This window comes from Muntiacus reevesi, chromosome 1 (assembly GCF_963930625.1).
Source record: "Muntiacus reevesi chromosome 1, mMunRee1.1, whole genome shotgun sequence".
Taxonomy (NCBI): domain Eukaryota; kingdom Metazoa; phylum Chordata; class Mammalia; order Artiodactyla; family Cervidae; genus Muntiacus; species Muntiacus reevesi.
Window position 1 is genome coordinate 116,952,479 of NC_089249.1, and position 288,358 is coordinate 117,240,836.

At 38.1% G+C, this 288,358-nt stretch overlaps 1 long non-coding RNA gene across 3 annotated transcripts; it reads left to right on the forward strand.

The window, feature by feature from the left end:
- Nucleotides 1–73,814: 73,814 nt before the first annotated feature.
- Nucleotides 73,815–207,401, forward strand: LOC136163536 (uncharacterized). Of its 3 annotated transcripts, none has more exons than XR_010662255.1 (3): nucleotides 73,815–74,130; nucleotides 155,352–155,432; nucleotides 207,330–207,401. It is a non-coding gene; the product is annotated as an uncharacterized lncRNA (long non-coding RNA). The 3 variants fall into 3 exon arrangements; XR_010662256.1 differs by lacking the exon at nucleotides 207,330–207,401 and adding an exon at nucleotides 192,456–192,536; XR_010662257.1 differs by lacking the exon at nucleotides 207,330–207,401 and adding an exon at nucleotides 159,738–160,449.
- The last annotated feature ends 80,957 nt before the right edge of the window (nucleotides 207,402–288,358 follow it).

The following is a 288,358-nucleotide window of genomic DNA, read 5'->3' on the forward strand; positions in this document are numbered from 1 at the left end:
TAAATTCTCTCATTCCCATTTAAAAGAAGAGAAAGAGGTCCAGTTAAGGTAAACTTGCAGAACTAGTTAGATAGGGAACCTAGGCTTGAGCACAGGTATGACTCCAAGACACGGGCTCTTGCTATAATAATGAGCTCATTTTTGAGGCAGGCCTGGGTGTTCACTGGAAGGACTGATGTTGAAGCTGAAACTCCAATACTTTGGCCACCTGATGCGAAGAGCTGACTCATTTGAAAAGACCCTGATGCTGGGAAAGATTGAGGGCAGGAGGAGAAGGGTTAGGATGATCTCATAGGATGAGATGGTTGGATGGCATCACTGACTCAATGGACATGGGTTTGGGTGGACTCCGGGAGTTGGTGATGGACAGGGAGGCCTGGCGTGCTACGGTTCATAGGGTCGCAAAGAGTCGGACACAACTGAGCGATTGAACTGAACTGAACTACCTTTAGGAGTTCCTAACTTTCTAAGTCATGAAAATATTAGTTGTCGTATAGAAGAGATAGGTAGAATTTGTTTCTGGCTCTCCTTTCACTCATTTTCTTATCATCATCCTTTCCAATCATTCACTCTCATGTTCCTTTTTTCTCATTTTGTTGTAAACTTAACAAATCAAATTCATTTGAAACTTAATTGCCTAAGTCTCAGTTATCAAGGCTATGTTTGGAAATTAGAGCTAATTAAGTAGACCAGTTTATACTGAATCTATGCAGTTTCCCTTGCAGAGCTGCGTTTCTGGCCCTTCTACCCAGCCTACTCCACTGCTTCCAAACACCATCAGGACACTTTAAGATGGAGCATGCCAGTGTGAATTGAAACTGACATGAAGCAGAAACAGAAAGTAGCTCTGACGTATTTTCCCACAAACAATTTCCACAATAGGCAGTACGGAACTATTTCCTCTTCATTCTTCCTGCGCCAATGACAAGTTCTTATTTGAAACTTTTTGAGGCTGAAGATTGATAACTTCCATGTTCTGTTCACATTGAGCACTTTTCCCCTCCTCTGTTTCCCCTCTTAACTGTGCTATTTGTGCATATACCTCAATCCTAGTAGATAATGGATACATTTGCCTACCTAGGGTTTGGTGATTTTATTAACCTGTGAGTTCTCTTCTCCAGCATTAGTGCCTTGTATGAGTTGCAGTGAAGCAGAAGTTAGAGTCAAGTTAGGGGCATTTCAAGTTCAAATTCTTGCTCTGAGCTCAGATTCTTACTCTGTTAGTCATTAACACAGCGATAATGGGCAGATTATTAAGCGTTACTGAGTCTCAATTTACTCGTGTAAAAGGTAAAGAATTATAGAACCTAGTTCATGGAGTTGTGGATTCAACAAGACAATTCATATAAAATATTGCATATGTTATGTCAGTTATATCTCGATAAAACTAGGGAAGAAAATGCTTCATGTAAGATCTGACACATAATAATGTATCGGTGTTATATCTGGCAAAACTTTTTAAACTGTGAAAGCCAGCATCAGCAGGCCTGTAGTGTTGTGATTTGCAAAGACTGAAGTGGAACACTGAAAATCACAGGAAATGTATATGGTGAAACTAACCACTCGCTCTAGCTTGTTCCCTTTGTGATCTGGATTTGTGCCTTATAAGAAATATAAAAATATTGTGGATTCTGGATCCAAGATCATTAGTTATTTTTATTTAGTTATACTCTTAAATAACTATTGAATGTTTATTATTTACTAAGGCTAGTTATCAGAGAACTAGTTATCTGAGAACAAGCTGGGTTTATAAAAGGCAGAGGAACCAGAGATCAAATTACCAACATTCCCTGGATCATATAGAAAGAAAAGGAATTCCAGAAAAACATCTAATTCTGCTTCATTGAGTATGCTAAATATTTTGACTCTGTGTATCACAACAAACTGTGGAAAACACTCAAAGAGATAGGAATAAAAGCCCACCTTACTTGTCTCCTGAGAAACTTATATGCACGTCAAGAAGCAAGAGTTAGAATTGGACATGAAACAACAGATTGGTTCCAAATTGGGAAAGGAGTTCGTCAATGCTGTATAATGTCACTTTGTTTATTTAACGGATATGCAGAGTACATCATGTGAAATCCCAGGCTGGACGAAGCATAAGCTGGAATCAAGATTGCTAGGGGAAATATCAACAACCTCAGATATGCAGATGATACCACTCTAAAGATAGAAAGTGAAGAGAAACTAAAGAACTTTTGAAGAGAGTGAAAGAAGAGAGTGAAAAAGCTGGCTTAAAATTCAACATTCATAAAACTAAGATCATGGCACCTGGTCCCATTATTTCATGGCAAAAGAAGGGGGAAAAGTGGAAGCAGTGACAGATTTCATTTTCTTGGGCTCCAAAATCAATGAGGACTGTGACTGCAGTCATGAAATTAAACGACGTTTGCTCCTTGGAAGGAAAGCTATGACAAACCTAGATAGCATATTAAAAAACACAGACATCACTTTGACGACAAAGGTCCATATAGTCAAAGCTGTGTTTTTTCCTGTCATGTATGGATGTGAGAGTTGAACTGTAAAGAATTGAGCACCAAAAAATTGATTCTTTTAATTGTGGTTGCTGGAGAAGACTCTTGAGAGTCCCTTGGACTGCAAGGAGATCAAACCAGTCAGTCCTAAAGGAAGTAAAACCTGAATATTTATTGGAAGAACTAATGTTGAAGTTGAAGCTCCAATACTTTGGCCACCTGACTTCAGTCCACAGGGTTGCAAAGAATCGGAAACAACTGAAACAACTTAGCACACACAAGTACCTGATTCAAAGAGTGTACTCACTGGGAAAGACCCTGATGCTGGGAAAGACTGAAGGCAAAAGCAGAAGAGGGGGGCAGAGGATTAGATGGTTAGATAGTATCACTAACTCAATGGACACAAATTTGAGCGAACTCTGGAAAATAGTGACATAGAGGGAAGCCTGTCGTGCTGCAGTCCACTGGGTCACAAACAGTTGAACATGACTTAGCAATTGAACAACAATAAAAAAAAAAAAGTTGTCAGAGCAAATATACTCAAAAGGTAGAGGTTAGTAAACATTATCCCAAAAAAGGTATTTAAAGATAATGTGCTTCATTTTATATAAATCTGTCTTTTATTAAAAGAAATTTGATGCCATATAAAATGCATTCAGTAATATGACCTTTTCTTGATCTGATTACAAGATATGAGTTTTCTTGCTTGAAGGCAGAGTTAATTTTCAGTCTACAGTCAGCTTGGTGACTCTAAAATGATTTTTACTATTTGGGACAATTTTTTTTTTGCATCAGTGTGGTATAAACTATCATATATTGTTATATAAATTATAATATATGATAACAACCATTGTAGCTTACAATATGTATTGCAAGAACTGAAATATTTTTTGTATAGTCTGTTCACTCCTGAATGCTCAGCACCTAGAACAGTTCCTGATACATATTGCTAATGATAAGTTTTGCTATTATAGACTAGATTTTTGTGCTATAGTCTATCAACATTGATAAGAAATGGCTCCTCCTAAAAAGATACTCGCCATAAGCTAAGTGAGAATATAAGTAAATCCATTAAAATAATTAAAAGATATATACTTGGGTAAAATAATGGCCATTTTGCCTGCTGAATATAGAGATGGAGAATTTAGGTTTTCAAATGAGTAGTTTTCCAGATGAACATAAATAGAAGTTGGAAGACATTTAAGCCTAAAATGATGGATCTATGGAAAACCATGTTACCTTCAATATTTTCAAGTAGTTTGGAATGACAAGATCTCATAGAGTGAAAGAAGGTTGTCAAGGAATAAGGCAGGAAAAGAGGGCAGCTCCCAGGTCTTAGAAAGTCTTTGTGCCCTTGAGAAGCAAACTCTCGTATCTTGTGGGAAAAGGGGAACCATTCACGTAGAGTTATGAAAGTGGAGACATGTAATTTTTCCTCTGATGAAGATCAATTTTTATATGGTAATAAGACTGAAGGAAATCAGCAGGCAACTTGCTATCATTTCAGAAGAAATAACAAAAGTATTAAATAAGACAAAGTCAGAGTGGCAAATTGAGGAGATGTTAAGAGGTGGAATAAAAGGAATGAATGAGGCAAGCAAAGTGGTCATGAATAAGGCAAGCAGAGGAAAGGCTAACCTTTCTTGCTTGGGTAGAAAGTGGATGGTAGAACCATTAATCAGAAAGGTAAATTGAATTTTGGAAATGTAGGATTTTCATGTGGAGATACCCAATAGGTAATTATTACATACTAGGTTTGTAGCACAGAAGTAAAGTTCAGGTTGGTGGTATATCTGGCATTTTCAGTGTTTATAAAATCATTCAGAAAGATTATTAAAAATTAAAAGAGAAGCAGTATACCTTTAAAGAGAGTTCTCTGAGCAATTGTCATAAAGCAGAGGTCTCCAATGGACAAGTCACATCTGAATACGCAAGGCTCTCCAGACAGCTTTCTGTATTACACCCTCATCCTAAAAAGATGAATGGAAATCTTAACATTAATATCACCAATAATAAAAATAATAATAACCCATTGTATAAGATGATCCATTGAGATACAGAAAGAAAATACTGCAGCTTTTAAGTATGTTTATTGTATATATTACGAAAAACAATGCAGTTAACTTATAAGAAAAATCTAGTAACAAATTAAAATAACTCTCACTCAGTCCATGTTTCAAGGTCCTTCAGTTCAGTTGCTCAGTTGTGTCCAACTCTTTATGATCCCATGGACTGCAGCACACCAGGCTTCCCTGTCCATCACCAACTCCCAGAGCTTGCTCAAACTCATGTCCATCTAGTCGGTGATGGCATCCAAACATCTCATTCTCTTTTGTCCCCTTCTCCTCCTCCCTTCAATCTTTCCCAGCATCAGGGTCTTTTCTAAAGAGTCAGTTCCTTGCATCAGGTGGCCAAAGTATCGGAGCTTCAGCTTCAGCATCAGTCCTTTCAATGAATATTCAGGACTTATTTTCTTTAGGAATGACTGGTTTGACCTCCTTGTAGTTCAAGGGACTCTCAAGAGTCCTTTGAAGAGGATAATAATTCTATAAGGCAAAATACTTAACAGAGTCCTCTTCAACTCATTTATTTTACCTGCATTGTAGTATTTTCTAGCTGGTGTAAGGCCAGCTAGAGAATGATGAGATGAGAATTCATGAGAATTCTCATGAGATGAGAATTCACAGATTATGTTATCAGATTTCAACTAAACTAACTCTTCTAAGGGCTTCCCAATTTGCACTAGTGGTAAAGAACCCGCCTGCCAATGCCGGAGATATAAGAGACACAGGTTCGATCCCTGGGTCAGGAAGATCCTCTGGAGGAGGGCATGGCAACCCACTTGAGTATTCTTGCCTGGAGAATCTGATGGACAGAGAAGCCTGGCAGGCTACAGTCCAAGGGTCTCAAAGAGTCAGACATGACTGAAGCAACTCAGCTGCCCAATACTTCTAAATTAGCAAGCAGTTCACAAAATTTCCAGTAAGGAAGCAATGTCAACTAAAGATAAAACCAGTAAAGCAAGCACAGATGATACAGGAAACATATACAGCTGACATATCCACTCACAGAATAAACTCAGGAACTAAAAACAATGAAAATTTATTTGGATATTCCAATATTCTTTCAAAATGAGTTTAAAAAAATCAAGAAAAGATACTTGAAATACAGATTATCATCCACTATCATGACAATGAGCTTCAAATAGAAAGTATGAATTTAGATATTAGCTAATGACCTTTAAAATAATCTTCATTCCATTATTGTAAACTTATATTTTGTGCATATATTTTAAGGTATTCAGAGACTATCACATAATGTAATTAACAAATAAGGTACATATATAGAAGACTGGTTTCTGGTGCTTGGATACTTTAGGTGTAGAAATGAACAATCCACAAGATTTGGAAAGCAGTGAATGAAGGAGTCAATATGATCTTCAAGTAGTATTCCCTGTTAGTTCAATGGTAAAGAATCTGCCTGCAATGCAGGAGACTCAACGGATGAGGGTTTGATCCTTGGGCTGGGAAGATTCCCTGGAGGAGGAAATGGCAACCCATTCCAGTATTCTTGCCTGGGAAATCCCATGGACAGAAGAGTCTGGTGAGCTATAGTTCATAAGGTCACAAAGAGTCAGACACAAATAAGCATCTAAACGCACACACACAAGGATTGGCCAGAAGGATTGTGACTGCTTATACCAGTCACATAAGTCACTGCTTATACCCTTCATCATAGCAGCTGAGAAAGGAGTTCATTTTATTTCTCTGTGTAATGCATACCTGAAAAGAAAGCCACAATCTTCTCATCACACTATTGATCTCATTACTGAAATTAAATCTCTGAGCTGTAACAGGGCACAGAGGCAAGAGAAGAAATTTTAGCAATGTGATGATTTTATTAAATGTTTGAAGGTCTTAGTGCCAGAAATTACAAGTGCAATCATTGGTCCTACTTTCACAGTCCATTAAGCAAACAAGCTGTTTCTGTTTGGACTATTTTATTTGATTCAGGTAACATAAAAGTCTTTCATAACAAGAAATCCATGAAGAAAAGTTGACTTATCAATATGTTTCCATTTAATCATGTAAACTTTCATATAAACAATATAGCTACATATTCAAGCTGTGGCATACTGGCTATCGTTAAGATTCATGAATCTTCCCATAACCCTCAGTTGGTTCTGGCTGATCAGAGAGTGCAATCTTCACTAGAAATCTTAGTTAAAGGTTTATAGGGGTAAGTCCAAAATAGAAACTGCAGTGAGAACTCCATTTACCTTCAAGGCTTGAATTGCTTCAGTAATGTGTGTTTCCAGAATGTAAAAGGCTGTAGGAAAATAGTAGCAGTACATTCAGTAAAACCGAAGAGTAGACTTGCAGTGGCAGCTACTTATGCACACATGTTAATGTCTAGGAATTAGATAACTATCGATAAATAAAATAACTATAAAATTTAAAGAGAAAAATGGAGACTATAGTAAATTTGTTTTTTTAAAGGAAGTACATATTCTTAATAACTTATGGGGGAAATGAATAAAATCTACAGAGCTGGAGATAAAAATAAATAACACCTGGTTTGTAGGTGGCATATTATAAGAATTTGTATTTGGCATTTAAGATTTTTAGTGGATGAGCAAAGGACAGGTAGAACTCAATGTGGAGAAGAATGTGGCAGTGATGGGGCTTGTTTGTTGTGGTAGGAGAGGTCTAGAAGCTGGATAATATTTATAAAAAGTATAGCTGTAAGAATGTTGAGAAGCTACTTTCTTTGACCCACTCTAATCATCTACCATCAGGGACACAGGCAAGCAGTTATGGGGAAAATGTTATAATCATCACAAGGATTCAGAATTTTACCTAACCATAGTATTTCATAACTTGCTTCCAAGTTGGCTCAAGAAATAGAGATAAACAATTTCTCTAAGTTCTCAAGTATTCTGAGAGGGCTCACCAGTGAGTAATGAGGATAAGGAAAATGATCATTCAAGAATAAATTTAACCATTGGATCAAATATGGGATCTACCATGATAAGGCCTTACTATTAACAAAATGAAAAAATATGGTTTGCTGGATTAAAACATTTTTATGAAACAAATGAGGTGATATGGGAGCAAAAAATCAAGAGTGAAAAACCCATGACCTTTTAATTAGGGGAGGGCTTGGGAAGTAAGAGAGCTAGGTCGCTTAAGTCTTATCCAGAGACTTAGAGAGGGAAGCCATCTTTGGCCACTTGAGTTTATCTAAGTAGAAACTCGTGTGCATCTTTGAGCAGTTTTGTGAGTCTACTGAAAATTTCGCATTATGTACAAATCAATTGTCATCAAATAGTGATCAATTTTATCTTTAATCTATTTTGAACAATTTCATGGTGATAATTGACCGAGATTTTCTTTGACTTTAAAAATGGACTGTTTTCCTCTTTTTCTCTGTTACTGTTTCCTACTCCAGCCAACAGAGCCTACTCTGAATGAAATATATTAAAAACAAAGCCCCTTGCAGCCAGTCTTCTTTACTTCATGCTGAGTCACTGATGAGTTCTCCTTTTGCCAGCTTTTGATCCCAGATGTAACCCCAGTTTTGGTTGTTCTTCTCTTAAAACTAAACTTTTCATTTTCTTGACATTTATGCCTCTTTTTGTTTGTTTGTTTGTTTCTTCTTCTGTCTACTGTGACCACCAGCATGGCAGATCTCTTGGAAGGTTTTTCATTTTCTTGGATTTTCTTCCTCTAGTACTTCTCTTGATTGTGCAGCTGATATTTCCATGTCCTGGGCCCATTTCACTTGGTCTCTCTTTTACACAATATAGTTCTAGTTGGAGAGGTCTTCTTACACTAAGATTTCATGAGCCAATTCTTCTTATATCTCAAATACTAATATCAAACTTTCCTCTAAGACATCACTGGAGCTTCATCTCTGAGCATGCTCCAGAATTTATGTCTAAATACTTGTAGGGATTGGCAGACACTTCTTTTAATTATATACAAGAATCTACCTCTAGTTTGCTGAAAATGGAACATCTCATGCAAGCAGTATTTATGGATACAGTAGTAGAGAACTCAATATCAGGAAGCAGATGGATATGGGAAGGGGAAAAGGGGTATGAAATGTTTGTCTTGCATAAATGACCAAGAAAAAAAAAAAGAAAACAAAAAAGGACTGCTACCATTCTGACAGTCATTGTACAAAAGTACAAAAATAACCAATTGGGATAAATCCCTTTCAAGCTCCTCCTAACTCTGGATATTTTGTTTCTAAAGTTGCCACCTCTGTTTGTCATCTTGAAATGGTTGCTAACCTTTGCCAAGTCTAGTAGTCTTACCTCCTCACAGAAAGCAGCTGACATATAATTTCTAGATATCAACAGTGATAAGAGGGGGAAAAAGGCAGCAACAGAAGTTTTAGTATAGAATAACAGTAACAGCTAAATAACAATAGGAGGCAGAGAGATTCTTCTCTTGACTGTTGAAGGACTGCTCCTGATGATATGTAGAGCAGTTCCTGGACTTGGTGGTAGTGAATACACATCTCTGGGAATCAAAGAAGAATCTAATTATGAATGAAGCCCAGTAGAATTCCCCCTCATCACCTGGTACTCTTACTGTTGTCAATGAATGCCTCTCACTATCTATTAGGACTTTGGGGAATCGGCTGCATAACACGGGTTTTTGTGAGCTCCAAAAATCATAAGATATTTAGCATCTCTGCACTTACGTCTTCCTGTAACAATATGTTTTATCATTTGGAGAAAGAAGGAGTAAATCTACTTGAAGCAAAAGCGGTGAAAGCTTTTAGTAATGTTTATGGTTGTATGTAAATACACATTTGGCAGACTCCACTGCTGAAAGATTTGTGTGTGTGTGTGTGTGGTGGTAAAGGTTTTCCCCGTTTCTCCTTCTGATGCCTACTTTTCTCCTCTTGCTCCTGTTGGCAATGCCCCTCCCTTTCCAACCACTTTACTTCCTCCCTCTGAAGAGCAGAAGATAAACTGAGGTTGACCACTCTGATCCCTGGGAGAAGAAGCTTCTCTTCAGATAGAGGTACAGATACAGATTAAAGAACAAAATGACCTGCTCCCCACTCCTTTTCCATGATCTCTGTGTATCAATGGCTGTGTTTCAAAAGTGATCTTGTAAGAAGCCCAAGAGAGGCAAGTTACCAGTGTGAAGCAACTAATACCAAACCTGGCCAACCTCAAAAGGATTTCAATTTAGACTATAGAGAAGACATCAAAACTGAGGTTTCTACTTATCCTCAGCCTTTCACTGCCTGTAGTCAGGGTGAGGTAGTCCACACAATAAAAATCCAGGGCAGCAAGGTTGTTGAACCAAAGCTTCAAGTCCAAGTATGTGCTCTGGAATCAAATGAGAACACCTGATGCTTAGAGCCTGCTGAAGTGCCTGGTCATAATAGGTTTAAATGAATAAGTTATTAACCTGTGAGTTTTCTGATGTTGTGGGTTGAAAGGCAGGTCGTTGGTGCTGTAATTCTAATAGCAGTGGTGATGATGGTGGAGGTGTTTCCTCTGTGTGTGTGTGTGTGTGTGTGGTGTGTGAATATTTATTGCAAACTTATTCTTCACTCAGGAAGTTCTTGGCAGGAATTTAAAATGCAAGGGTTATAAACTAACACATGTGCTTTGAACAGCGCTAGGTTTACAGTCAAGAGAGGGCAGTACATGGCACTATTAAGGATAACAAGAAGAAGAATTCTCTGATGGGAACTCTAATAAATGTAGTAGCATGCTGTAATAAAGAGCACTGGAAAATGGATGAGGTATAACAAAATTATTCATAAAGAGAAATGGAAAAGGATGTCATGCTGAGTGGATACATGCAGTTATATAGACACTAACAAGGTTATCACGAGAAGCTGAGTGCTAGGACGTTCACATATGTTTTCTAACTAGCTCAAAGAGAGACTGTTTTTATCTTGAAGAACAGGAGAGCCTGGAGTTAGAGGTGTGCTAAATCTTGCTACTGATTTTTAATAATTCAGAGCCAAATAGCAATAATGGTTCATGTAGGTCAGTTTAATGAACAAAGCAACCTCACTTCAGGTTGTTTGATGGAAGGTTCTCTGCCGAGTTGCTAACTGGTATACTTTAAAGCTATCTCCAGGGTTCTTTTTGATATGATATTATCCTCCTCACATACTGTGCTTTCTATACACCAAAATATAATGTGATGCCATGAGCTAGAATGAAAACACTAAAAGAATTTTCAAATGAGCCCATGAGCTCTTGCTCTGAAGGGGCAGTAATACTAGAAAAACAGAGGCAGTTCCCTGCTCACACACCGTTCAATAAAGTTTTCTAGGAATTGCAGTAATTCAGAGTTGGCTAGGAAGTCTTCCCTGGGGAAGGAAATGGCAACCCATTCCAGTATTCTTGCCTAGAGAATCCCATGCACAGAGGAGCCTGGTGGGCTACAATCCATGGGGTCGCAAAGAGTCAGACACGACTGAGGGACTAAAACACACACACACACACACACACACACACACACACATGCACACACACAAGAAGTTTTCTGTCAGTCCTTGGAACTAAGGAGAGCTTATTCACAATATGTTTATTATCTGAGGCTAATCAGCATAACATTACAACAGATCTGACTGGTGTTAAATGGACTGATTGAAACCGATTCATCTAATATATTGATAAGGAATCATTTTATTGGCATGCAGGATATGCAGGATCCTCTATTTCTGTGAATTTCCTTTAATCATAAATTAAATATTGCAATTACATGTATGTCTTAAGTTTAACCCATGAAAAGAAGATTAATTATAGATTTGAGGCACTCAAGACTTTTTCTATAACAAAATTATATCTAGACATGGCTAGGAGTATTGGTGGCTTGAAAGCCAATAAAAATAATTGAAAGTATTTTCCTACTGAAATGGGCCCTTGTGGATGTGGATTCCATATGAGAGGAGACCAGAAAGTCCATTAATGTTGAGATGCCTTGCAGAATTTGGCAGTTTTGGCCATACAACTTTCTTGACTAACCTGAGCCTTATAGAAAGGAGACTTGCTTCAGTTCCTTTTCATTTTAGAGGCCTCTCATGATATTTGGTTTTCTATTTAGCAGCACATGTGTTTTTCAGTGTATTCACTTTTGGAATATTTCTTCTACTGCTTTCTCTGTTCTCCTCTGGCACTTCAAAATGCACACTTACACATTTTGGAAACACTTAGGAAGCAAAGGCTCAGGCATGATGAGTGGATCCCCTCTGACCCCCGTCCTTGAGGATTTTGTACCGAGAGGGCTCCTTTGACAACCAGCTTCACCTAGGTGTCACACCTCGCCACACAATATTCAGTTACAGTCAACCTCTCTTGCCAGAGGTTCCTAGTGTCTTTGAGGTATGTTCCATCCCTCTCAAGTGCCACTTGCCCTGGATTTATCTAGTGGGGCTATAGGCCTGGAACAGAGGCTGGGTTCTTACTCCCAGCTTATAAATACTATCATTGTGCATGCACTGGTTCTCTAAGGTAAGTCACCTGTCCAAAGAGGTTGGGTTTCTCAGAGTTTTCACACTGAAGGTTTGCTGGAGCTAAAGTATTTATGAATCAAAAGTTTGAGGGCCGGGGGCTGGGTGTGGGGTTCAAATTGGAAACTGACTACCTGTTTCTTAACTCAGAAAAACACACCATACTCTGCTCTCCAGGAAAAGCCCTGCACACTGGGTGGAGCAGGGGGTCAACCTTTGTGCTAAAAGTAAAAATGGGTTATATTTCTTCCCCAGTCACATGAATTAAAACAATATTGTACTGTTGTTAAACTTATAGTTGGCAAGGAAAGTCACCTACTTCACCTAATTTGAGCCTCTGAAGGCTATGTATTGTCAATTCCACTTTATAGGTGAGAAAAGCAAGTCTTATAAACAATCAGTTTGCCACCCAAATGCTAAGTGGAAGAACTGGTATGGGAATTAAGACCTTCTCTTTCTAAGTCCACTGATCTTTTTTCACCTCCAAAAACATCTATAGGTGCTTTGTCAGATATTAGCAACTTTACTTAATTCTTTTTATAGCTGCTGTGCAAAACAAGAAGCAGAGATCTCAGGTAGGAATACACAGGCAGATGACCTTAGAGGAAGTTGTGTAGATTTGGCCTGTGACATCATGTCTGGGTCAATTTTCAGGCCCAGAGAAGCCAGTGCACCAGGGACTGGGGAAGAAGCAGATAGTGGATGTTCCTAATAGAGGAGAGAAAGAGAGCTTGGATAAACTCTCAAGACCAACTTCTTCTCAAGTTTGCCTTAGGGAGCAATACAATCAGAGCCGATTAACATAGGCCTTAATGCTTTGTAGCAAAAGTGAATAACACTTATTGAGGGGAGACTAATGCAAGCTGAACTTTCATTTCCAAGGATAAATTAAAATTCTGCTTAAGTTTTCTAATTCCCTAGCTCCCTGGGTCATACAGGTCAATAGTTAGTATGGTAGAATCCCTGGAACAAGTTCTCCTGAAGAGACTGTGTTAAAGAAATGAGCGATACAGAAAAAAGAAAAAATGATAAACACCAGAAAATGCTTCAGAGACACTGTATCATTGTTACTGGGAGGAAGTGTCACACGTAACTTCAGACTAACTGTTTATATGGTGGAAAATCAATTTTGAAAAATGTAAGCAGTGGCCGCTGTGGGGCCCTAGCTAGGGTTTGAAATAAAACTCCTTTAAGTAGGACATAATTATTTTCTTTGGTTTCTAAAATATTGGCTATCATAAGCCATAAAAAATATTTATTTAACACAACTGGCCCTAACCTATTTATCAAATGTAACCATAGCCCCAGGCACAAAATCCCAGCACTGGCTCATAGGCACGTGGGCGATGCTGCTACAGATGGCGGGCACGTCTTGCTGACACACTCTGGAGAGGGGGTCACAGTGAGAGGCATGCAGAAGGTATGTACCATCTTACTCTCCATGCTGAACCCCCACCAACCTTACCAGCTACATTTTATTTACGAAACAGATTTATGGTTCTAAAAAGCAGAACAAGCTCATCAAATGAATTTATTTTAAATACTGAAGCCAAATTAGCAGTTTTCTTTGCATCTGTGACTTTTTACAATGAATCTGTATATGGTTTTGTTCCCACTTTCAGTCTGGAAAAAGACCAATCTTACAAAGTATTTGGTCTACCCACCTTCCTCTGTGAATCACCCTCACTCAAGTGGGTTTCTCCAAAATCTACAGCTCAGGAGGTATTTTCACGGCCTGAGAAGTGAGGTTGCTAAGTCTGCTGTTCTTTATACCCCTGACCTGTGAGAAAGTGTCACATTTTAAAGAATTGTATGCTCTTTGAACTTACTTTCATATAGTGAGAGATAAACAGAGTCGGTGCTCAATAAAGCTTTAGGTTGTAAATGACTAACTAGATTTTGCTACCTAGATTGTTGTTCAGTCACTCAGTCATGGCTGATTCTTTGTGACCCCATTAACTGCAGCACACCAGGCTTCCCTGTCCTTCACTATCTCCTGAAGTTTGCTCAAACTCATGTCCATTGAGTCAGTGATGCCATCCAATCATCTCATCCTCTCTCATCCCCTTCTCCTCTTCTCTCAATCTTTCCCAGCATCAAGGAGTTGGCTCTTTGCATCAGGTGGCCAAAGTTTTGGAGCTTCAGCTTCATCATCAATCCTTCCAGTGAATATTCAGGATTGATTTCTTTTAGGATTGAATGGTTTGATTTCCTTGCTGTCCAAGAACTAGTTGGTATAGCTAACAAATAAGTAATTGAATGTGACTTGAAGCTTAAAAGAAGCCTAGAGTTTGTTGCCTTCTTTATTATGAAATACAAGGCATACACAAAATCCTCACAAATCAAAAATGTGCAGTTCAATGATTTCTCATAAGGCAACACCTCTGTGACTACCACCTAAGCCTAAAAATGTAAAGCCTGTTGAAGTGTTTCTTATAACATTCATGAATTAATTTAGAAATTTTTCATGTCCCTACTATGCCCAGCACTATCTTAGGAATGCTTAGAGTCAGTGGGAAAGATGAACCATATGCAAATAAATATATAACATGTTAGGCAGATAAATGATAGGCAGAGAAATAAAGGGGTTTAGGGAGACACCAGTGAAGGTGCAGAGGTTATTTTACATGTAGAATTACAAGGAGAGCCTTTGAAGGACAGGGATCAAGTTTCGTTCTAGTCTGTGTTTGGGCGTGACTCACCCATAGTATTAATTAATAAATGTCTATCAAGTAAACTGGATAATGATGGGATCAAGTATTCATGAGAGGACAAAGCAATCACAAAAACAAACAGAAGACAGAAAAAATAAAAAATTTAAAAAAAGACCAATTGCAAACTAGTTTACTATGGAACAAGTCTAGGCAAATGGCATTTTGTTTGGAGCAGAAGAAAAAAAATGGTTCAGACAATGTGTAGCATTAGGACAGGAAATCTGATTCATTCTCAGGCACTTCCTTTCAAACTATTACACTAAGCTAAGATTTTACAAGTTTAATAGAGCTCCAAATGCAGACATGCTCAGTTGTGTCTTTGCAATCCCATGGACTGTGTGTAGCCTGCCAGGCTCCTCTGTCCATGGAATTCTCCAGGCAAGAATACTGGATTGGGTTGCCATTCCCTTCTTCAGGGGATCTTCCTAACCCAGAGACTGACCCCGGGGTCTCCTGCATTGCCGTCAGATTCTTTACCATCTGAGCCACAAGGGAGCCTAAATACAAACACCAGGCTATAAAATTTGGGCCAGTGTCCACCTATCTGTGGCTGGGCTTCACTTTCCTAAATGTTTCCAAAAATCAGTGATTGTATATCTTAAAATGCTAGTGGAAGATAAAGAAAGCAGTAGGCACAAAGTATTACAAAAAATAAAAATCTCAAGTAGTTAGATAAATACTCTTCAATTTTAATATTGACATTGCTAAACAGCCCACCAAAGATCACTTTAGACCTCTGAAGATAAGAGGAACTAACTAGAGAGGGAGAAAGAGAGAGAGAGAGAGACTCTTCCTTTAATATTGAGACCCGGGTCAATCAAGAATGTTATTTGGTCAACGCTGCAAAATCTAGACATATAATTGGCTCAGAGTTTTAAATAAAATGGAATCTAAATGGAAAATTCCAAGGGCCAATTTTAATAGAAAAAGAAATCTTTGCAGGGTTTTTTTTTTTTTTTTTTTTTTTTGCTTAGACTATTTAAGGATGTAGCCTGTAAGAGCACTGTAAAGGAAAGAGAAAGAGAGAGAGAGAAACTTTTTGGGGGGGAGAGAGGGTAAAGCAAGCAGAGGAGAAGAGGAGAAGACAGGAAAGAAGGAAGGGGAGGAAAGAAGGAGGGGCCCTTGATATCAACAATTCAAGGAAAGTTAGAAATTTGCAAAACAGAATTGAAATGTTTGAGGAATTTTCTTCATGTTAAGCTGCCTCTGTATTTTGCTTCCTTTACATGCCCATTGCAAATTGATACAGTAGTCCAAGCAGTGTGCTCTCCATGTAGTAGTCCTTCAATAAATGCAAATGATGACATTGATTTTACTAAATCTATTTCCCACTTCCTTTTTAATGACTCCTAATAATCTTCATAATTAAGTTAAATCAATAGTAGCACAACTAGAGAACAGGGCATTAAAAAAAATTATGTAATCAAGCATTCCATCAACCAATAAATATTAATTGTACTTCAGGCAGTGTACTGGGGCTTTAACTATAAACAAGGTATATATGGTCCGTGATCTAAGGATTACAAAAACTAGCCAGAGTGATATTTGACAGCAATCTATCTTTATTATTGCCTTGGTCATCGTCTTTGTCTTCATTATCTTTATTGCTAACACATTCTGAGAATTTCTTCAGTTCCAGGTAGCCTTTTAGCGTTTACATATATTACCTCATTTGGGCTTCCCTGATAGCTCAGTTGGTAAAGAATATGCGTGCAATGCATGAGACCCTGGTTCAATTCCTGGGTCAGGAAGATCTCCCAGAGAAGGTATAGGCCCACTCGAGTATTCTTTGGCTTCTCTTGTGGCTCAGCTGGTAAAGAATACGCCTGCAATGCGGGAGACCTGGGTTCGATCCCTGGGTTGGGAAAATACCCTGGAGAAGGGAAAGGCTACCCACTCCAGTATTCTGGGCTGGAGAATTCCATGGAACATATAGTCCATGGGGTCACAAAGAATCGGACATGACAGAGTGACTTTCACTTTCACTTTTCACCTCATTTAATCTTCACAGCGACATTTTGAGTAGACGATATTAGTCTCATTTTTCTAATGAAGAAACTAAAGCTCTAAAAAATTAGGAATTATAGAGTGAATTTCAATACACTGCTAAAGTTGTTATGAACCATAATGTGATGGTTTAAATAAATGGTGACTAAAAGCAGCTATCAAAATTCAGAAAGAGAATCAAGATCCTCTTCCTCCCTATACCCTCCCTCTGCTTAAAGAAAAATGTATCTGAAAGTCTTCAAGTAGCTTTATTTTAAAGGTTATCTTTCACTTTCTTAGCTTTTCAAAGAGGGAATCACTGGTGATAATGGTTACAGTGTTTTATATACTTGATGCTTTGGAAGTTGTTAAGATAGGGAAAGTAATACAGATGATGTGATGTGATCCAGAGCCTTCTAAAATGAGGGGAAAGGGCACACCGATTGAGATGTAAGCCAAGGCACTCTCCTTGGGAATTTAGAGCCCTGTGTTTCATTTTCTGACCTCACTACAGAGACTTCCACATCATCCAGACCTGCCATTGGATAATAACTGTGTCCAGCAACCCCTGGGACCCAACCAATTTATCATCTACTCTGCTAGAGAGATTTTTGGTTCCTTGCATCCCGTCTTGTGCTGTGGGGTCTAGCGAAGCCAAAGGGTTGCTAATTGCCATGTTAAATTCTCCTGGCCTCAGCTATTCTCTCCCTGGTGTCTCTCAATCTCCCGGTCCAATTGGGGACATTCATAGGAATTTATCTGCACTCCAGGAGTTCAAAAAGCATTTACTGCTAGTTTGTCTGTATCAGCAAAGGAGAATGGTAGTTTTAGTCAGGGTGACTGTGCTCTGCATTTTATGATGCTATTTCATAATAGGAGGTTGCAATCTTCTGCCTACTATAAGATAAAAGGGAAAAGAATTCACAACAAGTTGTGTTTGGGGAAACATTTTCTTGAATTTAAGGTTATCTATCAAGATAACAGTTATTACTAATGTCCTTATCTGATGTTGTCTAAATAAAGTTCATTAACTGACTTTACATTCCCAGGTCCAGTTGCAATAACTTTATTATAGCTGTCAATACCCTGTTGAAAATAATAATTCCAGCATTGATTTCTACTTCGTTTTTGCTTAAAGACCCTTTGGCATCTCCACCAAATTTCTGGATTTAAAAAACCTGTGGCATTGGGTAAAGGATTTTAAAAGTTATTGTGTGAACAAGAGTCCCTAGGTGATCCTTCTTATGCAATATTTTAGACAATTTAATTCTGTTCCACAAAATATAGAATCTGTGACTCAGGGTGATTTTTTTTTTTCTCCTTCCACTTTCAAGTTTAAAAATATTTTAGGCAGCATGAAATGCATTTGCATCATTTTCACACGCATCATAATAAACAAGGGCATGCCTACTGCAAAATAGTTACCATACCACCATCCCTGATCAGACCTACACATTTTTAGGCTGACCTAAGAACACAGAAAAAATCTTCCTGCAGCTGACTCAATGTGAAGGATTATCATTTCTTTTAGTGAGGATATGTTTGATATATATTTGATGGGAAATGGGCTTTTTTTTTCCAGAAATTGGAAAGAACAGTGTTAAGTGCATCACCAACCAAACACAAATGAACAAAATGAACTTCCACCTCCCTATGCAACAGTGGCAGAGGTGGTTTGCGGGTGTCAGGTATATTTGAATATGTTACTGACTTACATAGCACACGATGTGATTGATGCAGGTACCACATTACAAATCACAGTGGTCTGTTCCATTGGAACATGAATTTGAAAGACTGTTGTTGTTCTTGGTGAGACCTTTTTGACTCCTTTCTGCTTGTACACTTCTTTTTCTTTCCAAAGCAGATGATGGGGACTAACGTCGTCGCAGCCCCTGAACAAAAGGATTGAAAAATTTGGACTTTATTCCTGGCCCAGTCATGCAATGTTCTCCTCCCTAGACCATGTTGATTTTTGTCTGTTCATTTGTTTGTTTTTCTCTTTCAGGTAAGACTTAAGCCCATGGCCTTTTTAGAGGTCACTTAATGCGGTAAAAAGAACACCAGCTTTGGAGTCAGCAAAACCTGAGTGGTGGTCCTGATTCTGCCATGAATAAGGTGTGAGACTTTAGGCAAATTATTTATTCTTCTGGAGATTCAGAGTCTTATCTGAAAAATGGAAATCAGATCGCCCCACCTTGCAGAACTGTTTGTGAGAATTTAATTAAACTTCATAAATATAGTGACCAGCACAGTATAAGTTACATTGTAGGGACCCAATTATAATAATAATGGAACATAAACAGATAAGTGAAAACATAGGGTATTGTGATCTGGTATCTTTGTTTTTCTTTCTTTCTTTTTTTTTCAATGGATGCAGTGTCACTTCTGGAGAAATATTAGTTGTCTAGTGAAAGAGGAATTTGTTTTTAGACACTTTCTCCCTTTAGTAAATGACAATGAAGTTTGTATTATTTCTCTGCTTCTTTGATGCAAACATTGAGTGGAATAGTGAGGAAATTAAATTGTTAGGTGCGTCTAGTTGGAAAGCCTAAAAACTAATTGCTTTATAGCCTGTTTAGGAAATGTAGTGATCTGATTTTAATTGTCTTATTTAAAGGATATTCTGAACACCCATCCACTGTTTGAGCTGTTTCTTTGCATTTTCAGCTTCTGTATGTCCCTGAAGGTATTTTTCTGTGATGCACATATGAGGGGATATGAACCTGAGTTCTCTGAATTCAAGAAGGGACCCTTCTTTCCATATGACTAAGTCATTTCTGGTTTGCATCAATCACCCATGATGTGGAGGCTCACATATGCTGACCTAGTCAGCCTCCGAGATGAGGGCAACTTTCAATTTACCTCCAAAGAATTTGTTTTGAGGATTGATATGACATTGGCCTTGAATCCTAACTTTTCTGTTTAAAAAGTTATAATATCATTTTACAAGTTAACAACCAGTGTTTGATATTAAAACAGATGGCAGCATGATGAGCTGAATTTACTCAGAAATTTTAGTCTTAGATTTTTTTTTTAAAACTGGCTGTGACTTCCCCCAGTGTCTTAACTTCTCTATTCTCTGATCTTTCATCTATAAAAGGTTTTTCAAGTAGGAGATGCCAGATTTTTCTTCACTAGTAAGTTATAATAGTAAGCATAAAAAGGGAAAAAGAGCAACTCCCAAGATTAATAAATTTTACAGTCATTGGTGAGACCCTGAAGTTTGCCTGAATTCAAAGAACTAGTTATGTGACCTTGAGAACTTTAATTTCCTCACCTGTGAAATGGGAACACAAGTAACATGAACTTCAGAGGGTAGTTGTGAAGGTTAACTGAATAATACATGTAAGATGTTTGCCACAGCTTAACCATAAATGTCAGCCACTTGTAGCAGTGACGATAGCAGTGGGAACCAGGAACTAGCTCTTTAAGTCAATTCTCACAGCCTGAAACTTTATAAGTATTAATATCCATATTTTATAGACGTAACTGAAGTTCAGAAAGGTTAAGCAATTTTTAAAATGTCACGTGGTTAGGAAGTGACAGTCAGATTTTGAAACTAGGTCTGTTTAATTTTAACCAGTAGGAAGGATATTTTCTAGCTCTATGATTCTGTGAAAATTCTATTTTGATTAGAATTACAAAATGGTACTTATAAGTTAGTTGTTCTGTATTTTTGCTCCCAAAGCACTTTATACATACATACATACATATATATATATATATATACACACACACACACAAAACTAGCAATGCATTCATCATTTCTTGTAATTTTTTTTTTTTAACTTGTCTGACCAACAAGAGACAGTAAGATTTGAGGACAACAATCTTGGTTTATGAGGCCAAGAGACGGATCTTGGCACACAGTAGGCATATAAGAATTGTCTTTTGAACGAAATATATTTTAAGAAAATGTAGCATCTAGGGTGAAGCAAAGCAGAACAAAACAATTTCATTGGGTTAATTTGGCTTCAGGGAAAAAACAGAAAAATAGAGACTACAGAAATAGGATTTCATCAGGGCAGAAGGGTAACAGACATTTAAGGTCAGATACTACTTAGCCTTGAGGCAGGGAATGGGATTCATTTCAGGAACTTCCTCCTAAAACAATTGCTCTGAACTAAGATTTGACTGGTTCCTGCAATGAACATAATTAAAGTTAATCACATTTTTTTATATCCAGAGTAGTTTTAAACTTAGAGACCTGATTATTAAATTTGGACCAAACAGAGGCAGTTCACTTTCAAAGACATTCTAGGAGAAATTCACTACGGTTGATGTTTTATATTAAAATTTATATCATCCATCATCCTAATAGATTATACATATGATTTGGCCATCACATTATAAGAAAAAAATGCTATCTTGTCTCCTTGATACAGTGTCTTAAAGGAAAAAAAAAAAGAAAGAAACACCACACTGTTCCTTTTCTGTTTTTTTTTTTCTTTGAAGTTGTTCATAGCACACAAGGTCTGGCATCGGGAGTAATTAGAGTAAACCATGCAGAAATCCCAAAGGAAGCAGGCAGGTAGGGTAATGTTCGCTGCATTAAAAACTTAAAAAGAAAGCTTGGTGTTTTAGAGGACAAGAGGGTGAACAAACCCTTCCGAGGACGATTAAATGAGTGAATCTGTCTTACCTGTCTAAATGAGACTCCCTGGCCATACTCTGAGATGTAATGATAATTATGGGAAAAGCTTAAGAGGAAATTTTTAATAATTAACAATGCTACCTTATACAATAGGTGGACAAATGTTTTCGAAGATTATGACCAACAGTAACTGTGCCCTAGGATCACCTAAGATGCCGGTCGCCACCCCAGGTCTAAGAAAGCTGAATCTACTATCCTTACGATGCACTCAGTCCTCGCCCCCGACAGGTCCCTCGGGAGACTGTAGAGTTCTGTTGACAGGAGAAGACCTCTGACAGATAGGGCCCTTACAGAGGGAGACTTCTTTTTCCTCAGTGTCTTAATTTTTTTCAGTTAATTTGGTTTGTGTCAAATATATCCCATGCGTATTGCCTTCATATCTCCTTTCCTTATGAAGGCAGAAGGAAGCAAAGTATTTAAAAGCAAAAATAGTGTGAAAATAGGGTTTCTGGATTTAGCTAGTAAAAAAATACCCCACATGTTACATGAAACATACTTATACTAAACAATTATTCATTATTTACCTCCAATTCCAGTGTAAATGAATGTCCTATATTTTATCTGTCTACTCTATGCAAAAAGGCATATGTCACAGCCTGGAGGCAGCCAGCACACTATTTGCAAATGACCTTGCCTGTGAACTGATGCAGAGAAAATTGCATTTGTCACCTAAAATAATTAATCTAAATCTTAAAATGTTTCCTTTATTTAGGAAACAAGAGTTCAAAAGTACTTTTCATAATGTAACAGCCTCTGTTATGGACTTTGATTTTACTGTGTTCCTGAATTCAACCTAATTCAATGCTTTATGGTTGTGGTGGTGGTTTTTTAAAGAACTTGGTTTTTAGTCAGTGAAAATAATCTGAAAGAAATGTATCTGTCCTCCAAACTCAAAGTCTGACTTGATTTTTCACCTAGACAAGTGAAGAGGCTCTTTAAATAATTACCAACACTAAAATGGACCTAGCTACCAAGAGCTTCAGGAAATCTACATAAAGTAGGTGATGATAAGCATCTCTCATACACTGAGGTCTGTCTTAGCGTCCTGAACAGGGCAACAGGTGTGGCCACAATGTGAACAGATGCTTCCACATGTGGGAGTTGGGGTTTGAGTCCGCCCCTGCCTTTTCCTTTGTGTCACTCACTGTGGTGATGTGTGTTTCAAGCTGTTGAACTCCTTTGACTCACTTTATGCCTCTATTTGGTAGAGCTGTGGGCTGTGGTGTGCTATTTCTTTCTTGCATATTTTTATAGGATTGTTAAGAACTTTTTTCTTTTTTTTAATTTTAGTCTTGCTGTTTTGAGACTTCTGAATCAGACTTTCTGGTCACTGGTTTAGGGTATGATTTTATAGCAGAGGGAGAGAAAAAGAGAGAAAACAGTAGAGGCATTATTCTTAAGGGGGGAAAAAAGCCCCAGCCAAAGGCAGATGACCTTGCCCTTGTTCTGCCTTGACACGGGAAGTTGAACTGCCCCAGGAAGTCATTAACAGACTAGTAGTGACTGTTTTGTCAGGTCTTATTGTTTAATTAGATCACAACTTGGTCCCAATTCTAAAATCCTTTTGGCACATGCCATAATTCTCAGTACTTAGTATCAAATACTTCCAAGCAACTGCCTATATAAGGCAAAAAGCAAGTAAATTTAGCATTTGAACTAATTTAATTAAAAACATAACAGACTCTTAGAGTAAGAAGTTTCTAGTGGTCAGTCACTCAAACTTTTGTGGAAGTGATTGCTCCCTGTGGCTGCAAAATGCTCAGTTTGACTACAGGCTTCCTTTGAATCACATTAAGTGTTTTGCACCATGTCTGGAGAATAAGTTTTCATTTCAACAGCATATCCTAGTTTGAAGATGCTTCCTCTGTGTTCATGGACTGTGATGTAAATACCTTTAGACACAAAGCTGAATCAAAGTTCTAAACCTGGAGAATGAGAGTTGTTGCAGACTTTACATATTTGGCTCTGAGATTCTGAGCCATCGGAGCTGAGCTTTCTGGGGGTGCATCATCACAATTAATGCCATGCAAAAATTAAAAAGAGGAAAGATCTTCAAAGATCTGAGAAATCTCAGTTTAAAATAAAAAATTTCCTGATCACTCAGTTTAACGTTCAAGGGCTAGATATTTTCAGTAAAAAATGCCTAAATGCTGGGAGTTATCAACCTTTCCAAGGAGAAGATGCCAGAGAACAATGAATTTGATTCTTGAGATATTTCCCCTAGAGGATCAGCCTACAGTTCATTTTGATTATTTTCATTCTTCTGCCTCTGGTGATATTTCTATAGACATCTTCCCTTTTCTTCTTTTTTTAAAAAAATGTGTCAAAGTCCATCAATTATTTCTGTTGTTTATATCTTCCTCCATTATCTCCATTTAACCAAGCTCATCCTGTTGGGTTGTGTTAATATTTCCCTTTACACATCTCTCCATTTCCTGTATCTGTAGAGTTATGATTTTGTTTTCCCAAATTTTGTTTTCAATGTTTTTCCAAAATGTACTAAGTATTAAACAAATTGCATTAAGAAGATGGTATAGAAAAACTTAGGAGACATGCTAACTCAGATTGCTGAGGTTGAACAATCTTGGCAGAGAAGGCACCTTATGTGTGAAACTCAAGAAGAGTATGAAAAGGGAGAATAACTAATGAAACTGCAAGTGTGATTTCAGTGTGAAAAGAAAATAAATTGTGAAGGTTGAACAATAGATGATATGGCTAAAAAGAAAAGCAAGAATAGAATTGTAAAAAACATTGCACATCCCAAAAGGGCTTGATTTTCATCCTGGTGGGAAAAGGGCATAGTAAAGGATCTTAAAGAGAATAATTTCTGCTTTTGAAAGATCACTCTGGAAAAATGTGGAGAATGCATATGAGTAAGGAAAAATATGAAGTAAAAGAGTGGTAGAGGCTCTTTTGGTAAATTAAGCAAGAAACAGAATCAGAAACTCAGATAGTAATCATGGAAAAAGCTAGGTAGAAAGAATCCACCATGAACAGTTAAATGATGAAAGTGAATGAGTGGCAAGACAGTGAAAGGTGACTGTTTCCAGTCTTGGTAAAAAGAGGAATTGTGGAGATGATTCATTCATTTATTGAGAAAGCAAAAACAAAGATGAAAGCTCCAGTCTGGACAGGGATCAAATTCATTTTGGACATGTTGAGCTTACAGTATCTATTGTACACATAAGTGCAGATATTGAGTTAGCTGAGAGTCATAAATAGGAGATCCATTGGTTCGGTCTGTATGTAGAGTGCTGTGGAATCTCGAGAATAAATGAGATCACCAAAAGAGCACTCTAGACTCTAGAGTAGAGTCTAGGACAAAAGGTAGGAATAAATTAAAGAGGACTTTATGTAACCAAAATGAGGAAGAAAGAATTTCATGTAAAGATGGGCAAAATAAAGGACAGAAATGGTATGGACCTAACAGAAGTAGAAGATATTAAAAAGAAGTGACAAGAATACACAGAACTACACAAAAAAGATCTTCATGACCCAGAAAACCATGATGGTGTGATCACATCTAGAGTCAGACATCCTGGAGTGCAAAGTCAAGTGGGCCTTAAGAAGCATCACTACGAACAAAGTTAGTGGAAGTGATGGAACTCCAGCTGAGCTATTTCAAATTCTAAAAGATGATGCTGTGAAAGTGCTGCACTCAGTATGCCAGCAATATGCAGGCTACACTTAATATGTCAGAAAACTCAGCAGTGGCCACAGAACTGGAAAAGGTCAGTTTTCATTCCAATCCTAAAGAAAGGCAACACCAAAGAACGTTCAAACTACAACGCAATTACACTTATCTCACATGCTAGCAAAGTAGGCTCAAAATTATCCAAACTAGGCTTCAACACTATGTGAACTGAGAACTTATAGATATTTAAGTTGGATTTAGAAAAGGCAGAGGAACCAGAGATCAAATTGCCAACAACTGTTGGATCATAGAAAAAGCAAGAGTTCCAGAAAAACACCTACTTCTGCTTTATTGACTATGCCAAAGCATTTGATTATGTGGATCACAACAAAGTGTGGAAAATTTGAGATGGGAATGCCAGACCACCTGACCTGCCTCCTGAGAAATCTGTATGCGGGTCGAGCAACAACAGTTAGAACCTGACATGGAACAACAGACTGGTTCCAAATTGGGAAAGAAGTCAATGCTGTATATTGTCACCCTGCTCATTTAATTTATATGCAGAGAATATCATGTGAAATGCTGAGCTGGATGAAACACAAGCTGGAAGCAAGATTGCCAGGAGAAATAACAATAACCTCAGATATGCAGATGACACCACCCTTATGGCAGAAAGCAAAGAGGAACTTAAAAGCCTCTTGATGAAAGTGAAAGAGGCGAGTGAAAAAGGGGGCTTAAAACTCAACATTCAGAAAACTAAAATCATAGCGTCTGGTCCCATCACTTCATAGCAAATAGATGGGGAAATAATGGAAACAGTGAGATACTTTATTTTGGGGGCTCCAAAGTCACTGCAGATGGTGACTGCAGCCATGAAATTAAAAGACTCTTGCTCCATGGCAGAAAAGCTATGACCAACCTAGACAGATGATTAAAAAGCAGAGATGTTACTTTGCCAACAAAGGTCCATCTAGACAAAGCTATGGTTTTTCCAGTAGTCATGTATGGATGTGAGAGTTGAACCATAAAGAAAGCTAAGTGCTGAAGAACTGATGCTTTTGAACTGTGGTGTTGGAGAAGACTTTTGTGAGTCCCTTGGACTGCAAGGAGATTAAACCAGTCAGTCCTAAAGTTAATCCGTCCTGAATATTCATTGGAAGGACTGATGCTGAAACTGAAGTTCCAATACTTTGGCCACCTGATGCAAAGATCTGACTCACTGGAAAAGACCCTGATGCTGGGAAAGATTGAAGACAGAAGGAGAAGGTTGAGATAGTTGTTTGGCCTCACCAACTTGATGGACATGAGTTTGAGCAAGCTCTGGGAGTTGGTGATGAACAGGGAAGCCTGGTGTGCTGCAGTCCATGGGGTCACAAAGAGTCAGACAAGACTGAGTGACTGAACTGAACTGCTCAATACTATCAGTTAGAGAAGTGGGCCCTGAAAAGTTCTTTGCATTCAGTAGATGGGCACTCACTGGTGACTTTATCAGAGATGGTTTCATAGACATAATATTGTAGATCTAATTGCAATGAGATTTGTTGAGTTAGTTTTAATAATTTGTGTCTTTCAAAAATTTGAAATTTGAAATTTCTCCATTTTTTAAATTTGTCCATTTAATTTAAGTTGTCATATTTATTGGTACAAAATATTTCATAATATTATGTAATTATGATTTAATCTCTATAGAAGTCATAATGATATCTTCTCTTTCTGGATGTGGGTAGTTTATCTTCTCTCTCTTTATCTTGATTTGTCTAGCTGGAAGTTCATATATTTTTTTTGTTGTTCAAATAAACAATATATGGTGTCGTTGTTTCACTATATTATTTTTCTATTTCATTAATTTCTCCTCTTTATTATTTCCATTCTTATGCATATTATTCCTCTTGTTTTTCTAGTTTTTAAGTTGGGAACTTGGATCATTAAATTTTGAAATTTATCTTTTCCAATAGAAGCAATTAACACTATAAAATTTGCTCCAATTTTTAGCTACACTCATGATTTTGATGTGCAATATTTAAAGTTTCACTCCAAACATTTTATAATTTTTCTCATGTTCTTTCCATGAGTTATTTAGAAGCATGTTGTTTTATTTTCAAATATTTGAGGATTTCCCAGATAACTTTCTGTTATTAGTTTCTTTTATGTCTAGATAACATATACTATGCAATTTCAATTTCATTTTTTAAATTGCTGCAATCTGTTTGATGATTTAAATGAACATTTGCAAACCTTAAGATATGTATTCCAAGGACTTTGGGGCATTCTGTATATGCTAACTATAGCATATACTTGTTGCTTAGCATAGTTCAACTCTTATATTTTTACTGACTTTCTGTCAATTTGCTCCATCAATATTTGTCCTTTTGGTTTATTCAGATTTTGCTTTGTGCATTTTGAAGCCCTATTAATAATTACATAGATATTTAAAATTGCTTTGTTTCCTTGATGGACTGACCCCTTTAACATCATGAAATTTCAGGTAATACGCCTTGTTTTATAGTTTATCTAATATTATTTATAGCCACTCCATTTGCTTTATGCTAAGAGTTTGCGTAATATGACTTTACTTTCCTTTTTGTTTTTAACCTAGCTATGCTATTATATTAAAGTGAGTTTCTTGTTAACAGCATAGAATTTGGACTTTACAGTTTGATAATTTCTTTTAATTAGAAGTTCAGATCATTTGTATTTAATATGACTATTTATATGCTAAGGTTTGTTATGCGAGTGTATGCTCCTCGATTGTGTCTCCGCACAACAAAGATTTGGAGTGATGGACATTAAAGCCCTCGGCAAGTCGCAGCTTTCAGGTCTTGGATAGACCATGTTACAGCTCTCAGGTGTCTAACAGACCGTGTTATAGCTCTTAGACAAATGAGTGTTACAGCTCCGTGTTACAGCTCTATTTTATTTAGAAAATAGCAGGAGAATCCATCCTTGAGGCATGAGGGCATACTGACCCAAAGATGCGAAGAGAAGAGAGTTGGGGAGCTTGCCAGGGCATGGGAGAGAGAGCCTTTTGGCGTCTCTTTTTTTTTTTTTTTTTTTTTTGGTGCCTCTTTTTATGTTTTTCTTTTTTTTCCTCCCCATGGGCCTGCCCTTGTAAACTGGGCTAGCCAGGAGTGCTGTTTGTTCTACCTGAGGTCCTCACTCCGGTCCTCAGACCTTCCTCTGACCTTCCTTTGTTCTGTTTTCGCTGGCTCTTCCCTTCCTTGTCTTTTAGCCACCGTCATTTTGGACTCCTGTTTCCTATTCTAACTACCTAACAGGTTTAAATTATCATTTTGCTATTTTTTCTATTTGTGACATCTATTTTTTATTCCTTTTTTAGTCTTTTCATGCCTTCTTATGGATTGAATATTTTTAATATTTTATTTTACTTTTGCATATTGGCTTATTATCAATATTTTTTTGGTTATTTTTTACTGATTGCCTTGGAGATAACAAAATGCATTTTACTATCATAATTGCTTTTCCATTTTGGATGACTAACCATAGCAGTGTGCTAAGTCTTAGGGATTCCCAGTTTGAAATTTTCATACTAAAATCAGGAAAGTCTCAGGCATACAAGAATGAAATGGATCGCTACTTTTCTCATATAATATAAAAACATTAAAACATCACATTATAAACCCCAAAATGCACTACTATTTTGCTTGTTTTAATTAGTTGTATTTATAGTTTTTTTTTAAATAGGAAATTTTACCATGTTTATCCACATATTTATGTTTCTCACACTTTTTATTCCTTTGTGAGATCCAAATTTCCATTTGGCATCTTTTTTGGGGGGGAGGGGTAAGCTTTTGTTATTGATTTCATTTAGCATTATTTATAATTTATATTTGCCAGTAACAAATGCAAATTTTTTTAATTTAAATTTTATTAAGATTTTATTTTTTAGAGTAGTTTAAGGTAGCTACCTAGAACAAGTCTTGTAAGAAATTTACATTTTATTTCAAGTGCAAAGAAGTCAAGAAGGGTTTTAGTAGGGGAAGGATGAAAGGTCTTATTTGCATTTGAAAGGAAACTTTGGAAAGTGGAATCAAAGAAAGTGAAAATTAGAGAAGGAAAGCTTAGCATTTGAGGTATGAAAGTGGACATTTTGGTAAAAACACAATCTAAGGAATGACTGGGTTTCAGGATCATTGGAGTCAGCGAGCAGAAGAAACTGGAGAAACATACCATCTGTTTAGATGTTTAACTCTTTGAAAATGATAATAATCAATGATGAAGAGATATGCAATGTCTTCCAGAAAAGGGAAAGTCTATATATATTTGAAAACATGAAATAGTGACAGAACATTTGCATAGGCCTATGATGTATTTATATGTTTAAAAAAAAAAGAAAATAGGAAACTGGTGAGTGATGATGATAGGAAAAGAGTTGGGCAACTCAGTCAAGTGCTAGTGTGCCCTGGGTAGGATGGTGGGCTGTAATGGGTATCCAGAGGATAAAGTTTGGTTTCAGTTAAAGTCAGAAACGGATTGAGGAAAATGGTGAATCTAGGAGACCCGCTAATAAGAGAGCAGGTGTTCCACAGCCCATAATACGAGAGTATCACAGAGAGGGTAGACAACCCACATAAGAAAGTCTCTGCTGCTCTCACTCCAGGGCTGTTCAGGCTCTTGTGCATAGCTTCCGGAATCACTTTGATTTGGAATCAGCACATCTGGCAGCTTTGGACAGAGTAAACACTTCCATTCCATTTATAAAAATACAGTGGAAGTCGGTAAAAGTGGCCCAAACTGGAGGGGAAGAGGGGAAGATGAAGCATCTTAATTAGCTCAGAACAAACAACATTAATGTAATCAGAGTGAGTGGCGGAGAGTGAGATACAGGGGAAAAAAAGCACAAGGAAACAAAGAAACAAGAATGAAATTAGAGAAGAATGATAAAACTGACAAAAAAGGAAGAGACCAGACAGAGAAGCAAGCATAGGATATTAGTGTGGGTTGTTTTTTGTTTTGTTTTGTTTTGTTTTGTTTTTGTATGCTGAGATATCTAAATATAACTGGACTTCAATGAAAGAACTGAATGTATTTCCTTGTCTATTAATTTGGTAATCTGACCAAAAAGCATTTGGGTTTATGTAAAGATTATTAATAGACAACAGAGCCAGAAGAATTAGAGCAATTTTCTTTTTTTAAAAATATCATTTAACTTCCATACATATGAAAAGTAAATGTTTCCACTAGGGAATAAAACACTGAGCAACCTGCTTAGCATCTATAAGTGAGTTTGTCATATGGTTACTAAAATGAGTTATATTCAATCTTCAGTTTGTATGTTCATTTTGTATATTCCTGGGCCTTGGCCTTAGGGATAGCACACATATGCTGGAAGTCACATACACTCTGTGAGAATCAAAATTAAAAATTATAGATACTTCATCTAATAAGACAATAGGGAGTGTCAGCCTATTACAGCCCTGCAGAAAAAATTTTCCCAATAATGTTTAAGTCACATTCTGTGGGAAGATACCAGGCGCTGTGGTTTAACAAGTGTGTTGGTTCATTGCTTCATAAACAGTGGGCATACTGCAGTACTTTGGGGGTGGGGTGTTCCCTTGACCCCCTTGAACCCTGGACTCCCAATAAAACATCCATCAACTGACCATCCTAGAGCTGTCATTATTCCCTAACAAGCCTCTTTGCTCCAACCACGCCATCCTGCTTACTAGTCTCTACCTATGACTTGCTAATTTTAGTACATATTGCTCTTAATCATAGTTTGTCAAAGCTGAAAGGGCTCTTAGAGATTTAGATCAGCCCTCAATTTACACCTGAAGAAACACATTTCAGAAGTCCTTCAACCCCTAAACTCAAAATTTGCTTCCCACAAAGTTGCTTTCCCTCTGAAGTTGAAGCCAGCTCTGAGAATCACTCCTTTCCTTAGCACTTTTGCTATTATAATTTCTGTTTGTCCAAGAAGGAAGTCTTGGATAAGTCAGTGTTCCTCCCCTGGCTTCCATTTCTTTCTCTGTAACAAGAAAGGACTGGATCTGATGACCTGTAAGGTCCCTTTTTACCATAGCATGTTTGTTTTCCAAATCTCTCTCTGAAGTCTCAGATCCTTTATAAATTGTTCTTGGTCATATATGCAGGCAGTTGTTACTTTGCATGATTCCTTGTAACTGAAGTTGGCTGGTACCTATTGATACCAGTTCCTCACTGCAACATCCATGGTGTCAGAGGTCAAATGTCAGTTACCGCAGAACTGTGCCAAGTTCTGTGCCAAGTGAAGAATCAGTGCCAGTGTGCATGGGTTTCAGCTAGTATCACACAGTGCCAAGTAAGAACTGCCTGTATATTTCTATTCCTTAGTAGTGTTTTACTTCTTGGACCTCATTCTTCAAATTTTCTTTGAAGAACGAACCTTGCCTTGGTAGATAAACTGTAACTCAAGGACCTTGTCCTTCCCTTGCCAAGTGTGACTACATGACCAGAACTAGGCCAGTTAAATGTTCCCCATAGAACTTATATCTTCAACCATGGCAATTCAAGGTTTGAAAAGGGCTGGAGTGGAGTCACAAGATGGCATTGCTCTGAAGGGACTGTTCACCGGTTCCTCTCTGCTACTTGCTGTTAGAATTGATCTTGTTCCTGTACTTTCTCGGGTTTAATTCTTAGCAGTGAGAAAAACGTGCTGAGGAATCCTCTTCATAACCTGCCGGAAAATCTGCTAAATACCTAACCTGTGCTCACAGTTTTCATTGAGCTGATCCTTGTCACAAAGAAGACTGAGGACAGAAGAACCCCTAGCGCTTGGGCACAGCTATAGGGCACCACAGAGAGTAGAGCCTCAGGACACCCTGGGGCACGCACTGCTGCTTGCCTGTTCCGGGGGGTTTGAAGAAACCAGAAATGAGAGATTGTAAAGGAATTAAGATTTTGTTAGCCATATGTCCTTCCAGCCATAGGAGCGAGGACCTCCTACCTGAACCTGAGGTCTTCTGGAATCTGAGACTGAGTCGTGTGAGCTTTCTGCCGAGTTTGCTTTTGCTGTCCCAGTTTCCAGCATGGTGGGCTTATCGTCACTTCCACCGCGCTGGGTTTTCTTGTGTTCAGCTTCCACCACGGGAGCTTTGGCCTAGTCGGGCTTCTGCTGTGCTTGGCCTCGGCCTCGCGGGGGCCGAGCCGAGGTTGTTTCAGCCAGGCTAAATCCAAGAAATGGCACCATATATGTTGGGGGATTGTGTAATTTCCTTGGTTCTGTCTCGCCACAGCAAAACTTTGAAGCGATGGACAAATCAGTGTTACAGCTCAGTTTTATTAGGAAAAACAAAGGATAGTATGCCATCGAGGAGTAAGGGTGAGCTGACCCAAAAGACAAATAGAAGAGAAGCCTCAATCCTTCTAGGCTTCCTCTTTTTTTTTTTTTTTTTTTTAGGCTTCCTCCTTTTATACATTTATCTCCTCCCCCATGAGCCTGCCCTATGTAAACTGTGCTAGCCAGGAGGGCTGTTTGTTTTACCTAAGGTCCTCTCTCCAGTCCTTGGACCTTCCTTTGTTCTATTTTCATGGGCTTTTCCCTTCTTTGTCTTATAGCTACCGACATTTTTGACTCCCTTTTCCTATTCTAGCTACCTATCATTTTGATTCTGAGAATTATCCTATCTCATTGTGCTAAATCCTTATTTTGCTTAGGTTATGCAATTTGTGTTATAAGCAACAGTAGCATCTCAGCTATTTCAGGGTTTTTGATTTTACTTGACCCAGCGTATTCATTTCTTCCTACAAACTTCACAAACCAGTAGCATTCACTGGTTTCCCTTCCAATTTTTGAGCACTCACTTGTTTCCTACTTTTATTCAATCTGACTCTTACCTCATTTGAACTCCACCTTTGAAAGTTACTTCTTGCTAAATATAAAGGTCTTTTAAATTTTATTTTAATTTCTCACACTTTGGATATTTCCTTTCCAGCATCTGACAGAATGGAAACTCTCATCCACCTTTTCGTGTGACAGTTCAGCCCTCACTTCTCTGACAACTCTTCCATTACTCTTTTAAGCCCTCCTTCTTCTTAAATGTTGACATATATAGGCTTCTGTCCCTAGCTCCCTGTGTTCTACTGGGGTCTATGTTGCTCAGCCTGGATCCTTCCTTCCCTACCCTAGAACATCTGATAGTCTGCTGAGAGTGAAGGCAGAGGTTACATAGGGCACATCTCCTTAGATTATAAATTTCACTTGACACTGTGGAGTAGAAAACATAATTTTTATATTAATTCAATATTAGATGGATTTTTAGGATAAGAGAGAGTTCCTATCTACATCTTAATAACTAACCCTTTTCACTCAGGATCAACTAGCATACTTCTTGGCCACAAGATACCTTCTGGAAACAGCCTTTGAGAAGCACTGCTCTGGATAATTGTATTTACTCTTACACCAGTTTAGCAAAGTAATTAAGAGTAGGGTCTTTGAAATCTGAAGGACATGGCTCCACATTCCACCACTTACTAGGTATGTGACCTTGAGAAGTTTTTTTAACATTTCTGAGTCTGACTTTTCATCTATGAAATGGGAAAAGAATATCTATCTCATAGGGTTGCTGAAAGAATTAAGCAAGTGCTGAAAAATAAAATGTGTCTAGTGAAAGCTAATTGCTGCAGAGAATTGGTCTTGATCTGTATAAATAATAGTCAAATCTTTATCTTTAGCCTTAGGCATCCTCTCAAGTTCTAGTCCATAAATTACAATGATCATTTAGTTGTCTTACTTGTTCCTTAAATTCTATTTATCTAAGTGAGGTTATCTCCCTCTTTAAACAAAGTATTGCCTTCGAACTTCACTATTTTTACCAATGGCACCACCATTCTGTCTAGAATTAAGGCATAAAGCTCTGACTCTTTCATCTAAATCACCACCACACGTCCAATCTCTTGACTAGAAGAAAACTTAGCATCTTGCTTCTGCAATGTCTCTCATAAATCCCTTGTACCATCCTTCTTTTTTTTTATTTTGGTTACAGTTGATGAACTTACACTGATAAATTGCTATCACCTAAAGCCTATAGTTTACATCAGGGTTCACTCTTGGGTGTTGTACATTCTGTGGACTTTGACAAATGTATAATAACATGTATTCACCATAGTATCATGAAACAGTCTTAGTGCTCTATCTATCCCTACCTTCCGCCCTGCAAACTCCTTGAAAGTTGTCTTTTAGTGCTCTTGCTCATCTTTTATTGGGTTGTTTCTTTTCATGTTGTTGAATTTTAAGAGTTATTTGCACATTTTGGCTAACAGTCTTTTACTGAATATATCATTTGCAAATATTTTCTCCCATTCTGTGGCTTGTCTTCTCATTCTCTTGACCATCTTCCACAGAACAGAAGGTAATGTGACGGTGAAGCATAGGGTAAACATCAGTTCAGTTCAGTTCAGCTCAGTTGCTCTGTCATGTCCGACACTTTGCGAGCACATGGACTCAGCACACCTGGCCTCCCTGTCCATCACCAACTCCTGGGGCTGACTCAAAGTCATGTCCATCGAGTCAGTGATGCCATCCAACCATCTTATCCTCTGTCATCCCCTTCTCTTCCTGCTTTCAATCTTTCTCAGCATCAGGGTCTTTTCAAATGAGCCAGTACTTCGCATCAGGGGGCCTAAGTACTAGAGTTTCAGCTTCAGCATCAGTATTTCCAATGAATATTCAGGACTGAATAACTCTAGGACTGACTGGTTGGATCTCCAGGCAGTCCAAGGGAATCACAAGAGTCTTCTCAACACCACAGTTCAAAAGCATAAATTCTTCAGCACTCAGCTTTCTTTATAGCCCAACTTTCACATACATACATAACTATTGGAAAAACCATAACTTTGACTAGACAGATCTTTGTTGGCAAAGTAATATCTCTGCCTTTTAATATGTATGCTGTCTAGGTTGGTCATAGCTTTTCTTCCAAGGAGCAAGCATCTTTTAATTCCATGGCTGCAGTCACCATCTGCAGTGATTTTGGAGCTCAAGAAAATAAAGTATCTCACTGTTTCCATTATTTTCCCATCTATTTGACATGAAGTGATGGGACTGGATGCCATGATCTTAGTTTTCTGAATGCTGAGTTTTAAGTCAGCTTTTTCACTCTCCTCTTTCACTTTCATCGAGAGGCTCTTTAGTTCTTCTTCACTTTCTGCTGTAAGGGTGGTGTCATTTGCATATCTGAGGTTATTGATATTTCTCCCAGCAATCTTGATTCCAGCTTGTGCTTCATCTAGCCTGGCATTTTGCATAATATACTCTGCATATAAGTTAAATGAGCAGAGTGACAATATACAGCCTTGACATACTCTTATCCCAATTTGGAACTAGTCTGTTGTTCCATGTCCAGCTGTAACTGTTGCTTCTTGACCTGCATACAGATTTCTGAGGAAGCATGTAAGGTGGTCTGGTATTTCCATCTCTTGAAGAATTTTCCAGTTTGTTGTGATCCATACAGTCAAAGGCTTTGGCATAGTCAATAAAGCAGATGTTTTTCTGGAACTCTCTTGCTTTTTCAATGATCCAAGAGTTGCTGGTAATTTGATCTCTGGTTCCTCTGCCTTTTCTAAATCCAGCTTGAACATCTGGAGGTTCACAGTTTACATACTATTGAACCCTGCCTTGGATAATTTTGAGCATTATTTTGCTAGCGTGAGATGAGTGTAGTTTTGTGGTAGTTTGAACATTCTTTGGCATTGCCTTTCTTTGGGATTGGAATGAAAACTGACCCTCTCCAGTCCTGTGGCCACTGCTGAGTTTTCCGATTTTGCTGGTGTATTGAATGCAGCACTTTGACAGCATCACTTTTTAGTATTTGAAATCACTCAACTGGGATTCCATCACCTCTGCCAGCTTTGTTCATAGTGATGCTTCCTAAGGCCCAACTGACCTTGCATTCCAGGATGTCTGGCTCTAGGTGAGTGATCACATCATCATGATTATCTGGGTCATGAATTTTTTTATTGTTGTTCTGTGTATTCTTGCCACCTCTTCTTAATATCTTTTGTTTCTGTTAAGTTCAAACCATTTCTGTCCTTTATTGTGCCCATCTTTGCATGAAATGCTCCCTTCATATCACTAATTTTCTTGAAGCGATCTCTAGTCTTTCTTATTCTATTGTTTTTCTCTACTTGTTTGCATTTATCACTGAGGAAGGCTTTCTTATCTCTCCTTGCTATTCTTTAGAACTCTGCATTCAAATGGGTATATCTCTCCTTTTCTCCTTTGCCTTTCACTTCTCTTCTTTTTTCAGCTATTTTTAAGGCCTCCTCAGACAACCATTTTGTCTTTTTGCATTTCTTTTTCTTGGGGGTGTTCTTGATACCTGCCTCCTGTACAATGTCATGAACCTCCGTCCAGAGCTCTTCAGGCACTCTGTCTATCAGATCTAATCCCTTGAATCTATTTGTCACTTCCATTGTATAATCATAAGAGATTTGATTTAGGTCATACCTGAATAGTCTAGTGGTTTTCTCTACTTTCTTCAATATAAGTCTGAATTTTGCAGTGAGTTCATGATCTGAGCCACAGTCAGTTCCCAGTCTTATTTTCTGCTGACGATATAGAGTTTCTCCATCTTTAGCTGCAAAGAATATAATCACTCTGATTTTGGTATTGACCCTCTGGTGATGCACATATGTAGAGTTGTCTGGAAGAGGATATTTGCTATGATCAGTGCATTCTCTTGGCAAAACTCTGCTAGCCTTTGCCCTGCTTCATTTTGGAAACATAAGATCATCTAGGGTAAACAAGCAACCACAAATGAAGAGCTACTAATATCCAAGAACTTTCATAGCTGGAAGAGACAAGGAATGGATTATTCCTTGGGCCCTCCAGAAGGAAACAGCCCCACTGACTGACTTTCCTTTTTTCCCCATAGGCTCATTTTGGACTTTGGGTCTCAGGAGCTGAAAAAGAACACATTTTTGTTTGTTGAGCTGGAAGATCCAGCTACCAATCATTGGTTTGGTTTTACACCTTGTGGAAGAGAGCAAAGAGCATGACACTGCCAACCATCAGAAGTAGGAACTCACAGATGGCTACTCTGAGTCACCAAGGAGAACTCCACTCACAAGGTGCTTGTTGGAAGAACATTTCAATCACAAAAAGAAGAAAAAGCCTAGCAAGTATAGGGTCTGTAGCATGAGCCTGTCTTCCATGGGCAGCAGGACAGGGTGGTGAACTGCACAGGCCCCTCTTGTCCTGTGAGTAGAAACTCTGTGCCCTTCCCTCAGAGGAGAAATGCTAGTGGACTGACCAGATGCTACGCCATGCACCACTTAAGCAGTACAAGGAAGTTCACTTTGTACTCAGAATAGGAAAATATTTCCCCTAATAAGGGAGGAGAATCTGAGCTATGTCTCAGCACTGGTCATAAGGGAATGTTTCAGGCTCAGGGCCCTGACTGGGCAATGGCAGAGACTGGTGATAGGTTACTATTGTTTTAAAGCATTAAATTCATCATGTTTTTACAGAAACAATAGAGAATGAATACCATTATATTTACCAAATTGGGTTTTTAAGAGGATCAAATGATGTAATTGAACTATATAAAGTACCTACCACAGTGCCTGGCATAGTGTCTTATACAGAGTAAGTATCATGTCAGATCCTTTAAAAAATGATCCCGATTACAGAGAGACAAGTAGATTGAAAACATTAAGATGTGTAGGCAGCAATTACATGTTTATAGCACACTCCATATAAGAAATGAAGGTGATAGCAAATTAGAAAGAAATAGAAAGATTTCAAGTATTTCAAGAGGGTAGAGAAAATCTGGCCATAGATTACATGGAGAGGAGTAGAGGTGGAAGAGAAGATTGACTTCCACCTTCCTGACGTGAACAATATAACCATCTACTCTTTCCTTTTCTCTTTGGGGATCTAAGGTTCACATTTGCTAAAGGTGAAGTTGTTAGGTTGTGGCAGTGAGACAAAATATCTGGCCCACTGTTCCACTGGTGTGATATTTATTTGTCCTAAACACTCACAGTCTGCAAATAACCAGAGCCATGGTTCACATTTGTTTGTTTGTTTTAATTCAGCATTTATTTCCTTAACATGCAGACTTATGGCACTTGCAACTTTGCTCTATAACCTCAAAATGGCCTGAAGTCTGGCACAATGACAGCAGTCTCAGGTCTTTCCAAAGTACTGTGCTCCATAGAACTATTCCCTGGAAGAGAACAGTCAGGAATCAAGGATCTGATTCAGGAAACAAGGTACCCTGTCCAGAAACATTTGGCAACAGTGTGACTGTTCTGCTTTGCTCCTGGATAATTTAATCAAGTGACAGATATGTCCAATGGGTCTCCATTTAGTAAGTGGGGTAGCCAGGAAAAAAGAGATTAGAAGAAAAAGCCATGCAGCAATTTTGCTTGTCTTGGTCCACAGTTTATATGATGATATCTGATACAGAATTCTTTCTCTTCTGATACAATCAATTACACTGACAACTTTTTTTCCTAATCTCAGATCTGTGTATACCTGCACATTTCAATGTTTCCAGAAGACTCATTATAATCATCACTGAATATTTATTGAGAACCCACTGGGCACAGAGAACTGTACTAGGCATGTGATCAAGAGAGAGCCTATTTCCAGCCAAGTTCTTTTGTTTCCATCCTGTTCTGGGAGTAATAACATACCTAAGGAAAGTGGAATTCTACACATAATCAAACTTATTATCTGATTTGATCATTATTTTGATTGCTACTTATGATTTATAATAGAGGTCATTATTTTATTACATACTTTCTGTATATAATTAAGTTACTTTAAATGAAGACTTTCATTCAGCTCCAGTTAGTAAGAATAATGTATTTCTGATTTTCTCGTCAGCAACTGAAGAAAAATTGAGCCACACAAAAAAAGGTATTATACTACTGAATAGGTTTTTTTTTTTTTCCAAAAGCTTAGAATTCATTGTATATATAAATGGGAAGATTGATGGCATTTAGTATGAGATAAATTTCATTGTTTCAAAAAATTATCAGAAGTATGTCAAGAAAACGAAGTTCCTAGTGTTCCATGTGGGGTTTGAATTCTCTGATCAAATTACAAGTTTCAAGTTTTAACAGTAAAAAAGATCACAGTGTCATAGTTGCACATATATTTTGTAAAAGACAAAGGGCTAAATTGATAAAGGAAAAAAGAAAAATCAGTGCCTTCCGAAACAGAATTTCATGATTTTCATTGTTAGTGAGTTGTTTTATGTGTCAGGTAAACTTTGATCTTAAAATATCTTTCACAGGCAGGATTTCCTCCAGAGACCATTTTCTGTCTTGATATCCTCATAAGAGAAGCAAGAATAAATATTTTGTTCCATAAAATATTCCTCCCATGACTACTTGTATCTCTCAAATTTGTCTTTGTGTGAAGACAGTTGTAGCCAATTTTGGGGAGACATATTTAGCTTTTAAGAAAGCTTCTCTCTCCCTTAAATGGGAATCATTTTCTAATATCCTAAAAATTGGGACGAGGTTTAGGGGGGAATATTCCCATATCACAACACCTTAATTTAATATCCATTGTCCTGAACAAATTTCATCTGGTTTCTATCCCTTTATTTCTTTGCTCCCTGCTCTAATCTTTCCCTTCCTCTCTCCCTGTGCCCTCCCTCTCCTCTTAACAGGATGTCTGTGTCAGTGCAGAAAGTGAGAGAATGTTAGCAGTTGCATGTCGTTCCTTCCAGCTCTGATCTGGCAAGTGAAGACGCCTCACCCTTCTGCCCGAGCCATTTAGTACCAAAGCCATTTAGGTACATTCTGTGCACCCCCTCAGACAACAAGTTTTCCTTACTGTGCCAAAATCTTCTTGGAAACCTAAGCCAGATGAATTAGTCAAAAGTACGTTCTCTATGATCACAAAAAGTAATCTGGACTGTGTTTGGGCTATATTTAAACTGAATTTAAAATGATAAGGTCTGCTTGTGTTTCCCTCTCCAACAGAGGAGAGGCAATTGACTTTCCCACTGGCTCCTATTTTTGTTATCAGAATTTTTGAGTTAGTCGTGTCCTATTTAATTCATTCATCAATGTAAATTTGGATATTTTTGCATTCTGAGCTCTTCCTTAACTCATTTGCAGTGTTTATAAAGACATCATGACTAACAGAGGCAGACAATCAGCTTTGCTAGGAACACCCTAAGTTTATCCAACTGAGGGAGTCCAGTTCATCTTCCCATTATTGAGAATTCCACTGCGCAAGTGGAGTCCTGGATTCCATCCAGGACAAAACTCTCTCATTTCTTCAAAGAATTTGTTTCCTATGGTCTTCCCCAAAGAAAGTCAATAAGCCTCTGTTTAGTACTTTCCTAAAGGATTCACTATTAAGAACAGGTACCCTCCACAGGAAAAGCTTACAATTCCTTTTAAAAGGCTGTGTATGCCGACCCTGATAGTGATTTATACACATTTTATTGTAGTATTTAAAGGTAGTCTGACTTTTCTCATAGAAAGTTCCACACTTGTGAATTGGGGACTTGGTAATAACCTGAGACTATGAATAGGCAGTGGCAATGATGGCCAAAACTTTGCTCCCCCGTACCTTCTTCCCACCACCCACCATCCACTCCATCACTGATGAGATAATGAACTGGGCTTTGTTTCAAAAGTCTGAGTGCCAGACCCAAAGTATTACCTCTCCTGTGCCAAATAGACAGATAAGTTATCACTGGTCTGGATTCATCTTACCCAATACTGGAGTTCTCTCTCCGTCTCTAATAGGTCCTCTGACTGTGAATTTCTACACTTCTGATTGGAAGAGAGATGTGAATTATTTTCCATTTTTCAAATTAAAAGTTAATTCATTAGAGAATAGCATGTTTTATTTTTACCATGGTGATTGTCCAAAAGAAATAGTCTACAAGCAGTATCTGACCTGTCATTAGTTCTAAGTCAAAATGTTTAGACAGCATGATAACTGGTGTCTTGAATTCCACACGCACATACAAGAAAATCTGTATTACTCTGATATATATTTAGTCTGGAATACAGTACTAGTGGCATCAGTTCACCTATGTCTGAGTACCATATATCACATAGAGTCCATGAAAAATCACAAATGCATTTACCTGGAACTCATACCCCTCTCATTTTGTGTTAAAACATGACAAGAAACAGTAAGTACTTTGAGGGTACCAGTTAGATGTTTACTACCTCTTCAAATGACTCTTGCCATCAATCAATTCTTCACCTACTTAAAATGGAGAGTTGAGAACAGAAAGTTTACACAAACAGAGGTATCAGACTCAATCTGCCTGTAAACCTTTCGGATTGACAACATCAAGATGAAGAACAGAGAATATGCTGTGCAGACAGAAAGAGTAGACTTTAGCTTTAGGCTCCACTACTTCTTGGTTGTTATCCTTTTTAAATTGTAATTCTTATAAGTTAACTGATAATAATAAAACAAATCCTGAATGTTCTTCGGAAGGACTGATGCTGAAGCTGAAGCTCCAATACTTTGGAGATTCTTCTGATGTGAAGAGCCAGCTCATTAGAAAAGACTATGATGCTGGGAAAGACTGAAGGCAGGAGAAGAAGGGGACAACAGAAGATGAGATAGTTGGATGGCATCACTGACTCAATGGACATGAGTTTGAGCAAGCTCCGGGAGACAGTGGAGGATGGAAAAGCCTGATGTGCTGTGTTCCATGGGGTTGCAAAGAGTCGGACATGACTGAGTGACTGAACAGCTGTGTTAGGCTTCTTGGGGAGTTTTCAAGTTGGAATGTAAAAGGTATACTTAGCACAATGTTTAACCAAGGGAATGCTAGATGTTACAGAAAACACGTTTTCTAACTATCTCATAAGATTTCCCCTTCTCAAGGAATTACCTCCTCCAACCCCCAGTTTTCAGGAATGAGGAGAAGCATTGCCTGTAATACTTGACTCTGTTCATTTAACCACAGCTAATTCGGAATGGACAGTGACTCAAGCTGGGCTAATTCTGGTTTGTTAATCAAGAGCCAGAAGCTGTTTCACTTTAATGGCAGCAGTCAAGAGACAATTTTTCAAAACTCTTGCAGTTGAGGTTGCAAAAGTTCAAGTTTCCTGATTGTTGATCTCTTCTTCAGATTCCGTGAGATAGTCTAGATTCTTTGAACAGATTCTTATCCCCACCCATTTTCTAAGTTAAATTGGATGCAACTGGTTTTTGAAACTTACAAAATAAAAGTTTTAAACTGTAATTAGTAGGAGTCATTGTAATAGCGAATGAAAGTGACACCATTACTAGGAGTACTAGGGATAGTGTAATCCAAACTCTTTGGCTTCTCATGCAGTGTGTTACACCATCTAGTTCCAAGCCTTATGTTTATTTAACCTTTATGTTTTGTTTATATCCATGATGATAAGGTTCAGAGATTACTCTTGAATCTATGACTCTATGGAACCAATAGATATTGCAGAGAGAAGTCACTCATTAAATATTTGTTGAATAAAAAATGGAAAAACTTGTGAAGGGAATTAAGTTAGATTAGGTATGTAAAAGTCTAGAGTATGTAGTGAAAAATGAGGTTTTTGAAAGTACTTTAAAACAAGGCACTTTAATGGGCAGAGGTAAAAGTATATACATCTCATGGTGTCACTGGGTTACAGAATAAACCTGGACTGATTAATAAATCATTTTCTTTCTCTAAGTTAAATAATAGTGATTAGAGGTTAAGGGATAAAAGTTTTTATAAAGTTTTTTAAAAACTCTCAAAGTAAATGAGTCATAACAAACATATCTCTTTACTTGCTAAAACACAACCGCTCCCTTCAACCTCCATAACACTTTTACTGTTATAAGGGTCATGTATCTCAGTGACTTCTGAAGGTAGTTGTTTGTTTGAGAATCTGAAGCAAATAGGTGTTGAGTGCAGCTTTTGCAATCTTTTGAGTTGAGTTGCCTTTTGAAACTTGGGCATTTACTTAGAAGGGACTGGTTACTTTGGTGAGAGATCTGATTTTGAAAAGTCAAAATATTATAATGATGAGACATTGGAAAACACCTGTAGAAAGAACTTTTTTTTAAAAAAATTATTTTTCTTGGCAAAGAAATTGGAGGCTCTGTGAGGAGGTATGGATATAAATATCCAGCAGACTACTGTCCTCCTGGATTTTCTACATGGGACTATCTCAGAAACTTAAATTGGTTGAGTTCCTGTTCTGTTGTTTTTAGAGGGCAGAGATTCTTTTATGGGGAAGTGGGAGGAGAATGAAAATGAATTTTAATTTATTTTATGATAAATAACATTAAGTCAAAATTTAGAGCTATATATTTTTATTTTCAGTTTGATGCCCATAATGCAAGAGGGAGTCATTTAATAAGAGATTGAAATGAGCATTTTATAACAATGAAGTCATTATTTTAATGAAACCTGATCAACTTTCGTGAATAATTTGGGATTTTTTTAAACAACATATTTCAAGGCAGAAAAAAAGGGAAAAGACCATACGTTTGGCAGAAATGAAAAATGGTTACTATGGCAGCTTGATTTGGACATGGAAAACCTGTTTCAAGCTATTCATAAACCCAACTCTTGCAAACTATTTATTATGTACAATAAATTATATGAAACATGTAATGAAAAAATGAGAGAGACTTGTTTTAGAACTCGGAGAGTTAATGTAAACTATTTGAGAAGGAAGGACTGGGTAAGAAGTGGATCCTGGTGTTTGCTGCTGAACTAACTTAATGGATTGTACCCATACCAAAAGGACACCCCCACACTTCTCCAGTTGACACAAATGTCCCATTCTTTAAGAAGAAAAAATGTGGAATGTGCCCTAACCACATAAAGCACACCATTTTCACAATTCCAACACAATTCATTTAGCCTCTATTCTTCATGCCTGAGTGGACATCCCTCATTACACACCCAAGGCGAAACTTGGAGACGGTGATGGGAGAGATGCATTGCCAACCCTCATATGCTGAGCTGCTTGCTCAACATGAGGATTTAAAAAAAATATGATTATATTTTCCAAGTGGAGCATGTATGTTCCCCTGAGTCCTGAGAAGCTGGTAATTCTGTATCAAAAATATGTGTTTCTGCATATGCATGACATAAGATGAAGACTTGGTTTCTGATCTCAAAGTCATTGTCAACACAAAATTTACATTCTCAGAGTAAGAATCATTAGAAGCAATACTCAATCAAAACTATGAGTCGTACCTGGATAATGAATGCTTTACAATGAGATGAATCAGTTTGTGTGGGAATAAAAATAGGTGTCATATTGCTGTATTTATTTCAAAATCTGAAGATTTGTGCTTCGTAGAATGGAATCAATTCAGAAAAGAAGTAAAGAATAGGGGCGCAAAGAGGTTTTAAAGCAGGATTCTGGTGGGCAGGACACCGTGTGCTAATGAAAGCAGTGCTTAGTATGTGTTAAAGTATCATCTTATAAAAAGGCAGTGAGAACCAACCTGCATGCAAAAATCTATTCAAGATATGTGGGCGGTAAGAAAATGAAAGTAAAATTCTATGGTACAGTCACTGAATCTGTGAAGTAGTCAAAATAAACTCTCTTTTTAAGCAAGATTAAACAGAGCTGTATCCCTGAAGCCAGACCACCTGGGTTGAAACCCAAGCTTTTCATTTATAAAACTGCTACTCTCTGTGCCTCAATTTCGTCATATGTAAGATGGGTACGTGTTAAGTCGTTTCAGTAGTATTTATCTTTTTACAACCCTATGAACCATAGCCCGCCAAGCTCCTCTGTCCATGATATTCTCCAAGCAAGGGTACTGGAGTGGGTTGCCTCCACCAGGCGATCTTCCTGATCCAGGAGTATAATCTGATCTCTTACGTTTCCTGCACTGCAGGCAAATTCTTTACTAGTGCCCTCTGGGAAGCCCAAATATGGGTATAGATAATGCCATATACAATGAATAGAATTACCACATAGACTAAATAAGTCAATACTTGTAATGCACATAGAATAGTACCTAGCACAAAGTAAGCAGTTACTGGTCATTAAATTAAAATTTTGAAATTTAAAGATTATTTGCCTAATTTCTTAATGCTTTAAAATACCTCTCCTCATGTAAGTTTTACAATTAACATCCTTATTAGGATCTTTTAAGTTTTTAATTTAATGTAATCTGTAATAGCTTTAAGTTATAACTAACATGATTTTTCCAGTGGTCATGTATGGATGTGAGAGTTGGACTGTGAAGAAAGCTGAGCGCCGAAAAATTGATGCTTTTGAGCTGTGGTGTTGGAGAAGACTCTTGAGAGTCCCTTAGACTGCAAGGAGATCCAACCAGTCCACCCTGAAGGAGATAAGTCCTAGGTGTTCAATGGAAGGACTGATGCTGAAACTGAAACTCCAGAACTTTGGCCACCTCATGCGAAGAGTTGGCTCATTGGAAAAGACCCTGATGCTGGGAGGGATTGGGGGCAGGAGGAGAAGGGGACGACAGAGGATGAGATGGCTGGATGGCATCACCGACTCGATGGGCATGAGTCTGAGTAAACTCTGGGAGTTTGTGATGGACAGGGAGGCCTGGCATGCTGCGATTCATGGGGTCGCAAAGAGTCGGACATGACTGAGTGAACTGAACTGAACTGAACTGAACAGACCTACACACATTTAAAGTATAAAAGAGGTTGCCCAGGTGTATGCAGGATACATCATACAAAATGTAAGGCTGGATGAACCACAATCTGATAACAAGATCACCGGGAGAAATATCTATAACCTAAGATATACAACCTTGTCTAACTCAATGAAACTATGAGCCATGCCACGTAGGGCCACCCAAGATGGATGGGTCATGGTGGAGACTTCTGAAAAAATGCTGTCCAATAGAGAAGGCAATGGCAAACCACTTCAGTATTCTTGCCTTGAGAAATCCAAGAACAGTATGAAAAGGCAAAAAGATAGGACACTGAAAGATGAACTCCTCAGGTTCATAGGTGCCCAATATGCTACTGGAGATCAGTGAAGAAACAACTTCAGAAAGAATGGAAGAGATGGAACTAAAGCAAAAACAACACGCAGTTGTGAATGTGACTGGCGATGGAAGTAAATTCTGACGCTGTAAGAGCAATACTGGGATGTTGGGTCCATGAATCAAGGTAAATTGGAAGTGGTCAAACAAGAGATGGCAAGAGTGAACCCCTACATTTTAGGAATCAGTGAACTAAAATGGACTAGAATGGTTGAATTTAACTCAGATGACCACTGTATCTACTACTGGGTGCAAGAATCCCTTAGTAGAAATGGAGTAGCCATCATAGTCAACAAAAGAGTCCAAAATGTAGTACTTGGATGCAATCTCAAAAACAACAGGATGATCTCTGATCCTTTCCAAGGCAAACCATTCAATATCACAATAATCCAAGTCTATGCTCTGACCAGTAACGCTGAAGAAGCTGAAGCTGAATGGTTCTATGAAGACTTACAAGACCTTCTAGAACTAGCACCCAAAAAGATGTCTTTTTCATTACAGGGGACTGGAATGCAAAAGTAGGAAGTCAAGAAACACCTGGAGTAACAGGCAGATTTGGTCTTGGAATACAGAGTGAAGGAGGACAAAGTCTGATCGAGTTTTGCCAAGAGAATTGACGGATCATAGCAAGCACCCTCTTTCAACAACACAAGGAAAGACTCTACACATGGACATCACCAGATGGTCAATAATAAAATCAGATTGATTATATTCTTTGCAGCCAAAGAGGGAGAAGCTATATACGTTCAGCAAAAACAAGACCAGGAGCTGACCATGGCTCAGATCATGAACAACTTATTGCTGAATTCAGATGTAAATTGAAGAAAGTAGGGAAAACCACTAGATCATTCAGGTATGACCTAAATCAAATCCCTTACAATTACTCAGTGGAAGTGACAAATAGTTTCAAGGGATTAGATCTGATAGACAGAGTGCCTGAAAAACTATGTACCGAGGTTCATGACATTGTACAGGAGGCAGGGATCAAGATCATCCCCAAGAAAAAGAAATGCAAAAAGGAAAAATGGTTGTCTGAGGAACCTTGCAAATAGCTGAGAAAAGAAGAGAAGTGAAAGGCAAAGGATAAAAGGAAAAATACACCCATTTGAATGTAGAGTTCCAAAGAATAGCAAGGAGAGATAAGAATGGTTTCCTCAGTAGTCAATGCAAAGAAATTGAAAAAAGCAATAGAATGGGGAAGACTAGATATCTCTTCAAGAACGTTAGAGCTACCAAGGAAACTTTTCATGCAAAGATGGGCACAATAAAGGACAGAAATTGTATGGACCTAACAGAAGCAAAAGATATTAAGAAGAACTGGCAAGAATACACAGAAGAACTATACAAAAAAAGATCTTCATGACCCAGATAATCACAATGGTGTGATCACTCACCTAGACCCAGACATCCTGGAATGTTAAGTCAAGCGGGCCTTAGGAAGCATCACTAAGAACAAAGCTAGGGGACGTGATGGAATTCCACTTGAGTGACTTCAAATCCTAAAAGATGATGCTGTGAAAGTGCTGCACTCAATATGCCAGCAAATTGGGAAAAAACAGCACTGGCCACAGGACTGGAAAAGGTCAGTTTTCATTCCAATCCCAAAGAAAGACAATGCCAAAGAATGTTCAAACTACTGCACAATTGCACTCATCTCACATGCTAGCAAAGTAATGCTCAAAATTATTCAAGACAGGATTCAACAGTATGTGATCGTGAATTTCCAGATGTTCAAGCTGGATTTAGAAAAGGCAGAGGAACCAGAGATCAAATTGCCAACAACCACTGGATCATTGAAAAAGCAAAAGAGTTCCAGAAAATCATCTACTTCTGCTTTATTGACTATGCCAAAGCCTTTGACTGTGTGGATCACAACAAACTGTGGAAAATTCTTCAAGAGATGGGAATACCATACCACCTGACCTGCCTCCTGAGAAATCTATATGCAGGTCAAGAAGCAACACTTAGAACTGCACATGGAACAGCAGATTTGTTCAAAATTGGAAAAAGAGTACGTCAAGGCTGTATATTGTCACCCTGCTTATTTAATTTTTATGCAGGGTACACCATGAGAAATCCTGGGTGGGATGAAGCACAAGTTGGGTTCAAGATTGCTGGGAGAAATAAAAATAACCCCAGATATGCAGATGACACCACCCTTATGGTAGAAATGAAGAAGAACTAAAGAGCCTCTTGATAGTGAAAGAGGAGAGTGAAAACCTGGCTTAAAACTCAACATTCAGAAAACTAAGATCATGGCATCCAGTCCCATCATTTCATGGCAAATAACTGGGGAAACAGTAGAAACAGTGACAGGCTTTATTTTGGGGGCACTCCAAAATCACTGCAGATAGTGACCACAGCCATGGAATTAAAAGATGCTTGCTCCTTGGAGGAAAAGTTATGACCAACCTACACAGCATATTAAAAAGGGGTGAAACCTATCTACTGGTTTCCTTGGTAACTAATGAGCCCATCTGATATCAGTATCCCTATAAGTGGCAATCTCCCCTTCCCTGGGAGAAAAGACTACCTGCCATAGTCCACACACAGGGGCGTGTCACTCTAAGACTTTGCTTCAGAGTGTCAGCTCCCCCTTCCATTAAACCATTGTCTCTATGAAACACTGAGTTCTTTCTTCAGTCTTAAAACTAGGCAAGCAGAGGACTATGGGGTGCAGCGGAACAGCTATCTAAATCTTTTACTTATATTTCACTGTATTATTTGTTTCCTTATTTTTGAGTTTCATTTCTTCCCAGTCTCTCTTGCTTTTCATTCCCTTTCAAATAAAAAGTTTAAAATTTTAAGTTGAATTTATCATTTATTAATTTATGGATTTTGCATTTAATGTAGCTAAGAAATCTGCATAACACAAGAGCATGAAGATTTTTCTCCTTTTTTTTTCTTTGGAGCTTTTATAATTTTGGATTTTATATTAAGTTTAAGGCCTATTTTTAGTTAATGTTTCCATAATGCAAAGTAAAAATTGAAGTTTCTTTGTTTTTACATAGAGATATCCAATTATTTCAGCTCTATTTGTTGAAAAGATTATCTTTTCTCCTTGAGTTACCTCACACTGTTGTCAAAAATTGACTGACCATGTATATATGGGTCTGTTTCTGAATTCTATTTCATATCAGTTTCTGTTCTACATTTGTCTATGTCTTGAATATTATATCTTTAACAAATCTTGAAATTGGGTACTATAAATTGTTCAATTTTATTTTTCTTCAAATCTGTTCTAGCTTTTCTAGGTTCGTTGCATTTCTATACAAATTTCAAAATCAGTTTGTTTATGTCAACACTGAAATTTTTTTTTGAAATTCTAATTAGGATTGTATTATATCTCTGGATCAATTTGAGGAATAGTGGATATCTGAACAATACTGAGTATACTGATCTATGATTCATATCTATTTATATAGTCTTTTTCAACCGTTTCTAGTTTTCAGTATGAAAGTTCATCACATATTTTTGTATATGTATGCATTCCTAACTATTTTATATTTTTATGCTTTGTAAAGGGGCTTCCCAGGTGGCGCTAGTTGTAAAGGACCTGCCTGCCAATTCAGGAGACATAATAGACATGGGTTCAATCCCTGGGCTGGGAAAATCCATTGAAAAAGGGCGTGGCAACCCACTCCAGTATTCTTGCCTAGAGAATCCCATCAGCAGAGGAGCCAGGCAGACTACAGTTTGTAGGATCGCAAAGAGTCAGACACTGCTGAAGCGACTTAGTATACACATTTAATAAATGATGTTGATTTTCAATTTCAATTGTTTAATGCTAGCATATAAAAAATGTACTGGTCTTTTTGTATGCTGAACTTGTGTCCTGAAACTTTGATAAATTAACTCAGTGTTCAGTTCAGTTCAGTTCAGTTGCTCAGTCATGTCCGACTCATTGTGACCCCACGGATTGCAGCACACCAGGCTTCTCTGTCCATCACCAACTCCCGGAGCTTACTCAAACTCTCATCGAGGCAGTTGTACCATCCAACAATCTCATCCTCTGTCTTCCTCTTCTACTTCTGCCTTCAATCTTTTCCAGAATCAGGGTCTTTTCCTATGAGTCAGTTCTTCGCATGAAATGGCCAGAGTATTAGAGTTTCAGCTTCAGCATCAGTTCTTCCAATGAATATTCAGGATTGATTTCCTTTAGGATTGACTGTTTTGATCTACTTGCAGTCCAAGGGACTCTCAAGAATCTTCTCCAACACAACAGTTCAAAAGCATCAATTCTTCTGTGCTCAGCCTTTTTTATAGTCCAACTCTCAGCATCCATACATGACTACTGGAAAAACCATAGCTTTGACTAGACAGACCTTTGTTGGCAAAGTAACGTCTCTGCTTTTTAATATGCCATGCAGGTTGGGCATAAGTTTTCTTCAAAGGAGCAAGCATCTTTTAATTCCATGGCTGCAGTCACCATCTTCTCTGATTTTGGAGCCCCCCATAACAAAGTCTTTCACTGTTTCCATGTTTCCCCATCTGTTTGCCATGAAGTGATGGGACCTGATGCCATGATCTTAGTTTTCTGAATGTTGAGTTTTAAGCCAGCTTTTTCACTCTCCTTTTTTACTTTCATCAAGAGGCTCTTTAGTTTTTCACTTTCTGCCATAAGGGTGGTGTCATCTGCATATTTGAGGTTATTGATATTTCTCCCGGCAATCTTGATTCCAGCTTGTGCTTCATTCAGCCTGGCATTTCACATGATGTACTTTTCATATAAGTTAAATAAGCAGGGTGACAATAAACAGCCTTGATGTCCTCCTTTCCTGATTTCAAACAAATCTGCTGTTCCATGTGCAGTTCTAAGTGTTGCTTCTTGACCTGCATATAGATTTCTCAGGAGGCAGGTCAGGTGGTATGGTATTCCCATCTCTTGAAGAATTTTCCAGTTTGTTGTGATCCACACAGTCAAAGGCTTTGGCATAGTTAATAAAGCAGAAGTAGATGATTTTCTGGAACTCTCTTGCTTTTTCAATGATCCAGTGGTTGTTGGCAATTTGATCTCTGGTTCCTCTGCCTTTTCTAAATCCAGCTTGAACATCTGGAAATTCACGATCACATACTGTTGAATCCTGTCTTGAATAATTTTGAGCATTACTTTACTAGTGTGTGAGGTGAGGGCAATTGTGCGGTAGTTTGAACATTCTTTGGCATTGTCTTTCTTTGGGATTGGAATGAAAACTGACCTTTTCCAGTCCTGTGGCCAGTGCTGTTTTTTCCCAATTTGCTGGCATATTGAGTGCAGCACTTTCACAGCATCATCTTTTAGGATTTGAAGTCACTCAAGTGGAATTCCATCACGTCCCCTCGCTTTGTTCGTAGTGATGCTTCCTAAGGCCCACCTGACTTAACATTCCAGGATGTCTGGGTCTAGGTGAGTGAACACACCATTGTGATTATCTGGGTCATGAAGATATTTTTTGTATAGTTCTTCTGTGTATTCTTGCCAGTTCTTCTTAATATCTTCTGATTCTGTTAGGTCCATACCATTGTTAACTCATTGTTACATAATATTTTATACATAAGCAATTGTGTCATGTGAATAAGGAGAGTTTTACTATTTCCTATTAAGCTAGATAAGTTAATATCCTGTCTCATTTTGCTTTCTAGTGTTCAGTACAATTTTGAATCAAAATAACGATAGTATGCATTCTTCCCATTTACCTGAGTAGATTGGAGAATGCATTCACTCTTTCAAGATTATAATTGATTTTAATGTTAGAGGTATGTTTTTCATCAGTGCAATTTGACAATTTGAATAAGTGCTCATGTATTCCTAATGTATTGATTTCAAATGTTAAGCCAGTCTTGGATTCATGGCATAAGCATCACTTTGTCATGGTGTATTTGCATTTTATATAATGTTGGATTAAATTTTTGTATCTTTATTATGAAGGATTTTGGTCTGTAACTGTTTTTTGTTTCTTTGTTTATTTTATTTCCCTGGTATCTTACTGGCATAATGCTGGTTTCACAAACTGAGCTAAGACATCATTCCCTTCTCCTCAATTTTCTAAAAGAGTTTGTGCTGAGTTGGTATTATTTCTTCTTTAAGTGATCCAGTGGTGTCATCTAGGCTTATAGTTTTCTTTGTGGGAAGGTTTTTAACTACATAACAATTTATTTTCTACATATAGGACCATTTACATTATCTGTTTCTTTTTGGGAATGCTTTCATAGTTTGTGACTGGAAGAAATTTTTCTCTTTTCCTAAGTTGTCAGATTTATTTATACTAAGCTGCCATAATATTCCCTTATGATCCTTTTCATACCTGTGAAAGCTGTAGTGATGTTACCTCTTTCATTCATGATATTACCAATTTGTATCCTCTCTTTTTTCTGATCATCTTGTTAGAGTTCTATTAGTTTGAGTGATCTGTTCAAAGCACCAGCTCTTGGATTCATTAATCTTACCTATATATATATTTAAACTTTTTGTTGATTTTTGCTCTGATCTTCATTATTCCCTTTACTCTGCTTACTTTGATTTATTTTTTTTCTATTAATAATTCCTTAAGCCAAGGTACTAATTTATACCGTTATTTATTTCTGATGTAGATATAGTAATTTAGTAGTAGTTTAGTAATATAAACCTCCTTCTTCATTTCCACCAGTAGTGCATCTCACAAATTTTTATTAGATTGTGTTTATATGTTTATTGACTTCAAACCACTTTCTAATTTCCATTTTGATCTCTTACTTTACCCGTTGGTTATTTACACTTATGTTAATTAGTTCCAAATATTTGGGGACTTTTCCAGAGAGCTTCCTACTATTGATTTCTACTTACATTACATACACCTACATTGTAGTCAGAAAGTATGTATTTTTTAAGTTTCTTGAGACTTATTTTATTGCCTAAACTATGGCTTATTTTGGTAAATTCTGTGTGTATTTTGCTGTTTTGAGATAAGGTGTTTTAAAAATATCAACTAGATCTATATGGTTGATATAGTGTTCAAATACATGTCTTCACTGGTTTTTCTTTGTCTCTTTTCCAATTATTGAGAAAGGAGTGTTAAAAATCTCTGTTTATAATTAAATATTTGTTTATATCTCTTTACAGCTCTATTTTATGTTATGTGTTTTGAAGTTCTGTTATTAAATGCATAGGCATTTGTTATTGCTGTTCCATTGCTAAATTATGTCTGACTCTTTGCAACCCCATGAACCGCAGCATGCCAGGGTTCCCTGTCCTTCCCTTCTTCTGGAGGGGTTTGCTCAAACTCATGCCCATAGTCAGTGGTGCCATCCAACCATCATTATATCCTCTTGATGAGTTCACCCGTATCTCATTAGTAAGATATACTTCTTGATCCATGGTAATATTGTTTGCTCTAAAATCTACTTTATCTGATATTAATTTGGCTACTCCAAATTTCTCTTGATTGGTACCACCAGATTACATATACTTTTTCTCTCCATTCCTTTTGTCTGTGTCTTTATATTGAAAATGTTTTTCTTGCGGGCAATGTCTTCCTGTTTTTTCCAATTTGATAATCCCTGACTTTTAGTTATGGGCTTCCCTGATAGCTCAGTTGGTAAAGAATCTGCGTGCAATGCATGAGACCCAGGTTCAATTCCTGGGTTGGGAAGATATGCTGGAGAAGGGAGAGGCTACCCACTCCAGTGTTCTTGGGCTTCCCTTGTGGCTCAACTAGTAAGGAATCTGCCTGAAATGTGGGAGACCTGGGTTCATTGGGGCATTTAAAATATTTACCTTTGAATGTAATTGTTGATGTTGCTGAGTTAAAATCTACATGTTTCTACTGGTATACCCCCTGGTGGCTCAGATGGTAAAGAATGTTTCTAATAGCTTCTAGTTATCTGATGTTCTTTATTTCTCATTTTAAAATTTCTCTTTAATAGTAATTGGCTCTTTAGGCTTATTATCTATAACTCTGTTTTGTGTGTTTTATTCGACTAGTTTATGGTATGTATCATTTACTTATTACAGAATATTTTCAAATGATTTTATGCTACTTATTGTATCAGGAACTTGCAGTGATATAGTTTAACTTATCCCACCCTGTCCATGTTCTATTATTTTTATACATTTACTTTTATAGAGGTTATAGATCCCACAATACATTGTTTTGTTTTTTTCCTTTCAAGAGTCTTGATCTAAATCTTCAAAATCTTTAGACTTTGAAGAGTCTAAATCTTCAAAGAGATTTAGAAAATAAGAAAATATACATAGTTACTTATATAATTATTACCTTAGGAGTCTTTCAGTCTTGGATGCAGTATTCTTTTTTGGTATAATTTTCCTTTTGCTTGAAGAACTTCCTTTAACCATTCTTCTTGTAGTGCAGGTGAACCAGTGATGATTTCTTTCTTCTTTTGTATACCTTAAAAGCCTTTTTCTTCATTTTCAAAAGACATTTTACCTGGGTATAAAATTCTATTTAGCTTTTTTTTCTTGCTATACTTTAAAGATGTTATTCCTTTGTCTTCTGGCCTGCATTCTTTTTCTTTCTTCTAAAATAAGTCTGAATAAATCTTATTTTTGTTCCTCTACATGTAATTTTCCAAATGTGTTTAAGATTTTTTGCATATTACTGTGTGCTTAGTTGCTCAGTCATGTCCAACTCTTTGTGTCCCCATGAACTGTAGCCCACCAGACTCCTCTGCCCATGAGGATTCTCTAGGCAAGAATACTGGAGTGGGTTGTCCTTCCATCCTCCAGGAGATCTTCCCAATGCAGGGACTGAACTCAGGTCTCCCGCCTTGCAGGCGAAATCTTTACCATCTGAGTCACCAGGAAAGCCCAATATATTGCTGGTTTTAAGCAATTTATTTTGAGTGTTGATATAGTTTTATTCAACTTTCTTATGCTTGGGGTTCATTTAGTTTCTTGGATTTGTAGTTTCAGAGATTTAAGCACTTTGGGGAAAATATTTTAGCCATTATTTCTTCAAATATATATATTTTCTTATCCTTTCTGCCTTTTCTTTTCCCCTTCCTTCTGGGACTCCTATTACATGTGTCAGAATGCTTAAAGTATTTCTGCTAATCATTAATGCTTGATTACACTTTCCTTTATTATTTTTGGTTTCTTTTCCCTCTGAGTTCTGGGTAATTTCTGTTTCTGTATTTTGAAGCTCATTATCTTTTCTTCTGAAATGTCTAATATGCAATTAATCCAATCCAGTGTTGTTATTGTTGTTTTTCATCTCAGAGTTGTAGTTTCTGCCTGAGAAGTTTCATTTGGGCCTTTCTCATATCTTCTACTTAGCATGCTCAGTTTCCTCTTAAGCCTCTTGAACACGTAGCATACAGCTACAATATTTTAATGTCCTTTTTCTATTAGTTTCATCATCTGTGTGATTTCATGATTAATTTATTCTTCTCATTAGGAATTGTGTTTCCCTGTTTCTAGCATGTTTTGGTAATGTTTGATTGTATGCCAGATATTGCAAATTTTGCCTTGTTGAGTGCTGGATAACATCTCTATAAATATTCTTCAGCTATGACTTAGGGTATAGTTAAGCTATTTGAAAAAAGTTGGACCCTTTAAAGACTTGCTTTCTAGCTTTCTTAGACAGGAGCAGAAAAGCGTTCAGCTTAGAATTAATTTTGTGCTATTACTGAGGCAAAAATCTTTGTGAGAGTGTATCTTATCTACCATTAGTTATGAGGATTTTCTACTATTTTGGGAACAAAAACTTCTTTCTGTGTGAGCTTTGGGCATTGTTTTTTTCAAACTTTTTCTGGGTTTGGGAAAAATCCAAGTAATGGCTAAAATATTTCCCAAAGTACTTAAAGTTTTTCTGAGCTTTACTTTTCCAGCTACAGAGAGTTTGCTCACACATTTGTACCTGCCAGTACTCAGCTGAACATCGAGGGGAACCTTGCTTCTAGAGATCTCTGGAACTTCCTCTCTATACCGTTCTCTCCTCTCTGTTATTCTCTTTTGCATGCTCAGTTGCTTCAGTCATGTCCAACTCTTTGTGACCCAGTGGACGGTAGCCCACTGGGCTCGTTTGTCCATGGGATTCTCCAGGCACGAATACTGGAGTAGGTCCTCCTCCAGAAGATCTTCCTGACCCAGGGATCAAACCTGAATATCTTATGTCTCCCACATTGGCTGGCGGTCTTTACCACTAGTGCCACCTGGGAAGCCCAATACTTTTCCTTTTATTAAAAAGAATTTAAAATAGCTGAGAGAGTGACCCAGGAAGGTGCTTACTCTCTTTCAGAAACTCCTAATTCCTTGGCTTCTCAAAACCCCAGTCTGTTTTTTCTCAACTTAAGGGAGACCACTGGGCTTTATCTAGGTTACCTCTTTCTGAGCTACAACATGGCAGCTCTCTCCAGAGAGCAAGTCAGGGCAAACGTGTGATTCATCTTATTTATTTCTTCTCTGTCAAGAATCTTTGTCTTTCATTAGTAATGGTAAATATCCTGAAAGCTTTTATTTCATGTATTCCAACTAGTTTTTCAGTTGTTTCACAAAGAAAGATGATTCTTGGCTAAAGTAACTTCCTCTTTGAAAGTAAATCTTTCTTCTTATTTACTCAACTTACTACTTTCTGATGCAATTTACTCCTTTTTTCCTCTGATATTCCACAGGCAGTGGGCTATAGGCTATGCTTTTAATATATCCAGAATACAACTTCATCTTTCCATCTCTTTCACAAATAACCTCATGAAAGCCATCATCATGTGTTTCCTGGGTTATTGCAGGATTTTCCCCAGGGCTTTCCTGGATTATTTTTAATTGTTCTCCTTGATCTGTCCTTTAATCACCTATTAGCTATTCAAAATCCAATAACTGGAATAATCTCTTTAATTTCTATGGAAAAATAAACAAACAAAACTGCTCTTCTGCTAAGAAACCTGCAGTGGTTTCCTGTTATATCCATAAATAATAAAAGTTAGATTTTATGATGAACCCATGCACTTGATTCTGCTTTCATTTTATCATTACCTCCAAGTATAATTCCCAACTGTTTCAGCTGCTAAAGAATCCACCTGCAATCCAGGAGACACAGGAAACATGGGTTTGATCCCTTGGTTGTGAAGATCCCCTGGAGGAAGAAAAGGAAACCCACTCCAGTATTCACACCTGAAAAATCCCAAGGACAGAGGAGCCTGGTGGGCTACAGTCCACAAAGTCGCAAAGAGTGGGACAAGACTGAGCGACTGAGCACATCAAGAACACTCAAAACTGGTTATTCCATTTTAGTTATCAGGTCTCCTTACTGTTCTCTGAACCACCCAGACTCATGCCTTAGAGACTTTCTACTTGCTATTCCTCCTGTCTAGAAGGCTATTACCTCCACAACCTGCAAGGCATGCTTCCTTGCCAACTTTTTCAAGTGAGTCATTTTATGTACTTAAAGTTGCATCCACCCATGACATCAGCCCAGACACTCCTAATACCCTTTTGCATTTGACCTTTGAACTTAGCTCGAATTACCATCTGACAATTATTCTTTTCCAGTTTCTGGGACTCCTTTCTATTCCATGAACACAGTAAGTTTTTTCTTGCCTCCTTTTTGTATTTACTATTCCCTCTTCTTGAAAGAGCCTTCTGGTAAAATGTATCCGAGGTTCTCTCCTTTAAACTTTTCTTCATATACACCTTATGCATGATCTTTATTAATCATTGTATTTTAAATGGTTAAAATACATTTAAGAGAGAGAGTTTAAATCTCTCCCCTGACTGCCTGCTTTGTTTGTCCCCTCTCCTGGTTTATATTTTTTTTAAGACATATAAAATGATGCACTATATATTTTATTATCTGTGTTTTATCTTCTATCTCTCCTACTAAACTGTAAGCTACATGTGGACAGAGACTTTTTTCTTTTCTTTTTTCTCTCTCTGGTTTATCTCCAGAATTTAGAAATATACCTAGTATGTGGGAGGCCCTTAGTAAGCATAGTTGATTACATTTTAAAAATAGTATTTTTCTAAAAATTACCAAGTTCATAATCTAGAAGAGAATAATTAAACTGATTTAAAATATTTTCCATATTACATATGGATTTCAAAATACGCTAGTTGCATTTTTTTCCCTACAGAACTCCATTTTATGTTTTATACAGTTAAGAGTTAAGAAGTATCTCTGAGTGCCCAATGTGGACGTCACAAAGTCTATATGGAAGAAAACTGAGAGTACTGGTGTCTTACTCCTCAAAAAACTCATTAATCTGAATTTGTATGTAATTCTTTCAACTCTACCACCCAGCTTCCATTTCCACAGCAGAATAAAAATTGCAAAATTCATTTTTATTAGTAAGCACCCTGATAAGGAACAGGAATTAACATTGGTTTATTTTTTACTATACTTAACATATATTATTTAATCTTTACTCGCCTGCAATGTGGGAGACCTGGCTTGAATCCCTGGGTTGGGAAGATCTGGATTCAATCCTTGAATTGGGAAGATCCCCTAAAGAAAGGAAAAGCTGCCCACTCCAGTATTTTGGCTTGGTGAATTCCATGGACTGTATAGTCTATGAGGTCGCAAAGAGTCAGACACACCTGAGCAACTTTCACTTTTCACTTTCACATCTTAATTAAGTGAGTTGCTGTGATCATTTTACAGATAAAGAAATTGGGTTAAAAGAGTGATTGACCCCCAAATTAAGAGCTTGGATCTGAACACAGTTTCTCTTCCTTCTAATCCCACCTCTTTTTGCTTCACTATGAGCAGCAAGAATGGCAACTGGGGATCAATCAGGAAAGGAAGAATATAACCTAGACACAAATATTCATAAAGACTAATAGGACCACAGGCCATCCTACATACTACAAGCAGTGTCTAGGACAGCATCTCTGGATAGAGCAGCACAGTCATTAATGTTCATAATGATAAAACCAAGTCATCAAAAAAAGATTAATTACATTCCATCCACTCTGTTTAAGAAGGCAGGGAAGTGTGAAATCCATTTTAGAAAGATTTCCATCAAAAATGATTAAAATTTTCAGCTATCCAGAATGATTCATTCCCTGGGGTTTCTACATAGCCAAATATGTAAATGAAAAAGCACAAATACTGCCCATTTCTCACAAAACAAAACAAATGAGCAAAACACAAAAAGGTGCAGTGGAGACTCAAGTGAACTGAAGACTGGATGTCCCTACAGTGGATGCCTAAGCTAGCAGACATTCATTTCTTTATATATCTGTTCTCTTTGGTCAGGTCTACACTTAATAGTTGGTACCTTTGCTTGGAAGGTTTTAATTATTTTGATAGTTCTTCTGCTGTACAATCTTTTAGGGTGGGTTAAATGTATTTCTATACTCCTGGGTGCATAGCTGGAATGATTGAGTCTGCCTTACAGCTTCCTCAACAACTTGATGTTGCTTCAAATACAAAAGAGGCTAACTTAACACTAAAAGTGAAGCTTGCCACTACTTAATTCAGATTTCAGTTATAAAACCAAAAACTAATGTACTCCTTACCTCAGTGTCGTGCCTGTGGTATCTGTTAGCTAATTAATAAAGGTTAGTTAAAAGAATTTTTGCTGTTTAGCAGAATGATTAAATGAATTATGTGAAATTATGGACTATCTAGGTGATGTAAGTCTGTATATTTATTTCAAATGATGACCTGACAGATGTTGACATGAATGTTTATTCACTCCTCAATCTCCATAGCCTAGAAAAAGTTTTGGCATTTACAAGCATCCATAAATAGTGGTTTCAAGAGTGAATGAATAGGTAAAACATAATATAAATGTTGGGAAGATCCCCTGGAGGAGGGCATGGCAACCCACTCTGGTATTCTTGCCTAGAGAATCCCACGGAAGAGGAGCCTGACAGGCTACAAATCCTAGGGTCACAAAGAGCTGCACACAACTGAAGTGATTTAGCACAGCACAGTGCAATATAAATGAATAAGTGGTTAAAACCCTGATTATTGATATAATGATATGACTAATATGATATAACTTGGGGGAGGGGCATATGAATTTAGCTGAATCGAGAAATATTCTGGAATGCCACACAATAGTTCCTCTGGTAAATGTGGTAAATTTAAGAAACACTCTCACTTTTTACTTTATTTATACATTATTTAAATGTCCACAATACATATATACAACTTTCATAGTTAAAGTAGTTTATCCTATATTTATCACCAAAAATGATTTATTACATCAGACAGTTTGGAATTTAAATGTTCATTACAGAAATACAAAAACAAGATATCAGCTGCCTACAATATAGAACACTAAACAGAATAAATGCTAATGAAGTCAGAAACTATCTTTTAGCATAAAAATTCTTAACTGGGCAGAGAGTAAGAGGTCTGAGAAGTTAAGCAGAAAAGAATAGCAAAAGTATTCACAAAGTAGACAGTAAATGGGGAGAAACTGCCTAAAGTCTAGGAGTATCCTTTTCGGTTTTTAAAAAATGCTTTAGAACTAGTAGAGGTGGTGATTACACATTATGAATGTACTAAATATCGCTGAATTGTTCACTTTAAAATAATTACTTTTATGTTATGTAAATTTCACTTCAGTTTAAAAAGAATATAACTGGGACTACTTTCCAAAATAAAGGGATAGAATTGGTTCTAATCACTAGAGACCAATTCTTTGAAAAGTAAATCCTAGAATGTATTCTTGAGATAGGAGCTTTCCAACTGAATTATCTTCCAGAGAAAGATATAGATGAAAAATAACCAAATCCTGATACCAGGAAAGATCAACCTGTCAGCTACTAAATCCTGATACCAGGAAAGATCAACCTGTCAGCTAGGTATGCTGTGCCTAGCAATGAGCTCCTTACCAGCAAAGACCACATGTACTCAATTTTTGTGTCCTCAGTACAAGGTATAGTGCCTGACACAGTAAATGATGTTGAACAAGTGGGAGTTTACAAGAGTAGTGAGGCTGGAGGGGGAAATGGCCCTCAAGTCCTATTTGACGTTGACTAAAGGAGAACTGATTCAGGAGCTTACAAGGCCATCTCCAGGGCAAAGCAAGAAGCTAAAAGGGTTCATTCCTTCCCAGAAGGGCCTTCTACCCACCCAGACATCCAAGAATCAGTAAGAAGCTAGTGAAAAATATATATTCCTGGCTCCACCTACAGATATTCTGGTTCAGAAGGTGTCAGTTGGAGTCTGGAAATCTACATTTCAAAAAAAGTTCTCAGGTGGCTTCATGCAGGTGGTCTATGGACTAGTTTTAGAAAAATGGAAGCTCAGGATTGGGAATGGCCAATTCCCTTTTACATAAGAAAGTTCAAGATTAGTAACCACTGCTTTCTTTCGACATGTCTTCATTTAATATTAGGATTTTATAACCACTAAAACTGTCCAGTAAATGAAAAATCCTTGTGGTGTCATGAGCTTTAGAAACATTTAACAAGGTTGAATAGAGCCTCTCTTGAGCTTCTTAGTGCCTCAGATGGTAAAGAATTTGCCCTCAATGCACAATATCTGGGTTCAATCCCTGGGTCAGAAAGATCCCCTGGAGAAGAGAACAGTTACCCATTCTAGTATTCTAGCCTGGAGAATTCCATGGACAGAGAAGCCCGACAAGCTACAGTTCACGGGGTTGCAAAGAGTCAGACATGGGGAACAAATAACACTTTCACTTTCACAGACATGTTATGACAAACTCCTTTGCACTAAGCAGGGTTTCAATTGGTTGACTCCTAGAGTTCCTGCAGCTCAGATTCTCTGATTCAGTAATGAAATCAGGTTGAAGGAGAAGAGACAGATAACTCACATATATGTAACTTCTTTGAAAAAGTGGATTACTATAAAAATGTGAAATACTATTTTTGCTATTAATGATTTAGAGGTCTAACTTAATTTTTGAAAGTATCTGAACTTCATTTCTATTTTTATGAAAATATTTAATAGGATATTGTTTACAAACAGGTGAATCTGGGGAAACTTGAATTTTATTTGTAAAATATAATAGATATGAAGTTTCCAGAACTTATTTTGTCTTCAGTACTGATCATTTTATTTTCTTTCTGATTTTAAAACTAATGAACCTTTTGGTAGGAAATTTGTGAAACTCATAAATATTAAAGAAGAAATGTTAAAAAGAGAAATGTTAAGAATATTTTACCACTGAGAGATAAAATGTATTAGCACTTTGGACTATTTCTCTCTCCCTCCCAAATATACCCACACCAACAAAAATGTTCTTAATCAACAATTTATTACATCATTAACAAAGGAATTGCCATTAATTGCCAGAATGATATGGCCCCTTGGGTCAAGTCTGATGTTGGCAAGTAGAGAATTGAATTCAAGAGCCCATATTGCCATTTTTAAACTGGGCAAACAAAAACAGTTCTGTTTTGATTTAATTAGCTTCATATCTTTGGACATGTAGAGAATTTCCATTTTCTCCCTTACAATATTCAGAGAAAGTGCTTTCATATGATTCCCTGACATCTTTAGATTCTTAGGTATGGAGACTGTGGTTCAAACTCCATGAACATTTGTTGATATTCCATACGTATTTTCAAAGTACTTTACAGAAAGATTGCACCAAATTGTGCTTCCACCAAGGCTTCCCAGGTTGGTCACTGGTAAACAATCTGCCTGCGATACAGGTGTTGCAGGTTTGCTCCCTAGGTTGGGAAAATCTCCTGGAGGAGGGCGTGGCAACCCACTCCCATATTCTTGCCTGGAGGATCCCATGGACCGAGGAGCCTGGAGGGCTACAGTCCATAGCGTCACAAAGAAGTGGACACCACTGACGTGACTTAGCCTGTGTGCTTGCACTCATACTTCCACCAACAGTAAATAAGAGTATCTCTCTCAGTGCCCAGTGGCAAGTATGAGTATTAATAATAAAAGCAAAACACATAACTTTTTGTCAAATTTAGTGAGCAACAATTTGAAATCTTGTTTTTACTTCTCCTTTGATTACTAGTTAAGTTAAATATGTTTTTATATCCATATTATAGCTTGTATTTCCTTTTAATGCTTCCAGCTTTTAATAACATTGCTACACCTAAAGCATAACTGTAGGAAATTCTTTTTGAGGGGGAGGGACATGGATTGGGAGGGAGAATATTTTAAAGAAGCAGATATAATTATCAAGTTATTTCCATATTTTATTATAAAACTTGAAAAATGGTGTGGCATTACATGGTATTTGCAGAGCTACGAAGCAGTAGCTGTTTTCTTCAGAAAAGTAATATAACAATAAATATGAATGACTTTTTCAAGGGCATTGGAAGACACAGGCGATAATAAATATACATCTTACGAGTAAATATACCGAAGTTTTTTCTAATAAACTGAGAGTTTTCAGCCAGAAAGAAACAGTTCCAGTCTTATTTTTTATATCTTAAAAAACCCAAATCTCAAACTGACAAGATTTCTTCAACTTCTGTGATAATTATCCTAAGCAGATTACTTATGAAATGATGTCTTTATTAAAGTGATACCTGTTGCCACCTAACAGCTTTGGGACACGTCCCTGAAACTACACGTCCTGTTTCAGTATCTGCCAACAGGCTACTGGTGATTTTTGGCTTGCAAACATGAGCCTGTTCTACAGGGCTAAGTTGTTTCAGTCGTGTCCCACTGTTTGTGACCCTAGGAACTATAGCCCGCCAGGCTCCTCTGTCTGTTGGATTCTCCAGGCAAGAATACTGGAGTGGGTTGCATGCCGTCCTCCAGGGGACCTTGATGACTGAGGGATTGAGCCTGCACCTCTTATGTCTCTTACATTGGTAGGTGGGTTCTTTACCACTGAGTCACCTGAGAAGTCCCACAAGGCACTGTACAGTCACACATTTCTGAATTTTATACAGTATATGTTTTCCCTCAATTAAACTTTTTCTTATAAAACATTTATGAAAATAAAAATAGATAAGTTGCTTTTCATGTTTTTGTTTAAGTTGCTTTAGTTGTGTCCAGTTCTTTGCAACTCCATGGACTGCAGCCCATCAGGCTCCTCTGTCCATGGGACTCTCCAGGCAAGAATATAGGAGTGAGTTGCATGCCCTCCTCCCGGTGATCTTCCCAGCCCAGGGATTGAACCCAGGTCTCATGTCTCCTGCCTTGGCAGCAGGTTCTTTACTATTAGTGCCACCTGGGAAGCCCAGATAGACTGCTACATTTTATCATTTCCACAGTACATCAAAAGAGAGACAGAGTTTAGAGCAAGATTTAAATAAACACAACTTTCTAGAAGCTATACCTTTAGTAATAAACTTTATCCTAATCTACTTTATTTAATCCCAGTTTGTTTATTTTAGAAAACAAGCTTTTTCCTTTCATCTATGACGCTTCAGGTTTTGAAATGTGGATTGTGTTCAGTTTCCTAGGAGTAGCACTCATCCTAATAACTTAATCCTGTGATGTGAGATTGGCCTTGCTTTCCCATTGCTATTCATATTGCACTACATTGTCTATTTTCTTGTACAAAGGAAAACTTGTCTTATTTCCAATTATTTTTTTTACCTACTTCTCACTGTAAACAAAAAAAAAAAAAAAAAAGACAACAAAATATCATGACAACTTAAAAAATGGTTTTCACAAAACCATGTTTTCCAACATTTTTGTTACTCTCCTATTAGTTTATGCATCAAAATGTGTAGTCTGTGATTCAAAACATGAGAAAAAGAAATGCTGCTACTCATTGCCATGACTAATGCTCAAGCCCTCCATCCTGTTGGGTATAAGTAAATACAAACCTAAACCTGGTAATTAAAAGAATCCCAGACTTCTGCATTTAAGCAGTCTTCTGGAAAATATTCAGTTAATTTAAAGGTAAGCTTCTTCATAGTGGTATTTCTCTTTTTTCAGTTCTTTTTCTCAAGATGATGTCTGGGTTTATGGAAAAGCTTCTTCATTCTCCTTGCAAAGATAAAGCTGGTCTACATGTTGTCCTTCATATCTTTGCTGGTCTGTGATGTGACAAAGGCAGCTTGGTTTCTTTAGTTAGTAGCCATATGGCACTAGTGCCCACTGAATTGTTAATATTGCTTTTTTTTTTTTTTTTTTTTTGGTGTGTGGTGGGGATTGGGGTGGCACTCAGTAATGCCATTACTGAAATTTATGGCTTATAAATGTCAAAGATAGATCTATCTCAATTTTCATTGGTCTATCAGCTTTACCTCAGCTTTTATTGATTCTAAAGAATCTCTGGTTAACTTCCTTTCATCTGCTTCTAGCCTCACTATGGTGGTCTCATTGAACATCTGTTGCTTCTCAATTTGGCCACTTTCTTGTGCCTCCTGCCTTCATAAGGGAACATCTAGATTCCTCCCCACCACCCCTTCCACTCTCCCTCAGTATGCCTTTCAGCCCTTTCTCCCTGTAGAGGTTACCTTGGTGTCGATGTGAGCCTGCCTGTGAGGTTTTTCCAGGACTTTCCTCCGATTAAGCTTCTAGGACAGCAATTTTTAGAGGACATCCTGGAAACATCTTAGTTGGCTCCATGTGGTCACCATCATTCTGATCTGAGGTATTTTCTTCAGAGGTCTGTCATTTTCCTGAGTTACATCTGAAACATCTAGTAGAGGGAATTTTTTCAAACCTTCCCTCTTACCTTTTGCAACTTCTTTAGGGGAAAGCCAGGACACATAATTAGGATTCTTGCCTCCTCCCCTTGAATTCTCTCAGAATCACTATCAGGACCATATCTTTTGCTTTGTTTTGTTGAAGTTGAGCTTTCCCTACTTTTTTTTTTTCTTTCTATATATGCTAAAGCATATTTTCATATCTTCAAGATTTAATTTGTATAAGTAAGTAGCTCTTGGAATTTAGAAAGCCACTTTCTTTTGCCACAAATCCTTATTCATAAACTTTTGTCTCACTACACACTGATAAAAAAAAAAACAACAGCCTTCCTAGAACACTGATTTTTTTTCCTCTTTGTATACCTGCTTTAATAATCCAAATCCTGCCTCAGATAATGAATGCCTCTGGCTGAATGGGGGAGGGTCAATTAATTTATTTCAAAAAGTCTTATCCTTGTTACAGCTGAATTGATGATATTGATAAATTACTCTTATCTTCCAGTTGTTTCCAAATTCATTTCTTAGAGGAACCATTCCTTTTCTCCAGAACCTACTTTTTAAAAAGCACAGTGTTTTAAACAAAGATATACTATAGTTTATCTTCAGCTGCACAAGAGTTACTATGTTGTACTATACATAAAGATTTCAATGAATAAACTTTTTTTAAAAATTTCAATCCAATTCAATAAGAATCAATTAATGTTTTTTTAATCAGCCTATAACTGTGTCCTATATAGGAAAGAAAGGTTTACAAAAGGACAATATAAGATTTGAACTTTTCAAACGTAAACAGTATAATTTAGTATGTCAAATATATTAAGACAATGAAAGAATGTATACATGAAATAATCAGAATACTGTACAATGCAAGACTTGGAGTAATTGTGTCCATGTATGTGCACTGTTTATAATAGGTATTTAATAGATATTTGTTGTTCTTTTTTATGCATTTTATAGACAGTACAGTGTAGTTTATCTGAGCATCTTGAAACTACTGTGAGTTAGAAAAGATATCAAGGAGGAAGTAAGATGGACTAGAGTTCACATTTTGGGTAGAATCTGGAAATGTGTTAATGAGGAAATAATCTATTCCAGGCACGAAGAAAACAACATGGGGAACAACTTGGAAAACAATTGTGGGCTCAGAAGACAATTTTGTTATGTTAAGCTTTAAACTGGCTGAACAACACAAGTAATTCTAGAAAAATGTATTTTTTTCAGGTATTTGTTCTTGGCATTGTCTCCCTCTTTCTCGCTACCCCCATATTTTTCCTAAAGTAAATGCTTTGTCATGTTCTTCCTCTTCATGGGATTGATGTTGGCCTATTCCACTGCTTCTGCTTGCTTGGTCACACTCCATGAGAGTCTTTCTCTCCCAAGTGGTCTAAGTGAGGCTCATAGCATGTATTGGGCAGCCCAAGGGCAGCCCCAATGGGGCTCACAAGCCCTTAACTTTGCACTAAAGTTGTTTTTGCTACTAGTGAGTCTTATGAGAGTCTTTTTTTCTTCTAATGTTGCAGCTAAATTTCCATTGAAATAATAATAGCTCAAGAAAAGAAAAACAAAAGGCTACCCTTTCATTTTTTCTCATTCCTTTTGCTGTCAAATACATTAAGAGAATGAGAAGATATACACTGCTGAAACTCTCTCAACCTACAACTCTGCTGAAACTGCATCCTTCAGGGTCCTAGTGGCCTAAAGAGATTCATCTAGAAGACTTTTACGAAGACTTTTAGTTCAATGTAATCATCCTTGACCTCACTGCCACCCTTGGCACCTTAGCCAAACCCTCTTAAAATGAGTTTTCTTGGTTTCTAGAATGGAACACTCTTCTGATTTGCCTCCTACCTCTCCAGACTATTCTTCTCCTGCCTCTTCTTGCTCCCCAAATCAGATATTTTCTCAGATCTGTCATTATTTCTAATTTTTCTCTCCCTGAATTCTCTACTAAGGTAATTTTATTTACCTTTAATATAATGTCTGTGCACAGGACCCCTATATATATACATATATATATACATGTAAAACTGATTTTGTCACTGAACTACAATCCGGATTTCCAACTGTTTGCTAAATGTTACCATTTAGGCCAATTTGCCAAAACAAGAGATGTAAGAGAAGCAGGTTCAATCCTGAGTTGGGGAGATCTCCTGGAGAAGGGTATGGATAGAGGAGCCTAGAGGGTTACAGTCCATAAAGTCACAAAGAATTGGACACAGCCAAAATGACTTAGCATGCATGCATGCAATTTTGATACTCTCACTAACCCCTAGACAGATATTAAAAAGCAGAGTCATTACTGTGCTGGCAAAGGTCTGTATAGACAAAGCTATAGTTTTTCTAGTAGTCATGTATGGATATGACAATTGGATCATAAAGAAGGCTGAGCGCTGAAGAATTGATGCTTTTTTTTTGAAAGTTGCTTAGACATGTCCGACTCTTTGTGACCCCATAGACTATAGTCCATGGAATTCTCTAGGCCAGAATACTGGAGTGGGCAGCCTTTCCCTTCTCCAGGGGATCTCCCCAACTCAGGGATCAAACCCAGGGCTCCCGCATCACAGGCAGATTTTTTGCCAGCTGAGCCACCAGGGAAGCCCAGAATTGCTGCTTTTAAACTGTGGTGTTGGAGAAGACTCTTGAGAGTCCCTTAGACAGCAAGGAGATCAAACCAGTCAATCCCAAAGGAAATCAATCCTGAATATTTATTGGAAGGACTGATGTTGAAGCTGAAGCTCCAATATTTGGCCACCTGGAGTGAAGACCTGACTCATTAGAAAAGACCCTGATGCTGGGAAAGATTGAAGGCAGGAGGAGAAGGGGACAACAGAGGGCAAGATGGTTGGATGGCATCACCAACTCAGTGGAATAAGTTTGAGCAAGCTCCAGGAGATGATGAAGTATGGGGAAGCCTGCGGTGCTGCAGTCTATGGGGTTGCAAAGAGTTGGGCACATTGAGTGACTGAACAACCACTAATCCATGTAAATTCAATATGTGCAGGGCTGATGTTCCCAGCTCCTTTCTCAGAGCTCCTCGACTTCACTCCTTCATGTCCATCATTGGCAGAGATGTGCTAGATCTGACTCTTATCAGGGCTTCATTTTCTTCTTCCTTCTTTCTCTTTTTATAGCTGATTGTTGAACATTTTCCAGCACACCATTTATTATCATAAGTCCCAGTAAACTGAGCTTAAAACTTGGAGGTAATTTTGGACTATTTTCTTCTCCTCAACTTCTAAGTCCATTCAACTACTCAGTCCTCTAATGTTTACACCACTCCAGACTTCATCCTTTCCACTGCTCCTGGCCAGCTTCTAACTAGGCCTTGCCTTATCTCTAACCAACTCAGGAAAATGCTGCTAAATTAATCTTCCTAAGGAACAGCTGTGACCATGATCCAAACTTAGGTGATTGTCTTTGCTTACCAAAGTGAAGCCATTAATTTTCAGTCAAGATCAGTCATAGTCTGGTCTCTAGTTCCACTTTAGCCTGTCTCTCAATGTTCCTGTCATGTAACTCAGTATCCTGACCTCTTAGCTTACACTTGCTTCTTAAGTACCTGGGAAAACCTGGAGGACAGATTATCTGATTGACCAAATGTGAAGGCATTTTTGGTTCTGTGCATATTTTTTTGTCCTGGATTCTTCCTTTGCCATTTCCACAAGACTACATCTTACCTATAAGTTAAGGCTCAGACCAATGACCATTTCTCCAGTCTAAATGATCTTTTTTCATCATCTGAGAGCCCAATATCAGAACATTTTACTTCTACAGTCACATGATCATTATTATTCTTTGCCTTTTTTTAAGATTTCTGGTGAACATACTATATTCTAAGTATATAAAAGTGAGCAGGACCATGATGAGTTTCTTCTTGAGTCTAATGAGCATATAACCAAACTGTGCTGAAATGAATTAATATAAACAAGAACATCTAGGATTTATATAGCATATTTTCTCTCATAGATGTGTAGTATTTCTTTTATTTTTCATAATATAATGCAGGGGAAAAAAAACAGAAATTTTATCTTATTTGTACTATTACTCACTGGGAAATTGAAAGCTACTACTGAGATGAAGTTTATGTATGAGACTTCAGATTTCCCACTTTTCCAACATTATTTTCTAGCATGCACACCTTTGCTCTTTAAATTCTAGGTAGAGTTTATATGATTGGATGATTGATTAATATCTCTCTTTCCTGAATGTAAAAAGAAGGATAACTGGGATACTAAGCAATAATATCATAAGCTCTATGAGGACAGAGACCGAGTCTGTTTTATTCTCCAGAATCATATCAGCACCCAGTTTGGTTCAACATTATTCTGTTAAATCAACAAACTGCACTGCCTGTGTTTTTTCAACACCATAGGTAGAAAGATAAATATAGTTCCTAGTATTATTTTACAAAAGTTTATTTTCCAAAGTTTTTTTTTTTTAAGCTACAAAATCACTGTGTTGTAGATTAAGGACTTTCCCCCTAGGGTTTTATTGGTTTATTTATTTACTGAGTTTGACTATAGCTTGGCAGATAGTATCAGTAACCGAGCACAGAGAAAGAGTAATTGGGTGCTGTTTTAAAATTTACAGATGGTCTCTTACAGCTGTAATACTTTAACATGGGCAGTGTGAGTAACATCTCTAAATATTTTTTATCCTTTTTATCTGTTAGATGATGTCTGTCAACCTTAAGTGCATAAGGTTAGAGTTAATGATCATTGAGCATATTTATCTTGCTTCAAATATATTTACCTTGTTCTAATTCTAGAGAGTTTTTTTGTTTGTTTTTGCTTTATTTCTTAACATAAAACTGAGAGGTTTCTCCTTTGTTTTACTCTCTGATCTGGAAATGGCTCCACTAGCAAAAGCTAAATATCTCTTCAAAATGTATGTACACGGACTGGTTGACAATATAAATTGATAAACCATGTGAGTAGCTATTGCAATCTAAAGAATATCACCATAGGCCAAGATCTAAAATGAGAAAAAGACATTTCTGAATCCTATGAAGGCAATAGATAACATGTCAGGCTTAAACAAAGTTGGTGACCCAGCTATTAATATGCTATGTATACTAGTATATCTTATTTTGCTTCTCCATATCCTTCTCTCAATACAGCACATAGTTTTGTCATATTAATATTTTATCTGCAGTTGATTGCCTTAATTATTTTATACCATGCTCCTCATAGCAATATTTATGATGGAATCCTTGGTCTACTAAACATACTTCTCTCATGGAAGGTTTTAATGTTCTTCATGCCTCTTGTACAACTAACTAGTATTAGATTTGGGTTTATGGACGCTTGCTTCAAGGTGCAGATTCAATAAACTTTTTTTTTGGTATTTAGTATCAAAACGGACCATTAACCCATCTGACAACCTATTTTAAGATAGGATTCTAAAATATGAATATAAAAATGGAAAAGCATTATCTTAGCCTAGTCTCCTCCATTTCTGTCTCTGGGTAGTATTTTCTCAGATCAGTGTAGTTGGTAGACTTGTTTAAACTACTCAATGCAAATTAGCCTAGTAATTTCCTTTGTAATAAAAGTCTGTTCTTACTCACCTCATCTGTAGTTGAGTATTATTCAGGCTGTTGCTTTGAGCTCCCATTAAAGACAGAGGAGTCAAAAGAGTGGTAGATATAATCCACAGTCATCTACTTCAGGAATGGGTTTTAAATGATTCTTTTCTCTTCACATTAGTTTTTCTTAAATTGGATGAAACATTGGTTGTTATTTTGAAAGAGCTGTACTCTACATTTTTAAAATAAAGTTCTTGGAAAATAGTAAATAATTAAAACTTCCACCACTTATGGCCAATGACCAACACTACCTAATTCTTACACCAATAAAGGAATGACATGTAAATTTATAAATGATATGAATTATATTTTCATTGCAAGAAAATGGTTGTAAATTAAACAAGTCCTTTGGCTTTCTTAATAATGATAATAATAATCACCATAATAATAGACACCATTTATTGAATGCTACCTATAAGCCAAACTCTTAATGTAACTTAACACTAATCCTCATAACAACTCTAAATATGTATTATTCCTGTTCTGCAGGTAAGGAAATCAAAGCTAAGAAAGGTTATACAACTGGCTCAAAGCTTCATGTTGGACAGTTAGAGTTAGAATATAGGACCATGTCTCCCTGGTTTCAGTGTCCATCCTCTTGAATATCTTTCTCTCCATCCTCAAGCCCCATATAGGTAGCTCCATCTATTTGGAAAATGTAAACTGGTAAGATTTATACACTTCCTAATGGACTTAATTCATAACATTTTTTCATAAGCAAGATTTTTCTTATCAATATTTTTAAATAGAACTCTAAATACTGATTTTTATGGATTTTATTTCAATCTTCCACATGGCGTAAAAGTATATGTTGACTTCTGACTCACACCCCAACTCCCACAGTCAACACTGATGACCTTCTCAGTCGGCTAGTTGCTACCTCAACCTATGCTCCTATGCTAGGAAGGACCTGTGCCTGGATGCCTCTGCCAAGCAGGAAGTTTCTCTTCTTCATTTCTTATCTTCTGCATCTCTCACGATGTCTGGCACTAAATGAATGAGAGGTTTTTAGTTAGTTGCTTCTTTACATAGACCTAGAGTTCCTTGGATGTTAGGACCACCTCTAAGTCTTCTAAGGTGACTGCCTCAGTGCCTGGAAGGGTAGAGGCAGAGCCCACACCCACATGATAAACTGCACTGAAGTTAATGATTAGTTAATCATTCAATCAATTGACCAACTTCTTGAGCAGAAAGAAAGAGGCAAAGTAGAATAGCACCCTTCTGAAAAAGAATTAGAACAATAAACAAAAAGTCTAAGCATTGGCTGTTTTTGTTTTTGTTTTTTGCTAGAATTCTTTTCATAATAATACAATTAATACCAATAATAATAATAGTTATCACTCAAGGACCCACTACATCCCAGAAGCTGTGTCAGATTTATATAAGTATTTATATAGTATTATCTCATTTAATTCTTAGAGGATATGGGTAATTTTTTTTTTTTTTTTTTCTGTTTTAGAGGTGAAGAGCTTGAAATTCAAAGTTACTGCTACGAAATGCAAAGATACAATTTGGACAGAGGTTTGTTTCCCTTTAGTTCACATGCTTTTCCAAAATGCCAAATATGGAATTTTTCCAGGAAAACAAGAGATTCCTACATCTTTTAAAATACCACTGATTCTTTCACATACTTTGTGTAAGTACATATTTACAGCAGTTTAATGAGCTTTTATAAATTATTACACACTTAAAAACATACTCTGCCCTAAACAAAGTTATTTTTATAAAATTATCAAGTGTACATCCAAGAACTGGAAGCCAAATAAGGTAACCATTAGCCACATTGCTACTGTTAGGTTTGTTTTACGGAGATGTGTGTGTGTGTCTGTGTGTTACCCACCATATTAAGAGATCTCAATTCTTGAAATTGATAATTATTTTCCATTTATCTCCAGGGTTAAATAAAGAAGAAGTCCTCAAAATACATCATTTATATTGTAAGCTAGCTTATGCCCTATCTGATGAAAGACAAATTGAGAAACATTGCAATGCTGTATGCAGGCCTCAATTTTGAGTGCTATTTATTAGAACTGCATGTAACCTTGTTATGCTATTATCCAAATAAATGATAGTTTAGAGAAGTAGAATAAAATACTAAGCATAGCTTGTTCTTTACCTAAGTTCACCCTGGAAGATGTTTCTTTCTATTTCTTATTACAACTTCTTAATTTAGTTTATGCTTATGTAATTATTTGTTTATTTCATAAAGAAATTTACCAGTAAAACCACTAATTTTTAAGAAGAAACCAAATGTATCTCAGAGACTCTGTTAATGTGTAATGTCTTCTAACACTGGCCAAAAATAGCAGTCGACTAATTTTGAAATAACTCTTTTCTCTGTAGAATTCTTGATGCTATTCTCATTTGCCTTCTTTTCTTGAATCCTCCACCTTCAAACTCCCACCCCGGAAAAAAAGAAAAACAGATTACAGTAAATTTTGGCAAGGAATTCAATTTGCATCATTTTCTTAGAAGTCACGTGCTTTGGATTTCCTCTTGTTTATGATATATTAAAATGCCTTCCAGATGTTTTTAATTATAAAAAAAAAATCTTCAAGAAAGCAGAGTAATCCACAATAAAATTTCCTCTTTTTTTAATGGCCAATAAATTAGTATATCCCAGCTTATCAAACTGCCCCATAATTCTGAGGATGACCTCTTTAAAGAAGGTCAGGCATTGAGTTAGACAGCTAGATTTGGGCAGATACAGAATTTTACCAAGAACACTTTCAGTTCCTGTTTCCAATTGAGGCTGCTCCCTGCCTGGGGCCTAGCCCGATGCAAAAGCCCATTGGCTGGAACTGCTTAAATGTCCCACACAAATATAAATACCTCCACAGTGTTGAGAAGATGAAAGGCACAGCTTATTGATATTGTATATGCTAACGTTTGGATGTGGGACAGGAAAGACAGCCTTTAACTGCTGGTATGCAGTGCTGAATCTGGGCTGCATGAAGAGGTTTTCATTTACTGATGTTGGATGTGTGCCCAGATTGCCATAGCAGAATTTAGGAAAAAGCACAGTGAAGAGGAGAACCACAGAATGGTTTGGGGAACATTCACATGAGGCAGAAGAACAAATACATCTGAAGACTGTTTCCAGCAATGAAAGGACTAACCACTGGGGAACAGTTGTGAGCCCCCCCAAATCCCAACCTGGCCCTCTACTTGAAGGTAACTGTCTGTTCATCCTAATTTTCATTCAGAGTAATAGTAAGACTGTAATTCAGCTGAAAGGGAAAGAGAGAGCGGGCAGGGCAGGGCAGGAAGAAACCTTAGCTTGCTTTGCCTGTTGTTTCAAGCTGAGCAAGGAAAATAAATGTGTTTTTCTTTTACTAATGTTACCAAAAGAGAATGAGCTTTGTGGATTAGAGCCATGGTGGCTTTTTAAAATGTATCTGCTAATTATCTCTCATGTGGGACAGACCAGGAAACTTTGAGGGCATAGAGATTTTGTGACTCACAGTGTAAATTTAAACTTGAATGGGTCATTGATTCACTCACTTCATAGAACATTTTCTGATAATTAACTCTCTCATCACTCTACTTCACCCCTTCTCTTTGTTTGCAACTTTAGCATATTTGCCAAATATGTGTAAATGATAACGGCTTTGGAGAGGTAGTTCATCAAAATAGGTGTCTGCAGGCACATGGTGCTTGAGGAAATGTTAAATAAAGAAAATCAGACACTGTGACATGGACAAACTAGTCACACAACCTATATTTATTGAACTCCCATGTTATACAAAGAAAAAAAAGAGAAAGGATCCTATAGAAGGGAAAAATTGAAAGAAGTTTCATGAATAAGAGTGAGTGGATCAACAGGAAAGCTATGAGACTACCATGGAGGTCTGCCAGCTCAAAGATTAGGAGACTGGAATCTGCAGGAAAGAACAGGAGGACTGAATATGTGTTTCAAAGGCAGAGAGGAAAATAAAAAAGATCACCAGTAAGTCAAGGACAGTTACCTGGCTACAGGCATTTAAGACTTGGGTTTTGTAGACATGCACAAAATAAATTCCAGATGGGGTCAAAATGTTATTATTTGTTTCTGCAGTCAAAATATGCCTATTCGTGATGAGCAGAAGATACCAGGACAAAGGAATACAATGTGGGGTTATCTATTAACAGCAGCATTGCCTGTAGTGATAGCACCACAGTAAGAAAGGAAGGATGAAGGAAAGTATAACTAATGACCATTCTTTATAATTACTTGATGCAATTTGAGTTGAAAATTTAGAAGAATCTCTGCAACAGTGTCGCATTTGAGAGAAGAACAGATCAACAGATGATGCCATGCAAAATAGGGCAAATTAGGAAATGTCCATCCTCACTGAAATGATGAGGCTTTTGTAGTTACCAAATAGCATCAACCCAATGAATGGAGGTAAAGACTGAGGAGCTCAAGAACTGAGCTTAGTAAACATTTCATGGATTCTTTACCACTCTGCTACCTACCTGGGAAGCCCTTAGCAAACATTTACTTCTAATTTATTTCGAATTAGCCAGAAATATGCCTGATTCCCAGGTGTGCTGGTGGTAAAGAATCTGCCTGCCGATGCAGGAGATGCAAGAGACATGGGTTTGATTCCTGGATCAGGAAGGAAACAGCAAACCTGGAGTAGGAAACCCCAAACCACTTCAATATTCTTGCCTGGAAAATTCCATGGACAGAGGAATTTTCTGTGGACTACAGTCTACGGGGTCACAAAGAGTCAGACATGACTGACCTACTGAACACACAATATGCACAGGAGGAAATATGGGAACTACTAAAGAAGCAAGGGTTACCAGTTACTGTGGGGCAAGAATTCTCTTAGCTATTCTAGCCAGATAATGCACTGATGATGTGGCTTCAACCAAATTTCATCTCTTTTAGATGTAGGAAGTCCACTCTAATCATTTGAACTTTCAGCTTTAGGAGGAAACCAAGTGGAACAGTGAAAGAACAACTCCCAGCCCTTCCTCCTGCTAAATCAGAGCTGTATTTCCACAGAGAGAAGTAGCCCAGCCAGATCACTCTCGTGTACAAACGGTATTCCTCGTGTTCCCCAGTGCATAGTCCTTGCCCTAGGTAAATTTATTGTTTTGCATTCCACGTATGTTCTACTCAGAAATAACCTGAATGCCACTCCTTTGCTATCTTCCTTCTCTTCTCCCTTCCTCTCCACCTTGCTCTCTCCATTCTAGGTGCACTGGTTTTCTTACCACTCACGGAATGCATCAAGCATACTGTTATTTTTAGATTCTCTTTGTCTATATATTCTTATCCTAGATGTCTGCATGGCTCAAACTCTTTCTTCCTTGGATATCTGTTAAAATGGGTTCAGGATAGGTCCACTCCCTACCCCTGATCTTGTTCATGCTGCTTTATTTGTCTTTAGATAATTTATCACCACGAGACAAACTACACAATTTTTAGGCTTTTTGTTTCTGCTACTTGAATGTAAACTCCATGAAAGCAGGGTATTTGTCCATTTTGTTCATTATTAGTCTCCCAAGCCTCAAACTGTGGCTGGCTCTTAGTAGGTACTCAATGAATATTTGTTGACTATATGAATAAGTACCCAAGGAAAAGTGCAAAATGCATTTGGGTCACAGTGGTGAAAGGCAGTATCAGATGACTCATAATTAAGTATCTTTCAAACTGCCTTTTTGTACATTCACACAGACACAATAGTCTTTTAATTCTTATAAATCATTCAGCTAGTTTCTAAGATAGAGGATACTCAGTTAAAGTTGAAGTTTAGATAGGCAATGAATATTTTTATTATAAGTAAATTGCTTGCGTTTTTTATGGAAAAATTATACCAACTTTTTCTTTATTATTTATCTGAAATTTAAATGTAACTAGGCACCCTATATTTTATCTGGTAAGCTTATGCTGTAGGGCGCAACATAATGAAAGAGAGTTGTGTGAGATTCTTCAGAATTTACATAACTAATGTAAGACATACCAATCATGGTGATGGCATACCACAATTCATACATACATCTCTGGCCTTCATAGCTTTGGGGTAGATTAAGGGTACTGATCTTATAGTCACACCACTCAGGGAGGTTCATTTATTTTTTTCACTTAAAAATCATTCTTGACCAATTATTTTGTAGTTTTTGAGAATCCTAAAATGTATTTAATGTTGGTGTTGCTTTTTTGCTCACCACATTCTCTCCAAAATTTCACAGAGGTCTGTGTCCTAAGTGATTCACAATGCATTATGGTAGCTATTTGGCTTTCTTGCTATCTTCTTATCAAATCTAACTTCTAATTCAAAGTTATTTATTTGGGGCATATTTCTTTAGTACTAATTATTAGCATTAATGTGGACAAGTGACTGGATTCACTTTTAATAGGCTGTAATTTTAAAATGATAATTGTATTGAAATTAAAATAACTACAAAATAGTAAAATAATTTAAGATAAATAGAAGCATGGTTTAAATGATCCTGACAAAATAAGAATGTTTAGAAGCTAAAGAGATGCTTTCATAAGGCTTAAATGTAAAACTATGAAGTTGTAAGATTCTTAATAACTTTTAAAAATTATAAATTAATTTTTAAAAAATTATTTCAAATTGTGTGCACAAAGTGTTATTAACATTTTAAGTCGCACTATTTCAAAATTCCTACTTTAAAGATTCACAGAAGTGCAGTGGCCTTGTATAGGACCGTCTCTGACCTCAGAGGCTCAGAAGTACTTTGAGAGGTAGTATGAAAAGAAGTCAACAATCACAAGAAAATTGCTCACTGTGCTGTCAAGTTTGAAAACCAAAAACTTGGAAGAATGCAGGAGTCATCATGGGGTGGAACAGCTGGAAAGCTTCACTGGGAAATGGGGGCTTAATTTGTGCCTTGGAGGATGGACTGAGGGACTTCCCAGGTGGTGCCATTGGTAAAGAACCTGCCTGCCAATGGAGAAGATCTGAGGCTCAAGTTCAAACCCCGGAACAGAAAGATCCCCTGGAGGAGGGCATGGCAACCCACTCCAGTATTCTTGCTTAGAGAAGACTCTCATGGACAGAGGAGTCTGTTGGGCTACAGTCCGTAGGGTCGCACAGTGGTGGACATGACTAAAGCAACTTAGAATGCACACACAGAATGGACTGGGAATGTATTCTTGGAGAGGAAGATGAATGTAAGTCAAGGAATAAGCAGTATGCACAAAATTTTGAAGAGGAAAATAAGAATAAAAGTTGGAAGAGCCAGAGAACAAGGAAAAAATGGAATACTTCTATTAGGAATTGCTGGGACATGATCAGGAATAAGAAACATTAGTCATATTAGTCAGAATCTTAAGGGCCATAACACAGAATTTAAACTTGGTGTCCTGGAGTATACAACCATCGTATATATGCCCATTGCAAAAGTCAGCTCAGCAAAACTGGCTCAGGATATGTATATACCCTCCCACCCAAACTCGAAGGACAGTAACTGACATTTTCATTTTTTTGAGCGTAGCTTTAAGGAAAGTTGTCTTCCTTTACAGATTTTCTAACTTGCAGAGTTATTTCTACTCAGAATGAAGCTCCATGAACTTCTGTCTGTGGGTACAAATCAATACTTAGGTTTCTGAGAATTTCAAGTGGGTCGGTGGCTTTATGGCCAGAAGGAAAGTCTAGTTTGATCCCGCATCCTCACACAGGCAGTCCCCCACTGGACAGCCACAGGGGTTCGGCCGATGCCACAGTCCTCAGATCAGGCACCAAGATTACTTTCCAAGGGCTAATCTAAGACCAGGCACTCTGCTCAAAGAGATGTCACTTCTGTGCCATTCTCCCCAATGGAAGACAGAGGCATTTTTGTGAGATATATTTTTGCCAGCTCTTCCATCAGAGAATATTTATTTGTTCATTAATTTATTTTAGGAACATTGTACAAGTTACACAGTACAGTACCTTCCGATCATTTATTGCCCAGATTTACACTCTGTGACTTGATAGAAAGTGCAGCTCCAGAATGGAGCTCTCTCACTCCCCGTATAAGCAGTTGTGCTTCAAGTCACAGGATAAAGACCTTCTTTTTGGGCACTGTAATTAGCACTTGTCTTATTTATACATCTCCTTTAACACTGTGTCCCTTTTAAAAATATTTTATATCAAAATGGCTTGCAAGGAAATAGCTTGGCATGGATAAGAAAAAAAAAAAAGAAGAAGAAACAACAAACCACTGATAAATCCATCTTTAAAAACCACAGTACAGAAATTACAAGAGTAAGTTAACATTTTATGTCTTAATCTCCTAGCACCATTGTTCACGCTTACTGTTTCTTGCAGAATATTCAAAGGGTATTTTTTTCCCAGTAGACCAACTCTTTTTTGTTCACACCTTGGAAATGTTTTGCTTGTATTAAATAGCACTATTATGTTCTCAGGCACCTATATTTTGTAGGCCCAGCCTTAGTAAAGTGACTGGTCTATATGGTTTTCCTCTTCTATTATTTATTTTATCTCCTCCAACTCTTCTTTCAAACAACTAATAGTTACCAAAAGATTTATTAAATTCCTCACCAAAGTTTCCCTACTAAATGCAAAGTGGGATTCTGCCTCTAGCAGAGCAAGATGCAGTCACTCAACAGTCCAAAGATTTCTTTTCTTAATTCTTAAATGTTTCCCTTCCTCCATCCCTTGTGAGATAGGTGAGAAAAGCAATTGCCCCCACCACTTAATGCATCACAACTCAGAAACTCACTCCATCCTTGTAATTTTGAATCCCAGCCCAGCTGGCGGTTCCTGGATTTCAGACTCTGAATATGAGTTCAGCACTTTTAAATCAATCACTCTGAACAGTATTTCTGTCAAATGGAAATCTTTTCTTCTTTGGCAGAAAGACTTTCCTGATTTCGACTGCAGCCCTGGAGAACTGAACAGTCTCATAAATGAAACCAGGATGTAGGAGAAAAATTAAACTCGATATAATTTTCTAACGTTGTCATTGGAAGAGTCTTGTTCCATTTACTGTTCAGTAAGATGAAGGCACCTCTGTAGCCTGTAAGATTTTTCAAACAGTTCCCTCATTCCTGGCAAATGGGTTACTACAGTTTGACTAGCAAGGGGTTACTTGGAATAGGTGGAAATAGAAGGAGAAATGAAATACTCCTTGGGTTCCATTTCCCTAACTTAAAATTCTCCTTTCAATTATTAAAACACTTTTAGAATTAGTTGTTTCATAAATTTTGCTTGTTATTGCTCTTAGCAGGTTACATCCTCCTCTGAATGTCCTGTTGGTAGTGGTGGGATTGATGAGACAATATGGAATCCTCTTGGCTTAGCTATTTTTGTAGCTGCAAAAATAATACCTCTTCCTCCATTTTCCTTGGATAAGCTTTAATATCAAGCCTTAAAAATAAAGAAAAAATGTCCAAGCTCTGAAAATGATATAAAAGCCCAAATCTCTTTGGAGCCTTAAATAATAATAACAAAAAAAAGTTTATAAATTTTACTTTTCATAGAGTGCTATTCTTGACTCTTCACATATACCTTCTGTGACTACACGATCCATTGGGCCCAAGCATCAGGGTAATACAGAAATTAATGCTCCCTATATGCTCAACCTTCTACTATGCTCTTTATTTTATGTATACATGGATCTCCTATTATATAAAATAATGTAAAATATACACAGAAAGAGAGACTATAAGATTTATTAAGAAACATCCATGGAGAGGTGCTAGTTTTTAACACCAAATTACGTAGACGGAAACTTATAAATGTCATTCCCTGCCAGTTTTTATACAATGACTATGTTTCCTATAGGTTAATTTGCTCACAGTCCCCTAAATTTTCATATAATCCCTTAGATACTTTGAAATTATTGTATCTATAGACAACCATTGATTTATGGACATTAAATAAGAGATTTTTGAGCTCTCAGTCACATTGGAGTTGGTAGTTACAAAGAACTGTGAATAGCGAATAAGAAAGATTTAAACACAAATGAAGTTGAACATAGCTGACAAATTTATGGGAATAATTTGGAAATAAGTACATTCATTCAATCAATATTTATTCAACACATATTTATTGTTTACTATTATTGAATATTGAGTGCCAGGTACTATGTTAGCTATTGAAATTCAGTGGTAAGAAACAGAGACTTGGTTCCTGACTTCATGAGTTCAGGACATTGGCCTCTGAAGCAGGAAGGCAAAGTTCTTGAATCCTTTAAAGAAACGTTGCTGGACTCCATTACGATAGAATTCTGAAAGCACAGCAATAAGAAAGGATCTCTAAGGAGCGGCCATATAAGAGGTGTACTTCAAGTGAACGGCTAAGAAAATTATATAAAGTTTGAGATAAACAGCGACTTGAGGATCAAATATCCCAGCCCCATTACCCAAATGAAACCCATGTTTATATTTACACCAGTGGTCAATGGCTGAGTGGAGTCCAGGACCCACCTCTCTCTTTTATTTATTTATTTTTTTTTAATATTATTTTATTAGTTGGAGGCCAATCACTTTACAACATTTCAGTGGGTTTTGTCATACATTGACATGAATCAGCCATATAGTTACACGTATTCCCCATCCCGATCCCCCCTCCCACCTCCCTCCCCACCCGATTCCTCAGGGTCCTCCCAGTGCACCAGGCCCGAGCACCTGACTCATGCATCCCACCTGGGCTGGTGATCCGTTTCACCATAGATAGTATACATGCTGTTCTTTCAAAACATCCCACCCTCACGTTCTCCCCCAGAGTTCAAAAGTCTGTTCTGTACTTCTGTGTCTCTTTTTCTGTTTTGCATATAGGGTTATCGCCACCATCTATCTAAATTCCGTATATATGTGTTAGTATACTGTAATGTTCTTTATCTTTCTGGCTTACTTCACTCTGTATAATGGGCTCCAGTTTCATCCATCTCATTAGAACTGATTCAAATGAATTCTTTTTAACGGCTGAGTAATATTCCATGGTGTATATGTACCACAGCTTCCTTATCCATTCATCTGCTGATGGGCACCACCTCTCTCTTTTATTTTTTCAGAATCCATATCGCTTGACATCCGGGAAAATACTTATCAAATGAGTGCTCTTTGAATATTTTTATAATAAAATTCCACTTCTGAGTGTGTAAGAAAGAGTTATGCATTGAATTGTGCCGCCTAATTCATATGCTGAAGTCTTCATCTTCTGTACCTTAGAATGTGACCTTATTTGGAAAAGGAGTCATTTTAGATATAATTAGTTAAATTAAGATAATGCCTGGCTGGTATAGGATGGGCCCCTAATCCAATATGGCTGGTATCCTTGGATAAAGAAGAAGTTTGAAATCTGACATGTGGACACACAGGGAGAATCCCATGTAAAAATAGGAGTTATACTGTCAAAAACCAAGGAACTACCAGAAGCTAAGAAACAGGCCTGAGACAGATCCTTCCATAGTGCCTTCAGAGGAAGCAGGAATCTGTTGACAATTTGATCTCGGATTTATAGCCTCCAAAACTGAGATAACAAATTTCTGTTGGTTAAGTCATAGTTTGTGACACTTTCTTACACAAATTCTAGGAAACTAATACAGAGGGCAGTTTCATTTGACGTTTACTCAGTTTGCTTTTTCATTCATTTCTTATTCATAAAATAAATATTTATTGAGTACCTGCTATGTGCCAAGTAATGCACAAATCATTGGGAACACAAAGATGAATAATACCCAATCACTATCCTCCAAGTATTAAATAATTATATTGCTGGGTTCCTCCCACCCCAGTCTGGGGTCCACTTCTATCTGTGTGGTTCTTTCCCAATGAGTATGATTTATTCCTCCAATTGACCCTGAAAGACTAGATTCCACTTCTATCTTGGGCCCAGCCTCTTCACTGGAAATATATGAAACTGTTGCTTCCCAGAAGTAGCATCTCTCTCCAACCAGTGAGTCATGGACCAGGGTGGAATCCAGGCCAGTGACAGTCCCTTAGTGTGCTATTAAACCAAGCATCTCACATGTCCCCACCAGAGGAGCACAGGGAGGCAGGCGCTGAGTCCCTGTCATGCTTTATCAGGGCTATAAAGTGAGTATTTAAAATTTTAAAGTTTTCAAATGAAATATACAAAAGTGGATTATTTAGCAGTTTATCAACTTTACCCTTCTGTGGCACAGGGAACAGACAATAAAATTGTTCAAAGGAGGCTTCAAAGCTACTTTCTGCCATTTTATTGCAACTTTAAAGAGGACTAAAAACAAGGCCCGGGGTGGGCCCCTGGCTGGCTCTGTGCTACCACTCCTGAGAGCGCCTGTGTATGCCTACAGCTGATGCTGCTGGAGTCAGGCCCTCTCTGCCCTCACTGGGACCGCACGGCCATCGCTTCCAGAGCTGTGTCTGTGACAACCAGAAAGCAGAGGAACTGCAGGAACTCTGGCCCACAGAACAAACAGTGGAGCAAGATGCCATGCACTTGTCCCTGCTTCACAATTACCTGTTCCTACCTCCATTTCCCAGTGACTGTCTGACCCAAAGGTCCCTGTCCCAGCTGACATAGCAGCCACTTTCATGCAAAGGACAGTAAGAACAAATTTAAAAGGAACACAAAATTATAAGGTTATATCCCTTCAGTCTTTTCTCTTTCTGAGTATGTTAGGAGTCTTACATATACACTTACAGGAAAGGAGGGAAACAAAGCGTATTTCTTCTGAATTTTGAGGAACAGCCATGCTATTTATGGGCTTCCCAGGTGGAGCTAGTGGTAAAGAACCTGCCTGCCAATGTAGGAGATATAAAAAGATGTGAGTTTGATCCCTGGATGGAGAAGATCCCCTGGAGGAGGACATGGCTTCCCACTCCAATATTCTTGCCTGCAGAATTCCATGGACAGAGGAGCCTGGCAGGCTACAGTCCATAGCATTGCAAAGAGTCAGACACGACTGAAGCAACTGAGTGAGCGAGCAAGTGGCGCTATTTATGCTTCTAGAAATCTCACTGGGAAAAGCCTGAAAGATGAACTTTTAAGTAAATTTATGAGGGTCTTATTATCCATGGTGTTAGCACAGTTGCTATTTTTTACTTGAGGCCAACTCCCTTTAAATCTCACCTTTTTATCTAGAAAAATAAAATATAGGCTCATAACGTCCAGAGTATCTTTTAGATGGCAAAAAAGGAGCCAAGAGGTCTAGTGCACCCCAGATCTCTTTAGGGCCTCTTGGCCCTTCTTTATTTTTGTTTTATTGTCTCTTCTCAGCTGCAAGAGAGCATAATGGGAAGCTGAAATATTTCTCCCCCTGGGTTTATAGAGGACTTCCTGGAATTAAGTGTCTGCCACAGTGGGTACCATCCTCTCACCTACCAGTCTACATACAGCAATGGGAGCATCTACAGCTGCACCTAGAAAGTAGGTGACCCCAAGTACAATGCAGAGAAAAATCCAGTTTCCATAAAATGGCTGAGATCACATAAAGGAAAGAAAATTAAGGGAGAGATTATTGTGACAGTTATGTAGTCATTCATTTATTTACCTATCCAAAAATATTTATTGAGCACCTACTATGTGTTGGGTTTATATTACTTTAGGGATGGTATAATGTTGCACAAAAACAAGCATACTTATCATCCCCACAGATATCACTGTTTGATGAGAAGAAGGCATCCATCAAATAATGATGTAAATAAATTAATTAAAAGCACAAGTGTAACTTCTGTGAAGGATAATTATGAGTGATATGTGGGCATAAAATGAGCCAGTTTTACCTAGTCTGGGTAGAAGTAGTGGTGAGAGGGTCTCAAAGAAGCTTGCCTGAGAAAGTAATTATTGAACTAAGGTTTAAAGAAATGGTAGGAATCAATTACACAGCTAGATTGGAGGTGGGGATGGGAATGGAGTCGGGACAATTCCAGGCAGAGTGTAGGAAGAAGTCAAACATCCTGTGCCAAAGGAAGAAGGGCACATTTAAAGAACTTACCTGAACACCTGGAGAGAAAGGTGTGAAATGAAGCTGGGGTAGTTGGTAGGAGGCAGCCAGTCCATGCAGGGCTTGGCAGGCCCTACTAAAGCCTTGGAAGTGATCCAAAGAGCAATGCAGTGCCACTGAAAGGCTTAAAACACAGAGAGTAACATGAGGAGAAAACCATTGTTCTTGCTAAGATCAGGTGGAATTAGCTGCAACCTACAAAAATTTCATGCTACTCCGAGCCCGGAGTCACATCTTTAGAAATCCAAAATAATCCCAGTTTACCACGGGAATCCTAAAGGCTCAAACTAATTTTATTTTCTTGAACATTGATTGGATAACTTCATATTTTCTAATAAAGGAGATGGCAAATAGCTATTTAGAAATGCAGCAATTTGGACTGCACACCTAGCAAAGATTAGCAACTAATAATAGATTTAGAAAACAAAATGCTCCATTTAGAATATCTCAGCAGAGCCACCTGCTAAGAGAACAAGTAAAACTTTTTCACTATATTTCTGTATTACCTTTAATTTGCTTCAATATCTGTCCCCAACTTCTAACACACTATATACTCTAGGCTATCAAAAATAATCAAAAGTGATAATAATATAATTTAAGTTGTTTACTTTCAGAAATAATGAGCTGATTCATAACAACAGAGCAATAACCACACTTCCATGTTACTGGCCAAGAAAACCTGGCTATTACCCAAACTTGGGTAAATCACACCACAAAACACATGTTAATTTTGGCTGCCCCTCCTTACTTAATGAAATGTTTATTTCAAATTATCTGAGCTCCCTGCATTCATTTTCTCTCCTCTTCAATACACTGTGGATTGAAGGTTCATTTCAAAACTTGAATCTATTCATGACATTTTGCCTGCTACGAAGCCTTCATTGGCCTTTCCATTGTTTAGGGGCTGGAGGTCAAACTCTGAAACATGGCCATGTACAAGGCCCTCTGTGGCTCAGAGTCCGATAATCTGTAGCCTCACCTGGTACAATGCTCCTGAATATTTTCTGTGCCGTGCACTCCATGGGAGGGAAAGCAGTGCTCTGAACAAAAATTTAGCCCCTCTCCTCAAGAGGAGCATCATTCCAGAGAGAAGTTAAGTTACCATACATGGATTTCATTAATGCTATGTAAATGGGCAATTTTTTACAGGGTAAATGCAGGATGCCCACAGAACACATATGACCAACATTTAATCCAGGCTCATAGAACCTGAGAAGTTTTTCTGAATTTGGCATCATCTAACATGCAGCTTCAGAAGTGACCTACACAATTTAAAACTTCATTATATACAGTCTCTCTCTTTTTTCTTCTGTGGTATAATTTTGTTTCCCAAATCATATTGAAAACTGCTTGAAGGCAAAGAACATGACTCTGATATATCTTGAACATTGCCCATATAGTGCTGACCACATGGCATGTGCTTCTAAATACATGTTGACCAATTAATAGGACAGTAAATCCTTACTGTGTGGGGCAAGGGAGGGAGTGGGAAAACACTGGATCCACCAAATCAGCTAGGAATGAAAAGCGTGGTTATGTGGACTGGGCTGGCACAAAGACAAAGCTCTATTGGTACTTAATTTTTTTTTTCTCACAATTTAACAGTGATAATGATATAATGACTATATGATTTAATTGGCAGGTAGGAGCCAGAAAAAGACCTCACTAACTCACACTAATGAGAGGGAGGCCCACTGCAGTCCGACTGAGGTTGCTCTTAGTAATTGATTTTCTATTTTTAAAATATGTGCTTAGTTCACTCTAGCCAACATACACACGATATGACTGCAACACAGAATACACTTTGTTCTTTCATTTTGTCAAGTGCAGTTGCATTTTAATTATTTATGATAATACTTAATAGTATATTAGTAAGTGTCCTGTAGTGTGGCATGTAAAAATAATGAAGTCTTAGTAATAGGAGAAGATGATAGAGCTCTCAGCTATTAAATCTTTGCTGAGAAGTGAAGTGAGACTGCGGGGTTCTTTGTGAGAATTGGGGTTTGAAGATTAGGGAAGTGAAAATTAGCAAAGTTTTTCTAAATTACACTTATAAAGTATATAGATGGTGATATTTTAAAATGCATTGAATATGACTAATGTGTTTGACTATGACAAATATGTTAAGATACATGTTTCTTTCATGTGGGCTGGTTAGTAGATATTAAGACTTAAAAAAGGAATAGACCTCAGCTGGTTTTCTACTTCGTGGCATACTTTTATATGCTTTATTTTTATTTCTGACTCCCACAAAACACATTCTATCTCCAGATTATTAAGAATAATTTGAGCATGTGAAGGTTTTTTAAATTTCAAATTAATCTTTCTTGTGGTTATGGATGGAATTATAATCATTTCCTGAGGAACAAATAAGATAAATGTTTTAAAAGTTATATAACTCTTGACTTCGTAATGTTGTTATTGGTATATTTTACATAGTTTCTTTTTTTTTTTACTTAAATATTCTGTTACATCCAACTTTCCAATTCTAAATTCCAGAAATAAATTTTACAAGATTCAGTTGAATAAACATCTGCCAGAAGACTCCACCAAATTCTATGTCCAAGTAGTTCCCCGTCCCTCGCCCAAAAGGGCCCTCGTTCTCCGCAGCAGAGCCTTTGTTCTCCTCTGCCCTTTTAGAAGTGTTTGCCAGTTAGTCTGTCCTGATAATTGCAAACGTTTCCCAATCCTTTAGGGCTTTCTTTGCAGACCATCTCTTCCCTTTCTTTGAACAGCAGCTATTCCTTCCCTCCCAGTTTTGTCCTCATTCCGCTGATCTCTCACAACTCATCCCTCATTCTCACCCACCAGTTTTATGAATTCTTTTTTTCTCACCTTGTACCACACTCACAGAAGACTGAAAGAAAGTCTTTTATCCTATTACTAGCATATTGAGAATATCTATGTTTGGGGGTTGCACATTTAAAGTGGACAATTTTTATTGTAGAGGTGTAGTTGCTTTAAGTTTGTTGGTGAAAATAAGAATTAAATGCTCACAGTAAGAATCATCATGGAAAGTATGATCTATTATATTATAAAAATAAAAATTCAGAGATAAAGGAGGTCATCTCTATTTTAAGGACTAACACATAAGGCAAACTTGCAAATAAATATAAAAATTATTAGCCAAGATGAATGTTTTGGCAACTTATTTTTTATTTATGTATTTTGTTTATAAAATGAAGTGGATATATATAAATATATTTATATATGCAAATAGTTGATAATGACATCAAATAGTTGAAATAACTTATCTGAAAACTTGGTTGTAAGAATTTATGATAACTTTCATGAACAGGGAAAAGATATTCAAGGCATGGTGTCTAAAGAACATGGCTAGCATAGTTAACTTAGGAAATATGATATATCAGGCTTCCCAAGTCAAGGTCCAGGGCCCCAGGCCAATGGACAACTCATGGAGGTAGAGAATACAAGATGGTCTATACTTGTGAGAGTTCTTTAAGAGGTTTAGTGATGGTTGCAGTGCCTCTATCATAATACTTGCAATTGGGGCAGATGTTCTGTGAAACAAAACAGTCAAGTAGATTCAAATTCAGGGCTAAGCTATCTCAGAACAGGAATTTTTAAGACCATGGGCAGAAACTCAGAAAGAAGTCAATTAAAGAACTTAGGCACATGAGGAAAAGCATTAATTCAGGTGCTCAGTGGTCATTATGGAGCACTGGATCCTTAGTCTAATTACTAGCACACAAAACATAAGGGTACAGTGGTTAGGGGTGGAATGATTAGATTCCACTGAACTAGGGTTGTGCCAGAAAAATATCACCAACTCTGATTCCAAACCGCTTTGGAAACTATGGTGAATGCCACTCCTCAGGAGAAGTAATTAAGAAACACAACTAGATAAGAGAATCAGAAACTGAAGAGCAGCAGTTTCCAAAGTGAAATATCTGCCCATATATCTATCCATTTATGTACACAAATAAATATGCATTTTTGGACAACTGTACACATATACCAATATAGCTATTCTCCATCTTGCATCAGAGAATTTTGTGACATAAAGGGTCTAGACTAATCCATAAAAATATCACTCTTTTATATATGAGTGCAAATGCACCCAGACAGCTTTGAAATTTTATATATTCCACATTCTAGCGCTGTCCAGTTTTCAAAGCACACTAGGTACACACTATAGCACAAAGTGGGAAATACTTTTTTGACAACTTTCATTTCTAAGCAATGACAGGCTAGATAGCTTGAACACTCTCCCAACAATGGAATATCTATAAATTTTAGAAAAATACATTTCACACATTTTTAATGCATAGGTCAGATCACAAGAAAGTCAGGGGAAACCCCATGGTTCAAAAATAGATAGTAAATTGACCAGCAGTGCAGTGAGCTGGAGCTGATACTTCAATGCTGGTAGGAAAGGGTACTAGTCTCAGCAACCAACAGAAATACCTAGAAGTCCTAACAAGGGAGAGAGTCAAAACTCAGACCTCATTCATAAATCTGGAACCAGACAGCATAGATTTTAAAATCCTTCCCTCTTACATAAGAAAATGATAAATATGCTTTTCTATGTAAATATAAACTCTAATAAGAAAAAAAGTGCATACTTTAGATTTTTAACCTAATGCTTTCTTCAAGTGGGGGCACTTTAAAATTTTTACTATCAATGTGAGCAAGGATCCCCTCACAGTAAGAAATTTATGTCATAGACCAGGTCTGGGATGCTGTGTACAAGCAAACACAAAAACATTTATGGAGGAATAGATCTGCAATGTGCTAAATATGATTCTCATAGATAAATTTCTATTCAAAATGAGCTCACAACTTAGACTTTACTAAAAATTTCATGTTAGAAAATAATTCATCATAAACAAGAGTGGTCACATATAGGAAACAGGATTATACATTCTACTCTCACATAAATTTAGAGACTATAAAATTACTGGGTTTAATATAACTAGATTTTTAAAAGGCAATTAGAATATGATAAAAGAATATAATACTATAAGAAGACTAGGCCGCTATGTTAAGAAAGGAAAAATAACATTTTAAAAACTTAAATATAATCATTAAAAATATAAAACTAATGGTCTTTTTAAACAAAATATTAGATAGAACTAAAGAGAGAATTAGGAAATAGGAACACAGATCTCTGGAAATTAGTGCAGCATAGAAAGATAAAGAGAAAGGTAATATGGTAGAGAGTTTAACAGACATACAGGATCAAATACAAAAAGTCAAACAGGTATTCCAAATGAGTTCAGAAGAAAAGAACAGGGGGAGTGGAGAAATATAATGAAATAAAATATGAAATGATAATTGAGAAATTCTTCCAAAATTGATGTGAATATGATTTGTCAGATTCAGGAAGTACTAGTAGTCTCAGACATGATAAATATAATTCAATCCATGCTTGGACCATAGAGAAATTTAAGAACACCAAATTTTTTAAAAGTTTATAATAAAACTATAATGATAGAATTATCAATAGCAACACTAAAAGTCAAAAGATATGGAGCAATGCTTTCAGTATGTTGAAACCAAGCAGTCATCAACTAGAACTGTAAGGTGTTGTAATCACCGCATAGAGATGGATGAGCTTTCCCCACACAACTTAGGTCAGACATCATGACTTAGGCTCATACTTACACCAAAAGGTGTAAGTATGAAAAGCTTTGTTAATCATAGAATGAGGCTATATTGAAAAAGCAGACTCAGAAGCCATTCTGAAAATGACTTGAAGGAGGAGGGAAAGGTAACTGTCTTAATGATGGCTATGTAGTTAGAGGCTGAGATGTGGATTTCCTTGAATGATCCCAGTTTGCTTGATTTGAACTTTCTGTCTCCACCAAGGGAGGGTGCCTATGTAGCCAGGTAAAGTTGTATTTTGTCCCTTTAAAGGTGAAGGCAACCTGTGACTGAGAATCTGTTGAAACATACACAGGATAGATCTAGCCAAATCTAGGACTGAAAAGGACTTATCAGTTGCTGACTGTATGGGATCAGTAATTTCAATAATATTGAATATGAGAATTACAGTATTACAACTTCCCTGGTGGCTCAGATGGCGAAGCGTCTGCCTACAATGTGGGAGACCCGGGTTCAATCTCTGGTTTGAGAAGATCTCCTGGAGAAGGAAATGGCAACCCACTCCAGTATTCTTGCCTGGAGAATCCCATGGACGGAGGAACCTGGTAGGCTATAGTCCATGGGGTTGCAAAGAGTCAGACACGACTGAGCGACTTCACTTTCACTTTTCACATTAAACTGCAGTAATCCATCCTAGGTGCTATTTATTCTTTCCAGGTTAAAAACAAACTAAATTGGATTTTTAAATAGAAAAATCCAGTGGTGATAAATGCTCTTTCTCTAAATAGGACTTGTATAATAGGTTTCAACCCTTGAAAGCCTTATTTTAATTTTTATTGAGTGCTTAAATTATTTTAAATCAGGGATGGGAAGGTGAGGATATCCTTCAGGTCTTTTTGTCAAGCCAATTGAAAGTACCAAAGACTTAATTTAATTTTAGTTTATTATCATTGGGTTAGAGTATTTGTGTCCACTATGGGATAGTTTAGGGCGATAAGTAATATGGCTCTGAGAGATTTAAGCACAGCAATAGTTCCAATGTTTAATCTGTGTTATACCAGTGAGTATTCTATTTTATGTTCAATAAATCCCCTAAGATTGAAGGTAGTGTTATGTTTAAATTTAGTGGAATATCCACGTATAACTGTAATTTGAGTCCCAGCAGTGACTTAAGCCATGAAAGTTTGCCAATTGACATATATCACTAGATGTCAAAGTTAATTCAGAACCTTTACTATAGAGGTACCAAAACCAATTACACTCTCTTTGTTGTATAATTTCTTTTAGTAAAATTGAAATTCCAATTAGGTCAACATATGGAACTCTGTGTCAGTTTTTTGTTTCCTTACCATATATCCAGCCTTCTAAAAAGGTATTTATTTGTTTTTTGTGGCTATTATATAACCTCTAGAGTATATATATAATAATACTAGCACCATCAGGACTCGGGTTTTCCCTCATGGTAATGGTTGAATTAACCACTTGGCTGTGCCACAGGGTTGTCATAGGTGTTATCCTTATAACCCTCAATATCAGGATATCTTTTTGGTGACTGAGACACAGCAATGGCAAAGGCATTTTTTCGGGTCCCAGTGAGACATCTGATTTTCGAAGCATGAACCTCAAATGCCACAGGGTGAATATTCTTATGAGTGATCACCCAATAGGTCTGTGTACTCCACAAGGCATCGGTCTTTCCCCTGAGAGCTCTGTAGAATGTAAACCAATACTTGGTTAAGAAACAAACCCCAAAACCACAAGGTGAGAGTCATTCCCTTTATCTTAGCATCAGTCAAGACTTATACCGGAGTCAAGACAGACAATTCAATCTGAGACATTCAAAAAAGCCTGTGTTAAGCACCCAACCCTAGGCCACTCTCCAGAGGACTCAAATCCAATATGATTGCCCTTAAATGCTAATTATCAAAACTTTCAAATTAGGTTCAGGAGGACTCAGCACATACAGTACAAAGAAGCACAGTTCAAAGTGCGAGCTTGCCAGCAAGCAGCTCCACAACTAAAAGAACATGCTAGTCAGCAGGCAGCAGTGCCATTTATCAAGAAAAGAAATACCTTTGATGGCAAAGTTATTGCCTAGATACCTTGCTTACTGCACTGACTACTGTGTGACTCCTCAAAGAAAGACTGGATCCACCCCAACCCCAAATTTAGTTCAGATGTTGAAATGAGTGCTGCACAGACACTAGGAGGATATGGAGAGCTTTATTAGTCTCATAATGAGGCATTCTGGAGAATGCAGGGCAGGTTCCCACGAGGGTCCAAACATGGCTTGAGATCAAAGAGCAGTAAATGGCTTAGGGTTCATGGTGGCTATGGACTGGATATGGCATCAGGGTCCTCTCGCTTGCATCACATTTTCATGGTTTGAGCTTCCTGTTCACATTTGCACTGTGTGAGCTTGCTGTTGGCTCCAAAAGAAGGAGCACCCAGGCTTTCTTATTTATTAGCTTTCCCAGATGTGCAGCAGAGAGAGAGGTGCAAGTGGTGGAGCTTGAAAGGAGTCAGCAGTCAAGCATCAAATATGGACCCAAATTCAATTACATATGCTTACTTAATTATTATTAAAAGTGGGGATAAAATAAAATATTCTTATGAAACAATAGCTGAGTTTATCTTGAAGGATGTACTTCGAATCAAACATAAAGAAGTTCAGAGGAAGGTCGTAGATATATGATGGAATGTTGAGTCAAATAGAAGGAGAATGGTGATAATGGTAAAAGCTATGATGACAGCCAGCTCTTTCCCAGTCCACTAAAGTTGTTTAAACACGTTGACTTATTTGATAAAATTTATAGAGCACTATTTTAGTTGCTGATATTGTAACAGTATACAAGGTAAAGAGTGTCCCAGATCTCACAGACTTTACCTTCTTCTGGCGAAGAGAAAGCTAAGAGCATTCAGCTGACTGCTCTGCTGCTTCTGCAAGTTCTTGTGGTCTCAGCATCATATTCTGTTGGTTCCCATGCGTTGATTTTGCAGGTTATTCACCTCAGGTGCTGCTGCACATCTATTACTCTGCTACTTCTCACAAAACAAAGTGTGCTGGGGATCAAGTTCACAGAGCCTCAGGCTTCTACCCTGAGTCAGGTGAGAGGGCAACTCAGTTCCTGAAACAACCACCAAACACTTTAAGCTGGGACTCAAAACTCTCTTGAAGTCACTGAAACATCTATGGATCAACAAGCAATGCTGAAGTTCCTGTGCTGTGGGCTTAGTCGTGTCTGACTCTTTGCAACCCAGTGGACTGTAGCCCACCAGGCTCCTCTGCGTGGGATTTTTCAAGCCAGAATACTGGAGTGGGTAGCCTATCCCTTCTCCAGGGGATCTACCCAACCCAGGTATCAAAGCCAGGTCTCCCGCAACGCAGGTGGATTCTTTTTTTTTTTTAATTTTAATTGGAGGCTAATTACTTTATAGTATTGTGGTGGTTTCTGCTATACATTGACATGAATCAGCCACAGGTGTTCGTGTGTCTCCCGGTCCCAAACCCCGCTCCCACCTCCCTTCCCATCCCTCCGGGTTGTCCCAGTGCTGCAGTTGGATTCTTTACTGTCTGAACTACCAGGGAAGCCCAAAGTTCTTAGCTAAACAATTTAAAATTAATTATTCCTTATTCTGTCCTCCCAAAGAACTTTTTCCTATCTTTTTTTTAGGCTCCACTCCCCCAGTTTACTGGAATTATTCATCCTACCCTTTGCCAGCCACTAAATCATAATGCTAAAGATCATGATTACTGAATTTAGAAGATCTAAACTTGATTCCTGGATTACTTCTTTATTGGCTATGTGCTCTTAGGGAAAATGACTTAATTTTTCTCAGCCTCAGATTCCTTTTCTACAAAAAGGGAACACTAATCGTACTTAATCACTTAGTGTGGGGAAGATTAAAAGTGACACAGCCTGTTTGAGTTTCACTCAAAGAGTGGCACAAATGACAAAAGCAATGGCAGCAAATATTATTGATCTGTTTCTCCATTAAAATGTCAGCCTTTCCAGGTGAGAGAATGTCTTATGATCTGCTTGTTAGGTCAACATCCCCTAGCATTGTACTATGTACATGGCCATATATTGATACACGACTCAATCAAATTAACACTAATTTTTAAATTCAAATTCAGATTGAATACTGCCACTGACTGGATTTATTTTCTCTCTGCTTCACATGCCCTTTTTGTTTTATCTCAATACTGTGTCAGTTTTTTGTTTTTTAACCTTTTTGTCTTCTAAATCTCAAGAGTCATGAAAGTCCCAAGAAATAGGTGAGAAAAATAAGATTAAAAAATAAAATCTTTCCATAAAGCAAAGTAGTCATGAAATGTAAATGAAATTTCATTTCAGAACCATACTAGAATAAGGATTGCTAGCCATCAACTCCTAACTCCTTGAATGACTGTCACAGCAACGGGCCTCCCTATCAGTTGCCCAGCAGAGGGTAGGCTAGCATGGAGGCGTGTCGTGTGCAAGGGTAGTGAACTGTAGCACTAGCCTGGGTGAACGTAGACGTCCTTATGTGACTGTGTTCCCAGGGTCTGGCAAACCTATCAGAATGTTCTGTCTCCATGCTGATCTCTTGAGTATAAACTTCAAATTCCCTCACAGTGACTACCACTACCTGATGAAATCAATTAAGCTGGCAGCACTATCTGCTGAAAACTGACTTAGCAAAGACACAGAGGGAAGGAAAGGCAGGGTAGCACAGACAAAACAGAAAAACAGGGAACTGGGTTCTGTTCTTGTTCTGCTTCTAGAAGCATTAAGTTCCATCTATGTGATATTTTACTTTGAAATAAATCACTGCTTGAATCACTGCTTCCCCAGTAACTCGGAACGGCCCCCTACCGGGCCCCATTCCTTAACCTCACTGAGTGATTACAGTGAATACTGTGGTTAATGGTTTCTGGAAGGACGGTATCTCTCAGCATCAGAGTGTACACATTTGGGCCTAAATATTGAGAAACCGTAGGTATGTAATGCAAAGCCTGGGTGTGCCTGCCTGTAGAAAGGAGATCATTAGGATTAATCTTTTACCAAGTGACTAATGAGAAGGGAACGAGGCCCTTTTCTCTGACTCGGCAGAGATTTTGCTCAAACTTTCAAACAGGTCTCTTTGGAATGAGGCTGGTCACTGGTGAAGACTCTCCTTAAGCATATGGAACTTAAAAAACGTGGTTTTTTATTTTTTTAAACTTTTGTATACTCTAGCAAGTTCCTGAAAATCAAATGGCAGAACCTAAGCAGAGGACCGACTGCCAAAACGCATGCCCAGTTGGGGAAAAGTGTGTGGGGACTCATCCAGCATGCTTTGAGAGCTTCCAGCCCAGCCTGGTAGAACTCTGTATTACCTTCTGTGCCTGAGCTCTGCCAGACTTTTGTGTGAAAAAGCATCTTTATGAAGCAGTACATTTGTTATGTTGTATCTGCAAATCCTTTCTTTTCACCTTGGTCTCTGCTTTTAACATCGGCGTATGACTTCCTCTCTTGAGCTGCCCTTAGAGGAGAAACCCAAAAGAAATAAAGCAGATGAGGGTACCAGGGAGACTTTCATAGTGCGGGGGGGTGCATTTTTTCCTGCTAAAATTAGCATAAGACAATAGGAATATTTTGTACAACCTCTGTAGTTGGCTAATAGAAGTCAAATTCTTTTCCACGGTAATGTATTTGTTAACCCCATTAAAAAGAGGCGGGGGGTGGGGGGGGGGAACTGCTGCTTTATCAATAAAAGCATTCCAAGCTGAATACCTACACAAAGAAATTTTCAGTATAATTTATGGCATTTCATCATGTTGAACTGCATTTCAAGTAATTCACCCCGGCAGTTTTACTCTCAAAATGGAAATCTTTGTACTTCTCTTGCCTTCATCACATAAAATGAGCTTGTGATCAACTGTAGTCCATATACTCAATAATTTGTCTGACTGGATAGGGTTATCAGCAATTTAAGAAATAAACCCATTTGGATTTTCAGAGAGCGTTAAATGAAATAGGAGATTGCTATGATGATCTCTTAAAAATTACAATATAACACACAGAAGTGGGACTTAAGTAACAAGATTTTCCATATACCAGTGAAATTCAAGCTCAAATTCCATTGACTAATTTCCAGGGATTAAGTGATCCATATTGAAGTCAATGAAAAATATATCTTACAAAGCTGAGAGGTCAATTCAGTTCAGAAAAATAGACCAAATGGTACAATATCCTTAGAGATTCTGAGGCTAAAATGCATCCAGACCAATTGGATGAAAGATTTCATAAGATTCTCCAGATCGGTCAGAGTAGAGTGAATAGTGGTAGTCACAGCCTGAGGATTCTGGAGGTTCAACTGATAGAACGTCAGACCTGTAAGGCACTCAAGGATTACTTAGCACAACCTCCCAGTTTTATAAAGAGGAAATTGAGGCTTGAGGAGATTAAGTGACTTGGCTAGCACCACTCAGCAGGCTGTGGAGGTGCCCACCCCCTATATTTCAGATGGATATCTCTGTAACACTCCCATCAAATTCTTTCAGGAATTAATGATCTTCTTGAGTTGGTTTCCTTTAATTTTATATTGTGTAATGGGGATGAAAATATAGGGTAAAATGCTGATAAAGAGAATTTTCAAAATTGGTACTATTTTTAACTTTTATTTTGCCTCTTGAGACATTGCATAGAGGCAGATAGCATTCATTTTCTATTTGGGTTCAACTTTTCAATTTACAAAACATTGCATATCTAAGACTTTCTAATAATATAAGCTACTTAATGTTTAATCCATTTACAGATACATTATTAGGGTGGGCAAAGTTACATGACATTGCCAAGATCAGGTAACCAGGCAATTAAGAATTAGGAATTTGAACCCAGTACTTTTTATTGTTTACAACTTGTAAGTTGTTCATGGATAACTAACAGAAAGTGATCAACTCATAAAGTTCTGAGTAAAGTACTTCTGAAACTGAAGTAGTCATTTGTTATTTTCTTGTAAGAACTTCACTTGATGGCTAAAAGCATGAGATTTAGACTCAAACAGAAATCCTACCTCTACCTTAAACTAGTTTAAGGATGTTGGTTAGGTGATCTCTTTAAACCCCAATTGTCTCATCTGTTTAATGGTGATAATAACAACCATAGGTTTTATATAGCTATTAAGTGGATAATATATGTAAAAACAGTGTGTCTCATTGTTTGGCTTACAATAAATACTGTATGCTATTATTCCATGCTATTATTCTGAGTTAATACTGTCAGCAAGACAAATAAGGCTTCTCTTTTGTCATTAATATATGAAGATGTATATATATGTATATCTATACATATATATATAATTTATTTATATATGATTATATATAGATGACTTCCCTGGTGGCTCAGATGGTAAAGCATCTGCCTGCACTGCAGGAGACCCAGGTTCAATCCCTGGGTTGGGAAGATCCCCTGGAGAAGGAAATGGCAACCCACTCCAGTATTCTTGCCTGGAGAATCTCATGGATGGAGGAGCCTGGTAGGCTACAGTCCATGGGGGTCGCTAAGAGTTGGACACGACTGAGCAACTTCACTTTTCATATATCAATAGAGATAAAGTATATATGAGCTTCAATAAACTGTCGGTAATTATCCTTTATACCTTTCAGAATGCAATCCCCTTAAGAGTAAAGATGGTTGTTTTGTCTTTGATGTAGAATATCAGCAATGACAAGGTATGGAGAGCCATATATACCCAGAACCCGGTATATTTTTTGGAAGATAATAGTTGTTCAATAAACAGTTTTTATTGCTGAAGTAGAGTTTAATATTGATTTTGAAAATAATTCCTACTCTTGGTTGACTGGCTGATTGGCTTGCTTATATTTATTTATTTATGTGTCTGGAGTTTGAGATGAGATGTTATGAATTTGATCGTCTGTTTTAAGGTCTCAGTTCCCACATGATGCTCATATGGAGCATCTTCTTCTGCAGCTGTTCCTCTGATGTTTAAAGCTATAGTATATAAATCTTACAACATGGTTTCTAGCTCCTTATCTAGCAATAATCTACTTAGTCCAGTGGTAGGGAAAAAATTGGCTATGTTGAACATACTGAGGATATGCTTACTGTGCTTTTTTAAATTTAAGGGTTTTGATGATACACAGTTTTTAATCTATACACTAACTTCGACTACCTTATAAGATCCAGCTCAACTGTTCAAAAAGTGGTATTTTTATTTTACATTGCATTAAATTTTTGTTTACAAGTGAGATAGACATTTCCTACAACCATTTGATATGGAAAAGAAAGCTCTGGCCCAGTTTACAGATATTTCTTCATGATGTTCAGGCACCACCCAGAAGTAAGCAGCTGTAGCACCACAGTCCCTTTCTGGGACATCCTTAAGGACCATGATAAAGGGAAACCCTGCCAGTGGGCAGATCTTTGAGTAGGACACATTGGAAGAAGAAATGGCAAGAGGTTAAGAGTCTATATAGATTCATGCACTGTGGCCAATGGTTTAACTAAATTGTTAGAGACTTAGAAAGAACATGATTGGAAAATTTGCAATAAGAAATGTGGGTAGGCTTCTCTGAATGGCAAAAAATAGCATGAAAATATATTTGTCCCATGTGAATATTCACCAAAAGGTGATTATAGTGGAAGAGAATTTTATTAATCAAATGGAAGGATGGCCCATCCTGTGAATATCAATAAGTCTCTTTCCCCAGTCACCCCTGTTATTGACAAAGGGACTCATGAACCAGATGGCCATGGAGACAGCGATGGAGATTATGTATCGGCTCAGCAACATAGACTTACATTCAACCAACACTGACTCCAGCCACTGTTAAGTGTCCAATATGCCAATAGCTGATACAAATACAGAGTCTCTGATATGGTACCATTCTTTAGAGTTATCAACCAGCTACCTCACTGACTACATTGTACTGGTTTTATCATGGAATGGGCAATGCCTTGTTCTTACTGAAAAGGACACTTATTCTGAGTATGGGTTTGCCTGCCTACATATAAAACTTCTGTCAAACTACCATCTGTGTTTGTATAGAACTATATAATGTCATGGTATTCCATATAGCATTGCTTCTGATCAAGGAACTAACTTCACAGTAAATGAACATGAGAAAGGAATCTTAGACAAGGGAGGAAGCACATGCAAAGATCAGAGTATATTCAAAAGCACAGAGGCAGGAAAGGCTATGATACATTTGGTGATTGCCAAATCTGAAGGCCTGTTTGTGATGTAGAAGCCTATTGAGGAGTGATGGAAATTGAGACTGACTGTCTGATACTCAGACAAAGGGACTCAGCCTTCTAAGAGGCTGGCAGGAGGAAGTCTGAGTAGTTATGCTGTCATCTTCAGAATCACCTCTTCCTCTGTCATTAGTCTATAGCTCTTAAGCCAAAACTTCTCTCTTTGTGTCTGTCTTTGGGTTTATCTTCCTGAATATTTTTTTTGTTTTGTTTTTCTTGAAGGTTCTAAATTTATTATAATAATAGAGTCCTACTGGGCAGCCTTGCCTACCTGAGACTATCTCAGCATGCCTATATTCTATAGTGAACTCAACTGATCTCATACCCATTCAGGGCCTATTGAAATCATCTTTGCAAAATATGACAAGGGCCTGAACCAAGTCAGTAGCAGAGTTAGTTGAGAGGTAGTGACATTAACCTGGGGAATTCAGGACACCAATTCATTCATGAATGTATCCATTCACGGGTGATATTCAAAATATGTACCAATCAGATTATCAAGAATATTGATCAGCAAAGTTGATGCCACAAACAATCTGAAGGGACCCTAGACATAAACTACACTGTAGATGTGAGACACTGTGTGCTGGCTGAATCTCAGCTTGACTTCCATGATTGCTTTGTGTCATATTTTCAAAAGTTCAAGCTAAAAGAGATTTCTGAGCATGGAGGTTAGAGGATAAGAAGGGACGATAATTACTGAAGTGCTCGGGCAGAGGGCAGGTAGCTGATAGAATCGTCAGTGGTTGTATTGCTATGTTGTTATTGTTGTTGCTGTTGTTCAGTCGCTCAGCAGTTTCCAACTCTGCAACCCTGTGATATGTAGCCAGGCCTCTATATATGGGGTTCTTTAGGCAAGAATACTGGAGTGGTCTGCCATGCCCTCCTCCAGGAAACCTTCCCAGCCCAGGGATCGAATCTGCATCTCTTATATCTCCTGCATTGGCAGGTGGGTTCTCTACCACTAGTGCCACCTGGGAAGCCCTCATATTCTATGGGCTGGTCTAAATGAGTGAGTAGCTGACCACAGTCTAAGAGCCTCTGGAAAAGACCCACCCTTGAATACTCAGAAGGTAACTGCATATATCATACACAGAAATTGGACTTGTTTTCATAATCATACAAAGCTATAGAGTACACAGACATTTCACCTATTGATCTGACTTTCCTGTGGACTTAAGCAAAGGCAAGAATTTTTACAATTCATGAAATTAAAACATCATTCTTAAGTTGATGATAAGCCTGCTAACTGTTCATTCTGACCTGACCCAGAAATGCCTTATAACATTTCACAGTGCTAGACCTTTCAAACTGAAAGATTAATTTCGATATGGGGGGAAAGTTGCATTGCTATTGTATTTGATCTTTGAAAGAGTAAAATTCTTGATTATTTGAGAATCTAAAGCTTTTCCTTTTTAATTCACTAACCTTGCAAGTTTTATCAATAATACAGAGAACAAATAACTAACCTGATCAATGCCAGCATCTCCTTTAGATTTTCCTAAGTATTAAAACATAACTTTAATATTTACTTTGGGTTGGAGTTGTATGGTTTTCATTTGTCTCCGAGTTAAACATTAGCTATTTTTACCCTCCTCTATTCTGTTATCACATATAGATACAAAATTATGCTTTTTTGTTGACAAAGAAAGAAAAAAAGTTAATGACAAAGTATTTTGTAGGTGTCTTGAGGGCCCAAAGAATAAATAGGAATGTTGTTTGCAATTTTTCTGTATCTTATCTCTGTCCCCTCTGACTAATATTCTTTTCTCTACATTCTCTAACAGATTTTAAAATGTCCAGTTCCTCTTTGTTCCTCATGAAGGGGGTGTGGAATGAGGTTCCAACTTGGTCAGACGTGCTCTGACAAGAACTATTCCAGCAACACATAAAGCAGAGACCTGTTAAGGATTTCACCTTTTAAGAAATGACAGAATAATTACAGGACAACATGTCCTTCATGAGTAAAAACAACCAAACTAAAGTGCTTTCAAGGCTGAAGTGGCCTACTTCTCTCCTGGCAAGCTGCATAAATCATCAGCTGTGAAGGGACTGGTTCACGGCCCTTGGCACACGTGTGTGTGTGTGCGTGAATGTGCGCCCATGCACGTGCATGTTGGAATGTACATGGACACATCATGGGTTAATTCACTCAGTTTCAGGTTAGTTGAAACTCTGATAATAAACCCCCCAATACATTTTACCTCCATCTCTCTTCCCCTTAATCTTTAAACCTCAGGCTGCTTTAAAGGGAAAATTTAATCCATATATGTCTGCCTCATTTTCATTTAAATCGTCAAAAAAAAGTTGTTTTAAAAGAGTTCTTTGATGTCCTACACTCCCTTGAGCCTTTTCTTAGCCTATTTTCTTAAAAACAGGAATTAGCATTTTCCCAGGTATAGAGGAGTTCTAACTCTTTTGCTCCCCAAACACAACCCCCACCGTCCCCACCCCAGGTCACAAGTGAAAAAAGAAAAAGGAAAAAAAAGTTTTGGAGTTACTGAGGGAATGCTGGTAGAGAAAACAGCTTATCAAAGGGTCAAAAAGCATTTACAAATATGAACTTACTGTGGGGCCCCACACTGGGGTTAATAATTAACATTTCTGCTCTTTGGGGACCTCGTTCTACCCTGAGGATATGCCCAAGGAAATATTGGATCTCCCCACCCTTGGCTGGTGCCTGCAGTCTGGAAAATTCAGAGATATGGATCTAAATGCAAGCGGCTTTTTTTGCCTTATCATGTTTTTGATAGAACTACAGATATGCCCTTGTTGGAACCCGTATTTTATGCCTTCTGGGTGGTACTTTACTCGTTTGCTTTATACCTAATATGTATCATTTCGTTCCGGTTTTCACATTCAGAACAGCACTTCTTAACCATTTTTAGATACACAAAAGTAGGCATATTCTATCTTATAGTGCACAGTATTATCCAAAGAGTAATCTGAGTTTGGCTAAAACTCAAGGGTTCCCACAGTGAAATCCTAACTTTAATCAATGGAGAAATCTCAGAAAATTCTTTAGAAGGAATGCACAGTTAGAGAAAGAAAGCAAATATCATACTGCCATAATTCTTACTTTTTGAAAGACTTTTAAAATAAGGGAGTTATGTTTCAAATGTGCTTTCTCTTTCCTCAACACTACCGAAGCTTCCCATTTCAGATTACACTGCATTAATACAAGACGGTCTGAATTTGTGATCATGGACTCTATGAATCTACCTGAAAAATTCAGTCATCATGTATCAAGTGGCAAATAATTTGGGAATCTGGATATAAATTCCCAGTTCTAGAAGCGCACAATCAATGAAGTGTTTCTACATTGTTTTGGAATGCAAAGTTGACCATGATACTCCATTTAACATCTTCAGTGACTGCTCATTGATTTCAAGATGAGAATCAAAATTCAGATTGGACTCAGCAGAGCTCTGCAGGACCACACTGTGCTGAGGTCTCTGTTCCACCTCCATATGTGTGGTATCAGAACCACAGAGGTCCTCTTTCTTCTTCACTAGTTCAGTTCAGTCGCTCAGTCATGTCCGACACTTTGCAACTCCATGAACCGCAGCACGCCAGGCTTCCCTGTCCATCATCAACTACCGGAGTCCACCCAAACCCATGTCCATTGAGTCGGTGATGCCATCCAGCCATCTCATCCTCTGTCGCCCCCTTCTCCTCCTGCCCCCAATCCCTCCCAGCATCAGAGTCTTTTCCAATGAGTCAACTCCTCGCATGAGGTGGCCAAAGTATTGGAGTTTCAGCTTTAGCGTCAGTCCTTCCAATGAACACTCAGGACTTATATCCTTTAGGATGGACTTGTTGGATCTCTTTGCAGTTTAAAGGACTCTCAAGAGTCTTTTCCAACACCACAGTTCAAAAGCATCAATTTTTCGGCCTTCTTCACAGTCCAACTCTCACATCCAAACGTGACCACTGGAAAAACCATAGCCTTGACTAGATGGACCTATGATGGCAAAGTAATGTCTCTGCTTTTTAATATGCTATCTAGGTTAGTCATAACTTTCCTTCCAAGGAGCAAGCGTCTTTTAATTTCATGGCTGCAGTCACCATCTGCAGTGATTTTGGAGCCCCAAAAAATAAAGTCTGACACTGTTTCCACTGTTTCCCCATCTATTTGCCATGAAGTGATGGGACCAGATGCCATGATCTTCATTTTCTGAATGTTGAGCTTTAAGCCAACTTTTTCACTCTCCTCTTTCACTTTCATCAAGAGGCTTTTTATTTCCTCTTCACTTTCTGCCATAAGGGTGGTGTCATGTGCATATCTGAGGTTATTGATATTTCTCCCAGTAATCTTGATTCCAGTTTGTGCTTCTTCCAACCCAGTGTTTCTCATGATGTATTTTGCATATAGGTTAAATAAGCAGGGTGACAATATACAGCCTTGACATACTCCTTTTCCTACTTGGAACCAGTCTGTTGTTCCCTGTCCAAATCTAACTGTTGCTTCCTGACCTGCATATAGGTTTCTTAAGAGGCAGGTCAGGTCGTCTGCTATCCCCATCTCTTTCAGATTTCCACAGTCTGTTGTGATCCATACAGTCAAAGGCTTTGGCATAGTCAATAAAGCAGATGTTTTTCTCTTGCTTTTTCAATGATCCAGTGGATGTTGGCAATTTGATCTCTGGTTCCTCTGCTTTTTCTAAAACCAGTTTGAATATCTGGAAGTTCATGGTTCATGTATTACTGAAGCCTGGCTTGGAGAATTTTGAGCATTACTTTGCTAGCATGTGATATGAGTGCAATTGTGCAGTAGTTTGAGCATTCTTTGACATTGCCTTTCTTTGGGATTGGAATGAAAACTGACCTTTTCCAGTCCTGTGGCCACTGCTGAGTTTTCCCAATTTGCTGGCATATTGACTGTAGCACTATCACATCATCATCTTTCAGGATTTGAAATAGTTCCACTGGAATTCCATCACCTCCACTAGCTTTGTTCATAGTGATGCTTTCTAAGGCCCACTTGACTTCACATTCCGGGATGTCTGGCTCTAGGTGAGCGATCACACCATCGTGATTATCTGGGTCATGAAGATCTTTTTTGTACAGTTCTTCTGTGTATTCTTGCCAGCTCTTCTTAATATCATCTGCTTCTGTTAGGTCCATACCATTTCTGTCCTTTATTGAACCCATCTTTGCTTGAAATATTCCCTTGGTATCTCTAATTTTCTAGAAGAGATCTCTAGTCTTTCCCAGTCTGTTGTTTTCTTCTATTTCTTTGCATTGATTGCTGAGGAAGGCTTTTTCATCTCTCCTGGCTATTCTTTGGAACTCTGCATTCAGATGGGAGTATCTTTCCCTTTCTCCTTTGCTTTTCACTTCTCTTCTTTTCACAGCTATTTGTAAGGCCTCCTTAGACAACCATTTTGCCTTTTTGCATTTCTTTTCCATGGCGATGCTCTTGATCCCTGTCTCCTGTACAATGTCACAAACCTCTGTCCATAGTTCATCAGGCACTTTGTCTATCAGATCTAGTCCCTTAAATCTATTTCTCACTTCCACTGTATAGTCATAAAGGATTTGATTTAGGTCATACCTGAATGGTCTAGTGGTTTTCCCTACTTTCTTCAATTTAAGTCTGAATTTGGCAATAAGGAGTTCATGATCAGACCCACAGTCAGCTCCCGGTCTTGTTTTTGCTGACTGTATAGAGCTTCTCCATCTTTGGCTGCAAAGAATATAATCAATCTGATTTCAGTGTTGACCATCTGGTGATGTCCATGTGTAGAGTCTTCTCTTGTGTTGTTGGAAGAGGGTGTTTGCTATGACCAATGCATTCTTTTGCCAAAACTCTGTTAGCCTTTGCCCTGGTTCATTCCGTACTCCAAGGCCAAATTCGCCTGTTACTCCAGGTGTTTCTTGACTTCCTACTTTTGCATTCCAGTCCCCTATAATGAAAAGGACATCTTTTTTGGGTGTTAGTTCTAAAAGGTCTTGTAGATCTTCATAGACCCGTTCAACTTCAGCTTCTTCAGCTTTACTGGTTACGGCATAGGTTTGGATTACTGTGATATTGAATGGCTTCCCTTGGAAACGAATAGAGGTCATTCTGTCATTTTTGAGATTGCATCCAAGTACTGCATTTTGGACTCTTGTGACCATGATGGCTACTCCATTTCTTCTAAGGGATTCCTGCCCACAGTAGTAGATATAATGGTCATCTCAGTTAAATTCACCCATTCCAATCCATTTTAGGTTGCTGATTCCTAGAATGTTGACATTCACTCTCGCCGTCTCCTGTTTGACCACTTCCAATTTGCCTTGATTTCTGGACCTAACATTCCAGGTTCCTATGCAATATTGCTCTTTACAGCATCGGACCTTGCTTCTATCACCGGTCCTATCCACAACAGGGTATTGTTTTTGCTTTGGCTCCATCCCTTCATTCTTTCTGGAGTTATTTCTCCACTGATCTCCAGTAGCATATTGGGCACCTACCGACCTGGGGAGTTCCTCTTTCAGTGTCCTATCATTTTGCGTTTTCATAAGGTTCATGGGGTTCTCAAGGCAAGAATACTGAAGTGGTTTGCCATTCCCTTCTCCAGTGGACCACATTCTGTCAGAGCTCTCCACCATGACCCAACCGTCTTGGGTGGCCCCACACGGCATGGCTTAGTTTCTTTGAGTTAGACAAGACTGTGGTCCTGTGATCAGATTGGCTAGTTTCTGTGATTATGGTTTTAGTGTGTCTGCCCTCTGATGCCCTCTCGCAACACCTACCATCTTACTTGGGTTTCTCTTACCTTGGACATGGGTTATCTCTTCACGGCTGCTCCTTCCCTTGGACGAAGGGTATCTCCTCACGGCCGCCGCTCCTGACCTTGAACGGGGAGTAGTTCCTCTCGGCCCTCCTGAGCCCGCGCAGCAGCCGCTCCTTGGAGGTGGGGTTGCTCTTCTCGGCTGCCGCTGACGTGGGGAGTGTGGAAGCTCCTCTCGGCCACAGCCCCTGACCTCGGACGTTCAGAAGCTCCTCTCCTCGGCTCCTGCGCTGTCGCAGCCTCTCGGTCGCCGCCCCTGACCTTGGCCGTGGAGTAGCTCCTCTCGTCCGCTCCTGCGCTGTGGCGGCCTGGCGCTCTCTCTCGGTCGCCGCCCCTGACCTCGGGCGAGGGGTAGCCCCTCACGGCCACGCTTCTGCGCAAGTAGATACTCTCACATCTCTGTGCTTTTGTGGATGCTAATGCATCTCCCCGGAATGCTGCCTACTTTTTATGCCTGCTGCGTGTCTCCTCATTTTTCAAGACTTACCTCGAAAGATATCCCATCCCCTCTGCAGAGCTTTCCTAAACGCCTTCAGGTAAGGTTATTATGGTTCGTCTCTTTACCTGTTTGTTGCTCTTTCCCACAACAACTTCAGCTTTTGGAGGGGAGCCACTGTATAGTACTGGTTAAATCACCAATACCTAGCAGAAGGATGCTCAGGGGAGAGTGATCTGCACGTATCTCCCACTCCCCTCCGGAGCTGTAAGCCTTAAATGCGGCCAAGAGCAAGCCACCCGTGCTGAGCTCTGGCCCCTCCAGCTCACTTCAGCCAGAGCAGCCTTGCTTTCCACGGGTGACATTCTAGGCTTCCACAGAGGCACATATTAGGCACATTTTTATAAGTGGCTGGAAGGACAGATGGGTGGATGGATGGATCCATGGTTGATTAGGGTTCAAAATCTTAGAATTCAAGCCAATTGAACAAATTCACAAGTGTTTCTTAAGCACTTACATAACAGTATTTCAGCACGATCTAAAGAGGTCTCTATAAGAAAGTAAATAATTCAATGTCCAATTGGAGTTTGGGATTAGGTAGCAAGTCAAGTTTTTAAAAAATAAATTACATTATAAGTTACATTTAAAAATAACCAAGAATTCCGGAGCCAAACAATAATATTACAAATCCTACAGGCAACTTTTGAGACTGAAGCAATAGATGCAATTCTAAGCTGAAGTAAGGAGGGCTAGTGATTTTATAAATAATGTTTTAAATAATGTACTATTTTTAACTTGCCAAGTACTTTTCCATAGATAACCTTCTCTAAAATTCACTATTGCCTTGGCTTGAAAGTATTCTTCTGGTTGCTTTAAGGGAACATGAAGTAGAATTATTATTATTATTACTATAGCAATAAATAGAAAAATTAAGTGACAAGCCCAAATTTTCATAGCTAGAGAACAGAAGAGCCAAGAAAGAGGAATTCACATCTCTCCACCAGAGGATGATCCATGTTTTGTGGAGCCTAAAGCATATACAACTGGAGTGGGAGTGTTTCTTCAAAGCAAGAAAACATTATTTAAAAAATAAATTAGAAAGTAAGTATTTATTCAGAATGAGAAAAAAATCACAACATAATTTTAACTAATTGTTTGACATACATTGATGGTGCTTTTCTTCCCTGTATGTTTTTAGCTGTATACTTTGCTGAGATTTCCAGCCCTAGAGTTTAGCCAGTATTTATATGTCAAGACAATGGGAACCAGTTAGATTAGAAATAAAACCATAAGACTGGAATAAGAATCAGACTTCAGTTAAGCTGCGTGGAAGTTCAGAACACCCTGCAATATTCATTTATGACTTTACCTGTGTGTGTTATTTGCTCAGTCATGTCCAACTCTTTGCGGCCCCATAGACTGTAGCCCACCAGGCTCCTCTGTCCATTGAATTCTCCAGGCAAGAATACTGGAGTCGGTTGCCATTGCCTTCTCCATATGACCTTACCTCCTCCCTTCCTTAAAGAGCAGTCAGGTATGAGCACAATTTAAAACTGAAAAAAAATTGTGTTTGAAGTCATGAAATGGTCCTTCAGATAATCAGAAAGTCTGTGTGCTGGGGTTATTGAGGAAGAGGTTATCTTGTTCAGATCCACCTCATTCCACAATCAGTGTTAACCAAAACAGTTTCTCTTTAGTATCAGTTATCATGCTATGTCTAGTTCTAAACATGGCCATGGCATGCAGACAGTACATCAACCATATTTGGTGAGAGAATGAATGAAAGAATGGTAGGACAGTGTTTCATATTAAAGACTATCATCCAGAGCCGTGATGCAGAAGTGCTCGTTCCTGTGGTCCAGAGAGAATATTGAGGAGGATTCTCTGATAGATAGCTGCTGGAAAGAGCTCCCCCATCATTATCTAAGAAGTAGGACAGTTTATATAGAGCACAGAAGCAGCAAGGAGGTAACAGGGTCAGTCAGCAAAACAGCAGGAGTTTCTGGGACTTGAGCTTCTCTTGTGGCTCAGATGGTAAAGAATCCACCAGCAACGCGGGATACCTGAGTTTGATCCCTGGGTTGGGAAGATCATTTACACTTAGCCGTACCCTAGACAATTTCTTCTTTTCATAGCATAGGAAACTGGTCTTTGCTACATGGCCAGATATCACTATTTATTTCATTGTAAATTTTTTGTTGATTTTATAAGAGGAGCTGCTCTGATTTGCTTTCTGTGCCTCCATTTTATTTTTCGGCTTTCATAACTGTTTGTCAATTGATAATATTTATCATAAGCCCTGGAGAGCTGGTGATATTGCTAACAACCCCATAAGCATGTGTGCTAAGGTGCTTCAGTCATATCCAACTTTTTGCAATCCTATGGACTATAGTTTACCAGGCTCCTCTGTCCATGGGATTATCCAAGCAAGAATACTGGAGTGGATTGCCAAGCCTTCCTCCAGGGGATATTCCTGACCCAGGGATCGAACCCTTGTCTCAGGCATCTCCTGCATTGGCAGGCAGATTCTTTACCACTAGCACCACCTGGGAAGCCCAACAGCCCTGTATATATATATAGAAAAAGGCATTTTGTAAAGTTTGGAGACAGAGGAGTTCTCTCTTTCCTCTCTCATCATTGATACTCACTGGAGTCATGCACTTTGGATGCTAAGTATCAGCCCAGATCTTTTAGTTAGTGTTCCTACATGTATAGCATCTCCCACCGACTTTGGTAATTACCTCCAAAATTACTTCACACGTAACCAGATTGGTTCTAATACCTATATAGTTGGTTCAGTTTTTGGTCTTACATCTATATTTTTTTCCAGTCATGTGACTGCAGCTCTTCTGGGGCTCAGGATAGGGAATACTGCTTTATGCCTCACATTCGTCTTTCCAGAAAGTTCAGTTACTAACCCGTTTCCATACCAAGAGTTTTTCATCTTGGTTACCCTTCTGTGCACCTTTCTAATTCTTCTCCAGTATATATTTTCTGTAATATGATATTTGTGTGGGAGCCTAACCATAGGGTTTCTGTGCTCTGACCTTTGGTGTTCAAATCATTTGTGAAATCTGTTGCCTGGCCTTTTCACTTTCAGTTTTCCGTCATTACTTCCTTCCGTTATTTTGCTTCGTTCACATCTGTGTTTGCTTATTGTGCACCCTAATATGTCAGATATTTCAATGACAAAAAGAAAATACACAGACACACCATCATTTTCTTTTCTGAGTTATCATAAGGTAAGATGCCTAAACAAACTTCAGAGTACTCTGCAGAAGATGATTATAAATATAGGACAATCAGTCATGGTGGAAACTCAATGATCTTCTTAATGAACTAGGCTGGCCTGAATACAAGGAGAGAAAAGGCATTATTAAGATCGCTTTTTGACATTTTCCATGCAGTGCTCTTGTAATTTATCCACTGAATCTTTGCTGGACAACGTGTACTAGCCTTTCAGATTTTAAAGCGCTTTGCAGAGCTTTGAAACACTCTTCAAACTTTATAGTTGTTGTTATTGTGCAGTCTCAAAATCATTACGACTCTTTGTGACTCTATGGCCTGCAGGATGCCAGGCTCCTCTGGCCTCCAGTATCTCCCAGGGCTCTCTCAAATTCTCGTCTATTGAGTCAGTGAAGCTATTTAATCATCTCATCCTCTGCCACCCCCTTTTCCTTATGCCTTCAATCTTTCCCTTTATAGTTATTGGTCAGTATTTATCTCTCCTCCAATAAAACTGTGGATAAACACAAGGAAGACAAGGAATTCATCTGCTTATTTACTGTTGCACATCAGTTCTAGAAAGATAGTAGGTCCTCTATGCATATTTGTTGGAAGTATAATGAGTGATTCTCACTTTCTTCTTTTCATTGGTCATTTATCTTCAAAATGGACCTTTTCTGTTTTATATATTCTTTGTTCTAACTCGTCTTCTCTTCTCTTCATTCTTAAACTTGTAGTGCTTCCTGACCTCCACTTCAATCTTATCTTTTACATTACTTTCCTCTTGTGTTGGCTTTCAATTTCAGAGGCATCATAATGTGTTTTCCTCCCATTATTCTCTACCTTGCTATGGCTTTTGAACAGTTTGCATTCCATGGTGAAGGTGGATCTGGGCCTTTTGCAATCTGGGGTAGAATTAGGGGTGCCACTCTGAGACAAATAATTAAAAATTATAATGTACAATTCAAAGCAGATTCGTGAGGATAGGGAGTTAGCTTCTGCCCACTGAACACTTTTTGGTTTGTTTCCCATAGATGTGGCAGGTGATGTGAAGACACAGAATAATTCTGTAAGCAAAACAAATTTAATTTAAAAAATTAACAGAATAAGGAGATAAAAGTGCTGTATAGGTAAAGGAGTTGTGATGATAGTTAAGCAGAACTTTGGATGAAAGGATAAATTTGTGAGTTGGGAATTTGGGGGTTAACATCAGTGTGGCTCATGAAAATCAATTATAGCATTGCTGGTAACAGCTTTTGATTTATAAAGACTTGGATATCACATTAGCTCTGTGACCTCAGGTAAACTGCTTAACCTCTCTGTTTATTTGTAAAATGCCACAGAGGGTCTCTGTAATGTTTAAACTGGAGGATATGTGATGAAGTAGTTCACATAATGCTCAACAAACAGCAGTTGTTACTGTTAATGGTTTCTTCAAACCATAAGAAAAGCCTTTGTTTAGGAATTGCAAAAAGAAAGAACAAAGCAGGAGGGAAAAAGCAGTGTTAACTAAACCAGCTTCCAATTTCCTTGGCATTATTCTACCTTCCAAATTATCCAGCCACCACTATCCACCAGGAAGCATGAAAACAATAGAATATCTAGCTCTTGAAGGCCCCAGTTCAGTGAATGAAGTGAAATGCTTGCATTCAGCAATGAGTACTGTCCCTGGTCAGTTCAGATGAGTCACAGCAGATCAGCTGGAACTGTAACCTTGGCAGCACATAGCAAGTCTCTCAAAACAGTATCAACCGAATGGTGAGGGTTCACTTTGCCCAGGTCATGATGAATTTGCTCTGGGGGCCTTTCACTATTGGACACTTGGCTATTGATGCTCTGACCAGAAAGCTCAAGGAAAAGCTTCAGTTTGGTCCTGTGGTTTCTCTGGGGGAGAATGGAGAAACTGGAGAGGCCCGTTTTTCTAAAGCAGTTTGCCTCCAAGCTGCAGACTATATCATAACGGTAAAATGATAAACACTGATGGTTACCACCCCACATTTGCATCTATATTCATAAAGCAGAATGCATTCTATGTGGCAAATCCAGCACCATTGTTTATGATTTCTTTGTGCAACATGAAACAGGGAACTGAACAAATAATCTTCCCCTAATGTTTAATGTTTAGGCAAAGCTCTTGTTTTTTGCTTTTAGACATGTTCAAAATGTTCAAAAGTTCTGCTAAACACTATTTCTTCTTGAAATACAATATTTTGAGCTCTATTATTCCACCTTCATCTGCTCCCCATGTAGTCTCATAGTGTGGAGTAATTTAAAAGAAATATTGTTCCTCTGTGACTTTCTTGTTCTAACTTAAGACCAAGTTCTGGGCTACTGTCAAGTTTTAAGAAAACTACCGCAAAAATCTGAATACTTAGCTGTATTCACCACAAAGATTTTATAACATGCTTTTTTTTTCAAGTACTAAACCCTAGGTAGCACATCCTATCCATTTCTCTAAACATTGGCTCCATAATTCAAAGGTTATTTTAAATGACCAAGATGAAGCTTGATTATATGAAGCATTTCTCCCTGTTTTGTGCAAACCCTGGAGGCTGGTTTGTTCTGGCTCACTTCTAAAGAGTCAGTCTTAAGGAGATCAAAGCAAGCATGGAAGTCTTCCAGGTAAAGCTCTCATCCTCACACGGACAGTGTGTGCTCAGGATGGTCCAGAGTTCTCTGACCTCTCCACGAGCAGTTTGGTGTTGAATTTCTGATGTCATCCTGGGAACTACTAGGTGTGTTATGCTTTGGTTTGTAGCAAGCCTACATATTTTAGAGTTCTAAATATATTGGAGTGGAATTTCTGAGCCTATTCCATGTCTACTCTAGAATTAAACTAATTTTATAACATGGCAGGTTATGGCAATAGACCAATAATAATTCATCTCCTTATTTCTGATTACCATCACTTCAGGAGGAGGGATTTCTTGCCTGTTCCATTGAAAATTCCATTTCTTTTGTTTCTTCCATCTGTATTACCCTCTCTGAATCTTAAATTATAGCACATCTTCAACATGTTTGTGTCATCAATGTGTATCTGCTCTTAATATATATATATACATTGAAAATTATATTGCTATGTAACTGTGGATGTCATTTATCTGATCATCAAAGAGTGAAAGGGATAAAAGGATGTGTAGCTTTGGCCAGACTTGACACAAGATGAAGCATCACTAGGTTGCTCTTGGATTTTGAAGGTAGGACTCCTTTTTAAACAGGGTAGAAGAAGCTGTCTTTAACATGCATGGCCAGCCACCAAGGCAAAGCATGATGGATGCCATTTAAATGGAGATCGTATCTCTGCAGCAGCCAGTAAACTTTTTTTTTGGAAAGAAGTGTTCATCGAGGACTTAGCATCAACTTTGTATGTAAATGTATACTAAAAATAAACTATGCATTATGGATGATAGGTACATGGCTCTGTCTCAAGGATTTTGCAGACTAGTTGGAAAGCAAGTCCCTTACCTACAAAACATTTCATCCAAACGTCCATGTTCATTTCCAACCAATGTGTTGTGCTGTTTTTTTTTCCCTACAAGAGCCTCCAGACTAGCTGTCGGGGTGACAGACACTCTGCCTTATCACTAGCTCCATGTAGACCAACATATGGAAAAGTAAAAAAAGGATCTGCAGCCCAAACAATGTGCTTCTGTTGCTTGTTTCAGAGTGTTCTGTTGGGCTGGTGCTCTAGCTGTCCCACTGATAATGTTTTCTGGTCCTAAAAATGATGAAACCAAACATAAGTTAGAAAAGTATCCAAGAGGAACAAAGGAAAATGTGGAAAATATCTGTTGTCTCAAATGATATGTTTTCATTGAAAATGTTTGCAGATCTATGGTATTTGAAATGTATGGCTCTCCCTTGAAAAATGTAACTTTCAGTATAGGCACGGTCCCCAGTAAAGAACTATAGGGGTATCACTGGCTGACAAGTTAACCCAAAGTGACTGCTTTTGAGAATGTTCTCCCAGCATTTTCAATATTTAGCACTATAGAAGCACTTCTGCTTTTCCTCTCTTTCTGTGTATTTGGCCTCTGCCTCTACATTTAGTATGTAGATCAGTCCTTCCGCATAGCCCTGGATCCAAACTTGGAGTCCCTAGTTCTAGGCTGAAAAGATGTTCTCCATCCCACTATTTGGTTCCCCATCCTGAGGTGTGGGCCATGTCCTGTGTACTTGGCAGAAAGCATCCAGGACAATCTGCACACTCAGATGGTTCTCCAGGAAGGTATAGAAGTTGACACCCTCATGAACATTTTAATTTGGTTTTTAAGATTCCAACTTGTAAGTGCAGCTCACTGTCTGTGGTCTGCATTGCACTTTTCTGAGCACTGCTTAGGTAAGTGGAAATTCTCTGGCAAAGAAATTCTGACCCCATCCTTTGCCCCACTGCCTGACAACACTGGCACAGACACGAGAGGCTCTGAGCACAGGTCAGCAGCTTTCGAGAAATCCGAGGGGGGCCAGGATGACAGCCTCTGACGTGGACAGTCATTGCAGAAGGGTATTCATTATCTATACGTACAAGCATTTCCATGCACATACTGTCCACCTGCTGGGTCTAACTCTGTGACACTCTGACTTTCCCCACTGTGGGAATCTCTTAAAGGCATCGTCCTTAGGAATGGTCTTTGAGTACTTGCAATGTGAGAACATTCTGAGAGGTACTGGACATCAAAAGGAGAAAAGACAGATCTCTTAGACGCTAGAGACTCACAGAAAGAATTAAACCCAAAAGCCGAGATACAAAGAACACTGTGTTTAGTGCCATTTCAGTGATGAAAATAATACACGCCATGTGATTTTAGAAAAGAAGTTGTGCTTTGGTCTGGCAATGTGAATGTCTTGGATTAGGCCATTAAGTTCCTGGGGACAAGCACTGTGGTCCAGTGCATTGGACCCTGGTGTGGAAAGATTTCAAAAGGCTAAAAACAATAAGGTTTTTTAAGTAGTGGATTGCTTTCCAGTTGGAGTTGTATGCACTTTCTCATAGAAGTAAGAAACTAGAATATAGAAGCAATCAGTCCTGTCTCTAAGTGTGTTAAGTCATGTAGATGAAGCTGCTGCGGCCCTTGTTTGCACAGGAAAGCTTGATAGATAAGAAAAAACACTGAGGCTGCAGGCTCCTGCTTTGAACTGCACAGATGTGAGATCTGCAAAGAATGTTACAAGCCCCCTGCTTTGACACAGATAAGAGAAACAAAGATAGAGCCCTGGGTCGGAAGGCAGAGAGCCTCGAGAAAAGGCAATTCCCGTGCATTTCAACCCGTGAAGGCTTCTAGCAACCTGGATGTGAGAGAGTCAGGGAGAGGAAGAGTCCCAGTGAGAACTGTAGTTTCAGATGAAGGAGAGAGACAGGAAAAATGACACAGGAAAAAACAGGAAACTTGAGAATCAGAATCGATTGCTCTTCTAGGAGAATCCTTTTCACCTGGAGACCTCATACCCCTAAAGAGAATGTAAACCACACACTTTCTGAACCACCACCTATATCTCCAGCCATTTCCATTCTGGCTGCAGACTAATAAAACTCATAAGCCCATGGTGCTTGATTGACCTGTGGGTTCTTAGTCAAATTTGATTGCATTGAAATTGAGTTGCTAATCCTCCAGAAAGTGACCCAGGGTTGACTCTCTACTCCTTCAGATTGTATAAAAGGATTCAATATCCCCAGAATCATACACATTTCTAAGTGAACCCAGGGGCCAGGGGACGTTGGTGCTTTATGTCAGTTTGGGGAGGCTGATGTGTTCTGGGAGATATAAATTCTTCAAACATTAAGTTTGCCTTGTTCTTGCCAAAGCACGATAGTAGAGTCTTTAGTAAACTTTTCACTTGTCATTAACGATGCCTTTCATATCAGAATATTCAAGGGCATTGATAGCTGAACAAAAAGAAAAGGCAAGCAGAGGAATTATAAAAATAAGCAATCATTCATTTCAAATACAAAAGGAAAATGCACCTCGTTCAGGGTGTTTCAAGAAAGCGAAAAGTGCATTTTTGCTGATAAATTGCTGTTAAGGATACCTCTAAACCTATCAGCCATAAGAAGATTGCTTTGCCATTCCTTTTGTAAAGAAAATTAATGAAGTTGGAAAATGTAAAACCTACAATGTGGTTTCAATTGTAGATCATGGCACTTTCATCCCAAAATTTGGGGAAGATAACTTTTAATTACAGTAATAAGAACCACATGGGCAATGATTGATATGAACCTGATGTGTCCTATTCCTTTATTAATCTTTTTAATTAGAGGCAAAGAATGTTTTATCTGCAGGGAAGGAGATGAGCTGGGCCATGATGCTCTGCTGCACTTTGGGATGGAGGACCTGATTGCTCACCGAGGGTCCCTGTTAACCCGGGGCAGGAGGTGACGGACCCAAAGCTGGGATCACTTGTTTCCAGCTGGAAACAGCTTTGCTTATGCCTCTTGCTGCAAATCATCTGCATGAAAAACCTTTTATTTTTTTAATTTTTTTTTTTTCTGTTGGATTGGTTTTCTTGGCATTGTTAAAACTGGACTTAACAGAGAGAATTTAAATTGTTGCCACACCAGTGTTGGGAGTTCTCATCTGCCATGAAAATAAGGGTGCAGAATTACAATGGTGGATGTCAGGGCAGCTGGAAAGGGAGCCTTGCTCTGATAGAAGCATGTCAGAAACTTGACTGAGGCCACAGAAAGAAAAATAATGAAGTCAGCACTAATTGGGATTGATGGTTTATGACCAAATTGACAAGGAGGGTTGGGAAGAATAAAAAAACCTAAGTAAATAATCAACAATTACAAAGCATGGTATAATGCCCACTTGAACTTGTGAGGTTGATATAAATTAGTTCTTTGAGCCCTATGGTATAGAATTATATATTCATTCAGCAGGTTTTTATTGAAGTCACACTATGCTTCAAATTATGCCGGGTCCTGGGATGCTATTATTGGAAAGATAACCTGAAAGAGTCATAATCTCATGGTTAACAGAGGTACATATGTGAATCCGGAGACACAATAAAGAAATTATCTTATTACCTAGAAGTGGGGAAGTCAGGATAGAACTGGACAAGTTTAATAGCCCGTGAGCTGATGGTTGAAGAACAGGAATTTTCTGGGTGTGTATGGAGAAAAGTTGTTTTGGTAGAAAGAATAGCCTCTCAAAGCTATGAAGCTATGAAATAGCACTTCCTATTCGGAAAATTGCACTAAGTTGGGTGTCGATCTGGATTTGCCTCAAGTGAGTGCTTGAGGCAGGTAGAAGCCAAGTTAAAAAGGAACTTCATCTTGTGTGTGATGGGAATCCACTAAAGGAGATTAAATTAGAAGGCATTAGAGTGTGCAGGGGCTGGTAGCTAAGCTGGTAAAGAATCCACCTGCAATGCAGGAGACCCTATTTCAATTCCTGAGTCATGTAGATCCCCTGGAGAAGCGATAGGCTACCCACTCCAGTATTCTTGGGCTTCCCCGATGGCTCGGATGGTAAAGCTGCTGCTGCTGCTGCTAAGTCACTTCAGTCATGCCCGGACTCTGTGTGACCCCACAGACGGCAGCCCACCAGGCTCCTCTGTTCCTGGGCTTCTCCAGCAAGAATGCTGCAGTGAGTTGCCATTTCCTTCCCCAATGGTAAAGCCTCTGCCTGCAATGTGGGAAAACTGGGTTTGATCACTGGGTTGGGAAGATCCCCTGGAAGAGGATATGGCAACCCACTCCAATATTCTTGCCTGGAGAATCCCCATGGACAGAAGAGCCTGGTGGGCTACAGTCCTTGGGGTCACGAAGAGTTGAGCACGACTGAGTGACCAAGCACAGCACATGTAAAAGCGTGTGGAAGGCAGTAAGTGCTCAACAATGGTGATGTTCAGTTGCTTGTGTAATTTCTCAACAGATTTGTTGCAGAGAACTTCAAGATTTGAAATACATGTTACTTTTTCATAAGTCAGGGTGCTAGCTCCATTCAGGGAAAAATTGACAGAGGTTCAATTCTAGATTTTCTAATGAGCTTAAGCAATTCCCAAACAGCTAAGTCTTTCACAGTCCACTTATCACATGTACTGCAGTCAAAATAGGTCAGCCCAATAAATACTTCAAAGGAAAAAGAAGGCTTGGGGAGAGGAGTGGCTTGTTAGGAACATTACTGAAGGAAGAGCATTCATAAAAGACTTTGGTTGAGGACAACATCTATTCAGATAGACTCAATCCTGTTTCTTCTTCTTCAAACCTGGTTTGGAACCATCTAGATGTGCCTTTTCTTATTCAGGAGGTGTAAATATGTAGTGGGCTTCCCCAGTGGCCCAGCAGTAAAGAATCTACCTGCAATGTGGGAGACACGGGTTCGATCCTTAGGTTGGAAAGATCCCCTGGAGAAGGAAATGGCAACCCACTCTTGCCCAGAGAATCCCATGGACAGAGAAGCTTGGTGGGATGTAGTCCATAGGGTCACAAAGAGTCAGACACAACTGAAGTGACTGAGCATACACGCACAAATATGTAGTGTAAGGTGAAGGATGGGAAGAAGAACAGCGTACGATGAGTTTGCTGAAACTAAAGGCAAGGTCAGACCAGAGCAGAGGAAAGCTGAGCCAAGCTTAGGAGAGAGTAAAACAGCTCATGTGTGGTCAGGAAGACTTCAAGGTGGAGGAGCAACCTTCCACCAGCCTCCCCCAGAGGGGGACTGGAAGGTAGCTTTTTGGCCATATCAACGCACACGTTTCCTGATAGTGTTTCTCCAGTCCTCTCATCCTCCACCACTGGTGTGTTTTTCTTGTTTTATGATCCAGTTCGTGTTCTTGGACTTTGATCAAGATAGGACACAGAGCTCAAAGAGATAAATTTTGGCTTTTCTTTTCTAAAAAATTAAAGAGCTTTTTAGTCAGTGCTCCTGAACATGACCCGCCCTTGGGTCTTTTTGCTTTGGCATGCTGCTCTGTATATGCTTGGGAGAGAGGAACCACCGAGTGTGTGTTCCAATCCCTTCAAATACATTATCGCCCACAGCAGATGTCAGAATCTCCTGGCTCTCTTCATGTATGTAATGACTTGGAGGAGTTGAACTGTGGGGCTCTCGAATAGAAAGGAAATGCAGGAAGAGGAAAACCAGCACAGACCGCCCCTTAGGGAAAGTGTTCTTGCTCAGAAGCTCAGTCATATCCAACTCTTTGCAACCCCATCAACTGTAGTCCACCAGGCTTCTCTGTTCATTGGATTTCTCAGGCAAAAATATTGGAACGGGTTGCCAGTTCTTACTCCATGGGATCTTCCTGTATCTCTTGTTTGTATCTCTTGTTCTCCTGCATTGGCAGGCAGATTCTTTACTAGTAGTGCCACCTGGGAAGCTCTAGGGAAAGGGACCCATCATTAAATAATCTTTTTCCAGATAATACGTGATCAATTTATTCATAGTCCACTATCGTTTTGGTGAGATTTGTTGTCAATACACCCCCAAGAGCCAGCAAGTATCCCTTTTTAAAATTTTCTTTGACAGGACAAACCAGTATTGAATTGCTCAAATTAAGAAGCACAGAATAAGGGTTTGTGTCCAGTATTGTGTGCTGCTTCCTAGGAGTATCAGCAATGTCATTCACTGACATTGTCATTGGCAGAAAAACCAGTGAAATTATGCACTAAGTGACATTCATGATAACAGCTGCTGGCGCACTTGTGTTTTAGGGTGCCTGACGCTCCCGCACTCTACTCCCCTATCAACCCTCTTGGCACACCCCTCCTTGAGCTCCTTAATCATGCAAACCAATGTCTCCACACACACATGCACACAACATGTTACTTGCTGGCTCTTGAAGGTGTGTTAACATTCCCAATGAAGTAATGAAGATTCTGAGATAGCATGCAGTAGAAACTTGATTTAAACCCAACATTTCATGTTTAATTGATTAGGCTCAGTTTTGTGGGACCTACAATAGAAATTGATTAGGTATTCTGATAATCTTGTTTCTTTATGCTTGAGTAAGAAAAGCTGGTGGAAGAGATACTCTGGAAGTTTCTGAAGGATTTTTGACACCCGAATCATACGAGGTTGGATGCCATCTACTCTCTCAATGGTCAGGCTAGCCCTTGCCAGTTACCTATGACAGCTGTGTGGACACATGTGGCATATGCATTTGTCAGTTGCTGCCCTCTTCACCTTGCATTTTTGTTTCTGCATTTTCTCCACAGCTTGCTTCTCCCCCTCACTCTTCATCAGATGTTGAATATTTTCTTATCTGTCTGAGATTTAAGCTTTAACTCTAGACCATTTAGGTTCTTTTGAGTTTTAGCCAGCATAGAACTGCTCCAAGATTAACTTCATCTCTTAAAGATTACTAATTTGATGGAAAGTTGGAAGCCTAAAGGGAACTGTAGAAAATGTTTTGACTTGTATTTTTCCTACGATCTTAGTTCTGCCAACTGAAGATCAGTGAGAAGAAAGATAAAAGCAAATCCCAGGTTAATTTAATCCCATCCAATTTTTCTATCCTAGGATCTCATTAATTAATAGGTCATGTTATTCAACAAACTTATTGACCATTTACTATAGACTAAGTAGCCTGAGCTGAAGTAACATCTTGGAAGTTAGGAATATAAAACTTAGTTTAAAAAAATGGCCCTAGTTGATCAACAGGTGTTGGTTGAGAGTTTACGATCTACATTTCCAACAATCAGGGAATTCTGGTGTTGGTGGTCTGAGGATTGAATTTTATGAAAGGCTGATGAGCAGTGATTCAATTTTCTAAAACCTAAATTAATTTCAAAACTGATGCAAATAGAGAATATTAAATGCCCTTAATTCTGATGTCTAGTCCTGTCTGCAACATAGATCTGGAGTCTAATCAGTAAAGATTATGGTAAACAGGGCATATGTTGATGATAACTAAATTGATATCAATGGCCACAACTGAAATCTATTAATAATAAGAACTGTCCAGCTTAACTCAACTGATGCCACAGATCTCTTCCTATATATATTGCCCACAGGTTCCCTGTTGGTTTTCCAAACTTAAGTGGCACTAACCCAAATGTTAGGGGGAGTGGAGAGGGGGGTGATGTCCCCATCTGCCTTAAAAGCCTCAGCATTAGTGAAGGCAACAGATTTGAGCAGTTTATATAACTCTTTGCTCATGAGAAGAAGCAGCTCTCTCCATTCAGTTTTGGCATTGCTTTCTGATGTTCTTTCCTCTTTCCTGTAATTAGAGTGTTGATATAAGTCCTAACAAAGTACTTAGAAGTACGGGACACTCTGGCACTATGGAGGGAAAATAGAAGGCTCTGCTCTTCTAAATCCGTGTCTCTTGGACTGGACATGGAGAACCCCAGGTCAGGGTTGTGAGTATGCCTCAAGCAAAACATCATCTTCATTTTCAGATCTTGGAACAGCTATTTGGCAAGGGCATCAGTTCATCCCAATAGCCTGCTCAGATCACAATATAATAGCAGTAGTTTATTCACAGGATATTGTATTTTAAGTGTTACTGTAGAACTCTATAATCACTTAAGTACATATGATTAAATGAGAGAACTTTGACATTTGAGGACACATAGAGGACATATTGAGATTATAGATTTTTATAAGCAAATGTCCCAAAGAGTCCTCTAATTTATGGAGTTAATATACCAGTACCCATGAGTTTATCTCAACTAGTTGTTTAGGGCTGACATCTATTCTGATTGGCTGGGTGTTCACTCTGATCAGTTGCTAAAATTTTACTGGTGTTTACAAATTTTTGTTATCATCCCTGTGATTTGTGGTTTTGTGCAGATGTGCTCTTGAGTCCCACCTATTATGAATCAATAGGCCCAGCTGGATCACTCTCATCAGGTCTGAAGGGGGCCCTCACAGTTTTCAAATAGACTTCACAGAACAATATGTTCTATTAAAGTCCACAAAAACAAAGATTTTCAAAATTTTTAGATGTATTTATCAAGAACATGAAGAATCTGCAAAATTGCAGGTCAAACCAGGCAAGCATAAATTTTTACGTATTTTTAAACCTGAGCACAGTATGGTTATTTTCCATGTTCTCCCCATCACACTTAGGTTTATAAAGAGATTCTGTTGACACTCCTTTTATTTAAAAATAGTGATTTCAACAACCTACTGAGTTAGCACTAGGGATACAATGAAGAAGACAGACACGGTCACTGCTCTCATAGAGTTTACACTCTGAATCACAATATGCACCTACATTTATGACACATTTCTATCACACCCCGAGCATATCACGTGACCAACACTGTAGTCATGTTGATACTTTACTTCTCTGACTACTCATGTTTCCCAGACCCCTATTGTTCTCATCTCTCAGAAGCACTTTAGTCTATTTGGGGGCTTCTTTGGATTGATCAAGCAGTTACTATGCTACAGACATTATTTTAAGTGTTTTCTATCTATCATTTAATATAACCTACCTAGTAGCACTGTGAGAGGGGTACTTCTCTACACCAATTTTGCAGATTCGTAACCTTAGTTTCATAGAGCTTAACTTGTTCAAGTTTACAAAATTAGCAGTGATAAAACCTCAATTCAAATTTGGCCTTACTCCAGAGTTTGTGAAGACATAGTGATTACTCAAGTTGAGTCAACAGTGAATAAATCAATATTATATATTAACTGCTGAGAGTCTGGAAGTCACTGACTTTCCTGGTTAGAAGGGATCTTAAAGTGCTCAGAGAGGAAGCAGGAAATAGTTTCTTCAGCATTTTTCTGACTGAGGATCATTCAGCTTGAAGTCAACAATCGGGTGTGTATTGTCTAAGGTTCTCCAGAGAAACAGAATTGATAGAATGTATATATATATATATGTTGGAGAAGGAAATGGTGACCCACTCCAGTATTCTTGCCTAGAGGATCCCATGGACAGAGGAGCCTGGCAGGCTACTGTCCACGGGGTCACAAGAGTCGGACATGACTTAGCAACTAAACCACCACCACCACCATACATATATGTATGTATATATATACATGCATGGCCATATATATGTACTATTTAAGGAGATTTATTATAGGCGTTGGCTTACATAATTATGGAGGTTGGTAAGTCACACAGTTTGCTGTCTGCAAGCTAGAGAACCAGGAAAACTGGTGATGTAATTCAGCACTAAGTTAGAAGAACTGAAAATCCAGGGCCAATGATGTAATCCCAGTTTGAGTCTAAAAACTCAAGAACCAGGAAGCCAATGTCAAGGGCAAGAGAAGACAGCTCAAGCAGACAGAATGAATTCACCTTCCCCTGCCATTTTGCTCCATTCATAGGATTGGATGATGCTGCCCTGCCTTGGTGAGTGTGATCTTATCTTAATGCTGATCTCTTCCAGACATACACACACAGATATACCAAGAAATAATGTTTTACTAGCTATCTGGCCATCCCTTAGCCTACTTAAATTGACTCATAAAATTAACCATCACAGGATGCTTGTCACTTCATGAACCAAAACCATTTCACTGATTGAAATTTTACTCTGAAGGCATTTTTTTCTCCTGAGGCACTGAAAATTCTTATTCATAACTTTCATCATTGGGCTAGTTATCTCTTCTAGAATGATCCAGAATACATATACTCTACTAGGCCCCCTTTCATGTGTCCAGCTCTGAATTGCCTCTTTTATGGTCTATTTTTCAAAGATGTCATGGATGCATATACCATACTTGTCTCATGAATGTGATTTGCTTCACTTCTACAATATTGGTCTTCATGGAAGTATTTTTCTTTTTATTTACAATATAGCTAATATTTAAAACTTGGGAGATTTTTATGTCAAATAGTGGATCCCCATCTTCTCTTTATGATACTCTAGAAAGTACATTCCAAGTAACCCCTGCTCCAAGAGACAGGGAGTCTCCTCTATTCAGATCCCTCTCAATGACTTAGCATCCTGCTTACTTAAGAAAAAAGTTACTAATTTCTTTTTTTTTTTTAGGAAAAAAGTTACTATTTCTTGGACCCATTTTGCCAGTAAGGGATGGGTGGAGAAAGAAGTACTGAAGTCTGCATTTTCAAATAAAATACAAACAAGAATAACACTTTAAGGAGGTGAAAACTGTTCATTATATCTGGCCTGCTGTGCTCACATTTATTGATTGATTGTCCTCTAGAAAGCTTTTGAGTTCCTGATGTGGGCTTTAATTTTATTTTTCCTATAAGATGTTTGCCAGGCTTCTTACTATTTTTTTCACCCTCTCTAAAACACTATAGTATCTGTGCTTCTCCAGATGTGTTTCAACGAGCGTGGAATGCCTGGGTCTTTGACCTAGAATGACAGTTTGTGCCTTCAACTTCTATTTGTATTTCCTCTGTTTTCCCCTTCCATCATCTTTTTTTGTTTACTTAACTGCATTTTAAATGTTAAGACAAAGAAATGGGATTCATTCAGGTAAATTTTCTTTGAGCATTATAGAAAAGTGATAAGGAGACAAATCTTCAAGACATGACATGGCAAGACTAGGCCAAAGTCAGGCCTTAAAACCCAAAATGCAGAATTTCCAAGATGGCTTTCTCAACCAAGGTGTCAGGATGTCACGAACCAAATTGGAATCTCAATTGAGCATCTTCAGGCATTGTATTTTTAGAAGAAAGAAAATGTGGTCTTTAATAAGCGTATCTGAGCAAGAGCTCATCTTTATGGCCTATTATATTGCCAGAAAGAGCAACCAATGACCCCTCATTAAAATCTAAAGCTTCCAACTATTTTATTATTATTTGATAGCTATTGAGTTCTAGGGTTAATTTTAGCCTGTTGTGCCTATAGATGTAATATCTCAATTAGTTGGTATGGAATTAATTTATGTTTCTTTATGGATCAATCTCCAGAACCTCTTTTCAAGGTTCTTTTTTTATTCCTCCCAATTTTTTATATTCCTCCCAATATATACACATACTCACACTATCACTTGATACACAAAAATCTGTTCCTTTCCTTGGTATAGTTTATTTCTCTATAATTTTTATAACAGAAAGAACAGAGGGAACTTACTGGAAGATGCAAAATGAAATGTGGCTTTATTCTAATCAGTTGTTGAAAGAGGATTCTTTTAACTCTTTTTACATCTACTATATTTACAGAATTTGTACTCTGTGGTATTTTGTTCAAATATAAGTCAATTTTTTTTCTCTTATTCCCTGAACTTTAAACCTGAACTTCCCTAATCAATGACCAAATAACATACTTCAGGAAAAAGATGCTAAAGTGGGAGCATTTTGCTTTTCAACTGAAGAGATTGACCAGCATACCCACAGTACACTGTTACTTCTGGGTCCTGTAAGAAAGGTCTGTCTCCTCTTGAGACTTAATCTTCAGAAGAAGCAGCTACATTTCTATCCCAGCCCTTGCCCCAAGCAACCATCATATACTTTCTTCCTCTGTATATTTTCCTTTTCTGGATATTTGACATTAATGGAATTATATAGTATGTGTCACCAAGTGTTGACTTCTTTCACTAAGCATAACGCTTTTGAGATTTGTCCCTGTCAGAGCATGTATCAGTAGCTTATTCCTTTTTAGCACAAAGTGGTGGGCTTCCCTGGCGGCTCAGTGGTAAAGAATCTCCCTGCCAATACAGGAAACACATGAGACAGGGGTTCAGTCAGTCCCTGGGATGGGAAGATTCCCTGGAGAAGGAAATGGCAACCCACTCCAGTAGTTTTGCTTGGGAAATCCTATGGACAGAGGAGCCTGGAGGGCTACAATCCACAGGGTCACAAAAGAGTTAGACACGACTTAGTGACTAAACAAGAACCATCACCACTTAGTACTTCACTGTATAAATATACTACATTCCATCTGTCCATTCACCAGTTGATGGATTTTTTTAAAAGTGTTTCCAAATTTTACTGTTGTGGATAGTTTTGCTAAGATTATGAATACTATGCAAATCTGTATGGGTGTACATTTTCATTTCTCTAAGGTAGATACCTAGCAGTGGAATATCTGGGTCATATGAGACAGTGAATTATAATGGGCAGAAGAGAGCAAAGTCTTTGAATTTATGCAGATTTTAATTTTAGCTACAACTGTTACATTACACATTCTTAATCTGTTTCTAAAAGTTTTCATCTGTAAAATGGAGATACAGTAACTTTTATCTTGGCTTACTGTAAGATTCAAATGATGAAATATAGGCTAAATTCCCAGTTTAGAGCTAGGCACATAAAACTCAGTATTTGGTAGCTATTATTAATTAAACAGTATAATTAGGAAAAAACATTCAGATTATAATTATTTAATATTATCAGAGTAGAAAGTAATAATGTTTCAGGCCAGGCTTAACCATTTACTCACTGTGGATGTGGGTAGATACTCAACTTTTTGAACCTTCAACTTTCCTAATCTGTATAATCCACCTTTCCGGGTAGTTTGAAGGATTTGGTGGGATCATATGGATGAAATAAACGAGCATGGATCTTGTCTGCTTTAGATGTTTAGTAAATGGTAGCCTTTGACATTATTTGGGGGAACTTTCTGTCATACACTTTTTTCCTACCACTTAATTCCTCAGATACGTTAATCTTTCTAGAAGCCAGAAGGTGGTCACTGACATTGACCTCCTTTCATAGAGTAGGAAAACTGAGTTTCAGAGTAATTAGCATAGTTAAAATGATAGCTAATATTTCTGAGCATTCATTAATATGTGAGACACTAATGTAGCTATCAGATGGAATCTTCTCAATAACTCTTACTAGTAGAAACCCAGATTGGTATATATACCTTTTCTTTAGTGAAGAAACTTTAGTTTCAAGAGATTGAGGAGTCAAGAGTCAGGACTAGGACCAGGCTCTCTGCCTCCAAAACCATAATCTTGTTTTTTCCAAACTTTAAACTTTTTATTTTGTATTGGGGGTATAGCCGATTAACAATGTTGTAGTTTCAGGTGAACTGCGAAGGGATTCAGCCATACATATGTATGTATCCAAAACCCACATTCCATCCAGGCAGGCACATAACACTGTGTAGAGTTTCATGTGCTATACAATAGGTCCTTGTTGGTTATCCATTTTGAATATAGCAGTGTATACATGATCATTCCAAACTCCCTAACTCTCCCTCTCCGCTGGCAACCACAAATTGGCGAAACCATAATCTTAATATTCAGCTCTAATGTTCTATTGTTCCACAGCAAGGAATAAGCTCAACCTACCTGACTCCTAGCCCTCCTGGGTCCTTTAAGACACATGTACTCTCTGAAAGGTGATTTCTAAACTCATAATAAATCCAACTCTTGCCCTCCTCCCTGTTATCTTGCCCATGCAGTAGAGTTGATGGGAAATCAACCTCAGTTAATTTTCTAGGTTCCTTCTCTGTCTTGGAACCACATGATAATCATAGAGTTTATGCAATCCAAGAACTTAAGAAATTGTGGAAGAATCTTTTATTCTCTTGCTTTCAGGGCATCCTGGTCACTACTGAGATGCATAACATCCATGAAAGTCCTTGGGAAGCCCCACAACAGTCCAAGACCATCAAATCCTTTATTCATGACATCCACCTCTTATTTTCTCACATCCTGTCCCTGGAGATGCCCCTGACTTCCTAGGTCTTTGTACTTACTGTTCCTGTCCCATCTTCAGTCTTCATACCTTGAGCATGACCGAATCTCTATGGTTGGACTATTCTTCTCTGTCTCTTTTCAAATAAGCTGTTACAAATAAGCTAGTTTTGTAAATACTTCTCAACTCTCCCCTGAGGAAACAGAACCTAAAACCATCAAACTCTAATGTGGTGGCTGCCCTTTTTAAAAAGTATTGGAAAAAAGATTCCCTGTATTTCATGGCAGTCCCATAAGGCACAGTTAATTTTCAGTGTGGTTATTCTGCCACATTAACTTTTTGATAAACCATTGCTACAAATATATTGGGTATTTGAAAAAGTAGATTAGAGAGTGAGCTGACACTGCTGATATTCACACACTTCGAAAGGGGTTTAACATTTCCCTAAATCTTTGATTCTTAATATACAAAATGATGACATTGCAACAGGAGGTATATATCTGAAACACTACTGGTCCCTAAAGTTACTGTTAGGAATAGTTGTTGGCACAAGCTAGTCCAAATAATACAATTTTTAAAAACTTTTTTCTTCTTATTTTTCCATTTTCCTTTCCCTATGTGTATTTCTTTCTTTTCCCAATTCTATTTGGGAACATAATTCAAAAGTGGCAAAATATGTGCTAACATTTCTAATTATATAATTATAAGAATATAAAGGAGCTATGAAAATGGTGGTAAGGAAAAACAAACAAAAAAAAATTTCACTTGTACCAATTAGGAAATAATGAAAACTCCTGTACCCAGGCTCATACTATTCTCTGTCCCACATTCCCCTTTAGAGGGCATCGTCACCTAGTCATTAGTATTTTCAGGACTTGGACACAAGGTCACTGGGCTGTGTGGAAGGTAGATGTGTTAGCCTTACCTTAGGTCTTGGGTGTCAGGAGGCAGGGTGTAGGTTGTCCTGGGGAAGGGACTCCATAGTTTCAAACAAAAACTCTAAACCCTTTTTGAGACCACTTCCTCTGATCCTGATAACCTGTAGAGCTCTATAAGTTGCACATGGAATTGAGTCAATCCTAGAGAGAAATCTGCTCAGCATCACTTTCATCACAAATGTGTCTTATCTGAAAGAGTTTTATAATAGGTGTTTTAACACTGGTTTAGGATATGTAGGTCTGAGCAGGTGACATCTTTTCCCAAAAGGTTATCTCTCCTGAGCTCAGAAAAGTTGGTTAACATTGGAGGAGGTGAATTTAATAGATTTATTTAGCCCTTATTAAAGGTCAGGAAATACTGCCTGCCTGCCTTGGTCCTTCCTTCCTCCTTCTTGTTTCTCCCTTTTTCTCCTTGTCTTCTTCACTCGAATGCACTTTTTTTTTAATTTAAAAATGTTCTAATTAAGTAGTATATATAGAAGAATATTTTTAATATATAAGTATATTACAAGGTCCAAAAGCTAAAAATAAAGCCAACATCCATGTAACCACCTAACTACTGGGTGAATAGAACACATAAGTTTTAAAGCTCTTCTTTACACCTTCTGTTTCCCTACAGTTAATCATGATCCCAAATTTTATGTTCTGTATTTCCCTATTTATTTTTCGATTTTTCTTTACAGGTTCCGAGACATGTATTTTTCTCTAAACAATATATTATACAATAGGATAATTGTATTGTTTCAATCCAGTAATTGATATTATATGTATGATTTGCCTTTCTCAACTAACATATTTCTGAAGCCTCTCCACGTCAGTACCTACAGATAAATTTTCACCATATATATTATTATATGTGTCTCCTGATTTATACTTCTAGAAGAGCTTAGTGTAGCAATTACCAAACTTTCTGGTCTTACAACCACTTTTCATTCTGAAAAATTATTGAAGAATCCTAAGAGCTTTTGTTTATGTGGATTATACATTTGTTTATACATTTTCCTAGTATTAGAGATTAAAATTCAAAAATGTTTGAATTTTATTAATTTATTTAAAACTAATAATCCCATTGCATGTTAATTTTAGTAACATTTTTACAAAGACTATTTTTAAAACAAAAATAAATTAATAAAAGCAGTGACTTATTCTAAATTTTTGAAGATCTTGTCATTTCTGACTTTAAGGAAAACTTTAATTAAATTCTTGTATCTGCTCTTCATTCAATCTGTTAGGTTTTTAGTTTTGGTTCAAGTACCTAAGAAATCAAATTGCCAACATCCTTTGGATCATCAAAAAAGTAAGAGAGTTCCAGATAAACATCAACTTCTGCTTTATTGACTATGCTAAAGCCTTGACTGTGTGGATCACAACAAACTGTGGAAAATTCTTATTAAAATGGAAATACCAGACCACCTGACCTGCCTCTTGAGAAATCTGAGTGTAGGTCAGGAAGCAACTGTTAGAACTGGACATGGAACAACAGACTGGTTCCAAATATGGAAAGGAGGACGTCAAGGCTGTATATTGTCACCCTGCTTATTTAACTTACATGAAGAGTACATCATGAGAAATGCTGGGTTAGATGAAGCACAAGCTGGAATCAAGATTGCTGGGAGAAATATCAATAATCTCAGATATGCAATGACACCACTCTTGTTTCAGAAAGCAAAGAAGAACTAAAGAGCCTCTTGATGAAAGTGAAAGAGGAGAGTGAAAAAATTGGCTTAAAGCTCAACATTCAGAAAACTAATATCATGGCATCTGATTCTATCATTTCATGGCAAGTAGATGGGAGAGCAATGGAAACAGTGACAGAGTTTATTTTCTTGAGATCCCAAATCACTGCAGATGGTGATTGCAGTCATGAAATTAAAAGACACTTGCACCTTGGAAGAAAAGTTATGACCAACCTAGACAGCATATTAAAAAGCAGAGACGTTACTTTGCCAACAAATGTCCGTCTAGTCAAAGCTATGGCTTTTCCAGTAGTCATGTAGGGACGTGAGAGTTGGACTATAAAGAAAGCTGAGTACTGAAGAATTGATGCTTTTGAACTGTGGTGTTGGAGAAGATTCTTGAGAGTCCCTTGGACAACAAGGAGATCCAACCAGTTCATCTTAAAGGAAATCAGACCTGAATATTCATTGGAAGGACTGATGCTAAAGCTGAAACTCCAATACTTTGGCCACCTGTTGTGAAGAACTGACTCGTTTGAAAAGACCCCGATGCTGGGAAAGATTGAAGGCGTGTGAGGAGAAGGGATGACAGAGGATGAGATGGTTGGATGGCATCACCAACTCAATGGACATGAGTTTGAATAAACTCCAGGAGCTGGTGATGGACGGGGAGGCCTGGCATGCTGCAGTTCATGGAGTTGCAAAGAGTCGGACAGGACTGAGCAACTGAACTGACTTGAACCTAAGAAATATCTGGTCTCACACAAATATATAGATGAAGAGAAAAGGACCTTGCAAACTTCCTGAAAAAATTCTTGGATCAAATTTTGAGAACCACTGCCTAGGAGTTGAAATGCTTTCCAAAATAATCCTAAGTTGTCTTTAATAGTAGTTATATCAATTTATTTTTTAGCAGTATGTTCTTATTATCCATGCCCTTGAAGACATTTAATATTGTCAGGCTTTTATATTCCTTAAAAATATATTGTATAGGAAATGATGTCATATCATGGCTTTAATTTTCCTTTATCTAATGACTAATGAGTTGAATATCTTAGGACTATACACATACTTTGTCTTACATATCAGTTCAGTTGCTCAGTCATGTCCGACTCTTTGTGACCCCATGAATCGCAGCATGCCAGGCCTCCCTGTCCATCACCAACTCCTGGAGTTTACTTAAACTCATATCCATCAAGTTGGTGATACCATCCAGCCATCTCATCCTCTGTTCTCCCCTTCTCCTCCTGCCCCCAATCCCTCCAAGCATCAGGGTCTTTCCAGTGAGTCAACTCTTCGCAGGAGGTGGCCAAAGATTTGGATTTTCACCTTCAACATCAGTCCTTCCAATGAACACCCAGGACTGATCTCCTTTAGGATGGACTGGTTGGATCTCCTTGCAGTCCAAGGGACTGTCAAGAGTCTTCTCCAACACCACAGTTCAAAAGCATCAATTCTTTGGCGCTCAGCTTTCTTCACAGTCGAACTCTCACATCCATACATGACCACTGGAAAAACCATAGCCTTGACTAGATGGACATTTGTTGACAAAGTAATGTCTCTGCTTTTAAATATGCTGTCTAGGTTGGTCATAACTTTCCTTCCAAGGAGTAAGCATCTTTTAATTTCATGGCTGCAATCACCATCTGCAGTGATTTTTGGAGCCCAGAAGAATAAAGTCTGACACTGTTTCCACTGTTTCCCCATCTGTTTGCCAGGAAGTGATGGGACTGGATGCCATGATCTTCGTTTTCTGAATGTTGAGCTTTAAGCCAACTTTTTCACTCTCCTCTTTCACTTTCATCAAGAGGCTTTTTATTTCCTCTTCACTTTCTGCCATAAGGGTGGTGTCATCTGCATATATGAGGTTATTGATATTTCTCCCGGCAATCTTGATTCCAGCTTGTGTTTCATCTAGCCCAGCATTTCTCGTGATGTACTCTGCATATAAGTTAAATAAGCAGGGTGACAATATACAGCCTTGACATACTTCTTTTCCTATTTGGAACCAGTCTGTTGTTCCATGTCCAGTTCTAACTGTTGCTTCCTGACCTACACTCAGATTTCTCAAGAGGCAGGTCAGGTGGTCTGGTATTCCCGTTTTAATAAGAATTTTCCACAGTTTATTGTGATCCACACTGATCACTTTAATGTTGAGCTATTTATTTTTTATTGATTGGCTATTTTTGTATTCTGGAAATCATTCCTTTGTCTTTTATTCATATATACACATATTTGCTCAACTTGTGGTTTCCGTTTTTATTCTCTTTACGCTGCTGCTGCTGCTGCTAAGTCACTTCAGTCGTGTCTGACTCTGTGAGACCCCATAGACGGCAGCCCACCAGGTTCCCCCGTCCCTGGGGTTCTCCAGGCAAGAACACTGGAGCTGGGTGCCATTTCCTTCTCCACTCTTAATGCTAACTTTTGATGAACTATTATAAATCTTAATGAAGAGAAGTTTATTGGCCTTTACCCTTATAATCTGTCCTTTTGAGGGTCTAGTTTAAGAAAGCCTTTCCTATGCCAAGCTCATAAAAATGTTCTCCTAAACATACTTCCAAAAGCTTTTATGTTTTCTTTCCACATTTAAGCCATTAAGCCAAACTTACACAAAGAATTGTGTAAGTTATGAGCTTGGATTTTTGCATATCTATAATCATTTAGTCCCATACTAATTTACTGAATTGGCTGTACTTTCCCCACTGGATTGCATGGCCAGTTTTTCACACATCAAGTTTCACATAAATTTGTGTCTCTATCTGGGCTCTCTTATTCAGTCCACTTTTCCTTCTGTCAGTTTCTGACCAATGTCATAACATTTTCATTACTTTGTTTCTAATATGTCTTGATATATGATAATGCTAATCAGTGCAGCTTATTTAGGAACATATTTGATGATTTCTATTCTCTTATTTTCTGCTGTAGATTTCAGAACCACATTACTTATACCATCTACATATGATGGTGGGAAAAAAAGCAACAGCTTTGAAATTTTGTTTGGCCTTTCACTGAATCTATAGATCAAATTGGGGAGGATAGATGTCTTTATGAAATTTAGTCTTCTTATCCTTGAACATAGTATACCTATAAATTTTTTTTGGTTTTCATTAATATTCCCTTGAATAAATATTAAATTTTGTTCCATAAAGTTCTTGCATGTATTTTGTTAGATTTATTCCTCAATCCCTTGTATTTAGTGATGTTATTATAACTCATATTCTTCAAAATTTTTATATTTTAAAATTATTACTAATATAAAGAAACATAGCTCATTTATATCTAGCATTTTAGTAAAACATCTTATTAATTTAATAATTTGTGAATAGTTTTCTGGGAATATTCTTTTAGAGCTTTGCATACTGATATGTTCTCAGTTTGCATGCTCGTATTGTATTATACTCTTTTCTTTTCTAATCCTTGTCTTTTTTTGTCTTACTGCTGTGATGGAGCATGTGTGAAAGCTAAGCTGCTTCAGTCATGTCCAACTGTTTGCAAGCTGTAGCCTGCCAGACTCCCCTGTCCATGGGTTTTCCCAGGCAAGAATACTAGAGTGGGTTGCCATGCCCTCCTCCAGGGGATCTTCACAACCCAGGACGGAACCCATGTCTCTTACATCTCCTGTACTGTCAGGCAGATTCTTTACCACTAGTGCCACCGGGGAAGCAGTGATAAGAGCCTCAAATACAATGATAAGTAAAAGCATTGATAGTTACCATTTTTTCAGATAACTGATTTTAAAGAAAGCATTTTTAAGTTTTACTATTAAGTATCAGAATTGTGATAGGATTTTTCTGCAGATGCCCTGTATCATTTTAAGAAAAATCCCTTCTCTCTTTATATTGTTTAAGACTATTTTTTTTCATAAATGAAATTTGAAAATTATAAAAAGCTCCTGCATCTTGAGAAAATTTTGGTTTCTTTTCTTTAACCTGCTAAACTTGATAAAGTATGTGTTAATGGAATTTTTTAATGGTGACTCACATTTCTGTCATAAGCATGCAATGGATTTGATATATTTTCTTGTTTATACATGGTGGGATTTCATTTGTTAGTTTTGCTTGGGGATTTTTGCATCTATGCATATATGTGAGAATGACTAATGATTTGCCTTGCTCTGTCCTTTGGTGTTTTCAGTTTGCAGGAAGAAACTCACAAAATGACTTGGGGGATGTATTTTCTTCTACTGTCTACCAAATTTTTATACAGAAATTACGTGTTCTTTAAAAGTTCAGTAAAAGTGTTTTCAAAATTACTTGAAATGTAGTATTTTCTTGGTGGGGAGTTTTCAACCTCTATTTTAATTTCTTTAATAGTTGAAGGACTGTATATGTCCCTTTTTTTTTTTTTTCCTTGACTCAGATTTGGTTGTATTTTCCTAGAAATAAATGTCTTTCATGGATGTTCTCAAATTTATTGCCAGAGAGTGGTTCATGCTATATTTTAATTCTTTTAAATATCAACAACTTTTGGTAGTGACCCCTTTTACTTATAAATGTTGAAAAATTTTACAATTATCTAGTCGATCTTGTCTGAGTTATATAAATTTCATTAATCTTTTTGAAAGCAAATAGTTTACATTGATTTTCCTCTGTCTTCTATTTCATTAATTTCTGCTTTATCTATCTTTTTTACTATTTCATTTTCTTAGGGTGAGTTCTGTACTTGTTTAAAACTCCAAAACTTGATTTATTGCTCATTAATTTTGAACATTCTGTTTTTATAATGTTACCATTTTTAAGGCTATAATTTTCCTTTAGAAGCACTTTAGCTACATTTCTCAAGTTTTGATATCTACTACATTTAGTATTTTTATTACTATTGTATACTAATTCCTAATTTCTATGATGATTTATTCATTAACTCACTATTTAAAAGTATTTTGAATTTTGTTGAGATTTGCATAATGGTCTAGTGGGTGATAAATTTCAAAATCAACTGTTAGATGTTTATGTTTAATACAAATATTTTAGATAAAGTTTACTATGCGTGATTTTCAAATCTATATTCTCATTTATTTTTGTCTGTTTAACCTAGTAACTGCTGAAGAAGTTGTGTTACAATATCCCCAAATTAAAGTATATTTATCAGTTTCTTCATGCAGTTCTTCCCACTTTTTATTTATAAATTTTTGAGGCAGCATTAACAGCAACAAGGGTCTTCCCCAGTGACTCAGCAATAAAGAATCCAGTTGCAATGTAGGAGCTGCAGGAGACGTGGGTTTGATCCCTAGATCAGGGAGATTCCCTAGAGGAGGCCACAGCAACTCACTCCAATATTCTTGCCTGGAGAATACCAAGGACGGAGGAGCCTGGTGGGCTACAATCCATAGCGTCGCAAAAAGTAGGACATGATTGAAGCAGTTTAGCATGCATTCAATAGCAATAAATATATTTACAACTTTTTAATCTTCCAAATATAAATATTTTTGAAATATTAATTATGCAATGAACCTTTTCAATACATAGTAATTCTTTTAATATTGAAGTCTATTTTAATATTAGAATTATTTTGTTATTACAATTTACAATCCATTTTGTTTAGTATTTTTTCTTGTTTGTCATTCTATTTTAAACAATTTTTAGTCTTGTATTTTGGATTTTTCTTTGTAGGTATCATATGGTTTTTTTTAATCATACGGATTTTTTTAAAAAACTCCATCATCCAATATTTGTCTTTAATTTAACTGGAATGCTTAGTTCATTTCAGTGTATTGTGGCCCTCAGTGTATTCAGATGAATTACTCTATTTTATTTTGTACTATTTTGTTCATTTTCATGTTTCATCAACTTTCATCTGGGGAAATACCTTGAGACCTAGTTTCAAGGGGCTTTCCTCTATAAAGGATATTTGTTATTTCTAATTTGGAACTTCCAAATCAGAATATCTCTTAAAATAATTTCTGGATTTGAATTTTTTGGCCAAAACAGGTAGTATGAATATGTATGAGCTATAAACTTGAGTGAGGGTTGGCTTATGAATTAAATTTTTTTCTCTAACCAGACATAAATTTTTCTGCTATTCCTCTGTAAGACAAGTTTTCTTCTTCTTCACCCATTCTCTAAGAGTGAAGACCTTTGTGATCTTGGCTTTATGTGATATTGCCCTATGAGATTCTCTAAGTTAAGCATTCTTTAATATTTGCCTCCTGTCTTTGCCTCTCAAATTCATCAAGACTGAACAGATCCCCGCAGAATACAGTTGCTTCTCAATTATTTCAGCTTTGCTTGTTTTTATTTTGGGCTTTAAGGCCTTTACTACTCTAGATTCTTGCTCTCATGTTTGGTCCCTGACAATTTCTCTACCTTCTTACTTACTCAGTTAAACATTTTTAAAATTTAATATGTATTTATATCAAACTTTTACAGCAGGATACTTATTTAAGTTATCTTGTCTCTCACATTACCAAATCTGGGAATTCTTTCCCTTTTCTTAACCATTTATGTTGTATATGTATTTTGAAAAGATATAGAGTTCATCCAATCTAATTCATGACAGAACTATGTGAGGGGGTAGTAGATATGGGAGAGTTCATGGATTGTGAGATTAAAAAGAATCTGTTGTGTGTTTGTTAGACTGAGTACATACAGTGTTAGAAGAGGCTGCTGCTGCTGCTGCTGCTAAGTCGCTTCAGTCGTGTCCAGCTCTGTGCGACCCCATAGACGGCAGCCCACCAGGCTCCCCCGTCCCTGGGATTCTCCAGGCAAGAACACTGGAGTGGGTTGCCGTCTCCTTCTCCAATGCATGCAAGTGAAAAGTGAAAGTGAAGTAGCTCAGTCATGTCCGACTCTTCGAGACCCCATGGACTGCAGCCTACCAGGCTCCTCCATCCATGGGATTTTCCAGGCAAGAGTGCTGGAGTGGGATGCCATTGCCTCCTCTGGTTAGAAGAGGCAAACACTAGTTAATCTGGGAAATGAAGGTAGAAGCCAGATGTTCACCCATGTATTCATCCAGTGAGCAGACAGGCATTCTGCACTTGCTCTAGATCAGAAACAGTGCTGCATGCTAAGAGGAAAGCTGAGAATAAGGCAGATAGGATCCTTGCCCTCACAGAGCTTACTGTCTGAAAGTAAGCTGAAGGCATATACAACTAAAGGGGTCAGAATGAAGAAAAGTCAAAGTGTGAACAAGAGTTGCTGGAAACCAACAGGAAAGCCATAAGCTACAGGAGCAGAGGCTGGTCAAATAAAAGACAGTTGAGGAAATAACTTAAAAAAAACCAGTCTCGCACATAGCAGACATTCAATAATAGGCCTAAATTCTTCAGAGGCAAATAAGACCTCTTAAAGAGACTGTGATATCTAGATAATGATGAGCATTTAGGAAAATGCCTTAGCCAATTCTTTAGAGTTTTTAAATATCTGTTAATGATTTTTGCATCTGTTGTGTATTCCAAATTACAGTAGATAAATTATTACGAAATAGCAATGAATGAACTAGAACTAAGATCCCAGGCGTCACTTTTGTTTTAGGTAGACAAGAAGTCTTGCATTGAACTTGGATTTTAAATAGATGTTTACACGTCTCTGATCATTGGTCACTTTTTGGATGTCATAGATGTCCTTTTTTCACATTTTATGCTGCCAGAGCTGTAATCCAATAACAATTTTCCCAGTAAGTAAGTGTTTCTCACATGCCACTAGGGAGCAATTGCTTTGCTACACTGCACTTAAAAGGAGTTTAAACTAAAAAGACACAAATTTCACTTTTTTCTCTACTGTGGTCGTGAATATGCTAAAAAAAATAACATTTAAAATTATTGAATTTGCACTCCTATGAGACTTCAACATAATTGTGTAGAGGGCACCTTTAATTTTTTTATATGCTTGTTTATTAATAAAGAAGAACTTTCTATTCATATACCAAAAGAACGGTCCAGTGGAACAAAACAATAAACGCAACAAAACCTCTAGTTCATTAAATTGGAATGCTGGGATTGAATTACTAATTTATGTTGTTTTTAATTTCATGTAATAAATTATACTGTTTTAAAATATAGGAGGAAACTGTTCCCTTGGAGTCTGCTTACCTCCAACTCTGACTAGGAAAGTCTTATTTGTCCCTGGGGAACTGGGAAGTAAGGGGATTCACTGAAAAATTGCAGTTTCACAGGAGCATACCATAAAACATTCATAGACATATTCCGGCATTACAGGAGGCTTAATAAACACAACCAATGACTTCAAACTACACATGGCACTTCCAAGGCTTTTGAAAGGCACTTTCCTGAAGGAAAAGGTAGACTTTGGAAATCTGGCTTTGGGAATGTCACGGATATATATACCAGAAAGCACATCCTGAGTTGAGGATAGTGAACAGCTGACGTGGGATCAGTACTTTGCAAAGAAGGGAAGGGGGCAGGACTGAGAAGCTGGACTCTAATGTGGTCTCAGATAAGGCCTCAGCCAAGCTCCTGGGAACTCTGGAACGGGACTGACCATCAGAGTTGGATGAGACAACCACCCTGTTACTTCTGGGTGGACAAGTCATGATATGCAGGTTGACGCTGGGAATGAGCATGGAATGGAGTGGGGTAAATCTCTGCATAGCAAGGCCGCCGATGAGGGTTGTCTGCTGCAATGCTCGCAGCACTCACAGAAGGAGGGAAAGTACATCTTTCACTCCTAAAGATGGATTGAGAGATCTTCATCTGCAAGTCTCACATAGATCTGCATCATAGGATTGATCCATTATTAGAAAGAATTTAAACAAAATTGAACACATTTGTCCAAAATTAATGAAGGATAAATATCTGATTTGAGAAATTTTAGTCAGTTAAACTTGCATCCTAAAGAAGATCAGCCCTGGGTGTTCATTGAAAGGACTGATGTTGAAGCTGAAACTCCAAAACTTTGGTCACCTGATGCGAAGAACTAACTCATTTGAAAAGACCCTGATGCTGGGAAAGATTGAAGGTGGGAGAAGGGGATGACAGAGGATGAGATGGTTGGATGGCATCATCAACTAAATGGACATGAGTTTGGGTAAACTCTGGGAGTTGGTGATGGACAGGGAGGCCTGGCATGCTGCAGTCCATGGGATCGCAAAGAGTCAGACATGACTGAGCGATTGAACTGAACTGAACTGAAACATTATCTTGGCTCTCTTAGTCACCATGCCTTTAGTAGTACTTATTATGTGCAGACGTGTTACCAGATGTTGTGGAAACACATGAAAATGGATCCATCAGAGGAGGACCATGAGCACTGAGAACCCACCAGAGTCCAAGCATTTTAGATAGATTTTTTTTTTTAAATCCAATTCTTGCAAACTCTGTGTGTAGTATAATTCTGATGAGAAAACTAAGAATTTATGAGTCTTAAAAAATTTGTCCAAGGCCATATAGTAAGTAGATTGTAGAGCAAAAATGTAGTCTGTTTTGCTTGAGCCCAAGTATTCAATCATATTACAAAGAAGGAAGGGAAGCAGGAAGGAGAGGAGGGAAGCAGGAAGGAGAGAAAGAAGAAAGGAGGAAAGGAGGGAAGGAGGGAAAGAAGAAGGTGATTATTCACTTGAATAAAGAGAGAATTGAGAATCACATCTGGAACTTCACATTTATATATCTTGCATTATTAAAAACTTTTGGATGGAAAAAAAGAAAAAGAAATTTAGGCCATTCCAATTTCAGAATATTTCAATATGAATGCTAAAATGTGCTTCTTCAACTAGAGGATATTTGGTAACAATCTTGAGAGAGAAACCAAAAAAATTTAATATTTTCAATCCTTTGTAATATTTGTACTGCTGTGATCTTACATTTGTTATCTTAATTCTTCTGGAGTTTCCCTAACAAAAAACAGATTTTTTTTTTAAGATATTTTATTTTTTTTACTTTTTTTGCTTTGTCATGCAAATCAACTCTCTCTCCCACAATTTTGTAACTTTTCAATTATAAAACTATTATATACTTATTATAGAAATTGCAGAAACTACAAAAACATGTAAAGAATAAAATTCACCTCAAATCCTCTTACAAAAAGATTTATAAGCATTTCTCCATCTTCTCCTTCATTTTTTTCTTTATAACAAAATTAAGCTATATGCTCAGTTTTACCTTACACTTTTTCCTCCACAAAACAAATATAAAAATTTTCCCAAGTCATTAAAAATGCCTCAAAATAGAATTTTTAATTGGAGTGAGGTATTAAATTATATGAGCACATCTTATTTCACCTAATTCCTTTGTCCTTGGACATTTAGGCTCCATTTTTTTCAATGAATTGCAACTAAAATATAAATTAACATTGAGTCAATAATAGCCAGGAAGTGCCTCATATTTGGAATGATGACTTTAGTTATACCAGCCCTCTCTATTTGAACTGTAACTATAATTTCCTTAAGGAAATTATGAGATTCACTTGGTATCCCTTAGAAGAAGAAAACTTGTCCACATTTATTTTTATTCATTCATCACATATTAATAATTGCTCTTCTGTGGTTTAGGTCTAAAAACTGTATAGGCCTTCAGAAAGCGGCCTTCTGAGAGCATATGGTTTTCTGTGACAAGCAGTCATGAATATAATACTGGTGGAAAGCTTTGAGCTCAAAGCTGTTAGAATTCAGGTAATTAATATTATAGAATATCTGGAAAGAGAGATCTTTTTTAGTGGGGTGCTATAGAAGGCCCTAAGGTCATTAGAATATTCTAGAATAACTTGTTTGTCATTTATTTATGTGTGCATATATGTCTGTGGAGGGGCTTCCCTAGTTGCTCAATGGTAAGAACCCACCTGCCAAAGGAGGAGACACAGTTTTGATTCCTGGGTCAGGAAGATCATCTGGAGAAGGAAATGTAAACACACTCCAGTGTTCTTGGCTGGGAAATTCCATGGACAGAAGAGCCTGGCAGGCTACAATCCATGGGATTGCAAAGAGTCGGACACAATTGAGTAACTAAACAAAATGTATGTAGAGATGCTAAAAGGTAAAATATTATTTTTTTGCTCAAAGTTCTTAATTATTCAATTTAAAAGCCACGCAATTAGTAGTAATAGTCATTCAAAAATAATGTTCAGAAAATAAATTTTATTTCTCAAAGATCATCAGAAAAGTAAATTGTAAAAGCATTTGTGACTTGAAGATATCTATAAGAACAGGTACAAGATATATAATGGTCTATAATATTAAAGTTTATTTCTCTATGATTTGTAATTTCTGAGAAAAATGGTTAGGTTTTAAAAATTGCGTGATGATTCAAACTTCTCCATTAAGCTGTAAAGGAAATATTTCTCCAAAAAGAAAAATCATATTCTCTTATTACTGCAAATGTTTGTAGTTGACTTGCATTCACTGAAGCATATGTAGCTTACTTTGGAGGTGCCCTTTATCTGTCTTTATCTCTGGTGGAAGCTCCTTTTGTTTTGTTTGCCTTAGTTCAATTCAGTCGTTCAATCTTGTCTGACTCTTTGCAATCCCATGGACTGTACCACGCCAGGCCTCCCTGTCCATCACCAACTCCCAGAGTTTACTCAAACTCATGTCCATTAAGTCGGTGATGCAATGCAACCCTCTCATCCTCTATTGTCCCCTTCTCCTCCCACCTTCAATCTTTCCCAGCATCAGGGTCTTTTCAAATGAGTCAGTTCTTGTTTCCCTTAAATCCCGATTTATTGTAAGTTTGCAGAGTTAGAAGGAAGTGTGGGTTCCTGGGTTTTATTTTTGGAGGTCATGCTCCTGGAACATGCTAATTTGCTCTCATGTTATGGCTATTTCTTTAAAAAGCCACCCATTTCCTTCCTTAGAGAAGGAAATGGCAACCCACTCCAGTATTCTTGCCTGGGCAGTTCCACAGATGGAGAAGCCTGGCAGACTACAGTCCATGGGGTCACAAAGAGCAGGACATGACTGAGTGACTAACCCCCATGCTACATAACATACAATTCCTTTTCAGGATGATAGTCTAACACCATGGACCTTGAATATTTCTGAAATTTCAAAGAGAGTTCTAAGTCTGATTGCCACTGTCAACTCATTGTCCAAGCTGTTTTCAAGGATTACCTTCTCATGTCCTATTGGCTAGGAGACTCTTAAAGATTGTTCCCATGAAACAACACATCTAAATGCAAAGAAGATACGAATTATCAAATCTGAATCAGATCTTTAAATGATACAGTATGTAATACTCATTATCTTTTTTCTCTGTTATTTTCATCTTCTGCTTACATGTGGAAAAGCAGGATGGATGCTAATGTGTTTTATATTTATCTCTCTGGTACGCATAATTTTGAAAGTAGTCTTCTTACTAAAAATGAATTCTTCTAATAGGATCCTATGGTTCTGTCCTGGGCTGTTTCCTGGGGTAAATTGGGAGATTGGGATTGACATATACACATTACTGTATATAAAGTTGTTCACTGAAAAGGACCTCCTGTATAGCACAGAGAATTATACTCAATACTCTGTAATGGCCTATATGGGAAAAGAATCTATGATGAAGAATCCAAGATGAAGAGTCATATCTCTGAGGTAAGGGACACAGCTGTTCTTCTTGCCATGATTCTTCAAAGATGAGTGCCATTAATGTAAAACATATGTCTTATAATCCATGAGTTCACATGTGAAAAGCATTGTCCTCTGAGTAAGAAATTGGTGGTAGGTTCAGGATAGCTCATATGTAGTTGCAAATGAGCATTGTTTCTGTCTTAGTACCCAGGGCCATCCTTAGACAGATAGCCAGTCACAGTCAGTTGCAGCCACTTTTTTATGATTTATTTATTTAAAATTTTATTGGAGGCTTTATAGGTGTAACCAGTAGTAAAAAATCCACCTGCCAATGCAGGAGACGTGGGTTTAATCCCTGGGTCAGGAAGATGCCCTGGAGAAGGAAATGGCAACCCACTCCAGTATTCCTGCCTAGAGAATCGCACAGACAGAGAAGCCTGGGCAGGCTACAGCCCATGGGGTTGCAAAGACACAACTGGAGAGACTTCGCACACACCAGGACACAGTTGATTTACAATGTTAGTTTTAGGCGTACAGCAAAGTCAATAAGTTATGCATATACGTATATCCATTCTTTTTTAGATTCTTTTCCATGTAGGCCATTAAAGAGTATTGAGTAGAGTTCTCTGTGATATACAGGAGGTCCTTTTTAGTGAGCAACTTTATACATAGTAATGTGTATATATCAATCCCAATCTCCCAATTTACCCTGGGACACAGCCCAGGACAGAGCTACAGAAGTGGCTGTGTTCTCTTGTACCAAAGAACATATTTTATGATTGTTCTATCCTTTACCTCCATTTCTTTCCTACAACCATATTTCCACCAAATACTGTGTCTTAGTTTTACTATTTTTTTTTATACTTTTCCAATTGAGTGTTATCCACAGCTGAGAGTTAAGTGGTGTAATTGCTCTCGCCAGGTCTCATCAAAACTCTGAATAGATTCATTCTTATCCACTTGTGGCATCCGAGAGATTTTTGTGCATCTGGGAGACACAACTTACAGCCCATGGCAGAGGATCTACACAGCCTGGATAGGTAGCAGGGCGATGAGGAGGAGGCAGTCATCTTTCCACAGCAAAATCCTGGTTTTCTGCACAAGGAACTGTTCCTGCACTGGACTTTCAGAAGTAAAAATAGTTATTTACAGATGAGATATTTGTAGTAATTACTCCTAAGCATGAGAATTTCCTCATAGGTAGTTAATCATATTTAATGTTTATTAAAATTATGGAGAAACACATGGAATTTTCAAAATACATGGTGGTCATTTAAGTCATTTACATATACGTGACACGATACAATCAAAATATTTGTAGGAAAAATGTATTTAAATCTGATTCTGACAGGAGGAAATGCTGTTGGTTTAGTGTTTCCTGGGGTGAAAGATTTTTTGTTTTTTTTTTTTTCCAGATTTTGCTTTCAAACTTGTAACTCGCCTCTGTATACTCACTGTTCTACTCACAAAAGTGGAAATATCTTTACCTGAAGAGGTTTTGAGTAGGTTAAATAAAATAACAGGTTATTGCAGGTTTATAGAAAAGCATAGTATGCCCCCCACCTCCTACATTTGATTCAAACCTGGATTCTGCTTCCTTTTGATTAATTGATTGCATTTGTACCAGGATAAAACAATGCCATTTATTCTAGTATGAGCCCTGATTTTCCCTCCTATGTAAAGTGAATGGGTTAGCCACTGTCCCAAATACCAGAGAAGTTAACACAGATATACTTTTAGAGGAAATTGGAAATGAAATGTTACTGAAAGGGCTAAGCTCTCTTTCAGGATGTAGTGGTGGGTTCCACAAAATTCATGATTTGAAAATCTAAGGAGATGCTCAATTATAATTACATAAAACACATTATTTTTGATAAAAGCACTCTGAAATCTGCAGTTTTCTTCATTGGCATGCTTCCCTACACTGTGCTGTACTGAACATGTGCAGTACTATTCTGAGTTTTCCGGAAGTGAAACAACTTTATGGAAATCATATGCAAAATGTTTCTCAAGTTTTTTTGCAGTTTACTTTTTTATGAGTCTGTTAAAAATTTAAGAGAAGCCTTGTTGACATTTTATATGCTTATTTTTCTTTCAAAGGAAAATTGGAGGATTTTAAAATTTTCATATCTATGAGGATAAAAGTTGAAATAACATCATAATTCTTATCTTGTTCAATTTGATATTTGGTTGTTTTATTTTTTTATGAGTTTTATTCATCTTGTAACCAGTCTTGTATGTCTTATAAAAAGAGGTTTATTTTAGTTTTTTGGTTTTGAGGAATTTGCCTAGAGCTAAAGTATCTAGGCAGAAAACCTGTTCAAAAGATCTAAATTCTTAAAATGCTACCTCTAAAAAATGTTAATAAATAAATATTTTAAATATTGTCATTTCAATATTTTAAGTACCTCAGCAAATGATTTTGGTAGAACTTTGTCCTCTGAGAAAACTAAAGAAAAGAACATATTGTTGTCTTGAATATATCTGAATGTCACAATCACATTGTTTCCCTCCAGTGTGTTTATGAATTTTTTTTAATAATAAGATGTGGCTACAGCCATTTATTACTTTCTATAATGTTTAATTCATCCAACGAACACTAAGATTTTTATAGTTTACTGTCCAAGTACTTCTTTGGCCATCAAAATCCCTTTGTGATCTAATATAGAAATGTTATGACATTTGTAGGTACAACAATTCATTAGGCTTAACACAACTATTAGGTCTTTAATTAAATATTGACTCGAACCTCCAGGTTCTACTTCAGGTGAAAAAGTGATTTTTTTTATCTGCAAATGGTTGTGCTGATTCATTGCTACTCAGCCAACATTTATTGAGTGCCTTCCATGTGCAAGCAATGCTTAGGCACCGTGTGCATGCCTCACGGTGTGCTGGGAGATGGATATAAAGATGGAGCCCTCAAGTTTTATTTTTATTGTTATTATAAAGACAAGAATTAGAAAGCTATCGAAAAAGCTGCTGAGCGCTTTCTAAATAGGCAAGCATGCAGCAGCTGTGGGAGGAGGAGATGGAATGGTGGCATTTTTCAAAATGGGCATTTGGTACTGCAGATTGGTGCCCAAAAAATAAAAACAAGGATAAACTATCGAGTCAACAAATTATTATTATAGCTATTTTTATGGGATGATCTTATTCTGCATTTGAATTAAACCACAAATTTCAGTCACTCATTAGCATTCCTTCTTTGAAATGACTTTAATATGGTTGTATATTAATTCGATTGCTATGAGTTTCCTGAAATAGAAGATTGACTTGACCTGTGGCCATTGCTAGAGAGATCACATCCGGTGTCACATTAGCAAATTAGCACTGAGTTTAACCCTTGTATAGTAAAGCCCAGCGCGGGCAAAACAACATCATTGCTATTTTCCTAACTTCCAGCACTTCATTAACTATGGCACCACATAGGGGTTATATAACTGCGATCATAACTTTGTAAAGTTTATAAACATAACAGAGAATGTTCTCACGGGTGTCCTAGGCCAGGCCGCAAGCATCGTTCCTTGAGGTCACCCAAAGTTCCTTCTCCAGACACTGCTCACCCTTCAGTTGTAAGGGGAGGCAGCCTGCCCACATTGGCTGTCCCAGCGCTAACCCCTCCAGGGATCGGACTCAGCAGCCCTGCACTCCTGCCAGCATGTCACCGGAGGAAGATTGATTGCCTCTTAATAATGTTTCTCATAAGTTTGACCAATCTGGGTTTTTTTTTTTCCAGTCCCTGGATTCTTAGCACTTGACCTCACAATGTGGCATTCCTTGAGGCTGTGGCTAAACAAGACCATGGAGTTCCTGAGAGAAGTGGATTTTAGTCACTGCATCAGTAAGAATCTAGGACCATGAAGTCGAGAACACTCACTCAATGCAGGCAAAGCAAGGACTGCCGCCTTGTTCCTAGCCTCAGTGCAGGTTTAGAAAATTCCTACAAAGTCCTCCTGTTCTTGCCAGGAGTGGCCAGAGTGGGAATTAGCTAAGAATGCTCCTTAATTATGACTTTCCTAGCTCTTTACCTCCCTCACCAGGCAAACATACATACAGAGAATTTTAAGGCCACCAGGGAATTCTTCCTAGGGATCACCCATCCCGGAACCTTGATATTAAGAGCTCCTATCCTAGACTGCCACAGTATGAACCCCAACAATTTTTTGACATTGTTATCACATGGTCCTGAAATATCAAATATTGAAGTATAGTGGATGAGTGTGTGTGTGTGTGTGTGTGTGTGTGTGTGTATTCCCTGTTGGGAAGAAAGCCCTAGCCCTTTGTAAGTATAGGAGTACTGGATAGGAACATGACATACCTTATGGGATAACTGTGTCATATTAGGCTTTATTCTTTAGTGTTATATTTCAAAGTAATTATTTGAACCATAGTAGATTCAAATGTCCACCACAATAACTTGGGCTTGACAGAACTTGACTGGGCTCCCTCCTTACTATATCCTTTCAGCTCTTGAATTATTAAAAGTGGCTTGTATTCCCTTGATTTCTGGGCTGTGTTATGGAACATAGAAAATGATGTTTCCCTTTCACATTTTTTTCATGTAGTGCAGTTTTACATTTCTAAACACACACACACACACACACACACACACAAATAAATACATAGACACAAACCATTCTATCTTTCTTTGCCGAAGTTTAATGGCTGTAGATAGACATGTCTGTTGAAGGGAGGTGGCTTATTCTTCTGCCAGCCTCCAAAATGGGGAACTTTCTTAATTAAGAACTCACTCTGCCTGAGATTCTGTGGGAAAATTTCTTCCAAAAATTTTGGAAGATCCTAGGAGTCATGGATTTTGGTAGTAGTCAGAATGGAGTTTAAATCCTGGATCTGGCATTTAATTACTAAGTGACCCTGGGCAAGTTAGTTACTTAATCCTTTGTGCTTCAATTTCCTCACCAATAAAATGCAGGTCATAAGAACTACGTGAATTAAGGATTTAGCAAGTTAAGATACATCTAATATACCTGGTAGTGACTGGCATGCAATAAGTACTTAATAAGTAAAAGTGAGGGTTTGATGGGCTCTTCTTGAGATTAAAAAAAGCTCCCTAGACTTTATTTCCTATACAATGACATGTAGTTCAATGTCTAATTTATTTTATATTTTTACAACAAAAATACTTTTTTTGACTTACCACCACTTACCCTCTTTCCTGTGTCCATTTTTGCAGACCACACACTATTAGTTTGCATGTGATTTAAGATATCAAGCCAAAGGCATCTCCTCTGCCACCCTCCATCTACTGCTACTGCCCCAAAATAGAACCACATTAAAGAAACTCTCTATTTTTTTTATCTTCACACCTACCAAGACCCACATGCAAGCTGAAGTTCTTTTCTCTCAATATGGTACAAGCACATGAACTCTAAAGAGAAAACCAGTTTTCCTTTGTAAATGAAAGATTATTTCTTTGCCATGGAAATTAAGGAAAAAATAATCAACTCCAGATTCCTCTTTAGTGACTTTATAAGTGATAGTTGTTCTTTCTGATGGTCATCTTCGCAGCTGTTGCCCAAGTAGCATTGTGTTATTTGTTAAAGTAAAAACTCCAGTTAAAATGCAAACATTTAAAAGTGTAAATAAGCAGAAAAGCCACTTAGGAGCAAAAAAAAAAAAAAAAATCAGCAAGAGTGCTTTTAAGAGTAGGGTGCAAAGTTGTGTTCTTAGCAACTCTCTTCCCATAAAGCTTTTGATAACAGGAACTTGAACTAAACCATGAAGCTAAAGTAAAACTTGCTTAACACTGAAGCAAACAGTTTTGCTTTGCTTTTTTTAAAACCTCTACTCCATTATCTAAAATACCACAAACAGTCACAGAGAGAAGCAGTTATGTGTGTGTATGTGTGCATGCTCAGGCATGTCCAATTCTTTGCGACCTCATGGACTATAGTCCACCAGGCTCCTCTGTCCTTGGTATTCTCCAGGCAAGAATACTGGAGTACACTGCCAGTTCCTCCTCCAGGGGATTTTCCCAACCTAGGGAATGAACCTGCATCTCTTGTGTCTCCAGCATTGACAGGTGAATTCTTTACCACTGAGCCACCTAGGAAACCAGAAGCAGCTATAGTCACACTTATAACACTGAGCTTAGTATTCACTTATTCCTCCACTCACCAAGTCCTTTGAGCACCTCATCTTTACAAAGCTTTAAGAGAAGTCATGATGTATGTCTGTAAAGAAAACGGTTCCAGTTCTTGTCTTCATGAAGCTTAGAACTGCGGAATCAAAGAATAAATCATTAACAAACAGGTAAATATACAATGGTATATACACACATACATATACATACAAGCAGTTATAAATACACACATATACATATATACACACATACACACATTATATACACATGTACGGAGCTTCCTTAGTGGCTCAGATGGTAAAAATCTGCCTGCAATGTGGGAGACCTGGGTTTGATCCCTGGGTCAGGAAGATCTCCTGGGGAAGGGAATGACTACGCACTCCAGTATTCTTGTCTGGAGAATTCCATGGACAGAGGAGCCTAGTGGGCTACAATCCAAAGGATCACAAAGTGTCAGATATGACTGAGTGACTAACATACACACATACATAAATACAGTTATTGTCTCCTTGCCACCAAGGAGGCAAGTTAATCTGAGGACAAATATCTGGGCAATATACTTAGATCAGATGTTCCAAGGAGGCCTCTCTGAGAAGGAGCTGGATCAGAAATGACTGACAGATGAGGGGTCACCCTTGGGGAAAGTTGGGCTACGGAGTTAGCTCTAGTTAGGGAAAGAACCAAGAGCAAAGGCCTTGAGATGGAACAGACTTGTATGTAAATGGACAGAGAAGAAGAGGATGCAGTAGTCTCACAGATTTGCCTCCAAACCTTGTCTGTGTGTTACATGAGTGATTTATCTTGGGATAGTGAATATTATGGACAGAGTGTGAACTACAGAGTCAGGCTAATAGGGTTCACTTGGCTTCACCACTTACCAGATGTGTGTCCTTTAGTTATTTAATCTCTCTTATCCTTCTTTTCTTCCTTGTAAATTGGGATAATCATACCTACTTTACTGGATTGTTGTGAAGATTACATAGGAATAAATGTAAACATGCAGAGTAGGATATATCACATAGAAAACCTATAATAAATGTTAACTATTCCTGCTCTTCACCAAGGACTTCTTTGGTGGCTTAGAGGTAAAGAATCTACCTGTTAATCCAGGAGACACAGGTTCAATCCCTGGGTCAGGAAGATCCCCTGGAAAAGGAAATGGCAACCCACTCCAGTGTTCTTGCCTGGGATATCCCACGGACAGAGGAACCTGGCAGGATACTGTCCATGGGGTCACAAAAGAGTCAGACATGACTTAGCAACTAAACAACATTTCCTACTCATTACATATTTAATATTGTTGTTATTAATGATTAAATCTCTCTGACAGGGGGTTACAGTGAGGTTATAGGTTTCCCCACTGTTTGAAAGCAGAATGTTCCTTTGAAACCTTTCATAAGCTGAAGTGATATAAAGTAAAGAAGCAATTGCCTTAAAATATATCTTGCTAATGATACACAAAATACATGGAGATAAAGGACAGATGCGCACAGACACAGCTGAAGGCTATGGGGCTTGATGCTGAGTGTAGATCCTGTGGAAGGAGCTCTTGGTGGGGTCACTTCCACTGCTCTGGGTGTTCACTGACTGTATCATGGCTTGCCGCAAAACCAATAATATTTTTGCTTTTTGCCTTTTTTCATAAAGCAAAAATTCTCTTCAGATTTCTTTTGTTTAGTGAAAATAGGTACCAATGTAAGTCTTCCATAGAAGTGAAATGGCCTAAAGTGAACTTTCAAAAGCTGGGGACAACTGTAATTCTAAAATTAAATCCCACTTTGTAGCATTCTGTTGAAGATTGTGTGGGATGACGTACGTAAAATTCGTAGCACATGTTGCCTGGCACATACCACTCAATACTCCAGTAGCTATTACTATTGCTGTTTTTTAATTAATAGTAGCATTGACTATAAGTTAAAACTAGTATCAGATCTACATGTTTGCTAAATTGACCGAACTCAAAATATTCTTAGAGTATTGAAATGTTTTTAGAACTGAGCTTTAGCCAACATTTCATTTGGTTTGAGTCCATATTCTAGACATAAAAAAGCACATTTGTTATACTCAAGCTTCTCAAGCTTTCACATCTGCCACAAGGCCATCTTCAGTTGTACCCTGTAAATGCTGCCTTCACCTCTCAGGAACCTTGATGCATAGCTAAATGTGCCTGTTGGTGTTAATCATGTTGCCTTACTAATAACCTTTCATTCTGGCCTCAGATGGGAACAGAAGGAACGCAGAGTTACATATGGCCCACCTCCAAACTTCTCACGATCTCTATCTCACCAACGTGTACCACAGATAAGGGAGTAAAGATGCTGGAAGAGAGTTTTTAATCACCAGCACCCACCAGTCTGGCCATTTGTATAGGATATCCAGTGAGGTGTAGAAGGTTCTGAAAATAATTTCAAACAGATGGAGGAAGGGAAGGAAGACAAAAAGGAGTCAAGGGTGAGGGAAGTAGGGAAAATTTAATTGAAATTCACCTTTTGCCTTGTGATAGACGTATTTAACATATGACCAAACAGGGTTTTTCCTTTTTCCAGCTTTTCTGATCTTGCATCAACTCTACATATATTTGATGAAAGAAGGTATTAAGGCCCCTCTGGAATGACATGGGGAGAAGTGAAGCTGAGGGTCAGGGCATGGATTTTTAAGCAGTATATTCCCTATGGCTGAAATGCTTCCATGCATTTCAGAATTTATGGCTTTTCAGGATCAATATTATTTGAAAACATATATCTAGGATGCTTTAATGAAACTACAGAAGTTATTTATTCTAAGAAACACTTACCAGTTATTTCTTCCTGTTAAATAAAGCAAGGGGACACCCACAATTTCTTTCCTGAGAATTTATACATTCACCTTCTCATCAGTGTGATAAAAGGAAGCTCTGAAACTAAAGTCAGAAAACCTAGGCTTTAGCTAACTGTATCTACTAACTATGATACCTGAACCAATTACTTAAACGCTCAAAATACTTGTCCCCATCTATACAAAGTGAGAAAGTTGAATTATATGATCTCCACGTTCACGCGCATTCATGAAGATTTAAGCCTTCAACTGTAATCAATTCTTTGAGTTCTCACAGTAATTACGCTCCAAACTTTGATGAACTATGTATTTCTATATACCAAATAGAGGCCAACTTATGAATTGAAGGGTTCTGTGTTAAGCACCATCCCAGTTGAGCATATGGTCATTTCAGTGTACAATTCCCTTAAAATTGATCTAATGCAGGAGTAAGGAAAGCTCTACCGCCACCTTTCACTATGCTTGGACTTAGGGAAATGTCTTTAGGTTACAATTTCTCAAAGAAACATAATATGGTTTAGAGTTTTCTTTTTCCTTTTTTTCTAACTACTCCATTGGACATCTTTGTCATTTGAAATGAAAGCAGGTAGAGAATGAGAGCAAAATCACCTCTTATATTAAAGTATCGAGTTTATACAGGATAATGTTCACATTTTCCCCTTTAAGAATAGCATATAGATACTGAAACTGTTTACCTTCTGTTTTTTAACCCTCTTGCTGCTTGGGGGAAGGGAAGGTCAGGATTTAATAAGAATGCCATCAAGTTTATTTAGTAAGAAATGTAGAGAAGCGGCAACAGCTGAACAATATTCTTTATCAATGTGATGGGGAAGGAGAGGCTGTCTGACGAGCATTCCTTTCATAGTTTGTAGCTCTAAAAGTAGCCAGTTAATTAGATTCCATGGTTACTGCTATTGTAATATCTGCTTATTTGAAGTGCAAAGATAATCATCAATTGTACACTCTTGACTACACTATTAATGGCTCTAATACCCACATTGTGTTTACATTTTGCTTGGTAACAAACACTTAGCTATTGTAGTTTTTAGCATGTAGTAATTTGGTGAATACTGTCTCTATACAATGTGCTTGCCATTTCATTCTGCAGTATTAAGTGTTGTTTTTCCAGTAAGGTCTTGAAATGTGGGGCATTATGTATGAGTTATGCTAATTTGTTAGGGCAATGAATACATTAATTTCATTAGTAAATGGCCTCAAAGCAATAATTACCAGTGTAGGTGTGTCAGAAGCGATCATGTTCAGTTTTGCCACTTAATTATTAAGATTTTGTTCTGAGGGGCCCAGATTTGACATTCAGCTTCAATTTAGCCATAAATAAAACCCAGAAATATGTAGGGATGAAGAAATGAAGCCAAGAACATGTTTTGTACTTACATTCTTCCACTTTTTGTCCAATTGTGACTGCCAATTAAATGCAAAATAATTAGTGTCGTATACCACCCAAAAGCACATTTTATTAAAAATAGCAATTTTATTTTCTTGATTCCCTTCCCTGCCTTTCATAGCTGGATTTTAAATTGTCCACAAAACAGTATGTAATTTGTTAAGAAGAATTCCATTTAGAATTGTTGTCTGCAGTTCTTCCTTAAAGCTAAAGTCACTTTATTTTTTTTAATAAATGGAATTTTCCTCTAATGGATTAATTGGCTCCCTGAGCCTGTTATATTATTATACTACTTGAACCATTTGTGGCTAAGCAGTAATGGTAGAACCTATATTCCAGTATTAATTTCCACAAAAATCTGACATTCTTTTTATAATCATGCACCTGTTGGAACCATTTAATGCATCTCCATTTGCTGAAATGATGTGTGAAGGTCATTTAAAACTGAGCAATCACTCAGGCTGTTTATGGAATCTTGGAATATTAAACCATTCTCAGTGTCCTGGTGTTCTGCTGTAATGGGAAAATAATACTCTTCAAAATTTTTGGAGGAAGGAAATACAGTGGAGTTTGAGAAGCAGATGGCACATGTGTATAAAGAAAGGATGCGTGAGACCTAACCGAGAAAGGCAGAAAGCAAACAAAGCATCAGAATATGAGAGAAGAGGTCATTACAGGAGAAAACACTAGAGAGGAGCTGGAAGAAAGCTTGCTGTTATCAGGGTTTAATACGTCCAAAAAGCTTGAGTCGTTTCTGCAAGGGACTGTTGTCAAATCAAAGACAAACAATAATCCTAAATAGAATAGTGGTGATGGTGAGGATGGAGCTGACCAGCTAAGAAGTTGATTAGTAGGTGATGTTTCTGTTCAGTTTTCCATGTGGTGACTCTGCATTGCAGCCTCTAACTTCAACCTGCCTTTAGCTTTGGCAGTGTTTTTATTTTTTAATGCTTTTAGATGTCAACCAGATTCTTGAAATATGACCCTGGGATGCCATGTGCACCAAACCATCCTACCCTCAGGATTTCAAAAAGACAGAATTTTTTAAATCCAAAATAAAGTTGAATTTACCTCGATGGATAACCAGCATTGAATACTATTGGTTTTCACGGCTCACAGAAGTTCGGGCAAACATCCTACAGTCTGTCAACTTGCAATGGTGGTCCATTGTTTGAAAAAGATCTTTTCCTCCCCCATTAAATTAATACATGAGTCCAAACTTTAGATTTAATTCTGATTTAGACTAGCAGGGTCTAGAAATAATCTAAAGCTGTTTGATTAATACTAATTTATCTTGACTAGGGTCATTGGTAATGATTTTGACTTGTTTAGCTATTGCTACATTGAATCATGTTTACAGACATGAAAGGCTGTTCTGTGAAATGCACTCAGATGTATGAATGAATATGTCTGCAAGCCTGTTACAGGGCAAGAACCCAACTAATATTAATTATTATTGTTACTACTATTAATGATGTTATCGAATGGCAACACACTGCAGTATTTTTGCCTGGGAAATCCCATGAACAGAGGATCCTGGCAGGTTATAGTCTTCGGGGTTGAAAAGAGTCGGACATGACTTAGCGACTAAATAAGCAGCGTAAAAACCTAGGCCTATACATGAAGGCATATGTGCCTGCCCCAGCTCTTGACGATAGTTCAAATATTGGGTTAGCCAAAAGTTCGTTTGAGTTTTTCCGTTACATCACATGGATGTGGGCCAAATGAACTTACTGGCCCACACAATAGTATGGCCATTGCTTATATTAACACTGTTGCAAATTCTCTGGTGAATGGGTCTTCTTCTTAACTTAATGGTGTCCTGCAGAGATTTGAGGTATTCACCCAACTCCCTAAATGGCCTTCAGTTGTTTGCCAATATTCTTTTTCTTGCACTTTCACTTTTTTTTCCTTTTTCCTCCAAAGCTCCCTCAGTTATAGTCACATTTGTCACGTCAATGATAGCCCTGAACTGTTCCTATTTGTCCCCATGTCCTCAGTGGCACATGCAAACACTTAGCTCTGGCCTGTACTGAAAACCCTACACAGTTAAGTTGGAACCAACTGATTTTAAGGAGAAATACCCAAAAGGGCTTAAACTCTGAATACTATTCCCTGAAAACTTTTTTCTAGCCTGTTACAAAGTACATAAACTACTACTACATATTTTGAGTGCTACTATACACCACCAATTGTGCTCTTTACATAATTTTATATTTAATAATCACTAACTTCTAGGTATAAATACTATTGCTCCTTTAGGGATGATAAAACTGAGATTTGGAGAAAGTTTGAGTTACTTGCCCACATATAGCTGGTAAGTATTGAAATATTTATTTAAGGCCAAATATGACTCTAAAGCCATTCTCTTAACTACTTTTTATTCCTTTTCCACAACATTTATAGATTCTTCCTATTTGAGTCAAATATATCATTCAAAATCATTCAAACGTAAGCCCTGGAACACTGGAGAGAAGGAAAAATAAGGTAAGTTCTACCAGCATATGTAACCTATTTTTCCAGGTCCTCCATTTTTTTCTTAAGTGGAGACATCCCATTAATATGAAAAACACCACAAACCTTCGAGTTAATGATACAAAGATGGTGGGCTTATCCACGTGGTTGAGGCACACTTATCCATTTCATGTTTTTTTGTCCTCTGGGGTTTATCTTCTAATCCAAGCAGGCTCTGTTTTTAAGCACCAAAGAAATATGATGGTACTAGCAGGTAGATCCCAGAAGATTCCAAAAGATCAACTCAGTTAATATTGTTGCACTTAAGACCATAGCAAATGTCTTGCAGAAGTCACCTCCATTCAGGGTGTTAAGTGGTTGCCAATATGTGGGCTCCAGGCTCCTGGGAAACAGCAGAGTGAATGGCAGAGGTGAGTGAAGCAAAAGCCAAGGATTATCTCAAATAGCATTATATTTCATAGAGATGCATTTATTTTATTTCAATGTATTTTCAAAGGTCTAAAGAGGTGGATGTGCTTAATAATACACATTTTAAAACACATATATGGAGGATCATGAGACTTCATAACAAATTAAATGGTTTTCCCCAAAGAAAAGATGGGAAACCATTGAATTCCATATTCTAGCCTCAAGAATTCAGTTAAGCAGGAAACAGAAATCTAGGTACCAAAGGGTACTCTAGCTCTCTTTGATGAAAGAATGTGTCCATTGATTCTTCAGTTCCTGAAACAAATAGTGGACTTTTACAGTTTTATACAGAAAAAAGCAGGTTCAATTATAGGAAAATGGAAACAAAACAACAAAGACACAGACAGAGTAGGTAGTTTCTACCATCCATTTATCCTACAATTTCTGCTAATGTCACTGCCCTTCTCTTTAAGCTACCTTAAATTTAGTAAAAGGAAAGATACCCCCCAGAATTAAACCAAGTCACATGAAAAGGAAACCACAACAGACATCTTTGTCTTCACGTTTTACCTTCTTGAGCACTATTAGCAGCAGCATGCTGTCTGCTGCGCTTTGTGCAGTATTCTTCAGGGAGGAGAGTTGGAGAGAGCTAGATCCAGGGGCTGAGTGTCCAGTGAGAGTCTCTTGGCTCTTAGGCCCTGGAAACATAGCTTGGATTCATAAGAGATAGCCCCTAATACCCAGCAACCATATCCTATCATCTCAGACTCATCTACTTCCCAATATGCCTGGCACCTCCTAGGTTACCCTCTTGTTCCATCATATTTGAAAACTGTCCCAACCCCTGAAGCATTAGATATGGCTCAGCAGCCAGAGCCTGCCTTAGCATATACCATGTCCTAGATTCCAGGAGGAGAGCCGTCTGTCCTGCCAGGATTGCCACACTCTCTTTACAGAGATCTCTAAGTTGTCATGAAAGTCAGCCCACAGATCTCTGCCAGGTGGGCAATCTGCTCATTGGGAAGACAGCCCAACTGTCTTTCTGGCCTATGACATCCAAAAGTCAAGCAATATTTTGCTGGTAGAGCTAGAAGTGAATCTAGAACTTGTTAAACAGTTTGTCTCTCTGCTTATTCGCTTGGATTTAGATGAAATCTGAACTTCTGAATTTTAAATTAATATTTATGGCACAATTTAATACACATTTAGTAATGTAAAGAATCTGATTGAAAGATGTGGTTTGCACATAAGCCCCACCAGAAACTCATTTACTAACAGAATCCAACTCTAAGTAAAATAAACAGCTTTGCTTTCTACTGACATTTTATAACCACCTTAAGGGAAAGGTGGAGAGGGGAATTGGGTTTCCATGTGGATTTAATTCAAGAACTTCCCGAGAAAGTGCTTGAAGGCAATACAGTAGTGAGCCAACTTTCTTCTGTTAAGTCACAAAAAAATAGATTGTACCAAATAGAGGGGATCAACCACAGCTGCAAAGAGGAAATTTAGAATTATCATCATACCAGTATCAGAAGGTCCTTTATGTTTATAGCTTCATAAAAGTTCACAGTTAGAGTATTTGCTGCCAACTAATAAAAAAGTAATGAAAAATTTTGCAGATTTTTTGTGTAGACAGCAGTTACCTAATCCCCAAATCCTGATGAATTCATATATTCAAAATATTTAAAAGGCAAAATATACCCAAGAATTTATTTGTGATCCCTTTAAAGGCATGGGTCTTAACCTCATTAATAGATGAGGAATGACTATATTGTTTGGCTGTACATCAATATGTGTTTGAAAATAAATTCTGGTTCCTTTATGGCCCAAACATTCAAAAAACCATAATTAAGCAATGACACTCCAGGGTGGATATTATTAGGTAAAAATGAAGGCCTTGTCCCTTTAATGCCCCTTGATGTGTCTTATTACCCAGGAACCCCCTAGTTTCCATGTCTTTTTGTGTTTATAAAGGAGGTCTCTTTTACATTTATTTTTTTAATGAATTCTAACAAGAGGGCTTTTGTGTTTATTGTACTAAACACATCCATCCATTTGTGGAAAAATAGTTCCTATTGGAAGGGCGAAAGAAGGCAAACCAAAAGCAAGTGCTTGAAAATATTTTTTCTGCTATTTTTGGTGCTAAGTTTTTTCCCCCCAGTGTATTTTTAATACGAAAGTGCAGACACCTTCCGTGTGTTTCATAAGTTCTCCATGTCTCCCTTCCTGTTCACATCACTCTCTGAGCCCTGCACCATCAGCTGGCCTGCTCTGTGTAGTAAGCTTTAGCCTCAAACAGATTGCCCTTAACCTTTTCTTTTCATTAGAAAGCGCAAAGCAGGAGGTGGTGGGGGAGGAGGGGAATGAAAACTGGAGGTGTTTCAAGAGTCTGTACTGTATTATGCCACTATATGAAAAAGTCATAGAGTTTAAAATGAAAGGTGAAGTATGGTGCTTGAGATCTGGCATGAAAATTCATTGCTGTGTAGAGCTCATAAAAATCTGTATATAAATGTTGCTGTTATTATTTATGAATGATAATTATATGATAAAGCTTCTTCTTTAGTTAATTATTTGTGTGGAGGCCTAAGTACATTTAGCTATTATTGTTATTTATAAAATCTGTACATTCATAGAGTGCCATATGCCAGTCTCAACATACTTTACATATATTATCTCAGTTAATCTTCCCAATAACTAACGTTTGTAGACGCGAGTTATAGTTGGTAACTGATCCCAAGTCATAGAGCTTGTGAGTAATGAGAGATTCCTGCTCAGGTCAGTCAGATCAAGAGCCCAATATCTTAACTGGTTCACTCCATAAATCATTGCCATCCCGAGACTCATGTTAAATTAGTAAATAAAGAGTAGCCTTTTCCAGCTGAAGAAATCGAGGCTGGAAGAAAACAATTAACTTATAAATGTCACATAGCTATCCAGCAGTGGACTAAGGAAAGCAAAGCCAGCGTTTCTGAATATGGCTCACTGCGTTGACGCAAAACCACGTAGTCTGAAGTCGGTTTGATGATCCTTTCTATGAGAGTGGTTATTAACATTGGAAAGCTTGAACGACCATGATGGAAGTCTAGATTAGCACCAATTGCACTTTTTTATTAACAAAAATATAAGCTTACCCATGAGAGCTACTGCCTGGGAGGTATGAAAGAAATATCCAGACAGAGGATCAAAATAAAACAAACTCAATTTAAAAGCCCTCCTTTTGCCATAAATTCAGTGTGCTAGAGGTCAAATCAGACCCTCGTGTGCAAATGAAGTAGAGTACATCTCTCTCATAACACAGATGTTTTACTCTCCTCTGACAACCACTTATTTTGGTAACAGGATTCTATTATATATAAAATAGAAACGCTACCAGCTTGGATTTTTTTACAAATTTTCAGAGTTTTGTACACTCTTTTTTGTAGGGACTGTGTGAATCAAATAGAAATCTAACCAACAAACCACACACACATACATTCCCCTGAACAAATGTAAAAAGCTCTGCTGAGCACCCCTCCTGGTCCCCGCCCTGCTGTTTGCATCTTGTCCTGCTGAGATAGATTTCAGGAGGGCAAACCACCTAAGAACCCTTGGACTGGCCCATTGTTCTGATTTTGCCGGCGTGTCATTTTTCACCAGAGCACAGTTGCCAAGCACCAGCGAGATGCCCTGGTACTAAACCCGCACCGCGCAGTCTGCAGCCGCCCTGCGCGTCCCCTTGGTCCCAGCCGTTCCATCATCTCGCGTGGAACTGCCTGGAGCTGTTTGTTGAACTGCTTCATGTTACTCCTTGACTGAGAGAGAGACAAATGTTCCGTATTATCTTTAATTTCCATAAAATTGTTTTAATCTTTGCTTTATAATAAATGTATAACGGTGCCCTCGGGGGATCTCTGTTTTGTATTATAGGTGTCTCCATTGGAGTTATATGCAAGATAGAACTGCTCAGCATTTGCCTTTCACCCAAAGGACTAAAAAAGATACTCTGAAACAAAAGATTCCTCTTGGGAATCATCCATAAGCATAAAACAGAAAATTTCCTTTCCCCCAATATGCCTCCATTCAACCTCCCCATCCTGGGGACATGATTATTAGCCAGTAACATAAGCAGTGGGAACGGAGAGATATTTGTCCTCTTTCTGACTGTCCCAGTTTGGGTGTAATGTTTATATGTGTGTGTGCATGTATTATATAATATATATCATTACAAATATAGCATACATAAACATTGTCATAAAATATAATTAATTATCTAATCCAAAGCCTTTGCCAGCATGTCCATTTTAAACATTTTTAGCTCCAGTGGGTTTTTTAACCAGCTTGATGAAAAAGAAGAAGGGGAGGGGTAGGAATGGAGAAGGCCCCATGAATACATTTTTGACATTTTGTTTATTATCATTTTATCTAGGCTAGTGGTAAATGGATGGACTTGTCAGCAGAAATCTCTTGGTGAAGTAAATAAAGAATCTTAATAGGCAAGGAGAATAGAACTAACAGCAAATTGCTCACAAAGAGATCTAATTTATAGGTTTCCTTTTCACGGAGATTCTGTTCTGGATTCTGGCTTTACCAGAAGAAACAGCTGAATGATGACATGAATCCATATGCAGAGAAAGTGCTCTATCTGGGAGAATGGGGGGAAATGCAGAGGGATTCTCTGCAAGGCCTCACCCCAGGCCTTGTGAAAGTTAGCTGTCATAGTACTGTTGCGGCATCTCCATGTAAAGCTAACTAATGCCTGGAAGGTCGCCTCTATTTTTATTTTCTGGTCTCTGTTAATAAGCCCATGCTGCATTCATGAAAGAAAAATATTGAATGTGGCCACACCAGTTATAATATTATGGCTATTTGGGTTTAAGCATAATAAAGATACCAACAAAGGCTCCTCAGTTATTAATATTTTTTCAGGTTAAAAGGCAGCAATAAATCATAAAGAGCATTTCCAAGCAGTAGCACTTTTATAGAAAATTGCTTGCTATTTAAACAAAATATTTGCTCTTCATCTCAGGAAAATATGTGGATGCTTCTGAACAAGGAGCTATTTTACCTACTCTCTGCCTCCTATAATTAGCTCCATCTTACTTGAAATACATTTTTATTTTATTTGCTTGCATGGATCACAGCAAAATATGGGGCTCAAGTTTGCCTTGGCCAAATGGGTAGTCCCTTCATTAGTAGTCTATGTTTTCTCACAGAGTGTAGAGCCCTGAATTTAAATATCTGTCCTTCTGTATCCATCCTTCTGAGACGACTAGAGACCTCTCAGTAGCTCTTTTGGGGACATGGATAAAACAAGATAAACAGAGAGGAAGCTTTGATCCAACAGACGTGGATATGAATTTCTTACCACCACTTGTCAGTATAGACCCTCTTTCACTTCTAAACTTGGAAAAATGTCTTTCCCATGAGCCCAGAGTTCTTCTCAGGAAGTGGCCATTTATCTCCAAAAGTTGGCTTATTTACATCCTTGGACAGGAGTTGGGATAAGAAGGTCACACAGATATTAAGCTATCTTTCTTTCCTCCTAGATTAGACTTGCAGGTTAGCAGAAAGTAAAGGATATTCTAGACTTGCATTGTGCAAGTCACTTGACCTTCTCCACTTCACTACAGTCTCTTAAAGAGGCCAACAAATTTGTGCTACAAATACAACTACAAAGACTAACTATATCTCAAAAATCACATCGCTCACAATGGTTTATTGTTTATTCATTTATACTGGAAAGAAAGTGTAATTCTGAATATCTGTTTAAATACTCCCTTTGGCCAAAATTAGCTGTGTCAATGGCAGATGGGATCTGATTTTCACACAGGTGAAAATCAAACTAAGCCACCTTCTTCCAGGCAGATTGTAGTGCCGATTTCATATTCTGAGTTAAACATGTTTTTTCTCTCTTGAAAATAAGTTCCTAAAAAGAGTTCCTGGCATTCCAAGTAATGATTGTAAATCTACCAAGTTAATTTATTAACCAATAAAGTCCTGTCAAGTCTCCTTCTCATCTTCTAGAAAACAGGTCTGCAGAGAGGGGGAAAAAAGACCAACTAGTTACTAAGGAAATATATTCTTGCTTCACATATATTCATCTCAAGCCTTGCTTTGGAGTCCACTTCTATGCATTATGGAATATGGAAATCCCTACAAACACAGAAGGCATTTGGGGTGATAATGGTCTACATTGTTCAATAGTAAGGCTGTAAGGAAATTAACAATAAATGCATCATTATTATATCCAAACTGCCATCAGATTAAATTCAAAACTCTAAATGAAAAGCTGAGGCATTTGATTCCTTAGGCACATAACATAAAATCAAGGCTGTTACAAGAAGACAGTATTTAAGATGTCCCCTTCTCCTTTCTCTTCAGTAAACACCTTGTAAATTTGTCTGAAATTTTCAAATTTTGCACTAATTGAGGCTCCTTGCCTGTTCATTTGAGCTTTGGTGTGAAAATACATCAAATCATAACACACAAAAAGCTGCTCTCTCAAGCCACATTTCATAACATGATTTCATCAGATGGTCTTAATTTTCTGCATGACATTATCTTTCAAGCTGACATAAGACTGGGCTGTGCTATTTGCACACTCAAGACAGAACCATGTAGCTTAACTCTGTTTATGCTTGTGTGGGAATTTGGAGCACTTTTACTTTGAGGAATCAAGCAAATAAACCTTCCAAAAATAAAAAGATTTCCTCTAGTCTTTGAACGACTTCTTGCCTTTTAGTGAAAGAAGCACAGTTGTTTTAAAAAAAAAAATGCTATAGTATTCAATTCAGTTTTCTCAGTATATGTGAGGTGTGTATATCTCTTGAAAATTTCTGAAGTCCAGACCAATTAGGCAAGGAGACTTGGTAATTTCACTTGGCTAGTATCCATATAATTGTAAATGTGCAAAAAAGAAGGTGGTGTGTTTATAGATGGAAATATTAAACACTTCAAATATTGCAATACAGAGAAAATGTATTATTAAACTTGGAGATAGAACATCTAGCCCTTGGTACTTATTTGTCAGCTCTGACTGGGCAAGTCAGGCTTCTCTGGTGACACAGTGGTAAAGAATCCAACTCCCAGTGGCAGAGATGTGGGTTCAATCCCTGGGACAGGAAAATTCCCTGGAAAAGAAAATAACAACCCACTCCAATATTCTTGTCTGGGAAATCCCAAGGACAGAGAAGCCTAGCAGGCTACAGTCCATGGGGTTGCAAAGAGTGGGACACGATTTAGTAACTCAACAGCAATGACTAAGCAAGTCACCTAGCCCTGTGTCAGTGTCACCTAAGTGTATACTCACTTTTCATTAAACATGTATTTCTTGAGTGCCCACAACACACGAGGTGCCGTTTGGAGTACTAAAAGTTTTTGTTGTTGTTTAGCCGCTCTGTTGTGTCCTACTTTTTTGAGATCCATCTACTATTGCCCACCAAGCTCCTCTGTCCATGGCATTTCCTAGGCAAGAATGTTGGAATGGGTTGCCATTTCCTTCTCCAGGGGAATCTTCCTGACCCAGACACCATCTCCCATGTCTCCTACATTGCAGGCAGATTCTTTACCACTGAGCCACATGAGAAGACTTCAGTTCAGTTCAGTCACTCAGTCATGTCCAACTCTTTGTGGCCCCATGGACTGCAGCAGTCAGACTTCCCTGCTGATCACCAACTCCCAGAGCTTACTCAAACTCATGTCCATTGAGTCAGTGATGCCATCCAACCATCTCATCCTCTGTCATCACCTTCTCCTCCCGCTTTCAATCTTTCCCAGCATCAGGGTCTTTTCAAATGAGTCAGTTCTTCACATTAGGTGTTGTCAAAGTATTGGAGTTTCAACTTCAGCCTCAGTCCCTTCAATGAATATTCAGGACTGATTTTCTTTAGGATGGCCTTGTTGGAACTCCTTGCTGTCCAAGGGACTCTAAAGAATCTTCTCCAATGTCACAGTTCAAAAGCATCAATTCTTTGGTGCTCAGCTTTTTTCATAGTTCAACTCTCACATCCATACATCACTACTGGAAAAACCATATCTTTGAATAGACAGATCTTCATTGGCAAAGTAAGATCTTCATTGGCAAAGTAATGTCTCTGCTTTTTAATATGCTGTCTAGGTAGGTCGCAACTTTTCGTCCAAGGAACAAGCGTCTTTTAATTTCATGGCTGTAATTACCATCTGCAGTGATTTTGGAGTCGCCAAAAATAAAGTCATTCATTGTTTCCCCACCTATTTGCCATGAAGTGATGGGACCTGATGTCATGATCTTAGTTTTCTGAATGTTGAGTTTTAAGCTGACTTTTTCACTCTCCTCTTTCACTTTCATCAAGCGGCTCTTTAGTTCTTTGCTTTCTGCCATAAGGGTGGTGTCATCTGCATATCTGAGGCTATTGATATTTCTCCCAGCAATCTTGATTCCAGTTTGTGCTTCATCCATTCCAGCATTTTCTATGATATACTCTGCATATAAGGTAAATAAGTAGGGTGACAATATACAGCCTTGATGTACTCCTTTCCTGATTTGGAACCAGTCTGTTGTTCCATGTCCAGTTCTACCTGCCTACAGATTTCTCAAGAGGCAGGTCAGGTGGTTTGGTATTCCCATCTCTTGAAGAATTTTCCACAGTTTGTTGTGATCCACACAGTCAAAGGCTTTGGCATAGTCAATAAAGCAGAAATAGATATATTTTCTGGAACTTTCTTGCTTTTTCAATGTCCAACGAATGTTGGCAATTTGATCTCTGGTTCCTCAGCCTTCTATAAATCCAGCTTGAACATCTGGAAGTTCATGGTTCACATATTGCTGAAGCCTGGCTTGGAGATTTTTGAGCATTACTTTGCTAGCATGTGAGATGAGCACATTGTGCAGTAGTTTCAGCATTCTTTGGCATTGCCTTTCTTTGGGATTGGAATGAAAACTGACATTTTCCAGTCCTGTGGCCATTGCTGAGCGTTCCCAATTTGCTGGCATATTGAGTGCAGCACTTTCACAGCATCATCTTTTAGGATTTGAAATAACTCGACTGGAAATCCATCACCTCCACTAGTTTTGTTCATAGTGATGCTTTCTAAGGCCCACTTGACTTCGCATTCCAGGATCTGGCTCTAGGTTAGTGATGACACCATCATCATTATCTGGGTGGTGAAGATCTTTCTTGTATAGTTCTGTGTATTCTTGTCACGTCTTCTTATATCTCCTGCTTCTGTTAGGTCCATACCACTTCTGTCCTTCATCGTGCCCATCTTTGCGTGAAATGTTCCCTTGGTATCTCTAATTTTCTTGAAGAGATCTCTATTTTTTCCCATTCTATTGTTTTCCTCTATTTCTTTGCACTTATCACTAAGGAAGGCTTTCTTATCTCTCCTTGTATTCTTTGGAGCTCTGCATTCAAATGGATATATCTTTCCTTTTCTCCTTTGCCTTTCACTTCTCTTCTTTTCATAGCTATTTGTAAGGCCTCCTCAGACAACCATTTTGCCTTTTTGCCTTTCTTTTTCTTGGGGATGGTCTTGATTACTGTCTCCTGTACAATGTCACAAACCCCCATCAACAGTTCTTCAGGCACTCTTTCTATCAGATCCAATCCTTTGAATCTATTTGTCACTTCCACTGTGTACTTATAACAAATTTGATTTAGGTCATACCTGAAAGGTCTAGTGGTTTTCCCTACTTTCTTCAATTTAAGTCTGAATTTGGCAATAAGGAGTTCATGATCTGAGCCACAGTCAGCTCCCAGTCTTATTTTTTGCTGCCTGTATAGAGTTTCTCTATCTTTGGTTGCAAAGGATATAATCAATCTGATTTCAGTATTGACCATCTGCTGATACCCATGTATCTACCATGTGTAGAGTCTTCTCTTGTGTTGTTGGAAGAGGGTACTTGCTATGACCAGTACATTCTCTTGGCAAAACTCTATTAGTCTTGGCCCTGCTTAATTCTGTACTGCAAGGCCAAATTTACCTGTTACTGCAGGTAAATTTGATTTGCTCCTTTTGCATTCCAGTCCTCTATAATGAAAAGGACATTTTTTTAGGGTGTTAGTCTTAGAAGGTCTCGTAGGTCTTCATAGAACCCTTCAACTTCAGCTTCTTCAGAATTATTAGTTGGGGTACAGACTTGGATTACTTGTTTTGCCTTGGAAACGAACAGAGATCATTCTGTCGTTTTTGAGATAGCATCCAAGTACTGCATTTCGGATTCTTTTGTTCACTATGATGGTTACTCCATTTTTTTCTAAGGGATTCTCACACACAGTAGCAGGTATAGCAGTCATCTGAGTTAAATTCACCCATCCAGTCCATTTTGGTTGCTAATTCCTAAAATGCCAATGTTCACTCTTGCCATCTCCTGTTTGACCACTTCCAATTTGCCTTTGTTCATGGACCTAACATTACAGATTCCTATGCAGTATTGCTCTTTGCAGCAATAGACTTTACATCTACCACCAGTCACATCCACAACTAGGTGTTGTTTTTGCTTTGGCTCCATCTCTTCATTATTTCTGGAGTTATTTCTCCACTGATCTCCAGTAGAATATTGGGCACCTACTGACCTGGGGAGTTTATCTTTCAGTGTAAGCTTAAAAATATTCATTAATCAGTCTAGAAATACAGAAGGTTAACATTGGAATAGAATCTAAATCCTAATCTACCATAGAGATGAAGGAAATGACACCAACTTGGGTTAACGACCCATTCAGGATATGGGTGGAAGTGGTGGGGAAGAATTTAAGCTCAGTTCTCCTGCCCTGAATTCCATCCTCTTCCTAAAACTCACTTTTCATGCCTCTCTTGCAATGTTCATAACCAGTTAAGACTGGGAAAATATTATTACTTGGAGAAAAATACAGTCACCCTCTCCCATATTTATTGAAGTCAAATCAATAAAAACTGTTCTTTTGTTTGTTTGATTGGTTGGTTTGTTCTTTGTTTTAATGAAAAGAGAGGTATTGTACTGGGTTGTTTTTGATAAGCGTTGATCCTATCAGAGTCGTGGCATAGTAGGTACATAATAAGAATTCTGGTTTCGGCACATTGAGTTGAAAACATCCTTTTCAAGATCACCAGTGGCTTCCATATTTTCAAATCCACTGATGCATTTTTCTTTATCTCTCATAGCTGTATTTCCATCCTTGAAACATTACTTAAGTGGCTGCTAGGACACCATGTGGGTAGGCATCTCTCTTTACCATGCCTTTCTGCCTCCTTTGGAGATCTGCCTCTCTTGCTTACTTCTGATTCTCGAGAGCTACAGGCTCACCACTTACAGCTGTTCCCCTCCTTCTCAATCCTCACTCCCACTGTCAGCTTATCCAGTCAGCTCCACAGCTTTAAATATCATTTACGTGCCAACAGTGACTGGTATGTATCTTCAGACATAACCTCTTCTCTGATAAGTGAAGTCAGGTGATAAGTCAACTTTTGTACACATTATCTCCACTTAGATATTTAAAACACATTTGTATGAGTTAGCATTTGTATCTGTTACTTTCTTCTCTAAGTAACAGAAAGTTTGATTGACATGGTTTAAGCAGACAGGTGTATTTATGTCACATGGTCCAGTGTAGACATTGGTGCTCTGGTTTACATTAAGAATCCACTCTCCTTCTATCTTACAGCTCTACCATCTTTTTGGGTATAGTTGGTTCTATCATCACAGATGGTTGCTGCAATTCAAGTGTCCTTCCTGTATTTCAGGAAGAAGGTGGAAAAGCTAAAAAGTATGCAGGGAAAAAGCCTCTCTTCTCTCTTGTTTTAATCTTCTTTTTCTCTTGGGAGTTTAGCTAAGTACTTTTACCTACATCTTACTAGCCAGAACTCTATCACAAGGAGGCTAGTATTTCATTTTTCAGTTTCTATTCTAAAGGAAAGGAAAGAGGAGGGATTGAAAGGATGTTGATTGAGACAAAGCACGTTCATCTGCAACAGCACTTCACACTCAAGACGTACCCTACATGTTAGTAAACAGCCCTGTATTTTTCATACTCAGACTAAAAACTTTGTCATCACTGGCGTCTCTCTTCCTTTCCTATCACACATCAAACTCAATAGCAAATCCTTGTAGGTCTACCTTCAAAATTTATCCAGACTCTGACCATTTTGCACCACCTCTTCCCTTCCCTCCTTAGTCCATGGCTCCATCTTCACCTGCTTGAATCATTATAAAATCCTTCTAAGCAACTTCCTGCATCCTACCTTCCTTCTTACAGTTTATTCTCTACTTAGAGACCATATGATCCTTTTAACACCTGTGGGTTCATGTCTCTTTTCGCTCAGAAACTTCTTGTGACTTCTGCCTCATTCAATATCAAATTCTAGCTCCGTGTAAACAACTGCCATGATTGCCTTGTTCTTGCCCCAGCTCATTTTGGATCCCCTTTTTCTCCACTCACACTGGTCTTCCTGTGTTTCTTCCAGCATCTCTCTGCTTTCTCCTGCTTTGGAGCCTTTTTAGGGCTGCATCTGCATGACTCCTATGTGTCTGCCCTCCTTACTGCTCCATTTCCTGTGTTGTTGTTCCATCACTCAGTTGTGCCCAACTCTTTGTGACCCCATGGACTGCAGCATGCCAGGCTCCCCTGTCCTTCACCATCTCCCGTCGCTTGCTCAAATTCCTGTCTGTTGAGTCAGTGATGCTATCCAACCATCTCATCTCTATTGTTCTCTTCTTCTCCTGCCTTCTATCTTTCCCAGCACCAGGGTCTTTTTCAGTGAGTCAGCTATTCACATCAGGTGGCTGAAGTATTGGACCTTCAGCTTCAGCATCAGTCCTTCCAATGACTATTCAGGACTGATTTCCTTCAGGATGGACTGGTTGGATCTCCCCAGTCTTCCCCCACACCATGGTTTGAAAGCATCAGTTCTTTGGTGCTCAGCTTTCCTTATGGTCCGGCTCTCACATCCATACATGACTACTGGGAAAATCATACCTTTGACTATATGGATCTTTGTTGGCAAAGTAATGTTTCTGCTTTTTAATATGCTATCTAGGAGCAAGTGTCTTTTAATTTCATGGCTGGAGTCACCATCCACAGTGATTTTGGAGCCCAAGAAAATAAAGTTTGTCACTATTCCATTGTTCCCCCATCTATTTGTCATGAAGTGATGGGGCCAGTTGCCATCACCTTTGTTTTTTGAATGTTGAGTTTAATGCTGGCTTTTTCACTCTCCTTTTTTACCTTCACGATTCCTTTAGGTTCCTAATATTAAGTTACATGTAATGTTATCACAGAAGCTTTTCCTGATCTCCTTCTGTGAAGCAGCAACTTCATCCAACTCCATCACTTTTTGTCTTTATATTGCTTTGATTTTCTTTGGGATCATAGGATATATATTTTTGTCAATTTCTTGTTCCCTCAACTAGAATATGTCTCCAAGATTCTGGGGGCTTAATTTCATTAATTGCTTGCACATAGTAATCCCTCTGTATGCAGAAGCAAATTAATTCTTACTGGGTATCAAAATAATGATATGTATACAGTATGGACTACTTGATTTAACCTTTATAGTTCTGTGAGGTAGGTACCATGGTATATCCTCATTTTAAAATAGATCAACAGGAGATTCAGAGAAGCTTGCAAATTACCCAAAATCTCACAATTAGTAAGTGGCAGAACCAGGATTGTTTGTGTATACATCTGACTCCAAAGCCAATCTTATAGCCCACCCTTCATTGCCTTTCAATAAATATTGAAAGAATGATTGATATATTTACAGAAAAACAAAGCTTAACTGAATTTTCCTTGTTCCCCAGAGCTTTTCACAGTTTAATTCCATTTGGATTGGAAACTCAATTGTAGTCTTTTGTTTTCTCTGTTTTATAAATTTTAGAGGAGTATTTCACAAGCTTCAGAAATCCTCTAAAAGGAGCCTCTAGAATGAACCTACCCCTTACCTCCCATGGAGGATTGGTCTTATTAACATAAAGGAAAATAGTGTTAGCATTGTCTAATCAAATGGACTAGGGGAGAAGGAATGGAGATATATTGTAAGACTGCCTATTTATTTCAAATTCTCATTTTGTAATTTAGCCGGTTGCCTGGCATTTCTTGTGAGAAACTTAAAGGGGATTCTAAGCAATGTGGAAGAGTCTACTCCTCAGGAAAGTTTAAGAATAGAATTGATAAATTTGCAAATTGGCATGGGATCTGGACTTCAGAGTAATTAGGCTAGATTTATTTTAAAAATGCTTTTATTAAAATAGAAAGTCTTAATTCTACTGGACTTAGATACATATTTTCTGGGATGGTAGCTGATGGAGAAAATTTGTGAAGAAAGTTGGCATGCATGAATTAAATCTGTCTGCAGCATGGGCTAGGAAAGTTAATAATCCAAACTGCTGCGTTCATTTGTGTGTATAAATGTGTGCATGTCTAGCCTATATTTTAAGTGGTGGTTTATCTGGGTCAGCCAAACAGGGCTGTTCTGAGTAAGACCTTCAATACTTTAAGAGTAAAAAAACAATCTGGTCTAACAAATAAACCAAACTAATGAACGTGATTGGGTTCACCCCATTATGGCGTCTTAACAATGCCTGAATTAATTTTTAACTCAACACTTTAAAAGGGAAATGAAGGGTGAGAGAAAAACCTTGGAGAAACTACAAATTTATGAACTCGTCAACTTAAATAGATAAATACATAGAGTAAATCCCCTAGAAAGAAAGCATATAGCTCCTAGGTGCCTTTAACATTATCTCACCAACCCCCAAACTGTCATTTAATGCAGATGGTTTCTCTACACAACTCTCACTGCCTAGGTTTTAGTCTTTGATATTATTGACTTGCTGACTCCTTACTTTCACATTGGAATGGCTGGAGAGATTACTATGAGCAAAAGTACATGCATGTTAAGTCGCTTCAGTTGTGTCCGACTCTTAGCGACCTTATGAACTGTAGCCCACCAGGCTTCTCCGTCCAAGGGATTTTCCAGGCAAGAATACTGAAGTGGGTTGCCATGCCCTTCCCCGGGGCATCTTCCCAATCCAGGGATCGAACCCTCATCTCTTGCGTCTCCTGCATTGGTAGGCGGATTCCTAACCACTAGCACCACCTGGGAAGCCCCCTGAGCCAAAGTAGTTTATATAAGTATTAGCTAAATTGGGACTGTCTGAAATAGGGATATTATTATCTTCTGGCACTTGGTAAGCACTCAGAAATGATGGAGGAAATTGAAACAGAGAGATATTAGGCAGGTGCCCAGGAATACTCAGCTAGGAAATGGAGAGTCTCACTACAACCCGGGTAGTCTGGCTCCAGAGCTTGGGTTCATCACCACCACGCAATTCCATGCTCTGCAGGGCTGCTGGGTGATGAAGCGTACGAATTTGCTTCATGAACACAGAGTTCATCCCCTAGTATGTTTGCTGAACTACCATTTAGAAAGAGATTTTAGACCTGAATCCAGAGACCTGGTTTCAAGTGAAAACTCTGCCACAGACTAGACGCATGACACAGGACATGTTATCACCTTTCAATTCTTCAGTTTCCTCAACTATAAAATGAGAGAGAGGGACGCTAGATGATTTTAAGATCCCTTTCAGAGGAAACATTTTATGAATTTGTTTCTTCTATTATCTGTTCCTGTTTCTAGCGCCTTTTAAAGGGTTTCAGTAATTGGCTTCTGAACCGATTTGTGCACTGCAAAAGCAGTAGATGATACTTTGCAGGGGTATTGAAGTGACTGCCTGTGTCACTGAGCATGACCACTTCCAGGGACGCAGAGTCTAGAGTGGGTGCAAACATAAACAAATGATGCTCTAGCGCATGAGAGGACTAGCGCAGCCTCCTTACCCGAGGAGGATTTGTGCAAGAGGAAGCCACTTAAAGTGAATCCACTTTAAATGAGGCCAGATTTTCACAGGAATATTCTATCATAACTTCATAGCAAAAAAGAATCTAAAATGGATGAAAATAAGTATAGCATTTTGTCTTATAATAACACAGTTTCACGCCACTGCCAATGAAACCAAAATGTGTCATTTATCAATGTGAAGCCCAGTAACTTTAAAGACTGATGCTAAACATTTTTTTTTTGTAAAGTTACAGTTTTGATTATATTTCCAACTAGTTTTAATTCTTAAAATAAGCAAGGAATGAATCAAATATTTGCTCTTGAGGTAACGTTTTTCCAACAATTTTTATGGTAGCCAGATTAAACAACCTTTATTTCAAATTTGACCCTCTAAGTGATCATAAAATTTTTAAAAAAATATGTAATACTCAGGAAGCTTCAGTTTTCCTAGACACATGTTTTAATCCTTAAATACCAATATCATTCTCATTTAAGGTTTCATTTGCTGCTCTCTTCCATTTCTCTTCTTTAATTGCTAACATACATTTTTACATGATTCTCAACTCTCATGGTTTTTCTAGTCATTCAGAGAGTTATTCAACATCATCGTCAGCCACTTCAGTTTTTCAAGATTTTCTGTTTCACTGCATAAATTATGTTATGTTCGCCTTCTGTGGAACAATGTTTGACATTCAGTGAAATGCTGACCAATGGAAACTTTGGCTTGTCTGAAAGGGAGAGATCCTGGTCTAAACTTGGTAAGGATATTTGTGTCAGAATTAAATGCAAGTGGTCAGTACATTAGAGGATATTTTCATAATATGTCAAATTTTGCTTCCTATGCAATTCCATAACTACAAGTATTTTGGCATCAACACTTAGATATCAAAGATATTTAGTATAATGTAGTAATTATGGCAACCAAATTTAATTAGATATATAGACACATGCATTTCATTGATCTGCTTTTACTTGAACACTTATCTGTATTCAAACATATTCACAAGGCTGGACTCTCTTTAATCAAGTAAGTGATTAGTTTAATGGGCAAATGTCTTGTATGTGCACCTTTTGGGAAACTACAAGAAAGGTAAGTCTTAGATGTCGCTTGTTGCAAAGTAAACTTCAGAAAACCTCTTTTCCATTCACTATCAACCTAAAAATGTCTACATATATCTATTACATATTTAAGTAAAGAGTATTTATTTAAAATATAATTAAGTTTAATGACATTTTTTTTCTTTCAAGGGACAGATATTCCTTTATCTTCTTAGCAATGATATGAGTGCTAGATGCTTGTCTACTGATCACTCGCCACCCTTCTCTTGCACTGACCTGTGCCAGGGGGAACTACATTTTCCAGGTTCCCTTCCCAACTAACTATGAGGTAGTTTCAGCCAATGGAGGGACTTAAAGAAGCCTAGAGTGTGGGAAGAAGAGGCAAGGCGAGGGGAGAAGTTAGGGAATTTCTTCCTCTGATGCCTTCTAAAGGGGCATCTCTCACTGTGGCTATATTCTCTCCATTTCTCCAGCTGCTGTCAGACCCTACCCCTGATTCCAATCCTGCTGAGGTGCCCCTCCGTGATTCTAATCTCAACCGGTTTTCACTAGCTTTCAGTCTAAGAACACCAGATTTGTTGTTTCTCCAGCCCTCAGGGTGACTGCCACAATTGATATCCTCTGGGTTGACTCACTATTCCCTGGTTTCTCAGTTCTTTTATCATCTGAATAATCCATTGCTTGTATTAAATTCTCTCAAAACACCTACAGTGATTTTTATTTTCTTGACTTAATCCCTCACTAATATGATACATACACAATTAGATCCTAGTGAACTAATAGATAAAATATATTAACTCCTGACTCAAGAGCACTTCATGAAAATTTCCTATCCAAGATTGTTGTGCTTTGAATAGTTGTTCAAATATGCAAGGGTCATTTACAAATATTCTTTGAAGTGGGAATTATCTCCGGCATGTACTGTACAAGATGCAAATGTATTAAGGTGAAGAATCACTTCCTGATTTTTCTAGGAAATATGTTATCACTTCTTTCATTAGGTCAGTTTTCCAATCCTCTGTTTCAGCTCCTATTTCATTGCACTAGAACAACATTCCTCTACCTTGGCACCATTGACATTTTGGGTGGAATAATTGCTTGTTGAGGTAGGAGAAGGGACACTGTCCTATATGTCGTAGTATGTTTAGCAGACCTCTGTCTGCTAGACTCCAGTAGCAACCCCCCATTCCACTTAGTTGCAACAGCCAGAAATGTCTCCAGACATTACTAAATGTCCTCTGGTGGGAGGGGAGGAGGCAAATCCATCCTTAGTTGAGAACCACTGTACAATAATTATTTGTTTACAAGTAATTTCTTGTCTAGATTAAAAGTTCCTTTATGATGAAATCATAAATGGAACATATTCTTCATTTGAATATAGTAATTCAAACCTTAACTCAAAACTTTATATAACTATGGACTCAAAACTTTAATCAATGCATGTGTGAATTAATAAAGTATTAATAGCTATATGGATTGATTTTATCATATCAGCTTTCCTCCCAGAAGTTATAAGGGAGATAAAATGCACACTGTTATGTATATACTTAAGGTAAAACTAGGAACCTTAAGGGCAAGTTTTATTAATGTTAGAATTAAATCAGTTCCAGCAGGAATGGTATGAACACATTGTTCACATGGTGAGTGTTTTATGCTATATTCAAGATGGTTTAAAAAATTATTCTGACATGAGTCTTATAACATCCTCTGTGGTACATAGAAATTATCACTATTTAAAAAGTGAGAAAACCAGGGCTCAGAGGGTGACATATTTTTCCTAAGATTTCATACATGAGAATGTGATAGCTAAGGTTTGAGAAAGTCTGCCTTCAATCCCAACCCTTTCAGTGCTCTTTTTAAAAGGTAGAGCTACCTGGGTTCATGTCCTCTAGAAGCTCTCTCCTTCCTGGGCTTGAAGGACTTGCTGTCCTCTAGTTCTCTGTCATCTTCTCTACCTTTTCAGGCTCCATCTCTGCCTGGGTCTGCACATGGCCTGCTTTTATGCTGACCGCACATGACTCTTTAGGTCATCTTCTTCTGTCAACCACTAGGTGTACGCCTCGTGCACACAGGAACCCTGTAGCCAAGGCCTGGCTTCAAATCCTGGCTCCCCCACCACTTACTTTGCTGCTTTGGGAATTACATAACTTCTTTACATAGCAGTTTCCTTACCTGTAAAATGATGACTGAAACTAACACCCATCTGATAGTCCTAGGGGAGCTGCAAGGACTACAATAGTATAATCTACATATAGTGCTTAGAAAAGTGCCTGGAACTTTGCAAAATTTGATACATATTAAGATATGCTAACAAATTAAATAAAGCATATAGGCCTCCTTATCCCTGCGTTCTCTGTTTTCTGGATTCTGAACCCAAAGCAGTAGAGGTGATAGAAAATGGAAGCAGCCCATAGGCAAGTGAGATAGAGACATCAGGAGACAGATAATAAATGATGAAGAAAAAACTCCAGAAATTTCTTCAGTGACTCATCTAGAAACAGTGTTTCTCTCTCCCTCTGTTTGCTTCTGTCTCTAACAAGCCACTATTGTTTTACTTAGCACCCTACATTGTAATTTGTGTTTAGATGTGTCTTTTCCTTCAGGCCTGTGAAACCCTTAATTCAGTGCATAGGTCATGGTCACCTCTTTATCCTTGGCACCTAGCAAAGTGCTTGACATGTCATTAGTACTTAATAAATCAATACTGAATGAAAGAATGAATGATCCAATGACTGAGTATGGATAGCTTTAGAAATGCATCTCCAAGGGAAAGCAAGTAGTTGGCTATATGGCCAGGCTTGGGTCAGTACATGTGATTGTCAGAATTCTGTAGCCATGCCTTAAAGAAGCACTCAACAACCAGTTCTTGCCCCTTGGAAACACTCATACACTAGCTACTGCTTTAGAGCTTTAGCAAACCTGTAGCCTGGGTCACAGCCTTTTTATCTCCAACTCTTCCAGAAACCTTTATTATTTTTTTCTTAAGTTTTAGTACTTTCTGTTACACATCAGTTTTCTATCTCTGCTCCTGATGTTTCCTAGTATTTCACAACCATACTGTGATGTCTTGTCTAGGTGTGGCATAAAAGCCTTTGTAATGGCATTAGCTAAATATATTGATGCCCAGAAGCAGGAAGCTGGACCCAGGTGCCCTCAGAGAATTCCTTTTAGCATTAAAATCCCCGAGGTAGATCCTGACAGCAGTACTTCTGTATCTGCTACACTTCTGTTAACCAGAGTTTAGTAGTTAAGATCATATCTAAAAAAGGACTGCAGAGAGAAAAATCAGGGCCAGGTAATAATTGGTGGAAGTCATACCAAGTGACAAGGAACTGGAAGGAAAAAAAAGTCTGTTTGTGTCTTGGCTGGATGAGAAACAAGGAGAGAAGGGAAGGGAAGGGGCCCAGAACAGATATTTCAATCAATTTTCTCCACAAATAAACAATTCCACTCTTAATAAAAAGAGGCTTCTTTTGATGATGGCCAGCTAAAGTGAACATTCTTTGCAGTAAAGTAGCTTTTAAAAAAATTTAAGGGGTTAGAAGGGCCTAGGAGAGTTTATAACTAGCTGCCTTCTGCTTTTATGCTTCTCTAGAATCACCATCCTCCAAATTATCCCTTCTCCCCAACCCAAGGGAAGAGCAAATTTTCATTGGTCTAGATTAGTGTTGAGTGAAGACTTTTTTGGCGTCCAAACCAGAGCTCAGTCTACCAGTTCAATTTCAGGTTCACAGATCTGGGGGTGATGTTTTGGCTACTGACTTAAATGTGTTAATTTTTTAACACTCACCAGGTCGCCTTTTGAAGTTAACACCTTTTTAGGGAAAGTAAGGGAAATTCACACCTCTTCAGAAACAACTGTTTTCAGAAGATTTACAAGAGTGTAATGTATGTTGATCCATGTTGAAACTCATCACTTGGAAAAAGCATAGAAGTTCACTCTGGAAATTTTTTTTTCAAGATCACATATATAAAGAATGAGTTTATTTATTTGTTAAAAATATTTATAAAAGGCACAGCAAAAGAAGTTCCTGTGCTGGAAATTGTGGGGATACAAAAGTTACTTCTCAAGGAACCCAAGGTCTCAGTAGAGACATTTTATACATACTGGCTGTCTTCTCCACCAGATTCCTGCAGGCAGACTCCTCTTAAACTCCTCTATTTTATTTATTTTTTAAAAATTTCTAGGCTTAGCCCAGAGCATCTAAAGAATACCCTTAATAAATGTTATTGATTGCCATTCTAAGTCTTGAGAAATTCAGGAAATTTTTTTCTGTCTTGCCTTTGTACTTGTTCTGGTAAGTCAAAAGGTTTCATGCGGGCCAAGAAGCACGTGAAAAGATGTCCAACATCATAGTTATCAGGAAATGCAAGTCAAAACCACATGAGAAACCACTTCATATTCATTAGGATATCTACTATCAAAAAAGAAAAAAAAACAGAAAATTACAAATATTGGCAAGGATGTGAAGAACCTGGAACCCTTGTACCTTATTTGTAGAAATTCAAACTAGTACGACTTCTATGGGAAACAATATGACAGTTCCTCAAAAAATAAAAATATAATTACCATATAATCCATCTATTTCATGTCTGTGGATATACACAACAAACATGAAGGCAGAGACTCAGATATTTGTATACCTGTGTTCATAGCAGCGTTATTTGTAATTGACAAAAGTGAAAGCAACTCAACTATCCATCAGTATGAATGGTAAGCAAAATATAGTATATACATACAATGGAATATTATTCAGCCTTAAAAAGAGAAATTCTGACACATACTACAACATGGATGAACTTCAAACCTTATACTAAGTAAAAGAAGCCAGTCAGAAAAAGACAGTGTATAATTCCATATTTAGGTGATACCTGGAGTTGTCAAATTCATAGAGAATTCACAGGAATAGAATGGTAGTTGTCAAAGTCTGAGGTAAGAGGGGAAATGGTTAATGGGTACAAGCTTCAATTTTGCAAGACGAAAAGGATTCTGGGGATTGGTTCCACAAAAATATGTATATGCTTAGCACTACTGAATTGCATACTTAAAAATGATTAGGATAGAAAATTTCATATTATATTTCTCTTACTACAACTGAAAAAAAGCTTTCATCCCAAATAATGAATGAAGCAGTTATGTCAATGCAATGCAGAAGGGTGTCCTAATTCCCTCTGGATTCTTATACGTGAATGATGTAGGTCACAAATATGATATCACTCTGATTTTTATGAGCTGCAATATTGGAATTGTATCAATTTCAGAGTCCATTAACTTTTGATAACCAGGGTGGTTAGTGATATATAGGAGATTCTTTGTGTAGATAGCGTTCAGGTGTGTGGACCCCACCCCACCATGTGTACATTAAATATGATGATGCTTAAAAGAAGTCAAGGCACATATTAAATAGTAAGGGAGTAATAATGTCTGTTCTTTTACAGTAAAGAGCCAAGAACTCTTGTGATTTACATGCATCACAGCAAACATGGCAAATGTTTAGTAGTAGAATGTTCCTTATGTCCATAATACTTATCTCTAAAGTGAGGCCTTGAGAAAACGTAGCTCTGTGTTTCTCCATTGCTCTCTTTATTGTGGATTTCTCAATTTGTTGTCAGTTAGTCACTTCAATGCAGTGCTGTAACCCTTAAATAGGAGACATCACTGTAAATAATACAGCTGGGAATTTGAAGGGTATACACTATTAGAGATGAACTTTTTTCCTTTGCATTCCCTTTTTATATTTTTTAAGAAAAAAAAAATCCTTAAACACTGTGATGAAATGTTTTATGTCTGTACTGTCTGCAGTAGGAAAATGTGGAATTAAGGAGAGTTATAAAATATAAAGACTCTAGACCTGCATATGATTATCCATATTAAATTGAAGTAAATTTACTTTCTATTGCTCACTGTGCGTTTTTCACTTGCAAAACAAGATTATACCCCCATTGGTCTTTTCAGTTTTCACAAATCCAAATTACTGGGAAGATTTGGGATCTCAAAGCAAGTTCTGTTTGCTTTTATACACTCACTATGCTAGATTAGACTTTGTTGTAAAGGTAATTAATTCAAAATAATTAAAATGGATTGGCTTTTAAACTCTTTATCTGCCAGCTGAAGGAAAAAAACAGACAATCAAAATATCAGCAAATTTTGGGTCAAATCCTTTTTGGTCAAAAATTTGCAAAGAACAGGTTTTCTTGAAATATATACAAACACACATACATATACATGTACATTTATACATATGTATATATGTATATACACATGTGTATATATGTACATATATGTATATACACACATATATTAGTTTGTTTCCCATCTATAGAAACCAAGATTAGACATTGATACTTACATCCCATCAGTTGCAGATATTTTTAGGCACTCCTATCAGTGACCTTAGGATTTTTCTTCAAACCATTTTCTTACCAATTTCCAAGTAGTCACCATCCCATCTGGCCATTTTGGATCCATCACTATCTTAATTTAGGACTTATTTCTCCATTCAGATCAGTGTAGTCATATTTCTGACCCTAGGATTTCTTCAACCAATGTATACTTTTTAGTGGTGCAAAATTAATGTATTTAATCACCTGGTTTTCAACATGCCCTTTTCTGGCTCATAAAATTCCAATGGTCTAAATATCCCATTACATTTAGTCCAGCTCCTGAGTCTTTGAAGTTCGCCTTAATCTGGACTTAGCCAGTCTCCCCAGGTTCACCTCCTAATGTCTTCCCTGAATTCTCACTTCGAGCCACACTTGGCTTTTTGCAGTTTTCAAAGTACTTTCTCCTGTGCTTCTGCTACCTCACCCACATGGAACTCAAGTCCTAGTTCATTGCCTACTAATTCTTTCTGCAGAAACCAAACCAAATGCTATCTCTGTAGCTCAGATGGTAAAGAATCTGCCTGCAATGCAGGAAACCTTGGTTTGATTCCTGGGTCAGGAAGATCCCCTGGAGAAAGGAATGGCAACTCACTGAAATGTACTTGCCTGGAGAATCCCATGGACAGAGAAGCCTGATGGTCTACAGTCCAAGAGGTAGCAAAGAGTCAAACATGACTGAGCAACTAACACTACAACCTTCCTTATCATGTTGAATGAAAGTGATGTCTCCCTCTTCTGAATTTCTGAATCAAGACTCTCCTCTCACATGTTACTGACACTTAAGATGCTTTATACCTTAACTTTTTGTATATGCTCTCTTCATTCAGTTCAGTTCAGTCACTCAGTAGTGTCTGACTCTTTGCAACACCATGAATCGCAGCATGCCAGGCCTCCCTGTCCATCACCAACTCCCAGAGTCTACCCAAACCCATGTCCATCAAGTCGGTGATGCCATCCAGCCATCTCATCCTCTGTCGTCCCCTTCTCCTCCTGCCCCCAATCCCTCCAAGCATCCGGGTCTTTTCCAATGAGTTAACTCTTCGCATGAGGTGGCCAAAGTACTGGAGTTTCAGCTTCAGCATCAGTCCTTCCAGTGAACACCCAGGACTGATCTCCTTTAGGATGGACTGGTTGGTTGGATCTTCTTGCAGTCCAAGGGACTCTCAAGAGTCTTCTCCAACACCACAGTTCAAAAGCATCAATTCTTCGGTGCTCAGCTTTCTTTGCAGTCCAACTCTCACATCCATACATGACCACTGGAAAAACCATAGCCTTGACTAGATGGACCTTTGTTGGCAAAGTAATGTCTCTGCTTTTAAATACACTATCCAAGTTGGTCATAACTTTCCTACCAAGGAGTAAGCGTCTTTTAATTTCATGGCTGCAATCACCATCTGCAGTGATTTTGGAGCCCTAAAAAATAAAGTCTGACACTGTTTCCACTGTTTCCCCATCTATTTGCCATGAAGTGATGGGACCAGATGCCACGATCTTAGTTTTCTGAATGTTGAACTTTAAGCCAACTTTTTCACTCTCCTCTTTCACTTTCATCAAGAGGCTTTTTAGTTCCTCTTCACTTTCTGCCATAAGGGTGGTGTCATGTGCATATCTGAGGTTGTTGATATTTCTCCCGCCAATCTTGATTCCAGCTTGTGCTTTTTCCAGCCCAGCATTTCTCATGATATACTCTGCATAGAAGTTAAATGAGCAGGGTGACAATATACAGCCTTGACGTACTCCTTTTCCTATTTGGAAACAGTCTGTTGTTCCACGTCCAGTTCTAACTGTTGCTTCCTGACCTGCATACAGGTTTCTCAAGAGACAGGTCAGATGGTCTGGTATTCCCATATCTTGATGAATTTTCCATAGTTTATTGTTATCCACACAGTCAAAGACTTTGGCATAATCAATAAAGCAGAAATAGATGTTTTTCTGGAACTCTCTTGCTTTTTTGATGATCCAGCGGATGTTGGCAATTTGATCTCTGGTTCCTCTGCCTTTTCTAAAACCAGTTTGAATATCTGGAAGTTCATTGTTCACATATTGCTGAAGCCTGGCTTGGAGATTTTTGAGCATTACTTTACTAGCGTGTGAGATGGGTGCAATTGTGAGGTAGTTTGAGCATTCTTTGACATTGCCTTTCTTTGGGATTGGAATGAAAACTGACATTTTCCAGTCCTGTGGCCACTGCTGAGTTTTCCCAATTTGCTGGCATATTGAGTGGAGCACTTTCACAGCATCATCTTTCAGGATTTGAAATAGGTCAAGTGGAATTCCATCACCTCCACTAGCTTTGTTTGTAGTGATGCTTCCTAAGGCCCATTTGACTTCACATTCCAGGATGTCTGGCTTTAGGTGAGTGGTCACACCATCATGATTATCTGGGTTGTGGAGATCTTTTTTGTATAGTTCTGTATATTCTTGCCATCTCTTCTTAATATTTTCTGCTCTGTTAGGTCTATACCAGTTCTATCCTTTATTGAGCCCATCTTTGCATGAAATCTTCCCTTGGTATCTCTAATTTTCTTGAAGAGATCTCTAGTCTTTCCCATTCTGTTCTTTATTTCTTTGCACTGATCGCTGAGGAAGGCTTTCTTTTCTTTTTTTTTTTTTTTTTGTATTTAAAAATATTTCTTTATTCACTTTCTCCTTTCCATATGAGAAGCTAATTACCTGTGTGCTATTAATAAGCGAAGACCACTTGATGCTGTCCCACAGAGTTCAGAAGCTAAGTTGCTTGCATGACTCACTCATCTTCCCATACCTTTGAGTTTAATTTGGTTAATTTCTCTTGATTAATCTTCAAGCTTACCGATCTTTTCTTTTGATATATGCACTCACTGCATTAGTTCTTGTTAAATATATATTTGCATTGGCATCTCATTTGCATCTTTTTTCAATAGTTTGTATCCCTCTTTTGAAATTTCATGTTTTTGTATAGTGTTGTCCATCTTACTCATTAGATCCTTTAACATGTTTATCATGGTCATTTTATAAATCTTGCTTGGTGCTTCTGATATTGAGATCATCTCTTGTTGTTGTTCAGTTGCTCAGTCGTGCCCAACTCTTTAGGACTCCATGACTGCAGCAGGCCAGGCTTCCCTGTTCTTCACTGTCTCCCGGAGCTTGCTCAAACTCATGTCCATTGAGTTGATGATGCCATCCAACCATCTCATCCTCTGTCATTCCCTTTTTCTTCTGCTTTCAATTTTCCCAGCATCAGGGTCTTTTTCTATGAGCCGGCTCTTCACATCAGGTGGTCAAAGTACTGGAGCTTCAGCCTCAGCATCAGTCCCTCCAGTGAACATTCAGAATTGATTTCCTTTAGGATGATTGGTTTGATATTTTGCAATCCTAGGTACTCTCAAGAGTCATCTCTAACACCACAGTTCAAAAGCATCAAATCTTCAGTGCTCAGCCTTCTTTATCTCTGAATCTGCTTATATTGAGTGTTTTTCTCCTGATCAGAGTAAAATTTTCTTGTTTCTTCTCATATCTTGGAAGACACTTGGAAGATTTCTCTCAGCTTGTCAGTATAGTTTCTGCCTTTTGTGTTTGAGTTCCATTTCCTCTCTTGTGTCTTGCCACTCTAGTGAAGGCCCAGTGTGCCTTGGAAGGGCTTTTTTCAGTTCTGCTGCTTCTCCCCTTCAGCAAGACAAGGATTTGTATTTGAGGCGTTCCCTGGGTACCATATTACATTTCTTTGGATAATTTTGGTCTTCAGAATTCTGTATTAGCTTCTCCAGGAGATCCTCCCAATCCAAGGATCGAACCCAAGTCTCCCGCATTGCAAGTGAACTCTTTATTGTCTGAGCCACCAGGGAAGACTGCCTTTTTTTTGGACAAATAGTTAACTTCTATTTTGAGGTGTTTACATATAGGGTTGTTCCCTTTTATATTCTACTGTTGTTGATCCAGGATGAAAAAAATATTATCCACATTTTTGTTCCTGCATAGATTATTTCATCTTCATGAATCTACTGTTTCCTTGAAGGTGTATTTTTTTTAATTTTTTTTATTTTTTTTTATTTTTCAGTGGGTTTTGTCATACATTGATGTGAATCAGCCATAGAGTTACACGAATTCCCCATCCCGGTCTCCCATCCCACCTCCCTCTCCACCCGATTCCTCTGGATCTTCCCAGCCCAACAGGCCCGAGCACTTGACTCATGCCTCCCACCTGGGCTGGTGGTCTGTTTCACCACAGATAATATACATGCTGTTCTTTCGAAACATCCCACCCTCCCCTTCTCCCACAGAGTTCAAAAGTCTGTTCTGTACTTCTGCGTCTCTTCTTCTGCCCTGCATATAGGGCCATTGTTACCATCTTTCTAAATTCCGTATATATGTGTTAGTATACTGTAATGTTCTTTATCTTTCTGGCTCACCTCACTCTGTATAATGGGCTCCAGTTTCATCCATCTCATTAGAACTGATTCAAATGAATTCTTTTTAACAGCTGAGTAATATTCCATGGTGTATATGTACCACAGCTTCCTTATCCATTCATCTGCTGATGGGCATCTAGGTTGCTGAGGAAGGCTTTCTTATCTCTCCTTGCTATTCTTTGGAATTCTACATTCAGATGGGAATATCTTTCCTTTTCTCCTTTGCTTTTCACTTCTCTTCTTTTCACAGCTATTTGTAAGACCTCTTCAGACAGCTATTTTGCTTTTTTGCATTTCTTTTCAATGGGGATGGTCTTAATTCCTGTCTCCTGTACAATGTCATGAACCTCCATCCATAGTTCATCAGGCACTCTGGCTATCAGATCTAGTCCCTTAAATCTATTTCTCACTTCCATTGTATAGTCATAAGTGATTTGATTTAGGTCATATCTGAATGGTCTAGTGGTTTTCCCTACTTTCTTCAATTTAAGTCTATTTTGGCAATAAGGAGTTCATGATCTGAGCCACAGTCAGCTGCTGGTCTTGTTTTTGTTGACTGTATAGAGCTTCTCCATCTTTGGCTACAAAGAATATAATCAATCTGATTTTGGTGTTGACCATCTGGTGATGTCCATGTGTATATGCTCTCTTAGCTCTCACATTTTTTCCAGGAACTCTGCTCCTGGACATTCTTATAGGACCTGGTGTTTTGTGCTTTATATAGTAAATATTTATTGATGAAATATGTTTGGGTTACTCAATTTCCATAGTTTATTGAATACATTTTTTAAGTTAATCAAATTTACAGTAGATAAGAAATATCATGCATGGATTATTTAACCAGCATAGCAAATTCAAGAATCATTTATTGAAATGCTTGCTTTGTTCAAGCACACCCTAGGTGTTGGGAGATAAAGCAGCTCTGACAAAGGAACTCCGGGCCATCAGAGAGGAAGCCGGCACCCAGGGACTAGCCGCCAGTATGGATCCTTGACTCCAGCTAAGACAGGCCCCCTGCCCTCATAGAGCCACATCGAAGAGGAGAGTAAATTGTAACTTTTGTGATTCCTTTGAACCTGGCAATGTCCATTAGATACAGAATATAAGCATTCTTTATGGTAGTTTATTTTCCTATTTCTTCTCTCTCTAGTGAAGTCTAATGTCCATCAAGCTCTTCTTCCTTTCTACTTATCCGTTTTTTTTCTCTTACAGGTTTTGAGATTTACTTTTTGTCTCTGATTCTGTTAAATATTATGATCATATGTCCAGGTGTAGGGATTTTCTCCCAGGAAATATATTCTTGTTTGGCAATCTATGAGTCTTTTCAATCAGATGTGTTTCATCTCTATTTCTTATAAATATTCAGATATTTGGTCAACTACTTCCTCTTACATCTACTTTTACCTCTCCACCTAGGTCTTCTATCCATGTCTTAAAATGTCTTCTTCTATCCTCCATAACTTTTTTTTAATGCTTCCCTTTTGTCTTCTGAGAGAAAGTCTTGACCTGATCTTTAAATGCACTAATTGATTTTTGAGATGCATCTGTCTTTTAAACACTTAGGGAGTTCTTCTTTTGTTTGGAATATTTTCCCCAGATTTTGAGTTGATTTCTTTTTCTAATTTGTATTTGATGATGCTCATTATGTGTATTTTAAATTCTTGCTATCTTTTGTCCATTGATTCTATTTCATATATATAGAAAATATAGTTTCAGTTTTTGTTTTTTCATGTGCTTGTGCACTTCAAATAGTTGAAAGATAATTATAGTCATATCTGTGGCCTTTTGCTCTCCAATTCACCAGACCTTTGCTCCACCCTAGTCACCCTAGCATATCAGGTGGTGCTGGACTGGAAGGGTACTAAAGTATTCATGGTGCAGTGGAGAATATGTACATCTAAGACACTCAACCTGAACCTTTACCATTATACAAATTTTTGTTTCCACTTTGGGTTTCTTATCTTTTTCTTCTTTACACACAGACCCCATGATCCAAACACTTTTGCCTCCCCCAGGGGTTTCTCACAGTTTTCTTTTTCTTTTTTTCCTTCTCAGATCCAAGAACCTTTTTCTTCCTTCTGTGGTATCTCTAGGGTAGGTAGGCTTGTGGGACATCAAGTTATCAGATGTGTTCATCAGCCTCTCTCAGATATTTTTACATGATTTCCCAGTTTTAAAATTGTACCCATTTTTAAATGTCCATTTGCCAAATGAACTATTTTAAGAAGTTTTCCTTTGCTTTTGGCATGATATTCAAGGTTTAGTTTTTGCTGATGTGTTCTTGGCTGGAAATATAAGGAGCAGATCCAACTTAAAAGGGACATGCCTGAAGCTTGGGCTACTGGAAAGCCTTAGTCAGGATTCAATCAGAGATGAGGAACCGCTAGAACATATAGATAAGTAGCCAGACAGACATAGATATGTATAGTGGGTGTATATATTACAAAGTTATATGTGTAACTCAGTGAAATAGAGAAAAAAAATCTATAACAGGGATTTTTCTCTTACACAGTTATGGGAGTAAGCTAAACAGTCTCTGCAAGGCTCTTTATGTCTTATGCTACAGCTTGAAGTCCTGGGGTCAGGGAGTTGAGAAATGAGAATGAATGTAACATGTAGGAGAGCAAGAACAAGCCAGAAACCACCAACACATGTTCTATGCCACATGTCAGTTCCCTGCGTGAGAACCCATGTTAGTTTTCAGTGCCTACAACCTTGAGGATAATCACATCATGCAGAAATTAGTACTGCTCATCATTGAGTTTAACACCTGGCCCAGGAGTTGGAAAAGCTGAAGGAAAATCCGTAGGAAGACAGAACAGTTGCAAGTCCAGTTGCTAGCCCACATCAATGCAGTAAGTCAACACATGAGGGACAAAGTGCATTTCCTACAAAATTGCCTGGTGACCTTGCGCTGACCTTTTGGGAATGTAAAACAGCCTGCCTGCTGCTTTGCTCCCAGCCTCCAACAGTCATGCCAAAACATTTCTCTTGTAGTCCACATGGGGCGGGCGGGGGAGGATTCTGGGGAATATAGTTCAGCCTAGTCAAATATTATGGTTCCTCATTCTCTCATCCTATTCTATGTTTGTCCCATTAAACTAAACATCATAATATTTTTCCCAGGATGAGAAAAATGGTTAAACTGTTATAGGAGTAAATATATCCTCCAACCCATCCTTAGAATTTCTACCTTGCATTGACTTTTCAAGATTTCAAAAATCAGTTTCAACCAGTTGACAAAAAATATATAGAGTATGAACCATAGGCCTGGCCAAAAACAGATTACACCTTCAAATTAGGTATATTTGAAGACAATTTATGAAGGAAATATTTAAAATCAGTGGGCAGGATCTAAGGAGACCACATGGATAGTGCAGTGGCTATAACAGAGATGCTCTTGACCCGCCTTTGCCCAGAAGGATGGGAGAGTTCAGTTATCAGGGCCCTGATGGGGAAATCTCATAGAGGGAACTGCCTTGAGAAATCCATAAATCTTCCAAAGGGAAACACAGTCAACCCAAGCCATCCCTGAAAATAGATGTGCCAGAAGAATAGGTATTTTGACCTCTCTCCACCTTCCCTCTGAGAAGGGGGATCTGCCATAGGGACTTCCCATCAACTACACACAACAAAAGCCAGAGGGCAAAAGAGTGTGTCCTCATTCTACCAGAGCAGTGAAAGTATATGAAAAGGAATAAGTGGACAGTATTCAGCAAAACCATCAACATCATCATCTACACAAAAAGTAGAAAGACCTGAACATGGCTTGGGTCATCATTGCTATTTTAGATTTGAAGAAGGCAATGTGTTGAGTAATTGTGATTTATTAGAATTTAAGATCCTTTAAGGTCAGAGATATCTAAGTCATGTCACATCGCTAATACCTAGCACAATGTTTGGCTCAAACTAGGGGCTCAATAAGTGTTACATTAACTGACCTGAATGAATCAAATTGGATTATATAAAAAAGAGCCACAAGTTAAACACTTCTGTCCTGAGTGCCACCTGTGTGTCATCATCTCCATATATCACTTTAATTTTCAAATATCATACATGCTAGATACTGAACAATTTAACTTCCTTTTTAAACCCCTACCCTATCATAAATGATAAAAATCAAAAAATAGGAAAGAAAAAAATGAAAGAACATGTGTCATTTACCAGATGTGTAATTATCCTCCAATTAGATACCTATAGGCTGCAGCATTCATAGTCCTGTTGAATCTTTTAGTAATGGGCATGAGTTGAGTAAGTGCCTTCTCATGCCTTCACAATTGCACAATAGCCAGGGAAGTGCTGAAGCCTTCTTACACTTGGAAAATGACTCCATATTTCTAATACTAGTTTTTCTTTGAAACTATTTGTAAATGATTTATTGTTGTAGCAAATCAGATCATGATAACATAAAGCTTTTTAGAGGTCATTAAAGAGTTTGGGGGAAGTTCCTACAAAGATGCTAGCCTTACATTGTCTGAGTGATAAGGCAAGTTAACAATTTATGTCAAAGTTTGCAAAATGTGTTTGTCTGATAAACAGTTTGCTCTGCGGGCATCAATCATACTTGCTCTCCGTGGTGTGTTGTATTTTTCATGAAGTGAACTTTCGTGACTTTGCCCATCTACAGGTTTTTGAGATAGTGGCATGCTAAAAAGAGCTACCATCTCCCCCTGCACAGTTGCGTTTCAAATCTCATAAGGCAGCTGCCATCATGCAGGTTGCCAACACGGGCAACAGCAGCAGGGTTGGTACAGAAGAAAACTGGTGTCATTGGTAAGGGAAGTTTCAAACAGCCCTTGGATCAGAAAAAACAGATACACTAGGACAAAAAAGATAAAGTGTGCGCGTAAATGCACACTTCAACAACATTTCTAGGTGGTATAAGAATCAAGTGGATACAATATCGCTCTGTAAGACTGCAAATATTCAGAAATTTGAGGCGCTATATTGGGAGGCATTTTAACATGAGGTAGTGAGCTGATGTCCAGTTTCAGCACTGGTCCTTGCTATGTCTCCTCTGGAAAACGAGGATAATAATACCTGCACCATCCACCTGATCAGGTCATTCGGAGATCAGACACACACAAGCATATGAGTCAACTTTTTGAACTAAATCACTATGCAAATATAAGCCATCACAATAAATGTTGGCTCAGGAGAGAGGATATATTTGTTGTTCTTCCATGATTTTAAAAATAAAATAGAATAAAACATTCAAGACCACAGGACAACTTGGTGAACATACATTCAGCTTTCTGGAATCTTACCATTTTAGAAGCATTTGCAACTGCTTATAAATCACTTCTCAAAATTGCCCTGAGCTGCAATGATATTTCTGAGCATGTGTTAAAAGCCTGTAAGTGCTTCTGTTCTTGAACAAAGTGAAATCAGGTTACGTTAATAGAAGTATTAATTAATTTTCTCTAATTTTATTCAGCAGAATTAGCATTATTGAGAAGTCTTTCCCATTCTTGAGTACCCTAAAGTGCAGGAGGCTTTTGAGATGGGGGCTCTGGCTGCAACCCCTACCAGTAAGTGTGCAGAAGATTATTCTCTAATTTGGAAACCTGAGACGTTACTGGGAAGTGCTGTGGGGTGTGTTATAATGAAAATACCAATCCACATTAGCCATGGTTGCCATAAGCAAAAATCTTAATATCTTGGCCAAACCTACTTAAGGTTCATGTAATAAACCCGCATTCCTAATTTTATTAGTGATGTGCCAAGTTAAGCACTTTGCAGGCCTTTAGACAGATTTATAACTTGACTGGGCTGAATTAGTGGTGACTGACAAGAGGACATTGTTTTATAGGATGCTATTTAGATAAAAACCTGCAGGGTGTTTCTGTAATGTTGTCACTTCAAGTCCAAACAGGAAAAAAGAAATGTGTATTAAGGAGGCCTCTTCATTAGCTTTTATGAGTTTAATCTAGGGCAGTCAAATGCTTCCATATAAGGCAAGACATTTTAATGGACAGAGACAACCTTATCTCTGTTCCAGGTTTCAGAATAAAACAATCTCTTAGGCTTAAGTACTGCATCAAAAAAGAGTGTTCAGTGAATTCATGTTTGTTAAGCACTTAGAACAGTGCCTGGCACATAGCAAGCACACTGTTTGTTAAGTAAGTTAAATAAATTGAAATTTGTTTTTCTTGTTCTATGGTACTATCTACATGTTTACTCCCCGCTCCACCACTCCCCACCTTCCCAAAATCATGGTTACTCACTCTTCCCTTCATTTTCTTGCTAGTGGGTTTTTCCAAATTGTTAGTCATTAATTTCCCCCACGGTTTTTAAAATTCACATACCTCTTGTTGCAAGGAGGAAGATCAGAACCTTCTATTTATTCATAGACATTAACGTGAACATTCCTGCTGGGTTTTCATCCTAAAAGTGATATCCCTGTAAATTATGGGAGATTGTACTGGCCTCTGATGACTTTCATGAAGATGTGAAGTTCAGGTGCTCACTGTACCTCACTATTAACAATCGAGTAATTTCTGTGAACACAGTCCTTGGCAGCCATCTGCTTTGGTTACTGGGAGAATAAGTCTTTTTTAGAAACTAAAGTTAAGGTCTAAAAAGTGTTTTCTTCGTTACCAAACAGGTCATTGGCCTGGACATCAAGTTCATTAATCCAAATCCTTACCCCTTTCTTTTTTCATTAAAAACAAAACAAAACAAAAAAAAACACTCCCTGAACTCACTCTTCCCATCTAGACCAAAAGAAAAGATAACTCTATCCAAAGCTGATTTTATACAGTCTCACCATAAGACTTGACTTGAAACACAAACATTCAAATGAGAGATCTTAAAGGGTATGTTAGAATATGCATTATACTCTTTAAAAACAAGCCAAACAAAAAAAAGACAGTCAATAATTGTGATATTGCTCTATCATTTAACAAAAATATGTCCCTGTTGCTCCATATGATTAGCAGAATTAGATAACAAGCAGATTCCAGCGCATTGGGAGGGAAACACTGAAATGTGTCTTTGGTTTCTCCTGAATATCCCTATGCACACACTTTGGATCCAGGTGGAAATTTACCAGGAATGCTGTAATATCTTACACCAGCATTGTCATATTTTATTTAAGGAGCTCAAAATATCTAAAAATCATTTGTTATTTCTCCCAACTTTTGTCTAGCTGCAGTTATCTTAATTTACACAAGTATAAACCCAGAAGTTAAATTACTCAAGCAAGGTCCTGGTGATGAAAACCTCTGCCTTTTATGGGGTTCATTTCCACAAAACATGGCCCCTCCCTGCGGGCTCTCAGCCATGTTGGTAATTCAGGTACAAGGACTACAAATTAGGCATCATCTGTTCCGGCTCTTGTTCCTAATGCTTGGGTCAAACGTCTGGTTATAAAGTGCAGGCTGCCTGGATTTGGATCCCTGCCTCCTCCACAGACTAACAGTAGGATTACCTGAGGCTCACTTTTCTTGCCTGTAAAGCAAGGTTGATAATAGTATCTCTTCATTGAGTTATTTTGAGGACTGCATAGGAAAATAAACGTAAAGTTCTGTAAGCAATTGTTGGCACATAGAAAGTGTCTAATATATGCTAGCTCAAGTATTATCACTATTATTACCCTTATTATTCATCATTTTCTCTGAAATGAACAAAAATTCAAAGTAGACCAGGTCTGACTCCTGCTCTGTTTTCTCTGCATGGTTGCTTTCTAGGCATACACAAGGGTGAGTTTAGCTTGAGTATACTACAGGTACAGGGTACAGAGTCCTGAAAACTGTCACTTTTCTGATATCCCAGGTTCGTCTAGATTCCTGCCTGCAGTCTGAATGTCTGCTCCAGCACACAGATTTAAATATATTTGTGCATGTGTGGGAGGGGTGGTTTGCACATATGTCTCTGTGTGTAACCATGTATGCATAAATATATGCATGTATATATTTCCTATGGTAAAATTACATGATGAATATGATTATGCATGGCAACCCAGCACTAAAATTTTGTTTCATAGGTACTGTATTAAAATTCCTATAAGACTAACTTTATCTCACAATTTTTGGTTTTATGCAGGTTCGTATACTTTGACTCCTAGGTAACCAGCTGTCTATTTGAATTCTGGTTTCAAGGGCAGTTCCCATCACTACACATGGATCTTATGGCTTCTCTTCTCTCCTCCTCTTCTCTAGTCTTGGATGGCAGATAAGCCTTCCTCTTCCCTCATCTGCACCATTAACTGTGCTACATGCTTTTTGGGGCCTGAATAAAGTCACATGGCTGAGATGCCATCTCTAATCCCATTTTCCATTTGTATACTGGATTTTGTTAACCACTTTTTAAATAAAAATACAGCATGATTCTAATGTACTAAGGAGTTCCACGGATAACCATATAATTTCAAAACGATACTGATTTTGTTTATATGCAGCATAATCTTTTACAGTCCTTAGTCTTTATTTGAAGCATTGCAAAGTGGATTTTTATGAAAGGTATTATAAAGGACTCCTTGTTTCTTCATAACAGATCTGAACGTTAACTGATCAGAGTTCAGATAAATAGTCTTTACTCTCCATTAAAATATTAAAAAGCCTTTGGTAAGAAACTGGCATAAAGATCCTTCATTCTTGTTTAATGAACACTTGTTGGCAAGTATAACACTTTAATAGCTTTGCAAAATGAATTTTGTGTGTGCATCCTCCATTTCCCTGTCAGACACTTGTCCAGGTGCTGGAAATTTATTGGGGGAAGCATATTTTTACTCATTAGTTTTGTATTTGATTACAGAACAGTAAAATATGAACCACCAAGTCCCCGAGGCATAGCTGTGTACATTGAGATTAGTAATTGCATGTCATCGTGTTTTCCATTGGAATTTATATGGACAGATAGGATAGGTGCTTCTTAAGTAGGTTTAAAAGCAAAGCAAATTTGTATTTAATCTTTTTTGCAGCTATAGTTTCCCTAATGGAGAAAAGGTTAGCCTATATCATATATTTTAAACATAGTTTTAATTTATTTTTTTCTCTTCTCTGTTTTTTTTCCTTCACAGTTGAAGCATATCAGATTTTCTTGCCAACCACTACTAAAAAAAATCAGTGCCTATAAGGACGGTATGATATAAAACCTGTCAACAGACACCAGTTTTGCCCACATTCCAGCAAGCACAAAGAAGAAGGATGATTATAGGTGTAGACAAGCTTTGCCATTCAAGCAAGGAACTTAAATACAAAACAGAAATTACAGGTTGATTTTCAAGATACATTTTTTTTTGAATGTACAAAGTTGTGTTTATATATGTGTGTGTGAAGACTGTAGTTTTCCTCTTAAGCAAGTTATGTGTTTGGAATCTGAAGTTGTGTATTTTTTAGTTATGCTTGCAAAGAAAAATTATTATTTTATTGTTTGGCAGTATAATAATAAGTACATTAAATAAGTGATATTGCTTTAGACTGTGTTATGCTTAAATAGTGCCAATCACGCTGTGCTCTTTTCTATAAAGACACTCGTAAACACAACTTCCAAAACAGAATCTAATGAGGTACTTAATGGTCACAAAAATGGCACGTTTGATAATTAATGTTCCTTACTGATTTTTTGCTGATGCAGCATAGTGATAAATAGGAACACAAGTTAACTAAACATATTCTTGAACCACTAGTTAAAATGAGAGCACAAAAAGAACTTTAGTAACATCATTTACTATAGACCAAAACAACATTTGATAGCCTCCTTCTAAGATGAGCAGGAAAAGTCTAGGCAGACAACCACAAAGATTTTCTGTTCTGAGAAGCAGAAACCCCTTTTCACACGGAGGAGTATGAAACAGTTGATCTGACTTTGCTTATAGTGTATTTCATTGACGAAAATTAGGAGACTTTGTTTGCAAGATTCCCAGCTACCAAGAAATAAATACAATTGTTTGAACACTTACTATGTGCCAGGCAATTTTGTACAGAAATTATATTATACAAATCATTGTTCTCATTTTAAAGATTAGGTTACTGAGGTTTAGCAAAGGTAAGTCTTTAACATAGCGATTAGTAAGAGAGACCATTTACAAGAAAGGCAGTGATGAATAAAGAAAAGATTGCAGTTCTTACTGAGCAATGAAACCCGAGTTTGAATTCATGTGCTACTATTTTTTGCAGCTATGTGAGACAGCTTCTTTCAGCCTTAGTTTTTTATCTATAAGAAGAGGATAATAATACTTTTTAGTGTTTAAGGATTAGAAATCATATCTGTAATGCAGGTTGGATATGACTTGAAGATACTAAATGTGAAATGGTCCTTTCATGATCCTCTCAGTCCTTTCTTGGTAAAATACACACACACACACACACACACACACACACACAAAATACTTCCAAAGAATTCAGCAGGAGTGAAATTGGAAGAGAGGTACCCCTACCTCCAAAACTCAGGACCTTACCAATATACCACTCTATCTTCCTTAAACATGTGCTAAAGGGAAATTCCTTGTCTCATAGCATACAAAGCACGTTTAATTGTATTAGATACCCGAGTCTTCAAATGTGACACATGACTTTATAATTATCTTTAATAAAAGTATATTAAAGACTAGTCAACTTCATGACTCCAAATCTAGCTTTGTGTGACCTTTGGAAACTATTTGTAATAATACTCAATGAAATTCTGTTGCTCAAAAGACACGCAGAGATTGATTCTCTGTATCCCCAGTTCCTAGTTATGAAATCTGATTTGAGGTGTGGCATGTGTGCTATTATTGACATTATATTGAGTGGTTGACTTGAGACTCCTTATTAATGGAGAACAATCTAAATCAAAATTAAAATGTAGGAAAAAAAATGACCTAAAATCTTTATTAGACATTAGTCTTTCAAAAAGAAGAAAAGATTACTGTAGTTACAAAACTACCACTTCCAGTTTTTTTTTTTTCTTAAATTGCATCAGTGTTTTATGGCAGATGGATCTTGTTTATTCTTTATTGTTGTTGTTTGTAAATTCCCATTGACTTCAAAAGGGGCATGCCTACTAAGAATAGTGTGTGTTTCACAGCTGAGATTTAAGGGATTTGAGGGACTCAGAAAATCTGAGAGATAATTGAAGACTCACAGGGGAGGCATAGAAGAGATCAGAACAGCAAAGGGAGGCTCAAGGAGGATTTTAGGAGCTCCAAAGGCTATGAGGGGATCAGCGTAACAAGCAGAAGGCAAAGGGGCTCCTAACGGTAGAGGAATGATGAGAGGGAATTAGAATGTCATGGGGGACATCAACAAAGAGGATATAAGGATGGATAACTATCCCCAGAATGCTCCATTCATCCTGGGCAGCCTCACCTATCCCCATGGACTAGAGCTAGCCCATATGCTAATAAATCATTCCTTAGTGTCAGGCCACAAACCCACTGTCTGCTGAACATCTTCACTGGGTTGGCCAATAAACCCTTCACTCTCAGCATGTCCCAGATTGAAGTCATCATCTCTCATCCCTGACCCGCATCTTAGGTGTCAGAATAGCTCAGAGAACCTGTCTGACTCGTACCCTCCATTTACAATCTTCTGGTGCTGAATGGGAATTCTTGCACTTGGCTTCTCTCTCTGCTTAATTACTCTAGGTTGATGTTTTGATTTCAGTGCCTGCCTGACTTTCAGCTTTACCTTTGCTCTATGCTTTGTAGTCCCTCTGGTCATACCTGGGTCTTACAAGCCCCTATCCCTAAAGAGATCCAGTGTCTATCTTTGTACTTGTCTAAGAGAGGGATTTATTTTTTATCTAATCTAAGTATTGTAACTTGCTCTAGATTCCTCCCTTTTCCTTATCTTCTTTGTCTGATAAGCCACCAGGTTTTAGCAATTCTTTTTTTATTGTCCCATTAAAAAAAAGGCTGACTGCCTAAGAATTGATGCCTTCAAACTGTGGTGCTGGAGAAGACTCTTGAGAGTCCCTTGGACAGCAAGAAAATCAAACCAGTTAATCCTAAAGGAAATCAACTTTGAACATTTACTGGAAGGACTGATGCTGAAGCTGAAACTCCAATACTTTGGCCATGTGATGTGAAGAGCTGACTCACTATAGAAGACCCTGATGCTGCAAAAGATTGAGGGCAGGAGGCGAAGGGGACAACAGAGGATGAGATGGTTGGATGGCATCACTGACTCAGTGGACATGAGTTTGAGCAAACTCTAAGAGATGGTGAAAGACAGGGAAGCCTGGCATGCTACAGTCTAGGAGGGCGCAAAGAGTCAGACATGACCGAGTGACTGAACAACAAAAACTTAGCAATTCTATCTCAAAAAGATTTCTTCCAATCCTTTATGCAATTCTTACCTTTTCTTCCACTGTCATTTCTTTGAATTCATTATTTTATCAACCTTCTCCTAGAAGAAAGCAATAGTCTCCTACACATCTCCCTGTCTGCACTGGTGGTGGTTAGTGATTTAGTCGCTAACTCATATCTGATCTTGTAGCCCACCATCCATGGATTTTCCAGGCAAGAATACTGGAGTGGGTAGCCATATATTTGCCTAAATCATGGTTCTGAAAAAAAAAAAAAAAAATATATATATATATATATATATATATATATAATTATATATATATAAAATATATATATATATAAAATTCAGTGAAGTTCAGTTACTCAGTCGTTTCTGACTCTTGGCAACACCATGAACGGCAGCATGCCAGGCCTCCCTCTCCATCACCAACTCCTGGAGTCGACCCAAACTCTTGTCCATTGAGTCAGTGATGGCATCCAACCATCTCATCCTCTGTCCTCCCCTTCTCCTCCTGCCTTTCTTTCCCAGCATCAGGGTCTTTTGCAATGAGTCAGCTCTTCACATCAGGTGGCAAAAGTATTGATGTTTCAGCTTCAGCTTCAGTCCTTCCAATGAACACCCAGGACTGATCTCCTTTAGGATGGACTGATTGGATCTTCTTGTAATCTTGTAACTCTTGAAAGGGACTCTCAAGAGTCTTCTCCAACACCACAGTTCAAAAGCATCAGTTCTTCAATGCTCAGCTTTTTTTATAGTCCAACTCTCACATCCATACACGACCACTGGAAAAATCATAGCCTTGACTGGACGGACCTTTCCTGACAAAGTAATGTCTGCTTTTTAATATGCTGTCTGGGTTGGTCATAGCTTTCCTTCCACGGAGCAAGCGTCTTTTAATTTCATGGCTGCAATCACCATCTGCAGTGATTTTGGAGCCCCCAAAAATAGTCTGTCACTGTTTCCCCATCTATTTGCCATGAAGTGATGGGACCAGATGCCATGATCTTAGTTTTCTGAATGTTGAGCTTAAGCCAACTTTTTCACTCCCCTCTTTCACTTTCATCAAGAGGCTCTTTAGTTCTTCTTCACTTTCTGCCATAAGGGTGGTGTCATCTGCATATCTGAGGTTATTGATATTTCTACCAGCAATCTTGATTCCAGCCTGTGCTTCCTCCAGCCCAGCATTTCTCATGATGTACTATCCATATAAGTTAAATAAGCAGGGTGACAATATACAGCCTTGATGTACTCCTTTCCCAATTTGGAACCAGTCTGTAGTTCCATGTCCAGTTCTAATTGTTGCTTCCTGACCTGCATACAGATTTCTCAAGAGGCAGGTCAGGTGGTCTGGTATTCCCATCTCTTTCAGGAGTTTCCATAGTTTGTTGTGAGCCACAGTCAAAGGTTTTGGCATAGTCAATAAAGTAGCAATAGATGGTTTTCTGGAACTCTCTTGCTTTTTCTATGATTCAGCAGATGTTGGGAATTTGATCTCTGGCTCCTCTGCCTTTTCCAAATCCAGCTTGAACATCTGGAAGTTCATGGTTCACGTATTGTCAAAGCCTGGCTTGCAGAATTTTGAGCCTTACTTCACTGACATGTGAGATGAGTGCAATTGTGCAGTAGCTGAACATTCTTTAGCATTGCCTTTCTTTGGGATTGGGATTGGATTAATATATATAATTAATCCAGTTAAAATCTTTCAGTGTCTCTCCACTGCCTTCCAAACAAGTCCACTTTAACATGGATAGAAGCTCATTCTACTATCATTCCCCTTACTTCTTCAACATCACTTTCTGCCATGCCTCATCTCATGTCACCCTCCAGGCTGTCCTGTCTTGCTTCCACACCTTTGTTGTTCCCTATATTTGAAAGTCCTTCCCTCAGCCCATTCTCCTCCCACTGTCAACCTGGTGAACAATTCATTGTTCGCAACTCAGCTCCAGTGTCACCCCGTTGAGGTCTACATTCAGTCTCTACAGTCACGGCCAGACACACCCAAACAGCAGTACCATGGAAGGAAAAGGGCCAAGCCTGTCCTGTGCTTACAAGTAGACACACACCATACAATGGGAGCAGTCTGGCCCATACCTCAGTGAAGACACTGGGAGGAGGTCTAGCCCAGCATATTCAGCATGGAATCTTTGGAACAAGTCAATATGCTACAGAGGAAAACTCAAATCTGGAGAAAGTCAGATGAAATCCATGGGTTTCCTAACAGGGAGATAAAGCTTGACAAAGGGAATCCAATAGCAGTCAGTTAACTTGAGTAGGCAGACCATTACCAGACACATGGGAATTGTGTTAGAAAGTGTCGAACGACAGGCTCTATGCTTAGGGATAGCTGGATGGCTTAATAAAATAGTTTCAGGCTCAGAAAAAACACAGGACAAGGTTAAAAAGAAGAAACTTAGAAAACAAATCAGTTGTGAGAAATGGAGGCATGCATTAAAAGAATCTATGCAGCAGAAGGTGACTTGATGCGGTAGGGAAGCCCCTCCACACTGGACCGGGGCCTCAGCCCTCAGCCCTCGGCTTAAAACTGAATGGAGCTGGACCCTAGTAAGAAAGTGTGGCCACAGCCTTGCCGTGAAGGGACTGTGCAGCGGATCCAGGGAGGGCCTAACACCCTCCACATGCTAGCTGACATCAATTCTGTCAGGGGGACAACTTTTCTTGCCATTTGGCCTAATTTTTTTCCTTAATTGAATTCAATGAAATTTGAAGAGCAATCATTAAACCATTATACCTTACTCTTGTTACACTTTCTCATATTCTTCTTCAGAAAAATCTCTCTCTGATATTTGCAGATTGCCAGTGTTTGTACATTGTCAACACATCTCTGTTACTAGTCGCTTAGTAAGCCCTCTTTCTAGTTTACATCCTTAACCTTCCTGTATACTCCAGGTCTTTTGTTACACAAGCGTGTCCCTAGCGCAGGTTTGCCCTCCTCTTTCTAACATGGAAACACCCCTTTCAAATGGGGAATCCAGGAGGCAACACTCAGTGCTATATACACACTGTTGACCAGGCAAATGGTGCAAAAACATAGCTCCTCATCCTCCCCAGTGGCCCAGAAGGTAAAGAATCGGCCTGCAGTGCGGGAGACCTGGGTTCAATCCCTGAGTCGGGAAGATCCCCTGGAGAGGGAAATGGCGACCCACTCCAGCTCCAGTGTTTTTGCCTGGAGAATTCCACGGACAGAGGAGCCTGGCAAGCTACAGTCCATGGAGTCACAGAGTCGGACACGACTGAGCATAGCACACCCTCCCTGAAGGAGGCCCAGGTTTGCCTGCTCCTCCGGGAAAAACTTCAGTTTCCTTTCTCAAATTATAATGATCTCCTTGTCTGAGCTGGTTGTAAGCAGTCAAATCACATCCATATACCTGAAGGATTTAGTTTGATTTTTTTGCTTAGTAGTTACCTGCAGCAGCGTTAAAGACAACCCAGCTTTGTGATCTGGTGTTTGCTATACAAACCTGGGCAAGTTCCTTCATTTCTATGCGCCTCAGTTTCCCTGTCTGTAAAATGCACATGATGTATAGTTCAAAAAGCTGCTGTAAGGAGAAAATATATGTGATCACTTCATACAGTGTCATCTAGTAACTGCTCAACAAACCGGTTAGTCATTGTTCTATATGTGGAACATTCTGGGATCCAGATTCTTCATCAGAGCATTTTTTCCAGTTATAAAAACTGACATTCTCTGAGACTGTAGGAATTGATGGAACATGTTTTCCAGGCTTTGGGGGTTTCATTCCACCCCTATTGGGGGAATTGTGTTCTCCTTTTTCCATATCAACAAGGGTAGATGTCTCTACCACTTCATTCACTCTTTGTAAAATTGCCTGATGGGAAATTCTGTCACCTAAAAATTAATTTGTGTTAATTTATATCCTCTCTGGTTGGAGATTCATTCTTAAATGTATTTAATAAGTACTATCCCTTCTCCTTCCCAATGCATATCAAAAAAAAAAATGCTGACAGCATGTTACAGATAAAACTTAGAGGAGAATTCTGATTGCCCAGAAGTGCTTTGATTATTGACAGCCTTCATGGTCCCTCATCTTCTTCCTTTTCATCTTCACACCAAATCTACAAGGTAGCTATTACTATCCCCATATTACATAAGAGGGAACTGAAGTTCATTGTTTTTAAGTACATTGGAACCAATTACCTGCAAAAATCTAGATCTCTTCATCCCATCTCTCAAACTTATGGCACTCTCTCAGGTCATTGGTTCTAAAGGCAGTGGAGTTTCAGGACCTTCTCGGCCACCATATGGCTCTTAGCAACTTTAAATTTGAAGCCAACATTTCTGGATTTGAATCCTGTTTTTATCTTTTGTGAAATGTGCAATCCTGAGCAAGATTTTGCTACTAGAAGCCTGATTTCCACCTGTAAAATGGGTAGTATAACTTTTCATGGGCTAGATGAGCAAACTTCCTACTACATAACATGAATGGTAGCTCTTTTCTTTTCTTCCCATTCTTTTCTTTCTCTTTCAATTCCTTGGCAAACATACTCAACTCTCTTTTTTTTTCTTCCTGAACAAAGCTCCTTTGTCCATGTAATCATTAATAATTTTCAGGTATATTCAAAGTCAAGGCCAAAACTTTGACTTTTATGTTAAGGATCCAAAATCTTGAGATTTACCTCACCAATTTCCACCTGAAACCCTTTATGACTGAAATAGGCATAGTTCTACTTTGTCTTATTTAAAAAAGCCACCACCTGTTGCATAGGAAGAAGTGAAAGTAATATGGTGTTAGCTGGAGTGAGAAGAGGGGAATTAATGTTTTTATTTTAAATATCACAGAAAGGAGTCCCTACCCTGCCCCTGCCCCCAGCAGAAAATGTCACAGCAATAGAAATTTGTAGTGTGACATCACACTAGTTCATGAAATTATTTCTGAAACCTCAGAATAGTTTGTCAGAACTTGTTTGGGGAATAACCAAATGCTTTAATTTTCTACCCAACTTTGATGACTTTGTTTTTAATCTAGAACATTCAAACCAATTTCTGGAAACCGGTAAATATCACCAAATTTCTCTTTCCTGATTTTGACCTACCCTCAAATTAATAAAGCTGATCTTTGTCAGTTCTTGGATACACATATAACCTCTGTTTTGGAGGTAGTGTATCTCAATGCAGAGAGACTGGGCCACCCTCAGACTTGGGTTCAAAGGGCAGTTACTTCACTTAATGCCCTGTGTGACTTTGGGCAAGATCCTCTGAGTCTTCATCACCTCACCTCTAAAAGCAGAGTGTTCATTCATCCTCCCATAAACAACCATGACACAGGAGCACTGCTCTAAACTCTAAGGTTACATCCAACACAAAACCTCCTGCTTTCATGAACTTGTGTTCTAGCTGAGAAGGTGGATACTAACAAGTAAACACACAAATAATACCTAACATGTCATATGGTGAAAAATAATCCAGAAAAACATAAAGCAGGCTCAGGACAGCTCAAAGTGCCAGTGAGAATGGGGATGGACTGCTGTTGACCCCAGAACACCAGCGAATTCACACTGCCTGCCTGCTATGAGGGGTTCGAAAATAGATTGCCTAAAAGAGCGTGGACAAGAGTTCTTGTGAACTTTTGGTTGAATATGATGGGTGGAAGCAAAAATGGCAAACGTAAACACAACAGACAATGAAACAAATATTTAAAGTATACTAACACACATCCTAGGAGACACACAATGTCAGGCTTTCCTGTGTGATTAGTTAGTGTATTGGAACTCTGTTTCTGATATGTAGCATGGGAAAATTAGCCACTTTGTCCCTCTGCACCTCAACTATCTTCTCTGTCAAATGGACTGAATAAAATATCTCCCCCAAGGAATGGTCCCTAAAGATCGTCATATAGTAACTTTATGAAATGGCTATTACTTGTAGAAATAGCTCACATTTTGGAACCATGTGATAAAAATCAGTCTAATCAAGCACAAGGTTCTGCCCCAACCCTTTAAGTATCAAAAGTAGAATTCATTGTTCAAATTCTGATAGTCAAATTTCTTCAGTAAATGTTAAAAGCAGCGGCCCTCTTCACCAGTCTGCCATGACTATTTTAAACTCAAGTGAATGCAAATGTTTTTAGTGGGATGTCAGTTGTGTCAGTGAATGAAACTGAAGTCACTCCAGCAAATGATACAAACAGATTGTTGTAGCCTGGATGAGCGTCATAGAGCCAAACAGAGGAGCAGCATACCAAATCCCCAGATATGTCCTTCCTTTTGTGACCCAGTCCCCCTGACTGTTGTCGTGGGCGATATTCAGCTGGCAGGTGCTGTCACCTGCTGTTTTTGATTACCCCTTGGAGAGCTCTTAGAAGAATATTGTCATTCTGAGATTCCATACTCACCTCTTGTCTGATTTCAGCTCCACTTGAAACTGAACGGAATCCCATTAATTATCACTTCAGGTAGTAAGTCAGTTTCTCATATGTGAAAAGAATGCGGCAACTCAAGTCCTTCTTTTTGTTTGGGATCGCCAAAGAGTTATTACAGATGGTATTGAACTCATAAGAATAATTTTAGCCTTACCACAGCAACAAAGCATTTTGTAAATGTATAACCTTGTTTTTTCTTAAAAAGCCCTGAATAACTGGGAAGTCATATCGCTGGCTTAAGTGCGATAGCTCTTCTCTCTCTCCCCCCTCCGACTTTAAAAGCATGCATTCAGTCCCCTGCTTTAAAGTCAAGGCAATGTGCTGATTGACTGTGCTGACATAATTGTGTTAATGACAAGACACGACGGCTACATTGTTAGATGGGTCGCTTATCATCACTATTTATTTAGTTCGCTCTGCCAAGTCTGAATTATACTTTTATACATTGTGGTTAGAGTCAGTCATTTAAAGTGCTTCACTGTTGAAACAACATTTTTTTACAAGTCTTTTAGCTGTAGTTCAAGAGAAAAAAAAAGTCCTCTACAGCATCATTAAACAGGGTTCAAAGTAAGTCCTTGCTGAAAGATGTGAAGTTTGAGCTCTTAGGAAATGGAATCTTTGATCTCCAAAATGATTAGTGAAAACATTTTTGTCCACAGGCCCATTTTTATCTCATGGTAAAGAAAATAATACAATTTAATCTACATAATACTCATTCTGAGGCCTCCAGTCAGCCTCTGGCCCCAGTGTCTGCTAGTTCTCCCTGATCTTTGCTGGAGGAAGAAACGAGACAGTCCTATCTCTCAAGGCATCAGCTCTCTTTGACTGAATGGAGAGGGACCTCACTTACATGGTGCCACCACCATATTTCAAGGCTGTGACATTCCCAGGGCTTTATTTTTTAGGCGAAAGCTAATTTAAAAGTTAATATAAAAATGATAACCCTGAGTCATTAGAACTGTTGAAGCAATGCGTCTTCCACAAGCCATGCGTGACCATAAGAAGTGCAGTCTTAGGGATAAGTGAAAGCAAAAGCATTGGTTGCTCAGTCTGATCCAGCTCCTTGCGACCCTACAGACTGTAGCCCGCCAGGCTCCTCTGTCCATGGAAAACTCCAGGCAAGATGCTGGAAAGTTGCCATCCCCTTCTCCAGGGGATCATCCAATCCAGAGATTGAACCCAGGTCTCCCACATTGCAGGCAGATTCTTTACCATCTGAGCCACCTAAGAAAGGAGAATAAATGCTAGTGTAGCTAGCACACGGGCTGAAGAACTCCAGATTGGCTTGTCAGAAAAGGATGTAAAAAAGGAATGGTTAAACCAAATGCTCAGATTGTCCTTCAAGTTCATAGATCTGTCTTCCATTCCAGTCTCATCTTTAATTTTCTTTAGATGTATTTTAATGCCATATTTATTTACCAGGTGCCAGATCCTACTTTAGTCTCTGAGCTATACTAATGAACAAAACCAAGCTCCCATCCTCATGCAGCTTCCATTCTACAACAGAGACACCAGAGCAATCTTGTACATGAATGTTAAACACTTGAACTAGAATTTCTCTAGAGTATATATAAGGATGTGGTTGCTGGGCAAATGATATGCTTATCTTTAGCTTTATTGATATTACCAAACTGGTTTCCAACATGTTTGTGTCAATGTATGTGCATGAGAGCTCACCTTCATCTCACCAACATTTGAGAGTTCATACTTTTAGATTTTGCAAATCTGATGGATAATAAATTTTATGCCATTATAAGTTAGATTTGTTTTTCATGCCTGTTAAGAAGGTTCGCATGTTCGTTGTTCAATCACTCAGCTTGTTGTTGGGTGTTAGTCATTCTGACTCTTCTTTTGCCTGTCTGTGTCGCCTGCTCATTTATTTTTGTCACTTGCTTATTTTCAAATGAAAATGCTTGTCTTTTCCTCATTGATTTGTTGGGAGTTTTTAATATGTTCAGATAATAATGCTTGTTGGTTTATAAACTGCAAATAATTTCACCCAGTTTGCACTTTTTATTCTCTTTATAGTATCATTTTTGGACAGAAGTTTCTAGTGCTGACAAATTTTTCCACTTTTTTCCTTATGACTTTATTATTGAATTGACTTGCTTGTCATTTGTATCATAAAGATATGTTCTAATTTCTTCTGGATTTTTTAAGTTTTGCTTTCATCTTTAGATCATTAATTCACCAGGAATGAATTTGTGTGTTTTGTATGAGGCAGGAGTTCAGTTTTTTCTCATATGATTAATAGATATTAACATGACAGACCATGGATTTGTAGTGCCACCTGAGTCACACATTATATTTCTGTATTTCCATGGATCTCTTGTGTCTGCAAGATCACTGACTCAGTCATGTTCAACTTTTTGAGACCGCGTGGACTGAAGCCTTCCAGGTTCCTCTCCCCATGGAATTTTTCAGACGAGAATACTGGAGCAGATTGCCATTTTCCTTCCACTCCAGGCAATGTGTCTACTACTGACCCAGTATTACACTGTCTTAATTCCTGTAAGTACAATTATAATGATAATGTTCCTTGTATATAATACGACATGTGCGCTCAGTTGTGTCCAACCCTTTTGTGACCTCATGAACCATAGCCAGGCAGGCTCCTCTCTCCATGGAATTTTCCAGGCAAGAATATTGGAGTGGGTTGCCATTTCCTTTTCCTGACGATCTTTCTGACCCAGAGATCGAACCCACATTTCCTGCATCTCATACATTACAGGCTGATTCTTTACCACTGAGCCACCTAGGAAGCCCTCTATATAATATGATCTGCCCCATCTTATTCTTATCCTTCTAAATCAATTTCTTTGAATTTCTATATTATTTTTATAATAATTTGTCATATAAGATTTTAAGTGCTATTTACATTTGATTATGCTTCATAGATTAATTGGGAAAAAATTATATCATTATAATAACATCTTCTTATGGACATTATAATAATGTCCATAAACATGGTTTCTCCATTTATTTACATCTCCTTGAAAGTTTAAATCTTTCTGCTTTAAACTTTTCACTTCTTAAAACTTTTTTTGGAATCTCTTTTCTAAATAATTATCTGATTGTTTGCTAACTTACAGGCATGCACTGCATTTTTTATATTGATCATTTAGCAAAAAATTTGAAGGTTTCTTTGAAATCTTAAAATTTATCAGTACATGATCTTTGTTTTCTTTTTAATGAGTTAATGATAAATTATAAATTTTTATCTCTTTATTTTTATTTTTAAAAATTTCTTTATCTTACATAATAGGTACAGAATCTCCAACACAAAAGTGAGTGTATATTTATATTGTCTCTGAAATTTTTTAAATGTTTCATTATTAAGTATGATGTTGGCTGCAGATTTAGTCATTATTTTATTCATTTTGAAGAATTTTCTCTTTACAGGTTGTTATGGGGCTTCCCAGGTGGCGCTAGTGGTAAAGAACTCGCCTACCAAAACAGGAGATGTAACAGACACAGGTTTGATTCCTGAATCAGGAGGATGGCATGGCAACCCATTCAAGTATTCTTACCTGGAGAATCCCATGGACAGAGGAGCCTGGCAGGCTACAGTTCATAGAGTTGCAAAGAGTTGGACACAACTGATGCGACTTAGCATGCACGCACAGAAGTTGGTATGAGTTTTTATCAGAAAGTATTGTTTCTTCAGTTTTTCCACACGTAGTAAGTGGTCTCATGCCATTTTTTTTCCTTTAATTTGTTAATGTAGTGAGTTGCTTCCATAGATTTTAATATTAAGAAAAACTCACATTCTTGAAATATATTTAATCTGGACATGATGCATTTATTTTAATACAGTAATATTATTGGATATATTTTATTCATAATTTATTTTGCTTCATTTTAATTATAGTAAAATACACATAACATAAAATTTTCTTTCTTAACAGTTTTAAAGTGTACAGTTCAGTATTGCTAAGTATATTGCACATTGTTGTGCAATCTCCAGAACTTTTCATCTTGTAAAACTCAAACTCTACACCTATTAAAAAAAACAAGTCCCCATTTTTTTCTCCTCCCAGCCCTCAACAATTACCATTCTACTCTCTCTATCTATTTATTTGACTACTTTAGGTACGTTATAGAAATAGAATCACAGATAAAAATGTGTTTTATTTGTGGTTGCCTTATTTCATTTAGCATGTCCTCAAGGCATGCTAGGTTCATCTGATATATTGTAGCATGTGTCAAAATTTCCTTCTTTTTTAAGGCTGAATAATATTCCATTGTACATTTCATTGTTTTATAGCCTCCATCTTTTAGCTATTGTGAATAATGCTGCTATGAACATAGTATACAAATATCTCCTTTGTTTTATGATTTTTAATCTATATTTCACAATTGAGATATGGTCTCAATATTTTTTCTCACAATGTCCTTATCTGGTTCACATTATGATACCTAATAAAATTAATCATAAACAATTTACTTTTTTCCTTCCTAGAACAGTTTATTTTTTATTGAGATTTTCTGTTCCTCAAATGTTTGAAAGTGTTAGTTGCTCAGTCATGTCTGACTCTTTGCAACCCTACAGCTTATAGCCTGCCAGACTCCTCTGTCCATGGGATTCTCTAGGCAGGAATACTGGAGTGGGTTGCCATACCCTCCTCCAGGGGATTTTCTCAACCCAGGGATTGAACCCAGGTCTCCTGCATTGCAGACAAACTCTTTACTGTCTGAGCCACCAGGGAAACCCCTGGTGTTTAGTAGAGACAATCTTTAAAAACCATTTGAGTCTAATATTTTTATTGTGGTATAATCTTAACTATTTTACAATTTATTTATTATTCCAAAGCCTATTCAGATTTTCTATTACTTTTTTAGTCAATTGTGATAAATTAGTTTTTTAGAAATTTGTCTACAGCATCTATTTTTTTTCAGATGTATTCACAAAACATGTCTCACACCATTTTTTTCTTAATTTGTACTTGTTATAATTATTCCTTAGTTTTTATTCTTAATATTTTTATTTCTTTTCCCTTATATCTTACTTTTTTCCAACCAACTTGCCCCATGTTTGACCATAGTTTAGTAACCAAGATTTTTAAGTTCTTTTTCTTGTATTTTTTAAAAATTTTATTAATTGTGGCTCTACTTTTTAATGTTTCCTTTCTTCATCTTTGTCTGGCTTATTCTTGTGTTTTTTTTATAACTTTTTGAGTTTAATAATAATTTAATAACATTCAGTGTTTCTTCTCTTATGAGAATTTAAGACTGCAATTTTTCTTCTTCTATATATCACTTTAGCTTCACTCCTGGCTGAATGTATCACAAGCTGGAATCAAGATTACCAGGAGAAAAATCAACAACCTCTGATATGCAGATGATACCACCCTAATGGCAGTAAGAGAAAAGGAACTGAAAAGCCTCTTGACAAGGGTGAAAGAGGAGAGCGGAAAAGCTGGCTTAAAACTCAACATTCAAAAAACTAACATCATGGCATCTGCCATCACTTCATGGCAAATAGATGGGAAAAATGGAAACAGTGGCAGATTTTATTTTCTTGGGCACCTAAATCACTGTGGATGGTAACTGCAGCCTTGAAACTAAAATTTGATGCTTAGTCCTTGGAACAAAAGCTATGACAAACCTAGACAGCATATTGAAAAATCAGAGATATCACTTTGCTGACAAAGATCTGTATAGTCAGAGCTATGGTATTTCCAGAGGTCATGTACAGGTGTGAGATTTGGACCATAAAGAAGGCTGAGAACTGAAGAATTGATACTTTCAAATGTGGTGCTGGAGAAGACTCTTGAGAGTCCCTTGGACAGCAAGAAGTTCAAACCAGTTGAATATTCATTGGAAGGACTGATGCTGGAGCTGAAGGGCCAATACATTGACCGCCTAATGTGAAGAACCTACCTCATTTGAAAAGACCTTGATGCTGGGAAGGATTGAGAGCAGGAGAAGAGGGCAACAGAGGATGAGATGGTTGGATGACATCACCAATTCAGTGGGCATATGTATAGCAAACTCTGGGAGATAGGGAAGGACAGGGAAGCCTGGCTTGTTGCAGTCCATGGAGTCACAATAGTTGGACACAACTTAGTGACTGAACAACAACAAATTTTATGTAGTAGTTTTATTAAATTTTAAATATTTCCAATATCTATTATAACTTCTTTTGACACATTATTTTTTTTTCTTTTGACACATTATTTTTAAAAAATTTTAAATTTAAAATAAGGAGTTTTTAAAATATTTTTCTTTCTTTTGGATTGTTAAATTATTCACCATCTTTAACTTTACAAATTGTTAAGTTGAACTAATAAATTTTTAATTTTCTAAGTGACCTTTTAATAATTGAATTTTAAAATATATCTCCATCACCAGTAGCAGCAGCAAACATTTTGGGTTTTGTCAATTTCATAGTAAACAAAGTAAAGTTCTAGACTATAAAACTCAAGTAATTGTTGACTCTTGAAAATTTCTCTTTTGGTGCAATTTTTTAAAATGTATCTTCCTTTGATGAAATTTTGGTAGCTAGTTCTAATAGTATACATGCTGGAACAGAATATCTTAATGATTAAATCTTGTTAACCCTATCATTTTACCACATTCCTAAAGAATATAATCATGAAAAAATATTGAAGGCAAAGGCAATGTAGGGCTGAAGCCTATAACCCATATGGTGATCTAGTCTACTGACCTCTCATCCCATAGAAGAATCAAGGGCTTCTATTGCCAACTCGGCAAACCCAGAAATGGAAGATACCCAAGCATCTCTCATTATTCACATCCCAGGGATCAACTCTGCTATCTCTTGCGATCTTCTAAAGGTAAGAAGGGTTCCTTTATCAAGATAAGTCTTTGGAACTGGCCCTACAATATCAGTACCATGGAAGAAAAGTCAGAGAAGAGAAAACATAAGGGGGAACCAAAAAGAAAGAAGTGAAGTCGTTCGGTTGCGTCCGACTCTTTATGACCCCATGGACTGTAGCCCACCAGGCTCCTCCATCTATGGAATTTTCTAGGCAAGAGTACTGGAGTGGGTTAACATTTCCTTCTCCAGGGGATCTTCCCAACCCAGGGATCGAACCCAGGTCTCCCACATTGTGGGCAGAGGGGAACCAAAAAGAGGAATGTGTTTAACCCAAGTAGATTCATTTTATTGTATTATTCATTCCTTTCAACAAAAGCACCACATTCTAGAAAAGGAGGGACACTGTGCATGCATAAGGACTTCATTTTTGTCTCTGACCCACTTCAGAATTCCTTTTTCTTGAGGAGGAGAGATAGAAGCAATGGCATTGATCTCCTGCCCCACACCTCAGTCCTCAATAGTCAAACTGATGACTGCTGGCAAGAGCACTTGCCACATCCAAATAGGGTTGCACCAGGACTGAAAGATCGAATGCTTCCTACAGCCAGATTTTAGCCTTGACCTTGTGATTAATTCAAGATGGAAGTGGAAAAATGAGTTCATAAGAGAACTCAGGTGCTTGGGATTTTATAAAGTGACATGAATGGGGGAAGGATATGAGTCTGGGAAGAAAAATGAGGATGGTATCTCTAGTGAGAGGGGGATGTCTAGCACAAATTAGGCAAATGTGATACTGAGGTTGGTTGATGGATCATTCATCATTACTGAATATTTATAATAATAATAGCAAGTATTTATATAGCATTTACTAGATACTAAGTTCTTGATATTTATTAAATTATTTAACATTTATAAAAACTCTATGATGTTATTGTCATCTCTAGTTTATACATGCTACAAATGCAGGATGGAAAAATTAAAGATCACATCACTAGTAGGTGACAGAACTGAGATTCTAACCTAGGCAGATTAGTCATAGACCCCATGCTCTCCTTAACCACTATGCTACATATGGTCTTTTAATATATTATTATATATAAATATTTATATTAGAATATAAATACATACAGGGGCTTCCCAGGTAGCTCAGTGATAAAGAATCTGTCTACCACAGGAGCTGCAGGAGATGTGGGTTCAATCCCCAGTTTGGGAAGATCCCCTGGAGGAGGGCGTGGCAACCCACTCCAGTGTTCTTGTCTAGAGAACCCCATGGACAGAGGAGCCTGACAGGCTACAGTCTATAGGGTCACAAAGAGTGGAACATGACTGAGCATGCACACATGCACATGTACATAACAGTAGAGGGTACATCAATACAAAGATGGCACATAAGCTTGAACAAAATATAGACCCTATTCTCTGCCCTCAGTGAGCTTAAAGTCTGACTGGAATAATGCTCAAGTAATGATAGTTGAAATACAGCATTGAATTGTAATATATCTAAGAAAAAGGAGCAACCAAAAAATTTAAGAGAAGAACACAATGATTCTTATAGATTCATCCCAAATGGATAAAATTATATCTGAGACCTAAAAAAATAAATAGCAATTGTTCAAGAATACAGTCAGAGGCGGATTCCAGGCAGAAGAAAGAAGAATATGAAAAGGACCCCAGGCTTGAAATATGTGTATTTAAAAGGTTCATTGAATACACTATGCAGAGAAGCAATACGAAAAGGCGCTACAATAAACTGTGGCATAACCCTACTAGAGAGGTATTACCAGAGTTGGACCCAACTGGATAGGAAATAAAATTGACAAAATAAAATAAAATAAAACCCAAGGGAAGCCATCTTCCTCATGGGTAAGAAAACAAATGCTTGAAGGGTAAGGAAAACAAAGACAAAGCCAGAAATTGTTTTCTTGACTTCTGACAAGTTGATAGATTGAAACATATCAGATATATAAATTATAATGTTCAATAATTTTTCATGTGTTTCCCTTCATAATCTTTCTACAAGACTTTAAGTTACTTAAAGTAACAGAAATCATGTTGAAATTATGTCTAAATTCCATTTTAAAATAACCCAAAGAAAACATCATAGATGTGTTAACATTATTTTTGACTGATGAACAGTAAGTCTCCACTATGATTATTTACATCTTCATAAATATGCTTTGTTAACATTCTTCTAGACCTTAATGTAGTTGACTTCTAAGGAAGTAAATAATAAAAATTTTAAGACCACATGAGGTAGTATACTATCTTTGAAACAATCTGCTGAGGATGAATTTTATCCCTCAGAATATAATAGCTCCTTAAGATCCCTAAGGTGTGAGTAAGCATGGATTTCCGTGGAGGGAAAGTGAAAGTTGCTCAGCCATGTCCAGTTCTTTGCGACTCCATGGAATGTAGCCTGCCAGGCACCTCTGTCCATGGGTTTCTCTAGGCATGAATACTGGAGTGGGTAGCCATTCCCTTCTCTAGTGGATCTTCCCAACCCAAGGATCAAACCCTGGCTTCCTGCATCACAGTCAGATCCTTTACTGCCTGAGCTACCAGGAATGGATACTAAATTGACATTATTTTTCCTATATTTTACTCTGTCACAAGAATAAATGGGCAACATAGTTTTGTTGCACACTTTTTTTCTTGTTCCTTCAGACAAATTCTAAGCTGTTAGAGAAATCAGCATTTTTGATACTTGTTAAAAACAATAGGCATACTTTACATTGTAGGCTAAAGATGGAGTTTTTCTCAGATTTTTTGGGTACTTTTGAGACCACAAGGTCATTCTGGCCATGCTACATGAGTTTGAAAGTTAAGCACTCTTAATTTTCTTTAATATAGTGGGGACACATAGGCAAAAAAGATTTCTGTTGTCCTCATTTAGCTCTGTTTTTAGAACATGGTGGGTGGTTGTACGACACGGGGTGACTTTCCTGGAAACCACTGTAAAAATTATTCACATATACATATCTGTGAATTCAAATATGTATTCTGTCTCCCCTCTTTCTCTTTGCTTCTTTCCCTCTCTATATAAATATGCATATCCATAAATTAGCATCAGAATATCAGGAGTTTATTAACTATGAAGATAAAAAGTCATCAGAGGAAAAAAGATACTTTTACAGAAAGTTTTATTTTTAATTAATAAGACAGATCAACTATTCCCACTATTTACTAATCTCACGTATCATTTATTCCAGGTAGTTACTGAGCTCTTACAAGACTTCAGGCACTGTACTAGGCCTTGGGAATATAGTAGTATGTAAGACAAACACACCTACTGCTGAAGAGCCAGGCCTCAATGCAGAATAAATAGTCCCTTTAGGGTAAGTCTGCGAGTAGGTCATGTATATGACAGATACACCTCCTGTGGGAAGCCAATTAGTAAACAGCTTCTGTCATTACCTTTGTCTGAAGCAGACACTGGGAGCTAAAACAATTGTCTCCTAAATCCATTTTGTTCAATCCTTAACTCATTCAAACAGGACAAACACCAAACAAAATCTCTACATACAAGTAAATATTCAGCAAGTTTTGACAATGCTCTTTAAAAACTGCTCCATGCTAAATTTCCTTATGTGCCCATGTCTAAATGTCTCCTGCTTACCTGCATGCAGTAAAGAAACTAACATCTGGTTTTTGTTAATTTGACTCCCACATCAGACCATATCATTTAACCAACTCCAGAGCTAAAAAAATTCTTCCTTATCATATGTCAAGTTTAGTAACTACTACAAGGAAAACATGACCATGCTTCCAAAACGTAGTCCACTTCACACTTGGTTACACGTCAGTTGATGTGTAACTCAAGGTTTGGTTTCAAGGGAGCTAAAAAAAAAAAAGTCCTGTAGCCTACCGTGAAATTAAAGATCAGCCTAAGTGGGTATTGTGGCATTGTTTGCCTTATTATAATTCTTCATTATCTAATTATAATTAAGAATGCTAGTAGAATTTTGTTTTCAAGTTTCTTAAGAACAGTTTTTTTGTTCAAGCTCATTTCTTGTTTTTAATATTTTTTTAAGCGATAGATTTCTTCAGGAGTATTATCTGTCTTTCAAAATAGAAACTATGAAATTTTAAGTGATTTATCCATTCTGAACTCATTCCCTCATGAAGACTGTCATATGTCTTTTCTTTTTCTCATACTTAGAATTATATTTTGTTTATTTGAGTGGTTTTGTTCCTTTTTTTATCAGTGATGAAAAGTTTGGCAAATTTCTAAAAGTCTGCATATTATATTTTACTATCATTTTGATCAAAATAAATGGAATATATCCTGTTAATATTTTTACAGAACAAGAAAGAGAGGTAAATTCTTTTAAGTAACTTGAGAAGTTTCCTAGACAAAATGTAAGGATTTGCAAAATTCTAATCTGGGAAAGATGACCATACAAATCAGTCCTGGGGAATTAGTACTTGACTTGGACTATTGTTACCCCATTTCAAAATTCTTAACTGGCAATTCCTGGTGATTCATAATTTCCCAGAAAAATTTCAGGGCAATCAGCATTTTTTAAAGAAAGTCAAATACTTTTGCAGCCATTGATGTCGTACAGTCAATGATTTTTTTTTAAACAATCTGTATGAAATTGAGTAAATTCTCTTTTATTCTCAGTTTATGAAGAACTTCTTTATGATCATGAATGATATAATTTTATATCCATTCTTTAATATTCACTGAAGTGATCATATTATTTTTCTCATTTATTTTATTAAGATGGGTGACTCACTAATTGATTTTTGAATGTTAACCTTGCATTCTTGGGATAAATTTGACTTCATTATGATGAATTTATTATATTTATATATTACTAGTTTCCATTTTCTAATGTATTGTTTAGGATTATTGAAGCAATATTTGTATAAGAAATTAGCCTGTACTTATTTATCCTTTCTTTAAAAGTCCTTGACAGGTTTTAATATTAAGGCTATCTTAGTCTTTTAAAATGAATTTGAAAGTGTTTTCAGTTTGATTGTCTAGGAGAATTATAAAATTGGTGTAATTTTTCTAAACTGTTTGGAATAATTCACAGGTGAAGCCATCTTGAGTTAAAGACTTTTTGTAGAAAGTCTTTTATTAAGGATACAATATTTAATGGATGTTAGAACTATGCAAATTTTCTATTTATCATTTTATTCATTTTGAAAATTTGTGTTTTTCTAGAAATTTATCTATTTCATCTGAATTTTCAAGTATAACAGCATAAAGTTTTTTCACATTATGCTGTTAGTATCCTTTCAATGTTTCTAGGATAGTAGTAGTATCCTATTTTTTTTAGTTCTTACATTAGTAATTTGTGTCTTTTTATAAGCCTATCTGTTGGAGAGTCTTTTCAAAGAACAAACTTTTGGCTTTGTTGATTTCCTATAAATACTTGTCTCTTTCATTACTTTTTGCTTTTGTCTTTAATAGTTTCTTGATCTTTTTTTGTGTTAATTTGTTGTGGGTTCTTCTCACACATTTCTTCAGATGACTTATCACAATATTGATTTTCAGCCTTTCTTATTTTCTGGTATATCTATTTCAGGTCATCAACTTCCCTCTGATCAGAAATCTGGGAAATTCCTAAAAGTGTTGATATGTTATCGTTTCATCATCATTTAGATCGAAATATTTTCAATTTTCCTAACAATCTTTTATTTTATACAGAGATGATTTATAAATATGTTGGTTGACTTCCAATCATTTGGATTTTTTTAAAATACTACATTCTTTTGATCTCTAGCTTAATTCCACTGAGGTCAAAAAACATACTCTAATTGAATTATCTTCTAAAATTTGAGACTTCCTTGATTATCCAGGGTATGGTCAATTTGGGTAAATATTCCACACATACATTAATATAATAAATAGTTCTAGGTTTAGATATTTATTGTCTGCTTTATCCATTAATGTGATGTATTATACTCTCTTACTATGATTATGCCTGTTTATACTTTTGGGCTTCCCTGGCGACTCAATTGGTAAAGAATTTGCCGGCAATTCAGGAGAACTGGATTCTATCCCCAGATTGGGGCGATCCCCTGGAGAAGGGAATAGCTACTCACTCCAGTGTTCTGACCTGGAGAATTCCATGGACTGTATAGACCATGGGATCACAAACAGTAGGAAATGGCAGAGCAACTTTCACTTTCCATTTATACTTTCATTTCTGTAAGCTTTTAACATGTATAATTTAAAACTATATTTTCAAGAGTTCATGAATTTAGATTATATAAACCTCGCAGTTTGATCATTCTATCATTTTGAAAAGTCATTATTTGTCTCTAAAAACACTTATTTCTCTGATATGATTATAAATACATTAGTTTTCTTATGGTTATGATTTGCATTATTCCTTTGTCCATTTTTCACTTTCAAATTTTATATTTACACATATTTAAAATGAGTCTCATGTAAGCAACATACAGGTGACTTTTGTTTTTTGTCTAAGCTGACAATCCAGCTTTGAATTGGAGTTCTGGGGCCTTTACCATTAAACATGACTAGTAATATTTACAATTATGTAGCTATAATATTACTACTTCTTTTCTATTTGTTCCTTCTGACTTATACAGATTTTTTTCTCTCCTTTTCTTCCCCCTCATTTAAACTAGTTAGTTTCTGGAGAAGAAAATGGCAACCCACTCCAGTATCCTTGCTGGGAAAATCTCATGGACTGAGGAGCTTGACAAGATACATTCCAAAGGGTTATAAAGAGTTGAACAGGACTGAGCACACACACAGACTAGATAGCTTCAAGCGCTTAATTTTCTATTAGTCTGTTACTATTTTATAATTATTTTAAATGGTTACACTAAAGTACGAATTCCTGTTTTCTTACAGTCCAACATAAATTAATGTTTTCATCCTTTCCCAAATAATGATGTTAATACATCTTTACTGACTTTACCCTTTCTCCCATTCAGTTATCTTCCATGTTTTTTAACTTTAGATATACGTTATACTACACAAGAAACTATACTATCATTTTGAAAGCAATCCCTATGAGGTTGGAAATAAAATTTAAAGAAAAACTAATATTTCTTGTTTCTTTATCAGTTCAATTCAGTCGCTCAGTCGTGTCCGAACTTTGTGATCCCATGAATCGCAGCACGCCAGGCCTCCTTGTCCATCACCAACTCCCAGAGTTTACTCAAACTCATGCCCATCAAGTCGGTGATGCCATCCAGTCATCTCATCCTCTGTCATCCCCTTCTCCTCCTGCCTTCAATCTTTCCCAGCATCAGGGTCTTTTCCGAGTCAACTCTTCACATGAGGCGGCCAAAGTACTGGAGTTTCAGCTTCAGAATCAGTCATTCCAGTGAACACCCAGGACTGATCTCCTTCAGGATGGACTGATTGGATCTCCGTGCAATCCAAGGGACTCTCAAGAGTCTTCTCCAACACCATAGCTCAAAAGCATCAATTTTTCGGCGCTCAGCTTTCTTCACAGTCCAACTCTCACATCCATACATGACCACTGGAAAAACCATAACCTTGACCAGATGAACCTTTGTTGGCAAAGCAATGTCTCTGCTTTTTAATACGCTATCCAGGTTGGTCATAACTTTCTTTCCAAGGAGTAAGCGTCTTTTAATTTTATGGCTGCAATCACTATCTGCAGTGATTTTGGAGCCCCTCAAAATAGTCTGACAGTGTTTCCACTGTCTCCGCATCTACTTCCCATGAGGTGATGGGACCAGATGCCATGATCTTCATTTTCTGAATGTTAAGCTTTAAGCCAACTTTTTCACTCTCCTCCTTCACTTTCATCAAGAGGCTTTTTAGTTTCTCTTCACTTTCTGCCATAAGGGTGGTGTCATCTGCCTATCTGAGGTTATTGATATTTCTCCCGGCAATCATAATTCCAGCTTGTGCTTCCTCCAGCCCAGCATTTCTCATGATGTACTTTGCATATAAGTTAAATAAGCAGGGTGACAATATACAGCCTTGACATACACATTTACCTATTTGGAACCAGTCTGTTGTTCCATGTCCAGTTCTAACTGTTGCTTCCTGACCTGCATACAGGTTTCTCAAGAGGCAGGTCAGGTGGTCTACTATTCCCATCTCTTTCAGAATTTTCCAGTTTATTGTGATCCACACAGTCGAAGACTTTCGTGTAGTAAATAAAGCAGAAATAGATGTTTTTCTGGAACTCTCTTGCTTTTTCGATGATCCAGCGGATATTGGCAATTTGATCTCTGGCTCCTCTGCCTTTTCTAAATCCAGTTTGAACATCTGGAAGTTCTTGGTTCACATATTGCTGAAGCCTGGCTTGGAGAATTTTGAGCATTACTTTACTAGCATGTGAGCTGAGTGCAATTGTGAGGTAGTTTGAGCATTCTTTGTCATTGCCTTTCTTAGGGATTGGAATGAAAACTGACATTTTCCAGTCCTGTGGCCACTGCTAAGTTTTCCCAATTTGCTGGCATACTGAGTGCAGCACTTTCACAGCATCATCTTTCAGGATTTGAAGTAGCTCAACTGGAATTCTATCACCTCCACTAGCTTTGTTCGTAGTGATGCTTTCTAAGGCCCATTTGACTTCACATTCCAGGATGTCTGGCTCTAGGTGAGTGATCACATCATTGTGATTATCTGAGTTGTGAAGATCTTTTATGTACAGTTCTTCTATGTATTCTTGACACCTCTTCTTAATATCTTCTACTTCTGTTAAGTCCACACCATTTCTGTCCTTTATCAAACCCATCTTTGCATGAAATCTTCCCTTGGTATGTCTAATTTTCTTGAAGAGATCTCTAGTCTTTCCCATTCTGTTGTTTTCCTCTATTTCTTTGCGTTGATTGCTGAGGAAATCTTTCTTATCTCTTCTGGCTATTCTTTGAAACTCTGCATTCAAATGGGAATATATTTCCTTTTCTCCTTTGCTTTTCACTTCTCTTCTTTTCACAGCTATTTGTAAGGCCTCCTCAGACAACCATTTGCCTTTTTGCATTTCTTTTCTATGGGGATGATTGATCCCTGTCTCCTGTACAATGTCATGAACCTCTGTCCATAGTTCATCAGGCACATTGTCTATCAGATCTAGTCCCTTAAATCTATTTCTCACTTCCACTGTAAAGTCATAAGGGATTTGATTTACATCATACCTGAATGGTCTAGTGGTTTTCCCTACTTTCTTCAATTTAAGTCTGAATTTGGCAATAAGGAGTTCATGATCAGACCCACAGTCAGCTCCTGGTCTTGTTTTTGCTGACTGTAGAGAGCTTCTCCATCTTTGGCTACAAAGCATATAATCAATCTGATTTCGGTGTTGACCATCTGGTGACGTCCAAATGTAGAGTCTTCTCTTGTGTTGTTGGAAGAGGGTGTTTGCTATGACCAGTGCGTTCTCTTGGCAAAACTCTATTAGCCTTTGCCCTGCTTCATTCCGTACTCCAAGGCCAAAATGCCTGTTACTCCAGGTGTTTCTTGTCTTCCTACTTTTGCATTCCACTCCCCTATAATGAAAGGGACATCTTTTTTGGGTGTTCTAAAAGATCTCGTATGTCTTCATAGAACCATTCAACTTCAGCTTCTTCACTGTTACTGGTTGGGGCATAGGCTTGGATTACCATGATATTGAATGGTTTGCCTTGGAAACAAACAGAGATCATTCTGTCATTTTTGAGATTGCATCCAAGTACTGCATTTTGGACTCTTCTGTTGACCATGATGGCTACTCCATTTCTTCTAAGGGATTCCTGCTCACAGTAGTAGATATAGTGGTCAAATTCACCCATTCCAGTCCATTTTAGTTTGCTGATTCCTAGAATATCGACTTTCACTCTTGGCATCTCCTGTTTGACCACTTCCAATTTGCTTTGATTCATGGACCTAACATTCCAGGTTCCTCTGCAATATTGCTCTTTACACCATTGGACCTTACTTCTATCACCAGTCACATCCACAAGTGGGTATTGTTTTTGCTGTGGCTCCATCCCTTCTTTCTTTCTGGAGTTATTTCTCTGCTGATCTCCAGTAGCATATTGGGTACCTACTGACCTGGGGAGTTCCTCTTTCAGTATCCTATCATTTTGCCTTCTCATACTGTTCATGGGGTTCTCAAGGCAAGAATACTGAAGTGGTTTGCCATTCCCTTCTCCAGTGGACCACATTCTGTCAGACCTCTCCACCATGACCTGACCATCTTGTGTGGCCCCACACAGCATGGCTTAGCTTCATTGAGTTAGACAAGACTGTGGTCCTGTGATCAGATTGGCTAGTTTTCTGTGATTATGGTTTTAGTGTGTCTGCCCTCTGATGCCCTCTCACCACACCTACCATCTTACTTGGGTTTCTCTTAGCTTGGACATGGGGTATCTCTTCACAGCTGCTCCAGCAAAGCGCAGTTGCTGCTCCTTACCTTGGACGAGGTTTCTTTATACATAATAGCAATTTGGTTAACATTGAATAAATGAATGAACAAATGTGAAAATAAGGGAATTAAATTTTACAGAATTTAAATTTAAGCAGGGACATAATTGTGACTGAATGAAACACATCTTGGCAATATCTGGGACCATCAGAGTTACTTGATTCATATGTTTATAAAGAATCTTTACCTGAATGGGCCAGCAATTTTGTCATCACAGGCTCATGCTATAGTAATTAGTATCTGCCAGCACTATTCCATTGTAACCATGAAGAAATGAATACTTAGCTAGGGAAGTTCAAGGCTTAGGAATGTCCGTGTCTTCTTTAAACACTGCTCCTTCTCATTTCCTGTTATCTTCAAAACTTCATGCTGAAATATACCTATAATGTTTGACTTGTTAAAGTTACACATTATCACTCACAAAGTTTTTACAAAGAAGAGAGCATTCTATATTGTATACCTGTGTCCACTGTCCAAAATTCAACTCACTCAAGGAACGATTAGTTTTATTTTACTTAGGCAGGAAGAAAATGTTCAGTCTTCTAACAAGTTCTCACAATCAACTTATTTTTTGTCTTGGAAACAGATTCCAAATACTAATTTCTTTTCCGTGGTTTTCTAATGGCTCTTCTTTCATCTCTCTTCATAAAACATTGCCTCTCCTAGAATTTACTATGGGAGGGTGAGGAAAAGACATCACTAGCTTCAACAATTGGGAATGGACATTGGGATCAAAAGGGATAAGTCTTGTTCTCACAGAGAAAGGGACAAACCTTGTCCTTGTGAAAGAAAGTTCTTCTGGATGGATCTTCAGCATGTCCACAACCTTCTGAAGAACTCTGCGTGTACCTTCTCCTGGGCTGGGGCTGTGCTGTGTTTAGTTGCTCAGTCATGCCACACTCTTTGGGACCAAATGGACTGCAACCCAATAGGCTCCTCTATCCATGGGAATTCCCCAGGCAAGAATACTGGAGGTGGTTGCCATGCCTGCCTCCGGGGGATCTTCCCAACCCAGAGATAGAACCCAGGCCTCCAGCATTGCAGGTGGATTCTTTATTGTCTGAGCTACCAGGGAACCCCAAGAATAGTGGGGTGGGTAGCTTATCCCTTTTCCAGGGGATCTTTCCAACCCAGGAATCGAACTGGGGTCTCCTGGATTGCTGGCTGATTCTTTACCAGCTGAGCTGCCAGGGATGCCATACCTTCTCCTAGTAACTATAAAAACAACACATTTTCATGGCATGGAGCTTGGAAAAATAGTGTATGAAGAGGAAAACTTTAAAAGCATGAGTAATTTTGCCACACAGAATATTTGCTAATTCTGTGATGATTTTCTTCATCCTAAATCAATGTTGTATGTGCAATTTTGTATTCAGTATTTTTTATTATAATTTATAGATGTACTAAAATGTATTTATTAATGTCCATATTGATGAGCAGTTAGGCTATTTTTACATTTTAAATTTTTAAATAATTTTAGATGTACATCATTGTCCACAAATATTTATATTCATAGTTAATTATTTTCATATGATGAATTACTAGTCATGGAATTAGGTATCTTTGGGCACAGCATTTTATAGCTCTAAAATTTCCAAATTACCAAGAAGACAATTTTTTTTTTACTCCAAGCAGTGATGAACAAGAAAGGCCATTTTTAGCAACCTCAACAAACCAGATATGATAGCTTTTTTTGCTCTTTGCCAATTTTTAGAAGAATAAATGTATCTGTTAGTTTCATATGCATTTGTTTTACAACTTTTTCTTTGAAACAAAGAAGTTTAGCTGTATTGTAGAAAAAGGGTTTAATCAGAGGCTGAAGCTAGTGAAATGCAGATACTTGCATCAGCTGAACACATTTGGTTTCCTCACTTCTCCAGTTGTACAGGTATCTATATGTGGGTCATTGCTAACATATTACGCATGGTGCCACTGTTTTTGTCTCCCTAGCTGGCCCACCAGCTGCCTATAATCTATGCAATTGAAAGGTTCTTTTGTGCAGAGATGATCAAGCTATTGATCATCTTTGAACTAGGTGTCAATGACTTTTCTCTGACAGGGTAAGTTTGTTCTGCATTTAATACAGGACACCAACGGTGCTTGAGACTCAGGTCCATAGAACTTGAGATTACTCTATACATGTGTATCACTACATTGTGTGATGAGAAGGAAAGGATAAATGCTGGACCTAATGCCAAGAGCAGTAATGTTATGTATTCATCAAACATTATAAATTTATTTCAAAAACTATCAGTGTAAGTCAGTTCCTTCTTATTTGATCCACAACCTCAAGGTTTTCCAGAGAATAAATATGTTGTGGACAAGTTTGACTTTCGGGCAGAGGTTAATCGTTTAACCATAAACTTATTTTTATGCATTCTGATTATTTTTGTTTTGTTTCCTGAGCTAAGTGTTCTTAAATTCTGCAGTGGTAAATGAAATCACATTATAACTGCTAAAAATCTCCTCCTGGCTTTTTCAACGTTCAAGCAACGTTTATTAACCACAGGCAGTTAGAGTATATGGGTGAAGAATGTAGTCTCTGTGGTCTGACCAGACTACCCGGCTCCAATCCAGCTTCTCCACTTAGTAACTGTGACTTTGGACAATTTAGCTAGCCTCTCAGTGCCTCAGTTTCCTCTGTAAAATGGGGAGAATTTGAATCCTACTTCAAGAGGTGCTATGATTAAATAACCTGTGCTTATAACAATCTTTGAAACATGTAGCTGTTTATAGATGGTATTGATGTATGTAATGCATCTATGCACCAAACATTTTGCTCAACATAAAAATATATATAAACACAAACTAGATGTAGTGACTAATCTCAACTAATTTACAGCATAGTAGTGAAGATAGAACATGCACACAAAGATTACAAATTCTTCAGTGCTCATATTAAATGAATTAAAGTGTTCATTAATTCCATCTTGTTCAATGTAATCTTTCCCACTGCACCTTAAATGGGCTTCTCCTTAACAGGTTTTACAAAGTTTTATAATTAACTATATACCTGTCTGTTCTTTCCTACCAGATTTTGATCTCCTTGAAACTCATGTATTTCATCCTCTCCTTCCATGCTTGGTTCCGTGGCTGGCACACACTAAGTGTGCAATAAATGAAGAATACAAGGCAGTCTATGGCAATTGCCACAGGATCAGCACAATCAACCCAGGTGGTGCTAGTGGTAAAGAACCCACCTGCCAATGCAGGTTAGACGTAAGAGACATGGGTTCGATCTCTGGATCAGGAAGATCCCCTGGAGGAGGGCATGGCAACTCACTCCAGTATTTCTTTCTGGAGAACCCCACGGACAGAGACGCCTGCCAGGCTACAGTCCATAGGGTCGCAGAGAGTCAGACATAATGGCAGCGACTGAGCACACACACATCATAGTCAGAACACTGCGGACACTCACCTTCATCTCTTGCCCCGAAAGCTGGAGAGTCCAGAAATACTAGCCCTGATTTGCACGACTAGAGATAGTTTTATGAAAAACATGGCACTGGAGGAGATTCTTAAACAACTGAGTAAGGTGCTCAGTCCCACTGAGTTTTGTCTTCTTTAATCAGCCTTTTTTGACTGTCTCTCTTTATGTGAAATTCAGGAAATATGCATTTCTTTACTGAGCACATGCATCCTCAAATTTACAGAAATAATCCAAGCATTGATTTTGAAGATGAGGTTCACCCCTAGTGCACACGTTCTGGGAAATGGAGAGATATATGACAGAGATACACATCATGCATCCAAACATAACTTCATAATGGTTTCTGGGTTGTTAACATTGGAGGAAACCATCGCCTTTTAGAGGAAAGTTACAGTAAATGTCACCATATGAATAAACATTGTAGTGACATGCTTAAGCCTGGTTTTACTTGTTATGATTATGTTGCCTGCCTCTTACCACCAGAAGCAACTCCCTCATATTTTCCTTCACATTAACATTTACGATGAAGGGGCAGCATTCCCTTGGCACACTTGGGCCAAAATGAGCCCCGTTACACCCAGCAGTATTTCAACAGTCACAGACCAGTGAGAGACCAGCCTAAACCCAGCTTGCTCCAAACCTTAGCATTTTCCACCAGCTTTACCCCAGCCAACAGAACTGCCATTTGAAATCCATCTGCTACATTTCATGGACCTCCATTCTGATGTAGCAGGTAGTTGTTGAGCTCAAACTGAGCAGAAAGGACCAGAGGTTCTAAGGGGAAACATTCTTCAGCTCTGCTACATGTTCCCAAAGACATGAAATACCTAAGACAGCGCCGTGAGGCTTATTTTTCAGTGCAGAAGCAGCAGAAAACAGAACGTGACCCCCCCCCCTTCTTTATATACCAATGAGATTTGCTGGTTTAACCAGGGCTGCAGTACAAATGCACTCGTGGTTCATGTTATATTAATAGTGTGGCCTGATTATCAAAACCCATTACTCTTAGTTATCTAGCAGCAGCTGTATGAAGCTGCTATAAGTCAGAGTGACTGCCCACACAGCATTTGCTCCCTGGTTATGATAACAGTATTCTTAATGCAAAAGTGCATTTGTAAAATTATTGCCATTTAAAGATCAGGTTTGTTATAAATGAGATGTGATCACACAATTGCCTTTCCCTGTATAAAAAAAATTAAATGCATAAATTACACACCAGTATCCACCACTGTCATGGCTTCACAAGGGTCAGTTTCCTTGTGGTCAAACTCCGAGGTATGGCTTTCAAAGCAGACACGTTGTTAGCTGAATCCTGGCCAGGGGCACAAGCAGTGGCTTTTCTTCTCCTGTTCTTTGATGTTGTCTTCTATAGTACTGATTGAAGGCCTTGTGGATCCAACCCTTTTTTATGCTGGTTGAGGGGTGCTTTGTTTAGTTTAGTTTTGTTTTTTAAAAGCAGTAATGATAATGGATCGGAAGCCATACCATTTCCCCATAGATTCAGATCATTGTTTCCGGCTCTTTACAGAATTCCATGTGGCTCGGAGTGGCTGCATTCACTGCTCCTTTGAGCTAATGCCACTGGTTGACTTTTTAATTCCACCCCCCTTACTGTGACACTTTCACAGGCTCAGGGTTTGTATGGAAGAAGAGACAAAGACAGGAAGGAAAGCAACTCTAATAAAGTAAAAGAACTCAGTTATAATGCTCACTAATCTCCTTCTCTGGGTTATATGTTTCATTATACATGTTACCACAACTGGGAATAAGAGAGATATGGCTTTACTTGTGAAAACGCAAGGGACGCTTACTGTGCATCTTTCCAAGCTCCTGAGTCTCCTTGTAAACAAACATATAAGGGGCAAATATACAGGACTCTCTCTCCCCTTATGCTTTTCCTATTTGAACAGCATTTTAGAATCCTTGATTGTTATAGACAGTTAAGCTTCTCAGCCCTAATTCATTAAAAAAAATATATTCATGACAAGTTGTTTGAAATGTGGTCCCTTAAGCTTTTTCTGTCTTTTAGAAACTGTTTCATATCACTATCTAAGAAGAAAAGCCAGCCAAGATTTACATTTTAATTTAGTTAACCAAATAGTTCAGACTGTGTTCTCCAAAGACAAAGACTGGTCTGTAAGTGGGCCGGATTTTCCTGTATTTTATTGCTGTAATTTGCATGAGAAACACCAGATCCTGTATAATTGTTGCTTTGTTGTTGTGATCCGAGTAGCTGTTTCCAATGTCAATAATTATAACTTGAAATGAAATTTAGTAGCAGTTAGGGGGTGGGGAGTGGAGGCGAGTGCCAGCCAGTCAGAATTTCACATCAAACTAACCACAGTCTAGGCTCCTAATGTGATGCGTGCAGCCACCAGGCTTCCAACAGAACTCCATATAAAGTCCCTGGAAAGAGCCAGTCACTTGAGCCTGGCCGCACTCAGCATCTTGTGCTTTGCCATTTTGTTTGTTGTCTAATGAAAAATGAGCATGTTTTATATATGATGGTTGCTAATTGCTTCATTACCCATGCAAATCATAAAGGCAAACTGTGTCTTATCATAAAATTGGTAACTAGGCCATTGAAAACCAAAGCTTAGGAAAGCATTATGATGTCCATGCTTCTTTTGCTCCTGTATTCTCTTTCTCTCTTTTTTTTTAGTGACTTTGTATTAAGTTGGAGCACTTTATCTGTGGTCATTTACTCCTTTAGATTATTCCTCAATTATGATAAGTTTGTAATGGATGGAGCAAGGGGCTGTGTCAGATCACCACTGTTGCTGAGGCTCTTAGCTCAGCAGCATCAGCGGACCTACCCACTGCTTTGCCCTGATGCTCCCAACATATCCAAGAGGAAGGACATTTCAAGGGAGGCAGCAACATGCTAGAGCCACGTGCCTACATTGGCCCTTTGTCAACATGGGGAGACTCTACGCCTGGCCCTCACTCACTGCTATACCTGTCGTTTTCAAAGTAACATGAAGTCAACAGTGTGGAAAAGTAGAATGAGAGGGTAAGCCAGCTGGGAAACCGAATGCCTCCTAAGACTTCCAGGAAGAGTTGGGTGTCATGACAGACACTCACCTCCTCATTGCTTGAAAGTTGGGACCTCCTAAACCCCTTTCAGCCTTGACTCAGGCTACTTTCCAATTTTCCTGATAATCAGCCCAGAGCTAACAGACAGTCATTTGTTGTCTTTCACATTGTAAAAAGAAAGGTTTTCACTGAAGGAATTCCAAAAAACCAATAAATACATAACATAAAACCAGAATCTTATAATACAGTTTTCATGGGGGTCCCCAACTCAAGGATGGCAGGCGTATAAATGAGAGGAAGGAAGAGTCTTTTACACTCCACAGAATTCCCGACTACCTAGCAGACGTAGTGTCAAGGTAACAAAGAAATTCTGCCTGTGCACTAATTCCTCACCACAGCTGTTGGGGTGTTCGATCAGGAGGCTGTGCACCTTGCCCAGGCATATTAAAGCAGACTGTCTCCCCGCCTGTGCTTGTCCTCGTAGCCTCATTCTTGCTGCTAGCAGAGCATGTCCCAACTGTTGTCAATTTATCAATGTAACCTGCACTGGCGGGCACAGTGTGGAGCCCCCATTAGGACAGGTGCCTCCATCCATCACAGCCAGTCACTCATTCCACCTTGTCAAGGAAACTAAATGGAGCTTTTGGAGAAATGTAAACAACTCTCTAATGGACAATCAAAGCGCCACTTTCTGAAGCAAACAAGAGGAAGAAATCTGACAAGACATTTTTAGAGGGGGGTTGGATAATATTTAAGTGTTTTCTGAAAGAACTTTTTAATGGTTGTGGTTTGAAAACACTGGGGCAGTGTGGGCAGGAGAGGAAGTAAATGGGAAAAGTCAAAGAATTCAAGCACAGTCCTTCTTGTGGCCAAGACTGAGAAAAAGGCTTGTGAAGTGGTGACGTGCTGAGTGAAGGAAGCGTCGACTGTTCCGGGGGAGGAACCATAAAACTGACAAGAAATCAACTTCAAAAAAATCAAGAAACTTCTAGTGGAAATTAAAGGCTTGCAATTGATCTTTTTTTTTTTTTTATTAATGTGTTGTTAAAAGTTCCAAATGCATATGAGGAGAGCAGAAAAACACTAATTAAATATCCACTACCCAAGACCACCCTTCATGGCAGAAGCCTAACTAAACAGATGGCCTTTTCAGTATGTCCCAGAACACAGAAACTTCTGGCTTTCTCAAACCAGAAGGGGAAGCAAATTCCTCAGAAAATTCCCTGACTTTAACCCCCTGCTTGGGACCATTCTTAGCAGATCAGCGTCCCCCTGCTGTGGTGGTGGTGAGGGGGCGGGACAACCTCCAAAGTAGTGATTTCAAGCTAGGGCATTCAGGGTTACACCTTGAATGTCACTCCAGAGTGACGAGGTGGCTAGGGCAAAGCAATAGACCAGGTGTTCCTGGCACCGCAAGCCCAGTGCTTTTTGGCAGATGGACAGAACCACACTAAGCTGGTTGAAGCTTCTGGGTGGCCTTCCAGCGTTGCTTTTTGCTTATCCATTCTGGAGGCAACAAAACCTGAGGTAGGTGCCAATGGTTGCATCATGGGAGAGGAGAGGTGGCTGATCTCAGAGTAGGACATAAATAAAGAGAAAAGAGAGATGCTATGGGGAGAGGTGACTTGCTGGGATCAGGTAGATGCTAAGGGCCAAGAGGTCACTGCAACCTTATCACCTGATGTGTCTGGGAATAAAGGAGTCTGAGTGAGAAGCACTGAAATTAGCCCTGACACTTTCTCACAAGAGAATGCAGGCCTGAGACTATTTGTTTTTCCCTGGTGGGGGTGAGCTACTTTCTCCTTTTTGCTGTCCCTAATTTATGGTGCCCTGGGATCTAGAGGTCAATATCCTAATCACGTAAGGTGAGCAAGCATTGGCTATTATCAGCCGTCTAGCGGCACTATGACCCCAGCTCGCCAACCATGTCGTCCTAACAGTCACGACCAAACAAGAGGGTGGTGGTGACTAACCACCCCACTGGGAAGAATGTGCATCTTTGTTTCAGGTGAACCATTTTCCAAGCCAGTGTTGTCCATTAGAACATTGTGTGGGAATGGAAATTTTCTGTGACACCCAACGTAAAAGTCATCAGCTGTAACTGGATTTTGAGCACTTGAAATGTTGTAAGCATGATTGAGAAAATAAATATTTAACGTGTATTTTATTTCAATTAATTCAAACTTTGAAATAGTCCCACTTGACTAGTGGCTACTATTGTGAAAGACAGTTCTTGACCCATTTCTTGAAAAAAAGTTTGACTGCATATGAATCTAATGAAGTTCTTTTGGAAATGTGCTGTCCAGTATAGCTATCCATGTATAGCTATTTAAATTTAAATTAATATAATTAAAAACAAGCAAAATTTATTCCTAGTGTCACCAGTCACATTTCCAGTGGTCAACAGCCACCCAGGCCTAGGGGTGCTGGATCAGCCAAATACGGATACAGAATCATTCCATCATCATGGCAAGTCCAACTGGACAGAGATGCACTCGGTGTCAGTGGAGACATCAACCCAAGGAGCAATGAAATCACTAAAAAACAGCAATTTAACAAACTGTTTACTATGTATCTACTTTTTGCCTTTCTTTTTTAGCCAAATTTTATGCTACAGTGGTAAAAAGGAGATGTGCAAATCTGCCCATATGGATTTAGAAATGAGAGGAGATTCAGAAAAGTAAATAATTTTATTTCTTTATAGTATTATAAAGAGGAGTGACTATTTCAAGCTATGGTAGCTCAGAGAAAAGATCAGCTAACCTAACTTCAAAGATCAGAAAAATTTTCTTAAGAGAAAGAAAAGCCAAAGCTGAGACCTGAGGAATAAGGAGGCATTAACTGGCCATGTTGGAGGCTGTGGTATATTTTGCAAGGGGTCAATGGTGAGAAAGGTAAGCACAAGCTAGATCCTATGGGGCCTTGTAAACCCAATGTCTGACCTTAATCTAAGAGCTCTGCCGAGCCACAGAAGGGCTTTAAGCAGGGAAACAGACCAGTCATGGGCCCACTTTTGAAAATTCCCTGACTCCACTTGAGAAAATGATTTGCCACAAGGGAAAAGACTAGAGACCAGTTAGAGGGATGTTAGAATAACTCAAGCAAGACATGATGGTGGCCTAGAGTATGTTGGAGTAGGAACAGAGGAAAGTAAATAAATTTGAGAACTGCATGAAAATTAGCACACAATCTTTCTTCATTGTTCCACAAAGTCTAGATTACATTTATTTATTCAAACTGTGCCATTTGAAAATGAAAATAGCAAACAAACAATTGGAAGCCTCTCTGTTGCTCATTCTACTAATATTCCCCCTGAATGTAATATGATCTTTATCTGTATCAATAGTGTTCATTGGAGATTAAAATCTTCTTAAGGCCAGAGGCCAAGCTTATTTCAGTTTATACAGCACTCAACATAGTGTCATAAGCAGATTGGTAATTAATTAAGGTTTTCTAGTAATTTGGAAAAGTAGTTCAAATACTCTTAAGATAGATGTTGGTGGTACTATCTATGTTTCAAGATACATTTCTTTTCAAAGTAAAGCTTTAACTTCAATTTTCCAGCAGAAGTTAACTCATTGAATCATCCAGGCAAGAAGCATTCTTGATTCCTTGGTTTCAGTTTTCTCAATTTCAGATTTTAAATTCCTCAATGGCTTATTAATTTGCATATATACCAGTGGCAAAATTAATTTTGCTTATATAGTTTAGGCATCCGTTTTCATTAATTGATTATGATGAAAATTTACTGGCTACCACTTTACAGTTTTCAATAAGATATGTGTTGGCTTTATTTAAAAGGAGTGATTCTGTTATCCCTTAAGGGAAAATAAGGAAGAACAGAGAAGTTTTGCATTAACCTGGAGTAGAATCAAGTACAATTGAAAGATAATGAAAACCCACCTTGTGGCTTCCTTGGAGATTCAAAGACTGGGTCCAGCTACCTCTGAGATATGATGTGAATCAGGACACCTAGGTGTTTACTCTCATCTGCAGCCTATTCTCATCTGCAAATTTGGTCCCCAGGTGGATCTCGAAGTATGAAAACATTTGAATTCTGCAGTACTACTAGTGTTCTATTATTGCCAGTTAAACCCTAAAATCGCATCATGTATCTTGGCATTCATGGCCTTATCAGTCATGGTTTTCATTATCTGTGAGTGACCCTGAATGAAGTTAATCACCGTGGCACCCTTTTCTAGTATTATAATGAAAACAGACTCAGAGCAGTTATGTCACCCGCCCAAGGGCCCCCAGTTAGCAAAATTTGCAGACCCAGGCTTCCTAACTCCAAAGTGAACTTCTTTAACCACATTCTCCTGCTCCCAACAACACAGTGATTTAAATATTACCGAGGCATGAAATTCGAAGGCCTGGTCTTGTGGCTGAGGCAGAGTCTGAATCACTGAGCTGGTGGAGCGTCTGGCTGGCCACCCAGGACCTCCTCTCCTGGGTGCGTTAAGACTTTCCACTCCCCTCAATGAACAAATAAACAAAACTGCTTGGTGTGAAGCTGCTGAAAAGTAGACTAATTGTTTGGGCCTGGTGATAAAACTGAAAAGGAAATCACGCTTTTTAAGAACTTCAGGATTTAAGAAGTGCTCAGTCAGTGATAATCTGATGGCAGGCACTCAGGGGCAGGGCAGGTGGACTAAGCAGAGAGAGCAGTTCTGACGTTTGGAAACAGCACGGGGTTATTTCTCTGCTGATGATCAGGGGGTGTTGTTCTGGAGATTTACAGCCTCTGTAATCGCTGCTCTAGATGTGGCTGTAGTAGATGTGATTTGTGTCTGGCTAACATCATGTGACTGGATCGTATATGGCTCAGTCATTTCACGAACGCTACATTAGTATTGCCAAGAATACGTATGTGTATTTTCATATATCAGGTGCCGTTCAATACGGGAAAACTTACTGTAAAACTAAATTCTCTAACTCCCATATTTTTTTATTGAGTCACAGTAAAAAGAGGAAGATAAAATCCAGGGGTGGCTCTTCTATGAGCTGATCATTTTAATCCTGATGGGAAAATGACCCACGGAAGGTGTGGAAACAAGACTACACTTCAAAAACACGTGTCACTTTTAGAGAATAAAAGCGAAATTACCATAGGCATTCTCTTCCTCCTGAGACATTCTCCCAGGTTCTGTTTTAACTTCCTAGGTTCCAAATCAGTCTTCACTGTTGGATTACATTGTTGTGTTTAAATAAGAAAAAGTGAGACTATAGAAAACCACAGGGCTTGAGGAGGATTCCTAAAAATCAACATTGTCCCTAATCTAACTTTCTACCTTCTTCTTTAAGAGAATTTCTACTATGCAGGACATTCTTAGTTTGCCAAATGATGCCTGTTGTGTTTTGGGTTTTTTTTAATTTATTTATTTTTAATTGAAGGATAATTGCTTTACAGTATTGTGTTGGTTTCTACCAAATATCAACATGAATCAGCCATAGGTTTACCTGTGTTCCCTCCTACTTGAACGTCCCTCCCACCTCTCTCCCCATCCCACCCCTCTAGGTTGTTACCGAGCCCTCGTTTGAGTTCCCTGAGTCATACGGTAAATTCCCACTGGCTATCTATTTTACATATGGTAATATATGTTTCCATGTTACTCTCTTCATACATCTCATTCTCTCTTTGTTCTTAAGCCTGGGTCATAAAATCAGGAGATGATTCATTTGCCTTCCTTGGTCATCTTTTCCCTGTCTTTGATTCTCAAAGCATCTGCAACAGCATCCTCCATTTACTTACAACTTTTTTTCTTATTGAATAAATGAATGCTGGGCACATCACGCAAGGCAGGCATTGTTCTAGGTCCCGGGTATCCCTACCTGCAAAAAGAGAACAAAAGCCCCTCCTCATGGAGCTTACATACTGTTCATACCAGTGGTTAGTTGTTGATAGGGGCAATTTTGCTGTCCCCTCCTGCAGCCCCCACACCCTGTGACAATGGCCAGTGTCTGGGGGCACTTTTGACATTTCTATTTGATGTTTTGTTTGACTGGAAAGTGGTGTGGGTCAGGGTAATATTAAACATCCCGCACCACACGGAGTGATTCAGTCTGAAAGGTCAGTAGTGCCAAGGCTCAGAGACCTTGATGCATACCTACAGCATGCTAAAAGTTGAATGTCAGATGGGTATGTTTGTATAACACAGAGAATTCTGTAATTATATTTACACCTGTTTGGGAAGTTGGAATGAGAGATGGCAGGGGCTCTGAATGAATGTTTCAGAACCAAAGCTTGAATGTGTTGATCATATTCTTTGAGTTGCAAGCCACAAGATCAAAATATTCAACTAAAATGAGCTAGAAAAAGACATTATATTAGCTTGCAAGGCTGGAAGAGACTGTAGAGCTTTCAGAACTGAAGGAAGGACTAGATATCAGGAAGCTTCAGAGGCAGAAATCAGGGATTCTCCATCTTTCCAGGACCATTTTGTTCTCTTTTTGCCTTTCCCATTTGCTTCTCTCTTCTCTTTGTGCAATGGCACCTCGTGTGCTATGACTGCAGAAAGGATTTTACCTAGTGGGGAGCAGCCACGAGAAACCCTGGCATAGAAACTCCAGTAGAAAAAGAAAACCTGACTTTTTAAATATGGCAACATCCTTATATCAAGCAGTATCTTGATCTTGCTGTGGTCATGTGGCCAATCCCTGGGCCAGTCTCTATTGCCTGAAGGATGAGGTGCTTTCTTTGGTCATTTCCTTCTTTAAGACTGGCAACAGAGAGAGGAGCCTACAGTATTGTTATCCACAATTCATTACATCACAATGACTGGGCAAAAGATAACTCTCTAAAAGAAAAAAAATGTATGCAGGAAAAAAAAGTGTCTATATAAATGTCAGTAGAGGTTGTAAAATTGTGGCCATGCTTTAAAGCAGTAATTTAAAGCCATTTTTTCATTGAGATCCCTTATATTGACACACCTCTTCTTCCCAACCCTCTTTCATCCAAACTATTTGAGATGATATGGATATATTTGTTATATCACAATAGACTTTTAAGTATATTTTGAGCATTATGTGGAAACATCTGAGAACAACAACAAGGGAATCTTCCCATTGATTAACACATGTTAGTTGGACACCTACTACGTGCAAAGTTTTGTGCCAGAGACATAGGAGAACACAACAAAGAGTAACACATAGCACCTGCCTCTGAGCTTGTATTCTAAATGGGTTATAAGGCAGATGCACCTGAAAGTTTCCGTAATACTTTCAGGCAGGCTTAATCCTGGCATCTCGTGTCCCTGCCTCAAAGGGCAAATGTCATTATTGCATCACCTGTGAGTTTCACAAATTAGGCTAGAGCGAAAACAACCCCTGCCTTAAAATCTCGCACTTGTTTTGACTTGTTTCTCGTACATTTGATGGCTTTTCTGCTGATTCTGTCCTACCCACCAGAAACCCTAGGATCTGATGGGACACTCCACACTGGACTGACTGGCCAGTAGCAATGCAAATAGCCATTCATTACTGGGGACTATGCAGGTGCATCCACACCACACTAACTCTTTTTTGGACTATACCTAAGAATAGGATTTAAGCCCACTTTGCAAAGTTGGGATCTGAGACAAGAGTGCTGGTGAATTTACCCAGTGATGAAACAGCTTACAAACGGCAGCACCTGGATTTGGCCCAAGCCTGTCTGACTCCAAAGACCACGGTCATATTCACCATAATGCGTAGTCTATTTGCCATTTACACCTCTGTGAAGCAACCAGGTAGTGGAAGTGAAACATATGTTTTAAATGACATAATAATACTAAGAACTATAAGTATTCAAAGAGCAGAAAATAGAAAATAAACTTATAACAGCTTTTGGAGGTAGAGTCTAAGGGGATGTTCATCCCTTCCAGGGGTTCTGCTCTCGGGCTCAGGTCAACTACAGGATAGTGACTCCTACATATCTCACATTACCTCAGTGAAGTAGGGATGCTGTCTACACCATGATATCCATTCCTGGTGGTAGAAACAATGGGGAAGAATCTACCTCTGCCAGATACTACATTAGACTCTACTACACACTGTCTCATTTAATCCTCCCAAAGCCCCAGAAGGTAGTCATCATATTCCCTCCTTAGGTGTGAAAACTATTACCCAGAATGACTAACTAGTGGGAACAAAGTCACAGATGAAAGTTGAGCCACTGGGATTAGAACACTGATGCATTTGTCTGCTTCTGTAGCCTGTGTTCTTTCCACTTTTCTGTGTTCTGTCCCACCCCACCATCACCACCCTTTCCTAAAGCCCCAGAAAATATTGGCCTGTTCAAAACAAGAGGTTAAAAAGCAAAACCTTCCCTGCTGGACTCTCCTCTGTAAGCACAATGAATTTCTTCTTCTAAGTAAACATAGAAACCTACACAGGCAATGAGGATTCTATCCATCTTGAGCAGTGCTAGTGTTTCCCATAAAACTAATAATTAACTTCTGTCAAGCTTGGTAAAAATGTTAACAGGGTCTTGCAATTCTCCACATGCACAGCAACATTATTATTATTAATTTTTAAATATGAGATGGAGGTTTTCTCTGTGAAAAATGCATTTGCCCTCACAGTCTGAGGCATTCAGTCACTCAAGTCATCATAGAATAAAAGTGGAGAATGCAGATTGAAGGGTATGGTTTGTAGATCTCACTTATTTTTGAAATAAAGGATGACTTCCAAAAAAATGACATGAGTACAGAGCTTGTGTAATCTCCATTTGCAGTGATTTTTCTTTGATTGATGTGCCATTAATACTTTAATTGGCAACAGGTGCAGCTGATTGTTGGTTCCTACACTGAGAAATCTGAAATTGAACATAAGGTTCTGATAAATTAATAAACTCCTCTGCTCCAAACAGTTGTTGCTGTGAACTAACTTTCCATGGAGTGCTGCTCCATCAAGCACACTGAATTCTTTATGTTAAAAAGCAAAGTGTTACTTAATGATAAATTAAAATTACACAAAGAGCCACAGAAAGAACACAATAACATCCCCTCCCAGGGAAAAGGGAAATTGCTGGAAGGAGCAGCAGAATGTGATTTATGAAATAAATTGTTTCCCTTTTGTATACCAAAGTGTTTGTCTCTAGATTCCATGTCACATTATTAAAATAATTTTATGTTATTTAATATAAATAGGAGAAGGGAGAATAAAGGATTTTTACATAAGGTCCTTTTCCTCCCTGAGGTAAAATTTAATATTGAGGAGAAGCCTAGGGAAAAATATCCTGAAGTTTCTATAAAGGATCTTTAAGTTATGTTTTGTTTTATTTATTAGCCTTACATATGTTGAGGTCATTTATAAATTTTTGCTGCAAAAATTTGACTCCATTGAAGACAGAGGGTTGTCGGCACTAATTTTCCATCAGTGAGGAATATCCCTGGTCACGATGGCAAGTGAACATAGTTATCGTCTCCGACCCCTGAATCAAACATAGAAGATGACTCAGGATGTAAGGAGGCAGGTGGAGGTCAGAGCATCACCCTCCCATCCACTGGAGCACAAGTGGTGAGAAATCCTAACAGAGGCAGAACATGGGCCTCATGTAGGGAGAGGGGAATGGTAATTTGAATAGGAGAGGGTCTCAGATTGCAGAGGAGAGACTCGATAGGGAAGAGCTTTCTGTTGATAGTTACGCTTCCTTTTCTCCCCTAAATGGATTGTTGCCGCCCTGTGGCTCTTACAGGTCAGAAAGTCAGCTCTAGAAACCTAGAGCCATCATGGGGCACTGGAGCTAAATCAGGTGACACCAGGCAAGGGTGAAGGTCCAGTGTCATTGAGTACAGATCAGTTGACTGACCACATGGGTATTTTCTCCTCTTCTCCCTTCCCCTCACACTATAGGCTATCAAGGAACAAATGGTTATGAGATTAAACTTGTGGAATGGAAAAAACAAGGATGTGTTAAATATAGAAAAGGCATCTCTAGACATTCTTGCTCTCCATCATGCTCATCTCAAGAAAAACTTCCCCAGATGAGTATAAGCCAGGATTTAGACTTTTGCTCCTCCTCCCTTATTGACAGGACTAGCAAAGGCAGCTAAGAGTCCCAAGGGAACAAAGGGGTAAGCTCACAGGGGAGAAAAATAAGGCATCTGAAAAGCATCAGCAAAATGAACAACTGGAACATCCTACACCAAAGAGAGTCAAATAGACAGAGAAGACAGAAAAAAGAGTTTCAAATAAGCATAATAAATACCTTCAGAGAAACAGAAAGTAGATAATATAAGCATAAAATGCAAGTAAGAATTATAAAGGAACATCAATTAGAATTACTGTGTATGAAAAATGTAACAGTTAAAGTTAAACCTGATTGGGGTGGTTCAAGAGCAGAATGGACACAGTCATAGAACAGAAGGTATTCAGTTCAGTTCAGTTCAGTTTCTCAGTCGTTTCAGACTCTTTGCGACACCACGAACTGCAGCACGCCAGGCCTGCCTGTCCATCACCAACTCCCGGAGTTCAATCGAACTCATGTTCGTTGAGTCAGTGATGCCATTCAACCATCTCATCTTCTGTTGTTCCCTTCTCCTCCTGCCTTCAATCTTTCCCAGCATCAGGGTCTTCTCAAATGAGTCAGCTCTTTGTATCAGGTGGCAAAAGTAATGGAGTTTCAGCTTCAACATCAGTCCTTCCAATGAATATGCTGGACTGATTTCCTTTAGGATGGACTGATTGGATCTTCTTGCAGTCCACGAAACTCTCAGGAGTCTTATCCAACACCACAGTTCAAAAGCATCAATTCTTTGGTACTCAGCTCTCTTTATAGAAATACAGAAAGTATTAGAAGGGCTAAATAATGATGAAATGAAGGAAATGGGCATTGAAGCAAAAAACTTCAAAATCTGGCAAAAAGGAGTCTCACTAGGAAAAAAAAAAAAGGCAAAGAAAAAGTAAGAGAAGACAAAATAGTGGAGAAGCAATGATAGAGACTTTACACAAACTAAGGAAAAAAATTTAAATCTAACAAAGTGATATTTAGGAGTACCAGTGACTATTTCAAAATTCCAAAAGGTTCAGAGGGCAAAAACAACACAGAGAAAGAAGATATGGCTGTTGATAAGCTTTTGATGCTGATGGAAAGAAATTAGAGAGGAATATAGGTATAAATCACTCCAGCACTCTTGCCTGGAAAATCCCATGGACGGAGGAGCCTGGTGGGCTGCAGTCCATGGGGTTGTGAAGAGTCAGATATGACTGAGAGACTTCACTTTCACTTTTCACCTCTTTGCATTGGAGAAGGAAATGGCAACCCACTCCAGGGTTCTTGCCTGGAGAATCCCAGGGATGGGGTCACACAGAGTCGGACACGACTGAAGTGACTTAGCAGTAGCATAGGTATAAATAAACTAGAACTATTCACTAAAAGAATGAAAATAGAATGTGCAATCTACACAAAAACAAAATAAAAAATTTTGATTCATCCAGTGGAAAAGAAGAGAAAAAAATGAAAGAATGAATTATAAATGGAAAGTATTAAGCTAAATTTCAAAAATAAACCCTAATATAAGGAATAGTTAAAGCTTAAAAATTTCAACATCACACAAAAGTGAATTTAAGTCAGAAGAGGAAAAAATATATTTACAAGAAAGAAACAATATCATGAAGGTATAATTGGCATGAGCACACATCAACCTAAAAATATAACCTAAATTTCCTGAAACAATAGCCAGCAAATCTTCAGAAAACAGTAACTCAATCAACAGCAGTACTTGAAGATTTAACTGACCTCTTTCAGAATATAATAGATCAAGTAGATAAAAATTAAGCACTGATATAAAAGATATAAATAATAGCCTTGATCAACCTTATTTGTTATTAATACATATACAACCAGTTATTTTGAGGAATAAACTCAATAGGGATTCCCAAGTGACTCGGTGCTAAAGTATCCACCTGCCAATTCAAACCACAGGAGACTCGGTTGGGAAGATCCCCTGGAGGAAGAAATGACAACCCACTCCAGCATTCTTGCCTGAAAAATCCCATGGACAGAGGGACCATCAGGCCATCGGACCATGAGGTTGCAAGAGTTGGACACAACTGAGCAACCAAGCACACATAAACTCAATAATGATAAACATGAAGTAGTTTTACCATTTCCAAGAACTTCTTTCCCTTTCAGTTCAGTTCAGTCACTCAGTCGTGTCCAACTTTTTGTGACCCCATGAACTGCAGCACGCCAGGCCTCCCTGTCTATCACCAACTCCTGGAGTCAACCCAAACCCATGTCCATTGAGTCGGTGATGCCATCCAACCATCTCATCCCCTGTCGTCCCTTTCTCCTCCTGCCCTCAATCATTCCCAGCATCGGGGTCCTTTCAAATGAGTCAGCTCTTTGCATGAGGTGGCCAAAGTATTGGAGTTTCAGTTTCAACATCAGTCCTACCAATGAACACCCAGGACTGATCTCCTTTAGGATGGACTGGTTGGATCTTCTTGCAGTCCAAAGGACTCTCAAGAGTCTTCTCCAACACCACAGTTCAAAAGCATCAATTCTTTAGTGCTCAGCTCTCTTTATAGTCCAACTCTCACATTCATATGACTGGTGGAAAAACCAGAGTCTTGACTAGACAGACATTTGTTGGCAAAGTAATGTCTCTGCTTTCTAATATGCTCTCTAGGTTGGTCATACCTCTCCTTCCAAGGAGTAACCGTCTTTTAATTTCATGGCTGTAATCACCATCTGCAGTGATTTTGGAGCCCAAAAAAATAAAGTCAGCCACTGTTTCCACTGTTTCCCCATCTATTTGCCATGAAGTGATGGGACTGGATGCCATGACCTTAGTTTTCTGAATGTTGAGCTTTAAGCCAATTTTTTGACTCTCCTTTTTCACTTTCATCAAGAGATTCTTTAGTTTTTTCTGCCATAAGGGTGGTGTCATCTGCATATCTGAGGTTATTGATATTTCTCCCGGCAATCATAATTCCAGCTTGTGCTTCCTCCAGCCCAGCATTTCTCATGATGCACTCTGCATAGAAGTTAAAATAGCAGGGTGACAATATACAGCCTTGACATACTCCTTTTCTTATTTGGAACCAATCTGTTGTTCCATGTCCAGTTCTAACTATTGCTTCCTGACCTGCATACAGGTTTCTCAAGAGACAGGTCATATGGTCTGGTATTCCCACCTCTTTCAGAATTTTCCACAGTATATTGTGATCTACACAGTCAAAGGCATTGGCATAGTCAATAAAGCAGAAATAGATGCTTTTCTGGAACTCTCTTGCTTTTTTGATGATCCAGCGGATGTTGAGAATTTGATCTCTGGTTCCTCTGCCTTTTCTAAAACCAGCTTGAACATCTGGAAGTTCATGGTTTACATATTGCTGAAGCCTGGCTTGGAGAATTTTGAGCATTACTTTACTAGCATGTGAGTACAATTGTGTGGTAGTTTGAGCATTCTTTGGCATTGCCTTTCTTTGGGATTGGAATGAAAACTGACCTTTTCCAGTCCTGTGGCCACTGTTGAATTTTCCAAATTTGTGGCGTATTGAGTGCAGCACTTTCACAGCATCATCTTTCAGGTTTTGAAACAGCTCAACTGGAATTTCATCACCTCCACTAGCTTTGTTTGTAATGATGCTTCCTAAGGCCCTCTTGACTTCACATTCCAGGATGTCTGGCTCTAGGTGAGTGTAAGTGATCACACCATCATGATTATCTGGGTCATGAAGATTCTTTTTGTACAGTTCTGTGTATTCTTGACACCTCTTCTTAATATCTCTGCTTCTGTTAGGTTCATACAATACATGAAACGTTCCCTTGATATCTCTAATTTTCTTGAAGAAATCTCTAGTCTTTCCCATTCTATTGTTTTCCTCTACTTCTTTGCATTGATCACAAGGAAGTCTTTCTTATCTTTCCTTGCTATTCTTTAGAACTCTGCATTCAAATGGGTATATCTTTCCTTTTCTCCTTTGTTTTTTGCTTCTCTTCTTTTCACAGCTATGTGTAAGGCCTCCTCAGACAGCCATTTTGCTTTTTTGCATTTCTTTTTCTTGGGGATGGTCTTGATTCCTGTCTCCTATACAATGTCACAAACCTCCATCCATAGTTCATCAGGCACTCTGTCTATCACATCTAGTCCCTTAAAACTATTTCTCACTTCCACTGTAGAGTCATAAGAGATTTGATTTAGGTCATACCTGAATGATTTAGTTTTTCCCCACTACTTCAATTTAAGTCTGAATTTGGCAATAAGGAGTTTATGATCTAAACCACAGTCAGCTCCTGGTCTTGTTTTTGCTGACTGTATAGAGTTTCTCCATCTTTGGCTGCAAAGAATATAATCAATCTGATTTCAGTGTTGGCCATTTAGTGCTGTCCATGTGTAGAGTCTTCTCTTGTGTTGTTGGAAGAGGCGTTTGCTATGACCTGTGCGTTCTCTTGGCAGAACTCTGTTAGCCTTTTCCCTGCTTCATTCTGTACCCCAAGGCCAAATTTGCCTGTTACTCCAGGTGTTTCTTGTCTTCCTACTTTTGCATTCCAGTCCCCTATAATGAAAAGGACATCTTTTTAGGGTGTTAGTCCTAGAGGGTCTTGTAGGTCTTCATAGAACCATTCAGCTTTTTCAGCGTTACTGGTCAGGGTATAGACTTGGATTTCTGTAATATTGAATGGCTTGCCTTGGAAATGAACAGAGATCATTCTGTTGTTTTTGAGACTGCATCCAAGTACTGCATTTCAGACTCTTTGTTGACTATGATGGCTACTCCATTTCTTCTAAAGGATTCCTGCCCACAGTAGTAGATATATTGCTCATTTGAGTTAAATTCACCCATTTCAGTCTATCTTCAGAGAAGGCAATGGCAGCCCACTCCAGTACTCTTGCCTGGAAAATCCAATGGACGGAGGAGCCTGGTGGGCTGCAGTCCATGGGGTTGCTAAGGGTCGAACACGACTGAGTGACTTCACTTTCACTTTCATGCATTGGAGAAGGAAATGGCAACCCACTCCAGCGTTCTTGCCTGGAGAATCCCAGGGACGGGGAAGCCTGGTGGGCTGCTGTCTATGGAGTTGCACAGAGTCGGACACGACTGAAGCAACTTAGCAGCACCAGCAGCAGAAGAATGTCGATGCTTACTCTTGCCATCTCCTGTTTGACCATTTCCAATTTGCTTGATTCATGGACCTAACATTCCAGGTTCCTATGCAATATTGCTCTTTACAGCATCGAACCTTGCTTCTATCACCATCCACAGCTGGGTTCCATCCAGTTCCATCCACAACTGGGTATTGTTTTTGCTTTGGCTCCATCCATTCATTCTTTCTGGAGTTATTTCTCCACTGATTTCCAGTAGCATATTGGGCACCTATCGACCTGGGGTAGACATCTTTCAGTGTCCTATCTTTTCATACTGTTCATTGGGTTCTCAAGGCAAGAATACTAAAGTGTTTGCCATTCCATTCTCCAGTGGAGCACATTCTGTCAGAACTCTCCATCATGACCTGTCCATCTTGGGTGGCCCCACACGGCATGGCTTAATTTCATTGAGTTAGACAAGACTGTGGTCCATGTGATCAGATTGGCTAGTTTTCTGTCTGCCCTCTGAGGCCCTCTCTCAGCACCTACCATCTTACCTGGGTTTCTCTTACCTTGGACATGGGGTATCTCTTCACAGCTGCTCCAGCAAAACTGCTGCTCCTTACCTTGGATGTGGGGCAGCTCCTCTCGGCCGCCACTCCTGACCTTGGACTTGAGGCAGCTCCTCTCAGTCACCCCTGCGCCGTTGCAGCTGCAAGTTGTCTTTAATGACAACTTGGCCAAATTCCCTAATTCTCTGATCACTGTTGGTTATTAAAAGTTAAATCCTGTTAAGATGTCAAACTCAGTTTCAACATAAATCCCTTCTCCTCCATCTCCTCTCCTAACACTCATGGTATACAGAATCCTCAGGCAGCAGAAATCACAAGTTTCCTGGTCTCTGCTCTCTCCACTCTGGGGGAGATCGTAAAGCCCAGGCTGATGATGACCCTGTCTGTCCCTTTCCTTAGATTTGCTAGACCTAACTCTTGTAGTCTGGAATAAGAAATCTCATCAAATTACTCAGTTTTTAGTGGTCAGGAGGTTCTCTGTTCCCTCTCTGTTTATGTTGCTTTAAGGAGTCAAGAAGCCTCAGCTCTACCTACTCCAGACAGAGAAGAGAAGCCAACAGCCTCCCACCTGTGCTCCCTACAATGCTGAACATCAAGTGACCAGACTAGGATGAAGCAGTGAGGAACTCACCTCAGGCACAAAGTTTGAGGAAGTAGCAAAAAAGCTCAGTAATCCGGATGAATAGTATATTAATGTAACATTTTTAAAAATCAAAACTAAGACAAACCAAATATGATAAACCAAATATCAAAATTTTAAATAATCATCGAAACTACTGATTTTTCCTTTTGCCTCAGGCTCCAATGCACGTTCATCATGTCCCACTTTTTGCAACCCCATGGTCTGTAGTCCACCAAAGCTCCTCTATCCATGGGATTGTCTCAGCAAGAATACTGGAATGGGTTGTCAAGCTCTCTTCCAGGTGATCTTCCTGACCCAGGGATTAAACCTGTATCTCCTATGTCTCCTGTTTTGCAAAAAGATTCTTTACTGCTGCGTCACCAGGGAAGCCCTTAGGCTCCAATGTGTCACTGGAAATCTTGATTGTGGCTGACTCTATCTTTCCCCTCCATAGGACTTCACCATGAACAGAAAAAGAGAGAGTCAGGTGGTAGCTGATAATACCAGGGTCAATTTTGTTTTCTCATAGTAAGCCCTGAGGAAGATACATGACTTGTAGCACTGATGGGTCCTTTCATAAAATAGGAAAACTAGTGCCTCATGATCCACAGCAGATGTCCCTACATTCTGGTCAATTCAAGGGTATTACCAAAAGTCCAGCAATAGTTGTAATGATAAGGAGACTCCAAAGAGTACCAACAAATACAGAATGCATGTTATTTTCTAAGTGTACATGGTACATTTTATGACTCTCCATATTCTGGATTCTAAAGAATCATTAAATTGCAAAGGAAATATATACTGAAGATTTTTTAAAGTGCTAATATTCAGCAGTATTTGACCTACAAAAATGGAAATTTTACTTAGTCCAAGCAAATATATCCCATATACTACCTATTATCTGACCATAACACTGTAATATGAGCAATCAATAACAAAAGGAGGACTTAAAAAATGTTTCCAAAATTTTTAATGTAATTTATTTAAAACTGTCTTCAGCAAGCTTGATTTGGACTAAGTAAATTAAAATCTACTATAAAACCTTTACAATAAACATGTTTAAAGCTTAAAACATGTTTTAAGTTGGTTGGAGAGGAACCAACACAGACAGAACTTGAGAGATTCTGATTCCTTGAGAGAAGAGAAGAATTCTGAGTGAAATCCATAGTCACCTTTTTCCCCAGGGGCGTTTGTAAATATTTAGCACAGGGGAATAGAATACTAACAGAAAGTGGCAGTTTCAATGGTCTAAGAAGATAGATCTTGGAGTTAAGACAGCTGAAAGAGCTGGGGCTGGAAGGGCAAAATCCTGAGAGAAGAAAACAACAGGAAAGTTACTCTAAAAAGTCTCCATTAAAACTCCACTTGAGGTTTTGGCCAATTTCTAAACCACACAGAGGGCATGACTCCAAATAACTATCAAGAACCAGGAGTTAGAAGGACAAAGTGCTGAGCAGAGATTTTAGAACAGTTGTACAATGGTCTGGGAAGACAGAGAAAGGAATTCAAGGCTACTAATATGAAATGCCCTCGTAAATATTCCACGCTCTCAATTGAGATACTGGGAAATCTTTATCCTAGGAGTAAAGACAAAATTAATAGAACAACCCTAATGAAATTAAAATGATCTGTATGTACTTTCTGCTGCCAAAATGATATTAACCCTCTCGGAAGGAAGAAAACACCATTCAGACTCTCTATAATTTTTACTGCACTTAATACACAAAGTCCAGGATCCAACCGAAAAGTATGGGGCATGTTTAAAAAAGGAACCAGTTAATCAAAAATCAGGTAGAAACAGACCTACAGATGAATCAGATATTAGAACTAATAGGTACATTAACTATGCTCAATAAAGGAAAATATGGAGAATTTTAGCAGAGACTTGTAATCTATATAAAAAATTAAATGGAATTTTATAGACCCAAAAATATAATAACTGAAATTAACAATTCAGGAGATGAGTTTAACAATAGATTAGACAGAGTAGAAATTATAATTTGTAAACTAGAATACAAGCAAGTTTAAAGTATCCTCATTGAAGTACTGAGAGAAAAAACATGGAAATTAGGAAAAAGAGTACTAGAGATATGAAAATGTCCACTATATGTAATTGAAATCTTGCAAAGAATGAAGAGTAGTGGCTCAGATGGTAAAGAATCCACCTTCAATTCAGGAGACCCAGGTTCAATCCCTGGGTCAGCCTGGTGAATTCCATGGACAGAGGAACCCGGCAGGCTACAGTCCATAGAGTTGCAAAGAGTTGGACATGACTGAGCAACTAATAAAGAAAAGAAAGAAAGGAGAGTGAACATGAGACAGAAACAATATTTGAAGAAATACTACTTGAGAATTTCTGAAGCTGACAGGCATCAAACCACAGCTTGATTAAGTTTAAAAACCCAAGAAGGACAAATATAAAGAAAACTACATCTGACACAACATAGTAAAGTTTGCTAAAAAACAAAGACAAAGACAAAATCTTAAAATTTGACAGAAGGGGGGAAAAAAGACACATTGCTTTCAAAGGAGCAATAATAAGTCTTGAGGCTGATTTAGCAACAAAAATTATGGCTGTCATAGGAGAATGAAAAGACATATTTAAAATACTGAAAGTGGCCAACAACCTATAATTTTATAGCCAGTCAAAATATTCCTCAAAAATAGAGATTATAAAAGACTCCTTATGCTAGAAATAAAGACATGCTTAAGAAATTGTGAGGATATATCAGAAGGACATAAAAGACTGATTAAAGGGGTTCCCACTGGCCAAATCTAAGACAATTTATTAAGCATCAAAATAAGAAAAAACATTAAGGGATTATACCTCATTGAATAGAATAAGAATTCTTGAGTCCATACGGTTAGTAAATATATTACTGAACTCAAGCATGATGTCAACCAAAAAAACGTAGAGGAAATTATGGATTTAGAAAATTATCATTCTGCAACCATCAGGGTAATAACTGATTCAGGTCTATGGATAATAAAACTGCGTGGTGAAAATGTGATGAGGAAATAGGATATTTTGATGGTCTCAAAATATCTGCCTACTTATTAGTTACAGAGACATCATGTACTTTCTAATGTGATGCTTCAAGTAAAGAAGATACATTTCTAATGTATTATTTCTACCAAATAATGTATAATTTGACTCTAAAAATAAGAAATCCCAGTTGAGAAATACCTGTAAAAAATCTGGCCTTTACTCTATAAAATGTCACTATTATTAAGGAATTAGGAAGCTGATGCTATCCGTCAAACGATAGACAATATTGACATGGACTAATGAAACAGCAATGGAGATTTTGAGAAGGGATCAGAAACGTGCTACAGAAATTGTACATTTTCAACAAATAAAGACTTCTGAGATGTGGCAGGAAAGAAATATGAAGAAGTACAAGTTTTCCAGCTGGAATATTTATTCAAAGTGAGATTTAGAGGAGTGCCTTTCCATGACAAGGTAAGATATGATTCTGTTTTAGAAGTAGACTTACCGTGAGATACTCATGAGCCATCCTTGTAAAGATGTCCGGCCACTGGTTGGGTTGAAGGATGAGACCAGGTCACAACACAAAGTGTGGAGACATCTGCTTGTAGGGAGTGAGTGAAGTGGTGGGATCAGGTAAGAGCACCCAGGGGAGCAGGAAGATTAAGGACAGAAAGAAGAATGAGCGTAAAGACCATGAAAGGACCGAGCAAAGAAAGAGGAACCAGCCAGGAAAATAAAAGGGAGAATTAGAGAATTTAGAGGAGAATCGAACAGGTCTGGTGTCCGGGAAACCAAGGAATAAGAGAGTTTAAGATCGTACTCCAAGTACATCCCTGTGACTTCCCTTGTGGCTCAGACGGTAAAGCATCAGAGTCGGTCACGACTGAGCGACTTCACCGTTCCTTACCAAGTACATCAGATACCAGCTGTACTGAGACGTCAGCACATGTGCTGTGCCTAGTCGCTCGGTTCTGTCTGACTGTTTGCAACCTCATAGACTGTAGCCCACCAGGCTCCTCTGTCCATGGGATTCTCCAGGCGAGAATACTGGAGTGGGTTGCCATGCCCTCCTCCAGGGGATCTTCTCAACCCAGAGATTGAACCCTGGTCTCCCACATTGCAGGCGGATTCTTTACCATCTGAGCCACCAGAGAAGCTGACTGACTGACACATAATTCCTGCCCCCACAAAGCTCAAAAATCTGTCAGAGGAAAAAACATAAATAACACAAAACATTTAAATCTTACACATGAATCTACACAGAACACAATGACAGAAAAACACAGAGGCGTTACCATGAGAACACAAAGGGGAAAAGTTTTCTCCTCTCCTAAGATGGTAGGTACCCATGTCCTCTGGGTTCTGTGGAGCATCTCTGGGTTCTCTGGAATGAGTAGCTGGGTGCAGTGGCACTCGCTTCCTGCCGGTCATTACCAAACCCAGACAACCACTGGTTGGGTTGAGTGAACTAAGTATTTATCCTCAGAGGCTCATGAAAAGTAACGAATGGGAGTCTTACAGCTTACAATGTGCAGCCTAGTCATTACTTTTTGTTTTCAGTCACCTCTTTTTCTAAAGAAAACCAAGAGAATCTCACCCATCCTCACTCCCTTTTTCATTTTTGGCCTTTTTCTTATCACATTGTTGTATGGAAACTGTGGAGAAAAGGATATATTGAGTAGGGGAATTCTCCACAAAGTCATGGAAACTTCAAAAGACTGAGTGAGAAATGCAAGTAGGTTAGTGCTAGGGGAAAATAGCAAGAGATTAAATTGGGAAGAAAGACAGAAATCCAGTCAAGAAGACAGCTACACTTGAAGTGATGAAGAAGACCGATAAGGAAACTGCAGAACAAGTATACAGATGGTATTTAATAGGTGCCACTCTGCTAAGTGTTCTACAGGCATTAGCTCACTTAGATTATATCTGAGATACACCTATTATTATCCTCATTTTCACAGATGAGGAAACTGAGGCCCAGGGTGATTAAGTAACTTGTCCGCAGAGTTAGTGAATGGTGGAGCCAGGACTCAAACCCCAGCAGTAGACCTCCAGAGCCTATCTGTGCCCTCACCCACCACACCCTAGAGCAGGATTCATATGCTAGGTAAAGACAATTGTGATAAGTGCCCTGAAAGAAAAGAATAAGAGACAGTGAGAATCATTTCCTGGATGGGGAAATCTTAGGCAAATTGAGGGTAAGTGATCTTTCCCTGATTGAGCCCCATCAGTAGTGCAGCTGAGGTCTACATGTGGACCTCCATACTTCTAGCCCAGTATGGATTTTTTTTTTCCTTTTCCTGGTGCTGCAGTCTTGAAAACCCTGAAGCTGAAACTTGAGAAAGGACTTAACCATGAATCAGCTAGAATACCTCAAGGATGGACTGAAAGAGCTCTCCACAGGATAGAAAAAGAGACATGTTCAGTCTTGCCTCCTTCACTAACACCTGAGAGACACCAGGTGGGTGTGTGGAACTCTGCACCTTGGTTTCCCCCTTTGTAAAAGGAGAGCATGCTACTAGAGGCTCCAGTAGCTTGGCACCTTTTGGCACCTCTCACATTGTCTGACCTTCACCTCAACCAGGCTTTTGGCGGGATTGTGGACATTTTCCAGTTCAGTTCAGTTGCTCAGTCGTGTCCACTCCTTGTGACCCCATGAACTGCAGCATGCCAGGCCTCCCTGTCCGTTACCAACTCCCAGAGTACACCCAAACTCATGTCCATTGAGTCGATGATGTCATCCGACCATCTCATCCTATGCTGTCCCCTTTTCCTCCTGCCTTCAATCTTTCCCAGCATCAGGGTCTTTTCAAATGAGCCAACTCTTCACATCAGATGGCCAAAGTACTGGAGTTTCAGTTTCAGCATCAGTCCTTCCAATGAATATTCAGGACTGATCTCCTTTAGGATGGACTGGTTGGATCTCCTTGCAGTCCAAGGGAATCTCAAGAGTCTTCTCCAACTCCACAGTTCAAAAGCATCAATTCTTCGGCGCTCAGCTTTCTTCACCGTCCGACTCTCACATCCATACATGACCACTGGAAAAACCATAGCCTTGACTAGATGGACATTTGTTGACAAAGTAATGTCTCTGCTTTTTAATATGCTGTCTAGGTTGGTCATACCTTTCCTTCCAAGAAGTAACCGTCTCTTAATTTCATGGCTGCAATCACCATCTGCAGTGATTTTGGAGCCCAGAAAAATAAAGTCGGCCACTGTTTCCACTGTTTCCCCATCTATTTCCCATGAGGTGATGGGACCAGATGCCATGATCTTAGTTTTCTGAATGTTGAGCTTTAAGCCAATTTTCTCACTCTCCTCTTTCACTTTCATCAAGAGGCTCTTTAGTTCTTCTTCACTTTCTGCCATAAGGGTGGTGTCATTTGCTTATCTGAGGTTATTGATATTTCTCCTGGCAATCTTGATTCCAGCTTGTGCTTCCTCCAGCCCAGTGTTTCTCATGATGTACTCTGCATAGAAGTTAAATAAGCAGGGTGACAATATACAGCCTTGACATACTCCTTTTCCTATTTGGAACCAGTCTGTTGTTCCATGTCCAGTTCTAACTGTTTCTGACCTGCATATAGATTTCTCAAGAGGCAGATCAGGTGGCTTGGTATTCCATCTCTTTCAGAATTTTCCACAGTTTATGTGACCCACACAGTCAAAGACTTTGGCATAGTCAATAAAGCAGAAATAGATGCTTTTTCGGAACTCTCTTGCTTTTTCAATGATCCATCGCATGTTGGTGATTTGATCTCTGGTTCCTCTGCCTTTTCTAAAACCAGCTTGAATTTTCCAGTTACCCTGAGCCTTTATGACATTTGTCAGAGGCCACAGAATTGCACTGTGCCTAAAAGAAGAACGTACTTTAAAAATATGGTATGCTCAAATAAGAGTTACCCTTTAAGAGACATACCTATATATCTGTAAATAGTGAAACCAATCCTGCTCAAATGAGGACAGCTACAGCAGATTACACTAACAAAAAATATTTGGCATGACTGGATCTGAGTGGTACAAATACCTACCAGTGTGGGACTGTACCTAGCACCTGCCCAGCCATAGTAGATATCTGAATGATATTCACTAGCCCCCTTCTCAGTTTTCTGTTAGCTTCTGCATTCCATACATTTTATTTCCTGGTGAGTGATTTCTTACAAATTCATTGTCCCACTTATTGTTCTTTTTATGAGTTTAGATAATGTTACAATTATTAACTGCTTTTCAAAGTAAACTATTGGCCCTTAAGGGTTTTTTTTTTTTTTTTTTTTTCGTTGTTGTTGTTGTTTTTTGTCGTTTTATATGATTTCCCACTTTTGGAAAAAGACTTTTTAGAAAGTGTCAATAAGCATACCCAACTGCAAATGGGCACATTTTAAAGCATTTGTCAAACATATTAGCATTGGTCTGAAGGAAGACACCAAGTTCAATGTCTTGCCTTTGGGAAAATAAAAATGCTTGAGATAAAAATAGAAGCTCAGCTTCCAAGGACTGATTGGTATGTCTTTAGACATCTAACACTTTTAGACATCAAATGCATCATCATTGTGACATTGGTGAATATAAATGGGCTGGCAAAATCTTTTAGATGAGAAAAAATTGAGATTTGATTGATTGACTCTTTCTGCAATATAGATGGACTCAAACATAAATGTAAATTCATATATCCTGAGAAGTTATAAAAGGATTCACAGAGAATAGTAATGTCAAAAATAACGTAGCATTTATTGAGTACTAACTTTATGCCAGTCATATGCTTGGCAACTTATATATATATATATATATATATATATATATTTGCGTTAAAAGAAAACAATTTTTATTTTTCAGTAGGTTTTGTCATACATTGATGTGAATCAGCCATAGAGTTACACGAATTCCCCATCCCGGTCTCCCATCCCACCTCCCTCTCCACCCGATTCCTCTGGATCTTCCCAGCCCAACAGGCCCGAGCACTTGACTCATGCCTCCCACCTGGGCTGGTGGTCTGTTTCACCACAGATAATATACATGCTGTTCTTTCGAAACATCCCACCCTCCCCTTCTCCCACAGAGTTCAAAAGTCTGTTCTGTACTTCTGCGTCTCTTCTTCTGCCCTGCATATAGGGCCATCGTTACCATCTTTCTAAATTCCGTATATATGTGTTAGTATACTGTAATGTTCTTTATCTTTCTGGCTCACCTCACTCTGTATAATGGAAGCGAATCTTTACAACATCCCTATGAGGTATGTTTTATAATACTAATTTAACAAATGAAAAAGCAAACAAACAAAAAAACGAAACAAAACTGAGACTTAGAGAAGTTAAGTAACACCCAAAGAATTACCAGAAAAAGACAAATTCCAAAAAGAAGGATTCACATTGGAGGATTCACACTTGAGTGAGTGTTAAAACTCTCCTCCTAGTGTGGCTTCTGTAACAAAAAACCACAAACTCAGTGACCTAAAACAGCAAGTAGTAAATCTCTTATATTTCTGGAGGTCAGAAGTCCAAAATCTGTCTGAAAGGGCTGAAATCAAGATATCAGCAGAGCTGAGTTCTCTTCCAAAACTTCAGGAAAGAATCCATTGTTGGCCTCTTGCTGCTTATGTGACTGCTGGTACTCCTTGGCTTGCATCTGTATCACTCTCCATGGCCTGGATCTTCAAGTCTCTCTCTGTTCTGCCTTCATGTTGCCTTCTGTTCATCTGTGGGTGTTACCACTTAACTCTGCCTCTGTCTTTAAAAGATACATATGATTGCATTTAGGACCCACCTGGATGATCCAGAGTAATTTACTCATCTAAAGATCCTAGTTTCATCACATCTTTTACCCTATAAGTTGATATTCAAGAGTTCAGGCATGAGGTGCTGTTATCTTCGGGGGCCATTATTGAGCCTAGTACAAAGGACACACAACATTCTCCTCTATGCGAGATTTTATGTTGTACCTGTCACTCTTTCCTGGACTTTAGGATGTTTAACAACAGTAGTATAGGCTCACAATCCCTTGACTATGGTCATGAAATCCTGAAAATTGAAATATTTCTTCATAAATTTGGTATAAATTCCTCAACAATGAGAGCTGATGCAAATTGACATGAAGCTTTTTATAATCTTTGTTTATCCCTTTATCATGACTGTTCATACATTCACTATGGAAATATTAATTTCTTATGTTACTGACTGCACTGCTAAGGACGTTACCTAATTTACATTATTTCTATTCTAACATCTGAGAAGATCTGAACTCTGAAAAACATTTAATCCCAAGAGTTTTAGATAAAGGATTGTGAACCCATGGTAAGATAGGAGACAGAAATAATCCCAAAAGATTTCAAAAGTGATGGAAACTGTAAGACAAACTAAAAATTACTTACGGACTCTAGAGTATAGCCGGAGCCTTCAGGGAGTCAAGGAACCGTCACCTTTAGGAATTCCTATGAGGTGCTTAACAAATAATTTCTAGGAAGATAATAAGTGTCATGGAAAAAAGTGCAAGCAATGGGAAAAAAGAACAAGGTATTCAGAGAATAACCCCTTCATCATTTTATCTCTAAAAAGTATTGTACCCAGATTGTTTGGATTTCTCATGCTCGCTTGAGTACCAGGACTGGAATCCTAGTTCCTGACCCATAGGTAACAGGTCCTGCTGTGACCATGAGAGAGGGTGTCAACAGCAGAGTGGCAACTGGTCTGCTGGCTTATGTCCTAAAATACTGGTGCAGCCACTGCTTCAGGCTCTGCACAAAGCCCCTCAGGGAAGGACTTCCCCATGTCCATTAGACATGTACATGTACATGAGACATGGTCCATGAGACTGTGATCAGTTCCCAGATGTTAGAACCATGGAGTCTCAGATTTCAATCACCTAATGGAGTTACCCTTTCCCTGCCACGACCACCACCACCATCACCAGCTTTATCACCACCACTAGCACCACCACCACCCTCATCATCTTCCTCTCCTGAATTTTATCTAGCCTTTCTCTCACCTTCCCAAAACATGTCCCGGTATACCCAGTCCCTTTCTCCCAACAAATACACACACACACACACACACACACACACACACACACACACACATATCTTGGAGAGGAGCTACATTTGGTACCTTTGAAAGGATGGCCTCCTTATGTATATTCACACAAACACCACAACTCACCAATACCTTCCTTGTAAAGATCTAAATACAGAGCTTTAAATGTTATTGCTCCCCCAAATCTTAATTTGAATCTTTAATTAGTATCCTAACATAATCCTCTTGGGTCAGCCATCTGAAAATGCGTAACCTTGGTCAAGGAGAATGTGAGTGGCTGAAGAGGGCAAATCCATCACATTAACAAGAAAGGAATTATTCAATGAACATGAACTACTTTGGAAAGATGGGAAAAGTTTAGTAGCATCATTTTCCTTTGAAAATGATAATCTATAGAGATATCCTGAAGGAAATGATATTGTCTCATTTGGTGACTCACTGAAGTTTGTCATAAGCATTCTTATTCTATTTCTGTTATCATCAATATAAGTGACATCCCTTATGGTCTGGATGATATTTTAAGTTGGCCACCAAACTTTTTGTTGGTATTATAAAGAAATGAGAGATTCCACATAAGTAAAATTTTCAAAGAAATAAAACATGTTTTTATAAAAGCTAAAATGTAGAAATAGGATTATAACAATTTTAATGGAAATATTTGTGGTGCCTTATTCTGCTTTCATAAGAAAGAGATAGGTGGTGTTTGAATTCTGGCAACTTGATGTGCAGAAGTCCCTAAACATGGAGGCAGCTAACTAAACTCACATGATCAGTTCCTAGCAAAGAGTGCAGGAGAGTGACAAACAAGTGTCCTCAACTAATTCTTGCCATAGTCTGACAGACTTCACAAGAGTTCCCTGGCCTTAGTCTTAGTCTGCACCACCCTCTTCCATAGACCTCTCCCAGATATCCACAACAGAGAGCAGTGCTAAGCACTCAAGAGTCTGAGAGGAAGATGGTGGAGCTCCAAGTAGTGAGAGAAGGTGACTAATGTGGATATGTTGAGATAAAATGTCTAGTGTGACAGAGAAAACACACCTAAAAGCAAATTTTATAAAAACATTTTGGACAATTACACTAACATTTGAAGAAGTTCATAGCATCCAAAAATAGGGGAAACCACTAGAACATTCAGATATGATCTAAATCGAATCCCTTATGATTATATAGTGGAAGTGAGAAATGATTCAGTGTATTATATCTGATAGACTGAGTGCCTGAAGAACTATGGACAGAGGTTCATGATATTGTACAGGAGGCAGGGATGAAGACCATCCTTAAGAAAAAGAAATGCAAAAAGGGAAAATGTTTATCTGAGGAGGCCCTACAAATAGCTATGAAAAGAAGAGAAGAGAAAGGTAAAGGAGAAATGGAAAGATATACCCATTTCAATACAGAGTTCCAAAGAATAGCAAGGAGAGATAAGAAAGACTTCCTCGGTGATCAATGCAAAGAAATAAAGGAAAACAATAGAATGGGGAAAACTAGAGATCTCATCAAGAAAATTAGAGATACCAAGGGAACATTTCATGCAAAGATGGGCATAATAAAGGCCAGAAAAGGTATGGGCCTAACAGAAGCAAAAAATATTAAGAAGAGGTGGCAAAAATACACAGAAGAACTATACAAAAAGGATCTTCATGACCCAGATAATCATGATGGTGTGATCAGTCACCTAGAGCCAGACATCCTGGAATGCGAAGTCAAGTGGGCCTTAGGAAGCATCACTACGAACAAAGCTAATGGAGGTGCTGGAATTACAGTTGAGCTATTTCAAATCTTAAAAGATGATGCTATGAACGTGCTGCACTCAATATGCCAGCAAATTTGGAAAAATCAGCAGTGGCCACAGAACTGAAAAAGGTCAGTTTTCATTCCAATCCCAAAGAAAAGCAATGACAAAGAGTGCTCAAACTACCGCACAATTGCACTCATCTCACATGCTAGCAAAGTAATGCTCAAAATTCTCCAAGTCAGGCTTCAATAGTGTGTGAACCATGAACTTCCAGATGTTCAAGCTGGTTTTAGAAAAGGCAGAGGAACCAGAAATCAAATTGCCAACATTCATTGGATCATTGAAAAAGCAAGAGAGTTTCAGAAAAACATCTACTTCTGCTTTATTGACTACACCAAAGGCTTTGACTGTGCGGATCACAATAAATAGTGGAAAATTATGAAAGAGATGGGAATACCAGACCACCTGATCTACCTCTTGAGAAATCTGTATGCAGGTCAGGAAGCAACAATTAGAACTGAACATGGAACAACAGACTGGTTCCAAATAGGAAAAGGAGTATGTCAAGGCTATATATTGTCACCCTGCTTATTTAACTTCTATACAGAGTAGATCATGAGAAATGCTTGGCTGGATGAAATACAAGCTGGAATCAAGATTGTTGGGAGAAGTATCAATAACCTCAGATATGCATATGACACTACTGTTATGGCAGAAAGTGGAAGAGAACTAAACAGCCTCTTGATGAAAGTGAAAGAGGAAAGTGAAAAAGTTGGTTTAAAGCTCAACATTCAGAAAACTAAGATCATGGCATCAGGTTCCATCAATCCATGGCAAATAGATGGGGAAACAGTGGCTGGTTTTATTTTTGGGGCTCCATATCACTGAAGATGGTGATTGCAGCCATGAAACTAAAAGACACTTGCTCCTTGGAAGAAAAGCTATGACAAACCTAGACAGCATATTAAAAAGCAGAGACATCACCTTGCCAACAAAGGTCCATCTAATCAAAGCTATGGTTTTTCCAGTAGTCATGTATGGACGTGAGTGTTGGACTATAAAGAAAGTTGAGTGCCGAAGAATAGATGCTTTTGAACTGTGGAGTTGGAAAAGACTCTTGACTTTGTCCCTTGGACTTCAAGGAGATCCAGCCAGTCCATCCTAAAGGAAATTAGTCCTGAATATTCATTGGAGGGACTGATTCTTAAGGTGAAACTCCAATACTTTGGCCACCTGTTGCAAAAAAAACTGACTCAGTTGAAAAGACCCTGATGCTGGGAAAGATTGAAGGTGGGAGGAGAAGGGAACGACAGAGGATGAGGTGGTTGGATGGCATCACTGACTCAGTGGACATGAGTTTGAATAAACTCCAGGAGTTGGTGATGAACAGGGAGGTCTGGCGTGCTGCAGTCCATGGTGTCGCAAAGTGTCTGACACGACTGAGTGACTCAACTGAACTGAACTGAATCCGAAGGGAAATGGGGGCTGCTAATTAGAAAGGACAGCTTCTTGGAAACGTCAGCTTAGGAACAAGAGGACTAGGTTCTGGTCCCTCATTCTATCTTTTATTAACTCTGTGTATCACTCAGTGAAAGACATTTAACCTTACTGATTCTCAATCTTCAGTTGTAACAGTTATGTTACATATAAAATAGCACTTTGAGACTACAGTGAGTTAATACAGAGAAGTTGTTTTATAAATTCCAAAGTACAACACAAATATATATTTGCCATTCTAAATGAGATATTCTGCATGTGTATTAAAACACTCATTTCTTTATAATCAAAGACAGCTTCTCTAAAATTTCCCTTGATAGGATCCAACTGATGATTATTAGGATCCACCAAAACTTGCCAAAGTTGTTTTGGATCAAACTTAATTTTGATAGGATTTTCTACTATCTAAGTGAAAGCTTTGATCCTCTTTTGATATTGTGTAAAGTAGCAAGATGAGAGAGCCAACGTTTTAAAAGGTGGTTTCTATGTGGCTCAGAAATCGTATTCCATGAATAACCTCATAACGTAAGTGAAGAGTGCTCATCCTGGTGAGATGGCAGATTAGGAAATCTAAAAATTTATTCTTAATGTTAGCAGAAAAGGTTACTTCTTAGAAAACAACACTTACTCTGGAAACTACAATAAGAAAAATAAGAATCAAAATTCATCAACTCTTCGTAAAGGTAGAAAGCAGCCCCAGTAACCTCCAAAACCTTCTCAGAAATGTCTGTGAAAAATTTACCAAAGGATGCTTTCTGATTCTGACACCAAAATTTCTATCACTTGCCAGAGAGAAAGAATGTCAGAAATAAAATAATAACTTTGTTTAATATTTATGCTATTCTCTCATATTAAATATAATTTATGTGATTGGTTTTTGTATGACACTGTTTAATTATGTATACTTGAAGAGGCTTTATATTATACATGGTTATCATTTATGATTAATTAATTCAATATGGAGTTTGTGCTCATGCCTATAAAATGCTGGGCACAAGGCCCTGTGTCAAGATCATAATCCCCCTCTTTATCATTCTTGCTACAGGAAAATCAAGATTTAATTTGCAGCATATTTTCTGGGGCTGTGCTGTGCTGCGCTTAGTTTCTCAGTCACGTCTGACTCTTGAGACCCTGTGGATGGCTTCTCTGTCCACAGGGATTCGCCAGACAAGAATCCTGGAGTGGGTTTGCCACGCCCTCCTCCAGGGGGTCTTCCCAACCCAATGATCGAACCCAGGTCTCCCTCATTGCAGGCAGATTCTTTACCATCTGAGCCACCAAGGAATACTCCATCCTGAATGCAAATATTCCCTTTTTGTGCTGAACATCATTTAATTTTCCTTGAAGGACTGGAATCATCACTGACTGTTAGGAAGGAGCAGATAAAAGACAGAAGATGCAGGTAAAAGACAGTCACTGGCACAGACTACCTGAGGCTAGTTTTCCCATCAAACCACTCTCCTAAAAGTCACTGGTAAACTTCAAAACCCAGGTTTTCTTGTTGATTCTCCTGCTACTTAATATTTCTCTAGTAACCTCTTCTTTCTTAAAACTGTTTCTTTTGGGGCCTCACCATAGTACCTGCTCATTGTTTTGTGGGTACCCTTTTTTGTTTGTTCCTTCTCACTTTCCCAGGTTGGCTTTTCTTCCATCACTCATTCTCTTCTTGTACAATTCTTGGCCATCCTGGACCTGGTTCTCTTCTTATGCTACTTAGTCTCTTTGAAAACTCCCAGTCACTCCCATAGATTCAACTTGGATTCATCTGTAAAATGATAGGATCCAAAAATGATATCTCTATCCATAACTGCTCTCTTGATACACTTATTTTGACATCAGTAGTCCTTTTCAACCCAAATGTTCCATAGACTCCTCAAGCTCAATTTATCTAAAACATAAATAATGAATTTTTCTCCTTTTTCGAACCACAGTTAACAGCTTCATTAACCCTTCCCTTTCAAGGGTCATCAACTTTGAAGTCTTCCTCATCCAATCAAATCCTAGTCATGTATGGCTGCCATGTTTCTTAGCATCCTCTTCATCTCAGCATTATTCAAGCTTTTATGATCAAATAGGAGTAAAGAAGGAACTAATATATTTAAGTGTGTACTAGACACTATATACATTTTCCCACTTATTCCATCAAATACCATACCACACAGGTATTATTTTCACCACCATTTTTCTGTTGAAAATGTTTTAAAGTCTCAGAAATATCCAAATGTTGGCTAATAGTTACAGAGCTAAAATGGAGATTGAATTGAGGTTTGACTAGAAATCTTTGTCTCTTCCCACCTCCCAGTTTAACATTTCTTTATCCCAACCAATCTCCCTGCCACTGGTGGCTCCTTCCCAGACCAGTCTTCTCAAGCAGTGGTCCCTGAGCAATGTTTGATGGAGCAGCTTAGTGGTCTGTGGGCCTTCATCATATTTTGGTCATCATTTTAAAATTTAGAAATACCACCAGCCTAACAACAATCAAAAAAGGTGCATTCTATTTTTTCGTTAAGATGTCAGACAGTCCTGCAATGCTAGGCATAGTTTCTCACACAGCAATAATCAATTGACCCAACGCAAGTGTTGACCACAACCTGACCGTAACTCTGCAATTCACTAGACACCATCCCTCCCAGATATCTGTCAAATATACCCAGGTTCAGTTTATCATTGAGATTTCCTCATTACACTTATATGATTGCATTTCTAAGAACAAGTTGCTTCATTCAATGATACTACTGTGTCACTTTATTGCCATTTAAATTTGCAGTTCCTGATCGATAAGTGTAATATAAGTGTAAAATGGAGCTGCTATAACAAAACACCATAGATTGTGAGGCTCAACACCAGAAATACATTTTCTCACAGTTCTGGAAGTTGCTAGCATGGTCAGGTTCTGGTGAGCGCTCTCATCCCGTCTTAGAGATGGCCACCCTCTAGCAGTGTACTCACACGGCCTTTCCTTGGTTCATGAATGTGGAGACAGAATGAGATCTCTCTTCCTCTTCTTATCAGGCCATCCATCTTATTGAATTAGGATCACACCCTTATGTACTTATTTAAACTTTAATTACTTCCTGAAAGCCCTATCCTCAAACATAGTCAGATCTTGAGTAAGGATTTTAATATATGAATTCTGAAGGGACACAATTCAATCCATAATGATATAATAATTATTGTTGAGTATTTACTATGTACTCAACATTGTTCTAAATACTTTACAATTATCATCCAATCTAATCCTGATAATAATTCTATGAAATGGATACTTTCTATCATTTTCTCCATTTTCCAGATAAGGAATCAGAGAGAGGTCATATAACTTTCCCACAGTTAGCAGGTGACTGAGCTAGAAATTGAACCCAAGTGGTCAGATTCTTAACTTCCATTTAAAATTGCTTTTTAAATTCCCCAAAGTTAAAATTTTCAGCCTTTCCTTCTAACCTGCCCCCTCAGGTAAATGAATCACTGGTCATTTCCTACTTCCTGTTCACACTCTTTGCCTTTTTTGAGATTTTCCCCTTTTTTCCCAAGGGCTTGTACAGACTCTCACCCTCCCAAACCCTGGTCAAGTTCCATCTCACTTGTGAACTTCTCGGGAGTTCTAAAACCTCTAACGTATCTGAGCTCTCTCCTCTCAGTGCTCTCCAAACCCTTTACTCTTTATTCCTGCTATAAGTATTGTACCACCCCATTATATTTTAAGGCATATGTGTGTGTTTCCTCTTGAAATCAGATCCCGTGTTTTTTCTTCTTTGTCTCCTTAAGACTGACATACAAAGGTGCTCAGACATGCTGGTTACGCCAAAGTTGACCTGAGGTGTTAAAAATATTTTCCCTAGTTTATTGAGATATAATTCATACCTAAAACCATATTAGTTTAAGGTTTCCAGTGATGATTTGATATATGGATTAACCAGATCATCTCTGAAATTCCCGTCAGTCTAAAACCCTATAATTTTTAAATGCATGCATGTGAGATATGCATGTTTGAAATGCCCTCATTCTTTGAACATTTCAATTGCTTTTTCAACAATTCCTTTGATTTTTAACTTTTTCTTTCTCCTTTATAATCAGGGGAATTATCTTTTCCATTTGATATGGTTTTTGATTTGAGGTGGCAGGAGGATGGAGGTAGGTCTAAATAGGAATGCTTTTTTTCTAGATACTCTGTCATAATCTATGGGCTTGAGGTTTCTAGAAGTCTTATTTTCACCTAAGTGAAATATTTCTTGTTCTTAATTTTTTCATATCACTTTGGACTTTATTTTTAAAACCCACAATGGAAGCAGAAACCCAGAGCTGGGTTGAAGTAGATATGTGCTTCACAGAGGCCTGATGGTGAGTGCTACTATCCTGACTGAGACAAATTCCACACTGAATAAACTGTCTACTTGGTTCAGTAGCATCTTAGAAATCAGCCTGTAAAGCCTGCTAGCCTGAGAGGCTTTGTGTAAATGCTATATTCTACTGTCACAAAATCACCATTTCATATGTATTTCTCTCAGGTTGGGTGTGAGCATAAGAACAGAATTCAATATTTTGGGAGGAGATAGAATAGCAGGAAAAAAGGAAAACGCCAAAGATTCTTATCATGTTTGAGCCATTTATTTTAACTTGCAACTGTACCAAATGTCTCATTAGGTGATAACTGATTTGGGGTAGCATTGTATTTTTCAGAGCACTATCACACCCATTATCTAGTTTCATCCTCAGTGTAAGTTTAGAAAGTATCATTATTCTTATTAACATCTTCATTTTCTATAATCTCAGAGAGGTATAAAGACATGCCAAGGTCATAGAGCCAATAAATTGTGAGACCAGGATTTGAATCAAGACCCTCCAACCTCAAGCCCTAGACTCTCCCTGTATGACTACAATGTCTCAGCTTTACTAGGTCAACCAGTTGACATTTCATTGTCAGTTAATCCTCTTTGCTTCCTTTTGGCATAAGGCCAACAGGAAGAGCAGCAAAAAGATTCAGATCATTCTCAAGCTGAAAAACCAACCTCTGAGGAATCCAGAGCTAACTGGATAATAATTAGTGTATAGTGGTGATGACAACCAGAGAATTTTCCATTACTGTCTTACATACTAACAGACTGGTATATCTGTTCCTTTGAGAAGTCACCATTTGGATAATTCCTATAAGCCCACCATGGTCACTGCACCTGGTGCTCTTATAGGAGGATTTACACTGCTCATGACCCATGCATGTTCATGGATATGTGTAAAATCCAGTTGGAACACAGTATGTGGAAGGTGAAATGTGGTACTTCCTGGGGCAAATGATACCCTGCAGGAAATGTTAACCTTTCACATGAGTTATTCAGTGCTGTGCCCTCTCCTGGCCCTTTTTTGTATACCTTTCTCTCTCAGTCTATAGTACACAATATATTAAAACAAATATTTTCAGATTTTTATTCTGCTCATGTGGTTTTTGAGATCAAGGACTCTTTTTTTTTTCTTTCTCATTGACATATAGTTGATTTACAATATTGCGTTAGTTTCAAGTGCCTAGCACAAAGAAATTGATTTTGTCCCGTGCTCCATGGGAACTGTATCTAGTGTTAGGGATGTGCATATTTGATCCTCACAAATGTATATGTGGCATGCAGTTTTCTTAAAAACTCTTACCAGTATGAATAATTAGAGGAGGCTCTGACCTTTAAAGTGGGAAGCATTCCAAGATATTTCATATGTATCCACACCTTTACATAGCTTGCCTTAGTCTATTATCTAATTATAAAGTTTCCTTTGGAATGGCCATCCAAAAAATTACCCATGCTTCCCCAGGATTGGGCTCTGACTTCATAATCTTATTTTTTCTGTATATATGTTTATATTCAGAAAGAATGGGAAATGAAAGAGAAAAAGAAAAGAATATGTGCATGTGATTGGAAAATGTGAAAACTTCCTATTGATTCTCAGACAGAGCTCAGTAACTTACCCTGACATACAATCTCAGTAATTCTCCTTATCTGTCAGTTCCATTACAAAAAGAACTAGGAAAGGGATGGACATAAGGGGACCAAACCTCCTCCCATCAAAAGATTTCCAGAATAAAAGGGTTAAAAGAATTAGTGTTCCCCAGAAGCCAGTAAGGGTAGAGTACTATTATAAGTTCTCTTTGGTTTACATCATCTGATCAGCAGGGAAAAAAAAGAGGGAAAGAGAGTGGGAAGTAAGAAGGGATGGGCTACATAAGACATACCAGTTGCAGATAAAATCACTTTGGGTTATGAACACTTCATTCTCAGTTACAGATATGGAATTTCAGGAATGATTATTAATGATTGTGACTCAAGGGGGAAACTCCTTTCCCTCCTTCCTTGTGCTGAAATCCAAGATTCTAGTCCAACAAGTCAGCTACTGAAGGACCCCGCCCCAGCACTACCTAATGATGGCTTCCTCACCAGGATCATAGCGAGAACTGCAGCCACTGCCAGAAATGGCTGGCCCTAGATTCCCCTCCAACTCAGCGCCTAATGCCATTACACGTCCTGCAACAGCTGCACGGAGACCTCTGTGAGCCGTTTGGGTATTTCAGAACAGAGAGAGAACTGCCATTTACTTATGCCCAGCACTAATGCAAACATGCTCTTTCACAAAATGATCTAAATAAAACGAGCCAACTGGACTAATAACAAAAGTTTGCAAATGAAGCTTTCAAGGAGAATGTCTTTCCACCTCCATGCACAATGGCTGCTACAGACCTCAGGCATATAGGGGAGAACAGAGAACAAGGCGTCATAAAGTCACTCCCGCCACCCAAGCATCATAAAAGGCTCTGCTTGTTTTCTTGTCTATACCATCCCTTGTAGCTGACTTCTTTGTAGGGGGTCATCTATGATTGGTCATACGTGGTCACATCTTCTCATCCACAGGTAGTCACTATGACCTGCTCAGCAGGTACTTGGGGAACAGAGATGAATGACCATAGGCCCCCCTCTGTCCTTTAACAGTATAGTTGGAGAAACAGATACTTACACAAAGACTCACACACACACACACACACACACACACACACACATTTTGCATAAATACCTGACCTGACCTCTACCTGGGGGAACATGGGGTTTCAAAGGGAAAACTGGCCATCTATGTTGGGGAAGAGGCAAAGAAGGGAATAGTTCATAGAGGATGCCAGCTTAAAGATTATCTAGTCCTGTGGTTTTCCAGCTGTGCTTATTTGAGTGCTAGGTGCCACAGAAAGGGAGGTGCTGGGTCGTCCTAGGCAGCTTCGAGCAGATAGCATCAGCCTTTATCAATTTTTTTATATTAAAGTGCCAAATGATGCATTGTTAAAAAAATTATTGTCAACCCCTAATACACAGAATCCTCAAGATGGTACATTTCTTTAGGGAAAGAACAGGATGTGCTGCACAGGAGAGAAAGTGAGCTAGTGAAAGCTGGAGGGTTGTGGTGGTGGTGGTGGTGGGTTTTTTTTTTTTTTTTTTTTTTGGTCCGTTCCAAGGATAAAACCCATGACCCCAGCATTGGGAGCTTGGAGTCTTAACCACTGGATGGCCAGGGAAGTCCCAAAGCTGTAGTCTTGATAGTCACTTAGAGAGGGCTAATCTCCTCTTCATGAGAAATAGAAATATATGATGGTCAGAGATGGAGAGAAGGGATGAGAGGGAAGGAGTGAGGGAAGAAGGGCAATATGACCAGAAGCTGGAGCCCAGATTTTTGAAAAGGACAAAAAGCTTTTATTGACACGAGTATCTAAAAGGAAATTCAAACTATTTGTTTGTAACTCCCTTCATCTTCCCAAAATAATCAGTAAATTCTTTTATAATACACTGACTCATGACTGTTGTTGCTGATGTTTTTAAGGGAAATTAAAGTAAAGAGCCAAATTTTATGCTTGAAGCAATGAAGTGCAGAGCAAGCAAAACATGCTGCCTCCCCAGCGGCAGTGGGGCTCATAGGATGAGGCCCTGGGAATTATACTTCCTCATGGTATGCACTGAGATTGGAGTCATCTTTTCTAGATCTCAAAAGCCAAAGCAACTAAAATCTCATTTGAAACAAATAAGTGGGTTGGGCCTGCAGGTAAAACTGGTTTGAAAGACCTTTATTTAACCCAAGCCTTTCATCTAATGAGGAAAAATCGTAGGCTCCAGAGAGGTGAAGGGGTCTGTTGAGGTCAAGCTTCAGCTCTTATCTGGCAGAGTAAGGGCCAGAATCTAGTTCTTCTGACCCAAAAAAAAGCCTGACTCTGTCTACTAGGCCAAGTTCAGGTTTAGAAATCTGCTAGAACCATGGTATTCAGAGGGGCAGAAGGTAAAACAATGATAAGTCCCTATGTCAAATCCCACAACCCTGCAGGGCCCAGAAAAACAAAACAAAAAACAACAAAATATAGCCTCAGAAATCAGAGAGACTTTGTGGATTTTGCTGTGCAATCTTGCCAAGTGATTTAATCTCACTGAGCCTCAGGCCATCATCTATAAATGGAGTAAATAATACCTATCACGCAGACAAGATTTTCAAAAAATTTAATAAAGCAATATATGTAAAGTGTATGCTACATGGTAAGCAATGGATAAATGGAAGCAATTATTATTGCTATCAAATGGAGACCTTTACAAATGTACCATAAGATTGATTTTTAAATGCTTTTTGCTTAATTATAAGACTAATATATTTTCACTATCAATAATTGAGAAAATATAAAGGAATTTTTTAAGAGACTTTCCACATTCCTGCTACCCTGAAACAACCACTGTTAGTATGTTGATGTATTTCAACAGGAATGATTTAGAATGTGCCGTTTCTTGTGCCTTGTAACCTTCCAAGAGCACTCAATTTAGAATAAAAAATTGGCAGGAATGCAGCCTGTTCTAAAACCAATTTCTTGTTTGTTTTTTATTTTAGGGGGTAGTGGGAGGAGAGAAATTATACACAGATATAAACCATGTCAATACAAACATTATCACATTTTAAAATCATATTTTCATCCTTTTTTACAACTAGATTTGCAGAGTGCTTTATGGTCCATTAAACAAGTTCTCATGTACTATCTTTCTTGATGCGTTTAACAGCCCAAGGTACTAGGTACTATTATTATACACATTTTGCAGATGAGGAAATTGAGGATCAAAAAAGCTATATGATTTATTCCAGGTCTTTCAGGCAGTGAGAATTTGGACAGAAGCCTGAGATTTCCGACTCAAAGCTGGTATCTCTCTGCTAATTATCCATACCAACAAGAACCCTAATTAGCCTTAATCATCTGAACGGCCTCAAAGATAAATTAGGAGACAGCATAGCGAGCTAGAGAAAGCACAGGAGTGCAAGTCAAGAGAGCTCGGAGGCAGGCCTGCTTTCAGTACTGGCAAACGCACGCCTTCCCTGGACTTAAGACTTTCTCATTTGTCCAATGGGAGGGGATAGCCCCTTCGAGGAAGGTTCACACCGTCTAATACTAAATTCTATCATTTTAAGGCACATCTTTCTAACTTGTGAAAACATTTTTGATATGGTGCTTTAGAACAAAGATCTCCTCTAAAAATCTAAATGACTACAGTGAGACACCTCTGATCAAAAATGACAAGAAGCCCCAATCTGGCCCAACTGATGAGACATCCCAGGCTCAGTTCAAGTTCCAGGACTGGGTGACCTGTTGCTGCTGGGAGAAGAGCTCCTTTTGCAAATCTCCAGTGCTGTGGGCCCCAGTCAGGCAGAGGGAACTCTGCCAAATGTGAGTATCTCAAGTGGAATTCCAAATGTGGATATCTTTTTCCTAAGTGTGGTGCTCCACCAGTTGAATTCTGATGACTGTTTTATGGTGTGCTAGCTTGTTATTAGCTAGATATCAATTTGAGATTTTTCAGAACACATATATTTTTGGACCCAGCTTTATAAGAGATGCTGAGAGTGGCTAAATACCTTTTTTGGAGAGATGGGGAAAGAATAACTGAACATAACTGGATTATCTGAATCTTAACATCAGAGGCTCAATTATTCATCTAAGCAATGCAGGTGCTGATGGCATCAGCCGTCTCCAGGACTGCCAGCCTGGTCAACTCAGGCACAAGCTCCTTTTAAATACAAATCAATGGCCACTTATTCCTCCTGATCCTTAGACTTTGCTGACCTCAGACTGTGGCAGCTTCTCCATTCCAGGAAGTCCCAGGATGGACACATGGCCACCTGTTGCATTGCAAAGGGTGGTGGGGGGTGGGGGGTGCATTGCAGCTCTCTTCCAAGCTGAAACAGCAAGGCTCTTCTGCACATTCCATTTCCTAGATGGTTGAACAGACTCAAAGAAGATGATTTTCTGAGTCACATGATTAACCGAATAAGCATTCTTAGTTCTGAGTTGTGTTTATATTCTTTTCATTACCCAGTATGTCATATGTGTCCCCATCAGCTCAATCAGATATTATCATTCCCTAAGAAGAGGACTCTATCAGAAGGCAAAGGAGTATGGTGGCCTTGCTGACAGAGGTATCAGTGTGAATTCCAGTCTTACTACTATGTGACTCTGGTCAGGTACCTCTGTGCACCTCTCTTTTCCTCATCTGCCAAATGTTGAATACAATACTGACCTTGAAAATTTACAGGAAGGGTTTTAGAAGTTGTTTCAGGTAACACAGTTAGCATAGGACCTGGCATGTCTGAAAGCACTGAGTCAAGATTAACTAGAAAGTAGAAAGGCCTCTACCTACTGCCTGCTCCATGCTGTGGGCCCTGGGATACACATACTTACAAATTCCATGAAAGAACAGGGAGTGGGGTGAAGGGCAGCCCTGGACTTAAATACTTAAACTACAACATGATTAGTATGATCACAGAAGAAAGTACCCAAAACTGCACATCCCCCAGTGCTTGACGCAGAGCATTTCCATACTAGGTACACAATCCATGAGGAATGATGTTCTGATTTGAGTGGTGCTGGTTGAAATCTATTAAGCTGGTAATCACACACACAGTACCTCAAAAGAGTCCTTCAGTGATTTTCTAATGCAGAAACCACAGACGGGTTCAATTTGGGAGTGTTATTAAGCAAATAAATGGATTTTTAGATATTTAACTTCTAATCATATATGAACTTCTGGAAGCTAAATGCTCCAATGACACAGCTAAATACCTTTTTGTTACAAAGACATGGTTTGACTTTTGAGGCAAAGTTGAGGGCCTAAATTCAACCCCATTAGTTCATATTCTGTCCAAAATGCAGTTTATAATGAAGCCAGCAAATTAGGTCCCTTGACCATAAACTTCACAGAGGGAAAGCAAACAGAGCATGAATCAAAAAGGCTTTAGACGGCAGTTGGCTATTAGTAACATATAAATTAAGTGTAAAATCAAGGGGGGGTGGCGTTGGGGTAGGGAACTGAGTTGCATGGTTACAGTCTCCACGGAACTTAACACAAGCAACCTGAATACAAATAATAATGATGACGGCCATAACAACAACGAAGCAAACTTAGTTATGTTCTTGACCAACGACAAGCTCAGAAAGTTGGAGAGAGACCCATTTTCACTTCCCTGCCACTGTCCTTAACTTGTCAGCTGCTTGTACGAAGTTGTTAGGGTCCATGTGGTGTTGAAATATCACAAGCCGCTCCCAGGCCTCATCTGTAGTTTTGAACAATGGGGTGAATCATGTTTAGCCACAAGTGTGAGTCTATTACCACCGGCGGTTTGTGTCACCAAACTTGCACAACTCTGCCTGAATCATATTAATTAAGTTTTGAGGGCTGCTATTTAAAGGTATTTAATTCTCCCCTAGAGTTATATAGAGTGGGAACTTGGCCCATTGCTTTCAAAGGACTTTGAAAACTCACACGTCGGCCCAATTGTTTTCCTACATATTTAGAGAATGTTAGAACACTCTGCAATGGCTCCACGAACCGTGGAAGCTTCTTCCCAGTTTCTGCGGTCTATTGGCTAAATTTATATTGACGGATACTTCAGAGCTTGGATTATTGAGCTAATAGACCACAACGACTCACTATTGTGTACATCAGAAATGTCACGTCCATTTATAAGGCAAATCTGTTCCATGTGACTGAAAAGAAAGATATAGCAGAGAATACTTTTGAAAAGTCACCTCACAAGCACTAGCGAAGTTAGTCTTATAAAATCATCTGTCGGGAAAACGTGAAGAACTCCAAGAACACTCATGCCTCGTAATGGCCTATAAATGTTTTTGTAAAAGTTCCAAAAAAGTGCACAACCAGTACATTTCTGTTTTCTATTTTTGTGTCTTAAAAAAAGTAAAAATAGCCAAAGGGCTGGGTTTTTTTTTTTTCCCCCTTTGACAATTTGTGAAAAAATAAAAAGTTCAGTCTAAGGCTGAAACATTGCATGCCAAGTTTTTGCCTGGAACTAATCTTTATGGTTGAGTTACAAAGCCCCTGAAAATGGGGGGTTTCAAATGGAAATGCTGACACAGCTTTACCCACAGTGGCAGAAAGGGAGGGGCTTGTATTGCCTATTTGTACCGTGTTTGCTGTATTATCACTTTAAAAGTCTTGTGGTCTAGACCTGGGTGTTATACACTGCCTAAAAGCATATGTCTATACATGTGTCCTGACCATCTGGGGTTTGCAAAGAAGTTAGCACAGAACCCATTTTTGAAATGAATCTGACACCCATTGTGAGATAGGATATACTTTTTCCTGATTTATAATAGCTTTCATTATTCCAGAGACACACCTTTCCCTGGATTTAATAGCAGTAACTACCAACAGAAAATGGGGAGCAGTCCACTCTTCCTCTTTAATAGTTCTTTAAATCTTAATTTTTGACAATTGTCTGCTGGTAAAGCTACAAAAGCTAATGATGAGCTGTTTGTGTAGATTCAATGATAATGTGAATTACTTGGACAAGAGGATGTGTGGGGCTCTGAATTACTTTTATTCTACATCACTACCAGCGTTTTAAGGTGGATAGCTAATGAACTTTAAGTAGAAAGACGATAGTTGGAAGCTTTTGAGAGAAGCTTCTTTTCATTTCTAGCATCTGATGGATGCTGTTCAACACTCAGTGACTGCTATTAAAAAATAAAAACAGAACTTCAGAACCCTGCAACCTGCTTGTATTCTAAAAGAGCACCAATAAATAATCATTGGTTGATGTCAAGAAAACCCATGAAATCTGCTGAAACCACTCTCCAGTATTCCTGTGGGTTCCATACTATCAGTCAAAATTCCTAGGTGTGGACAGTTAGCCTTGGCTACAATGATGGTCTCAAGGAAAGCAGCCCACTGGGGTCCTTAGACCCAAGGTACATCATGATTTTGGTAGTTAGGTAGAACTACTAAACCGCAGCTCACAAACACAGCATATTAAGGAAAAAGGGGAAAACCTGCTTCATTTAATTTTTCCAGTGAGTCTTTATTCTATTAAATAAAAGAAGGGAAAAAAAGGCTTTTCTGAACTTTAGTGTTTTGTCGCTCGGGCTTTATTTCCACCTTAAAATCTTTACCTGGCCGTGATCTGTTGTTCCATTACTGGAGGGCAAAAATGGGAGGAATTGTCTGGGCTAAATTGCAATTAGGCAGCCCTGAGTGCGGCTGGCACCAGTTAACTTGGGATATTGGAGTGAAAAGGCCCGTAATCAGCCTTCGGTCATGTAGAACAATGCATAAAATTAAATTGACATTAATGAATAATTGTGTAATGAAAATGGAAGAGGAGAGTTAATTGCATGTTACAGTGAGTGTAATGCCTAGATAACCTTGCATTTAATGCTATTCTTAGCCCTGCTGCCAAGACTGCTACACAACCTCTCTCAGCAGGAAGTCATTAAAGCTGTGAGGAGATAATGCAGGCTCAGTGAAACCTAAGTGGCAACAATATAACAAGAGTTTCTTTCAGACCTTAGTGTTTTCCAAAAAAAAGGGGGGGCATGTTGAGGTAATTTGTACACATCTGAATGAAAACAGGAAACTCAGAGCAATCTATTTGCAGTGTGTCCAGTCCCACAGATTTCCTAACTGTTTTAGAGACCAAGGTCAGATCCTATAATCAAAGACAAGCTTAAACCACTAGGGCTTACAAGGCAATAAGCACCCAGCTGTCTACCAGCTACAACTTAGTTTTGTTAATCACTTAGTGTGGCGGAGTCTGTGAAATGCTTGACCTCAGACTTGAAAGACTAGAGGAATATCCTCCAGCCCAGTTCATGCTCACCACCTGCTCAAAGAGGTAATCATTTCAGGAGCCCTAACTTTCTCTGAAACCCACCCTGAAAGTTTCATTTCAAGCTGTGTGTACTTTGACCATAGCAAACAGCTTTCTGCATCTGTGTTTTAGGAGAACAAAAGCTGTTTTAAAATTTGCAAGAAAAAAAGCCACAGGATTTTTCTCTTCACTAAGTTTCTTTTTTCCTGTTTCCAACTTCTGAGTCATGACCAGGTATTTGCGGGTTTGATCTGTCTTATGTTTTGGCCTCATCTGCAGACTGTCCAGAGGGAACTGACTCCGACAAGAGTACCTTCTCAGCCCGGAAGGGTGTGAGTCAGCCAGCATGCCGGACTGATCACCATGGAATCGGCCCTGGCCAGGGGTCCTGGGTGGGATGCACATGGCAGCGTTCAACTAGAAAGACCAGGTCAAAACAGATTCCAGGGCAAGTGCTTGGAGGAGGTGAATGAGTTTAAATATCTGTCATTTTGCATTTTTATAAAATATAGTCTTAGACCTCACTAGAAAAACAAAACTCTGTGTTAGCAACAGTAGCCAAGACTTACTCATTGAAAGAGGACTCATTCTTTTTCAATATCATATTTTGGTTATGCAAATCCGAGTGTTGGCACCTATTTCAGCCAAAATGATTTTTGATTGAGGAATTATTTCATCCTTAGGGCTTTATTTTGTTATTTTTGACTTGCCCAGAAACCTGTTCTTCTCACATTATTTGGGATGGATCTTCAGTGGTGTTTGGTGGAGGCCCTTTGCTCCAGTCTTCCACTTATATTGCCAAGTCCTGCTGGGCATGACCATCATGTAGAGCCCCTGCTTAGGACTCAAACAGTAAAAGATGCTTCTTCTATCAACAAATTCTCAAATACTAAGCCTCTGAGAAATAGATAACCTGGCCAAATGACGCTGGGGAATGTGTCCAAGGCACTGGGGAATATGTCTAGAACCCCAAACATAACATCAGGTTCATTGGCCAAGTTAATGCTTATACACTTAACATTCTCAGATTAAAAACAATAGTAATAAAGAGGAGACGGAGGGACAGAGTAGAAGTAAAAGAACTGGAAGAATTTTGCCTTAGAATAGAGGTAAGCTGTTAGCATTTTTTTGTTTCCAGAGTTTAACCAGTCCAAGAGCCCTGTCCCTTGCTTGCTCTGTGATTTTGGCAAATTATCCTCTCTAAAACCTCCCTTTTAAGATAACAGGACTCACCTGCTAGGAGTTAGGCAGGCTAAATGAGATAATGTTTATGAAGTGCTGCTAAATATTGCTACTATTGTTTATCTTCTTCATTCTCGTCAATTCTAAGATCCTTGCCCACCACACAGACCATGCCCATTCAGTATACCTTTTTAAAAATTTAATTTTTGGCTGTGCTGGGTCTTGGTTGCTTCACATGGGTTTTCTCTAGTTGCGGACAGTAGGGGTTACGCTCTAGTTGCGATACACTGCCTTCTCATTGTGGTGGTCTCTCGATGTGGGGCACGGGCCCCGGGGTTCGGGCTCAGTAGTCGTGGCCCACAGGCTTAGCTGCCCATGGCAGGTAGAATCTTCTTGGACCAGGGATCGAAACTGTGGCCTCTGCATTGGCAGGCGGACTATTAACCACTGACCGCCAGGGATGTCCTCTGTATACCTTTGATTCCTGCAAAAGCCACAGCCTCTTAGCCGAATCACTCTGCCCATCCTGGGATCTCTCTATATAATTCTTATTTGAAATGTCTTTCCCCTTTCTAATTTCCCCTGACTTATATGTCTCATCTTAGAAACTTAATTTTATTTTGTTATATGCAGTGTTAAGTCTTATAACATTCAGCTTGTGGGTCCCTACTCAATTAGAACAAATAGTAATGCTTCATATATATCTTGATTTTAATGTATATTAACTCTAAAATTAAAGTACAAGGAACAAAAATGTTCAAACATGAGAAAAAGAGCACTATAGTTGAAAATATATTCAACTAAAAAAAAAAAAAGAAAATATATTCAACTAGAATTAGCAGAGAATATAGAATTTTGATTGAGTTTCTGATTAGGTGGGGAAGATTTTTTTCAAAGCTTTCTATAGAGACTTTAAAAATAAAATTTCCCATCTCAGTGAAGGACAGTGTTGTGACTATGACAATGCTTATGTGATGAATGGGGACTTCAGCACATATCTGACCACTGTGTTAAACAATTATAAGTACTGAACAGATAAAGATGGGAAAGTATTAGACACTAAGCTAAGTACATTCTAAGTTTTTGAGAGAGAATCATTGATATGAGTTAATTTTTTTTGGCATTTTTGGAGGAGGGATAGAAGTGATCTGCGGAAATATAGAAGGGATGGTTATTTAATGTTTACTACCACGTGGAAGCAGAATAAAGAAATTTTGCCTACATACAGACAGATCAAGAGATTGCAAAGTTCACTTATTGTTAAAACTAATGAAAGGCATGGATTGGAGGGAAGATTTTTTTTGTTTTTTCTTTTCTGAGTCCCTTCAAGCACCTGAATAATAAAATGTTGCACCAAGGATAAAAAAAGAGCTCCGGATTGAGTTCTGGTGTCCAAAACTTCCTAGCCACAAGAACTGGAAGGGAAATCTGACCTCACTTCCATTCACTTTTCTCACCTAAAGAGTGAGGGGTTCTAGTACTGTGTGGATCCCAAGACCTTCATCAGGACAATATTTTGAGATAGTCCTGCAAAATTAAATATACCTTTGTGTGTGTTAGTTGCTCAGCTGCGTCCAACTGTTTGCGACCTCATGGACTATAGCCCATCAGCCTCCTGTGTCCATGGGATTCTCTAGGCAAGAATACTGGAGTCGGTTGCCATTTCCTCCTCTGGGAGAAATATACCTTTATTGAGCATTTATTATGTGGAAAGTATGTTATCTTACAGGGCACAAAAGCACTGGAATAGTTGTTGTTCAGTTGCTAAGTCATGTCCACCTGTTTGCGACCCCATGGACTATAGCACACCAGGCTCCTCTGTCCTCCATTATCTCCTGGAGTTTGCTCAGTTTCATGTCTGTTGAGTCTGTGATGCTATCTAATCCTTTCATCCTCTGCTACCCACTTCTCCTTTTGCCTTCAGTTTTTCATAGCATCAGAGTCTTTTCCAGTGAGTCAGCTGTTTGCATCAGGTGGCCAAAGTATTGGAGCTTCAGCTTCAGCATCAGTCCTTCCAATGAATAGTCAGGGTTGATTTCCTTTGGAATAACTGGTTTAATCCCTTTGCAATCCAACGGGCTCTCAAGAGTCTTCGCCAGTACCACAGTTTAAAGCACCCATTCTTTGGCACTCAGCCTTCTTTATGGCCCAGTTCTCACATCTGTACATGACTACTGGAAAAACCATAGCTTTGACTAGACGAACCTTTGTCAGCAAAAAGATGTCTCTGCTTTTTAATATGCTATCTAGGTTTATCATAGCTTTCCTCCCAAGGAACAAGAGCCTTTTAATTTCTTGGCTGCAGTCACCATTCATAGTGGTTTGGGAGCCCAAGAAAATAAAATCTGTTACTGTTTCCACCTCCACAAGTATAGTGCATGTGTGATAAGTCGCTTCAGTCATGTCCAACTCTTTGTGACCCGGTGGACTGTAGCCTGCCAGGTTCCTCTGTCCATGAGATTCTCCAGGCAAGCACACTAGAGTGAGTTGCAGAGGCCTCCTCCAGGGGATCTTCCCAAGCCAGGGATCAAACTTGCATCTCTTACATCTCCTGCTTTGGCAGGCAGGTTCTTTACCACTAGCGCCACCTGGGTAGCCTTCCACTGGAATAGTACCTGCCCTCAAAAAATACCTACCTCAGGAGCCAGTGTATATACCTTTGGAAGGTCTTCAAGTCTTAAACAGTTTCTTTTGGAAATGGCCATCCCTCTGACATCAGTGTGTTAAGGAACAGAAACGGGCCTTTTCCCGGAAATAATGGGCCCAGGTCCCTGGGATGGCTTCCGTGAAAGTTTCCCTCCCTTCTATGAGACAAACCACACATTTGCTATGGACTCCTCTAAGCAGTTGTAAAGCAAAGAATTAATCTATATTTGATTAAAAATAACAGTATAATTGCTGATAATAATCATGATAATGAGAACAGTAACAAAAAAGGAACCCACCTGTGAGTTATTTCAATTCACATATGGATTTAAACTAAAAATCATCGTAGAAGCTAGGCATAGAGTAATATATTTTGGATATTCTTTAGACAAAGTGGGGAACTGTTAATCTAACCATCTAGACACAGATCTGGGAAGATGGATGTGGGAAGTTAAAAATAAATATATAAAGACTGAGCCCTTTTTTATTTTAACTGATGTTTTGCCAGTGTGTTATAGGCTTCATCAGAGAATGCAAATGCAAACTTTTGTTTGGACATCAAAGCATTTTTCAATTCTAGCTTAGGTAATGAAATAAATGTGTAAAGTCACAGATCCAGCGGCTGCTTTGTGTAGCTGGTTGTTTTATCACAACATTAAAAAAAGATAGCTATGTAGATTTAGCTTTAATACCTAGAAAAAATTTGGAAAGTCATCAAGAGATTGATTTGCAAACAAGGAGAAGATACTAGCTAGTGCTCAGCATGGCTTATTTAGAATAAATTCCACTGGATTAATCTGATCTTTTAGACAAAGTGACATACCTGACAAATGATGGACTGTGGGTGTTTGAGAAGAGGGAACAAAGATAAAATATATAAGTAGATGTCAATGACTAAGGTACATTTAAAACCAGCTTCATATTAGTTTATTCTAGACTTAGGGACACATACTACTTTTCAAAAAAATTCTCTCTATTCTCTTTTGTGTTCAACTGTCTCATCTATAACATAAGAGGTGGATTGGATGAGTGTTTTTCAAACCATATGTCGTGGCCATTTTGAGGGTCATAAGATCAACCTAATGTGTAACACTAGCAATTTTAAAAACATGAAGTAGAATAAATCAGAAAAGAATCCATCAGAGTCAACTGCGTGTAGTGGCTCAGAGGTAAAGAATCCACCTGCCACTGCAGGAGATGCAGGAGATGTAAGTTCGATCCCTGGGTCAGGACTATCCGCTGGAGGAGGAAATAGCCACCCACTCCAGTATTGCTGCATGAGAAGTCCCATGGCCAGAGGAGCCTGGTAGGCTATAGCCCATGGGGTCACAAAGAGTGGAACACAACTGAGCACACACACATACGGGTAAATACACGTCTGTATAACCTTTGTTTCAACTGTGTGCTGTGTATGTGTTTGTGTTAACATGTTTATAAACATTTTTATGTGTGTATATACTTTTAGTGGAATATAGTATAAAATATATTTCTTATTGTGGGTTGTATGCCATACACATGCTGCTTAAGAGAAATTAGAAATAATACAACTTTGTATATTAGACCTTAAAAACTCAGTACTGTGTGAACTTAAATCACATTGAAACTTCATCATAATAAGAGTTTATCTTGCTATACGTCTCACCTTCCTTCTGACGAAATGGGTAATTTTTTCTTCTTCTCTTCCTCCTCCTTTTAACCTCTTCTTCCTCCCTCCAGTTACTTTTTTTTTCTCTACCCCTCCCCTTCCTTCTTTGACCACAATTGAAACTTAATCATTTTTATGTAATTTATTGAAGGGTTATATGTAATATGTATGTAAGTAGCAAAACATAGTAATAAAGTAAACCCATCATCAATTTAAGAGCAAGAAAATAATATTACTCCCTATTCAATCCTACCATCTCTTCCCCTCAAAGGTATCCACTAGCCTGAATTTCATATTTATTACTTTTTTATCTATTCTTACCTATTTTATTATGTGTGTGTGTGTGTGTGTGTGTGTGTGTGTGTGCATGCGCGTGTGCGTACTAAGTTGCTTCAGTCATGTCTGACTCTTTGCATCACTATGGACTGTTCCCCGCCAGGCTCTCCTGTCCATGGGATTTGCCAGGCAAGAGCACTGGAGTGGGTTGCCAGGCCCTCCTCCTGTGTGTGTGTGTGTCTGTGTATGTGTGTGTTAGTCACTCAGTTGTGTCCAACTCTTTGCAACCCCATGAACTGTAGCCTGCCAGACTCCTCTCTCCATGGGATTCTCCAGGCAAGAATAGTGTAGTGGGTTGCCATTTTCTTCTCCAGGGGATCTTCCAGACCCAGGGATTGAACCTGTGTCTCCTGCATTGCAGGCAGATTCTTTACCATCTAAACCACCAGAGAAGCCTATATATGTATATGTGTTCCTAAACAATATTTTTTTGCTTTTATTTGTAATGACTTTTATAAAAATGTTACTGGTATGATGTAACTTTTTGAAACTTGTTTCTGTTGCTTGCATATTCATGTGTGCAGCTAGAGTTCATCCATTTCCACTGCTATGCAGTATTCCATTCTTCCATTCTATCATTATACCAGCATCCTCTTCCCGGTGAGTTACATCCCTTGGTACACATAGTGAGAAGTTCTTGCACAGTGCTTCCCAGTTGTTTTCATAGGCTGGAGGACGGCAGCTGCCCCACTCCCAGTCAGCAACCCCAGCGGTACACCTGTGACTTCTCCTTGACACAACACCCTTCAGCTACACATAGGACAAAAGCCTCTGCTGTTGTGTATACTTTGTCTGGGCAAAGGATTGCCAGCTTTTCGAGTATGGGACTGTTGATTTCACAGTGTGCTTTTTCAAAATAGTCAAGCCAACTTTTAGTCTGAATAGCAAAAATAAGTCTATTGTACCACATCCTCACTATAGTTGATATTATTAGACTTCTTAATTTTTTCCAGTTTAATATGAATATAAATTATATCTCATCACAGTCTTAACTTTGTATTAGTATGACTCTGAGCAGTTTTTTATACAACATTTGCCTTACGTATTTCTTCTTTGTGATTGTTGTTGTTTAGTTGCTATGTCACATCCAGCTCTTTGGGACCCCATGAACTATAGCCCACCAGGCTCCTCTGTCCCTGCGATTTTCCAGGCAGGAATACTGGAGTAATTTGCCATTTCCTTCTCCAAGGAATATTTCCAATGCAGGGATCAAACCCCACATCTCCTGCATTGGCAGGTAGATTATTTACCACTGAGCCACCAGGAAAGACCCTTCTTTGTGATATGCCTATTCAAATATTTTGCCCATTTTTAATTTTGAATGGCTTTTTTTCTTATTGACTTGTGAATGTTTTTTTATATAGTCAGATTATCAATATATTTTTTGTTTTCTGTTGTCTTAGTTTAGACTGTCATAATAAAATTCCATAAGCTGGCTCAAGTAACAGAAAATTATTTCTCACAATTTTGGAGGCTAGAAATGTGAGATCATTGTGCAGCAATGGTCAGTTTCTGGTGAGAGGTCTCTTCCTGGCTTGTAGACAGCCACTTTCCTCTTTATCTGAGACAGAGAGTGAGCATCTCTCGTATCTTTTCTTACAAGGGCACTGATCCCATTATGAGAGCCCCAACCTCATGATCTCATCTAAACTTAATTTCCTCACAAAGGTTCCAACTCCAGATAACTTCATCAGTTCAGTTCAGTTCAGTTCAGTTCAGTCGCTCAGTTGTGTCCGACTCTTTGTGACCCCATGAATCCTAGCACGCCAGGCCTCCCTGTCCACTTCATAGGGGAAGTTAAAGCTTCAACACATGAATCTGTAGGAGATATAATTCAGTTCACAGCATACTTATTACAAATCTCTCCAAGTTTGTGATATAAAAAGACATACACTTTCATTGTTGTTCTTTATGATGAACAAAAATAAGCTCACAAATCTTCTAGCAAAAAAACTGTTGTATTATATATCCTTCTAAGAATGTTAACGTTTTGCCTCTACTAGTTCAGTTTTGATCCATCTGGAATTTGTTTTTGTGAACAGCCTGAGGTAGAGATAACTAGTGGTCTAAATACCATTTACTGTGTAGTCCGCATTTCTCCTGTGAGCTGTTAGACCGCCTATGTCACAGCGGTCGTTCATGGCAAACTCTGTAAGGATTCCATGTATGTGTGGGTTTGTCTGAGTCCCCACCTCTGTTAAATTGACCAATCCGATTATCCCTGTGCCAGCACACTGTCCAAGATACTATATATTTATAATGTGTCTTGATATTTGGAAGGGCAAAATCCTCTAGGTCATTATTCTGCTTCAGAAGGACTTTGCCAATTCTTGGGCCTGCCTTACATGTAAATTTTAGAATTACTCTGTTAAGTTCCTTTGGGAATTTTTTTGAAAATTGAATAAACTATAGTTAAAATTGGGAATATCTGAAATCCTTACAATATTGACATTTCCTATCCAAGATCATGGATTATCTCTCCATTTATTAGATCTTTTGTGTATTTCATTAATGTTTTAAATTTTTCCCAAACAGACTGCAAAATTTTTGTTTGACTTATTCCTAGATATTTTATATTTGTTGAAATTATATATATATACATAAACATATAATATATTTAAAGTATGTTTTCATTTTTTTTCCCCGTACATGATTTATTTTTATATATTGGTTGTATATCCAGTCATTTAGTAAACATTTATATTAACCCAAATATATCTAGATTACTTTGCATTTTCTATGTAGAAAATAATATAATTTGAGAATAATGATAATTCTGTTTCTTCTTTTCCAATTTTAACTTAATTCTTAAAAATATTTTATTATTGTAATGGCTAAGTCCTTCAGAAAAATGTTGAGTAGAATTAGGAACAATGGGCAGTTTTGTCTACTTCTGGATTTTAAAGCTTATATTTCTGACAATTAAGGTGATGTTTATTATGGTTTTTTCTAGGAAGAAAGTTCACTTTACTCACAGTTTGATAAAAATTTTGTTTAAATTTTAAATCATGAATGAGTACTGAATTTTCTCAAATGCTTTTTCATTTATTGAAAAAATTCATATTTTTTTCCTTTAATCTATTACTGAAGTAATTCTATTGATCAAGCCTCTAAACTTTAAGCCTTTCTACATTCTTAGGATAAATTAAACATCATGCTGACTTTCTTCCTCATTAATAACTATATGTAGTTTTCTAATAATTTGTTTCAGGTTGTCAAACTCATATGAGTGGAAATGTGCATTAATTTACCTTAATTCCTCTACTCTTGTCTTTGTTTTAAACTAAAGAATTCTAACTTTGTAAATAATAATTGAAGAGTATTCCCTTTTTTCTCTTTTCTAGAAAAATTTAACGTTGGAAGACTTTGTCCTTGATTATTTTATAGAACTTGTCTGTAAAACCACCTATTCCTATATTTTCTAGGTGAGATTTTTAACCACTAGTACAGTGTTTTGTTCTGTTTTGTTTTAAATTATGATAATACTACTTGGATTTTCTGTATCTTCTTTTGTCAGCTTTTGCAATTCAGATTTTTTTGATATTTATTCTTTCTGTTTCTAGTTTAAAATTTATTAACATAAAGTTGTCATATTTTTGTTATGTTTTAAATATTTTGCTATATCTTAGTTCCATTTTATCATCATTAATTTTAATTACAAGCCTTTCCCTTTTTAAATCAGTCTTGCCAGAGGTTTTTGGATTTCATTTGTTCTCAAAGAATTAACATTTGTTTTTATTCATCCTCTATAGTACATTATCATTTTATTTTTACATTAACTTTTGATCACTATTATAGCTTTAAAATACATTTGTAGGATTAACTCTATTGTTATAACTTAATTCAGGGGTTGCTAATTGTTTTTTATAAAGTACCAGATAGCAAATATTTAAGGCTCTATGAGCCATATAGTCTCTATTATATCTATGCAGTTCATGCCATTGTAGCATGATTTATTCCAATATACTTTATTTACAAAAATGGGGCAAGATTTGGCCCTTGGGCTATATAGTTTATTGCCCTTATTTGGCCTTACTTTTTGATCTTTAATCTGTGGTCTGAGATTTCTGGGAGTGTCCCTGATGTAAAGAGGTAAGGTCAAAATTATTTTTATATAATAGCTCTAGGATGTTATATGACTTTTTCATTGTGTTACCTTGAACTGACAGTGCAAAAGCAAGGGTAGATAACATTGCTGGCACCTCAGAACAAATCACGGCAGTGGTCATTGTGGCCCTTACCAGTATATCCTCCCTACAAAAATAAATGTCAGTTTTAATTAAGAATGTCTTTAATAAAACTATAAAAATTATTATTTTATTGCACTTTTATTCATGGTTACATCTTTTTAATATTATTTTGTTGAATTGGGATTTATACATAAAACACTTATGCTCTATTTTAAAGTATGATAATTCACTCAGTGCTTAAGTATATGTGATTGTTGGAGCTGCAAGCGTAACTGGTCTTTTTCATCATGGAACACCATTTTAACATTACAGAAGAGCTAGACAAACTATGGGTTCTCAGCTTGGACTACTTGGCAAATATTTTCTCAAAATTGAATGAAATGAGCTTCAAAACAACCAAAAATATTTATTACTAATGTTAAAATTAGAGCTTTCAAATAAAATTAGAATTTAGTATTGTATCTGTCAATGAGTTTGACAGTTTCCCCATACTTAAAGGCTATTCCAGTGACACCAGTGGTGATATTAACAAATGAATTTGTATCCATACAATATAATAAAATATATCAACACTCAGAAGATCTTTGTTACTCAGTGTACCAGTGTTTTTCAGATTATCAATACATGATCTTATAAAATCACACATAGGTAAAATATCCATTCAAAGTGTAAGACATACCAATGGATCTTAGGGTAACAGACCATGAAAGAGTCATTGATGTGGTTTCAGATTCCACTTTGCAACTAACCTTTAAAAGATTACCACTAGCAGAGATTTGGCATAATATCAAAGAAAACTTTTCACAGTTATATAAAAGGACTGTTAAAATATTCTCCTTTTCCCAATACATGTCTGTGTGAAGCCAGATATTCTTTATATATTTCATCCAAACTAATGTACCATAGCAGATTGAATGCTGAAGCGGACATGAGAATCTAATCTAGTTCTCGTCTCCTAAATCAGACATTAAAGAGATTTTCAATAGTGTAAAATAATTCCATGCTTCTCACTAAGTTATTTAGTTTGGGAAAATACTTTTATTAAAATATGAAGTTAATATATGATGGGTGTATTCTTTTTAAATGAATTGATAAATGTTGCAAAAATTTAATTTCTAATTCTATAGTTATTGACAATTATAACTCATATAAATAAAAGTTCTTTGGGTTGTTTTAATTAATCAAGTTTACTGTAAAATTATTACATATGAGTGTATCACTGAAGTGGCTCAATAGGTATTATTTAATTATTGAGAAAATAAGGTAAAAGCTCTTTGTACTGCATGCATGCTAAGTCGCTTCAGTCATGTCTGACTCTTTGCAACACTATGGACTGACTGTATGTAGCCCACCATGCTCCTCTTTCGTGGAATTTTCCCAGGCAAGAATACTGGAATGAGTCACCATTTCCTCCTCCAGGGGATCTTCCCGAGAGGAGGGATCGAACCCAGGGATCAAACCCAGGACTCCTGCACATGTCTTCTGCGCTGCAGGCAGGTTCTTTTACCACTGAATCTGCAGGGAAGCCCTCCGTTTATCCCTATAACTCTATAAATTATTCTTTTCAATATTTTGAGTTTTCTTTATTGAGTCAACACAAGCATGGAATGGTTATACATTCCTGGTAAATTGAAATTGTTATCACTGTATGGGTGATCTTACTCCCCATCAATGTTTCAGTTTTTCCCTTAAAGTCTATTTTGTTTGATATTAACGTAGCTATTCCACTTTTATTGTCATTAATATTTGTCTATTATTTTTTCATGCATTTAATTTCAACCTTTCTATACCTGTAAACTTTGGTTGTACCTCTTATAACACTGGGCTTCCCTGTTGGTTCAGTGGTAAAGAACCCACCTGCCATTGGCAGGTTTGATTCCTGGGTTGGGAAGATCCCCTAGAGGAGGAAATGGTAACCCACTCCAGTATTTTTGCCTGGGAAATTCCATGTACAGAGAAGACTGGTGGGCTACAGTCCATAGAGTTGCAAAGAGTTGGACACGACTGAGCACTCACTTGTAACAGAGTTTCAGTAGATTTTATAGATTTTATTTTTGTTCAGTATGACAGTCTGTCATTTAATTAGAATATTTAGTCTGTCTGTATTATAATAGTAATTTTAGCTTGTTTTTATCATCTGACTTATTTTATTCTTTCATTTCTTATAATTGATTAAGTTTTTATTTTATTATGTTTCCCCTTTTACTGGTTTAGAAGTTATGTATGCTATTTCTATGATTTAAAGATCACTTATCATGCATGCTAACTTAACAAAGTGTAATTTTAATAGTGTCTTACCCTGAAAAATATGAATACCTTAACATTGTTTCTATATGCCACCCAACTCTTGACTTACATTCTAGTAGTACTATCTAGTATTTTAAGCATATCTTTTTTAACTCCATAAATTATATATTATTTTAAATTAATATATGTAACATATCTTTTTAAGTTATCTATGTGTTTTATAAGTTTTTATAAAACCTTTTTATCTTACATTTCAGCCATTCTTCCTGGGATTATTTTTATTCACTCTGAAACATATTCCTTATAAATTTCTTTAATGAAGATTTGCTGATGATAAACATGACATCAACATGCTTTTTCTTTTTTAATCCTGAAAGTTTTTTCTATTCTCCTCATTTTTTGAAAAATAATTTTCTAGGTATACAATTCTAGGTGTATGGTATTTTATTTCAATACTTTATTTTCTGCTTTTATTCTGTCTTATTGCTGAGCAAAATGTTTTGTCAGTAAATTATTGTTCCTTTTTACAAGTGATCTTTTCTCATTGACTGATATTAAGATATTTTGGTTCTCCAATAATCTGCAGATTTACTATAACGTGTCTAGATATGGATGTCTTCTTATTTATGCTGCTGCTGCTCAGTCATGTCTGATTCTATGTGACCCCCATGGACTGTAGCCCACCAGCCTTCTCTGTCCATGGGATTTCCCAGGCAAGAATACTGGAATGGGTTGCCATTTCCTCTTCCAAGGGATCTTACCAACACAGGGATTGAACCCATGCCTTCTGTGTCTCCTGTGTTGCAGGTAGTTTCTTTACCCTCTGAGCCAATGGAGAAGCCCTTCTTCATTATACAGCATGGTAATAGTTTCCCTCCTTTGCTATAGATTCATTTCTTTCAATAGTCCATGAAATCCCAAGCTGTTAACTCTTTGATTATTCCAACTTCTTCATTCACTCTTTTTTTTAATGACTCCTGTTAGATGTCTGTTAGAACTTACACTGTCTTCCAAGTCTCTTAACTTCTCTTTCATGTTTTCTAACTTCTTATCTCTTAAGACACCATGCTTAATTTATTCAGATCAGACATTTCAGTTTACTAATTCTTTCTCCACCAGTGTCTGTTTCTAGTTGTAGTAATAAGTTTATCTTTAAATTTTCAGTTTTGCTTTATTTTTTTTCAAAAAATTCAGGAGATATTTAAGGTCTCTTAGAAATTTATTCATTTTTTGGCTCATGTTTTAATATTAGATATATATATATTTTATATACTTTTACATTTTATATTGTATACCTACCAAATTAAATAACTGACATCCTTTGAAGTTTAGATCTGTGTTGTTTCAGGTGACACTCACTCATGTTGGCATGTTTCCTTGTATGTCTGGAGATGTTTTTAGATTGTGGGTTCATATTTAAATCATCTTCGTTTATGAAAATCACCAAGTTCTAAATTAGGAATGCGTTCCTCTCAAAGTTTTTCATTAGTTTCTGCCAGAAAACTATGAAGCAGAGAGCAGGCATTAACTTTTCCATTGTAGCTACTGGTTTTTTGATAAGAAAAATGGGGAACACTGGAGCATTTGCAAAAGAAACAGACTTACTTAAGTTTAAAAAAAAATTACTCACAATGAAAGCAGACATAGGACAGATGCTAGAGATGAGGGAAGAGGTGAAAGCACGAGCAAGGGAGTGACTGTAGTAATGGGACACGGAATGAGAGCTGGGCGGTGAGGGAAGTCAGGGATATTGGAAAGCTGGTAGGATCTGTTTATCAGAGGTCCCAATAGGATTAAAGAATTGTAGGAGATGGACTGGAGGAGTCATCTGCAGAGACAAGATGTGATACTGGACACATGAGAATGAGATTATTCAAGAGTTTTACCTATAGGTAAGGTCTACACTACCTGCAGGAGTGAATGGCAGAGGCAGATGGAGGTCAGGAGCCTTAGAGGAGAGAAGATCAAGACCTGGTGATGCTGCCATGTTAGAAGGATCACTTCCTTGCATTCTGAGAGCTCCAAGAATTAGAACAAGAAAAAGAAAAACTCCTTTCTCTTGCTGACACATAGAGACAATGAATGACAGAGATATGCACATTTGAACCAGGTAAAGAATACTTCATTGCAATTTTCTTTCACAGAAGAAATGTAAAAGAAAAGTTTTGTATAAAATAGATAACTAATGAGTATCTACTGTATAGCGCAGGGAACTCAGTGCTCTATGTTGACATAAATGGGAAAGAAATCCAAAGAAGAGGGGATATATGTAAGCATGGAGCTGATTTACTTTGTCATACATGAGAAACTAACACAATATTGTAAAGTAATTATACTCCAATAGAAAAAAAAATAGAAAAAAAAAAAGTTCTGTATGTGACTACCCAGATTCTCAGGCTTTCTGGTGACACATCATTCAATCATTATCATGATACCTTGAGGAGTAAAAAACAAACCATTCATGTTTCTGATCAAAAGCCCTTTTTAAATAACTGCCATAGCGCCCCAACTTCTATTTGACATAAAAATAATTTTGAAAACTTCCAAGAGATGGCGATTATTAAAGTTTCCATGGGTGCTTTTTTTTTTTTTACATTTTATATTGTCTTACACTAAATGAAGATCTATCTGTCAGAAAGGTCATTTTTATTTTCTAAAATCAAGTCTAAGTACTACTCAAAGTTTAGTTCTTTTCCCTAGTGATGCTATTTTATACTGTTTATTTTATTGTTCTTCCTGCTCTTGGTTAATTTTCTTTGTCCCCATCCCAAACACTTGATGACTTTGTCACATCTCCTGTGTAGATCCTATCACTATGCAACCTGGTTACACAGGCTTCTATTTAATCTCTTCTTGATCAGTTCTTTCAAATAACCATTTGTGATTATCCTGTTATGAAGTCTATATTTGCCTTCACTGTGCTGTTGAAGTTCATGCAAACATGGTAGCCTAGCTTTTAAAAGGCAGAAGTCTCTGTTTCCTGCACTGAGCCACAGCGACTGTAGGTCTGTTTCTAATTGTGTCTGGGGCATTTTCTGCCACCTCATCCAATGTACCTATGGTAGGTCTAAGCAAAGGATCACCTGTTTAGACAATTAATGTTCTTTTAAAACTATACCTCATAATTTACAATTTCAACCTTATAATTTACTTTCACCTTTATCTGCTTTGCTTCATTTTCCAAATCACTAACAAAGGCAAAGGAATAATCAAATAGGGACTTACTACTGACTTTGAAACTCATCTGTTAAAAAGCTTCTTCCACTCCCAATCAGATTTCAGTTTACGAAACTGACTGACATTTTGCTCTAGGACAGACTGTGATAGATGTTTTCACAGATATTTTTTCATTGAATCTTCACATCAATTCCTGAAAATGTTTTGTTTGTTTACATGTGAAAATTGAGGCTCCTAGAAGTTAATAAACTATATAATGTCACACAGCTCATGAACAGTAGAGCCAGAATTTGAAGTCAGTTTTTCCAGCTTCAAGTCAATTATAATTGATAATCTATAATATTACTAATTATTAATATATAATATTACTCCTTGCTACTTATTTTCACATTATCCTCTTTAAATAGCCATATCTAAATCCTAGTTTGATTTATTCTTTATCTAAAATATGCCATCTATTGTTTTAGCAGATGGTACATAAGAATTTTTAATCATTTATTATATATAAATAAAAGTCAATGAACTTAATTTAGGTCATTTGATTTTTCATTTTTTAAATCTTTTATTATTTTTTTAACAAAGCTTGTTTATGTAACAACATACTTACCTGCTGAGATAGAATTTTAGAAATAATTTCAGCTGCTTCTCTGCTCAGAGATGAAAACATCAAATAATCTGGGGACAGATTTTATCATTATGAAAGGCTTCACTTGAGTGAGCTTTTTTGTTAAGAAAATGTGGGAAGGGAGAGTGAAGATTCATCACCATAGAAAAAGGTCCATAGTAAAACCTTATAGTGGCTTGAAAAGATGGCACCTTTGGGAGTCCTTTCATATCCTTTAGTTCTGGAAGCACAGTTGACTATTTTTTATTAGGAGATTGAGGCTGTCTGGTTCTCTAAGATTGAAGGTAATGGGTAGTTCCCATGTTGGACTGAAGTTGCTCTGTGGAAGGTACAATGACGAGAAGTCCCCACAGACCCCCAAAGAAAAACCTACCAGTTGGTACGAGGGACCTGGTTACTGACTTAAGCTCAACCCAAATACCTGCAGATTGGGTTGGAGAACTGGCTGTAGCATAGCCCATATCTGTGTTTAGAAGCTTCTCTAGATCCAGCCACCCTGAATCAGTGTCGCAGTGTGAATAAATATATACCTAAGGAAATGAAGTTGAATTAAAAACCCATTATTCTGATTCCCCTGGAAAGGCATGCACACTGCACTGCATCCCCGCTAGTGCTAAACCAGTCTTCAACAGCGACATTTTGAGACCGAAGTGTGGAATGGTTCTTCAGACAGTACAATCCCAGAACAATCCCTCAGAACAGTCTGAGTTTGTGGACAACTCAGAACTGGGTGGACTTCAAAAATGAAACACCGAACTTCCTAAATACAAATGCAAATGGAATTTCAAGCACAATATTATGGAACGCATTTGAGTTAGTTCTACTGATGTGGATGAACCTAGAGCCGATTATACATAGTGAAATAAGTCAGAAAGAGAAACATGAGTATCATATCAATGCATATAAATAGAATTTAGAAAAATGGTACCGAAGAACCTATTTGCAGGGCAAGAATAGAGATGCAGACATAGAGAACAGATTTTTGGACACAGCAGAGGAAGAGGAGGGTGGGATGAATTGAGAGGGTAGCATTGAAATATTAAACATTACATACATGTGAAACATAGCTAATTGGGTCTATGGTGACTTCTCTTGCCACTATACCTTCCACAGGGCAACTTCAGTCCAACTGGGAACTACCCATTACCTTGAATCTTAGAGAACCAGATAGGTGCAATTTTCCAATAAAAGTTATTCAACTCTGCTATGTAACACAGGGAGCTCAATGCAGTTCTCTGTGACAACCTAGAGGGGTAGGATGGGGTGAGGGGTTTGGGGGAGGTTCAAGAGGGAGGGAACGTATGTATACCTATGGCTGGTTCAGGTTGTTGTATGACAGAAGCCAACACAATACTGTAAAGCAATTATCTCCTGATGAAAAATAATTTAAAACATTTTAAAAATTGATTTGTTATTGTAGCCTAAGCTTGAAAAACAGACAGTGTACATCCTGAATATCTTCTTGTTGCATCTTCATAGCAGTTTTCAATGAATCTTTCTATCTCCAGTTCCCCTCTCCTTTCCATTCCCTCCCCCCCACCCAGATTTCTACAAAACCAACTGTGGCCCAATAATCTACAATGTCTTCTTATCACCTACAAAACAGAATCCATACTCTTCTTTCTGTCATTCAACCCCCCTGGCTGTTTGAGCCCTAAATCTTGAAGGGATGTGGAAAAGAATAGATATTCATTGTCTATTATGTGAGACACTTTATATATGTTCTCATCATGATTTCCTCTTCAACTTTATTTTCCATTACTCCCTTTTAATTGAGATGTTAACTACATACAGGAAAGGATACAAATCCTAAGTGTATGACTCAGTAAATATTTACACATGTATTTGCCTGAGAAATTATTATTGGAATTGAATTGCAGAACTCAGAAAGCTCCCTTATTCCCCTCCCAGACTGTTCTCCCCAAAGATTACCACTATTCTGACCATTATCACTCTAGGTTAGTTTTGCCTCCTCTGAACTTCACATAAATGCATTATATAGTGTGTATTCTTCTGTATCCAGCTTCTTTCACTGAACATTATTCTTTATCACTACAGAGTTGCTTGTTCTTTTTCAACACACATAATGTTTCATCATGTGAATATTCCATAATTTCCTAATTTTTATTTCATTGATAGACAAATATTTTTTCACTACTATGAATAAAACTTGAATGAATGTTCTTATAGATGTCTTTTTGTAAACATGAGCAGATATTTCTACTGGATATACTCCAAGGAGTATACTTTCTGGGTTACAGTGTGTATGAATATTCAGATTCATATAAACTACCAGTTTTCCAAAGTAATTAAAACAATTTCTATTCAAAACAGCAAGTAATAAGAAAACTCCATTTACTCTACATCTTTGTCAGCACTTAGCATTGTAAGTCCTTTACATTTTAACCAATTAGTGTTAGTAGTATCTCATTAAATTTTCATTTTGATTTTCCTACTAAGTAATTATATTGATGACATTTACATGTGCATGTTATCCATTTGAATATAATTTTTAATGAACTGCCTGTTCAAGTTTTTTGCCCACTTTTTAAATTGGAAAATTATCTTCTCTTATCATTTATAGAAGCTCTTGATATATTCTAAATGCACATTCTTGGCCAGATATTTCACATATATTTAAAAATTTGTATACATATGAATATAGATATACAAATATCTTTTCTCAGGCTCGTCTTTTAATTTTCTTAATGGCATTTTAATTGACATAAACAGTTCAATTTATCAGTCTTTTATTTTATGATTAGCACTTTCAGTATCCTGGTTAAGAAATTTTTCCCTTCTCCAAGATTATGAAAATATGAAAATATTTTCTCATGTTTTCTTCTAGAAGTTTTATTGCTTTATATTTCACTTTCAGACTTATAGTCCATTTTAATTTCTTATGTTTGGTGAAATCTCAGTGCTCACTTTTAAGTTCTACTCTAGGCAAATTGATAAACTCGTTATTGTCTCCTAATTCCTCCTTTAAAAAATATACTGAATAATTTTGTTTCTTTACTCCTG